Source organism: Aptenodytes patagonicus, chromosome 8, assembly GCF_965638725.1.
Source record: "Aptenodytes patagonicus chromosome 8, bAptPat1.pri.cur, whole genome shotgun sequence".
Lineage (NCBI taxonomy): Eukaryota > Metazoa > Chordata > Aves > Sphenisciformes > Spheniscidae > Aptenodytes > Aptenodytes patagonicus.
The window spans coordinates 7,569,760-7,855,385 of record NC_134956.1 but is presented as its reverse complement, the minus strand read 5'-3'; the positions used below and the strand labels follow the sequence as shown (position 1 = coordinate 7,855,385).

The following is a 285,626-nucleotide window of genomic DNA, read 5'->3' as shown; positions in this document are numbered from 1 at the left end:
ACAAAGCGCCCAGCCGGCTACTGGAAGAGTAAAAGACTGTTGGTAGAGCATTGCTTGAATGAAGAGGCTGAGGACGGTGCCTGACTTTCTGCATTCACATCCTGGGATAGCAGGTGGAAAGTGATCCTGGTTTGGTTGTCCACTGCTGAGCTAGTTCTTAATACTGAGCATGTGAGTAAAAAAAAGGATTCAACAGAAGTTTAAGATCTTTAGTCACATAAAATGGAGGTGGTCAAAGTGTTTGTGTAAGGAGATGTTTCAATTGCCCTTTTGCGAGTGCAAAGCGATTCATCTTATTTCAAGTAGTAGAAACAGAGGAATATAAAAGCAGAATCTTCTGTGATGCAAAACTGCCACTTGTTTCACGGTTTTGCTTAATTCTTTTTTATGAACAGGCTTTTAATTCAGTTTGACTCAGTCTCTTTTCTGCCCCTGCTCCCCCTATGCAATGCAAGCCCATTTGTGTCTAGGTTACTGGCAACAAGTATATAGCGCTCTAGCCAAGCATGTATTAAAATAAAGCTGCAATCTGCTGAAAAACAGGTTTTAAGATGGAAACAAATAATTAGAAACACACAAATTAGTGTATGTCTGACAACAGGTTGAGCTCTGCGCGGATTTAAACAAAGCTGTAATGGCAGGGTGCGAGTGATTCAAACTGGAGGCAGTGGCTGAGTGTTGACTTTAATGGGTCAACCGGAAAAGATGCGGGGAAGGAGCAAACCCGGGCGTGTTTGGCTCGGGCTGAGCACCCAGAACTGTGAGATAAAACAACAACACTTCGGGGTTTTGCATAATTCATGGCCTTTCAAGGACCGAGGCCTTGGATGGAGCACGAGCTTTTGGCTGATGTTACGAGCACTGCCACTGAAGCACCTTGCCTCCGGCGCTGGTCCTTCCCCTCTGCTGTCTGCCTGCATTGGTGCGTGTTTACTGGGCAGTGGTGGGACACCAGTAAGCTGCTTTGGTGGGGAAGGTGTGGAAGCACTTTCTGTGGTTTTGTACCTTTGCCATTGGGTGTTGTTATGCCTACAGGCTCCAGCGGTCTGGCAATGACCTAGGGCCAGGCTGCCTCTCTGGGGCAAGGCAGGGGGGAGCCCTGCCCATGCAGGGCATGATGGGACTCCATCCCAGGGTGATGGACAGCAGGTCCCCTGGGGAGCTTTCTAGCGGTTATCGGGAGCAAATGGGCATCTCACTGCTGAACTTGCAGCGGGCCCGTTCAGCGTGTGTGAGCGAGCAAGGTACACCAGCAGCATGGATTGTTCTTCTGCACCCATTGTTATGGAAATTGCCTTAGAGACAGTTGCTCCAGCATACATTTTTAGAAATGCGAGTGAGCCACACAGCAGGAAAACTGCTCCAAGGGGAGGAAAACCGCCGGCCAGGCTCCCAGCACTGCCCCTTCCTCCAGCAGCACGGTGCAGTGTTGCCAGCTCTCTTGGTAGGGATGGGATTTAGTGTGTTTCTTTGCCTGGTAAGGCAGGGAGAAAGAGTCTCTGGAGGAGCAGCCCCTTCTGCGTCAGTCTCCAAGGAAACCCTTGGGGTTGTGTGGCTCAGCCTTTGCCACAGTTTGGGCAGTGGCTCACATGTCCCAGGCTTGTGCCTGAATCATACAGGAGTCCTTCCATCTGCCAGTGGTGTTTCACTAGTGCAAACGGCCCCATTTTAGGCAAATTGTGGGGTTTTCCTACTCCTAGATGCCACTTTATCTCAAAGATACTCATGGTTGGATTGGTGTGCAGGAGGAGTCATGTCCTCCCATGAGCTTGAGAGAAAGTAGCCCTATCTCTGTTTCAAATGCACATTCCTCACCGTTGAGTCTGAAAGGAGAAGTCTTTTAATGGTCCCACACCTCCCAGCTTCTTGAGGGCAAGCCTGGGAGCTGCGGTGGTTACAGGGAAGCTTGGGCAGCAGGTGCTTCCAGGTCTGCTGCCACCAGCCTGGTTGCAGTGCCCAAGACCGAGTGAGTCACCCCGAGCTGCCGGGAAAGAGGGGCTGCCTCTGCCTGCTGCCTGGTGGCAGGCAGGAAGAGCAGAGGAGAGCAAGCAAGTCGCTACCCTGGAGGTTTCCAAAACACCCTGGGTTAGGGCTAGCCAGCTGCACAGGTGGTTTCACTGCTCACCCCCCATTTGCACTGAAATGCCCAGCCCTCCCATCTCGGTTTTGACCAAAAAATTCAGCAATTCTGGTCTCGATTAGTTAAAAAGGTGGGCAAGGTTTGCTTCTCTCGGGCTTTGCCTGCGCTCGTCACTGCTGCCTGCCGCAGAGCAGGACCAGACCTCCAGCCCGTGCCCAGGAGCTGTGTGCAGCCTCAGCTGAGGAAAGGGAAAAGTGCAGATCCGGTGACCTTTGCATAACTGCTGCCCACAGTCCCTACCTGACATTTGAGGAGCAACCGTAAGTGCTGGGGGTGTGCATGGTGATGGGGGTGCTGGGCAAAGCAGATGAACCTCATCCTTGCTGGCGGAGTACCAGTCTGAGCCGTGGCCCGTCCTTCCTCTCTCTGGAAGTCCCATTTGACTTGCATGGTGGTGTCTCGCCAGGAACCAAGGACAAGAAACCTGCCTCCAGCTCTTCACTAGCCAGGTAGAGAGTTTGGCTACAGTTTGTCTATTCCCAAGACCATTTTGCTGCCCACAGCAGCAATGGAGCTGGAGCAGGGTGGAGTGTTTGGCTCTGTGGGATGGTGTGTTGATCACTGCAGGTGCCATGGGATGGGGCGAGAGGGAGCTCACAGGCTGGAGCTCGGAGGGGACCTTGTCATCAAAACGGGGATGCTGGGAGTCACAATGTGGTGGCAAGATGCCACTGAAGAGCCTGGCCCATGCTGGCGTGCCGGGTCCCCAGCTTCAGCCCTGGCTGCTCCTCAGCATCCCCCGGGCACTGCCTGGGGCAGCCCATGCCCGCGGCAGCGGTGGGGAAGGACGACTCCATCCCATGGCTGCCTCCTTTGGCTTTTGCAAGCAGGCTGGTCTTAATGCCTTCAGGCTCTTTGGGCAGAGCCTTCATGTAGGACCATGGTGTCGGGCGCTGTGGATGCGTTTGAAGCCGCTGAGCATCCTGACCTTTGTGCTGGCAAATTGTCTGGCTTTGTAGCCAGTACAGCTGAAAGGGTATTTCTCCCCAAACCTGGGAGACTCTTTATCCCAAGGGTCCCTGGTGTTGCTAACCCCAGAAGCCCAACCCTCAACAGTCAGAAGAAGAAGATCAGCACAAGCCCCCAACTGAGTTTCTTTTGATAAAGAAAATTTGGGGGAGGATGGGGAAGGGTAATTCTTTGTATTTTACATTCTGAGCCATAAGCTTATTTTACTTCCCTTGCTACTTTATCTCCTGCACTTGCAATGGCTGGAAGCTCCCTTTTATTTTGTTTCGTTTGCTTTTAATGTGAAAACAGAGATTTTTGGGGCAGGTAGCTGAAGCTTGGCCACAGGAACTGACAGCCATGGGCCGTGCCTGGCCGTGAAAGTCAGATGCCTTTGTTGGATGTCTGGCTGCTTTAGCGACAGATAGCAGGGAAGCGCACTTTAATATTTATTCTGAGCTAAAAAACCAAGTAGAATGGAGAAAAATATACAAAGTAGGCCACGAAAACAGGGTTTGTGAACATCTGAGATCCGCTCCTAATTAATAGCAGTTCCCATCCCAGAAATCATACCATTCAGCAAAAGTTAATCATCTTTGCTCATACATACAATACACTTCAAGAGAGAATGAGTCACCCTCATTGAAATGTCTAATGTTATGAAATCCAGTGTGACTGATGTAACAGACCCGGCTAAGCTCTCCAAATTGGCCGGGAGCACCAACAGTGGAGTGCAGCCTGTGTGTAAGTTGACTTCATTGAGTTTTGCTTGTTTGTACCCGGGCTGGATTTTGCCTTTAGTTACTAAAACAGACTCACAGGGAAGGGGCCAAGAAGGATGGGGGTGGGCAGGGGAGCAGGGAAGGTGCTGTAGAGAGGGGCAGGAGGGATTGGCATCGCCAAGTCTGGTGGTCCTCAGCTCCTGATGTGGACCTGCCTGTCCCCACCTTTGGGAGCCCACGAAGCAACTCTGCACAGAGGCCCCGATCCTGCAAATATTTTGGCACAGATGTAATTCACAGCTCTGTTGGGGTGCCTGGGACCAGCACTTCAATCACATCACTCTGCGTGTTTAACCAGTGGCAGGGCCAGGGATTTATTCTTCATTTCTTGGTTCAGAGAGGAATCTAGGTTGAATTCAGCATTAAGATTCTGCCTTGATATCAGCTGTTCCCTCTTAAATTAAATATTATTACCTGCAAACATTTCCTTTTAGTACTGGGAGTCGTTTGCTTGGCGTACTTTGTTTAAATGTCACCATATGAATTACTGAAAGTAATTTAAATATTTAAAGACATATACTGCAAGTCTAATTTTATTTTGAAATACTGAACCAGACTCACAGCTGATGCAGCAGATAACAGCTCAGCCTGGCACCCCTGGTTCCTGTCCCAGTTCTTTAACGTAATAATTTGCATTTCCAACACCTTTCACCCAACAAGTCTGGGCTCTGAGACTTTTTTTCAGCCAGATTTTCTTCTCTCTTTGAGGCCTTGCAGCCCCTCTAGGATGGGTCCGAGTCCCTCGGTGGGCTCCTCTCCCATCCATCCATCCACCTTGGCTGCCCTTCTGGGGCATCTGCCCCATAGGGCAAACCCTGGGAGAGATAACATCAGAAATGCCAGAGCCCCAGCAGAAAAGACAGCAGCACTCTCATATTTCATGTTTTCCGACTAGAGAAGATCCCCTCCTGACACAACCTTTTCATCTCTCGTTATCTTTATGAATAGCTTAAAAAAAAGTATCATTTCTGGCACACTGGCCATGCTGCTGAAGAGCTGTTCTTCTTCCACCTCCTTCTTCACCCACTCAGATGAAAAGCTACAGGTAATGTTGGGGAGTAAATGAAAGGCTTTCCATGGGGAAATAAGCTAAAATAGTAAACAAAAGGCTGATTCTTAAAAGCAAAACAGCTGAAGATGTCACCAGGAAAACACGATGATGAAACACTCCTGGTCCTCGGAAATTACCTTACATGCTGTTGGAAATTACATTCTGACTCGACTGGCTCAATGCGTCTGATGCCACTTTGCTAATAGCTTTTACTTGACCTGAATACCCATGGTTTTCAAGGAAATAACGTTCCCCATGAGGAATGCCACCACCCAGACCCAAGCCTTCCCTAGCTTTCCTGAGAAAAGCTCGGGTTAGGTGGTTGCTGTGATTTCTCCAGCTCCTGGGAGCAGCCTACCCTGGTGAGCTGTGCTCCCACTGCCGCGTCCTCGTGGCCAGCCGGTTTGCAGGGCTGAGACCAGCTTGCTGCACACTAAGCTGCATGGGCGCACCCAGAGCCCGCTCAGCTTTGATCTCACACCTCCAGCTGCCATCTCAGATGGGTCTCCTAACGCAAGGTCCAAGTTGCCTTTTAATCATGCTGCAGGCATCTCCCTGGAGCGTTCATCTTGCCTGATGCCCTGCCTGCCCCTCTCCCTCCAGAGATGAGTCTGGCTTCTTACGCAAAGCTGGTGACTCATTCCCCAGGATGTGTTTGCTTAAAAGTTGCCTTATCACCTCTTTCTCTCATCACTGTTTCCTCGCTTTTCAAATCGGGAGTGAAGAAACGGTGACACACAGGCACAACGCACGTGTGCTGAAATTGCACAAGCTGCTTGCAGGATCCCCCTTTCCTTGTGCCCTGTGTGTCCCCAGGCCATGTGTCCCCCCTGTTGTGGTCAGCAGTCAGATGTGGAGAAGCATATGTGTCAAAGCCCATCCTTTCCTCCCTGCTCCACCACTTGAGCTATTAACTGATGCGAGCTCTCCCTGCCCCCCCCGGCTTTGCACATGCCCCGGGGCCATCCCAGCTATAGCAGCTGCCTGAGAAAGCTGGGCTGTTATTACAGCTGGGAAGGTTTCCCCCAAGTCCCCTTTGGCTACCAAAGCTGGCCGCTCCAAGCCACGCCCGAGCAAGCTCCAGACCCTTGAGAACCCTTCAGAGATGATGCTGTCAGTGGGCACGGCAATGCACGTGGTGTCTCGGGTGGGATCTAGCAAGTGCGTTCGATGATGACTGGTTGTGCATTGCTTCCTCGCACCAATACCATCCAGCAGCTCGTCCGCTGTGTTTGCTGGAGGTATAGACTGGGCTGAGGGTCCAGCAAAGCTTCCAGGGCTTGGCTGTTGTGAAATAGATAAATTGCTCGATGCCACACCGAGGGGCTTGGAGGACATCTGGGAAAATTGTGGCATCTTCCTCCCTGACCTACAGCACAGCAAGGAACCAAAGGAACCACGGGACCGAGCTGCAGCCAGGACATCTTTGCCATGGCTCAGCAGCCGGGCAGGCACAGTGGGACAGTCCCACAGCACTCAGAGGGCAGGTCTCCTCCTCCAGACCATGCTGGCATGTCCTTTATGGCACACAGTGAGATGAACTAAAACCAGACTGAATGGCCATGCTCAGAGGGTTGTGGTTAGCAGCTGAAAGCCCAGCTGGAGGCCAGTGGTGTGCCTCAAGGGTCGGCACTGGGTCCAATACTGTTTAACTTCTTTATTAATGACCTGGATGATGGGACCGAGTGCACCAGCTTTTAGAAGATACAAAACTGGGAGGAGTGGCTGATCCATCAGAGGGTCGTGCTGCCATTCAGAGGGACCTCAATGGGCAGAGAGGAGCTTCATGAAGTCCAACAAAGGGAAGTATGAAGTCCTGCTCCTGGAAAGGAATAACCCTATGCACCAGTACACACTGGGGGCCAACCAGGTGGAAAGCAACTTTGCAGGTAAAGACCTGGGGGCTCCTGGTGGACAAGAAGATGACCATGAGCCAGCAATGCACTCTCACAGCCAGCAACATCATGGGCTTCATTAGGAGGAGCGTTGCCAGCAGGCCAAGGACAAGAAGGAAGAAAGTTTTGATTCCTCCTTCATCACCAAGCCCTGCTGCCACTGGTGGAAACTGGACTTGCACCTTGTGGGTGTTTCAGGTATTTCTTGCCAACTCTTAGGTCCAGAAAAGTGCTGCATGAAGGGGGTTTAACCCCATTTCAAGGGTCGGGAAGCAGGCCACAGACAGAGGGAAGGGACCTGCCCAGCATCACACAATTAGGCCAGTGGTGAGTTGGGAAGGGACCAGTCTCTTCCCTGAGACCTGGTCCAGTTCCCTCTGTGCTGGGTCATGTTCTTGCAGGTCATGTATGTGTATCCGAAAGCTGTGAGTGTACCCAAGAGCGTCAAACAGGCTGGACCAGTGACTGGCAGGGATTGCTGAACAAGTTCACAGAAAGTTGGAATTTTGTTAAATACATTAAATAAAAAAAAAGGCAAGTGAAAAAGAGATTGTCCCAAGAGATGCTTTGTGTTCAAAATAAAGCTTTGTTTCATGGAAACTAAACTTTTTGGGGAAAAAGAGCAGTGTTCAGCTGAACATTACTAACACTGGGAGGAAAACAGAAGTCGTTTTCCTATGCTCTGAAAGGGGAACCAGCCCCTTGCTCATGAAGTGCTTCACGGAAATGGTTTCTTGGGTTTTGTTCAGTCTTATTTTAATTGCAATGAGGGGTTGCAAAACCAGAGGACTTGGTGCAAGAAAAAAATGTCAGGAACTGGAGCATCTTCATGGATGGCCAGCAAAACTTCTCAATGAAAAAGCAGTGTTGCCACAGCACAGGTGGTGAAACCTCGAAGCGGGGCAGGAGCCTGGGTTGCCCATCCATTAGTAGCCACCAAATACATCCAAACCAGAACAACTATGTGAATGAAAACCCGAGTTGTGGGGGCACATGCACCAGCTGGGACACCTGCCCCGCTCATTGGAATAAAAGGATATGAACAATAATTGACTTTAAAGCCATGCACGGTGAGAAGCGGCAGCGCGGTGCAACCTCCTTCCCCAGTATGTCTGCATTGGCTAAGGGCTTAATTGGTGCAGTTTGGGGTTTCGTTGATAGGCAGGGATGTGGAGCACCACCATGTTGCTGAATCCACCTCTGATCTTGTCATGGTGTAAATCCCAGATAGTGCTGCCGAAGCCACCGGGACTGCCTTGGATCCGCCGCAGCAGAGCTGAGCTGGGCCACCTCCCCCATTCAGCAGCGGGGAGAAGTCCTGGCAGGGTTGCATTTCAGAGGAGCACCCAGAAACCCAGGTGCCTCGCAGGACCAGGCTGAGGAGCAGTGACCACCCAGCTCAGGGTGGGGAGAGAAGCCTGTCCTGGTATTTGGTAGCCCTGCTTGTAATCAGATCTAGCAATGTAGCGAGGAGGGAGAGCACAAAGGCTTGTGAGCCAAAGCCTGGCAGAGTCATCATGTTTTCTCTCAGCTTCTCTCACCTTCTCCAGCTGGACAGACAGGCTGGGAGCTGGAGGGGCCACGCAGCACCTTCTCTGGGAGGCTCTGCACTGCCTGCACCCATCTCAGGTTTTCCCCATCCGTCTGCTTCCCCTGCCCCAAGCCAGCATCCCAGCAACAGCTTGGGAGAGGTGGGTGAGGGGCACAAAACTCACCCCCCAGGCGTGTATGGGGGGGGAGCTGGGTTAGGGACGCAGAACTGGGTGCAACCTGTGCCCTCCCTGCTCATTTACAGCCCTTCCTGGTGGGTGGTGAAGCTGCTTTCGCAATTGTTTCCTGTGAAAAGCCCGCACCAGGAAGCTCGCCACTTAGCCTCCTTGAAAAAGAAATATTTTTCTGCAGGAAATTGCTTCTTAAAAACAGCCCGGCTGCCTGGGAGAAGCTGCCGAGGAACTGACGTGTGTGCAGGGAGGGTGGCCAAGGATGCCGGAACTGCGGAGCCGGGGAGGCGATGGAGACGCGAGTGGATCAGAGGGGAGGTGCTCAGATAGCACCAACAGGTCCTGCCCTCACTGTCTTGGGCCATTCCTCTCTTGCCTGCCTGTTTTCTACAGAGGAAGGGCTTTTTTTGGCATACAAAAGGAGAAATGATTAGAAATGGGGTATGTAGGTATATATTCAACTACACGCTGTGCAGTTTGTGTCCGATATATGCATGACAGGCTTGAGAGTAGATGTTATTGGCTTTTTAAGTCCCATAAATATCCTGTCCTGATCCATCATTGCAGTGACAGACTCTGGAGGTGGCACGCCGCTTCCATACCTGCTCATTTCAGAGCCATTGCTAAACGGGTAAATAATCTTAAATATTCTCCAGTTCTTCCACTGGAAGGAGCCTGGAGCCCAGGAAACAGTGGCAGGGAAGAAGGGAAGCAGTCATTGCTCAACAATGTTTTCCCAGTTTAATTAGATTGGAGCTGCCCTCCCTTGCTGGTGGAGCCCAATGCGGGTCTTGGCCCCTGCTTAAACACGAGCCCCCTTTCTCTCTTGGGTTTCAGGAAAGTGCAGGGACCTCTGAAGTTCTCATTTAACCAGCTATCCCAACCAAAGCCTTGTGAGAAGAGCTGGGCCAATATTTCCCAGACAAATTAGTTTTTGGCTTTGCAGATTGGATTTTTTGCACCCAGGTAGAAGCATGCCTTATTCCATAAAAATGCAGAGGTTTCCTCAAACCCTGAAGATGGAGATAGACTTTTCTTGGGTGCCCAGTGAAAGAATGAAAGGCAATGGGAACAAACTGAAGCATGGGACATGACAGTTTGGCGTAAGAAAACACTTTCTCACTGTGCGGGTGGCCAAACACTGCATCGGGTTGCCCAGAGAGGTTGTGGAGTCTCCATCCTTGGAGATATTTGGATACCCAACTGAGATGCAGTACCTGCCTTAGCAGATGCTGCTGTGAGACACGGGTTGGACCGGACGCTCCTCAGAGAGACCTCCAGCCTCAGCCATTCTGGGCTTCTGTGATCACAGAAAACAGAAGAACGGTGTTCTTGGAGCCTCGATTTTTGCTGTGGAGATGTTTAAAGGGAAGCAAATGTCCACGTTCCCCAAGGCCTGCAGCACTCTGCACACAGCTTTGCTCCCCTGCGGTTGCCACAGAGCTTCTAGATCTACCTGGAGACCTGCACGGTGGAAAGGCGAGAACCAGTCCGAGAAGAAGGCTCCTACATCAGGTTGGGTTGCGCAGACACAAAGGGGGTCAACTGCCCCGAGCTGCCCAGCCCCTGTGCATGCCTTCTGGCTTTTGCACAGGAGGGGTTGGTTTGATTCTTCTGCAGGAACATGCCAGAGAATAATTTGTAGTCTTTGGACCAGAATTCATGGACATGTTGATGTGAAAGTCTCCAAGCACTGCAGCAAAAGTGTCTCCTGGAGAGGCAAAGGCCCATTTAATAGAGGAAAAATGGCACCACCAAGGACCTGGCCATCCAGCTCGCATGTGCTCATGGCTGCCGCATGCTTCACAAGATGGTCCACAAAGGTTTCTCCTCGTGGTAGTTATTCCCCAGCCTACATCTACCTGCCTTTGCTGGGACAGCAGGGGGGGAAGACGCTTGCCAGGGCTCGGCATCCTCGCAGGACAGAGCCCACCAGAGACTTTGCCCTGAAGCGGGGCTGTGTAAGGAAGGGGAATGTGTTCCCATCGCCGAGTTAGATGCCTGCAGTGTCAGAGCTGATGCTCCATGGGGACCGCTTGCTGCAGAAAGAAGAGCACTGCGCTTAGATCCTCCCGCTGAGCATTTGTGGGTGAAGCGCTTCACCAGGCCAAAGTCATTTGACATTTTTCTCGGGGGCGGGTGAAGCTAATGAATCCAGATTAGGCAGTGCGGAGGCTGGGGAGCTAGATTTCTGCTGAATATATATGAAGACAAATGTAAATTCTAAACTTTCTAGGGAGTATTTTTACCCTGGCTCAGTGTTAACTTTGATAAAAATAGTCACAAATTAGTGCAGGAGTAGAAAGCAAATTTGGGCCTTTTTTTTTTTTTTTTTTTTTTTTACTGTTAAAACCATGCATCTATTTCTCTACCAGAAGTTAACCTCTTACATGCATTAATGAAACATGGGGTAAACTATCAACAAGTGCCCTTCCCTGACAAAATAACTCCTACCTCAATTAAGTAATTAGGAAGGAAAGCTGCAGTTAAATAAAAAGCCTTTTTTTTTTTTAAAGAAAGAAAAAGTGATTCAATCTGAGAAATTCAGCACTGCAGGGAGGATGTTAACATCACCCCAGCCCACTTGCCTGATTCCCTAGCACCCAAATGCTTGCAAAGGTGATGGGGAGGCACCAGCCCCATTCTACAGATGGGAAGAGTGCAGTATAGAAAATTGTGATTTTGCTCAATGTCACCGACCAAACCAGAAGCCACCCTGGGAGCCCAGGTCATCTGAGCAAATTCCCAGCTGAAATGCTGCTCACAAAATACTGCTTCAAGCTGCCAGTCTGTCGTCAAACTGCCAGGAAGGAGCATCCTCTCTTGGTACTGATGGATATTTGACCACAGGCACCTGAGACAGGTGAAGGCTCCTGCTAGAAGGAGCTTAATAGCTTTATGGATTGATATCCGGGCCATGAATCATGCCTGATACTTGTTACTAGATGTTGCAAACAGCTGACTGAGCAAGGAGAAGGTAAGTCCTAGGAAGGTTTAGCTATTACAGTCCAATGTTGTTGGGGGAAGGGCTGCTTTGACAGCTGAGACTGGAAAGAAAACCCTTTTGGGGTGCAATGGTGTTGAGAAAGTGCATGTTTAAAAAAAAAAAAAGCAAAGGCATGCTTTTCAGAGGTTCATTTCTAAAAAGAAAATGTGGTTTAACTTCTGACCAGCTTCTGATTGCAAATACTTTTGCTTTGCTCTTCAAATCCTTGGGAACCCTAGCCCTCACCTAAGCTGCAGTTAGTACCATGAGTCCCCTCGTGATGTGACACTTTACTCAGATTTCGGCTGCTCCCTTGGCTCAAAGTAACAGCTGTCACGTCCTTGGAAAGCAATGCTCACCGCAGGGGCTAAGTCAGGACCTAGAGTGAGTTTGGGGTAGACATCTGCTAACGATGCATTTGCCTCCTGTTCTGCCAGGTCTCACAGTTACGGTCTTTGTTTCTAAAACACGAGACAAAGACCCGGGTGGAAAAGAGACATCAAAACACAGCCTGCGAGCTCGGCAGTCAGAGAACCTGGGAGAAGAGAGGTGGTGGCGATGGAAATGAGGAACCCGAGATGGTGGCTACATCGGCATCACGGGAGACCAGGATGGATGAGGGCAAAAGCAATCTGAAGCCAAGCCAGCAAGACGTGGCTGTGGGCATGGGGAAGTTGCTGGTCACCATGCTGGGCATCGAGTAGAAAGGCTGATGGAGGAGAGAGTCTTTCCGCAGCAGGACAACAACCAGAAGGACGCACACAGCCCTGTGTATTAGAAACCTGAGGCCAGTTGTGGTGGTCTGGCATGGAGACGATGGCAGTCCCCATGCAGAGCAGTTATTGCTTTGTGCTGTCCTTGTCGCAAGCACTAGGGACTCTTTGGAGTTGAGCCGAAAGCTGCTCATTTCTGGACACGTGCTGATCTTCTAGCTGTCAGCAAAGCCACGTACATGGTGAGACAAACACCACCAAGACCCCTGAGCCCCAGCCAGCCCTGCTGTGCTGGAGGAGGTGCTGGCGCACAGCATCCTGGCCCCAGCTTACGATCTGCCATGTTTCGGGAAACCTCGCAGGTGCGAGGTGCCTTCTCCTTGGGAAGGGATTTGAAGGGGGCACCCATGGCTCTCTGCAGAGCAGAGATTTCTTCTTTCATGGAAGAAGTCCCCCTGGATAGCAGCCCCGGCTGCTGCGGGGAGGATGCAGGGCCTGGCAAAGGGAGCCTGGCGCTGGAGGATGCTAACTCCGTCTGGCTTTCGGCTGCGGTGCATTTTGGAGTGGCTGACTCAAGAGGGCAGCATGCCGACAGGCTGGCACCCGCTGCTGCCCACTGCGCTGCCCGGCCTGCAGCTGCCAGCCCTGCCTGCGCCTGCCTGCTGGGTTGCAGGGGGAATTCACCAGGATGAGCCGTACTCCTGAGGGCCCGGAGATGGGACAAGCGAGGGGAATCTCTATTGCTCCCCTCCCAAGGTCCCTCAGCTCCTGGCTCGGCAGGCAGAGGATGCCACACCAGTGTTAGGTGACATTATTTTGCTTTTGCCCTCGTCAGGGTGAAATCTGGTCTTGCCTCTGCAGGTGATGCGCCTGGAGCCTGTCCCAAAACTTATGTGGTTGCTAATGCAACCGCAAAATGGAGGTGAAACATTTCTCTTCTGGTTTCACAGCACTGCACACCAGTGGTTACACCTGCCTCCCTTGCACGGCAGAAAAGCAGCCGAGGAGTCCCTGTAAGATTTCTGGGCACTGTTTTCAGTACACCAAGGGCTTTAGACCCAGATGTAAGTTCTTTGTAAGCACAACCCGCTGCTGTTCCCCTTATGAATTGAAGGTGCTTTGATAAACATTCTGAAAGGTCAGCTATTTTCACTGTGGCTTGCATAAGAACCTCAACATCCTCTGCTGCAAGAGCAGCGTTAGTAACTTCCTACTGCAACACTGAATCACAATAGCTTCCCACAGCAACCAGTGGTAAAAATAAACTGGGCAAGGGGAAGTGGACGGCTTCTCCTGTTCCTCTTTCTTGGGCACACTTGAGTCACAAAAAAAAGCGATGTAGAACAAGCCATTTATTTTGCTGATGCCGATGAAATCCACGAACGGTTTGGAGCACAGTTCTGCCGAAATCACAGAGTGTTTTGTAACGGGATGCTCAGCGTGCTCAAAGTTAAGCATGTGCTCAGCTGCTGTGTTGAGTCTATATTTTTCATTAGGATCCAGACTTATGAATTAGACTAAAAGGAGACAGGGACCCCAACGCAGCCGAGTGCTGCTTTTGTACTAAAGACAGAGGAAAATGGCCTCCTTGGGATATTTTATGTGTCGAGGGTGTATAAAAGACCACTGAGGAGACAGTGGCTCTGTTACGGTTTCAGTAGTAGATCTTGGCTTTGAGAAAAGCAGGTCTTGACTGGATAAAAAGTGTCCTTAAATCAATCTGATTTGTATTTTTTGCCTTGACACAATGTCATTTGAACAGCGCAGTTTTAAACAATATTAAGACTAAGACTGTGTGTGTGTGTGTGCGCGCGCACATGTTTGTTTGCCTGTGGGGGGGTGTTTTAAAGAACAATATCTTTCCTGTTACACAAGATACAGCCCAGGTCTTGAAATTCAGCCAGCTGGGAAAAAAACCCTGTCGAGACCTAGTCAGGTCGCTGAGCCTGGGAATCTGCTGATGAGACAGACCTTGACTCTTTCCTCTGTAACAGTATTTGCTGAGAAAGTTTATAGTAAGAGGCTAAAGAGAACAGAAGTTAGGGCAAAAAAGGAATGGCTCATCTGCCCCAGACTGGGGAGGAGGAGCCGTTCCCCCTCCCACTGATCCCATGGGAATTTGGAGAGCTTGTAGGATAACCCAGGTGAGAAAGGACCACAGGAGGGCTCTAGTCAAACCTCCTGCTTAAAGCTGGGTCAGCCCTGAGGTCAGACCAGGTTACTCCGGGCTGTGCTGAGTTGAATCTTGAAAACCGACAAGGATGGAGATTGCACAACCTCTCTGAGCAACCCATCAATGTTTGACTGCCTGCACGGTGAAAATAGACTGCAATAGAAGCAGCTCATACAAAACCACGTTTTTAATGTGATCCTGCTCATTAAAAAGATCAAATCCATTTTGTAACGGGAACAGTTTATGTGAGGCGCGGAAAACTTCTGGTACCGGAGAACTGATTCACATGAAAAGGCATGTGAAAGATGGAAGGAAACCAGAAGGATGCCTCCAGTTACATTCCTGTCTTGAAATTTCAGTATTGCCTCACAAAAGGTTTGTATTTATAGTAGTGGATGCCAATAGGGAAGATACTCTAAAATTAAATTAGGACGCACAAATAAAATCATCTATTTTGAGGCTCGTTCTGAGAACGAAAGGGAATCCTGAGGCTTAAATGACTCTCGGCCAGTTTTATTTTGGAACTGTACGTTGCTGTCAAAGACCGAGGCGGGGCTGGGCATGACCCACTCAAACCCCACGCAGGCCTCCACACCCGCTGGCCCGTGGACCGTGTCACTTCACTCCCATAACTTTTTCTTAAACTTTCGGCTGAAAGCTGCCGGGGGGGGCGAGGGGGCGGCGTCCAGGCCCGGCCAGGCGGGCTGGCTCTGCCCGGCGGCAGCGCGGGCTCCCGGCAGCGTGGGCGGGGGGCCGCGGCCCCCCGCGCGCCTTCCCGCGCTCTGCCCCCGCCGCCGGCGCCGCGCGGGCCCCGCCCCCTGCCCATATAGGGCTCGCCCGCTTTCCCCCGCCGCGCCTCATTGGCGTTGGGGGCGCGGCGGTGGGCGGGGTCTCCGCGCGGGGCCGCGCCGCCCGGTGCGTGCGCACGGTGCCGCGCCGATCCGATCCGATCCGATCCGATCCGCGCCGCGCCGGGCGGGGCGTGCTGCCGCTCGGCCGGCCCCGCGGCCCGCCCCGCCTCCCGAGGCATGACACGCCGAGCCGCCGGCGAAGCCCCGCTTTAATTGAGGCCGCCGGGATGGGGCGCACCGCGTAGGGCAGTAGAGGGGGCCGCCGCGCTCCGGGCCGCAGGCAGCGCGCACCCACGGCCGTGCGGAGCGGCGCCGCGTCCGGCACAGCGCAAGCCCACCCGGGCCCGGGGGGGGAAGCAGCGGAGCGGGGCCGCGTCCGGCCGCCGCGTGGGTGGCCGGTGGGCCGGGCGCTGGCGGCCGCCGCTGCCGAGCCCCATGAAAACGCAGGTCTGGGGGAGCTCCCCGCGGGCGCCCATGGCTGCGGCGATGCCGTGCAAGAGCGCGGAGTGGCTGCAGGAGGAGCTGGAGTCGGGCGGCGGCCGCTCGCTGCTGCTGCTCGACTGCCGCCCCCACGAGCTCTTCGAGAGCTCGCACATCGAGACGGCCATCAACCTGGCCATCCCCGGGCTCATGCTCCGCCGCCTCAAGAAGGGCAACCTGCCCATCCGCTCCATCATCCCCAACCACGAGGACAAGGAGCGCTTCGTCAAGCGCTGCAAGGCCGACACCGTGCTGCTCTACGACGAGGCCACCGCCGACTGGCAGGACGGCGGCGCCGCCACCTCCGTCCTGGGGCTCCTGCTCCAGAAGCTGCGCGATGACGGCTGCAAAGCCTATTACCTGAAAGGTGAGGTGCCCCCCGCCCTTCCTCCTGCCCCGTCCGGCTCCTGCAGCCCTTGTCCGCCCTTCCCCCCGCCCCGCAGCCCCCGGCCGGCCCCTGCATCGCCGGGCGCTCGTCCCCTGGCCGGCCGGAGGTGGCTGGGTTGTTTTGCTTCCTCCCTCTGCCTGATTTATTATTTTATATATATATTTTTTCCATCTCTGCATCCCGCTTTAATCCCCCGCACAAAATGGTCGCAGGCTGGAAGCGGCCGGGAGCGCCCCGCTTCTTCCTGCGTCGCCTCCCCGGCAGCGGCGGGAGGGAGCCCCCCAACCCCGCCGCCGGGGCGTCCCCTCCAGCGCTGCCCTGTCCCAAGCCGACCCCGGCTGGGCGCTGCTGCCGTCCCCCGGGGCGCCCCTCGCCTCCGCTCCCCGGAGGGGACCTTTCGGGGGCTCCCCGCCCGGGCTCCAGGCCCCCCTCCCGCCCCTCCGTAAGGGATGGCCAGGTTTTGGGGGGAGGCAGGAGAGCCCGCCCCCCTTTTTTTCTTCCCCTCCCCCATCTCCGAGAAGCGAGCGCTTGGGCTTTTCTCCCCCTTTCCCTGGAAATGCCGGCGGGGCTGGGAGGGGGCAGCCCGGCTGCTCCCCCGGGGCAGGGCGATGGAGGAGCGGGGAGCCCTGCTGCGAGGGAGCCGAGCCCCGCACCCCGCACATGCCCTTTCGTGAGGGCTGGGGTGGTTTGGGGTTTTGGGTTTTTGCGGGGTGTTTTTTGGCCATTTTGAAAGATCCCAGCAGGCCTCCGCAGCGGGCTGAGCAGAGCCCACAGCTGGGCTGCTGGGACCCTTCCCATCCGCCCAGTCCGGTCGCTGGGTGGCGGGTTTGAGGCAGAAATAACAGGAGAGCGGAGGAGTTGGGGGGAGAGCGGTGAAGAAAGTTGCCACTCGCAGCCCTTTAAAATACACTGCTGCTTCTTGCTAGACCCTTTTTGGGTAGCCGAGGGAGCCCCTGGTGCGGGGTTGGGGTGGCAGGGGGACAGGCGGGTATTTGGGGCCCAGCCTCTGGGGCTGCGCTGCCCGCACAAGCTTCCTTCAAAGGTGACGTGGTGAGGGGGCAGCCAGGCCCCAAGCACAGGGGTTGATCCCGCTTTTCCCTCCTGTCCCTCCACTCCCTGCCTGTGCTGGTGGGGGAATCCCCCATCCCATCCTGGTTTGGGGTTTCCCAATGGGCTCAGTTGCTCCTTCGCTTTGTCTTTCCGTTTCTCTCCCTGTCGTCCTCGTTCCTAGCAGGAAGGAGCGGCTCTGAAGTTACTCCTAAGCTCTCCCCGATGGGCAGGAGAGGAGTTGAGCCCTTTCTCTGCCTTTTTCCGGGAGCCTCGGTGGGAAATGTTTCCAATTAAAATTCCAAAATGGCTCCTCGGCGCTGTCTGGCGGCGCAGGGAGGAGGAGGACGAGCCTTTTTCATGAATGGATGTGGCAGGAGCTGTCTGTCCTGCTCAGTGACCCCGCCACAACCGCCGAACCCACTAACAAAGTTTCCAGGAGGCCCGTCTAATTAAACCATTTGTCAGTGTCAGATACCAATGGCTGAGCTCCGGTTTAATATTGCCTGGAAAGGAGATAGATCGGTGGGGTTTTTGCTTTCCTGCCTCTGCCTTCCTTCTCAAGCCGTTGAGCTGAGGAGCCGGAGAGAAAGACTTAAGAACAGACATGAAGGGTCCCATCCCTCCTCAAGCCTGCTGCGGTTTGGGTGAAGAACAAACCTGTGACACTGCTCTGTCGCAAAACGTGTTTGTAGTGATAAAATAGGTGTGAGGATCGCTCTTTGGCAAAACTTATGGCCTTTTTTCCTTCTTGAAGGTGAATTATTTTATTGGGTTTTAGTGCCTGGGCTGGGTATGTGGTGGTGGTTCTTGCTTTATCTTTTCAGACACACATACTTTTGTGCTCTTCTGTCTAGATGGCATAATAGCTCTTGCCTAAACTGCCCCAGACCCATATTTCTGAGAAGCTAAATGAGGCGAGATCATCTCTTGCCGTTGATTTTATTTTTGGATGTTTGTTTCTTTTGTGATTGAGATTTGGCCCCTGTTTATCACAAGCAATATCGACCTTCGTAAGAAACACTCTTTGGTTTTCTGGGACCTGTTTGCTCAGTAACAATCTGCCCAGGGAAGATGAGGGAGCAGGGAGATGCCTTTCTTGGGGTGAAGTCGAAGGTATACCAACTTTTTGCTGGCAAAGACTTGCTAAGTAACATGTACATGTGTTCAGGTAGAAGGATTTCCCATTCAGAAGAATAAAACATCTTTTTCTCTCTGCCTCTCCCCTTCCCTCTCTCCTTTCCCCCTCCCAGGTGGCTTTAACAAGTTTCAGACTGAATATTCGGAGCACTGCGAGACGAACCTTGACAGCTCCTCACCCAGCAACTCTCCCCCGGCATCCGTCCTTGGCCTGGGAGGGCTGCGGATAAGCTCCGACTGCTCGGATGGTGAATCTGACAGGGAACCCAGCAGTGCCACGGAGTCAGACGGGAGCCCCATCCCTAACAATCAGCCTGCCTTTCCGGTCCAGATCCTACCTTACCTGTACCTGGGCTGTGCCAAAGATTCAACCAACTTGGACGTCCTGGGCAAATACGGCATTAAATACATCCTAAATGTGACTCCCAACCTGCCAAACATGTTTGAGCATGACGGAGAGTTCAAGTACAAGCAGATCCCCATCTCAGATCACTGGAGCCAGAACCTCTCGCAGTTCTTTCCCGAGGCCATTGCTTTCATTGGTAGGTAGTTGGCAGAACATCTCTTTTCATACTCACTGCTTGGGAATGTGGCAAGCTGCTTCCCAGGGCTGTTGCTCATCTCTGGCCTTGCCTCTCCAGGGCACAGCATCGGCACTAGCTTAGCAGCTGAGCGTCACGCTGCCGAGGTGACGCTTCTGATGCCTGTCACCCTGGCTGGGTTCAGGGAGGCCTCCCCTTCCAAAATTCAGCCCTCTTACAGCACCTCAGCTGGGTTACCTGCAAGTGGTAGGACCGGCCCCGCTGGACTCGGCCCTGCTGTCTCTTGCCCTTGTATGGGGATTTGCACTTGTGTGAAATGACTGAACCGAGGCGGTGGGGAGCTCCTTTGCCTGCTTTGCTCGGAGGAGTGAGTGTTGATGGGAGTTGCATTAATGTGACTGGTGCCAGCAATTCCTTAGCCTCAAGTGTGATTAAAGTCTGGGGGGGGGATGTTTTCTTTTCCCGAGGGGATTTGCTGGTCTAGTTGTGATGCCGATGTAAGTCACCCTAGCATAACTAACTCCTTGTATGGATACTTCTCCTAAGGTAAGTGTCAACACAATGAGTTAGTGATTATAATTACGCTGCAGAGCTCAGCTGGAAAAGCTGTGCAGACAGCCCCTGAGACAGCTTTGGCTGGTCGTGGGGAGGGGTGCAGGGGGGCAGATCTCTTCTCCCAGGCTAGTGTTGACTTTGAAAATTGCTTCTTATTCTGTGAGAAGTGTCTGTTGGATTGAATAGGGATGTACACTTCCAGCATGACCTGTGCTGTCTGCTGGTGATGGTCGTTAGCCTAATCAGTTCTGATGGGGGGTGAATGGCCCAGGTAGTCATTACCACCATTAACTATTAAAAGCCCTATGGCTTCATATCTGGTTGAAAACATTGGTGTAGGTAAAGGCGAGGGGGACCTTTACCTTCGGACCGAAATCTGTGCAGCCCACTTCAGTGCTGCTTTGTTACCCCTCCATTTCGGACCCCGCTGCATGCGCTCGCTTGCTGTGCTGTAAGGCCTGAAACGGGGGCAGAGCGGTGGTAGGTCCTCGGCTGCTTTTCAGCCATCGGAAACCCCGGTTACCATGCGCTCTCCTTTGCCCTCAGTTTCTGTCCTCTAGTAACATGATTGTGGTCAGGAGCGGCTGCTTCAGTGTGGCAGCAGGGACCCGTCTGATGTCCCATCTGCAGTTCCCGCACGGAGTGTGGTATTAAAAGTCAGGGGTGAGGTACGGGGTCCCTGCTGGCATGTGGCATTTGGGATCCATCTGCTCCAGTCAGACGATGTCTCTGTGAACACTGCACTTGTGCTTTCCAGTTAATGACAGGAAATGGAGGATTACCTCACTCTAAAGCCAAACACCAAGAAATGCGGCGCAGGTCAGATGAAAGGCAAAAATGTTGAACAGGGAGAGACTGGGGGGAGGGCTGAGTACGCTGGGGGACGATTGCCCACTGTACTGGAAATTCTTGCCTAGTTTTGGAAGCTGTTGTGGCTTGGGTCTGGATTTTGTTTTGCCTGCATCTTCTTTGGCCTTCTCTGCACTCAGGGTGACAGTGTCCCTTACCTCTGGCTTTGCCCAAGGATCCTCTTTCTCCTGCCACCTTCTCCCTCCCCACCAAGCTCTCAGTCAAATGACTGACTTCAAATAGGGCTGCCCAGAAGTAAGCAGCGCTGGGTACTTGCGTGCATTCAGTGCTCTCAGCAGCGTGTCCCTCTTTCAGCACTAAGATGTCAATTCATAAAGGGATCATGCTGTTCCGGCTGTGCGAGAGACAATGAGTGTGTGTGTGCTTTTCAATCGGTGGCAAGGGAGGGGAAATTTCGTCGCTGTTCTCTCGCCATTTTTTGGTCCAGCCTGCATTCCTGCTTCCCGCTACCATTCATCCTGAGAGTCTCCTCCAACACAAGCGTTTGTTTGTAGTGAAGTGCGTTTCTGTCGATCCTAAAGAACTATTTCACAATAAGGGAAGTTCCTGTACTTCAGACTTGGCTTAAATTGGCTTCGACTACATTCAGATAACTTTCTAGTGGAAGGAGGAAAGGAGGACAAGAATAGCGGAAGAGAATAGCTTGCATGGTGCTGGGCTGTAGCCTCGCATCAAGCGCGCAGCCTTCCCCAGTTAGTTGGTGTTGAGGTGGGTGTGCTATGCTTGACCACCAGCATCTCCCTGGAGCTGTTGTCTCCAGCTCCACCTGCCTTTTGTGGGTTACTCCATTTCCCTGTTTGAGTGTACTGATGCTCCCTAGGCAAGGGATGTGTTGCCAGACTTGATTAATACTTCTCAAGCACGTGAGATGCTTAGCCTTGCTGTGCAGAATGGGGATGCGCAGCTTTGCCGTGTGGTGGGAATATCTCAGGAGCCCTTTGGGGAGAGATGTGGGTGTCAAAGGGACACGAGATAGTGTGACTAGGAGCAGGGGATCCAGTTCTGGCAGTCATCCTGGTCCTAGTAGCTTGCAGCTGCCACCTGGCCCTGCTCCAAAGCCATGCATTTTTGGTGCAGAATATTTAATAGACTCTCCCTTCCCCTTGTCTTGTTTCAGATGAGGCCCGTTCCAAGAAGTGTGGGATCCTTGTTCACTGCCTCGCTGGCATCAGCCGGTCCGTAACAGTCACTGTTGCCTACTTGATGCAAAAACTCAACTTGTCCCTGAACGATGCCTATGACTTTGTGAAAAGGAAAAAATCCAACATTTCCCCAAACTTTAACTTCATGGGCCAGCTCCTGGACTTTGAGAGGACTCTGGGACTCAACAGCCCTTGCGACAACCGCTCGCCCAGTGAACAGCTCTACTTCACCACCCCCACCAACCACAACCTGTTTCAGCTGAACACTCTGGAGTCCACATGAAGGGGATGCCGCCTGGTTGGGAACTTGAGCATCGAATTGCTTCTCTTGAGCATTTCAACTCTTACAAAAATATCTGTCTTGTCAGGCAGCTCTGAAACGACTAGCTTCTCTGGGCAGAGGTGCCTGATCGCTGCTTTAAGAAGGCTAATGCCGTTCATTAGTATCCTGATCAAAGTGGTTTGAAGAGGTAGTCTTTTTACAGGGGGTTATTTAATACGGGCAATGTTACAGCGTTTTGAACGCAGCTGTTACCGGCAATAACCATTTTCCTGGGTGCATTGGGACTGTCAGAACACGCACACGTGTGAAGAGCTACCGGGGGTTAGCTTGTTGTGGAAAGTGAGGAGATTTATGCACTTGGAAACCTTGAACAAAAGGTGTTGGGCCAAGACTGTTTTAAAACCCAAGTTTACTTTTTTGATTTTAAAAAAAGAAAAGGTAGATCTCACTCGAGCTTTGGGTTCAAACTCTTTTTAAATATGTAAGTTCCTGACTGTTTGTACAGACGAGGTTGCAAAACCAGTATTTTATTCTGTTTCTTGTTTGATCATTTATTTTTTTTTAATCAAATGTTTATATTGACCAAATGCATTTTGCACACTTTGTGAAGCCTTGGTATGTCCTGGCATATTACTGGGTACTCCAGAGAGAGATACATGCTGCTGCTGTTGTTGTTAGCATCTGGTAGGAAGCTTTGTTATGTGTGAAGGCCAGTTGGGCTTAAACGCAACCCCTTCACCACTCCTGCACTCACAATCACAAACTCTGCACTGATTCAGCCAAGGTGACTAAGCCGCAAGCTTTTTTTTAATGACACCCCTGCCAAAAACACTGTTTGCTATCGCCAGAGGTAAAACTCTTGTAGCCTCCAGAGCTGGTAGAAGCATGTCTGAGCCCAGCTTCGTTCTCTGCTGCCTGTTGACTGACTTAACGTCATCCAGCTGGCCCGAAACCATTCCAGCTTCCTGAGTACAGAAGGTAGTTGTGATGTTGGCGTTTCTCGTGCACACTCGATTCTTTCCCACGTGTGCGGGGTGGAGGGGGGGACACGGCGAGCGCCTGGAGCAGAGCAAGGATTGCGTAGCGGGACGGGACTGAATCGTCACGCACAGAGTGTGTGAGGGGAGTGAAGAGATGTGGAAATGATGACAAGAGCGTTGTAACAGAGAATTTTTTTATATATATATGAATATATATATTAACTGGCAAATTCTGAGATGATTGGAGCTTTCAACAGAGGTTCTGATTTTTTTTTTTCTTCCTCTTTTGAATAACTTTATGCCGTGCCTTCTATTCTGAGAAGACTTGTTTATATTTCTGGCTAGTGTTTGGCAAACACCTTATACCGAGCCGGGAGGGGGAGGAAGTGGTAATAATTTCTGGGAGGAGGGCAGAACGGATTTGGAGATTTCTTTATTGGCTGCAATGTAGTCCCTCCTTTCTCCCCCCTCCCTGTCCACTTTAACTCTCATGTAACTGAAAAAAAAAAAAAAAGCCACGGATTTTTTCTAAATATCCATTTTTTTGTACTTTTTTCAAGAAAAAGAAAAAAATAATTAAAAAAAATCTCCATCTGGAGGAATGTTTGACGCTGTCACATCCTGAAACCGTTCTTTTTGTTAAAGATGTTACCAGAATGTTGGAATGAGCTTCTCTTTCTTGTTTTCTGGTTGTTTTTTGTTTGTTTGTTCGTTGGGTTTTGTTTGCAACAATGTTGGGATCGTGGGTCATTGGAAGGGAGAATGGGCGTAAGTACGGTTGTGAGTGAGAAAATTGAGAATATCCTAATTGCATCTTACCTCATGGAGGAATTTATTTTTTCAGGGATTTTTTGACAGTGCATCTGTATTGCATTACAGCTAAGCTGGTTTGTAAAGGCTTCCTGTGCTGTTAGTGGTCTTTCTTCTTTAAAGGAAAAAAAAAGATGCATCTTCTGGTTAGTACAAATGAGAGCTTGTTAGTGAGGAATGGTTCTGCTTTCTGAGTTATGAAGGAAAATTAGTGACCCTATATATACTGATCCAATATTGGGACTTTGTTTATATTGCAAATAAATATTATTTTTTCTTTAAAAATGATGTTTGTGTCAGATGCTTGTCTAGCCTCTGCCCATATAAGGACATGCTGCTCTTATCCGTTTTTTTATGGTTGATTAGTATTCTTCTGTGACCATGAAGAGCATTTGCTGGGCAGTGTTCAAGCGTGGTGTTTGGTTTCATGCACAGCTTAATTTTTAAGACCTGTGGTAAAATGGAGGGGGGGAGGTGGGAGGGCGAGGAGAGGGATATGGGGTATTGGATAAACCGGAGAACAAAGAGCAGCTTGAGAATGGGACTGGCTTTGACCCTAGCCATTCCTCCATGCCAAAAATAAGTAGATAAACTAAAGACACTTTTGTTAGCTGTTTGAGCATGACCTACAAAGGCATGGCAAGGCCTTGCCCACAACTGTTGTGATAGCAGACTTTATTTCGGTAGGAAAGCACGAAGTCATGGCCTTGTGGGCAGCCACCTGATGACTTCTGGGTCTCACGGAGAGTGGGAGCCCCCTCCTGCATCCTCGGGTGGGGGGCCAAGCCCCAGGCCGCAGTGTCGCACATGGGCTGTGCCATTCCCCTGTGCTCCCCGGCCGTGGGTGCAAGCGGTTTGTGGGAAACCTGGAGGGGCTGATGAGGATGCTTTAGGGTGAAATGTGGCTCCACGCATCTGAGTGCAGCCCAGCTAAGGGAGCTGTGGCTCCCCATGCCTCTGCTTGTAGCTTGGCAAGACTAAGCAGGAGTGGGTTTCCCCCTGCCCTAGCATTCCTTGTTTTAACCTAAATGGCAAGAAATTAAATGACTGTCTATTCATTTGTTCCTCAAACTGAGCGTGTTTGTAGTTTTGTTCTTCTAATCCTAGGGCCTGAGCACCAAAGACAACTAGTTTTATTCCAGAAGGAGCTCAGGCTGATGGGTGCAGAGTCCGTCGCAGAGCAGGGGAGGTAGTCAGAGGCTGAAGCAGGAGCCAAGGGAGCGTGTGTGTGCGTGAGAATTTGTTTACTCCTTGACTGCATGATGGGAATTTATATATTGATTTAGAGGCCTGTTTGTGGCTCAACAAATGAAAATCTACCTAGTATGCAGGGAAAAGACCTTTAAGTTTTCCCCTGTAATTACATGGTAGAGTAGCTCTTGAGGAAGATATGAAACCATGCTGGAGGCTGGCTGTGCACTGAAGGAGTGCAGAACAGCTTGTCAGGTGTATGGCTATATTTGCTTCCATCTAATTTCCTCTTACGATTTTCTGCTAAGGTGTGGAATAGGATATTAGCAGTTAGCATTAGCTCTGTAAGCACATCTGCACGGTAGCTGAGTTGTGGCTGGCTGGAACAGCACAGCTGCTATTTGCGATGGCCTCGGTGGAAGAGGTAGTGTGCCGGCAGCTGCCAGGCTGCTCCTCAGCAGGCAGCTCCCTCGGGGTACCTGATCCTGGGAGATGCAAGTCTGTTGTGAGTGTCCTGCCACTGCTGCACTCAAAAGCCCCATTGCCAAAGGAAGGAGTGGGCTTGTCTGAAAACCATCTTGCCACCTGCAAGTGCTCTTTCCTCCAGGACCCAAAGGAGCCTTTTCCAAGCTTCCTGGCCTCAACAGCAGGGAGCAGCCAGGCTGGCTGGTACTCAGCCATCAGTGTTTTACAAATGTCTTGCACCATGCTTCTTGGCTCGGAGGGGTTTCCTTGGAGACCTGATGTCCTGTAATTTAGTGAGGAGATGAGAACTGACATCAGGAAAGGGGCAGTGCTGGAGAAATAGTTACAGAGAGAAAAGAGAGCGTGGGGTCTGTCTACACTCCCTTGCAGAGGCGGGCACGAGCACTAGCTGAGCGTAGGAGCATGGGCTGAGTGAGAAAGCTGGTTATGTTCAGATCGGTGGAATTTGGCAAGGAGATACTGCTTCCCACACGAAGCAGGGAGAAGCTCCTTGGTTAACCCATTGATTCCAGACAAGCCACTTGTAAGACTCTGTGGTGCTCCGCTCTACAAAAGCAGGTAATCTGCACAGGCAGAGAGATTTGCTGTCCCTGGGTTTTCACTTGTGATGCCACAAGCCCTCAGGCAATACAAGTGGGACTTTTTTTTTTTAATGGATGACCTTTTCTTACCTCTCTATTTGAACAGTTGGAGGGACCACAGGTCCCAGGTGCTTTCAAAAAGTTTCTCCCTCTGTTTCAAGTCCTAGCAAAAGCACAAAGCTCTGAACACAGGTAGAGCTTAGAGATAAACTTCTGCAGTTCCCCACAAGGAAGCCCAGGTAGCTGATTTTGAACACTTCCAGTAGCCCTCTGCACATCACATTCCATCCTGCCTTCCTCCGTGCTGCCTGGCAGAGCCTGGCTGCTCACCCCAGCTGGAGAGGGAAGGGTAAGGAGAGCAGGTATGTCCTGAGCGTGAGGGTGACTTTTTGGCATCTTGTGAAACAGGAGAGCAAAGAGTAGGTTCCCAGGGCAGTGCAGTGAGGATTACTTACAGTCATAGACAACAATAGAGAGACAATGCAAAGCCAGGGGAGATGTGCCCCAAACAACTGCAGGAGGGAGGTGTGAAGGGGTGGTGGAGGCAGCATCAGGAGCCCAACAAGCAGGACATGAGCTTGGGGAAGGGGCTTTGGGGTTACCTGTAGCTTGCTTTCCCTCGCTTGTGTCTACCCTTACCCCTCCCCTAGGCCCTTATTTCTTGGTGTGGCATCAAACACGCTCTGAGCGTGATGCAAGTCAACCTTTGCAGCTCTGAACTTGCCCGCTGTTGCGTCACCCAGAGATGCATGTGGGAAAGCAGACTCTTCCTGTCACCATCTGAATTTGGGTGCTCACATTTCCAAGGTAACCAGGTTATTTGTGGGCTGTTACTTTCTTTTTTTATCCTTTATGTGAGCAAATCAGGCTATCTGCAGTGTTGTGAAGGCATGTAAATAGTTCAGCTAATCAACACATCCCTGTATTTACAGCCAACTGGCACAGGCTGCGATAGTCATGCTCTGGGCTGCTCGGAAAGTGTGTGAAAGTGGGCTTTCTTCCAGGTTTTGTGCCATGTGCTCCTGTGCTTCCTCAAATCTTTCTCTTTATCATGCTTGAGGTCAGAGTGCTGGGCTGGCTAAATGTAATTTGGGATGAGAAGGCGGGTAAGGAAATGTCCAGCAGGTAGGGAGAGCAGCTCATGGGAGTCCCACCCAGTCTCCACGTCCTGTTCCTGCGAGTTCCTCTATTCAAGCTGCAGAGTTCCCCTTTCGCTGGCTTTGTCTTCTGACCATCTTGCTGTGTCACCCAGCAGCATGGGCTCAAAGGACAGGCTGCAGCAAGGCCACCCAGAGCTGCCACGAGGTCAGTGCTGGATCCCCGGCCCAGGTGTGAGATTTGGGTGGGAGACACCACCACAAGAGTGTGGCGTGAGGATAACAGCTGTGCTGCGTGCTGGCGGTTGTATTGCGCTGAGGAGGCTTGCCGTGCCAGGAAGGGAGCAAGCGGGTGCTGAGGGCTGCCATGTCTGGCCGGGCGGTGTGGGGTCCGGGCTGCCACACATAGTTCAGCTAGTGACATGACGATGAAGCAGCAAATGTGCCTGTTTCCTGGGGGCCATGCTCAAGTTTAAATGGCTGTTTGTGTGGCATCTGTGTGGTATCTGCCTTAAATTGGCGGGAAACCGTGAGGCAGGGAGCAATACAGCGTTGGACCTCAGGGCAGCTCTCTCCCCAGGGTGGGCAATGGCAGTCATTTTGCGTCCCTCCTCTCCACAGCGTGCCCCTTCCTGTCATGGCCACTGCTACCCTGAGCGGGGTGCACCGGCCCCCCTTCCTAGGCCAGCGGGGCTTGTAGTGGAAGGAAAAAATTACCTCTGCAGGCACAGTCTCCTTTTCCTAGCCTGGCTATGTCTCTGCTCTCACCTTTTTCCTCTCCAAAACACCTGAGGAGCTGCTGTGACACCTTGGGTGGTACCTGAGGGAACCCTGACTGGTGGCCTGGAAAGGCCTGAAAGACTCGTGACCATCACGGTGGTACAGAAATGTGGCTGGGTCCTGTGAAGGAGGCGTGGGAGGATGAACAGCTGGAGGAAGAAGGCCCTGTGCAGCTGGCAGCAGCTGAACCCCTCAGCCTGCAATGGTGGCAGCAGTCCTCGGCAGCCGTGATGGTGCTGGCACCAGTGGTCAGAGGCTATGAGCTGCTTGCAATGGAATTGTAAGTTTCTGGTGCCTCCGGGCTCCTCCCTGACACTTCCATGCTGCCTTGCTCAGCCATGTCACGACTGTTTTTGGGTTGGAAGCTGGGTCAGGGCAGAAGCTGTGGTTCAGCTTTGATGGCTCAGTCAAGGGTTGGGGATTAATTTTGCAGCAGGCACAGATGCCCAGGCTGGCCGTACAGCCCCAGACTGCTGGTGCCCAGCCTCTGTGGGCCGTGTGGACCCCTCAGTGCTGGGACAGTATGGACCCCCCTCCCCTGCCTGGTGCAAGGTGAGACCACCAACGCTCTCTGGCCTTTCTTTCTCCCTTCTGGTTGGTTGTGCTCATAGCTGAACTTGCACTTGTTCTGCATTATCCTTATTCACTTTCCCTCGTTTCTCCACTGGTTTCTGTTTCTTCAAATAGTTGGGATTTGAGGTGCTCTCATCTGGCAGCTGCTCCTGCAAAGCTGCAGTCCTTCTTCAGGAGAACAGAGCCCTGGCTTCTTCTCAGAGACATTGGGGCATGTTGGAAATGGAGACCAGCTGTGCTATGGGAAGATTTAGGGGGGATGTGTGTTACTTCTGCGCTGCTCAGTGGTGCAAGCGATCCAAGAGCACGTAGGGCCTTAAGAAGTACCTGGTGAGGGAACCAAGTATGAGTGGAGGAAGGGGAATCCAGACAGATTTATTTATTTTCTGACTTTCTTTCCCTGGAGAAACATCTGGCTTATGTAAAGCCATTTGCTGGGTTTCTCACTGCTTTATTTTGAAAGTCTCTGCATTCAGGCACTCTGCTCTTCTCATCAACCTGCTCTTCTTATCTCCCATCACTGCCTCAAGGGCAGATTCTTCATGATTTGGGGTTTTGCTTTTATGAAGTTTACTCTTTGTTTCTGGTCTGTGTTGTCTTTTTCCTTTCTTTCCTCTCCTTTTCTTGTAAAGGACTGCTCTAGTTTGGCTTGTGGTTTTGCCTTGTTTTCTTCTGAGAGGTGAATTGTGATAAATCTTGCACAAAGTGGGAGGGAGCGGACTGGTGCATTGGCGAGACCCTGGTCACTGATACGGCATTAGTGAAAGCCCTGTGCCAGCGAGAAGCTGAGCTCTGAGGTTTGATTGTGGATGCAACACCCTAGAACCACAGTATTTTTCTGTATGGGAGATTCTGAATTGTATGAGGGGGTGCAGTTAGAGAGGTTGTGACTTTGGGTTTGGAGTAAGCACTCTCCTTCCTTTCACAAACATGGCTCTGAATTGGACCCGTCATTTTACCATGCAGTCCTGGCAGTGAAGTGCTCAGTACCTGGTGGAAGATTTACAGCTCTTTTCCAGTGATGCAGTTTGGTTCTTACTCTAAATTTGCCACTTCCTCTCCCTGGATGGCTGATTCCCCACTGCTTGGAGCAGGCAGCGGTCCAGGCAGGATCACATCCCTGAAAGCCAAGCAGGATCCTCTCGGAGCTGTGTAAAGCGGGATGCTGGATGTGAGTTTGAGGGGATTCAGAGTGCTAAGCCTGCAGAAAGCTGCCCTCTCCTCCGACAGAACAAGGATCAGCTCTGCGGTGAGCTCCGTCTCTGTGTCCTCTCTGCCCATTCATCACCTTCCCTCTGCCCCCATTCAGGCTGTTGCCTTCAAATGATCCTGCGCTAGAGGTTCAAGCAGGCTCCTGCATGTCTTGGCCTTGCAACCAGTTGGCAGAAAGCTGAGAGAGAGAGATGTTTGGGAAAGTGTTGTGGGTTTTTTTTTGTTTGGGTTTTTTAAATTATTTTTTTTTTAACAAGAAGCTTCACTATTCATTCATTCCCCAAATAGCTTTCCCTCTCATTGGACAACATCTTCCTGCTAGGACAGTCCAAGCCTGTTCTGACAGGCGGCTTATCTGCCCGCAGCTCTGACTGCTTCCTCTGTCTCTCCTTTGTGTGGGAGGTGTTTTGTCTTTCCAAACTTCTGCTGACTTCAGTGGGCGCTAGCTTGTGCCCAAACATGCACTGATAGTGCAGTTCAGTGCTGAAATTTGCTGCTGATTTTTATTTATGTCCCTGCAGCATGTTTTTCTTTGCAAGGGGAAGGACTTCAGTGGTTTGGGGAGGGGCAGGAGGGTTGTTACTGAAAGTTAGTGAAGCAGAGGTTCTCCGCTGACCCTGTCTGCCTCTGTCCAGAGAGTCCTGCAGCAGAACATGGTGAAGGCACTAGTGTTGAGGGGTGCCATGCCGATGGGAGCCCAAATAAGGGGCCGAACTGCACAAAAACTGTGTCTGAAAAAGCCTAGAGCAGCCAGCTTGTTGCTTTCCTGTGTTGCCAGCTGCTCAGGCAGTCTTAGAGAAATTCCCAGTCTACTTTTAAATCTGGTAAAAGTGGAGAGAAGTGCGTGTGTGTGCATGAAGCAAGATTTACACATGTCAGTATTTTTAATAAAACAAATCCAGTCATGCTTGAAGCTGCTGTCTGCCAGTGTGCATTTCTGATACAGAACCAGTGCTTCCACTGAGATACAGTTTCCAGTCAACATGATGGGACTGCCACTTCCTATCTGTTCCTTGAACCAGGAAGGCCCCATCTTATCCCCTGTCCATGCTCCTCTTGGAGTGTCTGTATCAGTCTGGTGCCTGCAGCCTCATCCCCCAGACTGGGCTATCTGGGTGCCTCTCAGATGGGAAGGGAGAGGGACATCCATCTTGTGAAGAGCACTTCTGGATCATACATGCTGGCTCACCTGTAAAATGGTGGGCCCTTGCAGCTTGTGTTGATTGACCACTAAGAGGTGAAGCACTTGACCTTGGATATGGGACAAGTGGTGAGTTACACACAAGAACACTTTCCCTGCCTCAGTGTTAAAATCAAGCTCTGATCTCTAGCAGTCCAGAATAACTCCCAGATGTCACTGTCCTGAAATGACTATGAATGAAACTCTGGATGATGATTAGTTTTCTTGAATCTCCAAAATTTCTGTGAGCCTGTTCCTCATGGAGGTACATTTGGTTTTGTCTATGGAGTTCTTTGCTTTTCTTCTTGAGCTATGGGATACTTCCTGCTGGCCATGCGATGCCACCACGTGTCCAGTGCTACTGCATGTGCAGCGGAGGCTCGGGGATGTTTGTAGGTCAGGGGTGACAGATACTCGGCAGGACTCATAGGTGCTATTATTTAATTGCATTCCAACAGTAGCGAAAGCAGTAGCAAGAGTAATAAACAAATTATAATCTACATTATGAAGCTGACAAATGCCACCCACTCATTACCTGTCTTTAACCACTCTCATTACTACCCAGTCTTTGTGGGAACCAACCTTGCTGCTCAGTGTCTGACTTGTTCACTTAATACCATTATCTGAAGCAATCGGCCGCTCCTTGTGAAAGAAGAGGAAGGTGCTTTTCCTGAGGCTTGTTCTCTGGGCACTGAAATGTGGGTAGCTCTGGAGTGGAGGAGGCTGAAGGGAGCATTTTGCAAAAGCATGGTGTGGCAGGAAGGTGAAGACTGAAGTCCACAGGGACAATCTCGGGGGGGGGGGGGGGGGGGGCTGGGGGTGGGTGGCAGGATGGAAGATTGTCACTAGGAGGAAAAGGCTGCACTGTTTGTCTCCCTAGGATTGAGGAATAGTATCCAGCAAAGGGATGTTAGGAAGAGCCATGTTTTTTTTTCTCTCCGGATGTTTTCCAGGGTTTGGGAGCAAGCTGGGTTGCTGAGTGATGACAGTTCTCTTTGTGGCTGCTCCAAGCCCAGGGTGTTGCAGGAGTAAGTCCTGGTAGTGTTTCTGTGAGGACCTGTTCAGGCTCCCCCCAGGAAAAAATTGATCTCCAGGAATTTCTTGCAGTGGTCTGGCATAGCTTGAGTTCAGCAGAGTCAAGGATGCTCAGCCTCCTTGGTGCCTGGCTGCTGCCATTACAGTGTCAGTCCGTACTAAATGTTAACGACTGTGCTGTGCCTGGGGTACAGCTATTCTTCCTTCCTTGCTGACACAACTGGGAGCCTTCCTGGGGGAGGTTATAGAGGCCTGCAAGCCGAGTTGGGCTGAGAGAGCAGATGGGAAAATAGGTCTTTTTCAAGATTCTCCATGGGTGGCTGGACCCTGGCCAGCCAGAGGTCCTATTGTGCTCTCAGGGTTTTGAGATAACTCATGGGGGTCTCTAATGGGTAAATAATAAGCTGAAAGATGGGAAATGAAGACTTGGAGATGAAGGGCTATATTTCCCAGTGGAGAACTGACATCAGTCAAATGTGACAAGGGCCTGTCAATGGCCAGAGCTTTTGAATGTGTCTGTTAGTGATAAAGAGGAATAAGTGGCAGATGATGAAGTTTGCTGCTGACTATTCAGAGTAGCAAAAACCAAAAGCTGCACTAAACTGTGGGAAGTCCTTGCAATGTGGAGTGGCGGGGTTGCAGCATAAGATGCTGAGAAAAGCAAAGCAATTCAGGGGGAAGAGGGAGCCATCTTAATCTAAAATGCAGTGCAATGGGCTCAAAACGGGGTAATGTCATTTGGGAGAGAGATCTCAGAAGTGCAATGAACTGGGCTACAGGAACAAGGCTTGATTCTGAGTATGGTCAAAAAACCTGAAAACAATCGACTTCAAGGAAAAGAGCTGAGAACAAACTGTATAAATGCACTGTATGAATCTGTGGTGAACAAAAGTGTTTATGTAGGTTTGAGGGTGACTGGAGTAACTAATGCAAGGAAAATCCATTGAGTGCTTTTAAATATCAATACATAGTCTCTTGTGAAGAAAGTACCGCAGCTGCAAATAGCTCGAGCCTGGGAAAGTGTCCGTAATGAAACATAGCTACATGCTTGGCCTGTTCCTATACTCTTCCCTAGGTGCTGCTGTCAAGTACCAGTGAAGACAGGACACAGGGCAGGATGAAGCTTGATCCAACCACAGTTAGTGGCTCCGATTCCTCCGCTTTTCCAAGAAGATGCTGTCCTGGAGTAAGCCATGTGTGGCACACTGCGATTGTGTGTGTATGAGGAGCTTTTATGGAGGTTGGAGACACTGTGCTCTCTTTCTCTCTGTTCAGTGAAGAGAGCTGCTGAAGTGCATGGCTGGAGGAGAAAACTACTGAGCTTATTGTACATCTGTTATCAAGGGGACATTGCAATGTAGTGTAGGACAGCCAAAGCAGGGAAGAGGGGCTTTGTACCAACAGAAACATCTTGTTCTTCACCAGCACCAGTCACTCTGAAATGAACAGTTTCTTTAGGTGATGGAAAGTTATTGCCTGGGTCAACAAACCCACCTCTTGTCTCCTCTGAGGAACATTTGGGCAAGAAACCAACTCCAAAAGGATTAACTTTCTTTGACCTGTCCTCTCCCATCGCTCAAGTACTGTGCTTCTGGTTAGGAAGAACTGGATGATATGGAAGTAGCTGGATGGGCCAGGGCAACTCATCCTGCCCTTACAGCCCCCATGTGCTACTTTAACCCACACCACAGTGGGGCGAGACACTGTGTGGGAGCATGAGACAAGTTCCTAATGTTCCTGTTGATCAAATGGCCCACTGAGTCTCCTGATCTGCTGTGGTGATAAGTCATAACAAGGACTCTCTCTTAATTCTTATTATCCTCTGTTGGCGCTTCCTGCCCACATACACTAGATATTTCCTATCAACAGGGAGTAACCTCTGTGGAAGATAGGATCAGATTCCCAGGAACCAGGCTGTAGTAAGAGTGAAGGAAGAATGAGGAAACTGTCCTAATTTGAGGCTAATCTTATAAATACAGGGCTGGATACAGACATAGGAAGAGAAATGCCAGGAGAGCTTTAGCATTTAGTTAGAGAAGTATCATCTTTTGCCAGGAGTAGCCTTAATTGTAACTTATGATGTGGTAAAGTTGCTGTTTGATCTCAGCTTCAGCAGAGGGGAAGAGACAGATTCTGCTTTGTGTCACCAGAGGAGGAGTAGCCTGAGAAAAGAACAGGGAAAGGTGTTTTTAAAAGCAATTTTTTGTCACTTGTGTACTAATTCAAGCTGCAGTGCATGGATGGAGTGCTTTATTTCTCAGTTTTGATTTGGATAAAACACTAAATAAGGAGGAGAAAAGGGCTGTGTGATTTTTTTCCTGAAGCAGACGTGCTAATATACCCATTGGGTATTTAATGTTGCATGGCATTGCTGGAAATGCAGAAAACCACAAATCTTTTCTTCTGGCATAAATGGGTTGGTGGGGACGGTTGTTTCTTCCCCCTACCTAGACCCATAGCTGGAGCCTGTACCAGTCAGAGACTTGGCCAGTCCCTCATGCTCACCTTTCATGTGGGCTGGGTGGAGTGTGCTAAAGCTGTTTGTGGTGGGGAGTTCTCTACAGACAGTTGCTTTTATGAGCCTTTTTAGGCGACCTGTTAAAATGAAGAGTTGCCTCCTACCTGTCCCTGTCCTATCCACATCATGGCACCGTGCACAGAGCCTGTGATGCCTCTGTGCGTTGCATTTGCAAGCAGGGTGAGAGCATGTGTATATTTGAGAAACGAATTGCCTTTACAGGGGTGTGTGAGGGTCCTTAACCACATATTCATGTGCAGCTGGTATTCTAGCGTGATCCCATAACCATACAAATGACTACAATGCAACAAGGTGTGGACACTGGTTGCTCATCCCCACCCAGAAGGCGGTGTCGCAAGTTCCTGGAAAATGCCGTCATGTCCTTGCGGGTTTGGACTCGTTTGGCTTTTTACTATTCATCCAGCTCACAGGTGCATGTTGGTGTTTTATTGCCCAGCTCTGGGCTGACCACTGCTTCTTCCTTTGGAAGCTTTACAGGCCTTGTCTTGGACCAAGTTTGTGAAGCTACGGTGACATACAAAACCCGTGCTGCTTCCTAGAAATTTTCTGTCCCTTTTAAATAGTCCAGATTGGACAGCAGGTCTCACCAGGCTTGGCCTAAGGTGAGTGATGTAGTAGTTCCCTGTCCCAGGCTTCCTGTATGAGTTAGGACAAGGCCTTTCAGCCATCCGTATCTTAGTTTCCCACTTAGTATCATTTCTGGCCTTCCTAGGATAGTTGATTTTTGCCTGAAAGTCAGCAGAAGAGTCATGCCATGTGGACTTCCCACATGGAAGTGGGAAATCCCACAGCAGGGATTGAGCCCTGAGCTTTTAACAAACCAGCTTTCACCAGAACCTCATGGCCCAGCCTTTTCCTCCAAGGCCTGCCCTAAGCATAGGCATAAGGTGTCATGCCAGAGTACTCAACTGCTGGAGTCCTGATCTGTAGCCATCCCCACCTGGGAAGGTGTCCCCTGGAGAAATGCAGGCAGCAACATCCTGCCATGTGGGAAGCCCTGAAGAAGAGAAGGCTTGGCCGGGAGGAGGTGCAGAGCACGCAGGAGGATCTTGGGGTGGGGTTTCAGGCTGACTTCCAGGTCCAGCTCTGGGGCAGCCCTGGTAAATGCTCTTCACAGCACTGGGAGGGACTGGTGTTCAGTGAGCAGGGTGGGGTGGATGCTCTGCGCCAAACTCTCGCTTGTCTCCTTTCTCCTTAGGGCATTCTTCATTCATTAAACTTGCTACCAAGGCAGCTTTGGTGGAAGTAACCAGTTTCCTGAAAGTGGAGGCCTTTCCTGAGTGAACACCCAGCCTTGGGTGAACTGCCATGTTTGGAAGAGCAGGGTGGGGAAAACAGGGAGTTTTGTTGTGTGCTCCATTACCGGTGACTGCGGACAAGAATATGAAGCAACAAACACCACCAAAGAGCCGAGAGCCAGTTTAATTGCCTGCAGTCAGATAGTCCTGGTAAGCAGAGAGTAAAGCTTTGAATAAAGAGCACAGCCTACCTCTAGTCTATGTCTTCCTCCTTCCTGGCTCTAAACATGACTTCAGGTATGTGGCTCCAAAATAAGCAGTGAGATCCAGTTTAGGGTGGGCACTGTCTTTTGCCTTCCACTTTCTTCGGTACCCCAGTCAGCAGGGATGTGATCCCAGGCAGCACCCCTGTGGCATGGTTGTCGTGCGAAATAACAAGCTGGCAAGTCCTGACTCCTTATTTATATTTTGGTGAAGGTTTTTATCATGTTTCCTGCAGACACGGACTGAGAGGAACGGGTGGTTCTGCTGTTGGCATGCCTTTCTGATAAAAGCCAATGGTTTTTAGCAATCCTCATGGCTCTTGAGTTGCTGTTGGGTCTCAGTATATCTCCTTTTGCTGCTTCACGTGACTGCTTCTGCTGTGCCTGCTGGAAGACAGGTGTCTTCTGTGCAAGGGATTTTAAGAAGTCACTTAGCCTGTTTACTTTTCAGTTTTATAACCCTTATTCTGGTTTGGTTTTTTTTATTCTTCCTCTGCCCTGGAAATATCTCCTTTACCCTCCCCAAGTAGAGAATATTTACAGGAATCTGTAATTTGTTAATTGAAACTGCTTCTTGCTTTGCGTGGGAAAAAAAAAGCAAACTATGACTGCAACACAATGGAAGTGTAAATGAGAAAACATACAAAAAAGGCTTCATTTTGGAGACATATTCCCTTAAGAATGCAAAACCTTCTAGGCCTGGAAGATCTGCAAGTCAAGTATCAATTGGTGTGATGTACCAGAAAAGGAAATACTTAACTTTTTTATTTATGTCCAGTAGAGCTCAATGAAGCCTTTAGAGAAAAAAAAAAACAAAACTGAGAAGGATTCAAAGGGAAACAGCACAAAAGGCTTCCGGCTGTGTATGAAGCACTTTTTAAGAGTTTCATGGGAATGTTAATAGTTTATTCTCAGCAGTGTCTGTGGAATGCGAGTCTGTAATTTGGAAACTTTTTGCATGACTTTCAAATTTAAAATAAAAGAGAAATCTGGCCTAGATTTTAAAAAGTGACTATGGAAGTTCCCCCCAAGCCAGTGGTGAGACAGCCCATAAACAGTGTCTAGAAAACCAGGTCCCTTAAGGCTGTCTCCTCTTGGAATCCAAATTTAATAGGCGATTTAGGTCATCTTATGTTTGAAAGTCACCACGTGATTTGGGCAACCAAAGGAATAACTTGTGAATTATCTATTAGCTGAAATACGTTCACATGAACCATACACTGAGTAATTGAACATAACGAGTAAGTCATCAAAACTGAAGTCTGTTCATAGCTAATTTGTGAACTGACAAAGGAGCTAAATCATTTGATGAGCATTTGGTTCCAAGCTGTACACCTAGCTCTAGTGTCCAGCTGTAAAAGAGCAAAATGTTTAGTTAAGCTCAGTATTGATGGTTTATGAAGACCAGATCTATTTTTATTATTATTGCTTTATTTGGAAAAGACTTCAGAAGTCTTTGGAGTGTCTTTTTCTTTTTTTTTTTTTAACTCTTTATGGCAGGATGCTGGCAGGTCAGAGCCAGACAGTTAACAAGCGGTTTATTTGGTCTGGGAGTTTGGAGGGGTCCTTGTCTCTGCTGTACTGTGATCCTGCCAGGCAGGACAGCACTTTTCACCTCTGCGATTTGAATTAGGGCAAGGGAAAAACAAACTGTTGCTATGAGCTGTTCCAACCAACTCCCTTCTGTCAACTGCCAACCATGATTTTATGTTTAATTTGTATTACATCATTAGTCCTGGACTAGGTGTTGTGCGAGGCTAATGATGTAAAACCTACACTAGGTTTAGACACTGTACAGGCTTCCTTGTAGGGCATATGTGCTATAGTGTTTGAAGTGCTGAAGAAGGAGAAGCTGGCAAAATCTCCCCTATCCCCTCCCCTTGGAACAGTAAGATATTTGACATGTTCATTTAGCCTGCTTATTAAAAAAGAATATTCTTCTTCAGAAGTACATCCCTGCACTAGTTAGAATCTCCTTTACGCTTTCTGTGCTGTGCATCAGAGCAGGACATTTCTGAGGGAGACCCTGTCAGAGGTCCATTGTGCTCTTCCCACCAGAGCAGGCCTAAGCCGGGCACCAGGACAGGCGGTTCAGGGGCGCATCAGATCAGTTATTTAGAGACCTTGGGCAAAGAAGAATGCATCAGTCTTGGCTCTCCAGAGCATAAAAGTCAAAGTATCTCTTCTGAAGGTGCCAGGTAATTACAAGCAGATCTCCTCCCTTTCAGAGCCTGTGGTGAGGGTTGGCTACTTGTTATTGCCCTAATGTTACTTCTGCATCCTCACAGCCTGTGTGTACATGCATATTTCCACTTGCTCTTTTATCACGTTCTCCTTTCTGAGCTTCCCTTTAGACTGTTGATAAACTGTCTGTATTGCTTAATACGGGTGAGAGTGTTTTGTTTCGGAGGGTCTGGCAGGGTTTCTTATGGAGTACCTGGATGCTCACAACTATTAAAGTGTGGTCTCGTGGTCTAACAGTCGGGCAGTGTAGCTTGCCGGTTCCCTCCTGGCAGGAGTGTGCTCGCTGCAGGTATCAGCTGGTATGGTGGGGATGAAACTGGGAAAGGATGTTCTGTGTACTGGTAGTAAACCTCTGAGCAAAGCGGGGTAGGAAAGGGAATGGGCAGTGCTGGTGGCAGAGGAGGGACAATCTGACTCGCAGAGCCCCTGTCCTACACACCCCAAGTCTGGTTTGAGAGGGTGGAGAGGGAAATCACGTCTTTCACCTCTGTTGGTGTCTCTGCCCTCCTGCTCTCATACAGGGATGTGTGTGTAGTGTCTGTGGAAGCAGAGCAGGGCAGGACAGCAGGTGCCCGGATGCCTCGCTCTCTCTCAATCCTGTGGCCAGACTTGTTGGGCCCAGTTCTCTGTCATCTGAATCAAGCCTGCCTTAACCTGGTGGAAGTAAGGTCAGGGACTGGAGCTGGGATGCATCCTCCTGTTCCCATGGCTAGCCATACGCTGAGAAACCCAGGAGCCGGTCACGCTCCACTGCTCTGGTAGGAGACGCGTGCCCTTTACCCCTTTCTGGAGTGGTTGAGTCTGTCTGCACTGAAAAATGCTCTCCCCCCGGAAGAGGAAATATGGGCCCTGCTTCTGTGAGATGCTGCAGGGTGGCCAAACATCCTCAGCAGATAGAGATCATGTAATTCAGGCGGACCACTAAACTTTTAGGCAGCAATTAGGACTTATGCAGTAACTCTGAGTCAACTAATACATCTGGGTGTTGCCTTGGCATACTTCCGATGGCAAATCCTTCCTGTGTAGGCTTGATGTTCTTACATTCTCCGCTGGCCTCCCAAGTGCTCCACTTGGAAACCTGATCAAAAGCCTGTGGTGATGCCAAAGGGAGATGTCCCATTGAATGCCCTGGCTTTCCTTTGGTTCTCTAAACCTGCAGATGATCCCAGGCAGTTTCTTTGACGCCTTCTTCCCCAGAGGATGAAGTAATTATGACTTCTGTGCAGCAGGCTAATAGCTCTGAAGACTTTAGTCAGGCTGATTAATAACAACTGGGTTTTAATAAAAAATGTTCTGGTAAATCCTTCTGAATTGCAGCCCTAATTACTCTGCAGCCTGATGTGCAGCAATTGCAAAGCTAATAGGATCACCTGAATCCAGTTAATGAATCCTCTGTTATGGCTTGCTGTGACTCACAAGATGTGTAGTGTTTCTTCTGGTCTCCCCTGCCCTACTCCATTCCCTGGTGAATATTTATGCTCTGTATTGCCAAAGGTAAGGGGGTGTGCGCCTAAACTTTGACTGAATTAACATAAATATATGTGCATCCTTCCTCATTATTTCAAGGGACTGTAAGGATCAAGAGCCTGGGCTTTTTGCTTTGGTCTCAAGATGAGTTCATTCAAGAAGTCACTGGTAGCTGCTACTGCCTGATAGCTCTTTCCAGGCTTACAAGTTTTGGTGAAAAATCTGTTCAGTCCTGTTGTCTGCTTTCCCGGTAGTAGTCCATATCTATGTTAGAGAACAGAGTTAGGAGAAACACACTTCCTCCTTGCTAGCATTTTAAGGTAGTTTGTCCTGCATCAGGAAAGGAAAAAGCATTAATCTGAAAGTAATTTGTTTGGTTGGAACACTTTTTCTTTCCATTTCAACCCTTTGTATGTAAGCTTGCTTATGCTCCCTGGCTGCTCCCCACCCCGACTCCTTTCAAAAGGAAAAAGGCGCATTAACCCCAAATCCAAGTTCTTCCATTTTTGACAGGTTGTAAGCTGGTGATCTGGGCTTGGAAGGCTTGGGACTGCTCAGGAGTGGGACTCTGGGCAAGCAACAGGGACCCAATGGTGCTTTTGGTTTTAAGGTGCCTTTTTCTTTTACAGATGGAGGACCTAGATAGTTTGGGGCTTGTTGGCAGACTGTTGTGTTAAAGGTTCAGCCTCAGTCAGGGATAAGCAAAAGATTGTTTGAAAGTGGCCTTTCAAAACTTCCCTCCTTGTTGACTTGTTCTAAACGTACTGTGTCTCTTACATAGATTTATAGGATTAACTCCTTGTTTAGACACACTATAAAATGTGCCTCTAACCATGTATCTTATAGCTACCATAAAAGCAAGGAAGCCTGTCTGACGAATTTAGTGGCAAGAAGCAAAGTAAACATCTAAAGGATGTAGTAAAGAGATTCAGGTGGGTAGGACATAGCAATGTACTATAGGAAAGACTTGACACCAGCCACGTTTCTGGTGCTGTAGCTCCAGTGCAGTCCTTTACTGGACATAATGCAATGAACCATTTGTCTTAACTGCTCATGGAGTTGGGGCTTGTGTAAAAGTGCAGATGTGAGGCCTGGGACTGGCTGTCCCCTAACTACGGGGGTATTACTGTAGAGGGGGGGATGCATGGAGCAAATCTTTCTCTTTCCCACTGCTCATGCCACAGCTGATTTCATATATGGGTCAAGCTTAAAAACTCCACCTCACTGTGAGGGTGTTAGTAGAGGATATTGGACTGGGGGTTTTCAGAGGCTTAATTAAATCTCAGTCTAGGAACTTTAAGACCTTGTGTAAGAGGGAAAAATGCTAAATGATTCAAGTGTTGCTGTAGGGAGAGATGAATGAAGTTACAAAGGAACTGTACAAATATTTATTGCATGCTGGCAACAGATTTCAGGCCAGTCTGTTACAGCTGGGGGGAGGGAATGGTGCTTTTTTTTTTTTTAGCACAGTTTAGATGAAAAAAAAGAATAAAAGGTTTGGGTGACGTTTAGAAAGAGGAGCAAAACCAAGCCCAGCAAATCTGCTTGTAAATGATAAGACAAGGATGGGGAGAGCAGCAGAGGTGGTGCTAGAGGGTTTGTGTTGCTTTCCTGGGCATTAAAAGTGCCATATCATCTCTGTGGCTGCTCCTGCCTAGCTGGGACATGCAAAAAACCTCTCATGAGCGATGGGCTGAATGTGGGAGGAAAGGAGTGCAGTTTATCTTGGATTTTTAAATATTATAGTGTCAGACTTCTGTGTGTCTGGCTCTCCCCTGAAAGTTCAGGGCCTGCTCTTTGAAGGATCCTCTCATTTCTGGTGTTTACAGGCATTTATCCTCTGCTCTCTGTGCTGGGCTTGGTTACTGGGAATGGTTTAGGAACGTAGAAGCTGTAGCATGGATAGATACTGGTTTTGATTGCCTATGGTGGCTTTTTTTTGTTGTTGTTTTTGTTTTTCTTCTTTATGGAAGAAATGGGTAATGTGTTCTGGGGCTGGAGCTAGCTTGGCTCTGATCTCTAACTCTGAGATACCAGATGCCTTGGCAGTGACATTAGCTAGGTGGTTTGGGGAGAAGGGGAACGCTTGCGTTCCTTCACTGCCTCCAGAGGGTCAGATGGGTTTTCTCATGGTGGGTGGGAGGAAGTCGCTTCTCACCTCCTCCTCAGACAGAGCAGAGGTCGGCTGTCTTGCTTACATTTCCCTTAGTCTTGCTGATAAATATTTGTATTTTTGATGTTTTGGAAGCTGAGTGCAGGAAGATCAAAACTCATGCTTGACAGCTTTTGGGGTGAGTGAGAACTGGCTGCTTCCCACATGTTGTCTGTGGGATTGCTTCACATGGCTGCTCTGTGCTTGGGCAGCGCCTTGCCCTTCCCTAGAAGATGCTCCAGGCCCTTGGGAGCTCTCCATACAGGAGCTGGGCATGAAGGAGCATGGCTGTCTGCTGGGCAGAAGCAGGACCTGGGGACCAGGAGGGACAGAGTTTGTTCCTGGCTCCATCTAACTTCGGCCACCTGTCTTCAGTGTCTCAGTGTGACAGTCAGGCATGACAGAGCATGGCAGAGCAGCATGTGCTTGATGCTGCTGGTCAGCAGCAGACTCTGTCCTCACTTCACGTTACGATGGCAGACCAGATTCTGCTCAACACCTGCTTTGCCAGTTGCTAGTGCTGAATCGGTCCCACTTGACTCCTGCTTGCAGCAAGGCTGGAGGGTGAGCTGTTGCACTGAATCTCCAATTTCCCTCTCTCTGAAGCTACTGTGGGAGTTTTTGGCATGGCCCTGAGTGGGACAAAGATTTAAAATCCTTACCCTAACCTATGGGGAAAGTATTCAGGAGGCTTTCATCTTTGGAAAATGCACTGGGTTCTCTGGATGAAAGAGCTATTATTTACTTATCAACAACATAATCCCCCTCCCTCCTACAGATTGCAGGCAAGCTCCCGGGGCAAACGGCACTGTAATTAAGAACAAATATTTACTATGAAGGACTAGCTGAGGCCTGGCTGGGCAAGCAGCCATGAGCCTTGTCTGAACTTGCCTTCTGTTTGTTCCCCTTTGAAAGCAAGGAGTCAAAGTCTTTTGTCAGAGGAGTGTTTGTGAGGCACAAGATGGTGGGCTGGGCCTCTGAAGCAGCCAGGAGCCATCAGGCTGTTTGTTCCAAGCCTAGGAAATCCCTCACAAGCAGAGTTACTTGCATGTAGAGGCACTTCACTTTTCTGTTATGGATTGCTCTTAGGTAGATCTGCAAGTGAGGGTGGGTGCAGAGATAGATAGACCTGCATGCAGGGACTGCAGCTGGGGCCACGCAACAAGCAAATCTGTGGAAATACTTGTCTGCTCTAAAATCATGAATTAATTTAGGCTTCATTTGCATCTACTTTCCCTTTTGATTTCTGTTGCAATTCAAGAGTTTACTTCCCAGGACTCAAGCCCTGGTGTTTAGATGCAAGGGAGCTTGGCTGCTGGAGAAAGCACGTCCTTACAAAATTCCTGGGACTGTTTCACAGTTTAAACTCGCAGCCTACTCACCTGCCCTCTGCCGCTCTGATCAACAGCAAGGAGGGGTGACAGGGACCTTGCTCATCTTCTGGCAAGGCTCGACAAGCTGAAATTTAATAAATAAGTCAATTGTGAGTAATAGAAACAATTGCAAGGATGTGGTGTGTGGTTCAACCAGCTATCACTGCTGTGGTAACGCAACAAGGCATGTGATTAGACTGGGAAATTGCTGTAGCAATACCAAGATTTACAGCATGAGTCCCACAGAAGGAGTAGACGTGGGAGACGTACACAGACACACAGAGCTTGCAAAAGGACTGAGCAAAGTGTCTGAACAAGGCCAGCACCAGCTTTCAGGGTGCTGAGGAAGCCATGGAAGTAACTGGAGAGGAGCCCCTCAGCATGCTGGTCTGTGTGTGTGCTATAAACTCACAGTTACAACTTGTCAGAGTTTTTGAGGAATATGTCACCAGCTGGTCTGATTTAAGAGGGTTTTTTTTTTGGTTTGTTCCTCCTTGTTGTAGGGATGGTCATGTATTCTCAGCAGTGTAACAGCTGAAAATGGGGTTCACAGATGCCTGTGCTCATGGGCTGAGCCTAACCTGCCTGGAGCTCTGATCTGTGAGGCTGCTTTATGTATTAGATACCTGGTTTGCGTTTTTAAAATAAACTCACTTGCTCCAAGAGAAAAGTTTATTTGAGGCTTTACTCTGAATGACGTGTCTCCTTTCGTTTGGGAGCTTAGCTGCAACACCAGGGAGAAAGCAGGTGTTATCTAATACACAGGGTCTGGGAGGGCTGGGAAGAGGAAAGGCTCTCAGCCGTGAGCTAGGAAGTCACAGAAGAGCAAAGAAATGAGCTAGAGAGGCTCCGCAGACTTGATGTTAGTGCTCCTTAAGGCAAGAACAGCTTCAGCAGTGCCTCACACTGTGACTTTATCAGTGCCCGCCTCCTGCTTCGGCTCATTAGATGTGTGCAGGGAGGAAGCGGCTGCACAGCCGCTCCAGCTCTTATGCTATGACCAGTACGTTAACGCTGGCGAACCCCAACTAAACCCATAGCTTGAGTGGAACAAAACTTGCTCACTGTTTTTTGTGTTAAACCCACGCCATCCTGGTTCATAAGTGTGTGCATTTTTTGGCTTTGGTGTCCAGAATAAATGCCAGAAAAGCTGTCAGGTCTCTGGTTTGGCTTCAACAAAGTTGTCGTCCATTCCAGTGTGTCTCGTGCATATGGGCTGTAGGAGGGGAGCCCTGCTTTTGTCGTCTTTGCCAATGAGTCAGACATCTAGTCTCCCTCTGCCAAGCCTGCAAGAGTTTTGCTTGATTTTTTTTAAAGGGAGAGTGTGAGTAAAGCTGCCTGGAAGATGTGCCGTGCTTTCTGAAAGAGAAGTAGGCATTGAAATTCTGGTCAGAGAAAACATAGGTTGGTTCTTTAGGGGAATTCCTAAAGAAATAGGATTCCTGCCTTGTTTTGTTGATTCCTGCTACTGCTGGTCTTTCATGGTGACATTTGCTCCTTGGCAGGTTGAGGGATGCGTGTATTTGGAGTAGTGTGTCCTGAAAAGGTGAGTTTGGCTAAAGAGCGTGTCTGCAAGAATTCCTCGGATGAGGCCTCGTTTGCCTTGGCTAGTGTAAGATCCTGAAGCCAGATGGGCTACTAGACAGAGGTTGTGCAGAGACCTCCAACATCCTAATGTAGCAAGCAGTAATCAGGACTGGGGAGACCATCTTTTAAAATTGTGTTTAGACTTTCATATCAAGGACAAGTCAGTCCCTGGGACTATATATACTGGAGAATTCCCTCATTTCTTTAAACTTACTGTGTTAAAGAGGTGGTTGCTGAAATGCCTCCTACCTCCACTCTTCCCTGTTAGTTTAACAATTATTATTTGAAAAGGACCTAAGGAAAGAACTCAAGATACTCTTCTATCTGATGTTACAAAGAGACTTTAACACCTCATCTCGGGGGACTACCAATTGTGTGGGTACTGGTCTTTTGTGACAGTTATCAAACAAATAGACTAGGTGCTTCCTAGCGCTGCAGGTACACACATGATGTTCTGAGATGGAGCACGTGAAAGGAACCTGAGGAGACTCTGAGGATCCCCAGAGAGGTGAGTGGGAGAAGCAGGTTGCTGTGGTCTGCACAGTCCTACACAGCGGTGGTGAGGAAGAGTTAACTCGCTTCTGTCTGAGCTGAGCCTGGAAGCAGAGGTTGGTTGGCTGAACGTTGGAAATCCTCTCTTCATGCCAGGTGTAACAAGGATCATCTGGTAAAAATGTGTGTCTGCCTGAGACGCAGATCTGCCTTAGACATGCATTGAGCACGAATGGAGTTTGCTGTCTGCTGGAGGAGCCAGGTCCCCAGTTGAGCAAAGCCTAACGGAAATTGGATCCAGTCCAGAATGTCTGGATGGCATATGATATTTACTGAAATATGGCATTGCTTGTGTAAGCAACACACCCTTCTCCCTCACTCTGGAAACCATCTGGGCTTCATGTGTGAGCGGTTAAAAACTGGAGCAGGAGAGCATCTGATGCTGTATGGCTCTTGTGATGTGTTTCCCACTCTGGCCCCCCTCCATGGGTGTCCCTGCATTTGCAGGCATGGGAGTCTCAGCCATGCCCCCATGTCCTCTTAACAACCCGCTGAAGGTTTTCTTCCCTTTTTCTGCAGTGGTTGTAAACAGAGTAGGGTTGTATGAGGAGTTTGCGTAGGGCTTTACTGACAGGGTAAGAAGCAACCTCTCTTGTCTAGGCCAGGGTACAATCATTATGCTGGCCAAACCTTCTTCCATTTCTAGCTGGGTCCACAGACAGTGGCTTTATTGACTCTACTGATTTTTATACCATCTGGAGTCGAAGCTCCAGGGAATGAGGAAGGGATATTTGGCATGTCTGTGCACTTGCACAGTAAGTGTTTTTTTCCAAAGGGAGCTGAGCACCCTTAGGAGAGGCTTGGGACTGGGCAGGGCTCCCTGTCCTTCACATAGCCAGGCTGAGAACGGATTTGTCCAATTGCTATGTTGTAAGGGCAGGAGGGGCCAGGGGAGTACAGAAAATTGTCCCCTGCCTGCCTAAAATAATGCAAGTTTGGCTGTGCTTTCCATTAGCTTCTGGGATAGGGTTTAGTTAAAGGTAGCACCTCTGGGGTGGGGTTAGGGTTTCCTCTGCTGTTTTCAAGGCTTTCCTTGTAGCTTCCTCTCTGTCTGTGTGTGCACACTCTGTGGGTTTTGTTTCTGAAAGGAGGCGTCATATGACAGCCCCAGCATCTCTGATCTTTCTGGCAGACTGATCCCTCTTCCTTCCTGAGCTTGATAAACAGTCCAAGAAACTGTGCCTGTGTGTGAGTGCACGTGTGCCTTTCAGAGACCCACAGCTTGCTTCTCTAGTTCTTGGTGTGGTTTTTCTATCCTTCCATCATAGTTTCTGGTGCTGCTCTGCTTCGCCTTCCCATCTCCCCTCATGCTGCGGTTTACCTGCTGCTGTTTGACATGAAGATGTAGGTGATACGGAACAACCCATTTCTGAGAACATTGATCTGTGCTCTCTAGGCTTGCACCCTGATGGCACGGGCTTTCTGAGGTGGTTAGGGTTTCAGGCACCCCTGAAAAGACATCGCAGTGAGTTCTGAAATCAGCCTGTTCTTTGAGCATTGGCAGTTTCTCTCTGCAGTGTGGATGCTGTGGCTTGCAGGTTACCCAGATGCCCAGTGCAGGCAGATGCTGGTAGGAGAGGAAAGCCTTCTCTGTGTGTCTGTGCAAAGCACTGTAGCGCAGCAGTAGCAGCTCTGGTTCAGAGCGGCAGGACTCTGACATGGTAGCACAATGTGAATCGTTCCCAGACTCCAGCTGTCTTTGGCCTAACGTGGCTAAAATACAGAGAGGCACTAAAACAGCCTCTCTTGCTTCCAACCCCAGCAGCTTGTGCTTTTGTGGCCAAAGGATCTGGCTCCAGCTGTGTTACTGCTGTTGGAAAGTGGAGACTCCCCGTGTGGAGACACCAATCAAGGCCCGGGAGGGGTCTGGAGGCTTGATCTTTGCACCTCTGCTCTGGGAGGGTCTCATGGGCTGGGACTTCCCAAAGGCCCTTGGAGCTGTGTAATCTCTCAGGTTGAGAGGGGTGCATTTTCCTCAGTTCCTGAAATAGTGCACATGTTGGAGTCTCATTCTCCTCTCTAGATCATTGCCAGATCTTTCCCAGAATCAGCCTGGACTAGCCTTGTACTGTGTCTTCAGCTCTTCCAGCTGAGTCTGCCCCTTTCCTCGAGTGCAGCTGATGCTTGAGAAGTGACGTGTGTTCGTCGCCATCCTCCAGGGTAGGAGGAAGGTTCCCACTTCTGTGTTCTCTTCCTCTGTCTCTCAGAGCCTTGGAGAGATCCAGCAGCTTGGCATTCGGCAGCAGCATTTAAACAGGTCATTTCAGTACCGAGGTACCTTCTCTCCCTGCCATCCCTTCTTTTTTGCTACTTTGGCAGATTGCCTTGCCTGATTGACTGCATTTCGATTCATCTCTGATATTTAATCTCCTCCCTGGAGAAAGATGGGCAGGAGAGATGCTGTTGCTGCCCTGAGGTAGGAATCAAGAGCTGTAGAGTGTTATTTCACTCAGTCCCAAAAAGCCCTCTAATAACACAGAGGACGTGTTGTGCTGTAGTGAAAGGCGGCTTTGAGAGATCATGTAATCTGCCCTCGCTTGGCCTTGTGCTGTCTCTTGCTGTAGGACTGGAATCAAAATACCATCTCAGATACTGCAGCCCAATTGATTGGAGCTGCTTCAACCAATTCCATCTCCGTGTTCTGGAGGAAGACCTTTCTCTCCTCCTTCCCTGTCCTAGTCAGATGACATCCAGGAAACTCGGTGTCCAGACGAGAAGTTCTTTCTTTTGCAGGGAGGTGACCCCGTGAAGGAAGCAGTCAGCTTTATATAGCAAGTGGGGCTGGGTGGGCTAAGGATGTTGGAACAGGAGAGTGATGGGAGGGAGCAGATGAAATGATGGGCCCCATCTCTCAGCCAGGAGGGTTGTCAGGGTCAAAGGGTTGGAATACGGATGAGCAGCTGTAAGGCAGAGGCTGGAAAGAGCTTTTTTTGTTTGTGCTGAATAACACTTGGTCCATTGGCTGTCTGTGTCTAGCTGTATGCTGTCCTACAGGGATGAGAGCTGTGCCCTGTTGTCCTTCCTCTATCCCTGGGACCTTCCACTGGGTTGAAGGTCCACTCAGCCTCTTAAGGCTGAGCTGCCTCTGGGGCCCCTCTCTTAAGGGACTGAGGACACTAACCGATGATGTGCTCTGAGCTTTAAAGCAGTGGGTTTTGGCCTCTTCTTTCACCTCTAGAGAGGTGTTTCTCTTTCTGGTTTGCCACCACAAGAGAGGGGTGGGGGTATCAAGACTTGCTTGGGCCAGCCTTGAGTGAAAGAGTAGGGATCAGAGCCCTGACACAGGTTGAATTCTGCCAAATGAGACTTTCTGTGCTCCTCCATGTTGCCTGTGTCCCTTGGCAGAAAGGGAATAGGATGAGAGCTCCCACTGGATGTGTTAATTTCTCGTGGGCCCTATCTCTCCAAGGTTATTTGTTTGCAATTGCATCCATATGGGTGGTTCCTCTGCCTAGCTGAGCTCTTGGAAGCCCACCAGGAGACAGACCTCATGTGACTGTGAAATACAGAGATTTTATATGGCCATCTAAAATGCTACTCTTTACCAGAACGCAGCCTCCTGGGGCAGATCTGTGAATGGAGCCAAGTTCTACGTCCTACTTAATTTCTTCTGACCAATGCTGTCCTAGTCCAGCTCGCATATCAAAGGCTTTTTGAGAGCAGGGTCCTGTGATCTTTTTTTGCTCTAAGTGCTTGTTCCCATTTGTTGGGAGTGCCCAGTCTCTTCAGAGAATGGTGGAAGGAGTTAGTGCCCTTGCCTTGGCTGTGGCTGCGCTCCCTCCTGAAGCTCAGTACAATCTTCACTGCCCCAGTGCTTCGAAGGAAGCTAACTGCAGCTTTATTTACATGACATGGGTGGGGATATAATAAAAGGAAATGAAGAAGTTCATACTAACAGCAATGGCTTTTTTTGTCACCAACAATACTGTGAGTCTGGCCTCACTAAAAAGCAAATGCTGAATGGCCAGCTGCCATCCCATCTTGGGCTCTGGCTGTATGCTCTTGTCTGGAGAGTGGAGCAGAATCAGGCCCATTTGCTTGCTGCAGGTCCTGCTGCATAAGGCGGTGGGAATGATATGATGCTCTTCCCCAGGAATTAACATTGGACGAGGCACGTGTTTAACCGCGGTAGGTCGGGCTCTCCAAGCGTTCTCAGAGTAAGACCCCCTCATCTTTCCAGATGGTGAAATGTCTCTGAAGAGTTCTCACTCTGGATAGACTTTTTTATTTAACAGCTTGGCCTCTGCCCAATGGAGTCTGTGTGGCTTTATGGGAAAGGATTTTTAGTTGTTCAGTAATGGTGTTGTGCACATTTGAACGTGTGTACCCAGTGGATCATTCAGCTAGGGATGAAATTGCACTGTTGACCGCAAATGTTTGTTTGTGCATATGCATTGATTGCACTTATCTGTAAGGTTATAATCCTTACTCAGTCAAATCTTCTGGTATTATACGTCTGCTTGTTATTCTCTGTCCTCTGCAAGGCTCTGTTAAGCCTGTTACCACCTCCTTCCCTGCTGCATACTTGTCTTTATCATCTTGTGCCTTGCACCCAGTTGGAAAGCGGCTGCGTCATTGGGCCTTGCTGCCTAGCTGCACTTGTGGGAAATAAGTGATTTCCTCAGGGTCTGGTGGCTGATGGTGGTGGAACAGCAGGGTAAGGGAACCCAGACCCTCCCCTTGGGGTCCAGAAAGGATCATGATTTTTCTATTGCTCCCTGAAAGGAGGTATATGCTCTGTATCTGCAGGGAGATAGATTTAGATCTGACTCCTAGGAGAACAACTTTTTTTACTCTCTTTTCTTCTAAATGGGTGGGAGGAAGATCAGATGAGGAGAGAGGAAGAGGTCTGAGAATTAAAAGGTGAGGGTGGTGTAAGACTGGTGAGGACCTGATATTAATCTAGGTTTGAAATCAAAGGTATTTTCTGTTTACTGCAGTGCTAAGACATGGAACATCTTTCTGTAGGGGCAGAATGAGATCAAGTTGCTTGGTGGAGAGTTTTACTGGTTTTTGAAGAAGGCTGGTTATGAAATGATGCTGTCTGTGCTCACAGGGCTTTCACCTGGTGTCCTGGGAAGTCCTCCCTGGTGCGTGTGTCTGCCTGTACACTGTGATTCTCAAGGTCTGTTTGGTGTCTTGAAAGCCTTTTGGCTCTGCAGGTAGAAGAAATGCTGTGTCAATACAAAAGTATTGCCTCACATGCTGTGGGACTGATGGGTGGAAAGGTGTCCTCTTATCTGGGGAACAACTCTTTTGGGGTGTCTGTCTCTTTTAAGTGTGTCGCAGGTAACTGATGTGGCCATTTGTTAATCAGCTACAGAGTAACAATGTTGGGGGATAGCATTAGAATTAACATTAGTGCTTGGTGGTGAGGAGACCATTGGTGTATCTTTCTGTCTGTCTCTCTCTCCCTTTTCCTTACTGGGATGGCTTCAGCTGTAACTGAACATAATACCTAGAATCATAGAACAGTTTGGGTTGGAAGGGACCTCTAAAGGTCATCTGGTCCAACCGTGGGCACGGACATCTTCGACTAGGTCAGGTTGCTCAGAGCCCCGTCCAACCTGACCTGGAATGTTACCAGGGATGGGGCATCCACCACCTCTCTGGGCAACCTGTGCCAGTGTTTCACCACCCTCAGCGTAAAACATTTCTTCCTTATATCTAGTCTAAATCTACCCCCCTTTAGTTTAAAGCCATTCCCCCTTGTCCTGTCACAACAGGCCCTGCTAAAATGTTTGTCCCCGCCTTTCTTATAAGCCCCCTTGAAGTACTGATAGGCTGCAATAAGGTCTCCCCAAAGCCTTCTCTCCTCTAGGCTGAACAACCCCAACTCTCTCAGCCTTTCTTCATAGGAGAGGTGTTCCATCCCCCTGATCATGAAGAGTCATGAAGCCTGCTGGAGGCTCCTGTCTGGAGACAGTTTGAGGAGAGACATTGTGTCTGCCTTTTCCTTGCATAGCCTAGACTTAGAAACACTTCCCATAACACCCAGTGGCATTTTCCTGAGTACCTGTGGGTATTGAGGTTGGCAAGTCAAAAGGAAGGTTATCTGAGGACCTCGTGCATTCACCAGGGTTACCATAGTTGCCACTCCTGTTCTAGCTGTAATCCATGTGCTCACATGAGGACTAAGAGGGTGATCGTGAGATGCATCAGGGCTGTTTGCCCCAGAGCTCTGTCATCGCAAGATGGGAAACAATTCCTCAGTAACACTGCATGATGCAGTGTTACCTGTCACATGGTGGGTACCCATCACCTCATGGAAGGGGCTGTGCAAAACACACCTTCAAAGCTCTGGTGTGCAAGTATCCTCCTCCCCCAGGCATGTCATGAAAGTTTATGCTTGCACTGTGGTAGGGGTGTTTCAGTCACACAGGGAGGAGGCATGCAGGAATAGTCTGGATCCAGTTGATGGGTCGTGCATGACCCCTGTTCAGAGAAAGGTGGTGTAGGTTGGATGTTTGATATTCTGGAAAAGCATCCTTGTGGTGTAGGATTTATCAGGGCTTCAGGTAATTTTTCAGTCCTACCCTAAAACCTCTGTGTGCCTCAGGTCTTCCCCTTTCTCTCCTTGGCTGGATCAGTTCTCTCTATGGCAGCATTCTCTCTTGCTCCATGTCGGTGCTGTGGCCCTCAGCCTGAGCACAGCCCTGTTTTTGAGGTGATAATAACTCAAAGCCTTTGTGGAAGCTAAAGCTTCCAAAGGGTCTGAGCTTCATCTCATCTGCTCTGGGGAGGCACATCTGGGAGGGAAGAGGAAGATGTAAGGGAAAGTTTTGGCTGCAAGATGGAGCAGTATGATTTTTTTTTTTTTTTTTTTTTTTTTAATTCAGTGCTTTGCTGGCCAAGCAAGGCCCCGAGTGCTGCTATTGCTTCTCTGTCAGCTTCTTCCACTGGCAGCTCCAGCCCCCTTCTCTCCTCTACCTTGGATAAATAGCCGCTGTCTCAAGACCTGCAGGAATGCCAGATGGAAAGCGTTCCCTTCCTTTCAGACTTGCTGGGCACACAGGACTCATTTACAGCTTGCTGGCATGTGCTAGTTGTTCAGAGAGCTGACCGGGCACTGCCTCCTCGGTACAAATGGAGGGAAGCCAGGCTCCAGGACACAAAAGAAGTAAAGGAGAAGGGATTTGCATGGCAGATGAATGCAGCCGACATGCCTGTGCTGGCAGTGCAAAGGTGTTCAGTGAGCACAACAGGAACAGGGCTGATTCCAAGCTTCAGGAAGACAATCTGCTCAGCCTCTTAACTATGCTGCTTTTGTCCAGGCCTCTCCAAACGCTCATCAGACACCCCTACCTCAGAGCAGCCCTTGGAAGCAAATACCTCAGGGAGGAAAATTTAACCTGCAACAAGTTTGAGGCCACAAAGCAAATTAGTGGCATGGTTTGTGATGCTACCAGAAGGTATAACTTCTCCATCCATGCTTGGGCACTGCTAGGTACCACTAATGTTCTGGGGACAGACATACTTTAAAGGGGAAAAAAAAAAATATTGTTACATCCCATCCAGCATCAGCCTTCTCTCCTGGACATGATCCTTAGAGTGTGAGGGCTTCCAGAAGGAATGGGGAGCTGGCAGTGGTAGGAATGCCTACAGGAGAAAAGGCAGGGTGTGGAAACCTATTGGTACAAAGGGGGAGTAATATGGATGGCAGCAAGATGCCCAGGAGGGCATCTGTGTGCTCAAACCTCTCCCTGGGACTCCAGCAGCCTTTGGTAGAACTTTGGTAGAACTGGAGAGATGAAGTGCAGAGTGGTCCTAATCTACAACCCTTGTGGAAGCGGCAGAAAGTGGACTTGTCCATCATTGAACTATTTTCAAGCAGCACAGCTCTTAGGTAAGTGTTTCTGGAAACATGATGGGTTTTCCTCTTGCTCTGCAGGATCCCCTCACCTTGATGGTGTAAATGAGTTAAGGGCTAAATGGCACTGCGGTCAGAGCTGCCCTGCCCTCAGGTGTTGGGGTGTGGGGCTTGGGGCAAGCCTCTGTGGGTTGGTGAGTTTAGCTCAGGTTCAAACACGGGGGGGAAACGAGCTCACCCATTTCTGCCTCTCTGCAGGGCCCTGCTCCGACAGGCAGTGCTGCGCTGTCCAAGCTGCGGAGTCCTGGTGCTGCTCCAAGGCCGCCAGCCTTGCAGAGGAGAATATGGTTTTGTTTAGCTTGCTCATATGAAGAAAAAAGTCTGTCAAAATAGGGATTTGGAAAGGGGAGGGGGGAGCAGGAAGTCTTCCTGTTGGCGTTTATTAGAAGGGAAATTGATGTTTTATGTTCAGGGGCCCTGCTGGATGTGCAGTGCTCGGGGACAGTGGTGTGGTGAAAGCCTCCTGACTTCTTGAGTGCGGGGTGCGAATGTGATCTGGAATAAGCAAGAAAGGGCTAAATATAGACTCCGCTGGCTCTCATCCTGCAATGGCGGCTCTGCCCTCGCTGCAGTCCTGGAGGCAGCAAGTTCTGCCTATTGTTCCGGTCACATTCTTGTGTCCCACGATGGGGCCTCTGTGATGGAATAAAATGAAGAGAAACAGATGGGAAAACAATAACCCAAGGAACAGGCCCTGAGCTTTGCTGGAAGCTTCCAAAACCCCATAAATCCCCAAACGCATTTGTGCTGGATTAGGGACCTGAAGGAAAGCAAGGGCCAAGTACTTGCCTTCCTGTGTCCCCTGTCCTCTTGTTGCACAGAGACAGCTCGCTACGGGGGCTCTACCTTGCAACAGATGATTGTAGTGGCAACTTTGTTTCCTTAATCTTTTAATTCTGGCAACTTCCCTAGCTTCCCAGTCCTTTCTCTGCACTCCCTGACCTCTTGGTCTTGCAGGCCCCTGGATAAAGTGACTGCACAATGAGCCAACCCACCTTTTCATCCTTCTCATGTACAACTGAGCTGGCTGCAAGCAAGACATGATGGGACCCCTGCAAGGCAGTGGTGCAGTCTCTCGGAGTTGCTGGTAAGTGCTCTATGGAAAGGAATAACCATTAGTGACTGTGAGCCTCTTGGAAGAGGAGAGGGACTGACTTGAGCACTGAGCAGGGAATATGACCTGCCTGACATACCATGTTTGGTGACCATGAAGGCATCAAAGTAACTGCAAGTCCTGACCCAGCCACAATTCACTCTTTTTTCGTGTTTGAAGTCAGTGTATCATGTTTTCCTCAACAGATTGTTATATATAGTATCCCTTCTTTGTGCATGTGCAAAACCCTCCGTGAGCAGCAGGGAGGATGGATGACTCTGGAGGTGAATGAATGAAGTTTGGTGCTTTCTGCAGAACTCTGCTTTACCTTGCAAAAAGCAAACAACTTGTTTACTCACCTACCTGTCTGTGAATTGGCTTTGCTCACACTCAGCCAAAAACCACAACTGTTTCTTTCCCTAATAGCTTATTTGCTGCTGTCTTTTTGAGATGAAGCGGTTCCCCAGGGGATCAGACCAATGTTGCAGCTGGCCCAGGGCAAGAGTGAGGCGGTGCTGTGGGGAGTAGGGGGGTGAAATGAAATGAGGTCTTAGTTTAAACCAACCATTGTGTGAAACCTCATCTTTAGGATCTGAGGCAGGAAGAACTGCACACGCTGAAGCTGTGCTGCTGCAGTTGTGCAGTCAGTCATTTAAAGCCAGATAGGGATCTATATACCAGCGATCTTCATCTGTGTAAAAATTCCCCTTTTCTCCCCCTGTTCCAAGCATATGTTCTTTCAGTCACCCTCCTCCCTAATATGTTTGCTCTTTCCAACCACTGCTCCATGTTAAACAGCTGTCGCTGCTCTGAATGGACAGATATATCCCTATGCAAGCAAAGAAATGATGAAACTATTCATGTGCTCACATGGCTTGGTCCAAAGCTACTGAAACCAACAGCCAGGCTCACATTCTGTTTAATGGCCTTTGAATTAGGCTTGATGTTACTTGGGCAGTTGCATTTGCAGGATACAGGTTTTCTGTGTGGCTGGTCACTATACTAGGGGGTATTTTGTACAGACAGATATGTACTCTGGGATTGTAATTACATAGTTTATTAACTTTGTTGTTCCTTGCCTTTGAGTGGGAGATTTTTTTCATTGAAATTATAGTGTCTATGCCCTTTTGTTCTTTGTCTACATGAAACCGCATAGGAACCACCAAGTTGCTGGTAAAAAGCGAACTTGAAATCAACACAAAACACTGTTGTGCACAGGAGAGTGCATTGCTTCCTTTGATCGAGCGTTACGCTGCCAAACTCGTTTCATATCCTGCATCCCCTGCTGTGCTGCAGCACTGTGATGCAGCTGATGTGCCCTTGTGTCACTGCTTCTACAGCTGGGTATAAGGAGCACACCTAACAAAGTGTATTTCAAAGGCGAGGCCAGTCAAGTACAACTGGCCCCTGTTCCAGTTCATGTGTTTGCTTGTGCCGCCTTGGAGGACTGTCCTCGGAAACCACACTGAGGACAGGGAACTGCTCCTGCCAGCCCCGTGGTGCTACAGGAAATGAATCTTCCTGTTTTGTTTCCCACCTCGGTTCTATTTAGGGCGAGCCCTGCTTCCTGCTGAGAGCTGAACAAGGGACCGATGGAGGTAGATTTCATGAGGAACATGAAATATGTCCTTCTTTCTTTGGACTTGGAGCCACTGAGAGCCTTTTCATGCCATCTGAATGGGATGTGGGAGGAAGCAGGGGAGGAGGAAAAAGACTCCAGGCTGACTTCTCTTTTAGGATCTGACTCCCATTCCTGTTGTCTCGGGGGAGAGTGGTTTACACCACCAGTCAATGACCTTTTCTCAAATGCAAAGTAAATATTTGTCTCAGCAGACTAACCATTGTGAAAGAAACAGTAGAAGGCAGGGAGATGGCAGGTAGCTTTAGATATCTTAAGTCCAGTACCGCAGAGCTAGGGTGGATAACACCAGTGAAGCCAACAGGAAGATGCTTCTACCTTTTAGAGAGGCAACTGTGCAGTCTGCAGACTGTGCAGTGGGGAGAGGGGAGTCTGGCTCACAAAGTGAGGAACAAGGAAAGAAAAGTCAGGGTCTTCAGTAAGTGTTAGCTTGTCTAGCTCAAAGGTGAAGGAGGGAGAGAATCCTCCTGTTTGCCTTGTCTCGCTTCTGAGGTGCCAGCTCAAGCCTTTTTTATGTGTGTAGGCAAGAGTCACTTTGGTCAAACGCAGTTACTGTTAAGAGGGGGAAAAAACCAACCCCAAACCAGCACATAGTAAGGCATAAACAGTTGAATCCTCAATCAGCTGAACACATGGAAGAAAAATGTTTGGGCTTGAGTGAAGTATCAAATTCCATTTGGGTGGGATGGTGTTCAGTAATGCCACACTGCAGTGTTTTGTTTTGGAAACAAACCAGAGTTGTTTAATCCTTTCTTAACATTGAAGCTATTCTGTAATTTGCAATTTGAAAGTGCAGCTTGGGGGAGCTGATTGCATTTCTCAGTGTCTGTTCCTTGTGCTACACACAACCCTGTTTGGGTTTTTTGTGTTCATGCTGTGAGAGCTGGTGGGAAGGTCTGCCTTTTGGACGCAAGCGAACTGATTGATTTCACAAACAAAACTGAAAGTGAGCAGAACTATCTTCATGTTCAGTGCCCTACAGACCCCTTGGCCCTGAGGAATACAGTGATTGGAGGGAGTTGTTAGGTCTCATCACTGTTATGGACATGGGCTCTTGGCTAAGAGAGGCTAGGAGTGATTGAAAGCAGGAGCCTACCTAAATAGCGATGCTTGCATTGTATTGCATATATTGCATATATGACTTGTAGGAAGAAGGAAAATTTCCTCCTTTTGTGATTTTTAGATAGTATTAAAACTTGCTATAGCTCAGCCCCTGGATGCCCACTCCATTTTTGAAATCACAGTGGTATCAAGTCCTCTTCTACGCAGTTTTGAAGTAGATTCTATCAGAGTGCTTTTGCCCTTGATATGGGTAGCTTGGTCTGCTTTAGAGCTCTGCACCATCTTGAAACTAATTTGTCTTGAAGCAGGAAGGATTCTTGCTGCAGTCCCTCAAGGCCTCATTGTGCTTGTTCCTGTACAATGTGGTGCTTAGCTGGAGGTGTTCACTTTTAGGAAAGAGTAGTCAAAGGAGTGACTTGTCCAAGGGCGTTGAGGTGCTTGGGGAGGCAGCAGGAGAGCAGACCTTAGCTTTCCTGTTGCTGGAGCCAAAGGCTCTGCCATCGGCCAGCTTCCTCCCCGCTTCCTCGTGGAGCCTAAGCCTGACCTAATGCTTGTGTTGTTGATGCCACTGTGATTTCTACTTACAGCCTGGGAATGACCAAGTTTGTTCCTTTAGCAGTCATTTAGCTTCTGCAATGGAGAACAAATAGAAACAAGTTGAGGCTTGACTTGTTTTATTTTTAACTCTAAGTGCCTAAAGTGCATGTGGCTGCAATGGTGTAGCAGGTACAGCATCGTTTCAACTTTGAGGGATAGGGACTCCACCTTTCTGTTACTGAACCACATTGTAAATCAGCGCAGTGCTGCAAGCAGATTCTCTACTGGAGAATCCTTTTTTCTTTTTTTTTTTTTTCTTTTGGCAAGTGAGTGACACTTGATGTTACCTTCAGTATCATATTGATGCATGTGTAGTTTTTAAAAAATAGTAGCTACTGTCCAGTCCATTCTGCCCCTTTCCGTGTAGCAAACTCATCTCTTGTATGTATGGCGGGAAAAGCAGCTGTGAATGACTTCACCAGATACAGAGCAATGGCAAATCCAGCTCATGATGTATGTTAGCAATATGAATAGCTTACCCCTTTCTCCTGCTCCTTGTCTCTCCTAAAAAGAGTAATGGAAAGTTAAAAGAATTATTTAACATATAATAGATATTTAAAGAAACACTTCTTCCTGTAAAGTGTATTCATGGTTATCAATGTCGTAAGGAAGAACATTTTGTCTTTTGCTCCTGAATGATGGGAACTCATAATGCCGTAAATTACACCAATATAAAAGTTAATGTACTTAGCTTTAACATGGATATTTTACTGTTATTATCACTATCGAAAGTGACATCCATCACAGTGACATGCACCCAAAAAGGAAAAAAAAGCCTCATGTAGTTGTGTCTAATAACCCCAATTACAGAGCTCTTCTAATGCCTTTTTTTATAACAGTTTTGCAGCTCTGTATTATCTCCTATTAACGTGATTTCTCTCCTATCTATAAATTTCTCAGGATTGCCTCTTCCCCTCCACTTTCCGTGATCACCATTTATTATCCATACGCTTCCCATAAAACAAGGCTATAGGTGACATAGAGAGATTGATGCTGACCTAGATACAGGCCCACCCCCAGCTTTTTTCTTTCCCCTCAGCAATAATGTGCTCGTTACAGTGTTGAGGAGGCTTTGTTAAAAGGTTCAGCTTCTCCTAGCAATTGGTGCTAAAAATAGTCTCATTAGTTGAAACTTCGCTTGATCAGCAAAGGAGCTCTTGGGGAAGAGGTACTGGGATGGACTCAAGACGTAGATAAACAAGAGGAAACCATCCCGCTGCCCTGTCAGCTCCAGGACTAACTTGGACTTGCAAGGCAGCATACCAGCAATGCTTTCTGTCTGCAGCTCTCTGCAAAAGGAGGCTTCTCCATCCTCGCTGGCTAGAGTAACCATGTACCTGATGATGACTTTGCTCACATAGTTTTGGGGGTTTATTTTAATGTTCCCACATTGAGCCTTTTCCATGGGCAGCTGAATACTTTGCAGGCCTTGCAAGGCTGCAGCACTTGTAAGTGCTCCTGGGGGCTTGAGTACTGAAGAGCAGACCTCTCTCAGAGGGGACAGGTCCCCGGCTCACTGAAGCCAAGGGATTTAGGATAATCTCCACTGGGCTGCAGGCTGCTTTGCTGTGGTTCTTTCCAAACAGCTTTGTGCAATTCTGTGCATTTCCCTGGAGTTTGCTGGGGCTTCCCAGCATGAGCAGCTCATTTCTGCCTGCCCAGGCTTCAAGAAGTGCAGCAGAGTGCACTTGTCCCCTCTGCATCACTCCCTGGGCCAAGGGCCCTGCCAAGCAGGACACATCTGTGACATCTGTGGAAACCTGGGGCAGCTGCGCAGGTCGGGGATCCTGAGGAGTGGCCAGGTAGTGCCCAAGGAGAGGGAAAACTATTTTCTTTCCCAGGAGTCAGTTAATTTTGTTTTCTGTCCTCCCATTGCTAGGAAAGCTTGGCCCTGTTGGCCAACACTGGTAAGGGGGCAGTGGGTTTCTGCAGCTCCAACTCGCTCGCCCTTTGCCAGCCTTTGCCTTTGCTCTGCTAGGAGGCTCTTCTGCATAGCAAAGGATATCTCATTATCTCCTGTCCAAAAGGGAAATGCAGCTCATAGAGTAATTATCTCTGCCATTCTTGCTGCCTTATTTCTTACCATGTTAGAATACTCATAATTAACCACAAAGCCTTTTTTTTTTTTCCTTCTTCCTCCCAGTTCTTGCAGTTGTACTGCACTGAGCAACTGAGGCATGTTTGAAATAAAGCTCTGCCTGTTTCTACCTACCTTGAGCTGAGTTTAACTCTGCCTTTGATGAAAACTGAAGGGAAAAGTCCAGCTCCCCCAAACAGAAGGTGGCATGGGAGGGAGCGAGTGGCAGGCTCTTTGCCTCTCCTTTCTCAGTCAGACTGCGACATGAGTCGCTTAGGGACATGGTTTAGTGGGCATGGTGGTGTTGGGTTGATGGTTGGACTCAATGATCTTAGAGGTCTTTTCCAACCTTAATGATTCTATGATTCTATGAGCCCTGTACACAGACCTGTTTTTGGGGAAGACCTTTGCAAGCCATCCATGATGAGGTTGTCTAGGCAGCTGGCATGGGCTACCTGTGTGGTGCTGCTGGGGGAAGCGAGTGGTCCCTGAATTATAGCTCTATTTATCCTACCAGATTTTGGTGGGGTATGATTTGTGGTTCCTTCAGGGAATTTTTGTAGTTTACATGTGTTGGTTTCTTAGTACCCTCTTTGGTTTTGTCATCATTAATAATGGGGAAAAAAAAAAATCAAAAAAGAATAACTCTGAGGCTGCTTTGGTAATGGGCTGTGCTTTGGTTAGTGAGGGAAAAGCTTACACTGAATGCCGTGTTATTAATGAACCATTGGTTTGATTGTCTCATTACTGCCCTGAAATGTTGTTTAGATGACCAATATGTAAAGCCTTTGTATGTGTGGATATATCCAGCAACATAATGGATGCAGCAGCATTTCTGAAGGCCCCTCAGTGGTCACCAGTCTGAACATCTTCCAAAGCTTGCTGCTGATTCAATTCAGCCAGGGCATTCCCAGGAAAGGCTTGTTTCCTCCACTGTTTTTCTGCCACTAGCAGCGGTGGGAGAGCAGGGAGCAGCTGGAGTGATTACTGGTAATTATCTGTCATCCTTGTGAGCCTGATCCTAGGGCTGCACCTTGGCTTGGGGATTGTATGTGACTTTGGCCGTGCAGGGGCAGAGCCAAGGACTCGTGATGGCCATCCTAGGGCTGTGAAGGCTGCAGATGCTTCTGTCAAACTGTGGCTCTGCAGAGCAGGAAACTCCCTCTTCCTCCTCCCTAAGAGGCCAGGAAACCAGCAGAGGAAGTCAGCGTTCAGAGACAAGGATCAGCATGAGTAGGTGGGCTGGGAGGCAGCTGGGCTGCTCCTGTTCACCTCGGTGCTGTCAGCCCTGCTCTTTTTGACCAGAGCTGCATAAGCTAGCTGGCCCTCAGGCTGCAGCTAGAGGGGTGTGCTGGAAAGGGCCTGCTTTGGCCTCCTTGCCAGAGAGCCCCCAGTCTGGCTCAGACCACCGTGGCTGTGAGGCCCCTTGCTGCCAGCTGCATGTTTGGGTGAGGGAGGATCTCTCCATGCAGCAGGACACTGAGCAAAGGAAGGAAAACGTCTGCAGGCTAGGGGGCTGCCTGGACTTCCCAAGCAGTTTCTTGGGCTGTGTGACAGCAGCAGAGTATGTTGTTACCATACTTGCTCATTTGATATGGCCTCTCCATGATCTGCCATGTGGGCTTCCGAGCCCAGGCAGGAAGAATACTTACTGTGCAGCCAGATGGTTTCGTTTTTTTCAGGGAGATTAATTAGCTAGCATCGACTGGCCCAGCCCTGGCATCTGAGAAACAAGTACTTATGGCAACAAATGAGCTGTCAGTTGTCCCTTCCTGAGCCCGCTGAAGGAGTTCAATGGACTTTTCCTCAGGCCCTTGGTATCTAGATGTTGCGTGCTGACATATGTTACCTGTCTCAGTTCTTGAGGTGTCTGTTGAAGCTTGTGTGATGGGTGTGTAGGTGTGTTAAGGGAGGATTGACCAGAGTTTGGGTACAATTTCAGGCTCCTCTGCCTCCATAAGGAACAGCTCTGCTGCCAACTTCATGATGCCCCCTCTTCCTGCCATGGAGGAAAGACTTTTGTCAGGAGCACTAAATTAGGTGCTCCTGCCAAGATGGAGATTTTATGGCAATTGCTGTATTGGGAAGAAAGACTAAATAATGCCCTTGGAGCTTCAGAAACAAAAGGTTTAGTGATGCCACAGCTTCCCATGTGTTTGTTCTGAAATCTGTGCCCAGTGCTAGAGCACATGGACCTGTCTGTTCAGTTCCTCACTCATGGGCAGTGAGGTTTAGCTCCTTCCCTTTGTGCAAGTCTCTTCTTGTTTCCTGTACCCATTTGTGACCTTCTTGGGAGGGCTGGAAGCCCCAGGGTTTTCCCTTGAGGGACGATTGCTCATCCTTGAATAAGATGTTTACTCTTGCCTGTAATTCATGGGGCTTGAGCAGTGCCAAACCCTAACTGTGCTTCCTTCCCATCTCATTGCTTTCATGTAGAGACATGGGTGTGTGAATTGCTTGGGGAGGTTCAAGTTGTGGCATGATAAGCTCCATCTCCAGGCACTTTCCCAATCTAGTTTGTCAGGAGCAGGTTCTGCTTCTTGTTGTCCGTTCATCGCAATCCCCAGTGTACATCAGGGTCTCCTGGCCTTCCTCTGCTGCCCTACCCACTTCTGGCTCACAGGACATTCGGCAACCAGTTACTGGTTTTAAAATAAGAGGACAGGCATCCTTTATTCAACTTTGAAAAATGGGGAGGTTTGGAGCAGTGGAAGGGAAAGGACCATGGGTCCATTCCAGTATTTATTTTGCTTATTGGAAAACAAAAATATTTACCAGACTGCTTTCAGAAACCAGCAATCCATAAGCTTGGTTTTCATTAAAAAGGCACTCATTGTTTTTCCCCTGAGGATTTAGTGACATCTTTCAAAATTTTCTGTGCACAATAATTGTATTTTTTTATCAAACTTTGTTCTGACTTTGTGACCGCAATAAAGTTTAGGAAACTATTATTTATTATGGGTTAAAAAATATTCTGTGAATCTGACTGCTTTCCTTGATTACTGGGTCATATTGTGATTCTTCTCCCAGTTGCAAAACAGCATTGTAAATGCTGCTTTCAGACTCTGTGGGATGTTCCCAAAATGGCTTGGAGAGCTACTGTCTCTATCATCCATTGCTCAGCTCTGTTGCTGGGACCCTGACAGAGAAACTTATGGATAGATGCCACAGGGAGAGAGAGGAGGTGGTATCTGAGCCCCCTCCTCCTTCAAGGTCTGTCTCTTTCCTCTCTCTTCTCCAGACTCCAGAAATAGAAGTGTTTGTTTCTGATGTTTTAGTTTTACCTTCATCAGAGCTCAGTCTTGGTCAGAAGTTAGGGAGTAAACTTCTCTTAAGCTTCTCTCCAGCCTGCCCTTTTTTTTTTTTTTTTTTTTTTTTGAGATGGGTCTTCTTGTAGCACTTCAGAACTGAAAAATAAGGTGTCCTGGTGACGATGTTGAAAGTCCTCCTGCAAAGCGAGCCCTGGTACATCCATATTAGCAGACTCCAGAGGCTGTTTAGCGTTGCTTCAAGGATGGGGGTAGGGGGGACAGAAGAAGATTTCCCCTTAAAGAGGATTCTCGGGAAATCTGTGCTTGCTTTGGAGACAAGGAGTTGACCTTTGGGGGCACCAGAGAAGTTCTGGAGATGGGGAGGTGACCTACAGAGACACTAGACATATGGTATTTGCTGTAGCCTGGTCTCCAACTCCCTAAAAGCATGTGAGCAGAAGGTCAGGGGAATACCTAGAGGTCAGACATTCTAAGGGTCCTGTGTCCCCTAAGTACAGACCCAGGGAAGCTACCCATACATAGCATCAATGCAGATCATGTATGTTCATATTGAGGCGAAGTACCTCTTAGATGGAGGGGGCTGCTTAGCTCCCAGGCTTGATTTGCTGCTGAGATGGGGAGGGTATGGCTGTCTTCTAGGAGCTGAACCATGGCTGTTGGGTCACTGACCAGCCTTCAGGTAATGAAGGCTGTAGGCCACTATTTACCTCAACTAAATCTGAGGTCTGGACTGTGAGCGCACAGTACCCATCTTGTTAGCAGTCAGCTGAGCCCTACAGCATGACCCTGTCTTTTGCTAGAGAAGCCCTCAGCTATCCTCTAAGGCACCTGAGAGATGGTCAGGTTAGGTTAACGAAATAACCTCTGCATGGATTTTTTTCTTTGTCCTTTCCCAGAGGGGCTGTTGCCTTTCCGTTCTCCTAGGACACATGGTGGCATTCCATTCCTCTGAGGTCAACTGATTGTGGCCTTAACCTACCAGAGAACATGGGTTCCTCACTGCTTTACAGTAAGACTAGGGGGTTTTTAAAGAACATGCCATAATTCATCTGGGGTTATGGATTATAAGGCAGAAGTGATCAAGTAAAATCTATGATGCATCATACAGGAGGGAACTGTGAGCTGCTGTTAATCCTAGCAGAGGAGCAAATGACTGTGTGAGATGGAAGACCATAGAGAAAAGAGTCTAAATATATTTATCTGTTTCCCATTTGTCCCTGAAATGGACATCTTAAGGCATGAAATGATTTTAAAAATCCAGCTTCCTTTTCAGTTTATGGCCTGAACTTTCATAACTAGATGTGTAAATACTGCACAAAGTATCTTGACTATTCTCCTGCATGTTAAACTGCTGCACCCAGTGTAATTGCTTGCAAATATTGTGTGCAACAGCAAGGGAAAAAATGGGTTTGCTCTGTGTTTATTGCATTTCACTCAGCTTAGCCACTGGAAGCAGCTTGAGTCAGCTTTGCTTCATCTTTCTCACCCTTAACCCAAAGCTGCATTGTTTAGGTTCCTAGTAGAACTGGTTGGGAATCTCTTGAGAGGATCATTTGTTAGTAAATGCTGCATTATGTAGATGATGGCTTTTAATAGAGAAATGTAAATTTTGGTTAAAATTTTTGTGGCTACCTCTTGTATATAGAGACACCTGCTCACAATATTACAGCCTGGGATCAGACACTCAAGCTAAGATGTGAAAGCTCCTACCTCCAGATCCAGCCCTACAGATCTTCAGCCTCTTTCCCTCTCACCTTTGGACTGTTGGCTTTTCTTGGACAGACGTGTGGGGTTGGGTATGCTCTAAGCTGTGGGAGCCCCTTTCTTTTTCCTTTGTTTTTTTGTTTTGTTTTTTTTTTTAAAAGGTTTGAATTTATGCCACATCAAATGTTTAATAATCAGTCCCTGAAATACATTGCAAAAGGGCAAATATTTTTCTCTGGATGACTTTTAATTCACAACAGAGAGAGGGAATCCTTCCAAGAGATTAAGCAGAAAAATGGTATCTGCCCTTGGATTGTGAAAGTTTCTGCCTTTGAGGGGGCTCTTTGAGACTCCTCTCGAGACCTGCCCACTGTTGCAACTTGCAGTGAGCCAAAATGCTTCTCATCATGATTGTGTGGCTGCTCGAGGGAGCCAGGCCTGGACAACTGCATCAGGTTTTAGGTCTGATTTAGCAATTGGTAACCAGTGCCCAAAATCATGGCACAAATTGAAGCACCTAAGAAATCTGGGATTGGGACTGGTAGAGCATGGTTCTGCTTGAAAGTTTGCTAACATATGGGCAACTGGAAGCAGCAGTTTGCCTCAATTCCTGTATCTACATTTGGGCAAGGCTTCTGGTTGACAGGAGTGAGCCCAGCTGGTCTCAAGAGTGAAATCTTGCCTGTTTTATCTGTAGGAGGTGAGAGTTGTATGTACCATTTTTACTTTTTTTGTTGAGAAATAAGTCTTTCACCTCCAAAATAGAAAAGCTCTCTTGTGTTTGTGTGTGAACACCCACAAACTGGAAAGGCCAAATCTCTTGCTTTTCCTGTCCCCAGTGCAATTTGTAGGGAGCTGCCTTTGCTTGCCCACGTCCCCAGCTTCACTAAAGGGCTGTGTTTACAAAGCTCTTCACGTCTGACCAGCTGAGCTCTGATTTGGATTTATGCACAGATTGTTTGAAGTTCAGGCATAAAACCTAGGAGGGTTGATTTTATTTTGTTTTTTCTTCTTAAGGGGGGCTGGGAGTCCAGGCTGCCAGAATCGATTGGACTAACTTGTATATCTTCTCTCCTGAAGCCAGCTGACAGTTTTAAACCATCTTTAAATCAAACCTTTGTGGTTAAGATTTACTGGGAGCTTTTAACAAATGAAAAGCAAAATCTGGTGCTCTCCATGTGGAAGACAAATTCTTGAATCTGGCTTCCTGTGCATTGACAGAAATGTGGGGCTTTCAGGTATATATTTACGTGTACACGCTGCTGAGCCCTGCAGCGATGATAGACACTTCCAAATGGCCCTGCTCAGAAAGGAGAGGTATCTTAGTGTTTGAAGGCAGATCCTGTGAGCCTCGTAGATTTATGGGAACGAGGGCCCTGAAGTGGGTGAATGGGACAGGTACCTATAAATATAATGAGCTAGTCTTGCACACAGAATAGCTACATCTAGCTTTATAAATAACAGCAGCCTTTTAGGTTTCCTAGGAGGTCTGGCAGTCTTACAAATGAATGTGCTGCTAGTTGTCTGAGACCAGACATCAGAAAGCTGTCCATGAGTGCTGTTGGCCCACTGTCTCTTTTTCCCTGCCCCCATTCCCTCTCTCAGTGTGGTTTTTTTTTGCTGTTTTTGGTTACTGAAAAACAGACCCTGCTTGGCCTGAAATCTCTCACTGTTGCTTGCTGAAGATGAATGATTCATCAGGCCCAACCTGATAGAATTGTGCAAGCCAGTCACCAAAGTTAATCAGACCAAAAGGAGAGAGAGGAGGGAAGGGAAAAACAAAAACAAAAGGCACCAGAGCTAGTTCTAATTTTTGAACCTCCCCTGGGAATTTAAAAATGCATATATAATGTTCTCAGCCTGGTTCTCCATCCTCCTCCAGCCTTCATTGGGAAATCTGAGAGCAACCCAGGCGATTGGTTTTAAAGTGCAACTTCCGATGTTGCAATGCAGAAGAGCATGATTCAACAGGCCTCTGACTGCTGTCCGACGGCTCATTCATGGCGCCTTATTTGTTAATAGCGCTGGGGAGCAAGCGGCTGCGGTTGCAACCTGCTAATCACTTCCACTCGGATTTGTTGTGTCACACCAGCAAGGATTGAGGTGAGGGGGCCGAGGAGCTGCTGACATGAATCATGCAGTGCTCTGCTGTGTAATTAGGAAGGAGCCCTGTGGTTCTTGGTGCACTGGTGAGATTTCTCAGGCCTGAAACATAATAAAGACTGCCACCCACTTTAGCAGTGAATTAGCATCATCCTTGCTGATCCTGAAAGAGGCTGAACACTTGCTGGAGGTCTGGTTCCTTGGGATCAGGGGGAATTGGGGTTTGACCAGACAGGGCAAGGCTGATAGCTAGATCAGTGCCATAGCGGGGAGGACAGATCTAGGAGGATGGAGAGTGTCAAATGGGAGGAGAGTGCCTGGGGGTGCTCTGTGTGAAGGCCATCACTCCCTACTTGGTGTGTGGCTGCAATAGCCCTGCTCACGTTCACCATGTGACTAAATGAGACAGAGTTGCACAAGCGGTTGCAATGGGATGTGCTTCTCCCCTGCCTGTTTGCTGTGATGCTCAAGGGATTCCCAGGGTGCTGCTTCTATGTCTGCAGCTGAAGAATATCCTTTAGTTTCTCTCAGCTGGTTGCAGCAGTTTAGCTGGCAGTGGGGTGCTGTGCAGGACTCACCGGCTTCAAGCCCAGTGTGGCTGCAGGCCCCTCTTGGCCACCTGTGCTGTTGAGGGTTAGCAGGAGAGGATCACCGTTACAGTCACCATTCATGCCAGTTTGTCTAGCTGTTCTTTGCATCCTTGGTGCTTTTGGCTTCAGGAATTACGCCGAGATCTTAGTGAGCATGAGGAAATGTGTTAAACCCTGAAACCTTCACACCACCAATGGCCTCGTTCCAGAATGAAGAGTCTAATTAGTCAGTGAGTCCACATTACAACAGAGAGGCATTCCCTTTACTCTCTTTCATTTTAGATTAATTTTAGTTTAATTCAGTTCAGTTTTGATATATTTAGTATCTAACAATATTGTATCAAACCAACATCTCCACATGATTTTAATATAGAATTAAATTACTGTGATACTGTCAGGAGAAAACCACATGCCAGACCCTCAGCTGCTGTGAATCGGCAACAATCCATTGATTTCAGCAGGGCAGCACTGATTTATCCCAGCCAAGGATCTGGCCCACCCTTGCTTAAAAGGAAAACCCATTTCCTCACCCTGGTTACTGAAACCTTGCCTATCAAGATGGGATGTGTCTAAACCACCTCCTTTTACTTTTCACCACTTGTGTCATTTTGTTTGTGTTTTCCGCTACTCTTCATTTTTTGCTGGGGCAGTGAAACTTTTCTGTTGCAGATAATTTCACTCTAAGCTCACAAGCCTTGGCACAGCTGAGTTTTGGGAGGATGGGTTTAATGTTGCACTGACTATGAAAAATGATATTATCTTCTGCAAAATAAGGCTTCTGGCTGTAACGTTTTAGTTCTTGTACATAACCTTCATGCTATACAAGGCGGTGGGGGGGAATGTTTCCTACTGTTTTCTATTCTTTATATGATGCTTGAAGAAGCCAAGGGTTGGTGTGTGATCGCACTCTTCAAGTCAGAGAACACCTGAAGAGCTGGGTACCTCTTGAGACAAATAAGAGGATTTCAGACTGGCTCTTGTGCAATTTCTCTGCGAGAAATAACTTTCATGGGCTAAATGAGAGTCACTTCATTTTTGTGAAAAAGCATCTGCTTTCCACAGCACAGTTGTATTTTTCTGTTGGCACTGTCAAACTGCTTTGTTTGAACACCACAGATGGCAGCTGCATTATCCACTGCATCCCTTGCTTATGAGGGGAGACATAATGGCACGTGAGAGAGGGAGCCCAGCTCTGATTTCTGATCCAAACGGTCCCAGGAGCTCTTATGCCTGGCTCAGGGCAGGGTGACCCCGTCTGTGCATCAAAATGGTCCACGTGTGTGACAGAAATCCTGTTAAAGTTAGTGGCTTCTGCCTAGGTGACATTGCAACCTCAGCCACCTTCCCATGGCAAAAGGAAGAAACGTCCTTTTTGACAGGTAACAGGAAAAATGATGATGTATAATGTTATAGGTTGGGTGTAACTGCCACCCTTCATTTACTGCAGTTGTAAGAAATTATTAATGCTCCTTTGTGGAATCAGGGAGCTGAAACAATGGTGGCCTCCACCCCAAGCACCACGTCACTGCCCAAAACAAAGGCACAGCCCCAGCCTGCATAGGTGTGGACAGGTTTCCTTGGCTATCGGCTTGGGAGAGCCTGGCAGGAAAGGCAGGGGAGGCAGCTGGGGGGAGCCCCAGGCAGAGGAGCAGTCAGTGCTTTGTGGGCTAACTGATGGTGAAAAGGGAGCGGAAACAAGAGCAAATAAACTGGGCCCAGCATGGTGGGGAAAGATTTTGTACCTGCTTCCTACATGAGCAGGATTTCTGCAAAGAAATAACTGGCACTGCTGAGAGGCAGAATCCACATGGAGTCGACCCAAGGCTCTGGTTATCCACTTGTCTGAAAGAAAGTCACTAAAGAAAATGAAATGAGTTGGAAAACAGAAGGCATTGGCAGGAGAACAGCCTGTTACTGGAATATATTTGTTGTACAGCAGTAAATGGAGGAGCCTGATTTGCCTGGCCCTGTGCAAATCCCACTAAGCGTTTACAAACCAAGAAGTGATGACTGACGCAGAGCAGAGGGGCAGCAGGGGGAGAGTGAAGTGCTTTAAATCTCTCATTTTCATTTGACTCAGTTCCAGGATGACACAGTCCACCCTAGATTAAAAATAACTACAGAAAGGAGTAGAGCACTACTTTTTCTTTTTTTTTTTTTTTCTTTTAATCACGCTTCAGGATATCTTTTGGGAGCATCACAGGTTTGATTCAGCCTCCTTATTTAGCTTTTATGCCAGCCTCTCAGTGGAATTGTACCATCGTGGCTGAAGTAATACTGTGGTGACTTGCAGCTGTGACAAGGACCTTGGGCTTCCTTCCTCATTTTAACATGAAACTGTAAGGAAGACTTAGCAGTATCCTTGTTTTCACCCAGAAATGCTTTTCTTCCAGAGGTCAGAGATGGTAGGGCCTAATGGATCAATAGTGATTTGGGAGCCAAGAGGTGTGACCTCTATCTCCCAGTGTAAGTTTTTGGGAGGACTGTTGGGAGCGTGGACTGTTGCTTGCTATGGCTGTCCATGACTTCTTTCAGTTGCCTTTGCAGGTGCATCAGTAGAAACACCTACCCACTGTCTTTTTGAGTCTGGTTTGTGAAAAAATACATCCTGTATCATTGCTGCCCACGTGCAGATTTCAGCCAGATTTGGCGAAGTGGAAGAGAACTCAAAGATACTAACTTCCAGCTTTTTTGTTAAAATTTGTGGAAATAAGCAGTAGCTAGAGATCTAATTACTTCTTCACACCAAGTTGCAGCAAAAGTGCAATCTTGTTAGAAAAGCCCCCCAACACCCCCTAGAGGAGGCAAAGTTCTGAGTGACTGGAGTGGGGTTGTTACTGTCAGGGTGCAGAGCTGCTCGATCCTGGGGAGCCTTGATACTGAAATCCCTGGGACACCCAGTTACTGCACAGGACATCTGGATAGATTTTCTGACTCCCTTATCTCCTGTCTGCTTGAAATGGGACTGTAACAAATTCCCTTGCTCTGCACCAGTAAATGTGATCTCCTACAAAGCCATCAGCTGTGGGTGGTATGAACTGGTATAACCGTGGGATAAACAAACCTTTGCATATTTGTGCTACTGGAAGATCTGCTTGGTTGAAGCAGGGGAAAGTTGGCTTTCACACCTCCTCAGTAAGGTTAGAAGGCAGCTAATAACTCCTTTCCTCACTATAGAGCTGGTAAAAACTAGAGCTGGCCTAGCCCTTTGAAAGCCATGGCCTGGTCTTCCTCAGCTCCTCAGCCTCCTGGCTGAGACAGGGAGGACAGATGTGCAGTTTGGTGGACAAACTGAAAAATAAGGCAGAAAGGGCAGGAATCCCCCCTTTAAGGGATGGCAAATGAGGAAGAAGAGATTTAGCCCCAAATTTTGCCTTTATTCAACTGGCAATATATTATCTCCAAGTGATCTCATCAACTAAAAACATCAAGTTAAGTTTAAAATGGCTGTTTCAAAGGAGTTGGGGGTTTGTAACCCTCAGACATTTTATTGCCAGAATTATTTTGAGATTTGAATAGCTTCATACATTTTTTCTGTGAATTTACTGTTTTCCATAAAACCAAACGAATTACCCAGCTCTCTTATGGTCGGATAGGACTGGCAATGCAGCAGCTGAGGGGTGAGAGGTGCCTTGCAGAAGCAAGTGTCTGCAAGCAGACAGGACTCGCTCTGCCAATTTTCTCCAAGCACTGTGAATGGCGCCGTAGGGTATTAGAAATGCTGCTGTCATCTGAAGGATGTTTCATGCTGCTGCAGACCAGAAAAAAAATCTTTTCTAGGAACTCAAGCCTGAATAACATAATGAATCCACACATTTCTTGGTTTTCTCCGTTATCTCCTTGTGCTGCCTCACAGCGCTATCTTTCCCCCACCCTTTAGGGTGGCTTCGGTTGTCCCCAGTGCATGAGCAAGGGAGTGTTAGACACTTCCTTGTAAGGAGCATACACGGGCCTTACCTGCTGCTGCTTTGCCTTGCAGGAAGCGTGACTCGCACAGATCCTGCTGCTTATCTCATGTGGGAAACAGAAAATATCTTCACCCAGCAGTGAGGTAGGAGTGATCACTTTTCTGTAGAGATGGGGCTTTTCAGCGGAGGGCAGGGCTTTTGCTGCTGCTGTTTGTCCTGATGTGCAAAGCCTTCCCATCAGAGATGAGATCCTCTTGTACTAGGCATGCAGAGATAGAAAGAGATTGCTCTAAATCACAAAAAATGTCAAAATAGATAAGGGGAAAGCTCTGCAGACAATCATTGACTGTCCTATGTCCTTTTGGTGGGCTAGTGGCACATGGGCCCAGCAAAGTCAGTTCGGTGTGCACAAAATGAGTTTCTCTAGAGACTAAGTGTCCAGTGCTCCTCCAGCTCAAAAGAGCTGGTTTTGGCACATCATTGCGATAGTCTCACATGCACTCAGTGGATGCAGCCAGAGATGACTGCTGAGCTCATCATTGCCACAGTGTTTTTTTGTTCTGTTAGTTTTCTGCCAGTTCAGTGAACTGAATTGGCTCATGGAAGCATCTCCAGTGCCAGAAACATCAGTGTATGGAGTAACAGTGGAATCAAGACCAGCCCTTCTGACAGCTGTTAGCTTTAGCCAGCCACTCTGGTTTACTCACTCCTGGTGTCTCTCTTCTTCCCTTCACAGGTGAGTCCCTGGGATCCCTGAATTTCCGCAATTTGCAGCTGTGTTCCCTGGTGAGTGAAGAAGTAGAGACCATGCTTTCTAGCACAATCCATGCAGCACCATTTGCCACTGCTGCAACTGTCTACATGAAAGCACACAAGCAGGTGGGTAGCTCACAGCTGGAGGGGGACTCCTGAAGTGAAAGAGGAAACGGGGAGTGTCCAGTGTGTGTTTATGAGGGCTGCTCACAGAAGCTGGCCCTGCAGTGAGAATTGATGAAGACTTAACTTACAGTCCTTCATGGGTTTATTTTCCAACATGGATGAAGAGTGGGCTTCAGCCTGGATTTTTTAATCCAGTTTGTGCTCTCTCCATCCTGGGGTTGAGATTGCAGCATCTCCTCAGCACAGTGCCTGAGGCAGCTCTTAAATTGGTTGCTAGACTCCTGCAGTTCTCACTAGAGCTAGAGTTTCAACTCCTGTTCTTCAGGCTAACTGCATGAAGTGGATTGAAATTTCAGGGTTTCCTTGCACACATGTTTTCTTTCTGACATTTCATCCCATCTCCCTGCTTTCAGGCAGGCTGTTATGGCTGATACAGCATGAAACTTTGGAGGGGGAAGGCTTTGTAAAGTAGTTAAGGATTAGGAAGTGATGGTTAGATTGCCTGAGGAGCTTGTGGTGCCTGTCCCCGGAAGCTTTTAGGAAGAGGCTGGCTATGTGCTTCAGCCATGCTACTCAACAGTGGGGCCTGTTTTAAGGTTGGATGTGAACTGCTTGTCTCTGAACTATTCCTTCACCTCTGCTTTGCAAACAGTGCTTGCTAAGATAATTGGCAATGACAAATGCTTATGGAATATTGCAAGTGTGTCAATAACCACCTAAGAAGTATTTGGAAATAGCTGCTCTTGGTATTCTGGGTTCGAGCTTCCAAACAAGAGCTCCAAATAAGTGAGCAAGAAGGCAACACATGTTCTCTTAGCTGTGGGTACCCTTTGCTGAATGGGCGTGGGCAGCAAACCCACACAGAAACTGTTAGTAATCCCCGCGGGCTCTGATGTGGTCACACTGAACCAGAGGCTTTGTATTATATGTGAATGCGATGATCTTACTTTCTAATGTTTGGCTGGCTTTAGAAACCATCTTCCTTTTTTCCTCTCTTGTTTTCTTTCATGAAGCCAACATTTCTCATTGGTTTGGGGTGCTTTAGTGACTAGAGAGGAATATAGGCTTCTCAGAAGCACACGAGCTGTTTTGCTCTTCTGTAGTGTCCCTCCTCTGCATATGGACAGAGGAGACCTGGGTGGAGAGAATCAGAGTCTGAGGCTAAGGAGAGCCACAGGCATGAAAGAAAGTCTCTGAAACAGGATGGAGTGGCAGAAAGGCTGTATTTTCTCAAGGGATCTGTGCATTGCATGAAATGAGATGATCCTGCTGCCCTTTCTGCAGCAGGTAATTGCATGTTTTGTATGTGCTTTGCTCATTCTTTGTGACCCAGAATGTGTTTCTCTCCCCAGCCCTTAGCTCTTTCTTTGCTCTGAGTCTTTTGATTTGTTCTTTCTTGTTCTCTTGTTCTTTTCTACTCTTTGTGCACGAAGGCCAGAGGTGCCTGCTACCCTTTTGACATCTTCCCAGCACAGCTCATGCTAGCCAGGCTTTGAAACAGAAGCAGCTGCAACGTGAGGCCTCCCCAGCAGGTCTCCTGTCCTGCTTCCGTTCCGTCTCCGTGCACACATCCGGAGGAGCCAGTCTGCTTGCAATGCCATGGCTGCAGCTTCAGCCAGCCAGAAGTTATCTGCAGTTTGCCTCCTGTGACACTGAGTCACAGGAGAGAGGAAGGTCTTGATTCACTGTCTCATGGGAAATGCTCTGGCTCCAGGCTTCCCTTAGCATTTCCTCGCTTAGACACCAGTTCAGCAAAGCATTTGAATAGAGTTTGTTGAGCTGCTGTCTACAGCTCACTGCCCCCACCCCGCAACATGACAGAAAATGTCCTTGTGGCACTGATGGTTGTTTCCCAAAGAAATGTCAACTTCTGTATGAAGTGGAGTTGGTTGCTTTGATATTCCCTATTCATGGCGAATACTAAAAATACTTGTTGAAAGTCATGACTCTGGTGGCAGAGTTTTTTTCTTCCTTTTCACTTTTTGCAAACTCTGTCACTCCAGTACTGGGGAAATATGCATGTATGATGGAGAGGGGGTCCTTTTTTCCCCACTGCCAAAAGAAATGCAACATTTTAGGGAGAGAGGAAAACTTCCCATTGCTTTCATCAGTAATTGAAACTTCAGAAAAAGTGTCTATCTTTTATTTTTTCTACCGTTTTGAAGGAGATTTTCCACTTAGCCACCTTCTTGGAGGTACTGGCCAGCTCTGCCCTGGCTTTGGTCCAAAAGTGTCTCTGATCTGCAAAACTGTCCTGGAAATGTCACTAGAATAGCCTTTCCTGTGAGATTTCTGCTTCCTGCTGAGCTGACAATGCAGCTGGATTCGGTGGGATTTCCCCTGCGGTGAGTGGGACATGGTGTGGCTGCACGGTAACTGAAGTCTCAGGCTCCTCCTGAGCAGAGAAATCTGTGAAGACCATGTTCTACTTAAATACTTGAGGTTTTCACACTTGAGGGTTTTACTGGTAGGTATTATTTTAAATCCTTCATGGGTGGAAGGCAGCCTTTAGATTTGTCAATCTTACGAAAGAAATTTAGTGTTTGGAGTATTGTGCTGGGACCCCAGAGAACTATTTTGGGAAAACTAAGAATATAACACTGGCCATCTGTCCATGGCTGGGCAATATTGTTTCACTCCTTTATTCCTTTTTTAATCTGCTGTTGGCTCACCTGTGACAGGTAGTACAGCTGGAGATACACTGATAGTCACTCAGACATCGGGTGCTCTAATGGTGTTAGGGGCCACTGGGTGCTTGTCTCAGACATACAGGGAGAGGACAGTTCAGACAGGTTTTTTTATTTCCCCCCTTCCCAACCAAAACGCTGGAGCCCTGTAGCTCCAGTTGTGCAGAACTACGACTCAGAGAACCCGTTCATTTTACACTGGTGCACCAACCGCCATTTGAAGGTAGTGGTTCTGTGTCATTCAAGGTGATGTTGAATCCCTAAAGCCTCTTTCTAAATACCTGGTGCCTCCTGTCTCTCTTTCTGAGATCTGCTGTGTTGCAGACCTTGCTTTTATTGAATCTGCCAGGCTGGAAGGTGCAGCCTGCTGCTCAGGTCACATTTACAGAGGGCTCATGCTAGACTTAAGCCCATATTGTGTTTGGTCCTCTGTGATGCTTATATTTGTCTTGTACTTTGTCTGGGAATTTGGATTGTGTGTCTTGGCTAGGCTCTGTCATATATGTTTAATCCTAACTTCTTTGCTCTCCTGCAGGGACTTGCTAGGGAACAGGAAGTAAATGGAGTGTCTTGCAGAGATGACTTGGAGGGAGAGCTGACTGCCAGCCAAAAACCCCATCCAGCTACAAAAGCAGCTGTTTCAGCCCAAAGAATTTGTAAGTAGAATTATTTTCTTAGCACTTCATCATACTTCCTGCAGGAGCTTGGGCAATCAGACAGGTTTTCTGTCCTGGTAGGCTAGGAAACATGGGGTGCTTATTTAGATAAGTTGGTGAATACTGCTTGGTGATCACATGGCTGAGAGCGCTTCGTGCAGGTGAGGGGGGGCAAAAAGTCTTGAGGTGTGAAAAGGGGAACACTTGGGCCAAATCAATACTGGAGGTTTGGAGTCAAGTTTCACCCTTTTTCCTGTGCCTGCTAATTCCAAGCCCCAACTTGAGCAGGTTTGCTAACTTCTGGATCTGGAGGATGTGTGTGTGCATGTGTGTGCTTGCCTCAGGCACAGTAGAAAGCAGGAATTTTCCTAGGCTGTGACACACAGTCTACCTGGAGGACTGGCTTTGTCCTGGCTCCAGAGCCGGGGGAGTCCCAGCTGTCCAAGCATTGGTCCTGTCTGGAACCTCTTCTACACTGAGAAGTACCTGGAGTTAAAAACAGTGTGTGTCGTTTGGGAGAGATTAATTGGCACAGGAGAGAGACCTGCTCCCTATATCTGACATACAGGTCCCACTGTCAGTTCTCTTATGGAAAAAAATCCTCCAGATCCTGACAACAGACATAAGGAAAACAGATTTGTTTGATCTAACAACAGTCAAATGTAGTGGGCTGGTTCCCCTTAGCTCTTTGTTTCCCCTCTGGCCCAGAGTGGGGAAATTCCTAATCTCAACACCTAGACATGCCCTCTTTGCCAAGTCTCATCTTGCCAACGTGGCTTGTGTTGAGGCTATGACTGGGAGAATAAAGCCTGGTGGCTATTTTTCTAAGACTGTAGCAATCCAGTGCCAAGGGTCTGCTTCAGGGTGCTGGTATGGAGCTGCAGGGGCCTTCTGGGCAGGTCCTGGCCAGAGCTGTCTGCCCTCCCCTGCCCCAGGTGCTCATGCCCTCATGGAAGGAATGACTGAACCATGCAAAGAAAGCATCTCTGACACAGTTTACAGCCCAGCGTGTTAAGATAATGCCAGTTGGTGCTGCTTGACTGCACCGTCTGCTTCCTCCATCGTGTTGTTACTGTGTGGGGTGGCAGCCTGGTCATGATGCTGCTGTTACAAATATGGTTTCCCACTGTGATTGTGAATGGCATTGCTGTCCTGAAGATAGCCTGTGGCACCACAGTTCACAGAGGGATCTAGGTTCTCCTTTTCTGCCTCTTTATGCGCTTGCAAGGCCCATGGGACTCTAACTTACATTCTCAAAATTCTCAATTTACAGTTTGGTCCCAGCTGGCTCTGTTGTGCCCTGCATCACCCTCCAGAAAGCCTGTGTCACGGGGCAAGAGACCTTTCAGCTGGAGAAGTCAGTCAGTCACTATTCAAGCCCAGATCCTTAGGTAAGGGGTAAATCTGCCTTTGTTTCTTAAGCACAGCAGTAAGCAGCAAGTTCAGCGTCACGGATGGCAGCACAACCACATAGTGCAGAGCTACTTGGGGGTGTGTGTCCTCACCCCTGCCCACATATGTCTCCCTTTGGGGAATGGTTACAAAATTGTTTCTCTGCAGCTTTGATGGCACTTGATGTCTTTTATTGCACTCCCTTTTATATTTGTAACTTTTGTTGATGATGGCAGTAATTCAAGAGTTTTGTTACAAGCAGTCAACTGCTACCAGCCTTGCTGGCTGGCTGCTTCAGGCCACCATTTCAGAAAGCTCCAGAAAGAGGGTGCTTGGGAAATGGTGCTTGTCCTGAGCTGAGGCTTTACTGCTATGGGCAAGCCTTAATTACAAAGCAAATATTACTTCTAGACCTGATTGTCTGAATTCTGTGGCATCCTTACACATGCAGCAGGATGCAGTATACTTTTCTTCCTGGCCCAAACTGTTGGGTATCACTTGCTGTGTCAGCCTAAATGCAGGGGTGAATTTCATTGGGTAAAGTGATGCCTGTGCGTGGATGAAAAACAGATGAAAGCATGATGTGAGCCAGCAGCTAGAAATTAAAGTTAGATAAACGTAAGCTAGAAATAAGGTACATTGTTTTAACAGTGACTATTTAACTGTTGGCACCAATTACCAAGGGATACAGTGGTGGTTCTGCCACTTGAATCCTCTGAAGAAACCATGTCTTGCTATCTCAGCCAGAAGAAATTTGGGACATCAGATGAAATTCAAGAACATTTTTATGCAGGAGACCAATATGAACATTCCTGCTGCCCTCTTAAAATCTAGAAATCTAAAAATAGTTGTTTTAAAGGCACTCAGCACTCTGTAGAATAAATATTGCTGTTCTGTGACAATTCTTCTTTCCCTCTCCTTAACGCTGTTTTTCTAACATGTTACTCTGAGCTGGTGGATGGTAATCAAAACCGGTCATAAGCTGTGTTCATTAAATACTGCGGTATGTCTCTATAATGTGGAGTGGTAGTTTATACCCAGGTGTGAAACAGATGCTGGTCTATGAAGAGGCTTCATGCTGAGATCATGGCTTGCTGAGCGTTTCTTTTGGTGGCAGTTATGGTCAGAAGCTTCTCCTTCCACTCCTGCTCCTTTTCTGCTTTTTTTTTTTTTTTTTTTAAATAAAGCTCCCAACACCATCATAGGTCAGAATGTGATTTCCTTCCAGCTGCAAAGGCTTTCATCTTGAGAGCTTTTTCACTGACTTTCAGCCTTGGCTGTGGTCTTAGGGCTACCTGAATTTGTGTCTCCAGACCAGTCTGGGAATCTAAGAGCTGGGGGATAAGCTGGCTGTTGCTGAAAGAGGCACCCATTGGGAGCTGCTTTAGCAGGTGGGAGAGAATGGTCGTGGCCAGAGATTAAGTAGGATCTCAGCCAAGACCCTGGACAGTGGTAACCTCAGTGCACTCACTGCCCAGACCAGGGATAACTGTGCGAGGAGTGCTGATGTTTCTGAAGGAGGTAGGACAGAGAGTGGTCTAGTGACTGAAAGGTCCAAACTCTTTCTTGATTTGACCTGAGATTTGGGAAATTAGTGGTTTTGAGTCCTTGTGATCCTTGAATGGCTTTAGGTTATGAAAGGAAGTCTGGGCCTCCTGAAATGCCCTGTGCCACAAACACAGGCTTACTGTGAAGGACTGTATTAAAACTGGTTTCCTAATTGAGTTTTTGTTTGCTGGATACTTACTAAGTGTGAGAAACCTTCAGAATTGCTCTAAATGCTCATTTGTAGTTTTTTAAAATTTGATTTTATGTGTCTCTAATCCTATTACCTATTTTGGGCTTAGTAAATAAAAAAACCTCCAACTATTTCCTTTGACTTGCTGAACTTAAGGGTGATGTCAGTGTTGTAATCTAATATCAAAGCATTGCAGCACTATGGATGTGTTGATCCTCTCAACAACCAGTGAACTGCTCCAGGCTAACCAGGGGGTGATAAAATACTTAACTGCAGGCATCTGTGTAGGAGAAGTATCTTCCCTTACCTGACATTAGTCAGGAAACCTCTCTGGCCTGCCCTGAAGGGGTGGGGTCCCCGAAGTCTGTGGATTTCTGGGGAGGTTATGAGGGATGCTTCTGTAAAGCTGTATTCTGTAAACACACCACCTTCTTCTCCACCCAGTCATTGCCCTGCCATTTCCTCGCCACTCTCCCAAATCTCTTCTGCGTAAAAGAAAGTAGCAATTGCAAGGTCAAACTTTCAAATTCCTAGGTGCTGCTTATGCATGCTGTTGAGTTGATCAAATGGTATTTGAAAAGTGCTAAGGATCTCTGAGATCAATACCACAGATTGTGAAATCAGGTAGACCTATGACACCCTCACAGAGAAATGGAGAAATGTTGGAGGTCAAAGGTTTGAGTAATAGGATGAGGAAGTTACAGCCCCATGTCTGAGTCATGATCTTCCGTTTTGCTCTTTTGAGAAGGGGATCTTTGTGCTTTTAGAAGAGCATTAGTTTTGCTTTCTAAGTGTTCCCTTTGATTTCAAAGGGAGGAAAAGTGATTGTAAAAGAGGCACGTTTGTGTTTTCTTTCTCTCCTTTCTGTAAAAGCCTCATGAAAGCACAAGTCAAATTCACTGCTGGAGAAACAGGGCTAAGTGGAGGCGGGTATGGTGCTTTCCCACCCCAACAGTGAATTTTGGCTTGATATTGGCAAGTGACCTCTAGCTCCCATCCTGCTGTGGGTGACCTTCCGAGTCCAGACTTGGAAGCTTCCATACGAGGAGCAATGGAGCAGTCTGGGATACTTCAGCCTGGAAAAGTGGTGATTTTGGGAGGAATGTGACAGAGACCTACGAAATCTGGAGTCGCATGAAGAGAGTGGATAGGGACTGACTGTTCCTACCTTTTCCCATGCAAGAACTGGAGGCCAACAAATGTGGGCAGTGGCGTCAGATTTCGAACAAATGGAGGGAGGTGGTTCTGGATGTACCGAGTAATAGACCTGGAGAACTCGTCAAGGGGTGTTGTGTGTGCAAGGTATATACTTGTGTTCAAAGGAAGACAATAGTGTTGGAAAGCAAGATTTGTTAGGGATAGCTAAATAGACAAACCACCTAAGGCCAAAAGAAGTCTCTTCAGCTGAAAATAATTGAAGACTAAGTAAATAATTTGGGTTTGGGGAGGGAAGTACCATATATTTTTGGCCTGTTCTTACTCTTTCCTAGCTGTCAACTCACAGTTTTTGTTGGAGACAGTAGTGGGCTAGGTGGAACCTTGGTGTGGACCTGTATGGCTGGTGTAGGAGTTCTGAGACAGTTAAGCCTGGAGACAATATCGTTAAGTTTTTTTTAGTCCCCCAAAAGAAGCATCAATGCAACTAAAGTTTTCTAGAACATCCCAAGGACGGCTGATCTCCTTAGAAATGGTTTCCAGGCTATTTCTAAATTGTTTGCAGTCTCAGTGATTATTTCCTTAATGCCCTCCCTGCCCACATAAGCAGAGCAGTAAATGAGAAGGACTCAGCTTGCACAGGGAAATATCCCCTGAGATATGAGGACTTCTGAGGAGGGTAAGGCTGCCGCACACAAGAAGGGACAGAAGAGAAAGGTGAAGGCGCTACAGTGGGACTTTGGAAACATACTGTTTGGCAAGCTGTATTTTCTTGGAAAGTTTCACCTGGCTACAAACTGATAGGTGGTTGGGAGAGCTGGGCAAGAGTCCACACAAGCTGGACTGGGCTGGAGTAGGCACTGGAGGTGAAAAAGAAGCTCTGAGATGGAAGGTGTGGGCATGTCTCATTGCTCCATTTGCTCTTGAGCACAACCAACCCAAAGGAGCGATGCTGGCTGTTGGTTTTCTCAGAATGGGAAGCCAGGGTTTATCCTTTCCAGGTATTGGTGTCAGCAGGTCTGACAACTCCTCAGAGGGACTTTTGAGGGACTGCTTAATGTCACGTCTACATAGACCTTGTGTCAGGAAAATGTGTATTCCCAGAACTGCTTTTCTGAAAGTAAAACTGCAGGACTTTTTCCTTTATTTTTCATTTTAAAAAGACTAACTTCATAAATTTTGTACCTGGCAGAACCTGCCTCTCCCTTTGCGATGGCTAGAGTATGCTTTTGCAGCCAGTTCTGCGTACACAGGGAATCAGGGAGCAGGTGGCTTCAACTTAACCTTCTCTCTGAGCTTGAAGAACAAGCCAAGGCAATACAAAAGGGACCTTCTAAGAGGCTTGTGCAGCTGCACAGCCCTTATACTGGCCCCATGATCTGTTTATCTTTTGCCTTCAAGGAAGTGTCAGAGTTAGGGGAAGCTCCCCCAAGTGGGATGGCTTAAAAGACTGTATCCTCTGCTGAGAAGTGCACATGCTTCTTTCTTTATAAGCCATTTGATATATTTTTCCTCTCTTTCTCTCTCTTCCCCTCCTCCCTTGGCAGCAGGATCTCTGGCCGTTGCATGCTTTTCATTAAATCTTTCTGAATGTAAGCTTGTATGTTCTGACAAAGGGTCAAAGAGTACCAATGCAGGGCTAAAACTCAGCAACAGAATGGAAAGCTTTTTCTGGTTTTGATTACTGGACATCACCAGTTATTGTGGAGTGCGTTCTTGGCTGGGGTCTGAAGACTGAGTTAAATATCACCCAGAAAGGAGCGTTCCATGATGCTCCTGAAACACTGAACTTCTCCTCCTGAAATATGAGGGGTGTGTGTATGTGTGTGAGTTGTGTCTTGGCCAATTTCCAGCCTCTCTAATGCTACTGTCACTCTTATCCCACATGTTCTGCTTTTGCAGTATCCATTGGAGGAGGTTATTTAACTTCCCTTGCTGATACGAACAACTGCCACTGTTGTGTTGTTGGGTTTAGGTTGTTTGTCTCTAATGAAAGCCCCACGCTTAGCGACGAACTCAAATAACCAATTGCTTACTCAGCTTTGCAGGTCTGTTATCTGAAGGTATAATCACTTCCTGCATCTTTGTTTGTCTTTGCCTCCCTACTGTTGTACTGATGGCCTGGGAGGTACCGTGCTGCTCCTGCAGCTGCTTTTCTCTGCCCCACGGCACATCAGCATGTGGGGAAGAAAAGCAGTTCCTGGTTATTGCTGCGTCTTCTTTCAATGCCTTAGACACAGGCTGCTCTTAACATGGAATATCGTCCCTTTTATTTCTGAGGGGGGAGGATAAGGAGCCTTTATGTCTATTGTGAAGACTGTGGAGTTTGCACCTAAGGGGGACAGTGGCAAAATCCATCTGTAACCTCTGGGCAAGTGCAGAGAGGCTGAGGAGGTGCAAGTCAGAGAGGTCTGATCCCCAGTTACCTGGTATGAGCATTTGTACTTAGATGGCATGGATCTGCAGCCATCTGTCTTGGTGGCAGCGATACTGGCCAAGGCTGCAGAGGTGAAGTGTCAGGGCCCTGAGTGTACCTAATAGGGCTTAATTGCCCTGACGAGCCTGCCATGGGGCCTCCACCCACTCCCCTGCCCATGGGCTCAGGGGCTCCATTTAAGCTCAGTCCATGACTTTCAATTGCTCCCTGAGCTATGGTGTAGGTGTACCTGTCTCCCACTCCACACAGCCATGCCTGTGCCTGGCCATAGACCTCAGACTGGGACCCTGACCCATGGACTGACCTCCCAGTTTGACGTCGGACCTGCCTGGTGACCACTGGACTGTGTCTGACCCTGGTTACTGTCATTGGAGCTGATTCTGACTTGCAGTTTGACTTCCCGGCTTGACCTGCCTTATCACCACAAATGATCTGGACTCTTGGTTGACCCTAGCTGCCATCCCTAGGCTTGGCTGCTGGTCTCGCTTATGTCCTGTGGGACGGGGCCCTGGCCGGCGAGCCCTGCCCTGCCGGCTCAGTTATCTTCCTCGACTCTTCATCCCATAGTGAACTGCCAGCCCTTGCTGCTCCCTGACCCTTGAGAGGTCTCTGTGGAGGGGTGATTCTTTTGAAAGACTCATCTTGGTGTGAAACACTTCCTCAACTAGTAGCACAGCAAAACAAGAGCATGTGGCTTCGGGGATATCCTTTCTGCCCACTGGGGAAGGTGACACCATGCATCAAAGCTGTGCCTTCCTTCAACTCTCCAGTGTGGTAAATAGGTTCTCACCAGCTCATTAGTTGCAAAATTAATTAGCATTCCAGCTGTGGGATGTGATGTAGTTCTTAACCCAGCAGGCTGGCCAGGCAAGAGCTTCTCTCCAGCCTCAGGAAAGGATGTTTGGGGATTCGGGGGTTTGTTTCTTGTTTGCTTTTTAAGCTGCTAATACTTCTAGTGTTTTCTGCTGGGATCAGCAACCTGCCCTGTACTGTGGGGCTTGCAACCTCCCAGGACAAGAAAAGAAACCACTCTTTTGCAGAATCCTTGCTAAACAGGTTCCCTGAAAAATATGAGGAACTCATGATTGCTCGCTCCCTGGAAGCAAAGATCATGACAGATGCATTTACAGAGAAGAAACAGTAACAATCAACAACAGACAGGAGGAAATGGATCCTATGAGAATAGGAGGCAGACTAAGGGAAGAAAAATGCTTGGGTTAGATACGTAAGTTTTATGAGAGGGGGGGAGAAAATGCCGAGAAAGCTGGGGTGGTAAAAGAGGGACAGGGGGTGGGGAGCAGCCCCTGGGGAGGGGATGCACCATGTCAAGAGGCCACCTGTGAAGCGAAGCCTCCGCACTGAGAGACTGCGGTGTAAACTGAATTGCTGCAGCATAGTCCCATGGGAGACCAGGCCCAGCTAAGCAAAGTGGGGCATTTTGCCCTAGGGCAGCTGTCTCAAGGGAGGGATCAGAGGTTTCCTTTCCAGAGCCACTGCCAGGTCACCCCACTCGCTTGGTGTTCCTGATGGTAGCTGTGTGTCTCCTCCTGAAGGGCAGGTAAATACACAGAGGCAAGTGTGTGGCAGCTTCTGCCGGCTGTTGCTGTCTCAGGGGGATGGAGACAGCTGTACAGAGGGGACTAGCCCTCCCAAACAGGTCTGCATGGGGCTTGCAGTGCATGAAACCTCTTCTCACCTGTGATGTGTACTCTTAATTCAGCACTGTTTTGTACTAAGTCCCTCCTGCTCCCCTCTCTTTCCTTGCTGAGCTTGTCTCAAGCTGAGGGCAAATAAAACCTATTTTTCCCCTTTTCTGTGAGTCTCCTAACTTCACCTATGATTGCAGATAGTGGAGGTTGCAAGCTCTTGCTAGCCTTCAGAGATTTATAGCAAAATCCTCCCATGTGTGCTATTGCACCTCAGAGGGCAGAGCATAAGGGGTGTTCTGGGGATGGCTGGGAGATGACCATGACCTTTTGGAGATCCCCATTTGTCACTGAAGGGTAAGGTGGGCTAACTGTTGTCACTGGGAGCCTGTGCTCTCTTGTTTCTTCCCAAATGAAGGGATCTGGGTGACCCAGCAGCCCCTGTTGCATTTGCGTGCTGTAGCCCTAGAGGAGCTTTATTGGATATACTACATGCAGCTTCACAAGGCACAGGTCCTCGTCAAAGTAATAATTCACACCACGTTCCTCTGAGGCTTTTCTGACTATTGTGGAGACAAATCAAGGCTACAGAATCTTCTTGTTGCAGAAAATAGAGACAATTGTGTTTTTCCCACACAAAGTACAGAAGAGTGCTGTTGTGTGGTTTGAGATTTGGGACTGGATTAAACTGGAAGTCTGGAAGTGGGGAGATGTGAACAACCTGAATCAAAGCTGAAGAAAATTTTCCTGTGATCCTTTGTGAAACATAATTCACTTACCCAGATAATGGATGTTGCGTGACTCTTAATTACTGCAAATATGTTCCTGCTCCTAAACTTAGTTTGTTTTTTTTCTTGCACTTTATTGAGCAATTTCTTCCTTTGGAGATCTTAAATATGGTTTACTGTCACTATTCTGCCCAAGTAAAATGTAAAGTAACACAACCCTGCTTTGAATATAAATAGGATCTTAAAATTATCCCTAGCTTACCTAAGTTTGGGCTTCTAACGTGGGGACTGCACTGGAGCTGACCTGGTGTTGGGAAAGTATTTCCAGCTGTTCAAGCACTGCAGAGATCCTCTGTCAAGGCTTGTTCCTACAGCCTAGGCTGTCCACAGTGTCGTCACAGGAGGAAAAGATGGGTTCTTAATATGCGTTTATTAACTTGCGTGTGTACTACCAGGTCAAAGTGGATCCTAAGCTCCCTGTCACCTCTAAATTGATGTGCTAACATGTATACAGAGCTCTTGCATGTACAAGATGTCACCTGTTACCTGCTAACTGAAATCAAGAATATGCATTTCTTTTCAAATAGTTAACAACCACTCAGATGTGATGTTCTTTGCTAGGCTGTCCTGAGCCAGTACAGCAGGTGTTGGCCTTTTGAGGAAACTCTGCTCTGAAGTGGATGTTGCTCTAGGTGAACCCATTTCCCCTTGTTCCTCTTTACTATATGGGTGGGGATGTGGTACCCTCTGAAAATCATGAATTGGCTAAAGATACGCAATGCTTCTTTGGGGAGAGCTGATTGTAGTAACGATCTCTTGCTTCCACTTACATTTTTTTACCACCCAGGAGTTGCATATATTATCATGACTCAAAAATGTCTTTAGGGTACATTTTCTTATGTAATGCTGATTTGCCAAACTTACCTGCACACCAGTTCACAGATCTTTCCATCCAAAACTGAGATGATTTGCTTTCAGATTGACCAAAGAGTATAAGCTCCTGAATTCTTCTATGCTGGGATCTCACAATGAGACAGATACTGCCACTAGCTCCAGAGAGAGCTAGTTTTCACGTGTGTTGATCTATAGTAATGCTAACCTCAAGCTGCCCATCACCTGCGACAGCTAGGAGGGATTCCCGCATAATCCTACCTCCCACATCACTGGAAGATCTGTGGGATGAGAATGGTTTCCCTTAAGCATGGATTCTGGCTTGGGCAAAAGGCAGGATTCGGATGTGAAAGGTTTTATGGCAAATCTTATATGCCCAATGGGTCTGGTGTTGAAAGACTGCTACTCATACATTAGACATCCCTTGACCAGTGGTGTGTACCCTTCAATATATCCACCCATTTCATAAATTAAAAGTAGCTACATGTTCAACTAATTGTTTCTTCAATATACTTCTTATGGTGGATGTTTCCTTCCATGCATCCTGGATGCATGATAATAACATATTCATTGGGAGGGGAGTTGTGAATTAGCAGCTCTGTGGTGGCCACAAGCAATTATTTTCTTCCTTATTTGTTTCTGCATGATGCTATTAACCTGATACCTGTTCTCTTCCTGGGATAAACTATGATCAGAATATGGGGAGTAGGAATCCTTTCTTCTACTGATTTTGTGTGAGCCTCAGCAAACTCTTCTGTCTTGTAGTTGTGAAGTAGGCAATTAGTAGAAGTAACTTGCTTTTTGAGTCAGTGTGCATGGCTTGACCTAGAGACTTCTGCATCCAGAACTTCAGACAGCAATCCTTAGCTACAAGCCTGGATCTGTTATGGAAAACATCAGCAGGTAGCTATCCTCCAAAATGAGCTGTAGAAAGTTATGCGTAGCTATCCTTTGCAGCTCTTTCTTTTTGAAAAAAGTTGTCATCACTGATTGAGGATTGCTCTGAATTGAGGGATTTGCTTTAAGATGGCAACCACATTTCCAAATACTGTGAAATGTTGGAGGTTTAAAAGAAAGGTGAATAAGGAAAAGCAATTTTACACTCCTAGGAAGCTTGACTGCAAAAAAAATATAGCAGATGTTGCAAAATGCTGTAGCTGAGAAGTGACAATCAGGCTTTTCTAAAGTGCGCTCCAGGTAAGTTTGCTCTCCAGGTGTAACTGGAGGAATGACTCCGGTCTCTTAACTGAATGAAGACAGTCTTCCTTCCAACATTGCTGATACTGGTGCTTCGCTCTTCCCCTTTCCCTGTTCAGTGCTAGAGGAAGGATGGGGCCGGTGGACGGTTCTCTTTGCTGTCTGACAGAAGGTGAATTCTGCCAGTACTGCAGAGTGAAATACACAAGTTAGCTCAGCGTGCGCCTGGTTGCTTTACAGGACCCTTGTGTTGCATAGGAGTGGTCAGCACTCACATGGAGTATCTGGGTCCAGCCCAGAATATGTAAGGGTGGTGGCTCCCTCAGAACATCGGTAGGAATAGGCTGTGAGGCAAATACCTTGGAGTATGGAAAAAGTTCATTGGGAATAATGTTAAGATTGATAATGGGAATGAAACTATAGTCTTCATCACGATGAGATATGAACTCTGGGTTGAAAATCTGCTGCTCCACAGAAACAGAATGGCTGGTTGATCTCTGTTCTTATCTATGAGATATGTTGTTGGCTTTTCCACTGACCTTCTCACAGCTTCTTCAGACAGCTGGATCAGCTTGCCTTCTGCTGGAGTGACCTATTATTTATCAGCTCATTATCAAAGGATTTACTAAAAGCTTACACCAGAGGCCAAAGGGTCAATATCCAGAAACATCTGTACTTCTTCCATTATCCCTAGGAGGTAAATTTTATGTGGCATTTGGCCCTTGAAGTAACCTGAGCATGTGAGAGGCAAGCATGTCTCATCTGTGAACTCAAGACACAAGTGAAGTGTGTAAATGGCTGTCTGCCATCATTTGGTTGATCCTGAGTAGGAAGTTAAGTGTTTCCTTGCTCATGGCTCCCATCTCTTCTGCTTTCCAACCCCTCTAATGAACATAAAGCTTGCAGTGATATTGGGGTGGGAGAAGCAGGTAGCTGAGAGGCAGTGAGAAGAATCTGCTTACTGTGGTCTGTATGCTCAACTTTCTTACCTCATCACCAAGAAATACTTGAGAAAAAACTCAATGGCTCAGCCTTCCAAGGTGATTTCTGAAGCTCTTGCTTAGTTATACACAAAGGACCCGTGGGGTGAATACATTCAGAAACAGTCCTGACAAAATGGAAGGCTGAGGCCTGTCAAATATGCAGCAAATGCAACAACTGAAGAGCCTAAGTGATTGTTGGAGAGAAGGAGCTGTGACTTGTTATCTAAAAGAAGGCAAATATTGGCTAAGGGCTGCTGCTTTGAGACGTTCATCTTCAACCAGAACCAGACATGTGATCAGAAAATTATATTTGTTTCTGTCTTCCTCATCAGTCATTTAATGAAAAATAATTACAATGGATTGATCCTCTTGAATATTTTGAACTTATCATCCCAAAGCCGAAACCCATCAGGCACACTGCTGCTGCTTTTCTCTTGTAAAAAGGTCACATCTGAGCAGATAGTCAGTCCTTCAGAGCTGAGTGTTGGCAGAAATAGTCGCTCACACCCCAACCAGGGTCTCCTCCTGTGTGGGACAGTCTCATTAATGTTAATCTATATTTTTGGATACCTGGAAGCTGACCAAAATCTTCAGTTGGTACCTCAAGATGTACAGATTGGTAAAAGATTGTGAAAAAAGGGATGACATATTATGAATTTGACAATCCTGTTGGTGTAAAAAAAAAAAAAATGCATTTTTTGAAACCTTTCAATTTTGCAGAGAAGAACTTGAATCTGCAAAATTCCTGGTTTTTTTTTTTTTGTGAGAAAGCTGATCTTTTATAAAATAGAAACTGTTTCATAGTAATTGATTTCTCTGGTTCCTTCTGGGTGGGGAGGAACTACGGTATCCTGTGATGCTGAACAAGATGTGCTAACAGAGCTATTAATCCTTTATTTCCCTCTGTCCCACAAGAAATGTATACCTGTTGAAGGGTTGAGCAGACTATTGAAATGCTCCCTCTTGGCATTGTGTAAGCCTACGGGAGCTATTGAAATGGAAATCAGGTTCCCAAACCACCACCCACAGGAGGAAGAGAGAGATCTTGATTGACTGTTTTTCGTTAAACAAAGAGAGAGAAATGGGCTGAAATTTTGGTGCAGGGGAAAATGGGCAAAATGTCTTGAGGATTACACTTGGTGCTTTTGGTCGTGGAGAGGCATCCTGTGTTCTTTAGCAGCCTATGGAGTATTTTCCCAATGAAATACCATTGTGGGGGCATGGAAAACAGGGTCAAAAAAACCACAAATAGGGTTGAGACTTGTCATTGGCAAGAAACCATGTTTCTGAGGGTTTATGGGGAAATAGTGTCATTTAGTTATTGTGAAAGAGCAAAGCAGTCTTATCTATGCACCAGCCTTTGAAAAAAATTATGCCATGTCAAAATCCCCCCGCATTCTTTTTCAGTGCATTTGTTTTCGTTTCATCAAGAGTTTTGGGAAGCAAGAGGTTGTGGTTTTCATCTCTTAAAGCTGTACTGCCTGTTTGGATGTTTGCCCCACATGGATCAAAATCGTGAGCAGGGAGACTAATGTTCTTTGTCCATCATCATGCAGTAATTCGTTGTGCAGGACTTGCCTCTGAAGACAACTGGAGAGGTCTTCGTCCCTTTCCAAACTCCTGGAGATCTCTCAGCTTCCCCTCTAGAAAGGATGGTTTGGAATGCAAATTGTTCAGGTCAGAGTTTTTTCCCCTGTAGCTTTTATCAGAATGGCATTACTTTTTATCTTTACTTTTCCCTCTGTTCTGAGATGTTTCATTGCCATTGTGAGAGAAGCACCTGAGGGCCCTGTTTCTCTACCGAGTCCCGAGATAAACCAGCCTAGGACTATGTGTCCTGTGAAATTGTCATTACTTGATCCTGGCTGCAGCGTAATGTCTTTGCCAAAGAGATACTTGCTCTGAGAACTAAATATATTTTCACCTTTGAAGCCCAAGCAGCTCTGTCAGGATTAATTAGAAACACACAAGTGCACATGTTCTGGAGTGCCTTTTTGCTGTTTCTTACTTAATGAATATGCTAGAAAGTAACCTTTATTGTAATGCTGACTGTTCAAATTGAAAATTACAATTGCATTTTTGCCAGAGCTGGGCTTCTAGATGATGGGAGGTGTTAAATACACAAAGTGTTGCTGCATGGCATGTCACCCTACCTCTAGCTCCAAAAACAGAGAAGCTAGTTGCTAGATTTTTCTTTGTCATAAGAAGACTGCCTAGCCCTAAAACTGTACAAGAGCTTGAAATTTATAAATATACCCCAAATAACCCAAAAGCATCGTTGAGTGCATCACTGATGATGATACACTCAGAGCTAATTGTACTGTTGAATTACGTTAACAGAGTTGCAGGGGAAACTTAGATTAAACTACAACTCCTGTGAGCTAGGGACAGTGGCTCTGGAAAACATGCACCATCTGGAGCCTGCTTGTCTCCAGAGCTGCTTTGCTGTCCCTGGTTCATCAGTAGGTGAAATATTTTTTTTTTTTACACCCCCCCCCCCCCCCCCCGAGATTCAAGTGGGGAAAACCATCAGAATTTGTAAATCTTGGTTTCCAAAATGTATTTTGCCACCTCTGCTGAGTAGGGGCTTGCAGCATAATGACACTTTGATAGACCTGTGCTCTTAGTGAAACCAGTGGTTGTATTGTAGGGAAAGGTGAGCATGGAAGGGGGAAAAAATACTTCATTTTGAGCTGCCCTTTCACAAGGGCACTTCAGTTACCTTAAAACCTTTAGATCAAAAAGTCTGAAAGAGCAATCTGCAAGGCAAAAGAGAGCAGGAGAAATGCAGAGCACCAATGGCTGGGAGTGCTGGAGGAAAAATCCTTCCCGCTGTCCTGGGAAGCCCAGCACTGGCACACTGCAGAGGAAAGGGTGAAGTGCAGCTGTCCTGGACAATGTCTTTTAGGGAAAATTCCTTCTTGGCCTGAAGTTTGGCACCAGGAGACAGGTGAGACATTCCTCAATCAGCCCTTGAAGGAGGAAATTGAAAGCAGAGAGAGGAACAAGCTGTGGGCAATTTGAATTGCTTTAATTATTCAATTAACTTTGCACCAGTGTGGTGATGAGAAGATGGAGAGTTCTGATAATGCAGTGAACTATTACTAGGGAATCCTCAGGAATTTCAGGACTTTTTGATGACTTGCTTGATAAAAAGACTGTACTGAAATGAAGACCAGAATCATTGTAGGAGCCTTTCAAGTGCTGGGTTCAAGAAAGATGACAACTAATGCTGGGGAAAGAGGTTTTCCTAAGCTCCTAGGCTAACCTCACCTGGGCTTTTCTGCTTGCCAGGTACTGTTACTCCTTTAAAGCATTTTACTCCCCAGTTGAGTGGGGTCAACCTGGGGTTCCTTACAGGCTGCACCTGCACTCTAGTTTTCAAAGCCGTTGCACAGAATGCTGCCATCCTTTCAGAACAGTGACTGGGGAGAAGCAGTGACAGCAGATGGCTTAGGAGATGTGAGCCTGAGCAATGACTGTGCCTGGCTTTGCCAGCCCAACAGCCAAGAAGGGGACAAGATGAGCCTAGCCATGGGTGAGTGAGCTGAGCTGCTTTGCAAAAGCTTGGGCAGACACCTTCACCTCTTGTGCTGCCAGGGATTGCCTTCCCAGTGGCTAGCTTTTGGTCTTGGCTGTGGATGCCAGGAGGGGTCTGTGTGCTTTCAGTGATGGTGGGGAGGGTCTGGCTTCCCCTGCTCTCCTGTGTGGTGACCCTAGAGCCAGGTACATCTAAATAGGGTTGTCTAAAATGCATATGAATAGGGTACTTGGAGACCTTAGCTTTGTAAATAACTATTTATAAAGGTTTTTGAAATGCAGTGATTCTGTCAGCACTGCTGTATTCAGACTTTCCACCCTCCTCTTAGTTTCTGCTCTGTTGCAGAACAACATAGAAGTAACCATAAAGCTGTGCTTGAAATAAAGCCTGGCATACCAGATAGATGATTTTGTGGCCTCAGCCACCTGGTGTAAGGCAGGGTCACCAGGGTCATGGTGGGTTGACTCATCTATGCCACCGGTGGGATCCACTAATTGCGGTGGCAGGTGGTAACCGTTACCTTTGATTTGGTGGCTTGGGGAGCAGGGGAAGAACTTAGATCCGAGTCAGACTGGGAAAGAAGGGCTCTCTGAAATGAAGTTAGAGCTGCACTGGTTGAATGGGTTTGGAGTTTCTTTGTTTTGGGAAACTTGGTCGCTTTGCAAGTGTGAGAAGGGAGAATGTGCCTGACTTCTCACACATGTGGTAGGTTTCTACTATTTTTTATTTTCTTTCAGTCTCAGAGACTGACAGACCCTAAACAGTGTAAGTCTGAGGGTCTCTGTGTGTGTTTAAAGGCTGGGGCCAAGCTGTGAAGGCATCTCTCAAGGAAGAGTATTTTTACTGAGAACTCGGTGAGTAATGAGTTGAGATCTGCCTCAGGGCATGTGGTGGTGTGCTTGGGTGCAGCATCACCCTGAGAGCTCCTGCGTTAAAGGTGACTGTGAGTAAACAAGCGATCTGGGTTTTATTTACTGGTTATCTTATGTGTATCTGGGGAAAGAGATCTACCTTCCCCACATGTGATTCCATTTCTTTGGTGCTTGCCTTGGGACTTCTTGCCCTGGTTGTTCAAGTAATAGGTCTGTTGTTTCTGGCTTTCTGTTCTTGAGTACTTCCCCAGGTTAATGGAAGATTAGAGCTTCTCCAACCATGCTTTTGTTTGATGTGCTTCAGGAAACTCTACAACTTCAGCTCGTGTACATAGGCTTGAAAAGAACAGTGTTGGATGTTGCTTGTGGAGAGGCAGACCACATGGTAGCAGGGAGTACAGTGCAAGCTCCTGCCCAAACACATCAGTAGTGGCTGAATCCTAACCTCTGAGTTATTTGGGTAGCTGTTTGCTCACGGGATGCATGTGGAGACACAGGGGTCGGCTGGATATGCTGTAAGGGAGCTGGAGTTCTAAAAATGTGGGAACTGAGAGCTGAGAAAACCGTTTCTCAGTTTTCTGAGAGAAATTTCTCAATTTCCCCCTGTGGGGAAATTTTGAGAAGGGAAATAAGTTGTTTCTGCAGGTGGTTTCTGGTCCTCTCCCATTATAAAGTGCTGGCTACAAAGAAACCAGGATGGTAGAAGATAGTAAGATGTGGCTGCTCGGGTCAGCAGGGGAATTGCAAACTCGGAAGTCCCGGTCTCACAGTACTAAAATCCAGGAGCACTAGAACAAGGCCAAGTAGAAAAGAAGCACAGGCTGTTACTGGGATCTGCTTATAGCACTGGGATCTGTTAAGCCTGTGTGAAAACCCTGCAGCCAAAGGTGGTGGTGATCAGGAAGCTCAGCAGCACGAGGAGAGTTTGTAGTCCTCTTATTTGCTTGTTTGGAAGCTATCTCCAGCACAAGTTGATTCAGCTGACAGATGACTGGCTCTTTGTGCCCATGGGCAGGAGGTGGGATCAGACTGCTTTTAATTGAACTTCCTGGGTCTGTTTGACTTGCTCAGCTGGATTGTTTCAGTGATAAATTATAGTGTGTTCTGATAATATTGTATAGGCTTAAGTGTTGTTGGGTCAGTTGTAATAAAACATCCCCAAAGTACTAGTGAGATGATGATTAAGCAGTAGCTTGTAACTAAGCTACGCTGTGTGTGCTGTAAGTAATGGATCAACAACAAAAAGAAGCAGCAGGAGAAGGGCAGAACAGGAAGAGAAGTGTTTCTGGTGAAGAATGTAAAATGGTATTTTGTTTTTTGCAGAGCATGTGGAGAATGTGGGTGATTTGACTGGAACACATTTAGAGTTTTGTCCCTATTGTGGCTGAGGGAGTAAGCGATGGGTGCACCATACTGCTAGGCAGCTTGTTCCTCACGGGCATCACTGTATAACAGATACATGTACAAGCCACCCATAACATGTCCATTGCTCTTAAAATGATAAATATCACGTATTGCACAATGTTCCAGTGCATTGCAGTTCATGCAACAAAAGCAGGAGAGAAAACAAAAGATGCAGAGGAGGGCTACCATGTGCCCTAGGGAAACACAAGGTCTCCGTGCTTCTCAGCCACTTCTGCACGGTGCAAGGACTTGGCCCAGCCCACCCCTCGAGGGGTTTGCTGGTGTTTTACAAGTTTCTCAGGAGCAGCCTTCTAGACTTGAGCAGCCCAGTGTGAGCTATTTCCATCTTCCTCTGTGATGCAGCAGACATCTCTGGCATGACTCTGAGTCAAACTGTGTCAGTCAGCCGTCTTGGGAGCACATGCAAATCTCATTTAGGCCTTTACAGAAAAGATGCACAATTCCCTTAGCGCTTGTATAGATTTTTCCACAGTGTGGTATCTGGCTGCTTAGTCACAGAGTTATCTTTGTGTTTTAAGAATAGATTTGACTACAGTCTTCTTGGCCATACTGCAAAAGAAAGACTTTATTTGTCTTAGCGCAACCACCTTGGTATGAGTGTCAGATGTGCCAGTGAGTATGTCCTTAATTAAACAGAATCCTTAATAGGTTTTGTTACCATTTTAGTGCTCTGCGCTTGAACCATGTCTCTTAAAGGACTATTTAATGAATTTCTGAGGCTATCTGACAAGTAATGTTCTTTGTGTGCTTGTTATGTAAAATTCATTAATGTCTCCCTTTGCATACATTGTTGAATTACAAATATTATGACTTAATTAGCTTATTGCGGTTTATGGGATGGTGGAGGTAGTTTTTTTATTTACTGATCTTATGCAGAACTAACCTGTTTATAACAACCAAACAAATAGAAACTTGAGTTGTTTTGGTGTCCCTACCTCCCCTTGACCCGCACCACCTGGGAACTTTTCCATAGCTTGCTACCTTTATTGTTCCCATAAAAAGGGGGAAAATCTGCTAGCAGTGAGCAAAGCTTTTGTTTTAGGAGATTGGCAGGACTCAGCCACCCTCATTGCTTTGAGCACAGAACTTTGAATGTGTGTTTTCTTCTTAAAAGCAGGTGTCTCTAGTACTTCTTTCCTTTGAGTCTATCATAAATATTTGGGGATAATTCCTTAGCTGGTATAAATTGAAGTACTTCCGTCAACAGCTCTGAGAAAGGGCCAGAATAGTACCCCAGATGTTTTTCCTATGCTTCCTTGGGAGCTCAAGTTATTCACACTAGTAGAAAGAATTGCCTCTCATGGGCAGGCACGAATCTGCAAGGCTATCAGTATCTGAAATGCCCATGCTATTAGGGGTGAAGGAGGCTCAGTATATGACAGCTGTGGGCCAGAAAGGGCACAATGTCCCTTGAAGGTCCTACCTAGTGGAGGTAGCTCTAGATAACCATCAGACTGAAGTATGGTGTTCCAGTTGTACCTTCTGTTGACAAGTTTAATTTCCTGTATCTTTACAACAGCCTGGTATGAAGTTACTGTCCATCCAGGCTATCCAAATTTACTTTCCTAATCAGAAGTTTTGCTGGATGGGAAAAATGTGCAGTGGGTCAGAAATGACAGTCAAATGGTTTCTGCAGCGTGACACTAACTGCAGTGCATCCTGGATGTTGGGTGTCTTGGTACCTGCTCCCTTGCAATGCCGCAACCTCTCTGGTTTGCACTGGGATGGAGATTGAGCAGTCTCAGCCCAGCAAGACAGGGGCATAACTAGATTATTTGTGGAGGAGGCAGAGACAAAAGTAATAATACTAGCTTGTCCAGAGCGTATAGGGAATCTGTGGCAGAGAAACAGGACTCTGACCTAGATTTTAATGGAAGAAGCATCCTTTCTTCCATCTGTATTGATTTTCAGATTCCTTCATGCTCCATTTCTGAGTTTTACCCTCGTTATAACTTGAGAAAAGTTGAGCTGCTTCAGTGGTCTCTCTCTTTCCCTTCCAATCTCCTTGTCTTCCTACAGCTATGTCTTTTGCTCCTTGTTCTTATTTCCTGCTATGCAGTGCACTGAACTCCTTTGGAAATCAGCTGCTGCTGGTGAAGGCTGGACCTGTTTGGAAATTGCAGCCACAAAAGCCAGACTCTCCAGTGTAACAAGGCCATTAAACCTCCTGTGGGAATTTTTAAAGCTGGCTTTATCTGCCCTGCAGAGAGAAGTGTGGGGAGAGGCTGTTGCACCATTGTTCCTCCTGCTGACGATGCACACTGGAATTGCTTCTCCTTGAACGCTGCCTACGTTGGGTTGAAGCTCGGCTTTGTGTTGTCCTAATCCCTCAGTCAAGACCACAGCAACCGCACTAAGTTAGAGCAGCCCCGAGGCTGTTCCCTTATTCTAACACGTGCCACCAGCAAATTGCTCAAAGAGATCAGATCTTTGGCTAGACTCTGACCCAGCGTCTCAGCTTCAACCGAAAATGTAACCACTTGGTCTGGGAGCAGCCAAGTTAGATTTGGACTTAAACAACATAAGCAACTGCTTAGAAAATTCAAAGTCTTATTTCCCTACTTGGATACCGTTCTTCCTCTCCTCTGTCATTTCGTGTTTTTGCACGTGTCTGTAGGTACTTCTGAAACTTCTGGTTTTGCTGGAAGGAGTCAGTCTGTGGGAATTACAAATGTTCATGCAGTCTCATCTTCATTTTTGGATCAGAGGCATGGATTTGAAGGGAAGAAGAAGTTTTCTCATGCTGTAAGATTTTTCAAGAGATTTTTTTTTCAGTATTTCCCTCCCAAAGTGGAGTAAGTTTTACTGTAGGTTTTTGTTTCCTGGGAGCTGACAAAAACCCCAAACTGGTTGGCACCAGCAGAAAAGGCACATAAGGTACCCAAAGTTTCTAAATGGGCCAAGAATGTTTCTGGCCCATTCCAAAATGACTCCCCCTCCCAAAATGCTAAACTGGGAGATTGCCGAAACTGGTCTGTTCCCATAGCTGGATTAGACCTCAGTCAACCAGCACTGTGAGAAAACTCCTCGGGAAATTCCTGCCAGGCTGTACCCCAGCATCACTCACTGACTAAGTCAGGAGCTTCCTCAAGTAGCGTGGCTGCGTAGGACCATAGGTCAAAGCCTTGGTGGTGCAATCCTGGAGCCCAGCTGTGGCTCACTGCTCTGAGGATGGGGAAGAGCCCTGTCCCATCCTAAATCCCTTTTATCCTCCAAATTCCCCAGAATGTGAATGAGCTCACCCCTCCGATGCTTAAGGGGTGTTCTTGCTCAGGGAGAGGTAACTTGAGTGCGGTGCAGGGAGGGCTCAGGGCAGCAGTGGTAAAGCAGAAGGAAAGGTATGAGGCATGCTGGTGCACCCAGGTCTAGACTTGCCTGCTGACTAGTCCTGCCTCGTGTTGTTGCTAGCTTGTAATAAAATGCTCCAGGACTAATGTAGACAGTGCGTCTGGGATGAGAGCACACTCATCTATGTGCTCCTTACTGCACTGAGCCCTAGACTGCTGCTCTCCCAGGAATGTCGGTGAATGCTGGGCTACCTGAGAATGTGGGGCACCAGGAGTGTAGGAGCCAAAATATGAACCTGCAGCCTTCTGAACACTGAAGAGCCTCTTCGCTGTGGGGTACAGACTGGCCACCAAGCTGCAGAGAGGACAGATGAAAAGCCTTTCCTAGAAAAGACTCTGGGGTTTGTGTAGCTCAGGAGCTCACTGAAAGTTTCTGGAATAAACTGGAGAGCAGCATTCATCCCGAGAGGGATTAGACGGTGGGAGAGAGGTTTACTTTTCAGCTCTTGATTTAATTTGTCTCATGTGGCATGCCTGCCTTTTCTCCATTTAGAGTTATCTTGTCCTGTTTGTACCTTTTTAGTGCTCTAATAAAAACCAGCCATGGGGCCAGAAGCCTTTGACTTCTGGCTTGGCTGTCTCCACCTCCCCAGTCTGTCTGATTCAGCCCAGTGCAGAACAGCTTTTAAGTGATGAAGAAACAGAGACCAAAGACTTGTCAAAGTTACTCTGCTTGCAAGGAGCAGAGCTGGACAAGCATTTTGGTCATCAGGGCTCCAGCTTTCTGCCTGGCAGGGGTGTTTAGTGCCTGCAGTGCTCAATGGTGTATGCTTGTGTGGAGACCGTTCTGCACATACTGATTTTGAGCTGTAGGTTTTCTTCCAGGAAATTCTCTATTTGGCTTTATAACTTCCTGGGAATAGTTTGTATATTGGAGAACCTCTTCCTACCATGTGGGAAGGAGCATTCTCTTTTGTACCCTGTAAAGTGTAGGTAAAGGTCTTTGGTTTTTTTATGAACTTCTGATGAGTACACAAGCTTGGAGTTTTCAGGGTCTTGATGCAGTGGCTGCATTTCGGTGTGATATGATATTTGTGACATGGGCTCTGAGACAAACCTGTCAAGGAGGCAGAGCCACGTGGGTCTGTCCCTTGTTTGGTCTGGGATCCAAGGCACAGAAACCACCAGTGTGGTTCGGTACCAGAGCAGCCGGTGCAATGAATTGGCACAAGCTCCATGTGTTAGACAAGCCATAGACGCCTCGAACCAGCAGAACCTACACCTTTGAGTAGATGGCTCAGGTCATCTTCCCATGTCCAGAGGCTGCAGCTGGCACTGCGTCAGTGCCTTCATCCTTTCACTGCTTCCTGGTTTCCAAGGCCAGTTGTGCTTGGTTGAGCAATGCATAACAAGGGAATGTCCAAGATGATGAATTTGTTGTTAACATTCATCTAATTGGCTCCCAGCTGCCCTCCACCCAAAGCTGACTTTGCCCTTCAGCCTGAGCACTCCTCACCCTGATGGGTGGGTGTCTTTTTAGTTATCTGCATGGAACAAGTATTGGAGGAGAAGCAAGACTTCAACAGATGTCACTTTTTTTTCATCTTCCCAGCAGTAACAGCTCCTTGAATGGAGACTCTCACCTCCTGAGCAAACAGTTTACACTGGCATACCTCGATGTTTGCAAGGATTGAGACTTGATAGAGGTCCCAAGGGTGAAGCAGGCTTGAGGAAAATGCTGTCAGTGTCACAAAATTCCTGCCCCTTCTGAGGCTCTGCTGGTTTTACAAAACTGTTTGGATGCTGGTTGTGCAGTATTTTGGTGTCCCTTGTGTGTACGAGGGTCAAAGCAAAGTGGTTAAATGATGTTTTGCATCTCGGAACCAAAAATCTCCCTTTTTTGCAGGAGACTTCAGGTGTGAATTTGCAAAAAACAACCAACCCAACAACTTGCCCAAAATTCCTCCCAGGAAGGCAAGTTTGGCCAGGGAGAGAGGGAAAGACTGGATAATTCTTTTGTAGAATTCATAAAAAATTCATTTTGTCACAGACTTAAGTCTTTTCTTGCATTCAAACTGTTGCCTTTTACCTTCCTTACCTGAGCAGGTGGGAGGGAAACATTGGCGCAGCAGCAAAAGGGGATAAATCTGAAGAGAAATAAATCATCTCTATCTGCAGTCGCTACGTGCCAGGCAATTGGCCAGTACCACCTATACAAACACTGGTGTCCATCTGGCATAGGAGCAGCTGAGCATCAGCCCAGCCTAGCAGATCTCCAGATGCCAGGTACTTTTGGGTGGCATCACATATTGAATGTTTCCCACAAAGACAGCGTCTCTGTGTAAACATGCTGAATAAACATAGTCATTCTCTCCGTCCAGCCCTGTCCTGTCAAGCATAAGGTGCAGATGCAAGATCCAGGAGCTTTTCCAAATTAATTCTTTCCCCTCTTCTCCTGCTGCCTGTCCTTTCCACCTGCGGTTTGTGAGCAAACCAAGGCCAATAGTCTTGGCCAGAGCCAAGCAGTGTCAGGCTGGCCCAGTTCGGCCCGCTGTGCTGCCAGCATCCCCGTGCTGCGGACCCGCACCCAGCTCTGCCTCCTCATGGACTTGCTGAACTCGGGAAAAGGGTTGCTGTTACCTTTGCTGAGGCAGAAACATGATCCAAACCAGCTAGTTTGGTCATAGGGGAAGAGGGGTGTGAAGTAGCCAGCTCTTGCTCATACCTGTACTCCATAGATCTTATGCAAATAAGTATGTAAGAAAGAATTGGGACTGGGTAACTCTCATGCCCCTCTTCAAGGTGACTAGTAAAGGCTCAGGAGTGGTAGAACACCACCAGCGTGTGACAGGTCAGGTGTACAGGAGGGTCAGCCACTACTGGTTGTCACTGGTAGAAACACAGGTTTTGGAAATGGAGCTCCGGCCATCCTTCATATAGGAAAAACTCATTTTTTTCCCCTAAATCCAACCTGCAGTTTAGATTTGGGGCATTGTTCTGTGTTGCTTAAAAACCTAGACTGTTAGAAGCATTCAAGAAACTGAAACTAAGGCTGTAGATAAATGTTTGCCACGTGTTTTTAGTTAAAAAGCTGCTCCCGCTTCAGTGGAAAACCCACTAAGTTGTTTGATTGCTTCTGCTGTATATCTATTGCAAGAAGGCCTTGACTCTTTCCCCCTTGACTGCTGGGGAGCTTCCTGAGGGCTCAGGTAGGAAGACGGGAAATCTGCAGCGAGTACATGAGCAGAAAAAACCCCAGTCTCAAAAGTGGGATTATGGATTGATGTCCCTTTCAGGCCCTTGCACAGTTTGGACCCAGATTTGAGAAATAGGTGTCTCTTGAAGGAGGACTTGAAAAACCCCTCTTAGGACTTTTTCAAGTTTCCAAGTCATAGAAGAACTGTGATTTTCCTGCAGCACCATGAAACACCCCATCCCATACTAGATGCAGTGGTGGTTTGCTCAGTAACATGAGCCACCCAGCTGAAGCACAGGGCGGTGATGATATAACCTGTGCACTCAGTTCTGCACCTGGTTTTTGAGGGGCTTGAGGGGCTTGTTTGGGTTTTTGTTGAAGGAAACAGAGGTGACCTTGGTGTTGTCCAGATTCTCCAGTTCCCATCTACTGCCCTGGCTCCCATCATGCTGGGTTCCCGTAACGCTGGCTTTTATCATCTTTCCAGGTTGAAAGAAAAACATGTATGCTTGAGTGGCTCTCCCTCGGAGCTGAGGCCACCGTGGTGGTACTATAAGGGAGGGCACTGTGCCACGGCCCTTTTCAGCTCGCTGGCTGGAGCGCTGCGAGGAGTCCAGCAGCATTTTGTTTGTGAGAGAAATCCCTCTGGCATTCTGTGTTAGAGCTGGATTTACTGGAAACAGGTCCTTGATGAAAACCTTCCTTGCACAGCACTTTTCCCACCTATAGGCAATGGTGACTGGCACAGTCCAAAAGCCTTCAACAGTCAGCTCTTTTGTAGATGTCTGGCAAGAAGGCTCCAGAGCTGGAGAACAAGGCTTAACTCAATGCTTCTTTAATTGGGGACAGTGCTGTGGGTCTGTGTATCAATGAGTAGGTGATGACCCTGCAAGTTCCCAGTCCTGCTCACTTGTAATAGCTCCTTGGGACTGTGTTTGTAAGAGTATTTGTAAGAATCTCGTATTACAGAGCGACGGGTGTAGAGAGCTGAATTTGCAGACCCAGATCTTGAGAGTTTCTGGGGTCAGGGGAGGGTGTGTTGTTTAATTTCTATTGAAATATGGAGGTGCTCCTAACTACTACTCTGGTTTTCAAAATGGGTAGGGTTAGGGAGACAGTGTATATAGAGAAGAAAGAGAATATGGGATTTTTGTGTTTTGTTTTTAACAATCCTGTATAATTTTGGGGAAGTCTGTGGCTGTTGTTTGGTGATATTCTTGCTTCCCATGCCAGCCAACACCAGCAGCGCAGGTGTACGTCTGCATTCCTGTTGATTCAGCCTCCTGTAAGTTCCTGGTGAAGGCTTCAGTCTCTTCTCCTTTAATTGATGTGGTTTGCTCTGCTCTGCTGGAGACTGTGTTTACGGGCTAGATTGTGACTTTGGCCCCAGCATGTTACTCATGTCTACACAGATGAGCATAAACAAACCTGAGCTTGTCTGCCTATGCAAAGATGAAGTTGAATATGAGCCAGGCACCTCTTAGCATGGAGTCAGAGCAGAAGCAACTGCATGCCAGGCTCTATACAGCTCCGCTCACAACCCATGGAAGTACCTTCTGTAGCCGAGAAGATGGTTGCATCCCTGTTGTGCGTCATGCCTACCCCCTGGGAAGCCCTTGCAGTGCAGCTTCCCTTGCATGCAGTCATTTGTCATCATAGAATCATTAAGGTTGGAAAAGACCTCTAAGATCATCGAGTCCAACCATCGACCCACCACCACCATGCCCACTAAACCATGTCCCTAAGCGCTGCATCTTCACGTCTTTTAAATACCTCCAGGGATGGGGACTCCACCACTTCCCTGGGCAGCCTGTTCCAATGTTTAACCACTCTTACAGTGAAGAAATTTTTCCTCACGTCCAATCTAAACCTCCCCTGGCGCAACTTGAGGCCATTTCCTCTCGTCCTATCGCTTGTTACTTGGGAGAAGAGACCGACCCCCACCTCGCTACAACCTCCTTTCAGGGAGTTGTGGAGAGCGATGAGGTCTCCCCTCAGCCTCCTTTTCTCCAGGCTAAACCAGCCCAGTTCCCTCAGACACTCCTCAGAAGACTTGTTCTCCAGACCCCTCACCAGCCTCGTTGCCCTTCTCTGGACACGCTCCAGCACCTCAACGTCCTTCTTGTAGTGAGGGGCCCAAAACTGAACACAGTATTCGAGGTGCGGCCTCACCAGTGCCGAGTACAGGGGCACGATCACTTCCCTACTCCTGCTGGCCACACTATTTCTGATACAGGCCAGGATGCCATTGGCCTTCTTGGCCGCCTGGGCACACTGCCGGCTCATGTTCAGCCGGCTGTCGACCAACACCCCCAGGTCCTTTTCCGACAGGCAGCTTTCCAGCCACTCTTCCCCAAGCCTGTAGCGCTGCATGGGGTTGTTGTGGCTGAAGTGCAGGACCCAGCACTTGGCCTTGTCATTAAATCCCATCCAAGAGTAAGCAGGTGTTTGGGATTTGCAGGTTTCTGGGCTCATGGCATGCTCCTGGGCAGTAGGAGCAGGTGCCATATGAACTCTGCTCCTCAGAATAGCTTTCAGGGCTCAGGTGCAAAATGAGCATGTTCTCTTGGAGCATATTCTTACTCTATGGTAAAATGTGGTACCTCAAGAGGGCTAACCTTTCGTAGGTGATTAGAAGACAGCCTTTGGATTTAAGATCTTCCAAAGAAGGTGGAAAAGCCAGCTGTAGTTTCAGGTCAGAATGGTTGTTCCAGACAGGTAATCCTGCATTAGTGCATGCATCAGCTTCAGCCCGGTGGGTGTAAATTTGGATCCTAGCTAAAGAAAAATGAGCTTTATGCTATAGTAACAGTAAGAGTATCTCAAAGGTAAGGAGAAACCTCTCCTTACCCCTCTGCTCGGTAACTAATTTCTGAGTGAGGAAATTGAGATACAAAATGCACAAATATAACATTCAGGTGGGAGGTATGTAATGAACCTTGTAGAAGTGCGTACCCTGGCCCGGTGTCTGACTTGGATTGACTCGATCTTCTGAACTGGGGCCTGGATGACTTACCGAGGTCCGAAAGTATAGCATAGGCTGCCTGCTGAAGAGGCTAGCTGGTGACGAAAGGGAAGGACCAGCCCCTTGGGCTGGCAAGGAGATCCCCCAAGAAGCATCACGCCTCAGAAAATGCCAGTTGTCTAAGACAGAACAATTTCATGGGAAAATGTTGGTTTTGATGAATTTCAGTTGCTGAAAAATATTGGATGAAAATGTTTTGAAAACTGTTTGACCTTTTCTAAATGGCAAAGTTTCAATGTTTTTAGGTCCAAATGCTGCTTCATTTTGATAGCTAGCATTAATTGAAGGTTAAAAAAAATGTTGGAACCAAAATGAAATTCCTGAAAATGAATAGAAACAAAATGTTCTCTTCCTTTTTTCCTCCCCCAGCGTTCTTATTTCTGGGGAAATTGTGAGATTTTTTTACTTTTTTGTTTCTCTGAACTGGGATATTTAAAACCTCACAAATTGTTGTGGGAGGGCATCCCATCCGGCTCGCTATCCACCTTCTCCAATGCAGTTGCTATTATTAAAGTGATTTTTGTTTTATTTTGTGATGGAGCTACAAGCATTTTTCAGACATCTCAAAGGGAGAGTCTCCAGCTCTGCAGAGGGACTGGGGTGCAGCCTGTCCCTGCAGCTCTTGTCTGCCCAGCACTGTCTGTTGGGTTCCTGGCAAGTCTTGTATCTCCCCATTTGAAAGGAAGGAGTGTGAGCAGTGTGCTGTGATTTGTGCTGTGGCTAAGTGACAAACACACTGTGTTTGCTAAACTAACACACTGGGAAAGCATGAAATGATCACTTTAAATGCACCACGGCTAAAAGGAGCCAGTTGTGTGTACAAGTCGGGAGCCAGGGCTCATGTCTAAACATACGGAATAGAAGGTAAATAGGACTATGCAGCAGGGGATGTCTTAAAAGCCTCACCAAGCAAATACTGTTCACTGGTCCAGAACTACAGGAATGTCATCTGGCTAAAGTGGCTGGAGCAAAAGCCTGTGCATATGTGACATTTGCACTTACCAGACATCTTACAGTCAGGTGAAGGAACTGGGGTGGAGAGAGCAGGAAGGCCTGAAAGCTGCAATCTTCATCCTCTTTAATGCTCTACACTGGAGTGAAAATGCACCTTTCCATCTCCTTTCTTAAATGGAAAGGATTAATATAAGATCTGTCACACAGGGTGTGATGGGAAACAGGCTGTGCTGTCTCCCCCAGCATCCCAAGTCTGTTGCCATGTTTCTGGCTGATGCGAAGAGCATTCATTGCTCCTCTTTTAGCTTTGCTGTCTTTGCCTTGTTCATCAGGTAATGAGTCACATCACCACAGGTGAGTGGTGATTTCTGACTGCCATGTGTTACTGTACTGGCTCATTGGTTGGGGTATATTGCTTCTCCTTTTGAGGTGATGTGGGACAGTTTTATTGCACCTCTTGGAGTCTCCTCCGTAGGAATAAGAGTTTGTACTTCAACCATCTTCATATCATGTAGGTGCCGGTTTGGATTTTAGCCTTGCGCAAAGGTAGTAGAATTCAGCTTCACCTTCCAGGGATGTTTGTGAAGTGAAAAAGTAAAAGTGCATCCCCTCTGAGTCCATGTAAGCTTGCAGAAAGACTCTAGTATCAGTAAGTGCAATGGGTTTACAAGTTTCAAAGTCATAAGCTTCAGGGAAATTGCCGCAAAGTAATGTACAGTAATGGTAAAATGATCTTCTTGGTGCCAAGGGTGCTCCTAGAGGTCCCCACAAGAAGGCGGCATGGGTAAGATGCGGTCTGCCAGTAGAGTTTGGGGACTGATGTATGGTGAGGTGTAATGTTCCTATAAACAATAAATATTGATTTCAGGTTGCTGACAATATTAGTTTTATCTTGGTCATTTATCTATTTCTGAAACGTGGAGAATTTTGAAAATCCCTGTCAAGCTGATTTGTCCCAAAAAGGGCTTCTGTAGGGGAGCCAGTAATTGGACCTGCATCCTTTCCCTGTTCTCTAATAGCAAAGCCCTTTCTTCTTCATTTCCCTGTTGGTGTTGGCAGAAATGCCAAATATGAAAAGGTTGTGATGTAAGCAAACAATTTTAAGCAGGATGTTTAAAAACAAAACAAGGGCAAACAACAACAAAAAAACCCACAGGCAAATCTGAAGGATTTTTAAGATGTTTTGCCTCACTCAGATGGGTGCAATTATGTTGGGAGAATGAATGGAAACAAATAAAGAGGATCTGAGATGGAAAAATAAAAATACATGATTTCTAGGAGAGCTACAGAGCTAGATTGTCTGTACTATATATATTGACTATATTCAGTGCAATAATGCTGATGTTTAATTGTGAAGTCACTTTCTTTTAATTTGCCTAATGGTTCTAACAGATCGCTCTGGTAAACTGCTGTTGTTGAAATACTTCTTGCATCTTAATGTGTCTCTCAGTACCAGGTCTGCTTTCTAAAATGAATCTTGCAGGTATTCTTATTTTGGGTACCCATGTAACTTGTGCCTTGGCAGCCATTCACTTTGTTTGAATGCTCCTCTGGCTGAACATTTGCTCCTTGAAGCAGAATATAGGTGATGCTGTGTTCCACTGGTGCATTTTTGTGTGCTTCAAAATCACCTTGAGCTGAGAGGGTGAAACTGTCTCTCATATGAGTAGCCTGTGTTCCTCTGAGCAGTTTCTTCAATGAGTAGGATGTAAGGCTTGTACCAAGAACTTATAACCCTTTCCCCTCTCTGCTGGTTTTCCCTAATAGTTGACATTGCTTTCATTTCTGCTTTTTGTTCTAAATATGTAAAATGGACTTTTAAAAATTATTGTTGTGGGCACTTGCTAGAAGAATGTGGGGTTGGGCTGTGTCTGAACAGAAAGATGGAGGTTCCCTCTTTCTTCAGTGCGCCATTCTCCCTTTCAGCCTCGCAAGACCCATGTCTGGGCCCTATATATTTAAAAAAGAAAAAAAAAAAGTAGCCTGATTTTGCCAGAAATTGGACATCTGGATTCCTGCCTGCACCACTGGAGTCAGCAGGCTGCACAGCTCACGCCATGGGAGGCTGCTCTCTGCCGTTATGCATAATCAGCTCATAACGGTGCCACTAAGCACGTGGTGGCTGCAATGGGCAGCCTGTGGTGTGCCATGCGATGCTCCTGAAAGGTGAGCAGTGTGGGCAGTCATGGGGGATGCTTAGAAAACATCCTAAGCCAGGGTGGCAGGAGATGGTGGTGTGGCTCTGAATTGTTCTGCTGTTGGCTTCTCCAGTGCTTCAGTGTGTCCATCAATTTGCGGCATGTTTTTCTGCTCTGGGCATTGGCTTGAAGAACTGGAATCTGCTTTTCCTCAATTATTGTGCCCAGGACCTGACTGTTACCATCAGAAAGGGATAGCAGCTCAGCTTCTGAGAAACTCAAAGGCTTTGGCTTTTAAGGGGCCCTTCAAATCACTTCAAAACATCTTATGGGATTTTACAACCATAGCATTTTTGCTTTCATTTTTTGATTCAAAGAAACCCTCAGACTTAAAGATTAAAAACCTGCTCACCAATCTATTCTGGTATCAGCTCGTCAAGTTCGATCAAAACTACTTGCTCAGTTGCATCCACGTTAATTTTGAGCTGTTGTGCTAACTGGTCAGAAAATCTTGTCAAGGGTTTCAATTGGGTACAAGAGTGAAAGCCAGGAGTTTTTCAGACTTGGAAGTTTCACAGTTTTTTTGAGAGTACTTCAGAATCTGAGCTGTAACTTGAAAGGCTGGGGGGGTGTGTGTGTGTATAAAATAAGCTGGTCAATCACAGGTCTGTAATGTAACCTGATTCTTTGCATTTTCATGTTCCCTAAATATGTTTACACTGAAGAAAAATAGTAGGTTTTTCATGAACACACAACTCTTAGAATTATTTTTTGGCTTTTCTATCATCAATGCTCTCTTTATTATTTTCTGCAGATGTAACTCTGCGTATGAGATTTCCATAGACAAATAATATCCTCTCTTTTCTGGGACTTTGGAAAGCAACAAGGAAAGCCAAACCAATCCCGTCCCCTGTTGAGGTTTGCTTTGAAGAATGATTGCTTTGTGGTTTCTTTAGGGCACAGCTTCAAGTTTGGAAGCAAATGCAAAGAGAGCAGATTCTGGCCAGCGATTTCACCTGCCAGCAGGGTGCATTTCTTAGGTTTTACTGCTCGAGTGCCCAGAACTCTCCCTGCAAGACATTAGCGAAGCAATTAATGGAAAGGGCTTGTAGGTATCCCCACAGAGAATAGTTGGTCTCCTTTTCACATAAAACTCTACATCCAGAGTTACCTTGTGCAGCTGGCCTTCTAAGGTGGCTCCTCATAAGCCCCAAAGTACATGGGCTTTGGCCAGCTATCCTTCTCTGCCTGTTGTTGTGAAATGCATCAAAAGTGTGACCTGTCTAATAATGTTGCTAATTACCACTAGCTTAGTACTGGCAATGCTGCAAACGGTCCTTGCCAGGAGCATGGCAGCAGTATCTGGTGGAGCAGCAGTTCCCTTTTAATGAGGGGAGCTTGCTAGTTTGGTTGCTTTAAGCAACTTTCTTTGAAATACTGTCCCCAGAATTCAGGAAGAGTAGAAAGCTGCCTCCTGTCGCCGTGCTCGGAGATCCTCCTGACTGTCTTGCATTGGAGCACATGGGCTTTCAGGAGGCCTTGAGAAAGATTCACTCTGGCAAGCAATGAGAAGTAAGAACCATCCAGGACCATGGACTTTAACAAGTTCTCTCTGTGTTTGGAAGTTGATTTTGGGTACTCCCACATGTTTGTGTGAAACAGTGGTGTGGTGGTTTGTCTCTTTGTTTCAAGGCAGGGCGAGCTACAGCTTTGCTACCCGAGCAGTGAAGGTAGCTTATGAACAAATACCAGAGAGTCCAAAAGGCCTCTTGTTCTTCCCAACTATCAAAGGAATATTTTGTTCTGGCTGTTTAAAGCTGTCTCTGGCAGGGCAGGCTTTGTTGGTTAAGGAAAGCTGATGTTTCAATCTGACCAAAGTCCCAGTGCTGCGTAGCAGGCAGATCTGCGGCAGACATGCTCCTCGCCATCTGAGCCTCTGTGTGTGGTGCTTCAGACCGGGAGTTGAAATGTAGCACATAGGGTAAACCAGCATTACAAATTCTGGATAACTGAGGCTGTTAACCCTGAAGTTTACCTGCTCCTGTCTGCACCTCTGAATGGGGAACTGCCCCAAGTCTGTCAGCAGCTCTGGCTTGGGTAGGAAAACAGAGGTCACAAGCAACATGGTCCCATGAGGCATCAGAGCATCGGCAGACCCTGTCACAGGGTTTATTTAAGTAACTTGAGTTTTGACAAAGCTGCTGCCTGCAAGGAAAGGAAGTCACCAGCCACAGATGAGCCTGAGGTTGCTGAAGTGCAATGTCAGCTGGGTGTCAGAGTTGGGGACTGGGGCAGGAATGCACCGTATCTGCGTATGGCTTTGCCAGAGCCCAGAAGTGGTGCCTGTGTGTTGTCTGCCAGCAGTGCTGGAGTCCTCTGACACTCTGTGTGTGTGTGCCCGAGAGAGAAGTGCACCCTGGTGAGAGGATGATTAGGAAGGGGTGACCTGGTGCAAACATCATAGTGTGCCTTCTCTGTAATCTGCCCTGTGCTGACGCAAGCTTAAGTTCAAAACTTGCTACCTAGGATTTTGCTCGTGTGCGTTTTCTCACCTGGGCTGAAAAGGGTCCACCAATAGAAAATGTTGGGTTTCCTAAGGAAAAACTGTTCAAGATAAAGGTGTCGTTTACTTTCTCATCTCTTACTCTGTTGCCCCTTTGCTATCCTGTCCCCATTCCAGGCCAAATCACACATGTAAGTACTCTTTGGTCATGGTATTGATAAAGAGAAATTGAAAAATTATTTTAAAATCCTGGCACTTTTAAAAGGGAAGGTTATCTAAGGCATGGGTTAAGGTGCTTGAAAACGTGGCAGTGATAATTGTGCAATGGGAAGCAAAGGAAGTTCTTTCTTAGGTGAATTACAGTATGAGTAAGAGCAGTCTAACTGCCAAAGTCCTCCCCAGGGCTCTGGTGGGGTCTGGTACATCTCCCTCCTTCCTGTCCAAATTTGCAGCACAATTCCTGTGTATTATTTTACAGGCCTCTGCCTGAAGCTGGCTATCTGCCCTTGGGACACCTGTGCCTTCCCTGCAAGCTGTGGTTGTTGGATTTGCATGTCCTGGGTGAAACCAAGGCTGACTGGCACAATGGTGCTTTCTGAACAGTTTCCAAGGCCTGGAAGCTGCTGTGCTTTGGTGCAGTCTCTGTACCTGGGGGCTGTAGTGATGGTGGAAGACATGCATGAGAAGAAAAAACAAAGGATGGGAAGTGAGAAAGGTTAATGTGCTGGTGCAACAGGCAGGCACAGGGAGGGGGAGTGGAGGGAAAGACTTTGCAGATGCAGCTTTCTTCTGCGCTCTTATCTACCACCCTGGCAGCAGCCTCAGTGCTGAGACAGGGCTCTTTGGGAACAGGCCCAAAGCTTTAATGAAGGCAGGCAGGGAGGCGCAGTGCTTTCCTGGCTCTCGGGGGCCCTTTGTCTCTCAAGGCTATCGGCTTTCTCTGAGGAGACACATCATCACCCAGCCCTGCTCTGGATAAGAGCTTTTGAAGTCTTCTGTTTGATATGCGTCACTGCCTCCGTCACACAACACAAGACCTTGTCTGTTTTTTTTCCTTTCCCTGCTGCAGTTTCACCCACCTGGTATCACAACCAGAGATGAAATGGAGCTGAACTGTGTGTCTCAAAATAACTAGTTTGGGGAATGTGGTTTCCTAGAGAGAGCAATTAGCACCTTCAGAAGGTCTTAGCAGGAGTGAAGATGAGTCTCTCCCTCCCATGCACAAACTGAGCTTTATTTCACTTAACCAACTCGCTGATGGTCACAGCTCTTCTGCTGTGATCTGGCTGCCAGGCTGTGCCCTCTGTGGCTGCTGTGGCCTCAGCTTCTCGCTTGTGGCGGGGGGCTCTCCCCCGGCAGGCATGACCAAATATGTGGGCTCTGCCCTCTGAGGGGCACTTCTCCGAGGTCAGGACATGCTGCCTGTGTGTATCTCTGGAGGCCACGCAGCCCCCACAATGACAATAGTGCTGACTGTAGTAAGGTATTTGTTGTTTAAGTTCAGACTTTTGTCACTAATGCCTAGTAAAGACAGACAAACAGAAACCAATTTGGGTTTTCAGGGGCCTCATTAAATGTTTGGGGAGGGGGATTCCTGGTTTCTCTACCAGTGGCACAAGGCTGCTTAGAACTTGTGCACGGGAGTGATGAGCATGTAGACTAATAGTTTATCTTTTCTCCAACAGGCACGCAGCTCCTGCTAATGGAGTAGTAAGAGCAGTTGGTGGTGTAGTACATGAATGTCCTAGGTGGGATGACCGAGCTTGGTGACTTGTGAGTCAGGATGTATGAGCAGCTGGTGTCCTGGTGAAACCAGGGTGCTTGCAGAGTTAATGTTTGACAGTGCTGTGTGTCAGGTGACCTCCTGCAGTTTAGAAGTCAAGTCATGCATGGAGTTAACCAAAGGAAGAAGTCATATGAAGGGGTGGGGTGAGGTACCTAGCCAACAGGCAAAGCAAACAAATGATGAATGAGTTAAAACAACACTTCAGGATATGACTAGAAGGGAAACTCTTCTGAGCTATCTCCAATCTCTGATTGTCTTGCTATTTCTAAGTGAGGGAATTGTGAGAACAATGAACTGTGCAAGATCAATAATAAAACACGTTCACCTTGGATCTTGCTATTTCTGCTGTGCAAGCAAACAGTATTTCACATGACTGCTGAGAAGGAAAAGCTAATTAAAGAACTGTTATTTAATTGGCCTAGGTTCATCTTTATCTAATACTTAAGAGCAGACAAGTGAGTCTGGAAAGAAAAGCTCTGGAGGGATGAAGTGACTTGACCAAGATTAAAATAAACCCAGCCTTGAAATCAGCCCTTGTAATTCCCAGCAGAAGGAGCCTGCCTAGCTGACCAAAAAAATCTCTTGTGTTGCTGGCAGAGAATCTCAGCTCAGAGCATAATACAAATGCCTAGTTTTTAAGAAATTACTTCTGTAAAGCTTGCCTTGGTGCTTATATACCTACATGAGCAGTGGTGGCTTGGAGGGGAGTGAAGCAAACCAAACTGCAGGGAGATGCAAGTGGTGCGTAGGCAAAGAGTCTGGACAGTCAAATTCCAGCAAGAAGATTGCGTTGAGCTGCTGGGATGTGCTTAGCAGCATTTTCATTCATTGTGAGGGTGGGGGCTGAACCTGTACTTGGAGAGAATTCAGCTGCTGTAATCGTAGTGCGTTCAAAGGGGCTGAGGGCAGTCTCTTGTATTTGTTGGTACCTCTGCTCAACACACCACATTTCTACAGGCTTCTCCCCTAGCTTTCCTCTTTTGGGAAGCTCAGCCTCTGAAAGATACAATCCCTGCACGCCATGGTTTTAGGATCAGGCCTTACAGATGCTTAAAGTGTCATTCATATAGATGCAGGGATGCCACTCCTGAGCATCATCTGAACTCTGTAGGATAGAGGCAAGGTAAAAACGTATGGTTAGTGCTTTAATGGCAACTGCATGTGTGTGTGAGTGAAGTGAGGGACCTAACTCATCCCTGTTACCTCTTTTTAAGGGATGGCACTGGCAAGATAAGCTGGTGTCAGGAATGCCACTGGCGATTCCCCTAGCCCCTTGGAAGCTGCCTCCTACTCAAAACTAGGGAAGCTCAAGAGGCACATCTTGGGGAGAAACCAGGCTTCAACTGTTGAAGAGGAACATGGTTCAGTGTCATGTCCTGGGGTCTGTTGGTTTGCTTAGAAAGAAAAGTGATGTCTCTGGGGACACCAGTGTGTTGAACAGCCTGGGGCTGATTCTTGACTTTTGTTCTCTCTAGTGGCTTTGCAGTTGATATCTATGTCTCCTGAAGTCTGGCAGGGTGTAAATCATACCAGTCAGGCACTGATCTGTATTATCTATAGCTTAGCTAAACATGCCCATGTAGCTGTCTAGGCAGCTAGAGTAGTGTGTGTTAGCAAAGGTGTTCTTTGGGCCGAGGCGAGATTGGCTCCTTGTCCGTGACCTGCAAGGACATCTGTGATTGACTGATACTTGACATAGTCTCCTGGGATACCCGCTCGTCACCTGAAACCCTCTTGCACATGGCTGTGGTACCTCCAGAGCAGATATTTCTGTGGAGGAAGCTTCTGGGTCAGTAGATCTTGCCATGGCTGTTTCTGGGGGAGTGTTTACCGCACGCTTCCTGGGCTGACAGCTTAGCTCCTCTGACAAACTGTTGCCTGAGATTTAAGAGACAAAAATACAGTGTTTGTTACAAATGATTGCCCCTGTCCTCTTCAGTCCGTATCATTTCCTAGTCTGACATGGTCAAGTTATCAAATCAGTGCTTTTAGAGGCTGGATTCATTTTATTTGTGACCAGGCAGTCCCGGAGATGCAAGCTGCCAAGTATCTGTCAATAATCAACCAGAGGATATCTTATCTCTTTTTTCCTTGGCTAAACACATTGTAAGGGCTAACACACCATGAATAATAGATAGTCATAAAAAAACACATCCCCTGTAAATCTGTCCCAGCTGTTACTAGGCTAAATTTATGACAGCAATATATAATCAACTGTTTTCAAGAAGAGGCTTACAAAAACAGTGTGCTAAAAGTTGTGGGTCTAGCAAGAGATCTCTGCTTTCTGGCCTATAAGAGTCTATCTGGAAATGGAGAAATGTGGGAGGTGATGTGGACAGAGACTTAGGGGCTTTGTTTTTGTTTTAATCCACAGCCATGCTGTTGTGCTAGCTGTCTAACCTGAGACAACCAACGGGAAATGGATTTGCAATCTCTGTGTTTTGTGCAGTGTCTGTCTGGTAAAAGCAATGCTTGGGAAGTCTGATTCTGCTCTCGCTAACCTCCATCTGTTGCTCTTCAGGGTTTTTTTTTTCTCTATATTATGAGATGTAGATAACTCATTTGTTATGGTGGTTGAGATGTTAACTGTTGTACCTCTTTCTGGGTATCTACCCCTGCATTAAGGGAACCTGAATTCCCATTAATTTCCACTTGAATTTGGACTTGAGTGCCGCTTTCTGGTCATCTTTGTGGTGTCAGGCCTCATTCTGTTGGCTGCTGGAGCTCTTGGTTTTTAGCTGTTTTCCCTGTTCTCTAGACTTTTCGCATGCTGCCTGTTTCAGGGGTCTGGCAAATCATAGGTCAGCACTTTTCTACCCTCAGAATATCTTTTGTAGAAATAATAGTTTGAATAAATGAATAGAAACTGTCTTTCATTTGCATTCTGGTGTTTGAGACTTTAGGACCCATTTTTTAAGTGATCCTCTGCGTAGCAGTGATGGCTGCTATTTTTACATAACAACATGGCTTCCTTAGCTATGGCTCCGAGAAAAAGTTAATACTGCAAGGGTCCTGCTGAAGGACTGAGCATCAGAAATTGTCTCATTCAAAAAAGTTTGCATGGAAGAGTGATTGTGTCACATCATAGTAGGACTATATGTTAGGATTTAGGTTGACAAATGTTTCTTCACATTGCTAACGAACTTGGAGCAAGTGTCTGAAATGCCTCTTCAGAGTCTCAAGCTTAGTGGAATCCAGCATTACGGGAAGTCATCAAGGTGATTTCTGCATCCAAGCAACTCTATTCATACAAATAACATGCAAGTTCAGATAAGGGTAATCAAATCGTATGCCTCAGGTTGTAAGATGATATCTACAGGGGTTGGAAAAGCTGCTCCCTAGCGTTTGCCACTAGGGTTGGCGGGCGGCCAGGCTTTGCCATTGATTCGCCTGTCAAACTATTAGGGAAGAAAAGTTCCATTCAGCATTAATAACAGTAATGAAATCCATTGCTCAGCTGTTTTCTTTTGCTTTCTTAAAAGCGTTGTGCCTTGGAGGTGGCCGAGAACAGCAGGTTATAGAATGCAATCTATTCTTCTGAGCTTTCTACTCTCAGTCCTTCAGTGTTTTTAAAGTCTCTTGAGATGGGTTAGGCATCCCAAAAGTGCAATTTCTATGGGCACAGAAGCCTTTTTGATCTTTGACTCAGGCTCGTGGTTTTATGGGAGAGGATTTTTCCTGCCAGAGCGCTCCGGCCGGTGTGGTATTTGACTAACAATGAAGATACATTAATACCATGCCCTGGAGAAATGACTGCTAAAACAAACCGTCAGGCCAGTGTAAGACTTCCTGTCGTCTGAGGGGATCTGGGCAAAATCTACAGCCACCAAATAGCAGATTTATACACAGTGCTGTTGCAGCTGCAGTAAATCTAATGCCAGCTGTAACATGCCAAAGGCAAAGCTTTTCAGGCATGTTGCAAGAACGGCTTTCAGTGTGGTAGGGCAGCCTTCTCTGATCCCAGGCAAACATTAGGAACTGTAGAAACACTCAGGAAATTAAAAAGAATTTGGAGGGGGCAAGTAGCACCAAAATACTTTATTGGGCTGGGATGCAGGAGGGAGATGGGTTTATTACCGGATTTACTGCTGGTTTGCTCGGCGCTCTTGTTGGTTTTTTTGGTTGCGGGGTTTTTTTGCCTCCTCCAAATGTGTTGTGTAGTATGTATGCTTTCTGAATATTGCGCTTAGGTTTTTGAATAAGGTAAAGGCTTGAATCCTGTTTCAGTTTCAGAATGTAGGTAGAAAATGGCCATTCCTCCCTTTTCCATCTCTAACAGGTTGCTTACAACATAGTTAGCTAGAATATGTTGCAGTGCTGTAGGCATCTGCACCTTGGCCTTCCAGGTGTATTTTACTTGTTAACTTGAATACGCAGATCCCACTCCCCTCCAGCAGGGGCTGTTGGAAGCAATTTCACTTCAAGGGGAGGGAGAGACCCACATCTCCCCTCATGCAGGAAAGCTACAAGTGCCATGACATTTGAGCCTCTCGGCTTCATGACTTTTTTATTGCTGGCTTCATGATTCACTGGTTCTGATCAAACCAATTTCCAGCAATAAACAGCAGGAAGGAAAAAAAAAAAAGTATCACGTTGATAATACGATAAATGAAGGGAGCAATGACCCTCAGCTGAGAGGAGGGTGAGCCAATCCTATTGCAAAAGAGATGGCTCATCCTGTTACGTAGCATCGTACTGCCAGGAACTTGGGGCAGAAGAGAGATGAGAGAAAGCGTAGAAGGAAGAGAAATGGATGAGTGACCGCAGGCCCCGATTCAGGCAAGCGTGTGTACCACTCCCTGCCACTCCACCACAGGCCACCTGACACAGGCATGTCTGAAAGCAGGAGGATGGGGCATGTCCCACACCCAACCTAGTACATGTGGGCAGTGGATCTGAGCGTGTGGGCCCGTCACGGTTGTGGCTTTAGCCTGGGCTCTTTGGTTTTCATCAGTGGCCTGGGCTACCAAACACACCCACGACCTGGTATCTGGCTCCCTGATAAGAAAGGGCAGTAGATTAGTATTGAGGGATGGGTGTGACGACAGGACTATTTCTGTACATCTTCAGCGTATTTCTGTGAATCTTCAACCTCCTCTTAGGAGAGAAGACTTCAGTCTGTACTCAAGTACAAGATATTTTGGACTGTAGCCTGTGAGGTGCATGCAGGTTTCTCAGTGCCTCTACCTTGCAATTTTGGGGCCAAGGTAGCTGTGCAGCAGCAGCGCAGCTGTCACATGCTCATTTGTCTAATGAGCCTAAGCCTTCGGAAAGCAGCCAGCGAAAGTAAATGTGAAACTGAACTTCGACTTCATGGGTTCAGCAGAATAGGACTGAGCTGTAGATGTGGAAGAGCAGCAAAACAAGCTTGGTAAAGCAGTACAGCTGCCTGGATTTGGGCCGTTGGGTGGATGTTCATGTTGTGGTTAGAGGCTCTATCTCCAATTGGGTTGTTCTTGCCCTCTGTTCTTTATGGTGCCTGTTTCACCTCCGTACTGGAAGGCATCCTCAGCTGAAAAGATGAAATGGCCAGCCTGGGTGGTGCCTTCACCTCCAAGTGGCTCACGTGAGCTGGTTTCCCCAGGTAAAGCTTTTGCCAACAGTTCACAGGTCCAGGGCAGCTCTTGGAGCTGGGCCCTGCTCCCTTTTACACTCAGGGTTCCACGTAGTCACTTGCTTTTCTTGTCCCTCTGCATGACACGCTATCACAGACATCTTATCAACATTAGCACTGCCTTGAAGAGAGCTAATTTATGTGATAAGGCCTTATTGCTCATTTCTCAATCTGTACCAGCAATTCTTGCTCAAAAATAAGATTACAGTGATCAAAAACCTGCAAGACAGTCACCTTGGATAGTGGTGTGCTCCTGTAAATGGTGTACGTGACATAAATCTTTATCAGTATGTCATTTAACAGGGAAAGAAGCTATTGTACTTCTACCAGCATATACTGAGTATTTAACATTTTTATTATGTGGAGTTTATTATTTTAATGAATCACCATGATTATGCAGCTGCACTGTTCAGCAATAAAGAGAGGGACATTGCCTGGCTAAGCCCATTGGCCCTGGGTGAAGTCTCAGTGGTGGTTGAAACTGCTGCTAAAGCAGCCCTACTGTTGCTATCTACTATATAAGGGACTGAGCTCGATGGGAAAAGCTGGCAGGTTGTCCTGACAATAGCGAGTCTCAGAACTTTAATCGTAGCTGGTTTATTTTTATGAACAAGCCAAACCTCTCCAGTTCCCCTTTAAAAACAAGTGGTTTAATTAGGCAGTCTATTTATGGTGAGATGTGTATCTAAAGTGAAGGGCATTTCTTCATCATCTTCCACTTTGCTAATGAAAAGCACAGCTACAGTAAATTGCCTGCCTTGGGAGAAGTGTCGTATCTCCACAGATTTTTGGTTTGATATGGAGGATGCCCTTAAACCTGACTTAACTTGACCTTGTGTTGTTAATTATTCCCACCTGCAAAATGTCTTGGGTAAGGCTGAGACAAACAAAAGGAGGGGAAAAAAATATAAAGTAATTTCTCAGTTGCTGTGAACTGGTATAAACCTTAAAAAGACAATAGATTTAATGTCTGTTTGGTTCATAGTAGTAAGCAATTTATTTGGGGGCATATTAACCTGGCACAGACACGTTTGTCAGCTGCTGTACTCTTTGTTGTGGATTTGGGGGTTTCAGCAGTGGAACAGATGACCTGGCAAGGGGTAATGTTGGTATCACTGGAGGTTCTCAAGGAACAGATTAGGTAGACGTCTGTCTGGAAAGATGCAGCTGTAATGGATCTAGCCTGGGGCAAGGAAGTGGATGAGACTGAGTTTGAGAGCCGTTCCTGGGCTCTTGTTCCAGGGATCTAGCTCGCCACATGTTGTTGAACAGGTCAGGGAAGGGCAAACAGTGACATGACTATTTGGAAAGTACTATCAGCTGCTTTTATATGTGGGGATGCTGAAAGAAGATGGGAATGCTGTGACAGGCTGACTGTGTCCGTGATGGCACATTGTGGAGCTTGTGTCTCCTTACCCCTTCATCCATGTGTGAGGCTTCTGAAGGAGCTTTCCACTCACAGTTGGATGGTGTAAGCAATCCACCGTACTCTTGCAGACTGTGCTCTGCGTCTTGTTGCCTCTGGTTCCCTCTTGTTCCTGTCCTAAAAAGGGAAGCATGGCTATACTGAGCCAGGTAAGAGACCCATCTAGTCCTGTATTGGCTCTTGATAGTGGCTACAGTGCATAAACCAAGCATGCAGTGATACTTCCTTCTGGGATCTGCTCTCCAGTGGAGATGTGTTTTGTGCTTAATAGCTTCCGATGGGCTTTTCTGTGAATTTGTCAAATTGTTTTCTGAACTCTTGGTAAGCTCTTGATATCCGTGGCATCTGCTGGCAATTAGCGGTTTTGTAGGTTGTGGTTGAAGCCATCTGTGACACTTTCTTGTCCTGGTGCTGGGTCCTATTCTGAAAGCTTTAATCAGCCTTGTTTTCTGGCAAAGCCTGTGCTCTTGAATCTCCTCATAAGCAGGTCTCTCTCCTTCTCCTTCTCTGTTAGAAAAAGATGAAGTCCACAATGTCAGCTAAGAGAGTGTTGTGCTTGAAAGCAGGGGTATGAGTTAGCAGCACAGGAACATTCAGATAAGGTTTTTCCATGCACAAGTATATTGCAGGGGTTTTGTAAGTCGCTTCTGTATTTGACCAGCTCTGTTTACTTAAATACACAGTTTCTCATAAGCACAATAAATTTCAAAGGCCTCCTTGTCTCATCAGTGACTGAGAGGTCTCTATGGGAGGCCTTTTGCACTGAAACAGATGTGGGGTGTAAGTAATGGTATTCCCATGACCACGTCATGAAGGATGTAACAATGTGGCTGTCCCTGCTCTGCCCTGGCTTCTCAAGAAAACTGTTAAGATGCCATTTTGTGCTGGCTTTGGATTTTTCTTCCCTTCTCCCTGTTAAGGCATTGCCCTGGGAACTTGCTCCTTCTCAGAAGCTCAGCGGAGATTGTGACCAGAACTGAGCAACCCTGGGCCGTGCAGTCAGACAATAGGGCACCTTCAACCTGAAACAGCAGGGAAATGTGTTGATTTTTAGCTGCCTGGGTGCCTTGGCCCTATGACTGGGGTTACACTGCTCAGCTTGATGCCTGGGGTGGTGGTCTGCAAGCAGGTTGTTTCCCCTTTCAAGAAAAGGGGGTGCAATCATCTTTACTAGGCAAGATGCTGAGAGGTGGCCATCATATCTGTATGCAGCTGGCCTAGAACGTAACATGGTCTACTATTATCATTAACAATTTCTAAATGAGAAAAATGGCAGATTGTTTTAAAGCCGCAGTTCAGAAATATGCACAAAAATTATGGAAGTGTTTAAATTGTTTAGACTTCCAAGTTCTGTTTTCAAAAACTACTTAGAGCTTCTGTAAGCCTGATTACGGTTTGCCATTAGGGAGCTAAATGTCTCAGGAAAACATAATTTTCTTGCTTCACCCTGCCACTTCTGGGAAATCTCGCCCCAAATCTCCAGCTGGAGTCTGTCCCGTGAAGGGAGCCAGAAGGAAACTGGGGTCCTTGAGCTTGGTCGGAGTCTGCCCAAGGCGTCTTTTGTTTCCTGAGCAATGAATAGGTATCTAAACAGTGGCCCTTTAAAGTAACCCCGAAAGTCATGACTCCTGCCTACACAGTACTCACCGGGACAAAAGAACATTTCATAATTGTTTGTCCAGATAAACAAGTGTCAAGCCTGCACTATGAATTAGTCGTGGTGGCTTAAGTTAGCCTTTATTATCAGCAGAACACTTTTTATTTGATCTCTCAGCAGAATGCCTGGGCTGCTCCTTTGCTCACTTGGTTAAGTAACACATGTGATAAGGTTTTTCTTGTGTCAGGTATTATTTTATACCACCTAGAGGAACAGATATTTTGGTTTAAAATAAATAAATAAATCAAGATAGCTTCCTAAATTCCTGTGGAGGTCAGTCAGTTTAAACCAGCTCTGGTTCTGAAGCTGGAAAATGACTGTAACTTCAGACAGGGTTACTTTTTCCTGTAGTCAAAGGTGGTAAGTGATAAGAGTTGAAGTTGAAAGTTGAATAAGGCAAGCTCGTAAGTCAGAGACTTTCCAGGTATAAGGCAAAGGAAAGAAGGCAAGTTAGCTATACTTTAAGATGCTGATTAAGTATGGAAGAGTCACAAGCTCGTGCTCTCAAAAAACAAAAACAAACAATAAAAAAATCACTCTGTCTTTAATAATACCACTTTGGAGTGTATCAAGATACTGGTGCTGAATGGGTGGCTGCAAAAAATCCCAAACCAAAACCAAAGGTGCTGGCAGCCTTCCTGTTATCTTCAGTGAAGAAATAGCTGCTTGTTCACAGCTTGTGACATGTAGTCATTTGAAAGTGGTTTGCAGAAGGGTGAATGAGAAAAACAAGGACATTTGAGTAGGTTTTGCACTATGAGGATATGTATGCTATCACCTCTGCTAGTAAATCTTTGCAGTATATAAATTGAAGTGACTGCCTTAGCCCAGTGTCCTGGCTCAAATGTGGATGCTGGTAAAGGTATTGGGTTTTTTGGAAGGAATGGAAAATAAAATTGTAGTCTTCCTATAGGCCCCAGTCTTATAAAGGCAGACTGTCTCCTTTATTGTGCCAGTGGGGCTGCCTAGGTGAGTAAATTCTTGCTGGATAGTTTATTGATGTTGACGCAAGCAGTTGTGTTAGCTTCAGAAGGCTTAAGATCAAGCTCCAGATTGAAAGAAAAGGCCCATAATCTTTACAGAATATGATTCATACTTCTGTAAAAGGTCAGTTTTAACTTGCCTATTGAAAAAATCTCCAAGTCCAGAAGCATAGTCAGTCTAAATGTATTCTGCCTGCCAGCTGGAGATAATTCCGTGTTGGCCAATATAACACTACTGGCCTCTCTGATACAGCTGGTGAATGGCCAGTTATGTAGACCAGTGTGTGTTCCTGCTCTGCATAATAACCCCAAATTGTCATGTGGCACTCTTTATTCGTAGATCTCCAAGCACTTTGCAGAAGTACATTTCACTGTGTTTTTACAGAGGGCAGAAAAGGCATACAAAGTGCAGTTACTTGTCTGAAGTTCACCAGTGGCAAGCTGTGGACTGGAAAACAGTTCTCGCTAGTTCTAGTCTAATATTTCTCAATGGAACACACTGTTATTCCCAATGTGGTAATTTATCAAAAATTATTTAGAGTGCATAGGACAGGGAAAATTCCTAGGCCAATCTGATGAAGATCCCTGCTGAAAGCTAAATGAGTGCAGGCAAGGAGGAATTCTTAATGTATGGCACTGGAAATCAGCATAATGGATATTTGAGTGAATGCCTAGACTGATTCAATCCTGCAGCTGGTAAATGCGTACTGTTTGTTATGGGAATGAGGCCCCTTTTGCCCTGGTAAGAAAACCGTGTCAAGAGGAGCAAGTGACTGCTAGACTTATCTTGCAGTTAGTGACTATTGGGGTGAAGTAAACTTTACTTTCTTCTTTTACCTTTCATGGAAAATGTAGGGATAGAGACTCTCCCAAGACTTCCCCCCGCCTTGAGTGTGTATTAGTCCTGGGACTGCCGGGAAACCAGAGCTTTGCAACAGAGTGAACCTTCCGAGGATTGCGTCCTGCTGTGCAGTGGCCAAGCCATCGCCTCGATGGGAAGCCATGCACTGGGAAAGTGTGAAATGCTGCCAATCTCTCTGCTAAGAGACAAGGCAGATCTGGCACTTCTGTGCTCCTTGGGGGACATCCTAAATTTGATAGCAAAGGAGAAAACAAAATCAAATGGCACAAAACACAGGGTGCAGAAGGTTTCCTGTTCAGCCTTGTGGATTGTCCCTAGGTTTTGGTGCAGAGAGGTGAAAGAGGGCAGGATGCTGGTACAGGAAACTCAGATCTTGATTTGTTTTATTTTTCTTTCTTTAAGGCAAAGGGCAAATATTGGAAGGTCAGGAAAAATGAGAAGTCACTTATTAGCAGGAATATTATTGCAAGTTTCTGAGTGACAGTAATGCTTTCAGCCAGAAGCACTTACCTGTATGTAAGAAACAGCCTTTATTGTAAGTGTTTACCTATGAAAGATGGGGCACAAAGGGAGAATCATCCATTTCAATTTATAGATGCAGAGTTGAGCACAGAGGGGATAACTGGCCTGCTCCAAACCACACAGGTAACATGTCAGAGGAGACCTGGCCCTGCTCCAGTGCCACTGCTTGCAGACTTGGTCCAGCTTTCAATCTCTTCCCCCCTTCTGCCCCTCCTCCTCCCCCATTGCAGCACTGTAGTAACATGCTCTTGGAGCCGGTCCATCAGCTAGGGAGAGGCTCACAGCTTGCTGTACCAGGGCCTCTGCCAAGTGGCTCCATTAAGAATTGCTTTCATGATTACAGCCCTTATGCAAGTGGGGAGCAGGTTTTTGGGAGGATGTTTATATTGCACAGATCCTTTATCTGGCTTGGCTATCTCCTCATTACCTGCATCGAAGAATTGCCTTCCTTAGTGGCCAATAAAACTAAATTGCTAAATCCAGCTTTGTGCAACCCTATTTACCTTTTGTACCAGATTAACCTTTATCATATTTGCAAGTGTGTTGGGAAAGTAACATAAACAGAGAAGGTAGGTGGTGGAGGCAAAGGCTAGCCTGAGAGAGCCAGCAGCGCCCTGTTTGCCAAGGGCCCACAGATAAGAGGAGGCTTGTGCCAGGCAGGGAGTTGCAGAGAAGCTGTTGCCGAGCTTGTGCTGATCAACATGATAGTCGTAGGAGTCTTCCACGCCTTCACTGGATTAACAGAAATGGCTGGGGTTTAAGGTAAACAGTAAGGAGCCCAAACATTGTAGAAATTATTAGTGGGGAAATGAGTCCTTAGGGCTGGTTTCGGCAGGCAGCTGCCCTGGGTGACTTGGCAATTGGGTCAGCGCCAGCCTAATGCTAGCACACTCTTCCCAAAACACGCCCAAAGCACCGTCACCATGCTGCCACTCTCGACCTATGTCTGGTGCATCTCCCAGGGTGTTTTGTGGCAAGGTGCTTGGAGGATCTGTCTTCTGTGAGCTAGGAAAGGACTTCAGGTGGCAGGGATGTTGGCTGTCTGCTGGGGAAGACGCAGCAGGGACCCAGAAGACTAGCTCTGGTGGAAAGACGATGCGGCCTGTGGCTTGTGTTTTTGCTGGTATGTCCCTGCTACTAGGGACAGGATTGTTTCCAAAAGTTCAAACGAGGGGAGCTTCCCATTTTTCTGAGACCCTGCTCCGTGGGGCTCACTTGGAGCAGGTCTGGCCTCTTGGTCAACTCAGTCATGCTGCCCAATGGGAGCTGGACCGGTCCCTTTCATTTCTCTGGGAGGAAAAAATGATTTTGCCTTGAGAGTATTTATCAGTGAACAAAACAAGTACTGCTTGGACAAATGCTCCCCTTCTTCCCCGTTGCAGAACATGTTCCTATGCCTTTTGCCTGCTAATGTATTTAAAACAAACGTGTCTACAAAATTTCACAACAATTACAGCCCTGGCAAAAATTTCTAGGATAGATTAGTCTTAAAAATGGATCTCATGTGCAGTTTGGATTGGATCGTGTTGAGATTTTGCTGCTTAAAGTTCAGATGTGTTTCCTAGAAAGGGTGGCTGTACAAGTTTTAGACTGAGCAGCTGAGAAATGTGTGGACTAATAGCTGTGTTGGATACATGTTCAAATTTTTTCCTTAGCATTTTGTCCTTTCTAAGATTCAGAAAATGAACCAAAGGAAAAATTTGCATGGCCTTGTTCACCAATACTTAATTTCATACCAGGATTTCTGGACTTGTGGAATATTCAGTGAATTTGAGAGCAGTTTTTGCAGCATTTGGACAAGCACTTGCCATTGAGAGCTGTATTGTACCATCACTGGGTTCACAAGGCTGAATCTCGTGAAAGGGAAACTGGAGCTCCCCTTGATTGTCACTCCTGTTATTGAATGGGAATACTTGTCCCTTTAAACTCTGACTTCCTCAAGAGGCTGTGTTAAGCTGAATCCTTCAATTTCAGTCGAGTGCCTTGCCTCATCCTTGGAAAAGGAGGTCCCAAACCTTTGTTTCCAGTTAGATCTGACAGGGCAGGAGAGGCTTCCCTTGCTTCTGAAAGGAAGAACAAGGATGGCAGAAAGTACCGCTCACCTTTAGGGAAAGATTTCAGGGTCCTGCTATCCTGAAGCAGGGAGCAAAGGGAGGAGGCCCCAAGAGAAATCCTGGGGGTGCCGGTGTGCCCAGTGAGAGGTGGGGTAGAAAGCTCATCTCCCAGCCTTGACCTGGAAAACCCGGATTTGCTCTGGGGATGGGGAATCTGATCAAGCTTCCAGGGAAGGTGCCTTTAATAAAATGTCATGGTGAAGTGTTTGCTTTCAGGAGGAAGGGATGAAGTGACAAAGAATCAGCAATCTTCGACCTGGGGCTAGACAAAGCAGTGGGTTCAGACTTCTCAGGGCTCCCATGGCAACTGGAGGGCTTTTCTTATTTGAAGAGGGGTGGGGAAAAAAGGTGCTACAGTTTAGTTCAGCTGTTTAAATAGCTTGCTGTACAGTAAGCTTTTGGAAAAGTGTCTTCAAGGGGATTTGGAGATGGTGCCCCATGGGAATCTGTCTTGGTCTACATCTAATCATGGACCCTTCTGCTTCCTGACTTCCTGAGAGTGTGTGGTGATAAACAGAGCAGCAGGATACAACTGAGTGCTGGCAGAGGATGATTTGGTGTAAAACAGTTTCTAGTGGAAAATACTTAGATGGAAATTTTAGTCTTCAACTATTGCCTGTGTTTCAGATTGCTTGAATGGACATAGGGGGTAAATGTTGGAGTGGCTCAGGATCTGGAGTCAGTGTTACTTCTAGGCCGCTGGTTTGCAACTGAGCCAGTTTTATACTAAGGGAAGTCCCAAGCAGGTGCATACAGCATCATCTCAATGCAGTGTGATAAGCTGGTGCTGAATCTCTTCTTATAACTTATGCTCTAGTATGGTCTTTTCTTACAATCACCTGCCTTTGTCCATAAAATTACAGTGATTTAATATAAGCTCTGCCCTGTAGCCTGCTCCTGTTTCCTAACAGGATAGTCATAATATTTAACCACTTGCATCTGCGGTTGTGTTGCTGCTTGCATCACTACTGAATTTATCCTGAATATGTACCTGGAAGCTGAATGCGGGCTATATCTGACCAAGTCTTCATCAAATTAATAGTAAGCCTGTGTTGACAAACATTCGTGTGATTTCAAAATGTGGGTGTTTTTAACCTGTTTAAAGTATTAACTAGTAAGCTTACATAAACCAAAAGACATGAGAGAAGTGAACATGTAAGCATGCGAGCTTCTTTTCTTTGGTGATTCTGCTGATTGTAGAAGAGACTTGGAATCAGGCCCCGATAACAGCAAATTAAATGCATCAAAACTAATGCCTTCTCCCTTTTTGGCTTTAGCTCTGGTCTCGTTCTTACAGCCACGTTATGTGATTCAGTCTGGGATAAATACTGTGCTCACTGAAGCAATGCCCAAACTCCCCACATCCAGCGCGGATGCATCCAGACTCCCTGCATCCAGAGTGGAACTGAGCTTCACTCAATTCTGAGCCTGGGATGCAGTCTGGATATGGAAGAGGTGAAGCAATTGGAATGTGGTACCCAAGAATTTGGCACTTGAATGAAGACTGATTATTTTGAACTCTTTCCATCCTAATGTGCTGTTAGCAGTGGGAGTGTGACTTGTATACAGCTCCTGTTTGGACACGGCCTTGCACAGCTTCATGTCAGGTGTAATATGGCTGAGGGGAGGTGATTCTGCCCCTGTACTCCACTCTGCTGAGACCCCACCTGGAGTACAGTGTCCAGCTCTGGAGCCCTCAGCACAGGAAAGACATGGACCTGTTGGAGCGGGTCCAGAAGAGGGCCACGAAAATGATCAGGGGGATGGAACACCTCTCCTGTGAGGAAAGGCTGAGAGAGTTGGGGTTGTTCAGCCTAGAGGAGAGAAGGCTCCTCGGAGACCTTCTTGCAGCCTTTCAGTACTTCAAGGGGGCTTATAAGAAAGGCGGGGACAAACATTTTAGCAGGGCCTGTTGCGATAGGATAAGGGGTAATGGTTTTAAACTAAAAAAAGGTAGATTTAGACTAGATATGAGGAAGAAATTTTTTACAGTGAGGATGGTGAAACACTGGAATGGGTTGCCTAGAAGGAGAGAGAGAATGCAATCAGGAGTAAAGAGGAGGAGCAACAGAGCCCATGCTTCCCCTGTGCATCTGCATCTTGGCTACTTAGCTGTGTGCTTGCCTTGCTGTATTTATTGCTGATGGCTCTTTAGAGAGAAGCAATTGCTTTGTTCTGTTTCTGGGACACCTGGAACAGAGAAAGGGTGAAGCTACTAGTGGGCATTGTGGCCATGCAAAGGAAGAGCTGGTTCTCAGAGCTTCCCTGAGGAGTAACCCCTTCCTTCATGCTAAGGTTGAAACAGGCACATGCTTAATCTATTTGCTGAACAAAAGCCTCCAGCTCCTGAGCATGTTAGCAGACTCTAACAGGTGTAGTCACAAGTGACATAGTTTACATGGGATTTTGTCAGCAGCAGGTTTGCATTTTTAATTTTTTTTTTTTTTTAAATAATTTAAGAGAGTTACATCACAGAAAATGCAAGCTCAGTGGAAATTTTACTGTCCTGGACTTTGCAACTTTTTCAGAGCAAGCAGCAGCCAAGCAGATAATCCCATCTTCTCATATCTGTGACTTTGTCCTTCCTGTCCTGGCATGCATTTGATCGTGATGTGTGTGTATGTACTGGCTCCTTTCAGATGCTGGTGGGGACAAAGACATTGGGAGGGTAACGAAGAGCAGAAGAATACTGATAGAGACCTGCAGCTGTTGATTAACCAGTCTCACTTGCAAAGAAGGCCCACAGCAATAGGGAATGGTTAATAGCTCCAGAGATTGGATATTGGCAGGACTAGGCTTGGCTTTTGGTTTGTCTGAGTGGTGAAATGCTGAAATCATGTATAAGTGTCAAAGCTCAGTTCTGAACCTGGGGAGGCAGAAGTATGGTCAAGTACCAGCCTCAGCTTTTTTCCATGAAGCCATGAAAATCTTCGCTAACAGAAATCAAATGTGAAATAGAACATTTCCAATTGTTGGGTGAGAGAAATGTGCTTAAGCAAGAGTGTTGCTTACTAAAGTGAGAAACTTGCCTGTCCCCCCTACAACTACCATCTTGTTTCCAGGCACATAAGGTGCATGTCCTAGGAATAGAATAAAATGCAAGCTGGTCACAAATGTTTCCATGAAAGTGTTTTTATTAGAAAATTTTGTTGAAATTGAGACCTTTGTGGAAAAGGATCAGACTTAATGAATTTCCTGTTCTGAAAGTACTTATGAAAACAGGTTTAAAGTTGTGGACATGATTCCCTTTTTTATGAAGAGGGACTTATTCCCCCCCCCCTCCCATTTTGGCACAAAAAGTCCATTTGAAACTTCATTTTATTTGTAATTTTAACAAGTTCCTGGAAAAAATGGCAATCGAATAAGAGTAAAAGGTCAGGTCTTTGTGGGTCTATCTCCTTCCAGGTCCTTTCAGTGCTCCACTTCAGGGTACTGGGCCATCCCTGAGGTCTGTCCCTGGCAGCTGGTGGCATGTTGGCCAGAGCAGGGAGAGGAATACAGGCAGGACCCTGTGAACACGTAGTCCTGTGTCACCTCCTCCATCCTGCCCTTGGGGAGGTAAAGAGGACATGGCTGCCGTAAGTTATGTAGGGGACAAACAGGAGCTGGAAGGACACGTGGCCTTTGGGATGAGTATTGTGAATGGCTGTGTTGCATGGGTGTGTTTTTCCACCCGTCTCAGCTGCTGGAGACAGCTTCCAAGGCTGTGCAGAGCACCAGCAAGCTACAGGAGGAGTCCATTTTGTTACATGATTTAAGCCTCTACCACGCTTCTCAACTGGCCTTTTTAACACTCAGTAGTTGTCGTTATTTAAATTCTTTCTGTCTTCCTAGGGATTACTACAACTGCCCCAAAATGTGACAACCCACAGACTACAACAACTCCTCATACTTTTTTTTCCCTCTAAGGGCTGTGATGGAAGTGCACACCTCTCCTCCGCTGCCTTCTGCTTGCCTTACATTTACTTGTAATGCTGTGCTCCTACCAGCCTATGTATTACATGTGTGCCAAGCAATCACTTGGTATGGCCGCTGACCAGCAGAATGATGTTGTCCCTAGATTTTGCTATGTCCGAGTTTTACATATAATATTATTTTTTGGTTCGTTATACATTTTTTTGTACTTCTCAGCATGCGTGGACAGGGCAATCTAGCTTCCCAGCACCGCCATGGCAATACCATTGTACAGTGTAGACTTGCCCTGTGTTTCCTCTTCTCCCTATTCCCCTTATCTGCCTCATCCCCAGATGTGCACATGGTTCAATTTACTCCTTGGAATTTGCACTGGAATAGGAGCTAGGAGGTGTGTAGCTTCAGCTGGGAGAAGCATTTCTGTAACCATATTGCAAATCAGAATTGTGTTTTCTAGACAAGGCTTAGTTTGCCCTTTGAGCCTTGATCTAACAAAGCTGGTGCTCAACTTCCAGCCTGCTTTTTAGTGAGGTTGCTCATGCGTGTGAATTTAGGCACGCAGTTAAATGGTGTTTGGTGTCCTGTGGAGAAAGCTGTATTTCAAGGTGAATGGTTCTCATGGTTTCTCTCCTCTATAACCAGTGTTCAGGACTGTAGCGTGAGTGACACAACAGAACTGACGTGCTGTGGTGTACTGAAAACATAACAGCATTCTATGGCTGTTGTCCTATCCTCTTCAGCATCAGGGAGCATGACTAGATCAAAGCTGCTCTAAACTCTATGAATTCAAGAAGTTGGCGGTCTTCTCTCCCTTTTCCTTAACTTTGGCCTGATAATTAGGCTGCTGAAGCCAGAGAAAAGACTCTTGTTGAATGTAATGGATCAATTGCGTAGTCTGGATTTGCACTAGCATGTTTCAACCTTGTTCTCTTTAATATTTGGAATAAGCTTTTTTGCCAGTTTCCCAGGATATGAGGGCTTGAGAAAATTCAGAGCAGCGCAGGCGGCGTGTATGTGAGTCACTCAGTGCGTGAAGCCTTTGCCCAGTCATCCCAGGATTTTCCACCCAATTTTGACAGACAGGTTGTGTTATGGAACAGGAGCAGATGAGTAAGTTGCTTACAGAGACTATTGTGCCCGTCTGTCGTAGACACGTGTCTCCCATTCCTCCATGATGACTGACCAGTTCACGTGGGGTCTGCAAACCTGGCCAGACCTCTTCGTCCTGGGGCCCACTCTGAGTGGGTGTTCAGGACAGAATGAATTTAGGTGACAGAAAAGGGCTCTTCCTTGCTTCTTTCCTGATTGCAAACATACTGACAGGCTATAAAATATGGACAGCTGGGGAGTTATGGCAAAATTCAGGTAGACTCTCACCTCATTCTTGCTTATGCCCCTTGTCTGCTTCCTTCACCCGCTGGTTCAGTGGTTTCAGGTGCATCCTGAGAGGGATGATGTTTCTGGTCTGAGACTGCCATGGGTCTAAAGATTCCCCATCTGTCTAGGCCTGGCTTCCCACTGGCACCGCTGTCTCGCTGCCAGCTTGCCAATAATGCATGGCTTAAATGACATTGCCACTGCCAGAACTGCTGCTGCCGCTATGCAGGAGCTCTCCTTGAGGTCATTGCAAAACATTGTAAGGAATGAATAATTTGGGATTTTATCCCTGCTCGTGCTTAGCTGGTATCTGTATTCAACCCGCATGCCTATGAAGTCAATAGGCAAAACTCCTGCTGTTGCCTGGGGCTCCAGGATTCACAAGGGAAAAGGTTGTGAATGTACCTCATCCATTCTCTGCTGTTACTTCTGATAGTCTTCCCAGATGGCCCATCCTGAGCACAGGCATCGATAGATTAGAAGGAATTGGTGATACCATACATGTGTGGCTTGTTGTTAAAGGACCAACAGGCAAATAAAAGGGGCTCTGTCAAGAGTGTAACACAGCAGGATGTGGAAAACAGAGTTTGTATCATCTCTTTTTGAGTAGCTGAGAACAGGATGGGACACTCTGAACTTCCTATGTTGTTTATAATTTTTCTCCACTTTTCCTTGCATACTCTCCAAGCTGTTGGTATCTTGACTGTAACTGGTCTACAGCAGGGAAATGGAATTTGTCCTGAACCTTCATTTGCCTTTTATTACAGTCTACCAATTTTTCCTCTTCTGTCACACGCAGATAAATATTGGTTTCAAAATTAAAGACAACATCAGGACTAGACTCTCTAGTTTGTCTTAACAATTTCATACAGTTCATTTCGTATGATGAAATTAATTAGACATCTCTCATCTCAATGCGTACTCCATGGCATGTGTAGGAAACAGAGCCATTCTGACAGTCACAGCTGTGCTGTGGTCCCCTCAGCTTGGGGAGCATGTTGCTGAGCCCCACAGTACTGGCCAGGAACGGCGTGCCTTCTCCCAACAAAGGACCCTGCTGTAGACCAGACAGAGACCTGACTGGTTCAGGAAAGTCTGTTTAACTCCATCTCCTAAATCACTGTTTTGTGATTAAAAATTTTCTGTTTATCCATTTAAAGTAGCAGACCAACAAAAGTTTTGGCAGGTTGAACTTGATTTAGTAAGAGAGAGCACTTCTCACTAGAGACATATCAGAGCCTTTAGTACTTCCCCAGGTTTCTTCTTTCTCCCCTCAATTTTGCTAGCACCTACTTCTACCCAATATTTTATAAAAAAAATACTTTGTGGCAGCTTTAGAACAGCTATGTTAAGCAGGAGCTTCCTGCAGTCAAATCAGCCCATCGCTGTCTCTGCCCAATTTCACTGTCCCTCTCTGAGGGGGAAAGGATCATAAGCCTCTTCTTGGCAGGCTCCCATCACCTGGTCTTCAGCATTTACTGAAGTACTAGGGGCATGTTCTCCCTTTGCCCACAATGCCTGCCTTCTGCAGTCAGCTTTGACTTTTAGGGGGCTGAATCCACCTCTTGAAGTTCGTCTGCCTTTCCGCTGACTAGAGAGCATAGGGAGTCAGAGGTCCTGCATGAGGAGAAAGATGAGGCCGTTGACTAGCTGACATGGACAGAATTTGTCCTCTTATGCATGGGGGACAGCTGGAGCCCCTGTTTGATCCTAAAAGACAGTTCCTTGCTCAAACCAAGCAGTCTGGGAAGATGCTTGGATTATTTCTCTTGCTTCTCCCTGGCAGTTCCCAGGCAGTGTGCTGCCCCTTGCACTGTCTGCAGAGAGGGAGGGAGGGAGAGGAGCCTGAAACAAAGGGTAGCGCTATGTTGTGTAAAGGACTGCACTGAACCCGTGCTCAGAAGCTGTGCAACAGGCTGTCCTGGGAACACCACCCTCACCCTGGTCATGGATGCTGCTTTTCCTGACCTCTAACTGATCTCCCTCTGCAGTCCTGGTCTGCATGGAGTCCTTGTCTGCCTTCCCATTTCACAGCCAGGATGTGACCTTCTCTTCCAGTCTCACCTGGCCTGGGCTAGACCAGCTCTCCCTGTCAAGCATGTGCCTTGCTTCCCTGTGAAGAGAAGTCTGCCTTGCTTCCAGTGAATTATATTTGACTTCAGTGGTTAGCATCATGTGCTCTGCTTTCCAGTGCATTGCTGTAACAGCTTATTCTGTCAATATATTTTATCGAAAAAAGATGCTGAGGGACAGAAAGCATTTAAATTTAAAGTAGTCCATGGCCAATGAGCCATGTCCAAGAGATACCCCATGAGGCCTGTGACTCCTCTCTCCTCTCAGAGGAGTTCCTGTTCCACCTATGTTCTTTCACCCCCAAAAATCCCCTTCAGAGGAAGGGGAATGGTGGTTAGAGGCAGCCTGAAACAGAATTAGCAGGGTTGGAGAGGGAAACTGTTTGGCTGTCTTGTCCTGTTTGATATGTTGCCATAAAATTATTTATGCTTCCTGCTGTTTATCTTAGGACTAAATGATATAATTAAGTGTATACAGAGATAGAACTCCATTCATCTGAGGTCCTCAGTATCTTGGAAATGGTGTTGTGGCTGCTTCACAGACAAGCCAGTCTCTCTCCCTTGCTTTCCTTTAAGTGTTTTGCTTCTGGCAGGGGTCATATGGAGAGCTCTACCTGACCTTAGCTGGGGACAGGAGCGAAGTACATTGCCCAAAGCCCCAGGGTGAATCCATGACACGAGCAGAGCCCTTGGCTGTGCATCCCTGCTCCTCAGCCCTCCCCCTCTCATTCTTGATCCTGGTGTTTTGTACCCTTTTGCACACAGTCCGTTATCTTCTGTTTCTTCTGCCTGTTTTTCAGGGTGACAGGAGATGTACTGCATGAGGTAGTTAACTCATCTGCGAGAAAAGCTCTGCAAATGGTCTATCTGCAACAGCGTAGGAGAACTGAAAAAGTATCATTATTTCTCTTCTCCTTTAAGTCCTTGGTTTTCCATAGCAGGACCTGGATCGCGCTGTGGAAAAATCTGTGAGTAGGCTGTCACACAGTGCAACGTATGATCTCAAGAGTGAGGAAATCCCTGCGGGATAGTGCTGATATACTCTGGAAATACTAGACCTGAGTGCATGAGGTACTGTGGTAACCCCCCCAGGGTGGTATCCTGTCTTCCAAGCAGAGCAAGCACTTGCTTTTTCCAGGCTCCATTTCTACCATTCTGTCCCTGTACCTTGAACAATCAATTTCTCTGTTAACGTTTGGTCAGTTCAGGCTCTTCTGTGTCAGAAATGTTAACCTCATGGAAATTAAACACTCCTGGTGGGTTCCCAGCCCTCACAGTAGTCAGATTCCAGGCCTTGAGCTCCCCACAGCCTTTAAGGTGTTCAGTCACGGGGCATTGCCATTTAGTGGCAAAATTGGTGCAAGGTTTGTTCTGCGACACCCTGCTATGATTGCAAGCATCCAGCCTCAGACAGTCAGACCTGCCTGCCGAAGCAAGGTTATCTCATGAGTTGTGCACCTTGAGGAGGTCAGGGTAAAGGTACATGATGCTCCTGGCCTAGCTGTTCCAGGGAGAGGAGAAAGCTAAGCTATGCGTGCATTTTTGGAGAAGAGCAGTGTCTGCCCCATAAGGCAGTGTTATCCTTTGGAGGTTTGTGTCAAAGTTCTGCATTTTTAGTGTTTTTCTTTTTGTAGTATCCATTGAAGAAGGCTCTTCCTGCAGAAAGACTGTCCTGGCAGAGTTGGGAGGATGTTTTGGGAAGACAGCAACTCCTTTCCAGTTGGAAGAAGCTGCAAAGCTGCCACAGTCTAGCTTTTTCTCTAGTGCAAAATAATTAGTTCTGAGCCATAGATGTAGAAACTTGAATTCAGTCTTTCTGGCAGTGGTAGGAAAGAGAGAGAATGTTATAAATTGTAAGAGACTGTCAAGGCAAGCATGTGTTCTTCTGAAATCTCCCATACCAGGCAGAGCGCTCCCTCCTGCACAGAGCCCAGAGCTGGTCAGAAGAGGAATGCAATGACAGTGCTACGTGTGCTCGTGCTCTATAGCTGTGGAGGTTATTATTTTGAAAACCTGCTTACTAGTCTACAGAAGCAAAACCCCAAGTCCTTGACTCCTGAAATTCTTCATAAAAACCCACTTCCATCAAAAAAAGAGTTGGGTTTGATCTGCAGTCTGAAATACTTGACTAAACATCAAAGTGAGTTTGGAGAGGAAGGGTTACTTGGTAGAATTGATGTTGCAATTTACCTGACTCTTTTCCAACTCTAGATATTTCTGACATGGATGTTGCAACCTAATTTCTAAATACCCATATTTCCCAAATATTTGGCATTTGGCTTTGTTTTTCATTGGATCCTTCTGAAAAGTCAGTACTTACCTAGGCAGTTTGATATGAACAGTCACTGAATCATGACAGTGCTTTTCTATACACGTTTAGATACGCTTATAGGAAATAGGGCCGTGATCTAAAGGCTGTTCTGATCTGTATCAGTGTGCAAGAAATTTAGGTAAATGTCTTTTTGATGGTTATTACAGTATAACTAAGCTGTTAACAATAGTGCTCTTCCAAATCATTAAAAATCTGCTTACAACTTCAACAACAATAATGACATATTAGTTTGTCCTGTTGGTGCCTGTTGCCTTGAACTGCAGCAGTTCAAGGGCCCACTCCAGCCACCACTGAAGTTGAAAGGGATCTTTTGGTTGGACTTGGCTGGCCTTTATAGCAGCAAAGTTCTTTGGACACACTGGCTGTAGTATTTCTCCCTTGAACAGAATTTTTTAAAGGCTGAAGATGTGGGTGAAAGCTGTCACTTTGAGGAAAACGTCAAGGTCTTCCCCCCCACGCCTCCCCATCCCTGACTGTAAGAGAGAACAGCAACTTTCCTGTACAACATGCAGGTGGTTCTTTTAAAACCAGATACAGACTTACAGCTAAGCTACTGAGACTGAGAGTTACGTGCCTGTTATTAGAATATTTCATGAAGAGAAGCTGGGCAGCGTGACAGTGAGACTAACGGGTTTGGAGGCATCGGGGTATGTGGTCGGTGACAGCGGGGACTCACAGGTCAGGGAAGGGACTAATGAGTTTGAGTGAGTCCATTTTCTAGTGTCCAGGAGGATACTGATCTTGAGGGAGTGGAACAACCTCACATCAGAGAAAGAGGTCCCTTGTGATACTTCAGACCAAACACACTGAAAGATGCGTTTCAGGTCCAAGGCTTATATTGTGCCTGTGCACAGGAGATGACCTTTTCTATCCCTCAACCACTTTGTGGAGACTCAGTCCCACCTCATGAGGAAAAAAATGAGCTGCCTTTCTTTTTTTTTTTGTAAGCTTGCTCTACATGCTGTTATCAGATATATGTGTATGCAAATGAAACACTCATCTATTTACATGGCTTATAATTGGTAAGCAAAGTAGTGTGAGTCTTCTGCTATGTTCCTTTGGAACAGGCTACAACAGAGAAAGCAAGATGGGGAGAGTTGGCATGATGTTGGGCAAAGCCTGCTAAGAAGCCAATATGTTTGTGACTATGCACAGATAAGATCTTGCACTTAAATAGCACTTCATATTCAAAGTGGTCACTGAAGAAATGATATGCGCACAAGCTTTATCTCTCTATTGAAATGGTGCTCTCTAAGGCACTGCTGATAAACCATTCAGAACAACGTCACCTGGTTTATCAGGACTGGAAGTGAAGAACGCTTACAAGAAGTAATAAACTTCCAAAGTGGCTAAGCTCTGGAAGGATAAACAGTAGCTATTTGCCGATCATCAAATCACTGGGAAATAGGCCTTTTCCCAAGAGCAGCTACAAAGTCTTTGGTGACGGCTCTAGTTTGGGCTGTACGTGTTACATTACATCCAAGACCTAGTCCCTAAAATAGGGCAGTGCCCTAATGCTGGGCTTGCATGCTGCCTCACTGTTGAGTCAGACACCACTTCCTGAAGAGCTCACGTTCTCCTGCAGGATCTCTGCTCAGCACTGCCCACACCCAGTCCTGTTGCGCTCTGAGAAGGGCAAGTCATAGCCTGGGGTCAGATGATTGCAAGCTGTGCTTATGGTTTTTGTTCCTAAGACTACCCAGATGAAGCTTTCCCATCCAAAAAGCAGCCAAATGACTTTCCCTCCATCCCCTTTGCTTGCTTATACGTAACTATACTGGTCAGGACCTGCCTCTGAGTAATCCCTTTGCCTTCTCTGAAGGGTGTCATCTTAAAAAGGGCGATGACACATGGTTTTGATACAAACTTAAGAAAAAAATTCCTTAAATAACCAGGGCAATTGTTTAAATCTTATTCCTTAGAGCTGTAGTCTCTAAAATTTTTGATGGCATACCCCTTTCGCTCAAAAGTTGCCGTTAGGATTAACATCCTCAGTGCATACATCATGTAAACATTATCCATCTTTTACTTAGTAATGCTAAGAATCTAGAGCTTAACTGTTATGGAAAATCATTCAAGTGCTTGTGGACCACTTGCTTCTACTTTGACCGGTGAAATAAAAGCTGAATCTGGGCTTCCACTGTACAAACAGGACAGGACAACTGGGAAAGGTTTATTGTTCAACAGTTTATTTCCAACTCTATTAGGCTCCGTTTATTACTAACTCTATTAGGCTCTATTTATTATAAAATCTATTAGAGTCTATATATAGAGACTCTATATATTAGACTCTATATATTACTAGCTCTATTAGACTTTATTTATTTCCAGCTCTATTAGGCTCTATTCAGTCGCTAGTGACTATCCCTACCCTAACTAGTATGTGCCACGCTGGGTCCAGCCGCAGCGTTGGTGGTGCAGGAGCAGGTGGGACAACGTGGGGCTGTTGGGCTTTAGCCGTGGGGTGGCGTTGGCATGGCCGTGGCAAGGGCTGCTGCCAGCACGGGCATTGCCAGCCAGGGGTTGCAGCAGGGAGAGAGGCCAGCCCAGGGGAACAGCCCAGTCGCTGCGCCGGGCTGACACCCAGCCCTGGTGCCAAAGGTGGCAGCTGTGGCGTGGGAGGTGCAGCCTGGTGCGGTGCCAGGCACGCCGGAGGCCAGCCGGGGCCTGGCTGCTGGGTGGTGGTGCCAGGGATGGGGCGGCCCAGAAGCTCTCCCTGCCTGCTGCTCCAGCAGGGTCGGGAAGTGGAGGGGCAGGTGCCTGGGAAGAGTTTGGGGCACTGCTGAGGCTGGGAGGTGCTTTAGCCTGGCGCTTTGCTGGTGGGGACCTCTGAGGGGGAGAGGCCAGCATGTCCTGCAGTGGAGCTGGTGCAAACACCTCCTTCTCTACCACAGCAGCAGCTCCCTGTGCAGGCTGAAGACCTTGGCAGCTTCCTGAGGGACAGCTTTCCTCCAGCTCCTCATCCAGGTACGATGCAGTTGGGGCTCTCCTTTTGTGGCCCACTCTTGGCTTGCACCTTGCCAGCACCTGGGGATGGTCCCTCTTAAAGATGGGGTCGTAGTAGAAGAGCAGAAGCTAAAAAATGCAAAGGAGAAGAGTGAGTTGCCACCAGTTCCCACATGGAAAACACAAAGATACGAGAACTAAGGCTTTTGATCACAAAAGACAAAGGTGAGTATTGAAACAGACTCTTAGGGGCGTTGGAAACCTCAAGCTTGGGTTGTCTCAAACATTATGATATGGTTCTGTTAAGTCATAACCAGCCCTGGGTTTTCACCTGAGAAAGAAATGAAGGTGAGAACATCTACAGCCATCCCCATCTCTCCCACCAGCTCCTGTGCAGAGGAACTGATGTACCTTTCTAGGAGCAGGAGCAGTTGCTTCTTCTGTTGGAAATTCGTCCCTGGAGTCAGATGAGTTGGACGCCTCTGGCAGTTTGCGCAGCCCATGGGCGTCGAGCTGACAATGGAAACTTTCCATGCTCTCCAGTTCAAAAACTCTCCCAGGTCCTCTTCTGGGCAGCACTTCCCTCTTGAACATTTCCTCGTTCATGGCAACAAAGACTCCATCGTCAACCCACCGAATGGACTGGAACTCATCACTGCAGGCAATTTTCCAGAGCTGCTTTAGAAAGGAGAGGTCCTTGATTTCACTCTCCTCGGAAGAAGCTGGAATGTCATTTTTGGTCCTGATGTCATCACTCCAGGGTTGGAAAAACTCTTCTATTACTGCTCCTACAGCAGTGTCCCCAGCTGCTTGATTACCCCACCCTGGAGAGGCAGGAGAAGCTGAGTCTGATAACTCCCCCAGCTCATTTGAGGAAGAGGAGGAGGAGATTGCAGCTGGTGATGGCTGCCTTTCAATCCATCCACTCTCATTTGGGCTTGAGCTTTCTTTGGCAGCCATCGCTCTGGCCAGCCAGGCTTGGTCCTGCCAGACACTGGCCGAAGGCTGACTGGTACCAACTGCTGCCAACTGCAGGTTCTGATGGGACATTCTCAAATGTCACTGTGGCACCTGTGCCACATGGTAGTGATACCGCACGGGCTGCACCCGTGATCCGGCATTAGGGAGCAGCCAGAGGAGACATTGCTGAAGAGCACTTGTTGCTTTTCACTCCCAGAGCCACCGATGGTGGGACTCCAGAGCCCAGAAGTCAATAAAGCTGTGTTGAACAGCTGTAGGCAATGAGAGGGCCGTGCTGTGTCTGGCTGCACCCAGGAGTGGGTCCACAGGGAGGAGCGGGGACGGCTCCAGCGTTGGGCATCCCAGTGCCCCGTTTCTGAAGTTTTCCAGCTGGGCACCTCTGACACCTGCCGAAATGTCCTTACGGTCTTTGTTGTCATTTCACTGAGATCGTGTCTGTAAGGAAACATGATCCAAGATATTTTAGGTACCTAATCTGTGCAGTGATGTAAAAGCGAAGAGCAGTGGCAAGTATGTAGGAAGAAGCCTCACTAGGTATAGGAGAAGGTAGTCCAAAGCACAGGGAAAGTGTTGTACAAAAGGAGGAGGGGCATTTATCCAATCCTCAGCTTTTTCAAATGGTATTAAGATATTGAAGAAAACAGCAGGAAGAAAACCTTTTCTTAAAAATCATAGAATCATTTAGGTTGGAAAAGACCCTTAAGATCATCAAGTCCAACCGTAAACCTAAAGCTGCCAAGTCCACCACTAAACCATGTCCCTAAGCGCCACATCTACTCGTCTTTTAAATACCTCCAGGGATGGGGACTCAACCACTTCCCTGGGCAGCCTGGTCCAATGCTTGACAACACTTTCGGTGAAGAAATTTTTCCTCACGTCCAATCTAAACCTCCCCTGGCGCAACTTGAGGCCATTTTCTCTTGTCCTGTCACTAGTTACGTGGGAGATGAGACTGACACCCACCTCACTACAACCTCCTTTCAGGTAGTTGTGGAGAGCGATGAGGTCTCCCCTCAGCCTCCTTTTCTCCAGGCTAAACAACCTCAGTTCCCTCAGCCGATCCTCATAAGACTTGTTTTCCAGATCCTTCACCAGCTTTGTTGCTCTTCTTTGGACACGCTCCAGCACCTCAATGTCTTTCTTGTAGTGAGGGGCCCCAAACTGAATCAGAATGAAAGAAGGAAGGAAAACTATTAGGCAAAGATGTGATAGGATCAGCATTATCATATACCTTTTCACTGTGGTAATGCAATGAAGAAGCATCATCTCCAATAGAAAGAATTCTTTTCTTGACATCTCCTGCTGTAAAGGTGCCACTTCCTAGCACAAGACAGGAGTCAGAGCCAACCTGTTGCCTCTAACTCATTTCTGCCACGGACATGGACAAGAAGGTAGTGCTCGCATTGAACCAGCTCCATTTCCAACCATTATATGCTCCACATTGAAGAAATGACCACAGGCCATCTGCTTATCAAAGCAATGCTGAAGGGAGCAACTACATTCTTAGTAGTCTTAGTTGAGAAGAAACAGCCTGTTCTTTGTTGTAATTAAGAAACAGTCTAGTTGGACAGCCTAGGTTTCAAAGACTAATTTTTCCAAATCATCTGTAGTCAAAGAAAGTCTATTAAATGTCTCTTCAAGTGAGAAAATGCTGTACCAACACCGACTGGTTCATATTTTAAATAGTGTAATCATTGACACTAAAGGTATATTGCAAAAATTTGGTAATTAAGACTGAGTGATGATATTTATACCAGCTAAGTAACAGCTATAAAATCTACAGCTAATGCTTCTGGCATAGATTACATGCACACTATAAGTGGAAATGGCTTATTAAACAGCTGAACAAATGGGGGGGGCCTGTTGCTCAAGAGGAATTAGAACATTAGAGCGGAAAAGCAAAAAAAGCAACACTAAACTCCCAAGAGAAGTTGAAATATTGACATAATAATTGACATAGCTAACTTAAAAATATCATGTCAGCTGTTAACCATTCTAGTGCCAATGAAAAAGCATTCAATTCTTGCCTGAGAAGCCAAACACTCCAGTGATGATCATGATTGTGGCTGAATAGAAGCAGCAATGAGGTCCTGTACTAAGACATACCCAAAATCAAGTATATATTGAGGACCTGAAAGACAAGGATTTCGTACAGGGTTTTTACAAAAATACTTTTAGATAATGTTTATACTATACAGGACTAGACTTTTAAACAATACCTGACATTGCCAAAATGTTCATCTAAATACTAGCAAGGCAAATGTGAAATCAACCCGTTAGGAAGGTTCACAAATTCTGTAGCTCTTATCTCTCTGGATGAGAAGTGCCAGAATGGTTAGAGCATCAAACCTGAAAATGAGAAAAGAGCCAAGGTTTAGGGAATGTTTTCTAGAATGTTTGGGTCATCACAAGTCAAATATTCTCAAATGAAACTGTAACTTGGTCAAAAATGTGGTGTAGTAGGTGTAGGGGAAGGAGACAGTTTTGTAACGGTGGTGAAAAGTACAGGTTAAAGACCATGGTCATTGCTATGAAAAGGAACATGGCCTTTTAGAAGGTACTTAGACGAAAGAGCAAATTTAATAGATCCGTGAGAAGTTTTATGTCAGCAGAATTGAGAAAGCCTTGAAAAAAATCTGCACTGCTAAAGTGCATTTGCTGTTTACAAAATATAGCTAATCTTAGTGAGTGGGAGCAGTCAATATTGTACATAATGATGAAGAGCAAAAGAGAAACTATTTGTATTTCACAACTCTCCTACCACTGTGTTAGAAGAAAACATGAACCTTCCATAAGGAAGTGAGCTAAACAAAGAATGAGTATATTCTTTTTTACTTGCTTCCAGGAGAGTATGAATTTCAGTACAAAATTATTTAAAATATTTTTATATAGTATGCATATTGAGTACCTGGTGTGTACAATTTATATCTGTAAAATATTATCCACTGTAACATTTTCATTACAATCCTGCATTTGACTGAAATCTCTGAATGCCGATCAAAAAACTGTGATGAATGGAACTGCACAGCCCATATCCTTTCTTCCCCCCTTCTCCTCTTTCTTCTCCCACCTCTTGCTCTTGATGGTGTAACAACTGTGCGTTTTGTCAAGTCCAGCAGAGTCCCAGGGAGAGTTTGTAATTCAGATCCACAAAAGCCTGACCTTTGTAGGAGACTGCGTAAGTCGCTTGTTGCTTGCAAGTCCAGTGAAGAGCATGGTGATCATGGTAGTTGTTCTGTGGTGTTAGGAGTGCACCGGGATACAAGAACTGGGCAAAAGATTTGCAGACTGTCATGGTGAGTGGATGGGGCTGCTTGTAAGGAACTTCCCAAACTGTCATCAAATACTAAATACTGTGGGAAATGGTTAGGAAGGATGGGTTACCTGGTGGAGGTGAGGGCAGGCACGTCTCTCCTCGAGGTCAAAATGGATCTCTGGAGGTAGATACAACTGGGGTGAGTTTGTGAGCCATCCTGACGGAGGGCCAGAAGAAAAAGTCAGTCTGGTGCAAGGCTGAGGCAGAAGTTGCTTTAGCTCCATTTTCATTTGGCAAATCCCTTGTTATTGCAAGGGCCTAGGCTTCATGTGGGCAGCATTGTTTGTCTCTCCTGCTCCCTCCTTATGGCACGCTGTAGATATTGTCTCTTCTGTTACAGGCATTCAGCTCCCTGTGAGGCTGGGGAAGTGTCTGGGCACGGAGTGGAAGACTCCTGGAATAGATGCTCTGTGGGCACTAGTAAAGGAAAAGCTTCGCTGTAAGGCTTCCTGCAGTTTTAAGGAGAGTGGTGTTGGTGGCTCCCACGTCCTCTTCTCACCTTGTATGTGCCAATATAGTTCTTTGGGAGGAAGGCAAAGTTGCAGAGAAAAAGGGAATGGGCAACTGTGTCAGCTGTGTATGTGGCCTTCACTAGCCATGTGTAGCTAGCTGGAATGGTGTAGGACTTCTGCCCAACTCCTGATGCTTGCCCATTTTGAAGGTGTCTGGGCTTGGGACCCTCAGATGTACAGCTTAATGTCCATGTCATTGGTGGCCTCTGTCCCACAGCAGGTTGGAAACAGTGTCTGGTAATAGAGTTAGTGAGCTTATTCGTTAAAGCATGTTTTGGGGAAATTAGTACGTCATTCCTTTTCCTATCAGCCTCCTGGGTACAGCTGTGGAGCCCATCTCTGTGGTGCAGAAAGGCAAGTTCTCCTTCACTGGGCGTTGCTGTAATTGTTGTGTTGTATTTTTTGTACAAACACCCATTACCACAGTATCTGAACACCTGTGAGGAGTTGCTGCACCAGGATGTGGTCGGGTTCAGAGGCACACAGACTGATGAATATCTCATTCTACCTCTTTAATTGCCACCCCATGCAAATCTTTTTTTGGCAAATAAATCAAGAAGGGAGGTTGGTGCATGATTCATTAACATAATGCTCAGTACAAGGAAGGCAGGAGTGGACAGGTGGAGACAGGATTTCCAAATGCTGTAGGAGCAGCTCTCTTTGCAGCAGCCTGGAGATGACCGAAGATTTCTTTGAGGTTGACAGTAGGTTTCCTGTTCTATGTTTTACTGGAGGATCTGAAGCAGCAAAGCCCAATGTGTTTGGAGTAGGTCTCACTGTCACCACCTTTCTCCCTACCCTAAGCCCTACCCACCTCTGGTCTCCCTGTCCTTCCTGTCCACCCCCCTGCAACTGCTCCTGCCTTATTGCCACCTCAGGCTTCTGCTTTCTTGCCCAGCCCTGCTGCTAGGTGCAGACAAGCAAATGGGGACCCCAAGTTGGTAGGCCTGGGGAATGCAGCAGCTTGAGCCCAGCTCCACGTCATGCCTCACTTCTGGTTTTGGTTTATGTGACCTTGGAGACCTGCCTATTGAGAAGACAGAGGCTTCTTGTAGCTCCCAGCAAATTTCAGAGCTACCTGAAAATCACAAGGAGGACTTGTAAGATTGTAGGAATGTGGGAATGAGGAATAAATGGAAATGTTTAACTTTGTTACTTAAATAACTGTTTACAAACAGGAGAAACTTGTCTCTGCTGATGGTAAGATGTCCATACATGAGTAACGAGAACCTTACCAGGCCAACCTTTTGGTTGAGTGTAGCTCAGTGGAGCAGCAGCGCTGCCTGCAAGACATCCTGCCCTTCCCTTCCCTGTCCCCCTGTTCTCTTGTCTGCAAAATGGGGGTGATGGTGTCTGGCCACATTTGCATCGGCCAGCAGAGACCCAGTGATGAACAGTAGCCAGAAAAAACATCTGTGAAGCCTAAACTCACCTTTGGCATTCAAACTGCTTCAACCTTGTGTTTTTTCGCAAACTGTGTTTTCAACCAGTCTTAAGCTGCTTGTAGCTTTTGTTTGTGTTTGGCAAATAGCTATGGCTAAACTAATAAATTGGAAATTAAATATTTCATATGGAAATATTCAGAAAACCAATGTGTGGTGGTGCTCTTCCCTGTAGTTAGCTGGTGAGAGCACTGCTAGGTGAGGCCCAAGACCCAGTTTCAAATCCCCTCTCTATATTTAGATGCAGAATCCAGATTTAAAAGTCTCCTGTGCCACAGAATGGCCTTGTCAATTGACTGGGGGCTGTTTTGTGATGGGTTTTTCTGCCTTTCTAGCCAAACTCCTTGTGGAGGTGGGTGCAGTCACCATGGGCCAATCTGTCACCAGTCTGAAAAATGACTAGCCCATCTCTGGTGTGCTGGAACAGCTGTCACTGGGCAGTCATGCCATTGCAAAATACTCTGTTCAGCGGCGTGTACCTTACTCATAAGTAGATGTTCCTTTTCCTCTAATTACCTCTGTGCTACTATTACTCCCAAGCACCTTGGAGCACTATTAAGTAGTAATAACTACTGATACATGTGGGAGAAATTAAGGTTAATACAGAGCTCATTAAGAGAGCTCCAGGAGGAGCAGAGAAAGGGGGTTTTGTCTTGTACAATGCATAAAGCTCCCATGGGTGCGTCTGAATGCAGGCTTACTAGCAATACTCAGAAGACAAGCAGTTTGGTTCCTGAGTATTGGACTCTGTCAGGTCAGCGAGTGGGAGAGCAATACTTACAAGTTGAGCCTCTGTAGTTTGTTTTATTTTTGTATTTATTTTGGTTTGCTTTTTATCCAGAGGTCTTCAAGACCAAATAGAAGCTCCAAACTGGTGTTGAGTCAAGCTCTTGGTCTGGCTGTGGGTTTGTGGAAATGAGCCAGAGTGGTCAAGATGGGCTGTATCACTCCAACCTGCTTTGAGTATCCGTACCACAGACCTCTTTCCTGCACTGTAAGGAGTCTTGTGTCTCCCCATTATGCTGAGGCAGTGAAATGAAAAGCTGAGTGAGCTGCACCTCTGCACAACACAGTTGCATGGAGAAGGGTTTCTGGGTAAGAACACAGTGGGACCCTTGCGTTTGCCAGCTGGAGCTCTTGCTTTGCTGCAGCACTTGCAGTGTCCAGGCAGTAACTCTCCTTTAGCTGGGACGGAGCCTGCGAGTACCGTGGTCTGTGCCATGGTCTGCGCTGCAGGGTGAGAGGCTGCTTTGGGGAGAAGCAGAGGCCAGAAAAATAGTATTCTGGTACCTGGATTCCCATTGTAGGCCATGTCCTGTCAGTGTTTTGTTGCCCTCTAGCTACTAGCATAGTGAATTTTACTGTACACAGGTCAAGAGCAGGGCAAAGAATGCAGAAGCTATTTGGGTTGTGGTACTGGGTACTACACCTTGAAAGCCAGGCGTCCAAACCCATCTGTAACTGTGTTCTGCAACTCTAGCTACCCTGTGCAGCTGCTTGGAAAAGGACACGTAGGAAAGGTTTCTTGTAAGGACCTCTGGGTTTGCTTAGTACATGGCTGACCATAAAAAGTGAGTGGCACAACATCAGAAAGCTCTTGCAGTTCTGTTTTAGTCCTAGCAGTGCTGCTCACAACACATCCTGGTCTTCCCCTCTGTGCTTTCAGTGCCTCCTCTCCGAGGTGACCAGCACCCCAGCTGTCCTGCTTAGATTGATTGTCCTTAACTTGAACCAGTTGGTTTAGAGTGAGGTCCTCATATGGAGAGGGCTATCTGTAGCTGTTTCATGGGTCAGCAGCTCAGTCCAAGACCAGACTCCTCTAAAGGGCACAGGCTTGAAAATAGAGACTTAAACGCAAGCGCTTGGCTTTGCAGCTGCAGTAGCTGTTGGGTCCCACAGGAAGCCTAGTACCTAAGTGGTGAATTAATGAACTATGATACTGCATTTGCTTTCATCTGTCTTCTTGTAACTAGGTCTAAATTGAGCTGCTGATGTTTTTTGCACCAGCTGGAGCGGTCACACTCTTCCTTAGCAGTTTTTACCTCTTTTTGCTTTTTTCCTTAATGATGACGAGGGCCCTAGTCGTGTGATCTTCCACAACTGTGAAAGTGGCCTTGTGTGCTGCTTTGGAGCCTGAGTCTTCAACACCACTTCTCAAGGCTGCTATGCATGGCCTTCTGGTGCTCCCTCCTTCTGGACAGTGTGTCAGTGTGCGTGTGTCAACCTACGAGGGTAGCAAAGGTGATACACACTCAACTGTAGCTTCTTAAGGTATAACTTCAGGACTTCCTGGCTGCAGACCTGATCCTTCTTCTCCTTTTGCCCTACTCTAAGAGAAGAACAGGCTCTGGTACTGCTGTCTGTCCACGTGATGTTCTTGCTGGAGCTTGCTCTAGTCTGTGGCATTAAAAAATAGAAAGGACATATCCTGTTATCACTGTGCTGTGGCAAGAACACAGTTGTATTCATGTAGAACTATTGCAGTCTGTTTGTAAGATATGATATAATTGAAAAGTCTGGCACATTTCCCACCGCAAACGTTGTTAATCCTCACTAGCTAGGATTAGTCACCACTTCTTACAAGCCTTGACACAAAGCTAGCAAGTTATTCAGTTAATCTGCACTTACAGGATAAATATTGCATCCTATGGGAAATTAGGCAGCGTCTTCTTCCTCTCCTGTTGTACAGTGATGCATTGTGTCTCTTACACCTGAAGGTGGAAGGGAAAAGTGCAATAACATGATGGATGTTAGCAGACACCTGCTATCACAATGCAGCTGGATCAGCAGAGAAATTTAGTACAAAATTGCTTGCTGAAACCAGGCAGTGAATATAAACAGCATCTTTGTGCTCTTCATGACACTGGAGAATTTTCCTGTTACACAGCAGTAAGTACTCAATGCCTCACAGCTGCAAGACTCTTCCAAGTGTCTTCCTTTTTACTGTGGGTTTTTTCCTCGTGTGATCTCAAGCTGTATCTGCAAGTAGTGTCATTGGAGTTGGTTGGTGTACTTCCCATGAAACTGAGGTCACCGAGATGAAGGTGTTTCAGGCTCTGAAGTTTTGCAGAGTCTGAAGTGCAGCTCCAAGTTTCCTCATGGACAGTCTCCAAAACAGCAAGATCTTACTGAGTAGGTGACCTGAGATCCCATTTTTCTCAGCAAAATAGAATCATAGAATAGTTTGGGTTGGAAGGGACCTTTAAAGGTCGTCTAGTCCAACCCCCCTGCCATGGGCAGGGACATCTTCAACTAGATCAGGTTGCTCAGAGCCCCGTCCAGCCTGACCTGGAATGTTTCCAGGGATGGGGCATCCACCATCTCTGGGCAACCTGTACCAGTGTTTCACCACCCTCAGCATAAAAAAATTCTTCCTTATATCTAAAAATAGCTGAGTGGATCTGGAAACACCAGGTTTCCAGCTGTTCGGCAATTTACCCGGGGAAGCTGGCTTGAAGCATAGCACCAAGGAAGCTCGGACACTTCAGTTCAGCAGCCCTGCCAAGGAGTTTCTTCCAAGCCTTGCGCATTGCAAGTGTCCAGCGAAACCAAGACCACCAGTGGGCACAAGCAGGGAAAGAAGGGGCCTTCTGGCTGGGGAACTCTTGATTTGTAAGGAGTTTTGAAAATTTCTGATTTCAGTGTGGTTTGATCCAAAACCTTTAAAAAAAAAATTATTACTTAAACAAGTATTCCCTTAGATGCTTAACTCTCCCTATGGTTTTGACCAACTTAAATGACATTTTATCTTAGGTCATGGGATAAATAATTACATAAATGAATGGATGTTTCTTCACCTCATTGATTTATCATCTCATTGCACTGAGTCATGTTTTCAGGGATTTTAAGCTTAAATTGCACTCCCAGTCAGTGAAGTGGAGTTGTAAGTCTTAAGCAAGGTGCTTTTGAAAAGAGAGGATTCATGCTAAGAGCTTTTTCTGTTTTGACAATCCATCTAGTCACTTATCCACATTACTGTGTGACTAAGTTTCCTTAAATCTGGTAATGAATTATGTTCCCCTCTTGCCCCATCCCAAAAAATTCTTCTGGTGATCATGTGTGTGACCGGCCCTGAGTCCGCAGCATCTTGTCTGAGTGGATGCCAGCTGCCAGGCGAAGTCTGGCATGGGTATCATAGCACGTTGAGGTTTTCACATCGGATGATGTTTGTGTCTTATCCTTGTCCTCTGCCTTGTGGTATTGGTTGTCTGTCTAGGAAAAGTTAGGATTCATTTCTGTCCCATTGTTAGCCGGCTAAAATAGTTCTACACGTGATGTTGGAGTTACAGCAGGTTGAGCAGTAAAATCATGTTAACACCGTGAGTCCAGCAGAAAAGCAGTATTTTAACCTCTTACTTGTTTCTATTGATCCTGGATGCAGTGAGAAAGGTTGTCGCGCTCAGTATCTGTTTAGAAACTCTCCCACCTGTAGTTTGGATTTTTAAATACTTCTTTATTATGTTTCCATTGTATTTCATCAAGACAGGTCAGTAACTGCAGGAAGAAAGCACTCAGCTCATCCTGTCTTTGCCAACACTGGAACCAGCTTGTCCCTGCAGTCCTTTCTCAAGCAGCGTCCTGGGCCCATGTTGAGGGTGGCAGAGCAGAAAGGCATGCATCCCTGCTGGCACTTCATCGGTCAGGTCCAAAAGCTGTAATGCTTCTGTGCTTTCCCCAGAGTGCATCTTTTGTGTGTAATAAACCACATTGGTAGGGCTCTTAGAGAAAATACAGCGTTCAGGTTGCCTTTGTAAACTGATGCTACCCTACCAGCTCCTGGAGACAAGAGCCGCCGTTTCTTTGGTGCCTGGAGATGATCGGGGCGGGGAGGTTACAGGCCGGTTGAGATAAATAGCTGAGTCAATTGGAAATTGCCAGCAGTATTTTTCTTCTCTTCTGTCTGCATCTAGAGTTTACACGAGAAGGTCATGTTACTGTTGTTTCCTCTTCTACATTCCCTGTCAGACAAGGTCATTTTCGAAGCCAATGACCAGTTAAGCTTTAATTCTGCAACCATGGAAAATTATTATCAAAGGGGACAAGCTTCAAAGTAGATGATTAACTGGCACATCCGATGACTGGTTACATTTTAACAGGCTTCTTTTGCACAACTCCCTTCAGTTGTCGCGAACTTGAACTCATATGAAAATGAGTTTCCCATGAGATGTAATGGGGTGACTCTCCCTTACAATGTGGTTAAAGCATCCAGTCCTGGCTGCATAAATAGATGGTAAGAGAAAGGACACAGTCCCCTCATAACAAGCTCCTAGGAGCTTTCCCTGGAAGCCCAGATGTTGTCTCTGGTCCTAGTCCCTTGTTACTGCTAAAAACTAAAGAATTTGCTTTATTTTCTGTTGCCAGGATCATGAGAAGCATAGTCTAAGTTGCTCTGAGATAGGCACAGCCTCTCATAGTCCTTAGCTAGTGAAAGCATCAAAGCGGATTAAAGCCAACCCCACTCCTGTGTTGGCTCAGGTTTTGGAGTAGCTAAGAGCCAGGCCAGGTTTCTGTGAGATGTAATTTGTCAAGGAGGGAAATGCAGAGAAGTACAACGGTGCCAGGAGGAGCAAACTAAGGGCTGGGTTACAGCAGTGTGGCCTAAATTGATCCTTCTACTACTGCATTTTGGAAATGTTGTTTTCCCAAAAGAAAATGTTGTGAGGCTGTACGGTGTTTTGGTGCGGAGCACGTATGCAATATTTATAGTCTTCTCATCTGAATTAGCTGCAGGGTTTGAATGTTTTATTTTTAATACGGGAGAAAGAAGGCTGACAACCCAAAGGGGAGTACAGCTATGCAATGAAACCTCATGGAGAGAAAGACGCTGTCACAAGGGGAGCTTTTTTAGTAAATTCATTCACTGCTTCATGTATATACTGCATCAGTCTTTCCCTTATGGCTTCCCTTCACTGTGGTTTGAAAGGTACATTGAGGAACCTCAAGACATCTTGCTCCAACCTGAAATGTAGCAGATGCTGATGTGGTTAAAGCCATTCGGAGCCAAACCGTTAGCTGCCAGCTGCCGGCAGAGGCACCGATATCTATGGAGCTCTGTCTACCTATGTCAGCAGAGCATCTGGCACAGAAGTTTACCCCCTTGTTGAAAAACTCACCTAAGATGACTTTTTCCGCACTGATCCTGTGCCACTGCAGCTAGCCTGCTTATGGGTATCTAGTCTAGCTCCTGTACCACTGGCACGGATGTGTCTAGACTGGCTGCGATTGTCCCTGCGGTCTAGTCCAGAGTCTGTCTGGTTACACAAGAAATAAGCAGAATTTGCCTTGCTTGTGGTGCCAGGGGAGTGCGAGGTGCAGAGGCAAGTATGTAGCCCCATCCTTGGCATCGTTCCCCAGACTCTATTGTCTTGTCTTCCCTGAATGACCCCTTCCAGCTCGCGTACAGCTGAGGCCAGAAGTTGGCCTTTACTTTGGTTTATTTACAGCAGCTTCATTTTTGTTCTGTTTCCCCTATTAGCAATAAGGAATGAATTCTGTTCTTGGCTTAATCAGGGTAACTGTGAGCAGGCTCACGCCTGTGCACTTGGAGGCTGTTTTTAAAAGCTGGCTGATATCAGTGTTACTGTGTAAAGCTGATAAATCTTTAAAGAGAAGGTCACGGGGCTGCCTGTGGAGGCCTGACATTAGCTTCTACTGACAGTGATAGAAACTGGTGGTGTATGTCTCTGCGGTATCAAAGAAGGATATCTAAAATTCACCTCTGCCTAAAGGGCTAATCTCCTAAAGTCCTTCTGAATGGCTTCTGAGACAGGCTTGAGAAGGGCAGGCGTTCACGTTTGTCCCACAGGCTGTGTCTGCCATCCCCTTCCCTACTAATAGCTTTGAGTCAAAGCTTTGACAGCGTTGTATGCACAGCTCATTCAGAAAGCAGAGCAAACTGGAGTATCTCTGCTGGACAGCTGTTAATTGAGACCTGCAGTGCTGAAAGCCTCTGGTAATCAAAAATCTGGTTATAAGGGGTTTTTCCTTTTTTTCTTTCTAACCATGTGAATGGAAACTGTGGTTCTCACTTCGTGGCACGATCCCTGTTCCCAGACCTTATGATGAAATTTCAAACGTTCAGTCGCAGGACCAGAGGAGGAGCCAGCACTGGCAAAGGCAAACACCTTGTTCCTGTTGGAGGTGATGTCCTTGTCCTGGTGGAGACAGGCTCAGGTGTGGGATCCGTGTGGTTACACTCCAGCTGGAAGTTCATCGCCCTTGTTGGCTGCTGTTCCAGTTGTGTAACTGTTTGTGAGAAGTTGTCCAGGATGATAGACTGTGTTTTGTGCCTGGTAAAACTTGTCCATGAAACGTAAGATGTTGGAAATAGTGAAACAGATGCCTGTCTCTAATAGTGCCAGCAAGACAAGGTTTCTGGGAAGAATATCTCAGAATAAACCAGCTGCTACAGCTGGGAATAAAGCTGACAAGAAGTGGCCCTGGAGATCTTTTTCAGGTCTGAAATAGAAGCTGCTAAAGTTTAGGGAGACGTTAATTGGTTAACCATCCTTAGACCACTGTGGCTACAGCAACACTGCTGTAACAGCAGCAGCACAGGCATTTGCTAACCTCTTTCTCTGTAACTCCACTAGGCTACATTAGTCCCTTGTTTCCCTGCTCTCATCAGCCTTCTGCCTTTCAAAATGCAGAATGTTCGTTTAAAGACATTTAAAAAAAAATAATCCAGAATTGATTTTACATGACAGACATTACTGTCAAATTTAGGAAGATGGTCAAAAGGTGAACAGAACTGAAGGAATACAAGCATTTTTCAGTGCCAAGTGATCTGCTGTGACCTGGAGTGTTATTTTCACAGCAGCCTTTTCTACGTCTGAACAAGAGAGGGGATTCATCAAGGTACATGGGAGAATGCCAGTGGGAGCATTGGTGGCCTCAAGCCCCGGCAGTCAGGTGCTTGGGTAGTTTTGAGCTATGCTTTTCCACAATGATTATCTAGGTCCCTTCTTTTGTTGTTCCTGCTTGAATGAAGGACTGCACTGTAACTGCTCTCTGCTGGGAGCAAGGACCTATTTGCATTATAGCAAATGATTCCTTAATAGAGGACTAGATTTGGTGTATTCACGTGATATGCAGTACCTTTGAGACCTCTCCATCCAGCTTAGTTAAGATATTACACCAGCTGACAGTGCCCAAGACTGTGTAGAAAGCCAGCAGCCAGTGGCCCCAACCGGGAAGCTGTTTCCCACAGAATTAAGCAGGGCCGAAATTTGCTGAGCCTCAGAGACTGGAGCGTTGCTCCCGTTTTCCACAAAGCTGAGGCTGATTCGATGCACACTGTGGAGCTGGGTCAGAGCTGGACTTTGTAAACAGGTGTGAAGCCACTGCCTGAATGGCTTTGCACCTGATTAAACCAGGAGGGGCTTGGCTCACTCTCCTCCTATTTCCTCCTAGTTTGACTGCAAAGTTAAAAATAGTGTTTGCTTTTGTAGTACGAGCCTGATTCTACTGGTTTATACTGCAGACTATTGGTAGGAAGTACCTAGGCACTGAATTTTTAATGATAGATATTTCAATTAATATGTTTGCATGTTTTATTGTGTTTTTTTGTTATGCTTGTGCAGTTTGTAAAGGGCCAGGGGATCCTATAAGAAGGAACATAATGTAAATCTGTATTATTATATACCTTCTAGTGTCAGCCTCAAGGAAATCCCGACTGTACTTCTGTTCTTTAAGGACAACAGCAAAGAATCAGCCCTCTAGGAAAACTCAGGAAAGCATTAAATAAGCTTTTTCCAATTTTGATAATGAAACTGCAAGGACATAATTCATAAGTGTGATGGACATGCCCTATAGCCTGTGCCAGCAGTCCCCAGATACCAGCCATGCTGAGGGGGCCAAGCTGGTACCCACTGGGCTTGGGTGTTTGTGCTTTATGCCAGAGGTCTGTCCTTACCATGAGGAAGTGGTGGGGATGGAGAGGGCTAAGGAGGCTGGGATGTTGGAGGCTGCAAGAAGGATGAGAGGGATACCAGAAAGTCGATAAAATTTGGAGGAGAAAAGCCTGTCCCAAGCAATAGGAAGTGAAGGCAAGAGCAGTGAGACCTACCTAAGAAGCCTCACGGAGGCGTTTTTGGCAGTGTTTCTAGGAGGGGACTGATTCCAACTTTAACAAAGCTCTGATCACAACCTTTTTCTGAGGCTTTTACAGGATAATGCAGCTTAGTGTTGCAACAAAATTGGGCTTTGAAATGCTCTATGCAGCCTCTCTGTTGGCAGCCACATCATATAATCAATAACATCAGTCCATCAGCCTTCTAGAAGCACTTAGTAGTTTGGGCACAATCAGCCCAGTTCAAACACAGACCCAGAGTGTTGCAAGTTTAATAGCAATTGGTCCTGTCCCCGACTGGTATGAACTGAACCTTTGCTGGCATCAATGGGCTGTGCTGATTTGAATGAATTCAGGACCTGATAGTAAAGTTTTTCTTGAAAACCCATTGTAGGAGATGCTGCTCTTAGTGTGGGACTGTAATTCCGTCTTGAATATAAATGCAGAGTCGACTGCTGTTAAATACACAAGTGACTAAATCATATAGCAATAGCAGCATGCGATTATCAACTCCTCTGTGGTCACTGTGCACTTCAAACTGACGGCTCTGGGGGCTCACAGCTTAGCAGGGGCTGCCCCTGGAGCAGGAAAAGCCCACGCTTTGCAAGAAAGTGGCATTTGGGAAACAGCAACCCTTTTTTCACAACCAAAATGGACCACAGCCAGGTGTTTGGGATGTGAGTTTATCTCATGCAGCATCTGCTGAAGATGTACAGCACAGCTCTGGCTTTTCAGTTATTAATGATCCTGACGGTATTTTCTTTGTGGAGTGAGTGAGTCGTGGGTCTCAGGATCAAGCTCTAGGGTAATTACAGCCTCGCTGTCCCCACCACCCTCACAGCCTGTGCTCATGCACTGTCTCAGGACAAGGGGAGAAGAGGCACGGGAAGTCTCGGCTTTCCTTTAAGGTACCTAACCCAGCTTGGAGCAGAGACCTCCACGGTGCCAGGGCATTGCTCTTGCTCCATGAGCACATATTTCATAGCACTGGGCTTTGTTACGATCCAGAGTCCAGTTCCTCGTCCTCGCTGCTTGAACCCTGTTTAGAAAACTCAAAGTGCCTCCCACCCTTTGAAGGTGTTTTATATATGAAAGTTGACTCATCTGCACCTAAAGGCAGTGGATTGAAACCTGAGAATTTGTCTAGAAAAACAAAACAAAAACGAGGCAGTTGGTGATGGTTTAAAGAGGTAGCTTTGAAGATAGGGATTTTATCTTTAAAAAGGGTGTGTGGGGAGGAGGAAGCAAATGGCTATAAAGGACAGATGTAAGGAGAAGCCTGTAGTGTTTGTATTTGCAGTCGTTCCTTTTTTTTGCTTCATTATCTGTCTGGAAGGTGATGGAGAAATACAGAAACTGAATAGTTGTTTGCTTTTAAAGTATTTAAATCTTTAGCTCGAAGGTTGGGAGAGCCCTGTATTGGCCTTAAGCCACATGTTTTGGTTTGGTTTTTCTTGGGGGGTGGCAGGGAAGGATAATTTTCTTTTTTTTTTTTTTTTCTTTCTCACTGAGGTAAGACTTGTTGGAAAAATTCCTCCAAGATGAAACTCCCTTGGGCTTGGCATAGTTACACTGGGAACAAATGCTGCTCGTGGTGTACAAGGCATTGGGCAAAATATATAGAAGGCTTTTTGCAGTGATCTCTCTGTTATGTCTAGCCTACCACACAGGGATTTCACAGTTATTGCGAACATAACTCAGTGTTGAAGTGATCGAACAAAATTTATTATATAAATCTTTACAAAGACAAGGGACAAAAAGAAGGGCAATGCACTTAGGAGTCTGAATGCTGGTCATAGAGAGCACGTGGTTTATCTCCACCGAACAAAGTTCTGCAACAAAACCTGTATGCATCAGCACAAACGACAGCAAAGGTACAAGAGCTCTCTATGTCTTGGCCAGCAATTTCCGTAGTCTGGGCAGCATTTCCTTTTAACCTTCTCATGACAAGCATATCCTGGCTTGCTGTTAGTGCTGTAGGAATAGCTGGTTTTAAAACTCCCGTTCGCTAACGAACAGTGATGCTGTTTTGGGTCAGCTTGAGCGTTAACTCTCCAAATCTGCTCTGTGAAAAGAACAAAACAAAAATGTTAGTTTGGAGTTGAACAAAATAGTTTTGCTCTTTTAAACAGCCATTACTGGGACAGCAGCTCCTTGTCCCATTCTCCTCTGGAAGCCAGGCTTGATGTCACCATGACCTCCAAGACAGGACTTGGGTTGTTCTGCTGGAGGCCAGGCTTGGTGCCTGCTGAAGAGAAGCCCCCTTTTGGGTTGTATATCAATAATGGCTCTGAGGCCATCTTTTCTCTATCTTTCCATTGCTTTGTTGGGCAAGTGAAAATACTGGCAGGGTCACGTACGTTGTCTTCTGAGAGACACGTGTTCTGCCCTGGCTTCATTTCCATGATGCCAGACAAATTATTCTTATAGATCATGCCAAGCTGAAATTCACTGGGTATCAAAACTCCTGTTAATATACAGAGAGTACCCTTATACGTTCAAATATCAACTTATCACCTAGTTAGAGATAAGACACAAAAGAGCAACTCTGCCAAGAGGAATGAGATGAGATTCTCATGCCACTGAATGAAATATTATCTTGCGTAAACCAGGCAAAATGTGAGTCCTGAACCTCCATGTTCAACCAAACTACAGCTGTTTCAAAGCAGATCCAACAGCACTACGAAGTGCCTTTTCTTTTTTTCATTTCCTCTAGACAAAGCACTTACCGTGGAAGCGAGGATGAGAACAAACAGGCCACCCCATCAGTCTGCTGCTAGATCAAACCTGGTATGAAGCCCGACTTTCAGCTGGCTTGTTACAATGGCCAAGGGAGGTGAGACCAAAGCCCATCTCCCAAACTCCAGCTGTGCAACCAGATCCAGGAGGAGGCTAGTTCAGAGCAATTCCTCCCTGAAAACACTTCTCTTTTCCATCAGACAGTCATTTAATGGTTTCCAGAACCAGAGGCTATATCCAATGGACTTTTTATCTGTGAATTTGTCTAAGTTGGTGCAAAACCCAGTTCTGGCCTCTGCAACAGCTAGTGGCATGCAGTTGCACAATCCCACCATATGTGAAGACATACACTGTTAGTTAAGCTGCAGATATTGCTCCTTGTTGAGCAAACCACACCCCAAGACCTTGTTTATAACAAGATGGGAGGGACCGCATTTGAAGACTGTTTCATGGCAACTGAAATCATAATTAGCACAGCTATCTTCATATGTTGCAAGAAAATTTCTCTTCTGGAGGGGGTGGATGTTAAAGTATATGTAAATAATCAATTAAAATGAAGGGCTCATTACTGGCTTGCTCTCTAGCTGCAATTTGTTAGACAAACTTGGATAACGTACATTCTCGAGACGTCATTGCAAATTAAAATAGAAGAAGGCAAAGGGGTTTTGGAAAAGGATCTTCTGCTGCTTTGTGGTTCACACGTCATCCTTTTTGAAGCGAAAAGAGTCACAACTGTGTGACTTCTTGAGTTGGGCATGAACTAAGCAACTAGTTCAGTGCAGCGAAGGCAATTGTACGGTCCTTCAGTTCTCAAGCGTGGCTGAGAGCAAAAGTGAGTGACAGCACAGCAACCTTTATGGTATTAGCTATAATTATAGGCTGCCATTCTTTGTCAGAACAGGAGGAAAAATCAAATACTTACTATTGGGGATAAATGGAGAAGCAAGAGCTTTTTTTGAGTCTGTGTGTGCGGAGGGTGGGTGCGGTCCTGCACTCTTAAACAGGCTGATCTGAAAGGTGTCAACACCTGCTCCTGCTCTTTGTCAGTAGATGCAAGAGAGACAGCGATCATGCAGAAAGGTCCAGAGCTGACAACACACCGTGGCTGACTGGAGGTTTTGTATTTTTAGCATTGCTGGTGGCAGAGATACCGACAGCAGAATGGTCCCAGCTCCCTTTGAGTGAGAAACGATTCACGCTCTGTAAAAATAAAGCTTGATGCAAGCAGCCCTGTATCCTCTGAAATGAGGACTGCAGCTCTTGAACTTTTAAACGGATCTTTTTTTTCCAGTTCTTTAGAGAAGACTTGCAGGGTTTTACTGTTAGTGTGGATGCCTGTTTCTGGACAGCTCTCCTGAACGGCGTTTTCTGGGAGTACTCTGTTTCGCTCTGGCCTGGCACTGGACCTGAGCATTTGGAGATTTTAAACTCAGATCCAGTTTGGCATCCCCAATACTGACATGAATTGTTCTCTTCTCCACATCAGCCAGACATTGGTCCTTTCAATAAAGAAACCTGTAATAGCTAATGCTTTCCTCTGACCGTTCCTCTGATGTGTAATCAGAGAGACAGTGTGAGCTTGTGATACCAGAGCATCTTGTCCCTGGCCATCTGCTCTGGGTGCTTTTTGAGGCAGAGAGATCTATTTCCAGACAAGTGGCACTTGGTTTCAGTGGGAGAATCTGGATCTTTAGCAAAAGGTTTTACATAGACTTGAAATAAAGAAGGGGGAGGGAGCGTGAGTGGGAAAAAATATTTTAGTAACGCTTATGGTTTACAAGGTCTTATAATACTTCAACAAATGGCATGCACATACCATACAAAGGCAGCTGTAGAAACAACCTTCAGAGTTGTTACCTGTTTTAATTAATTAATTACTTGGGCTGTGTAAAAGGACATTCACAGATGCACCAGGAGCACATGATTTACCACAAAATACTGGTACTGAGTCTCCACACCTTGGAAAGTTGTTAGTCCTATCTAAACCCTTTTCCTTGTAGCAACGTATCTTATGCAAGGTCGCTCCTCTGAGGCTCCGTCTGCACAGCCGGCCTGAGGTGAAGGCCTGGGTTTTGCCCTGGGATCTGCTGGGGTGAGGTTTGATGAGGAATGCAGTTCTCTCACCCAGAGTTGTGCATCCTCGCGTGAACACCTTGAAATGAGTGGAGCAGCTCATTGCATTTTCACATGCAGGGAAATGCACGCTCCCGTAAAATCAAGGTTGCTTGCTTGTTCTGTGCCTGCTCCATAGTGCAGAGCTGCTTTGCGTGTGTTCATGTGCAAGGCAGATGAAATGACTCAGCTCCAGAAACTGAAATAATGATTCAACTAAAAGTTTAAACAAAAGTTGCAGGATGGCAAAAAAAGCCTTGTGTGGACTTTCCACTGTTCCAACAACTACTTGTGACCTTTCATACAGTCAGATAAGTGGCTTTATCAGACAAAAACCTGAAGCAGGAACCCAGCTTGTTAACAGAATCACTTGGGTTGCAAGTGACATTTCTTTCCTTCCCTTTACAAGCTTGATTGCCACATTTTAAATGGCAACATTTATTCTGAGAAGAGTTGACTGAGACTTTAGCCACATCATTGATTTATGCACCAGATACCGTCAAATTGTGTTTGCGTTAAGGAATGAGCCATAAGCAGGGAACTGGAAACTGTGGCTTAAAAGGTGAATATCCTCTGGATATCTGGGTTCAGATCTTAGGTCACAGCTTAAAATGAGTATTAACAACTCCTAGAGTCTACAGGGGTGTGCGTTTCGTTTCTTTTCTTCTTTTCTTTTTTTTTTTTTAATTCAGTCGAGTAAACCAATGCACCATTGGCACTGTTAAAAACAGGACGGAGACTGGCTAATAAGTCAGGTCAGACTTGAGGTGCACCTACAGAGCAACGTACAACCATATATTAAGAGGTTTGGTTTATCAACTGATTTATTAGATTTATTTGTTCATCTGGGACTTTAAGCAACCTGATCTAGGGAAAGATATCCTTGCCCATGGCAGGAGGGTTGGATTACATGATCTTTAAAGGTCCCTTCCAACCCAAACCATTCTATGATTCCTCTCCATTACAGGCACAGCTCTGTAAGAAGGAGGACGATGCCAATGTATGGAGCGTTTTTAGGTACTTCAGAACTGATTCAGTCCTTTCCAAAAATCCCAAACTTTGTCAGCTCATCATTGGAACGGATTAGATTTCCTCTCTTCTATCTCATGTAGAGAAGGGAAAACTTAAAATATGCAACAAAAGGAATAAGGAAAGCAGGGAAAAGGGCAACCTGTTACAGCTGTGTGCCTCAAGCAAACCTCATAGTGCTCCCAAATCACAAATCTTGTTCCAAAACACACAGACGTAAGCGTTTCTCAGTGAAATGGTTGTCTAGTTTGGGTGGCATGGGAGAGGGGGTTAGGCTGTAAAAAAAAAAAAAAAATCTATTTATTTTCTTAGATATAATCTTAGAAATAGCTTAAAAATCTAGCTTGAGGTAGTTGCCTGTTTTGGAAAATTGCAACACAAGGAGCTAAAACTTAGTGAAGTTGTGTGCAATAGAGAACAGAGCTGCATGCTGAAAGGTCCTGGGCAGGCTGTACCAGGAGTACAGTAACATAATCTGTAACGTAAAGTATATATTATGTAAACATAACATTTACTGTAATGTAAAGTATAACAGAGCATGTGATAGGTAGAGAGAGAACATTAAGCAGCTTCTGGTGTGTTTGCTCTGGAGAAATTGTAAATGGATGTTAGAAAACCTGCTTCATGACTGCCATTTAGATTAGGAAGCCAGGCAGATAAATATCACTGTAGAAAATGCTGAAATGCCAAGACCCTCAGACATTTAGGCAATGTTCTTCTGGGAACCTACAGGACAAAGAAAACCCAGGAGATATGCAGATGTCTTCCTTACCTAAGAATATAACTCGTTAGGGTCCTAGGAAAATCAAATCAAGCTGAGCATGTTATCATCTACGCTGTTTCTGCTCCACAAAGATTCCTTTAAAATGGCAGTTACTTGGTTAAAATAATTTCTTTAGTATTTTCAGCATCTTCATGAACAGAAATCCATGACCTCTCTCATGTCCAATCTAAACCTCCCCTGGCGCAACTTGAGGCCATTTCCTCTCGTCCTATCGCTTGTTACTTGGGAGAAGAGACCGACACCCACCTCGCTACAACCTCCTTGCAGGGAGTTGTGGAGAGTGATGAGGTCTCCCCTCAGCCTCCTTTTCTCCAGGCTAAACAACCCCAGTTCCCTCAGCCGCTCCTCATAAGACTTGTTCTCCATAGTGTATGTTCTCCAATGCTCCTGAGCATGTTAATTGAGGGGTATGTCTGCAGGGAGTTTCAGGACTATGATCCTCTAAACAAGGCTTTCCTGGGGCATCTACATGGAGAGGAAAGCTGGAGTGGGAAAGGAAAGCTGGGTGGGTAGTGGGGTAATTAAGTTTCTGCAGGACCACTTGGAGCCAGAGCCAGGAAACAGCAATCATTGCCTGGCTCAAGTCAGTCCCATCAGCTCAAAAATGGTAGTTAGGGCTGGTGTTACTACAAGGAAGGTGAAATATATTGCCTTTTCTTTCACCACGCTGCCCAGTGAAAGCTACTGCGTGAAGCTGGGAAAGCTTGCATGTCAATCATGGTAGTAAAGCATGCACATTGCTTTGAGCAGAGCCCTGTAATCAGCTTGGAGGAAAAAATTAATAAAACATCTTAAATATGTTCTAAGAATAATGTAATCCTTAAACCTCCCCATAAATGTGAAACCGCTGAAGGAGGTCTCTTCTTAAAAAGCCCTATATTCAAATATCGCAATCAATAACTGTAAGAATTGCAGAGTAGACACCAGACAAAGTATTGATGTATCTTAGCAGCATCTTAGCTCCCAACCAGCCCTAGAAATGCCTGTCTTCCCCTTCTGTTGTCTGGAAGCAGTTTGCACGTTGGGGAAGATGGTCCAGGCCCCGTGGCATCCTCCTGAGTGATCAGCTGATGTTCTTGGAGTCTAAATACAACAAGATTTGGAATAAAATCTGGGACGTTGCACGTTCAGTACCAAAGCCACTGCCCAGCTCAGGCAGCCTGCTGGGTGGGTCGTCCCTGTCCCCAGCTGGGCAGAGCAGTGGTTGCATCTTTGCAGGATGCTGGTATGGGCATGGCTCAGTGCTCTGTGGTTGCACAGAGGGTAATCTAGATGCAGGAGATTGAAATCGAAGAACCATCTGGGCTTGAACATTGCTTCTTCCCTGATGCTGATTAGGTGGCTAGCATGAAAGGTAGTTATCTGATATGATAGCAGTTAAAGTCATATCTGTGTGGTGCTCACATAACGAGCCAAAATAATTAGCACCGTGACTTCACAGCTTGGAGAGTAACTATATAAGCTGCTTTTGATAATGTACTGATGTTGTGATGATACAAATTGGCGATGTGTTTTGTGGGAGGTCTCAGGCTGGCTGCTGCTCAACTTGGGCACTTCTTTGTGATTGCCCTTGTTGGGCTTGAGCTCTTGCTTTTCATTTTTTTGAGACTGTGTTACTAGTATTGAGGAGACACTGATATTTCAGATCCTTTCTTCATTTGGACTTCTTAATTTTGCTTTTTGTCATCTATGGAAACTGGTCTATTCTAACATTGTCCTGGCTAGATCTCATTTCAAGCTGATGTTCAAACATACTCTACTGCCATATGAGGCCAGCTAGTGAGTATTTGCCAAACAGAAGCTGGGCAAGCCACAACGGGCTGGATTTGAATGAGCAAAGTAAAAATGGAAATTACAGGAACGTAATTTTGAATGTCTCAGTGAGTCACAATCCGTTTGTTAGCAACAGAATGCCTTTTGGAGATTGTCTGAAAACTTGGGAAGAAGAGTACAGGACATATCACATCACCTTTGCTCACACTGAGTAGACCGTTGTCCTGCTGTGAGACTCCAAAAGACATGTTGCCCAACAAGACTTGTGCTGGCAGAGTTGAGTTCAGAAACAGGGAAGGAATTGCATATGTAGCCTTGAACTTAAAACATGAAAATCAGAGTACAGTTATGCTCCATTCTCTTTTCTAGATAGATCTGTGGTATTTAAAGAGAGAGAAGGATACAGTGCTCTCTGATTTGGAAAAAGATGTATTTCAATATTAATCTCAAAGTAGATGGGAAGAAGAGCCCTGTCCGAATGAAGGTAGCTTTGTGGTTTATCCTTTAATAATCATCTTATCGTAACAGGGAGGCATAGCATCTGTGTGATGATTAATGTCTGGCTCTATTTAGTTACTGAATGTCATTCATTTAAAAAATGGCTTAAAGTAAACATTGTACTGCCTTGGACAGATTCTGTTTGGGAACTGTTTCATTTGAAGACCCCATTTCCCTGGCGCTTTTCAGTGATGACTATATGGGAAATACCATTTTTAAAGTATTGGCTGGCAGATGTGATTTGTTATCTCTGCCTCCATATCAGCCTTCTGTGCAGATACTCTGAGAAAACACAGCTGGGACACAGCCTGTGTCTGTGCCGCTCATAGCCATGTTTGCTCCTAGCATGGTCTTCAGAGGAGCTTCTCTATAGCCACGCTGGACCATGGTTGTTTAACATGTGCATGGTGCTCCCACCCGTCCAAAGCATTTGCTTGGAGCGATTTTGTAAATAGTGAGACTTCTGGGAACGCAGAGAACGCAGAGAGTTTTCAGTGACCTAATGAGGAAGGAAGACGCTAACGCCCTAGGTCTGATCCTGTCATTTTTGCTCATGCTCAAAGGGTTCTGTTGACTTGGAGAAACCAGGAGCACAGGCACGACCGGGCCATGCTGCTAATGATACTCCTCTTGGATGTCACATTCCTTTTTGCAATGCAAGACCAAGACTTTTCATGAATTCTTTACAAGCTGGTTCATAGTCTCAGTTAAGCAACGCATCCATTATTCATTGAGTTTATGATGATAGTTCTTAGGGACCAAATAAGAGTAGGGCTGAATTACGGTGGGCATCAGAGCCTCTGCCCCTTGATCAAGTTGTATAGAAGAGGAGGGCAGGCAAGATGGGGAAAGGGCTGGCTGCAAGGCACGTGGTTACAGACTTAGCCCTGTTCTCGTTCAGCAATGTGTGTGCTCGAGCACTATGTGAAACAGCAGCCTGATTTCTGCGCTCTGCCTGCCTTGATGCGGGGGCTGCGGAGAGGAATGCTATGAAGTGTGTGAGAACATGACACAAATGGAGAGCAGAAGATTGCTCTGTTCCATTTGTCCCTTTCTTCTCTTTTTTTTTTTTTTTCTTCTTTTTTACCCCCTTCTTTTGTATCTGCCGCCTTTTTCTGATCTAGCTTCTTTTTGCGTCTTCTTTGGAAATCAGCTGGGCTACCTTGGTGAAAAGGTTACTTTCAAGGTATGATGACTTAGAAACCAAGGCCAGTCCTGGTGAGCAGAGAGGCCAGATGTGGATGTGAGACAGGTTGGTGGCTCCTGGGTTCACAGCCTTCCTGAAGGCTGGGTGAACCAGGAGGGCTGAGGCTCTCATGGGGTTTATAGTACTGTTTGTTGATGTGTTGATTTGTTTTCTATAGAGTGAGCACTAAGGTATGCCGGCAGTGCGTGTGGGCCTTGTGTGGGATACGTGAGAGAAGCCCTGGTATAGGCAAAGCTGACCTGCTGGACCCATGTGCAAATTTTTCACACTCATGCAGAAATCTCTAGCTGGTGTCAGTCTGGATAAGCAGTAAGGAGGAAACATCCACTAGCCTTACAGGGTCTTTCTTGCTCTGCTTAGTCCCGTTTGAATGGGGCTCGGTGGGGCACACCACGGTGTCACGCTGGGACACGTTGCTCAGAGAGCTGTACTGCTCGGCATTGCACGAGCACCTGCAGGGTTGTAACAGTCTCCAGGGGAGCTCATGTTCCCTTCATGGGACGCAGCGATCAGCATGACTTGGGATGTCATGCCTTGAGCACTTTGGAGATTCTTCTTTTGGTATCTCGAGGTGATCCTAACAGCAGGTGCAGGGTCACTGTAAAAGGCTCGCTTTGTACAGCACCGCTTGCTGCTGCTCTTGCTGTCCCCTGCCTTAGGCGGTCAATGTGGTATCCACCTAGCCAAGCCTTCTTTTTCCTTCTACTTTAGAGGCAGCCGAGTTCAGCTACCTGGGGCAGAACCCGTGGTCTCAGGGGTGCGAAGCTTCAACTGCTGTGAACTCTGTCCTGATTTAGGCACTCCTCCTTAAGTGTATAAGGGCATTTGATGTATAACCTAGGTATGTGCTAGCTAGTGTTATCTGTAGCTGGTTCTGCACTTTACAGCTCTTCAGGGATCTGTCCTCCACCTTTGTGTTTTACAGAGCCCTCCAGGCTTCACACCTTTCTCACCCTGCCAGCTATGATTTACTATTTCTGCCTTAAAACAGCCTTCTAGACCACGGATGCACTGTGTGCTACAGCATGTGCCTCTGGAGGTACAGCTGGGGGGTTTTATTGTCTGCTTCCCAGCTGTTCCTGCCACAGAAACACAAAAAGGACCTCCTTGGGGTACTTTGACCACTGAGGAGTGCATACAGCTGCTGGGACATGGCTGTTGGGGTCCCTTAGGCAGTGCGGGTTGTGTCAAAGTTGTATAGAGCACCCAGTGCTCTTGTGCAGATGTTGGAGTCAAGATTTGGGCAGGGGGCGTCTTAACTACAGATTTGCCTTCCTATGAACTCTACTGGTGTGGATGGATGAAGCTCAGCCTATGGGAAGTTTGGCATCTCAGTATCCAGAAAGGGCTCAGCCCATTTTTTTAATGAAGTAATGGCCTTTTCTTCTTTCAGTCTACTGCTAACAAACTTGTCAACTAAAGAGAAAGGAATAAATTGGGAATGGCTCTAGCAGAGCTGATGGAAATGGGCAGATGCAAAGCTGGAGTCAACAAAGTTGACTTTTGAGTCCAATACTGGACTTCGAGACTCATCTGCTTCTGGGAGGTTGAGGGGAGGTGGGTTTGCCTCCATTCATTCCTGCTGAACTCCTACAGAAAAGATACCTATTTTCTTCTATTTCTATGGCATCATAATACTGATCTAAATTGGAGCAGCATGTGCCAAGAAGTTATCTTTCCAGGGAGAACTTGTTAAAATGCTTTTTATGGAAGTTTTCCCTATGGTTAGAGATCCTTTCAGGATTTTTCTTTTTAAGGAGCACAGTAAGTTACTGTGTGAGCCCCTCTGCAGCCTGTGCCAACACCAGCCTGCCTGTCTGAAGGTGGAAACCAGTGGGGCCAGCCAGCAGGTCCCCTGAAGCACAGTGCCACCATGTTGGCTGCTTGCAGCTGACTGCTGTGGAAGATGCCGAGGTGACACAACGGTGGGACTCATTTTCCAAGCTGTTCCCTTTACATTATGGAAACTGTTGGCAAAGACTGAAAATTAGGCCCATAACAAAAAATGGGTAATTGTGGCTGGGCAGTGGGGGTGAGCGTATGTGCATCAGTTAGCATGTCTTTTTAATTTATTTTTTACTTCTATCTGTGTTTTAGATCTCTCATCTTGTGAACCTTTGGGAGAGAACAAGTGATTTAGGATCTGAAGGACACCTAATTCAATGCCATCCAAAATTTGGTAGCCACCTGTTGTTGGTGCAGATCTGAAGATGTGGCTCGTGCTCGGCGAGATGGAACATCATGCCATGCTACATACTTCAGCTGTCCAGGTAAGCAGCTCCCTCCAATCCACACCACAAGCCCTTACACTTCAGGGTAATAAAACAAGATATCTGTATAGGTGGTGGTGCTTCGTCAAGACATTCTTATCAAGAGGTGTGTGCACCGAAAATATTTGAGGGATTTGCAATGAAAATAAAAGGGATACAGAAACCAATTGGGAAGGCCAGCATGAAGTGGGGGAGCAGAGGTCAGGCACGTGGAAAGACTCGTGCTGTCCTACCTTGGAGAACAGCAAGCGTCACTTCAGGCCCATAACAGCGGAGCAGCCTTGCTCTTGAAGGTCAGGCTGTCAAGAGCTGACTTTCTCAAACAGACCAAGCTCTTTTTCATGAAGTAAGCCAAACTCCTGCACGAGATTTTTTTTTTCAGTTTCAGGGAAAGAAGCTAATTTGAAATGCTATTTTGATTGGGTCTGTGTAATACAGAATCCTGCCTTAGCCAACGTTAGATACACCTAAGAATTAGGGCTCGAAGGCTCTCTGTCCTGCCATGCCCAGTGCTTCTGTAAGTGTGAGGAGTGGTACTAGTTATTTGTATTATACGAAAAGAAAACTCTGTAAATCTGTTTCCTTTTGGTGTTATGACTATCCCTTGCTGAATGTTTGTGTGCAGGTAATTCTGGTTACAAAATATCTCCTTGCTTACAATTTCCTTATCAAAACTGGAGGGAATCGGAACTCTCTCATGTGCATTGTATGGACCAGGTCAGCACTACTTGCTTGCCAAGAGTTTTTCCTGAGCAAATGAGATATCTAGCTGGCATTCATGTAGGTCTATTTTTCTTTTTTTTTTTTTTTTTTGCAATGCATTTAGATGATTTCGTAAGTGCATCCTGCTTAAGATTGTCAAAAGGGGTGTTTGGAAGTCTTAGCTCTACATTGTCTCAGGTAGATGGCTCACAAGCCGGATGTCCCCACGGTTGAACTTTTTTTATTCCTGGTTTGGCTGCTGGCCAGTTGAATACTGGTCATATATATGTTTTCTTATTCTGTCAGTGAATACAAAACAAGCATTAGTGTCTCCAATATAAAGTCCTGTAAGGGTCTTACAGTGGAAAATGTTGGATATGACCTCAGCGGTGATGCCACCAAGTTCTGGGGTGTTTTAGAGATGCCAGTGATATGGACTGGGATGGTACGGATGTGCACCATTCATTCCTTTGCCATCTGCTACACAACAGGAGCAGCGTGGCTTTTCTACAAGAAGAAAGTTCCCCTTTCAGGTCTCTATGTTGCTGTAGAAAATACAGAGCATCCTCTTTCACTTTTAGAAGGAAATGAACCTAAACAAAGCACCGACTGTGCTGTAGCCTCTAGATGACCAGTGTCATTATCCTTTAAGGGCACATTAACAGCAACCTTCAGTTCAGAGGTGTTGATTTGTATCTCTCCCATGTGTTGTCAGAATGGGGACAAGGCATAGATCCTTGTTGCATTGCTCAATGCTGCTGGACCAGTCAGTGTCAGTGGGAAAAATATTTGTTTTGGTGTTGGCCTGTCTTCTGGACAGAGATTTGGAGGGGACACAGTAAAGGTGATATTGCAGGAAATGCAAGCTACCAGACAGAAACAGCTCTGAGACTGTAGGCTTTCCGGTAGCCAGATGATGTTAATAGATCCCACCCTCCAGTGCATGCTTTAAGAGGAAGGCACAATCTTCATAATGGGCGAAATTCATGGACTTCTATTTGCACCATAATCATCTCTGGGAAGAAATTTCTCACTGATTAACATATGCCCAGAAGCATTCGCAATGAATAGGCCTTATAGTTTTCTCTTCAGTGTACCACAGACATTTGGTTGTATCTTCAGCTGGTGAAAACTGGGCACGGCTTTGTTGCCTTTCCAAGTCAATTTACAATGAGTGAAAATTGGTCCTTCTGTTCTCCTTCACATGAAGGTCATGTAACTTTTGTGGCTTTGTGCAGTATGTTCTTTCTAAAGAAATGAATGTGCAGTTGTCTTCTATTTTGCAATGATCTTCTAAAGTACCCAGTTCAAAGATTGGGTGTGCTTGACACACTTTCCACCCATTTCTTTCAAATTAATAATCCTCTGATGCCTCTCACATGATCTGTTGGTCCTGTGAGGGTTTGAGCTTTGATGGAGGAGAGGAGTCTTTGAAGAACAAGAGAGGACTGGAAAATCTGGGGAACTTCTGTTTTAGAGCCTTTGATATTGTGCTGGTACTCTATCCTACTGTTAGGCTGTTTGAGTATTTCCAGTCTTAGAGGGTCATTTCATAATAGATATGGGAAGGATTCTCACTTGGCTTGTCTGCAATTTTCTTAGTTGCTTGGGGAAGACCGTAATAACTTGCCCACTAAGACTACTGGTACCTTGTTTTCAACAGGATCTAAGAGCAGGATGCTTCAAAAGAACAATGTAGAAAGTTGGAGGAGGACCAGTCCCCACTGAGGAAAGGTCTCATCCTAAAGCCTCGGTAAGAGGGCTGGGAGGCAGACGTTTTTCCATCTCTCCCCTTTCTTCTCTGTGATGATTAAGAGCATCAGCTGCTACTCACTGTGAGCAAAGGTTTAAGAATTTCTCTCACAGATAGTGGAGACATGAGTTGTTCTGCAGGCCTACCAAAAGCAGGACTCAGCTTCCTGCACAGTCAGGCTTTGAATCGGATTCCTCAGTGTGGCAGGGAAGTGGGTTGTTAGCCGGGCTTCCTCCAGACCTGCCTCCAAAGGGATCCCAAAGATGAGAGCTCAGAGCACTCTAGGAAGCTGGAAGAGTCTCAAAGCATTTACAGGAACAAACTGGCTTGAGAGGGTTTCAGGCACCGCAAGCAATGAGAAGGAAAAGTCCCCTCTGAAAGCCAGTAGAGTTTGGGCTCCAAAGCCCAGTGAGGTTTTCAGGAACCACTGCCTTTTCTGAGAAGAAAACCACAGGGTTTGAACTATGAATCCACAGCTGCCCCCAAGCTATGGATAAAGGCAGAGTATCTTTAAAGTCCAAGCCCAGCAAGTGAGCGGTTGGGATCAGGAAGGGTCCTACTTGACAGGAGCCCAGCTGCTTGGAGAACAACAGGGTGCATCACAGAGTAACAGGGGAAGAAACCAGCAGTTTCACAAGCAGCAGTAGGAGTCAGATCTGCTTTTTAACATGTCCTTCTGGGTGTTCTCTGGTGTCGAGGGAGAGCTCAGTTTATCAGCCCTTCCCCTAGGAGGGGCACCAACCAAGACTTTCTTCTCTGTTTGACCCCTGTTTTCTCAAAGTTCATAGGAACTCAGTATCTTGGTGGCTTCTCTTGTTACAATTCCAGTTGAAATTGGACAACAATTCCCAGAGGCAATGGGGCACATGGTGTGACCACAGATATGGGTCGTCTCCCTTATGTATTGGGAGGAAATGGCTGCAGATCACTTCAGTGGTGGAAGGTGCCACTTTCATAGGTCTGATCTCCAGGAAGAATCACCTCTAAAGAGAAAAAGGTGACTGCCCTGTGACACAGAGTGCATCTGTCAGTGCTGTTTCACTTTGAGGCAGTCAGTAATTCATCTCAAAGGTCTTGTTTGCACTCGATGCTGCCTCAGAAATCCTGAGTCACTCTTTACCCGAATTCACCCTGGTACATCTGTTTACTCTATGGTTGTATGATGGTTGGGAAAGTCCTCAAGTACAAAGAAAGTCGAAACTGGCTCCTTCCTAAAAACGTAGTCCTGCTGCTTTTATAATGCGAAAGCAGGTTGGATGTCACATTGCTTGATAAAACACAACTGCATGTCAGTCCCAACATTTCTCAGGTGTTGAGAGACAGCTTAGTTTTCCTGTCTGCTTGTGCTCAGGATCTCCTGGCTGTTGAACTCCAGGAGGGCCAATGCAGATTTATGCCTCCAAGCTGTTAAGTACAAAGTACATTTATATCAAACAGAAAGATCTCGGAGTACTCTCTCCGTCCCTGCCCTGGAAATGGCTATAAGTCTGTGTCAGCTTGGGAGAATCAAACGAACAATTTTCTTTCTTATTTTCAACTTTGAAGGGTGTTTGGGTCTGTGTTCAGCTCAGCACTGGCCTATGTTTACTGCTGTCTATGTACATGCATCTCTGTGTCACTTGGATTACTCTATCTTTGCTGTGGGTCAAGAGTGTGAACACAGCTAGTTGCTGGGGTCGGCTGAAGTGCATTTACATTTATTCTGCGGTAACTTGGTCACAAATTTAAGCTCTGAAGGGCACCAAGCAATCGCACTTATCAGTAGCAGTGTCAGTGCGCACCTCTTGCTATTGGACCCTTTTCTAAGTTATCTTCAACCTCAGTCATTACTGGCAGTCTTGAGAGCTTAAAATCGGACAATTGTTTGAGTATTCATTAAGCTCTAAATACTTAAACAGTGAAACCTCTACAAAAACACCTCTGAAATCTGAAGAAGAAAAATATAACTGCCCGTAACAAAACTTTCCTACTGGTAGCCATAATTCAGTAGGTTTTTTGTAGGTTTTGATGAGCGTCTTAATGGGACCTATCAATCTGACCGCATTTAAAGTTTCAGCCATTGTTGTATTACCCGAGTGATCACAAATCCTCTGATGACAGAGATAACTTGAGAAAGATTTAGCAGAATATGAGTTTAACTGAAATTGTGACCTGACAACTGCAGTGTCTCTAACAGCTGCCTGAAGTCACTAGTGTGCATCTGTCCAGGATGCACAGAGTCTACACTGATGCCATTTTGTCTTTTGTGGCAGCTCAACTATTCGTCTTCCTGTGTCTCCTACCTTCATTTTCTACCTGTAGGCAATAGCATTCACTCCTGTCATACCTGGCCCAGGAGTCATGGAGTAAGAATTCAGATAAAGGAGAGAAACTAGAAAAGCAGTGTATGAGCCAATGTCATCAGGAATTTGGGATGGTAGAAAATCTGGGCAGCCACTGCCACTTCCCAGTCATATAATTCAGTTTCCTCTAGCAATAGATGCAACATAGCTACTTGAGAGTCTCACCCTCTTTATTTTCCTCCTGTTTCGAAGCTAGCAGTAAAGAAAAAAGGTATCCATGAAGAAGGAGGAAGCATAAATTGAGAGGTTTAGGCACTTATCTTCAACCAGCTACCCCAAAGGCCGTTTGAGCTGTAAAGCCCATCCATCACTTTGGCTACTGACGCCAGTGCCACTGCCGGAGAAAGATCAGTCAAACTGGATTATCAAAGTCAAAGCCAGAGACAGCTCTTGTGGGAAGTGTTTGAGAAAGTCTCATGTCTTAATTCCTCATTGCGTAGGAAATAAAAAGGGGATTGTGCACGAGAGGGGTGGGAATGCCCTGTTTCTCATTATCTGAATGCATGGTCTTGAAAGAGAGGGTGGAGCCCCAGTGCAAAAGATAAATCATATTAATGCAGTTTGTTTCCCTGTTTTTGCCTTCCAGTGCTCTCTTCTGGGAGCTGGAGACCAGGGGCTTTGCATGTGAACTCTTATACATGGCTAGTAGTAAGGGTGGGTTGTTTTTTTGTGATGAGAAAGAGCCAGCCATGGGGAAATGGAAAAATCAGACCCAAAAAGTGGAGTGAAAACTATTTACTCATAAAAGAGCGACCACCAGGACTGGTGGTCAGGTGCAAAGGCAGGCCCAGACCTCCATCTGCATTCAGCAGTGTTGGCTCTGCTCCGGGTGCTGGCGGAGCTGCTGTCTTCGAGAGCCATCACAATGCAGAGCTGTCACTGGGGCTGACAGATTTGACTGTGCCATGGGGAATGGATGTGACTGATGGCATCTGTCTGTGCCAGTGGTGGGGATACCCTCCTGGGAGCAAGTAGCCCTGGCAGCTTAGCACGGGAGCGCAGCAGGCTTGGGAGCCACAGTTTCGGTAGAATGAGAGAGCGCCTGGAAGAGTCTTTGGGGCACATGTCTGAGCAGAAGGCAGTGATTTGCACTGGTCCATGAGATGCATTGTGGTGTGGTTCAGTCACCAGCCCTGTCTCTTGGCTCAGTTCAGAACATAAAGCAACTCAGAAGCCCTTTTTTTTTGGTTTTTTTTCCGTTGGAAGCTGGGGCTTTTTGATAGGTATGTGTGTCCCAAAAGGAGCTATTTCTATCAGGACATTTCAGGGTTGTTGTTTATTTTTTTTGGGGGGGACGACGTGAGAGGGGGAACCCAAGCAAAATACTCAATTTTGCTAACCAAAACCCAACTTTTCCCACACCTCTACCTCCCCAGGTGGGATTTCTTAGGGGGGGGTGGGGTGGGGTGGTGTATGTGTTTTTCACTTGGATTTTAGAAAAGAAGGCTTACCCGGGAAACAAAACCTCCTTCAGAAAAATACTGATAAACCTTTTCCAGTTCCATGAAATGTTTCTCGGAAGGCAGAGAAACATTTCATGTTTCTGCCTCCCCCCCTGTGGTTAAACAAGGCTGAGCAGCGAATGGGCAAGATGAAGCTTGATGGTGGTGAAGGGCCCCGCATGCCCCGGGGCTTGCAGGTACAGGCTCTAAGCTGGCAAAAGCCAGCAAGCTCCCACCTACACCTGCAGTGAACCAGGAACTGCAGCATTGGGAACATGTCCCAGCGACAGCTCAGTAAGGCCTGAACAAGAAGATACAGGTATTTGCTGAAGGCCAGGGTCCTAAATCTGGCTTCAGGGGGAAATTTGCACAGAAATCCATTGAAAACCAAGGAAGTAGAATCCTTTTTGGAACCATGGGGGAAAGTTCAACACCATCTATGTCAATTAAGCAGATAGGTGAGCTTGGAAGAACAGAATGGCGCAGCTCAAAATACACAGCTGTAGCTTGCCCTGTGTGATCTGGTAGTGCCAAGATATCCTCTAAAAAATTGTTCAAGCCCCTCTGGTAGCAGACTTTTAGGAGCACTGAAACAAGGCACAACTGCAGTGCAGGTAACACACTCCCTCCCTCCTGCATAACTTTGTCACTGGCTATTGCCCCTTATCAGATTTGATTAAGTCTCTCAAACTGCATTAAAAATGGAAAGAACGGTGCTATTAATTTTCATGGCTGCTGATTACAGTAGGCATGTTGCATTAGATAGTTCAATGGTTAGGTCAAGCTGTGGTGGTGTTACAATGAAAGAGTGAGACGTGCTGTGCGGAGTAAAGCGAGCTGGATTCTGCTCCATGGTGACTCCCCCACCCTAGTGGGTCTTGCAGGAGTAGTTTGACTTGCGTGCCCCATGGACAGGACATCACGTCACAGTAAGTGACTTCCATAATTGCTACTGGTGTTGGCTGTCTCGGCAGAGGCCAAAGACTGAACGCACCACGGGGAATGAGCTCTGGGCTCGCTCTAGAAGAGACCTCTTTAGTTAAGGGTCAGGGCACATGGACAGGCAGCAGTAAAGGGGGAGCTATTATTTGTGGACAGACAGCTGACACCACGCTGCAAGGCTGCTTATTGCAGCATATTTCACTGTAATTTAAAATGCGTGTCTATTTTTAATGCTAAAAAAAAAAAGCGGAAAGAAAGCAACAGGAACAGGGTCTGAAATAAAAGGTTGCAAGAAATCAGATGAGCAGCTTCCAAAAGCTACATGTCTGGGTATTGCTCTGGGTGGAAGGAGCCTTGTTTTCCAATATTAGCTCTCAGCTTATGCCCCAATAGTGAGACTGTGAACGTTGGAGCATCTGTACTGGCTCTGGCCAAAGGCTCACCTTAACCCAGTACCCTGTCCCTGACTAGTGATGCATGCTTAGGGGAAGTGTAAGAGAGAAACTGTTCGTAGCGTGATCCTTCCTCTGGTATAACCTCTGGCCCATCGTCCCATCCTCTGGCATCAGCATCTTGGTGGACCTGGTAATTGCAGTGGTTCTAGGTTTGGGTTTTTTGGTGTTTGTTTTTTTTGTGAGAAGTACTGAATACTTGTGCTTTAATCACCTTTCTGCCCTTTGTGTCTCTACAGACCTCGGTCACCTTCCCTTGCCATCTCTTTTCTGAGCTGAGGCATCCTCCTACATGGAGACAGGAGCTGTGCAGTATGCAAAATCACTGGTCAGTCCATTCTTCTCCATGTGTTGTCTATACTTTCCAAGAGAGGGTGATGAACCCCCCCCCTGCAAGGAATCATGACTTAGGTGCATCACAGAGTCATTTTTTTATGGTGGCTTTAAAAAAGGAACGCTTTACCTTTCTTTTCTCTAATCTTTCAGTAATACTTTCTGAGATCCTGCATGCCTTCGTGACCATTCCTGAGCCTTGAGCTGGCATTTTTAAAGCACTATCTGCAGCAGCCCCAAGCAAAATGATAGATGACTGTGAGAGCAGAAGGAAGCACAGTATGCTCACGAAGGGAAGAACTGCATGTGCGGGTAGACACTTCTTATTTTATACTTTACCAGTGTTTTATTTCTGCTCTCGGAGCACGGCCAGTGTCCCTTTGGTGCACATCTGTTTGGTCTGCCTTGGAAGTGACCTGACTGCAGCGGGCAAGACAAGCAGAGCAGAGCATTTCCAAATTCTTGGTCATATTTGAGAACTCTCTGAATTACTGGCTGGTTTACGTGGTTGCTATGCTAGAAAGAAAGAGGAAACGTTGGTTTGAGTTGTAGATTGCAAGTGTTTCAGAATGACCTTGCAACCTCCTGCATGCAGAGTCAGCCACGTATCAGACACTGGTGCTGTTAAGTAACAGCAATATGGTCTGGCCCTGGGGTTATTCCGTGTACATCCCCTGCTCATTTTGTGGTTTTGAGTTTCTCTAAAACAGTTTTTTCCTAAACTTAAGCAGTGAAGATTAAATCCCCCTTTGATGCATGTTATTCCTTTTTGTAGATGTTACTGTCTCACTGCGACAATGAATTTGATCATGAAATACCATGTTCCCATTTCTCAACTCTTCACCTCCGTGTCTGGAGACCTCTGTCCCCTTTTGTATATGTTTTGATATAAAGCTCTTGTTGTACAGCGCATGTATACATAGGCATGTGTTACTTATAGACTACACAGCTTCTTCTAGTTCACTGAGAAAAGGCTCTGTTAATCAGAGCTGCAATAAGGACTGGATTTCCAGTTCTTGCTTTTATTTATCTAAGTTGCTTTTATTTACCTAAGTACAAGCCCTCTTCCTGCTCTTGGAAATTTCCACTGGCTCCACTCATATAGGGCTTCAGGATTTGACTTCACCTCTTCAGACCAACCTTGCTGGTCAGGGTAATTCTATCCATTTTTATTCAATAGCAGAGTTAAGTTGGTAACTCCGAACTCTCCTCCCCAGGAAGCAGGCTCTGAAACAGCAAGTAACACACCATGTGGGTGACACATTTAGGTCTATTGCTTGGATTTACATCTCTCTCCTCTAGGGAGGTGAGCTAGTCTTTGTCAGAAAATAAAAAAGGACAGAAGTGTAAATAGAAGTGCATTAATTTAGATATCTAGGCAATATCCATAGAATTAAAATGGTTGAAAACTTCAGGTGGAATTTAGGGAGGTCGCAGCAGTACCCCCCTGGGCTTTACATAAGAGGAGCTGTTGCATTTGGGGGAGAAGAGGAGAAAGTGCTGAGGTATTTAGATGACTGCTCTGTTTTGCTTTGTCATGGAAAGAGAGATGGTATAAAGGGGAAGGCAAGGGGCAGAACTGCTTTTATGTTTGGGCATGGGCTGGGAGAAATAGCACGCTGTAAATATTGCAGCTGACACAGCAGAGGCCCATTTGGCTGGGAATATAGGGCGATAAATGCAGTCAGGTGATTCAACGGTGTTGTGCATAAGTCTGCCAGGTAGTTAGGAGAGAGCCGATCAGGAAATAATTATGGCTGATAAGGGGAGCTTGTAAGGAGGCCAGCACCTTCTGTGACCATGAAAGGTTTTAATGATTAACTATTATGGAAAAGCTAGAAGCACATTCTCCCCTTTCTTTGAAGTCACACCCGACTGCTCTCCTGCATCATTAACTTCAGCACTGCCCTGCCGAACGGCAGACTGCTGTGCCAGGGCTTTGCTGCTGAGCGTGAACCAGCTTTAATTCAGGGCAGCCTCTGGGATGTGAAGCTGGTTGCTTCTGAGAAGGGCACAGGAGCCAAAGTGCCGTGTCTGCCCAGCTGCCTGGATCTCCTGGAGTTAACTCCTGGGGGAATCCATACCGCTCCTGGGGAAACTGGGGGATTGCTGTCCCCTATATATTGCAAATGAAACCCCACCCTGGCAATAGGCTCACATGTGAGTGGGTGACAGAAAGCTGTGTGGCTTGAAAATGGATTTGGGGAAAAAATGCAAGAGGGAGGAGAGGGGAAATCTCCTGTGCTTTGAGTAGGTGCAGCAGCATATGGCTCAGGTGCTTCAGGACGGGTACACCGACACACACAGTGCAGCTTCCCAGGACCTGGCCCGGATACTGTTTTTGAGCATCTCCTTCTTTCTGTTTCCTTATGCAATGATGAAAACAGCAGATGTCAATAAAAACAGCTCTTGCCAATGCGATGTTGTATTGACAGTCTGCGGGTATTCCCCTGCTGCAGCATTTACAGCACAATATGGCCCTAATATTTTGCCTTGCTCGCGCTGCATGCTCTGGCTTCCTAGGCTCACACAAGAGAAGTAAGCTACCACCACCAAAACTTCTGTTCCCCAGAACTGGGAGTAGTGGTCCAGACTGGTGGGATCCCATCTTCTAAACCACTTTGGCTCCATTTACAAGGTGCTCTAAGCACAGGCTTGCACCTTGTGGCAATGCCGTGGGAAGATGAAGAGGTCACAGACCCTGTTAGGGAGTATATGATAGTGCTCAGAATAAATGAGATGAGATTTGTATATTCTGGCTCTGTATTTTTCTAGGGTTGGCCGAGGGGATGCAAGGATGGGGGGGACCACACAGCAAGCTGGCCTTGCCTCTGGTTGGGTCAGCCCTTTGCAACATACCACAGAGAAAAGCGCTGTCTTTTGCATGATAGCTGTTTCTTCTGTCCGCAGCTCCGCCTGTAACAGTGAGGGCAGAGCCGTGCCCGGTGCTCAGCAGGCACTGAACTAGCAGTCTCCAGATTCACCCCATGTAGGGAACTGGCCCTGAATATTAAGACGGCAATGGTATTAAATACAGACAGTGGGAATGGCACTAGAGCAGTAGCCTGGATCTTGAATAGACTTTCCTTTGCAACCTTACTGTACAGCTGTTATTACAGTGTTTGCTAATTGATTTTACTTGATTAATGCTAGCTAATTAATTTTTATTAATTAAGTCTCATTTAGTGACTTGTATAGTTAGGCACAGCTATAAACCTCTGCACAGTCTGTCTGCAATTACCACAAATTTTCCCTGCTCAGATTTGCCCCCGGCAGGACAAGGTGCAGGCAGGACAAGGTGCTGCCAGTGCCTTGGACCCACCGTGCTGGACCCACAGGGCATGTAAAGGTGTGTCATCAGGCCAGGGGGAGTGGGGGCAAATCCATGGGCTGCTGTTGGGACTGTCCACAGACTGCGGGTAACTCCCGTGTCAGTCTGCGTTGCTGTACGCGTTGGATAACCTTGGCCAAGATACAGACTCCATCATCATTTCTGAGAAAATTACATCATTAATATATCATCTGTAATCGATAGGCCATGGCCCTGATTCAGCAAGACACTTAAGTACATGGCTAATATCCATCACACAGTCTGGTACCTTGATGGGTTGCTTTTTTTTTTTTTTTTTTTTTTTAAGAGCCTGCTTTTGCATTTAAAATTGGATTTGTGCTAAACCGGGGCTTTTGTGCCTACAAAGAGCATCAGCCGTGGCCTGACCATGAGGTGCCATGTGCTCACAGTATGAATAGGATCTCAAGGCTGAGAGATGCCATCGTGCCAAGAACAAAAAGCCAAGAAAAGGGAGAGACCATTACCAAGCGGTGCATTTGGCCTCTTGTGGCCCTCCTTACCCACACAGAAGGTTGATGCAGAGATCACAGATTATGGAGTGGAAGGTGTGAATTTGGTTAAATTGCATTTGGCTGTCCTTAATGCTGGACGAGCACACAGTGTCCAGGAGGCAAGGGGAAAGAGAGGACTTGCTTATGAATGGGCAGAAAAGTGGTTGGTGATTTCTTACAATGCATACTGGAGGGAAGTAGAAGCTGTGACTTATTTTCCATATACAACTTAAATGAATCCTTACAAGGCCCTATTTGATTTTTTCTTTTTCTTAACAAACATTTTTATTTTTAAAAAAATGGGTAATTTTATTTAAAAGTGTTTCTTTTTTTATTTGAAGGATGAATTAGGAACAGTTGTGAAGCAATTGTTCATTAGGCTTGTAGCTGGGTTTCTTTTATTTTTAATTCTGTTCAGCTTGGATAGCTTTTAATCAGTTTAATACTTATCCTCTCGTTTCACTAATTGTTATTTATTCCATTCAATTATGTATCTTACAAACATTCATTTCCCCTCACAGATCTCCTGCAATGACTCCTAGAAAGCTGAGGAAATAGAGGCAGAGAGTTTCAAACCACCTTGAGAACATCTTCTAGTGGACTGGGATCCTCCAACCACTGAGATGCTTTTGAGAAATTACCTCTAAACTGTATTTAAGCACTGCAGTAAAGGCCAATTAAGTAAGTACTTAAGCAGAAGCTTACTTTAAAGCACACAGCCAGTCTTGCCCCTTGTGACAAACCATATGCTGGGAGTTCAGTTACTACCCTCAGGCCTAGGGAATGGCTGGAGCCATTCACCTGCCGGGAAGCTTTGCCGTAGGCGTGTAGCAAGGAGGGAGAGTCTGAGCTTCAGGTGTTGAGCTGGTATCACCTGGAATTATTCTGTTGACTGTCTGTCTTCCCTCTGGAGGGAAGGGGTATGATTTATGCATCCGTCAGAGGTACTCAGCAATGGTTTGGGTTTTGTTCATTATTTCCCTGCCAAGTGAAGAACCGCAGGGACTCAGGGTTACCCTCCTGTGCACAGACAGCCACGTCTGGCCGTGGGCTGTGTCTCTGTGGTAGGTTGCAGGGAAACAGAAACTTCCCCAGGTCGGTGCGATTTCGGTAGAGCAGCACCAAGGCTTAGTGGCTGAAGAGTGATGAACCCCACACTGAGCCATGCAGAGAGCAGGGGTTCAGTCCCGGCACGGTGAGCCCCGGCACGGGGGTGGGTGCAGTCCTGCGAGCGCAACCATATGATTTTTGGGTCCCAGCCATAAAGTCAGAGCTTGGTCACACATCATGGATCACTTCTGTCCTCCCGTCAAATGACTTCCTTGTTGTGACCTGCTTTGGTCAGGGCCCGATCCTGACCTGAGAGGAGTCAATGGAGAGGTCAGCACTGACTCTGCCTTGACTCTGCCACAGACCTTCAAGCCTTGGCCTTTCTGCTGAGCCTCTCCAAGGAGCTGCAGTGCTGACAGCATTGCTGATGGCTGCCAAATAGGCTATTTTCCATCCCAGCCTCACACCATCATTGTCCCTGCTCAGCAGTCCAGTCTCCCTGGTTACATGACTGCAGAGCTAGGACAGGCTGGGCTGGATTTTGCCTTATGTTCATTGATCCTGGCTTAGTGCTCGGTGTTTAACATGACAAAAGGCTGTTTGCAAAGTCACGGCAATTAAATTCTCTAATTGTCCTATTTATTTAGGGGAGCTGAGTCTCTGGCATGTAAGTGGCTCACAAAAGTAGTCTGTTTAGCACTGTGCCTTTTTTAAAGGCAAAGCGGACGGGTTGCAGCTCCACAGGTGAGATCCGTGAGATCCTTGGTGGGGTGGCCCAGGCAAAGCCTCAATAAACAGGGTCAGCGTGATCTTCATGTCAAGCTGGTTGCCATGCTGCATTCCTCTAGCAGAGTGCAGCTAGTAAAAATCCCTGAAGTGGCAGAGATGACAAATGATATTAAGGAACAGATTATAGGACACTAGCTGGCAGTCAGTCAGAAAGCTCTAAGCTGCTCCTGTATTCCTACAACGCAACAGGAACAGGCAGACCACTGCCTGCATGTGCTGCTAAGAAGACATCTGTGGCTTCGGCGGATCGTTCCACCCAGGCGTGGCTTGACTGCAGTGCCCTTCGAAGCTGGGACTTGGAGGCTTTAGGCAGCTTCCCTTCTGCTCCCAGCCATGACCATGAGATTGCTGTGCTTGTAAGGACTAGAGGAAATGCGAGATAGTGGGAGCTGGAGATAGAGCAGTTGTGGAACAGCTTTGCCAGAGCTTGTCTTGAACTGAACCACTTTATAGTCCCAATCTGATCCTGGGTTGTGCTCATATATGGGAACTACCCCCTGCCCAGCTTTCCACTGCCATGGCACAAGGAAGAGAGATCTACTTAGCACCAAACCCTTCCTCCTTTCCCAAGAAACCGTTTTTTTCTGGAAGTACTGACTGCTGTAAGGGTTAGTGTGCCTAAGAGGTCTAAAGCAGAGCTCACGTCCCCTTGATTTTTGTGGAGTTTGAGGGTCTCTTTTCAGTGTGCATAAAGTCAAATAAAAAAATCAAAAGCCATCCTGCCCCAGGGCCAGCTGTTCTTGCTTCCCACCACACCACCCGGCAGAGCCAGCACAGCTGGGGCACTCTCAGTTCCTCTCTTGTGGGAAGGCTCTAAGGTGGTTTTGCAGCCGATGAGTACTTTCCCGGGGGAACTACATGTAGGGAGCTACAGTCATTTTGCTCTTAGCTGGAGCTGATGGCTGAGCTGAAACCAAGTGATTCAGAGTTTGGAGAGTGATTCAGAGTCAGGCTCTGGGAGAAGCTCCACTAATTCTGTGTTCAGCTAAATCCAAGGGCATTGCGCTGGCTTGAGAGTCAAGTTAGCAGTTTTGTCTCCATTGGTTCATCTCCTGAAGCGGTCAGACGTGGTGTGATGTATCCTGGGATAGATGGTTTAGTTTAAAGGTAGATGAATTTGCTAGTGTCCCAGTATCTTGGCTTCTGTACACCATCTTCCTGCGACTTCAGTGGCCTTGGGGTCAAGCACCTAACGATGATGGGTGAGGGGTCCCTCTACTGCTTAACACAGATCTAGAAACGCACCTTAGTTGATGGTTGAATTTAGAAGCTGAAATCAATCCCCTGCTGCTTTTTATTTAGCCAAGCATCCCTGCTGAAGCACCAAAGTGTTAAAGGAAAGTGACCTTCTGTGGGCTATGGGAGGTTAGGTCACCAGGATGAAGTTTGGACAGCAGTGGAAGGAATAAATGTGAAGGGCCCAGAGCCTTGTGTCACAGCTGGAGATAGCTCACGTTGACCTTGCTGAGAGCTGTTTGGTGCTGTGTGCTGGGGGACAGTGTCTGTGTCATAGCTGACACCAGCTGTTGAGCAGTTGTAAACTCAAAACTAGAAAAGCACCATAGAGCCAGGAGGACTTTTTCAGCCCTCTAAGCATCCCCTCGTTCAGAGTGTGGAGGCACAAGCCAAGACCAGCCAGGAGGGGCTCATTCTGTAGTAAAGAGCAAAATGCTTTGTCTTAGAGCCTGACAGCCTTCAAAGCTTTCACAGTGCTGGAATTTGCCTTAAAAATGGGGAAAAAGAGGATTTCCCTGGATTAATATTTCCCCAAATTTGGTTCAGTATGCCGACAGTTCAGAATAGATCTGGTTGTTTTTATTTGGTCGAGAAGTTAGGACAGCCTGGCATGGCTGGACGTGAAGTCATGCATTTGTGGTGTTTATGAATTCTCTTGTGAATGTATGGAAAACATGTATCATTATTTCAACTCCCAGTGCTGGAAATAGTGCAAATAAATGACTGTGATTCAGAAGAAGGTGAATCAGTGTAAGTTAGCTGTAGTGCCAATCGTTTAAGAGCACAGACATGACACGGGCAATTATTTGGCTAATCAGAGCAGACCTTTGAGCATAGAAATCCAGGGTTTTCAAAGGACCCTAGCAGAATTAGGTGCCTAAGTCCTTCTGCTATCAGTGGGAGGTGGGTACATACTTCCTTTAAATGCTCAGCTTAGCAGAATACCCAAGGCATTTTATTCAGATGTTAAGGGAGCAGTGTTGCCCCTGGGTGCATGGGCAGCATGTTCCTAGCAAGAGGGACAGAACACCTCTAGACAGAGACCTATGGCCTGAACCAGCCCCTGATAATGCCCACTCATGCTGGAGCCTAGCAGAAGGACTTAGGATGCTCACTGGAGGGTGTGAGTGGGAAGAGCCCTCTGGCCCCAAGAGCACGATGCCTGCAGTGTGGTCTAAGGGTGGCAGCTCTGTTCCATAGTCCTTGCCAACACCGCTTGGAGAGGACATCTAACTGTATGAGCAATGGCACTGCCCAGCATAAAATGGGAGAGGGCAGGCAGTTAGTCCCATGGGAGAGGTCAGACAGAATTAGGCTGGTTTCTGTTTGCTTCGCTGATGTGCGAAGTGACTCTTGTTTATCCAGCAGTAAAGCTGCACGTTTCTCAAAGGTGAGCTGCGTGTCAAAAGTGTTCACCCAGACACTGATGCTTCCAGCAGAACATGCTGCTGTGTTCCCGACTGCAGCAGCCACTGTAAATCTTTGCAGCCTATTGATTTCCCCCCCTCCACCCTTTCTTTCCTCCCACGGGGAGGTGCTGTGGTTGTCAGCTGGGCAAGAGTTAAATGCAGTCGTGGAGCTGTTGGCTTACCTTTGAAAGCGTAGTGGGAGACATGTACCTCTGATCTTGTAAAGGATCCTGTTTTCTTGCTGGCAGCACAGCCTGCTCCAATTAGAATAGAAGGAATGAAACAAGGCCTGGAGTCAGTCTGTCCCCTGCTGCGGTGGTGGCACTGTCACTGCTTTTGTGGTAAGTAGGGCAATTTCAGTGCTAGTCACCTCTCTGAATGCAGCCTTGCAAAGACATGTGCAAAGTCATTGATTTTTCTTTAGCCCCAGCATGTTTTCCCTCTGTGAGATTGTGGAGCTGGCAGGACAGCCCTGCCTGCAGAGGATTTGCTTCCACTTGGGCTCCAGCCAGGCAAGACAGGAATCCTAAGTGCTCGCTGGTTTTGTGGCTAATCTAAAGCAGCAAAGCTGCTTTTTTTCTTTTGCTTTTTTTCTATTAAGTGGGTTTACCCAGGGGAGGCAAAGGAGGAATGGAAGCATCTTCATCAAATAAGTGTGATGGTTATGTCTTGAAGGCCTGGCAAAGGCTGTTGCACAAGGCAGTGTGGACACACAAGCACCAGAGACAGGAGCATTACCTGGGATGTTACGCTCTCTGCCACCAAAGTGCCTTCATGTGTTGGGTGAGGAATCGAGGGAAGGGGCCTGAAGTGACGTAAGGCCACAGTGGAAGCAAGCAGCAAGCTTGGGAACTCAGTCACGTTGCCAAATGGCAAGGCTGTCCGGTGTTGCAGGGTCTTCCCATGCTGCTTCTGTTCTCGGGAGCTTTTCAGGCCAGTAGTAACGTCTGTGTAGGTAACAGCCCTTGATGAGACCCTCTTTGACAGACTTGTTAAGGCCATGCCTTGAAGCTATGTACAAATCCAGCATCCTTTGGCAATAAATTATGCATCAGGGAATTGTACCGTAGGAGAACCAACTCCAAACGTTGCCAGAGGGTGCCAGGAGTTTGTTGTTGAGAGACTAATCTCAGCCTGACCTGAGATCCCTGCTCAGGAATCACTTGCTGCACTAGTAGTAGGCAGGACCCTACTGAGGTCCTGTGCTGTGTTACACAGAAGGTCGTCCAATGCATCTTCCAAAACCGAGACTCCTAGTTGCTGTCAGGGAATGAAGCCCAGGCTGACCCAGTCTCCCTGTCTCTTCTTGTTTCCCAGTGAGAGAACTGTGCCCAGTTATGCCATCAAATTCCTGCATGGCTCATGGGTCCTAGCTTGGGAATTCAGTGACTAGAACGGACTGAGCAGCTTATTTGAAATCCCTACGCACCACTCCGTAATTAAGAACAAGAGAGAGGTTTGCTATTAATTAGCTTTCATTGACCCACTTTTGACCCTCCAAATGCTGTTGTGGTGCACTAGGTCTCTGAGAAGGCATGTCATCCTCTCTGGGGAGAGATTAATCTTCATTACTGCTTCTGCATTAGCCTGGTGCTCTTTGTTAGTTTCTCATTAACGTTCTGGCAGATCGGAGCTGCCAACTGAGGAAGTAACACTCACAGAACATTGTTAGGAAAATACAGTGCTTTCATATGGTACAGTAATGGCCCAAGGCACTGCTGCCCAGGCATCGTGGCAAGGCCCTGGCCATTGCAGATGGGCTGGTAGTGGCAAATGATGGTCATGGATAGCATGGCATGTGCAGCTGGTCATGTTAAACCAGATTGGTTTTGTTTCTCTCTTCACCTAGTCTAGCATCTCCCTTGATTGTCTCATCCGCATGTTGTTTCAAGCCACTGGAGTCTCTGGGTCCTGCTTCTGTTGAGTTCCCACTGTCTCCGGTCGCAGAACAGCCCCTGCTTAGCTCCATGGAAGGATGCAGCTGTAACACTGGGGACTAATTAAGGTACGAGCCCAGGTTTCTTAAGTCCTATTAATCAGGATATAACCCTGTGGTTTTTCACAAAAAAATGATGAGAGGGGAGGAATCCAATGCAGGCTGTCTCATAGATATTTTACCAAATTACCCTATTTTACCAAAGTAGGGAAGAAGTAGAGACACTCCAGCAGGTAGCCTTAAAAATAAATTCCAACTGATGTTTATCAAAAGAAAGGTCAGCACCAAGAAATTACATTGTTTTGCTGCTCTGTGACCTCCCCGTGGCATCTAAATTAGGAGAGGGACTTCAATTAGTTTCCCCCTGCTACACTCATATGGTGTTGGCTGTTGTCTGTGCCATGGTCCTGCTATGAGAACAACATTGCTAACAAGGAATAACGGTACAGTGTTTGTTGCGAGTCCCAACTGCAGGTCACAGAGAGCTTCTGCTCCACCAAAGGGGTGACCCTCACAGCCCGTTCTGCAGGGGGATAAAATGAATCATTTCTAGTGACTTACCAGAAGACAGTGAATGAGTCAGTGGACATGTCAAGAAGCCAGGTCTCCTGGCTCCCAGGGCTGTCTGATGTAGTTAGCTCTGGACTTTGGAGAGCAGAGCACGTTGCTGGAGTCACCTAGAAGTGGTGTGACAGACGTAGAAGTGCAGCCTGCTGTTGTGTCACAGCTACTTCAGGATCCCACGAATCATTATCTAGAAGTGATTCATTTTTTTACAAGTGCTGCTAATTAGATATGTATCAGGGTTACAGCAGTCTGTTGCAATGTTACGTTGAGTTTCATTGAAAACCTAAGGTCCTGGATCAAGGGGTGGTCTCTTTTCAAAAGCACATTGCAGTTGCTGAAAGAACCTGCTAAATACAGTCCTTGAAGGCTCTAAAATTCAAAAGGAAATAAAGAGAAACAAAAACATATTTAAAAAAACCCACACCATTGCTTTTAGATTTCTTGCATATGAATTTGGAATGTTTGGGACTGCTAGTAATGTTGCTGGTAGAGGCTGCTTTGTGAATTTGTGAATGGGTTGCAAGTATCAGTGGCTGGCTAGATTAGGAAACACATGGTAGATCTGACTCACCCAATGGCCTTGAGATATGGTGGCCCCATCACTTAGATTGGGTCAGAAAAGAGCAACTGCCTGCTTTCCATGGGGTCAGGCAGAGCTGCGAGACGGAGCCAAGGACCTGTGCGGGTGGGAGGTGTGAGTGGGCCCACTTGTGTTACCCGGGGCTGTGGCTCTGGACATGGGCAAGTGCTTGGGATTGGGACCTTTTATTCTGAGAAGCAAAGGTAGCGGTCAACACCCCAGGCTAAGCACTCGAACACAAGGACATTTTCACTCAGGGACCAGAATGAAGTTAAGCTATAAGATACCCACGGATCTTAATTATGTGCTTGGGAAGATGAAAGTCCTCAAAATACAGGCAATCCCTTCCCAAAGTGCTTGTAGCTTGAAGGGTGTAACATCCAACACCGGTTAGACTGGGGTAATGTGGGAAAGATGGGAAGGAATTAGATGTGATGCTTTAAATGTGTTTCAGTGTCACTGACAATAACTTGCCTCTGGTGGAACAAGAACCTGGAAAGCTGGGAAGAAGCAGGTTGCAAGAAAAATGTAGCAACTGTTTGGTCAGCTGGCCTGAGGAAGCTTAAAAATATGAGAAGTGCCATGTAAATGTGGGATGTGTTGCCTGCGAGGGAACCTAGATGGAACCGAATCCAGTTTCAAGCTATTTCCTCCTTTCTTCACCTACTTGGAGTGCCCCAGGGCTTTGCAGTTGTTTCATAAGGTTGTCGTTCGTGCAGGTACTTGGGACTTTTCAGGATGTGCAAACACAATCTTCAAATCTGTTGCTTGGTTTCAAAGTTTCGGTGTTTGGACACATCAGCTACGTGGTATGTTCCTAATCTCCAAGTGGATGAGGGTAGTTCTGATGATCAGGTTGGAGTGGTAAATACTCACCACTACATATTTCAATGTTACTTTGAACAAAGGGCTAAAAAATGTGATTTATTGTCTCAGCAAACATTCCTGCCAGGGAACATATTTGCTAGGTTGTTGGTGAAAAGCTAGATCTGAAGGGATGTGAACTCACTCCAAGGTAATTTTGTTTACACATTTCAAATACATGATTGCAAATAATTTTGCTTTCTGCTCTCTGTGCCCCAGTGGAAGATGTGCAGTAACAGGGGGAAAGGAGATTCCTGCCAGGCTCAAACAAAACTTAACCTCTGTCTTAGCATGAACTGAAGGACTGGACTCATTCAAACTGTGGCTGGGAAGACAGGGCCTTTTGCCTATGGAAAACGGAGCTTCTCCAGTGGTAGCGTGCTGTCCAGGACTCTTAACAGTAGTTTGAAATACTGCTCAGTGGGAACTGGGGGGAACATTTAGTCAGCTGCAGTTCCCATGGTGCTGTACTGGTTCACCCCTTCCCCAGGGATGGAGGCTGTGTTTGACAGATAACCAGCTGTGCGGTATCATGGTGGATGTTGCCAGGTGAGAGAGAGACAATGGAAGGCAAGGCAGGCAAGCCACAATTTCCAAGAAATATCCTGGCCATCTTTCCCTATGTAAATAGTTTTTGGAGGGCAAAACTGACTTTTTTTCATAAAACAACATAGTAAAAAAAGGTCCCATCCATACTTTTCCTATTCAAGCCTACTGCAATGGAAGAGTTCTGATCATGCCTACCTATTTAGTGGCATTGTATTAATTACTGTAGCATCCTAAGCCATTGATCAATCCTAGAATCATAGAATGGTTTGTGTTGGAAGAGATCTTAAAGATCATGTAGTTCCAACCCCCCCCTGCCATGGGCAGGGACACCTTCCACTAGACCAGGTTGCTCAAAGCCCCATCCAACCTGGCCTTGAACACTTCCCGGGATGGGGCATCCACAACTTCTCTGGGCAACCTGTTCCAGTGCCTCACCACCCTCACAGTGAAGAATTTCTTCCTTATATCTAATATAAATCTACTCTCCTTCAGTTTAAAACCACTAGCCCTTGTCCTATCACTACATGCCCCTGTAAAAAGTCCCTCTCCAGCTTTCTTGTAGACCCCCTTCAGGTACTGGAGGGCTGCTATATTGATCATCAAATGCAGCCAGTTTTGGTCATTGCAGGTATTTTCCCATTAAAAGAGAGCCTTCACCCTAATGGGGTAACAGTCGCAACATTAAAAAAAAATAAAAAAAATCCCTTGATGAGATGAAATACACAGCTGGAAGGGGTAGAAATAGCACTGGCAGAGGAGACGCTGGAATAAGGACTTGTCAGGCGGGGGGTGTTGAGATCCTGGAGGTAGATGTGGAAAGAGGAGAGCTGCTACATCTTCCGGCTGAAGATTAGGTAAAGGCAGCGTATGCCAGAGACGTCTAGACAAGGTGGAAAACTTATTACAAGTATTGGGGAGAAAATAAGAAGAAAGGGAGAAGAAAGAAGAGAAACAAAGAGCCAGCAGATTGCATGATTATACACTGCCTAAAGAAGACAGGTTGAGATTATATAATTCTCTGGGGAAGCTCTACATGAAACAATTATATGTTCAATTAGGTGCACTATGTTAGGGGTTTTTAATTTAAAAAAAAGGGTTGAATGCTCAAAAAAAGTGTGGAGGAGGGTATTGAAGTGCTGAGCTGAAAAACTTTTTTTAAGTCTTTATATGTACTGCATAGTGGGGGAGAAAGAGACAGCAGAGAAAAGGATGCATTTGACACGTGTCAGAGATATCAACAGCTCCAGTGACAATTTTAAGGAAATTAAATGGAAATTAAAAGGAAGCGTTTTAGAGCAGAAGTCCCAAAAGCACTTAAAAATATAGAACATCAGAAAAGCTCAGCATCTGTCAGCAGTGGGGGATCAGCTCCTTTCATGACCAGCATGCTAAGCTCAGAGGGCCAAGCCTGTGTCAGCTCTGAGACACCAGGACTCAATCTGATGCACATCAAAAGCTGTGCCAGAGCGCAGGAGAACCTCTAGGGCAAAACAGCTCCTTCCAGCAGGCAAAAGCTCTTAAATCCCAGCATCGTCTAGGGATGAAGGGAAAGGACTGGGACTTTTGGGTAGTGATTTATCAGCTTCGTGGCTTCTCTAATTCTTCAGCTTAGCTGGTCAGAGGTGTTCATAAGATCATAAGGATTTCATGGGGTTTGCCTCCCTGTTGCCCCATCCCTTTTGCTGTCCTGCTCCAGGGGGTTGAGGAGTGGCCCCAGCCCCTGGCTGTGCTTTTCACCTCACCTCAAGGTGACTTTAAGGGGATCAGACTTTTTGCTGCTTTTCTCAACTGCCTGCTCTTGGTGCGCAGTGTGCCATCTGGAAGGCAGGGCACCACAAGGAAGTGTGTTATGAAGCAACTGGAACCGAGACTTTGCAAGCACGGCTTGACTTCCTTATTTTGGTTTCTCATGGTCTTACAAGGCCATGTAATACACGGTGTTGGGTGTTCCCAGTGGTCTTCCACTAAAAATCAACTGGCACTTGGCTGTCATCGCTTGGCCATAACACCATGTGGCATCTCTTTCCTCAGGGCCATGCTTTCTTTCATTTCTCTGCCTCACTCTCATTTCAGTCTCTGCCCATCTCATCGGTATTTTCATCCTTCTCAGTTCTACCACACCAGCGACAGAAGCAGGCATGATAGGACATCACTGTTACTTCTTTTGGACTCCCGCTGCCTACGTGATCCAGAAGATCAGGCAGCACATGTAGCCTGACACACAGAGGACCCACAGAGACGCACACCAGCATCTAAGCAGGAGAACAGTGAGTGTGTTGTGTAAGGAAGCGAGAGAAAAAAAGACACTAGCATGTTTTCATTTCCTCAGGAACACATCCCAAAAAAAACCCACAAGAGGGTGAGTCATCCACAGAGGATATTGGCATCTCTGAGTCGCAGCTGCTAGTTTTTAATTCTATAATTTTAATTTACCAGACAAATAAAATAAAAGAAGGAAGGAATGACTGGATAGGATGCATGTCATTGTCTCTCTGTAGGATTCTCCCTTTCCCAGCATGGATGCATAAGATTGGCTGTTGGATCTCAGGTCTTTGAGCTATGAGTTGGTCATGCACAGGTGAAGTTTGTGCAAACACATCTGCAGGCTTCAGGTACAGCTTTGTGAGATCATATAAGATCATATTATTGGTGAAAACAGTGAAAAAATAATTAATATTCTCTCTTTTTGCGTAAGTACTTTAACATCAAACAGTATCCTTTGGAGGAAGCCCTATATACAAAGCCCAGGCACCACAAAATTGGGAGGAGTGTCTGATACGCCAGAGGGCTGTGCTGCCATCCAGAGGGACCTGGGCAGGCTGGAGAAATGGGCCAACAGGAGCCTCATGCAGTTCAACAAGGGGAAGTGCAAAGTCCTGTCCTTGGGGAGGAACAACCCCAGGTACCAGTACAGGCTGGGGGCTGCCCAGCTGGAAAGCAGCTGTGCAGAGGAAGGACTTGGAGGTCCTGGTGGACACCAAGTTGAACACGAGCCAGCAATGTGCCCTCATGGCAAAGAAGGCAACTGGCATCCTTGGCTGCATTAGGCAGAGCATTGCCAACAGTGGAGGAGGTGATCCTTCCCCTCCACTCTGCACTGGTGAGACATGCTGTCCCCAGTGCTGGACTCCCAGTGTAAGAGAGACATGGACATACTGGAATGAATCAAAGTCAGGGTCAAGATTAAGGGGTTGGGGTATCTCGTATATGAGGAGCAGCTGAGAGAGCTGGGGTTGTTTGGCCTGGAGAAGGGAAGGCTCGGGGGGGGATCCTATCAATGGACACAAACTGAAATGCAGGAAATTGCATTTAAACGTAAGAAAAAACTCATTGTGAGGGTGGTCAAACACGGGAACAGGTTGTCCAGAGCAGTGGTAGAGTCTCTACCCTTGGAGATATTCACAACCCGACTGGACATGATCCTGGGCAACCTGCCCTATGTGACCCTGCTCTGAGCAGGAGATTTGGGCTAGATGATCTACAGAGCACCCTTCTGACTTCAGTGATTCTGTGATTTTATTCCCAGTTGTTACCACTAAATGAATTATTCAGCTGTCAATGAGTTGAGATGATCTAGTAAAGAACTTAAGCGATTCTGTGCTTAGCATGAAGCTTGCACTGGGCTGGTGTGGATTAGCTGAGTCAGACCACCCGTTTGTCAACTGGATAAACATCCCTCTTCCATTTCTGCCGAGGCCCTCCCTTTGGCACGCTTTGAGCAGAAGAAAGTCAAGTGCTGTAGTGCAGAGCAAACCCAGAGAGAGTTTATGATCTCTTAAGTCTAGGAACTCTTTTTGTTAGATGAATAACAAATGGAAGAGCAAGGCTGTAGCAAGATCTTTTCCATATGTCAGGTCAGAACCTCTTCAGTTATCAGCCATCTCCTACTCTCAGGCTTGGCTGGAGTGAGCACAGAAGGCAGTTTTCCAGGGTTTGTGCCACAAGGTATGAGGAGTTGGTTGCAGTCGCAACAAGGGACATTTGCAAAAGAGTACCAATACTTCAAATACTAACTTAAACTATCTCACTGAAGAAGGAAGCAGTGTGGGAAGAAAAGGAAGGCCGGTATTGTGAATATTCAATGTGATTATAGCTTGTACTGTTGATGTAATAGAAATCCTGCTTGTTTCTCCGATGGCTGGTACAACTCGGAGGCTGGGATTTCAAGGTCTTACTCCATTAGCGATAATAGGAGGATGGGACTGAGTTTTAATTCCTGGCACCTTCTTCAGGGCGCTAAGGGAAGTAGTTTCACGATATGATCGTAGTCCGTGGGTCTTAGGAAGGAGAAGGCAAGGAAGTCTTAAAGGTCAGTCTGGTGGGACTGCCTTAAGGTACAGGCAAGTCAAGGACTCTGCAAAACTAAGAGCTCAAGCGGCCAAATCTGAGCTGGTTGGGGCTAAACTGATACCTTAGCAGATGGACAAGAATGGAAAACACCCAGCCTCCTGCCTTGGAAGATCTTGCACTTCCTAGCCTAGGCCAGCCTGGAATGAACTGAAAATTGCTGAGAACAAAGTTCCTTGTGCATGTGTTGTTCTAGGCTTTTCCACTATCATATTTTCTTTAAGGCCGCCCCTATTTATTTCTGCTCTTTATTGAGATATCCAAGCTAGTGGCACAGGAGGAGCAGAGACAAGGGGTGGGTTTGGCAGTTGTGCTTCTAAAAATCTCCAAGACAGACCTGTGAAAACATGAAGATTCTCAGTAAAATACTTTTAATTTTTTTGAAAGCCAAGGAAATCATGAAACGATAAGGTAGTGGAAAATAGCCCTGCAATACCCTCTTCATCTTCCTCTGCTGTCTTTGTGGATAAGAGGATATGGCTTTCTAAATGCAATTTAAAGTTGGAATGCAATGCCCTCATTCCCCTGCCCCCTCCAACCTACTTAATTGAGATAAAATACAAACTACTTTATTCACACTAGTGTTTGAGAGCCAAGGACTGCCTCGTGGTTAAGACAGATTTGGCCAACGGTCTTTTTCTCAGTCCCAGCTCTGCCAGGAGCAGCCTGTGACACTGGCAAATACCATTTCCCCAGTATGGGAATGCACTTCTGTACGCATTTCCCTGGACTATACTCTTGTGTCATTAAAGCTAATCCTGTCCTTTGAATATGTTATTGAATCAGATTTTTCAAAAGAAGATTGATAAAAATATCAATCGTACATAGTGCATCAGAATGGCAGCCTCTCACCCCATCTGGCTTTTCTTTGTAGATTCAGACTTTTGTTTTCCATCTGAAGATACTAAATATTTCCAGGGGCTGCAGCACTAGGAAATGCTGGTACCCTCACAGCCGTGGCAATCAGGATGTAAAAAGATGCCAGTGTGACATTGCTGTCCAACCTACTGCTGTTATTTCTGATAGGGCTAATAGTGCTGTCAGAGAAAAACAAAGCAAGTAGAAAAGACATTATTCAGTCTAGAAAGAAAATTGTGATGGTCAGGGATGATGGGAAAGGAGTGACTGAAGTTCCTCTTGCAAAACAACTCCTAGCCTACTCTGCTGTCTCATCTGCAGCCTTGGTGGGCTGTCAGGCAGGACCTGGACATTAATGATCACAAGGAGGCTTGAATGTGGCAACTGTTAATTGCAGACAACTGTGGGAGTGATGATGCCAAGATTGTCACTGTAGTGCCAAAAGGATCCAACTGGAGTGCTTAAAATTCAGACGTGTAGGATTGTATTTAGAGCCTGTTCTCGCCTCTCACGGTGGCTCTACGCAAATCCTGCTGGATTATCATCACTCTTCAAAGCTAGGCACGCTTTTGAAGTCCCTAAATTCAGGTAGATTTTTAGAATTTTTTTCTGTCTAAACACCGGTTGTCTCTGGCTGGTCCTTTTGTGTGTTGGTGTCCCATCTTACGCATGAGGGTGCTGAAGATCCTCTGCAGCGTGCCCCGACTGCTGCCCAGTGCCAAATGGCCTTGCAGATTGCATCATTGCTGCCTGGCTGGGGAAGTGCAGGGAGCTGGTGGCAAAGTGAGCAGACATGGCTGGGGAAGTGCTGCCTTGTCTGTCTTGTGCTTTGAAATACCTGTTCAGGGTACCACTGATTCCAGAAAAAGCTGTCCCCTTGGATGGGAGTAAATTAATATACAAAAATCCCTCCCTACTGGCTGATACCGAATGTACTGCGTTTATACTTTTCTGTTGGCCTCAATGTTTCATGTATAGTTCCTGCATAATTTTTGCATAAGGTAGAATTGCACCAAATGGCTCTTCCCTCAAAGTGTTAGCGTGCTTCTGCAGGAGCTGGCGCCGGGCAGTAGAAGATAGTTGGTAGACCAGGGGGAAACTTGGTGCGGTGATTTCATTGGCCTCGCATTGAGTTAACCCTCTGGGGACTTGAAGGAAAACGTGAAGTCGTGCCAAGACTTGAGGTCAGAACGAAGCTCAAGGGACAAGTCCCTGCCTGAATCAAGTCACGGCTCCCTTAGTCCGCCCTCTGGTAAACCTGCGCATGAGTCCAAATACTTTAAACATTGTTCAAGAAAAGGCGATATCCCTGGAGGCATGTGTCCAGTACACACAGCGTATCCGGTGGAGGTGGATGGAAAGGTCCACAGAGCACGCCAGACTCCTCCCAGAGTAACCACAGGCCTTTACAAGTGCCCTTGTCCTCGCTCAAGAAGTGAGTTATCACCGGTGGAGGAGATTGCTAAGTGTTTGCAAGGCTTAAAAGTGGAACGGAAGTCAGGGCTGGACCCAGCCTCCCCTCTGCCTGAAGTGCTGGGTTTGAGATAAGCGTATGTCAAACCTCCCTCTCAACTGTTGCATCAGGAACAAAATGTTGTTTTTTTCCCCATTAATTTAGCCAGACGGACCCTTGACTTTCCACCAGGGTCACATTACATCAACAATCAAAGGACGCTGCAAGTATCTGGAGCCACAACCTGCAAACCTCCCCCTGCAAGCACACCTTCATTCTGCTCTGAGGCAGTGAGGATGTCCCCAAAACATGCAGTCTTCTGGTGGCTGCTCATGGACAGGAAGGATCACACAAGGGCCCCGTCCTGGCATAGCTCTCTGCCCTTTGGGTGTGAAAGGTATCTCTTAAAAGGCAATTAAAAGCCACATTTTCTCTTTTATGGGGAATTTGGAGAGTTCTGATTTTCTTTTCTCTTTTTTCCTTTAAAGCAAAACGAGACCACAAAGTTGGATTTCTGGTGCAGAGCATCACAAAAATAGTAGAGGCCATCAAAATGCAGTCCTTCTCATTTCAATTGTGTTTTTTCCTAGAAAACTGTCAAAAGTAAACAATTCAAATCTACCTTTAAAATACAAAAATGCAGGCTTTGTACAAGTGTGCCCAACAGGTGGTTTCTGTTTCAATTTTCCAACTGAAAATGTAAAAATCATCTTTATGCAACATGTGGGCTTTTGGTGAATTGACCTTGTCCTGCCCAGACCGTCAGGTTAGGTCAGGCTTTGAGAAAACTAGCCTTGCCATGAGCAGCCACTGCTTCAGCACCACTTGGGCCATCGCCTTCATCTTTCGAACCCTTGCTTTAGCTTCAGCTCCCTGGACTAATTCTGCACACTTCTTCTGGGGGGGGGGGGGCTGATGCAGGGTGCTTGTTGCTGGGTGTTGCTTGTTAAGGCAAAGGGGTCCTGGGACATGTAGTTTGAGTTAACTCTGAGAGACACAGGAGGCTGAGTAATCAGCAGGGTAGTGGGAAATTTGGCAAGCGGTGCCTGGGAGGCTTTGGGAAGATTGGAAACAGGTGGGACACGCTGGCAGAGTGAAATACCTCCTAGAAGGGGACTGTGGGTTACTCTCAGCACCTGAGCTGAGTTGAGCTTTGATTTAGGACAAGGTTTGGAAGCAAACTGAAGGGCAAAGCATAAAGCAGTGGCTGGGAGAGGAGGAGGTCATTTGTGTTTGGCTGGGGGCTGGTGCTGCTTTCCCCAGCTCCTGGGGAGCCTGGGGCCAGGAGAGCTGTGGTAAGTGTGGTGTCGCTGTGCTCACCAGCCCCTCGCGCTAGCCTGCTGTCTGAAAAGGCACTCTCCAGTTTATCCAAAAAGCAGTGGGTTCCCTGGAAAAAGGGAGGCAGCTGAAGTTGCTTGGCAAGGAGGGGCTGGACCAGGCAGCAGCTCTGCTGTGCTTTCAGGAACGTGTGAATCTGTTTGTCTGTCTGTGTTAAGCATCTTTGTATGTAACTAGCTCCACAAGGCAGATGCAAACTCGGTTGTGTCTCAGCCACTTGGCTTTGGGACAGCCATCTGTAAGACAGTAATACTTTGCTGTTCTAGCAGGCTCTCAAATTGGTGGGCAGCGCTGCCTGCATTTTGGGAAGGGAAGGAACTGAATTTGCACAAAGGCTTGGGGATGAGATGGTATCCCAAAGCACGTGTACCGCTACTAGCACTGGTGGAGTAGCTGTGGTCTGCAAAGGTGTTCTCTCCCCCACTGCGCCCGGGGCTGTTCCCAAGTGGAAATGGGCCATGCATGGACCCCTTGGTGTGGCCTGGGGACAGGAGGAAGAAACGATGTTTGTGACTAGCTGATGGCATGGGTGTTCTGGAAGGGGATGAAGGACAAGGTGGAAGTTGATGGAGTTGTTCTGTGCTCATCACTGCAAGTCTGTGGGCTCATAAGGAAACACACAGTACTGCAAGGGGCCGGCTTGTCCATCGGTTTAGGGATTGCTGCCTTTGCCATAACTTTGGTCTTTGGTACAGAGTTATGGTTGGGGGAGAGCTGCTTCCTTGATCATGCTCAGCTCCTGAAAGTGGTGTGCAAGCGACTTTGGTCTGGCAGAACTCCCTGAGGTTCCCTGATTCCTCTACCTCGCGCTCAGGGTAAGAGCACAGTCACCGGGAAACAGAGGATCTGGCACCGAGCGGGTTCTTGCATCTGTGTGTGCTTCAAGTGCCCTGTCTTCGGTGTTTGTGCTGAAGGTGCGGGGAGGTCTCCAACATCCTGTACAAAGGGAAGGAGAACTAATGTTAACTAGGGCTCTTGAATGCAGGTGCTCTGAATTGCAGCCGAGTTTCCTCTTAGAAGAGCTCAGGAGCTGCAGGGGATGATGCTCAGTGTGAGGAACAAGCCTTTAACTCTCTGACGTGCATTTCTGCTCTAACAGCGTCTCAGTGTGACATGTTTTGTTCCTTTAGTGGCCTGTGGCTTCCCAGTAGAGCAGAGGGCTGCTGGGCTGCTTTGTTCTGGTGTGTTACCCTGAGTCCTAGGAGGACCTTACCCAGGCTGGGCATGCCCTAGCCGTGGAGCTTGCCTGAGGCTGGGAGCTGCTGGAGGGCAGGCCAGAGAGGTGTGTGCTGGCAGTAGTGGGCATCAGTAGCCAGCTTCCTACAGGCAGGTGCAGAAAAAGGGGCGGGGGGGGGGGGGGATGGACTAGCATGCGATTTGAGCAAACACATGAAAATTTCCAGCAACTGTTTCTTGGCTTTCATGCTTACTTGCTGGGCTGCCACATGTTGCAGGGTCAGAGGGATATTGAAACTTTAAAAAAGTGTAGTGCTTGTGGGCCGAGTTAGAGGAGCATGTGTACACATGTGCAAAGTCAACCCCCGTGTATGTGGCCAGAGGACCTGAATCAGAGAATTCATTGTGTAATTTGTATTTCTGCACATAAGTAGATATTTCTGTATTTGGTGTGGGGGAAAAAACTCCAGTGTGAACACAAGAGAATCCAATATGGCTGATCTGAAAAGAAAATGTGGAATATCAAGTTGTCTTAAGTGTCTCTAGTGCTGTATTTGTACTCACTGTCTTTTGAGGTAAAAGGGAGACGATATGGTACCTCTGCTGGAAAAAAAAAAAAAAAAGACACAAAGAATGGAACTTTTAAGCGTATGGGCCAACCTGGAAGTATTGAGACAGTGGTAAAGTACAGAGATGCCAGCTGAAGAGGCAGATGACTTTGACCCACCTCTCTTCTCCCAAGTGAATCTTTCTGAAACACTGGAGACCCTTATATCTGTAAATACTCAGCCCTCACAGCTGGCCTTGCATGTCGCTAGAAGGAAAATATTGCAGCTTTTTAGCAGGTTGATCTGCTTCATGTTAGTTTCTCATGGAGAATGAAGGAATTATTTCTAAACCTCAAAATGTCAGTCTTCATGGCTGGCTGCGAAGCTGGAGCTAAGTGATAAATGGGGCAGATTTGTCTTGTAGTGCTTTTTCCAATGCTGTAGTTTTGTGGGTTTTGTTTTGTTTTTTAAGGACCAAACTGCTCCAATCTGAATTTGGGAACAGGTTTAGTCAAAAAGTAGTATTGGTGCTGATGGAAATATCAGTCAGAAGAAACTGGTTTCCTGGTTCTTGTTTTCAAAGCAGCCATTTAGCTTTTGGACGACGCTGTCAGTTTTCTTAAATTTGTGGCTTAAATGAAGCCACTTTGCCTGCTTCCGCTTCGGACTGTGGAAGGCAACTTTGTTAGCTGAGCTGCAGAAGCAGCAAATGTCACTGGGATGTAGAAGGGGCTGGAAGCTTTAGAGAGAAAATGCACCCTCCTGCATTCATAGATTTGGTTGTGTTGAGTTTTTCTGCCCACCAAATATACTCCCTATTCCTACAGCAAGTCAGCATGAGCCAAGAGGGGACTGGTTTTCTCTGTAGCTGGGCTTCACAGCAGCTGTTCATCTATAGCTCTGCTGAAATGTTTGAGCTTTGTGGAGCAAACCTCCCAGAAGTGAAGGGCAGTAGGAAACGGTTTGTGTGTGTGGATGCAGTTGGCATCTGCTGCAAGGGGTAGGGATGCTCAGCAACGTCATGAGCACTGTGCTAATAATGCAAGGTGAGAGGCCTTGGGCTGGCGGGAGGTCCTTGTAATGGTGAGGCTGGATATTAGTATCCTGATTGCAGAGGAATCCTACTTGTCTGCTAAGTGTTCGTGGCATGGAAAGGATCAGTTCCTGAGACCCTTCTTAGAGAGGCAGGGAGTAAGAGCTGGAGTGTGTTAAGCTGCCTTTTTTTTTCTGTACACCTGTTGAGAGTGTCACACTATCAAGTGAAGACATACCAAGGAGGAGAGATTATTAAAACACACTTCAAAAATAACTGAAATTTGAGCACATTTGGATTTTAATGACCAGATTTGTAGGACCTGATGCCTCTTCAGGCTATGGTGGAGGAACACAGCCATCCTGTTCGTCTACCAGTGCGGCAGGTCCAGATGCTCTGTGGTACCATCAGGCTCTTGCCATAGAGATGTTCTCTCCTGAGTTCCACAGAGCTGCACCAGGGCCAAACTGTGGTCATGGTGGGGGTGCTGCTACTTTATGGAGCCGATGCTGCAAGCCAAGGTGCTCTACAGTGAAAATAGACTAGATTTTTCCATGATAGCAACCTGCCCTACGTAATCCTGGCTGCCTTGTTTTGGGGAGGGGACAGCACAGTGCCAGGGCTGCATGGACTGGGGCATGGGGACAGTGTAGCTGCAGGGTGAAGCTCAGCCTCACTATCCTCACCTGTCTGGAGTTCACCTCTTGTTTCTCCTGAAACGCACTGAGAAGAGCCCTTGTTCCGTGTGGGCCTCGCATCTTCCAGTCAAGAGTTTGAAGAACACTCCTCTGCCCCTCCAGCAGGATGAATACCACTAGCCTGACCTCGCTTGAAGCCACTTCATCCCTCGCCAAAGCCGCTGCTGCCTGTAGGATCACCTCAGCAGATTGACACCTTCTTTTGAACCTCTATGCGCCTGGGTGACTTTTCTTAGAAAGATTTGAGCCTGTTGCCTGAGACAAGTGCATGAATGAGTCAAACAGGCTGCTCTAACTCATGTCAGATATGTCCTTCTGCCTCATCTGCAAAGGACACTGAGGGCTGGCTGACCAGCCCCCAGCTCCAGCCTCTCTACTTCCTCTGTAAGGGAAGAGAATCCATGTGAAGGGGAACATGCCACCATTTTCTTCTCACAAGAGACATTCAGATCTAGTCCAGCACAGCCAACTACAATTATTGTGTGGGCCAGGAGCCCACAGCCCTGTTATGGGCCACACAACAATCCTTTGAAGTCAGCATAACCAAGGGTGGAGGTGGGTAACTTGGAGGAGTCAAACTGGAGCTCAGCACAGAGCAGCGTGGACACCGAGGTGTTTCTGCATACTCAAGTTTCTCCTGAAGCACTCCAAAGCAGATGCCAAGATGTGGTGTCTGCTTGGCTAATGGTGCAGGGGGCAGCAGAGAAGGTTTTGTCTTTAAGAAGGTGGTCAGACAGTCTCTAGGGATCACTTTGAGTGTTTTCTTCCCCAGACGGAGATGCTGAGACTGGACACACAGACTTATGTGAAGCAAATTTTGAGGAGCTTTCTCAGACTTAGTAAACCAAGCAGGGACAAATAAAACCACTCACTGATTCTGATTAGAGATAGCTTTGAGCTTAATTGAAATGTGAATAGCAAGTCTAATTTTCTAGCTTGTGGCATGTTTCTCCCTGAGACTCCTGAAAGTAGGACTAGGCATAGGAAAACACTAACTGAAGTTATCTACTTCAGCCTGTAAATTATTTATTCTGCTTATAGAAAAGCTGGTTCTCTCCAGCAAGTTGCTCATCCTATTTTTAAGTTGTGGAGGTGGTTTGAACTGTGTGCTGCTCTGAGTCAGGCATCAGATGTCCCCAATGAGCAGATAAGTCGGCTTCTGCACAGTGACCTGGTGTGACCACAGTGCCTTGGGCTGCACGGTGCCAGGGAGGATACCGGTGGTGGTATCTGTCATGGAGCATTTCCATGGGGGCAAAAGCAGTCTGCTACGTGTGTTAGAACAAGTGCATGCTTAGCCTGGATAAACCATTTGCCTTTAACCTCAGAGATTAGATCTAAACCCATCAGAAAATGATAGAAGTTTCCCAGGGATGTGTGTGGGTGGTAGAGCTGGCTCCCTTTAACCACAGTCTGGGACAAATGTTGGCCCAAGCAACCCTGATGGTGGAAACTGGACAGCCCTGAGTAGAGACTTTGCAAGGGTCTTGTTGTTGTGCAGTGATCTCTTCTGTAGCTGCGGAGTCCTTGCAGGCTATCTTGGATGATGAGTTCAGTCCATCTGAGCAACTTTGTCACCCTGTGTCAGCAGTTTTTGTGAGGGGAGCGTACTGGCTTTTGTGCTTGGTGACTCTGTCACAGAGGGTTTGATGCAAATCAAGCAAAAAAATGAAAGTCCTGCTCCAAAGAGCTGTGAAGTGTGCAGTCCTGTCTCCTCCTCCAAATATCGGTGGCCTTCATCCACTGTCTGCATCTGCCCAGGATCTGGTGGGTCCTGGAGCCATAACCCCTTCCTGGCTGAGTGCATGGGGTGACCATTTGCTGGGTGACCGACGGAAGCATGGGGAAGGGATTTCTCCACCCAGATGCCTTTCTTCCTGTGTTTTGCTGCAGTCTTGGTCTCCCATGGCAGCTTATGTTTAAACACCTGGTGCTGAAAGTTATGGGGAAATCTTTCCCATCCAGACAGTCAGCTTTATGGTGTTTGCCTTAAATGTCCTTATAATGTCTTCTGTTAAGAGTTCAAGCCCGAGGTAATACCTGTAACTCAAATTTATTCCCAAAGAATTACTTGGTGTTGATATTTTGGTCATCGACAGCCTTTTAATTGAAAGCCTTAGTAGTGTTATAGCTTAGTTCCCTGGTATCTCGATGACCGTGCTCTGTCCTCACGAGCTCCCTGCCAGAGCTGCTCTTGCAGCGGGGTCGGCTCAGCTCAGCGTGCTGCTGGCTCTCCAAGAACTGGAGCTGAGCGCTCAGCTGCCACGCTGATCCAAGCGCTCGTGTTTGGCAGAGGCACAGACTGTTTCTAAAATTGTCTCTGAGATAGTTTTGCATGGGTTTGCGTCTCCCAGACGGATGAGCCGGGTGGTATTTTATATGGTGTCATTGTTTGTTTAGCTAATGAAGTAGGAAAAAACAAAGAGCTGGGATCCTTGGCTCTATGAAACAGCTGTCAACAAGCAGCCCTGAGAGAGCAGAGGAGCAGGGACCTAGGAGTTAGGGCACTGAACCAGGGCTCTGAGGGATGGTTTTGATTCCTGACTCAATGATGAAATGCAGAAAAGGATGCCTCAACCCAAAAAGAGGAGGGAGATGCTGGGAGCTGCGTGCTTTTGCTGGTTCTCTCCCAGGGAGCAACTGCTGCAGTGGCGTGCAGTGGAGGCCAGCTTTTGTCTGCCGCTGCCCGCCTGGAGCGAATGTGACCCACTTCTGCAAACATTTCCAGAGTCTTCCGTCTGGAAGAACTTGTCCACAGAAGTGTGGTTTCCCTCCCTCGTGGCTTGTGCCCTACCACATAATGTGGGGCAGTTCCTTTAGTTGTTTTTATCTGGTGCTGAGGAGGCTAGTGAGAAGCTCCTGCCTGAAGGAGCTCTGCTGGAGAGCAGAAAGCACAAGGAAAACAATAAAATGTCTTCCTGCATTCCCCCTTTAGTTTGCCACTTTGACTTCAGACGCAAGCTGCCATCGTTTCCACATGGAGCAGCCACATAAAAAGCACCACTAAACAGTTCTCTGGGTTTCTCAACACGAAACGCAGCAGCTAAATATATTTAATCTGTGGGTATTGTTCATCTTGGCTTTAATTTCCTGTTCTCAAAAGGTCTAGGAATTTAAACCCATGAATCATTACTGAAGCTGTTAATGCTTGGAGCCTTTTTCAGAAATGGAGATAAAGGAACTGATATTAATACCAGCTTAGCATGAATTCAGCCAGAACAACTCCGTGAGAAGTTCACTGCCATCCCAGAGATATCACTTGACTTCTAACCATGACGAAAGCTGCCAAGAAGCGGGTAGGTGGATGAGATCATTCTCCCCCAGGTAAATAGGATGCTTCCATTTTAAAAAAAAAAAATAAAATAAAATAAAATTTCTCTCTGGCAGGTTACAAACTGCACCATCCCCATCTGGAGACTTCTAGAGCACTGTACTGTTCCTCTGTTTCTAAAATTGCAGCATCTATTCAAGCAATGACTTTTTCAGAGTGTATTCATGAGATTTCTCTGGGGCTAGAGGTCATGCACTTGCTCATATCGAATAAAAGATCGGAAGAAAACTTTGCTCAGTTTCATCTAGCTGGGCTTCTAGGTTCCTGCTTTTATACTTGCATGATGTAAGCATCCTCCCAAAGTTCTGACCTTAACAGGCTCCCACATACCTCAGAAGCAAGGTGTGGCCATGAGATGCTTCAGGATGTGGCTTCCATTTCTCTGGAGACTGAACAGGATTTAGGGTAAATCAAGTTATTCATCTTCTTTCAAGAGCCTGGTTTGGCTGCAAGACCATGCCAGGCTTCCTTTGACTCCTCTGGGATTGAACCCTGAAGGTCAAAAGAAAGTCCAGGAGAACTTATAGAAAGGTCCTAACTAATGATTGTAGTCAGAAGTGAAATGAAAACTACGCAGGGACTGGTTTTCACTTTCACGTTGCCTTGTTCACTCCTTTCTTGTTTGGTTTGTACCTTTGGGTAGCACAGAAGCAGGGAAAACTACGAGGCAGCTGCAGGAAAACATTTGGAAGGAACAAGCTTGGTCCTCCTTAGCAGGTTTGCTCTACTGATTGCTCTTTTCAGGAGGGAAGAGAAATGGCCTGGTTTCTAGCATTTTCCTTCCTCCACTTCCCACAGGAGAGGGAAGGCCCTGGTGTAGAGGAGGTGGACCTGCTTAATCTTCCTCCCTGCACTGGTGGTGTGCTGGAGAGCTGCTGCTAATTGAGATGGGGGATTGGTTTCTGTGTGCGTTCATGCTATGACTGAGAGTTAGAACAAGCATATGGTGGAAGGAAGGGTGGGGAGGGGGGGGACGAAGCACAGCAGTGTGTTGTGGCAGCTCAGGAATGTGCTGGCTTGCAAAGGTGCTGGATGTCCAACGATGCTGCACCAAGTCACTCTTGTCCTAATGCTGATGGAGCTGCAGAAGTTTTGTATGAGGTGAAAGTCGCACCCTGTTTGGGAAGAACCACACAATTTGCTTATATACATGAAAATGTAGCTGAACTCTAATGAGTAATGGAGACATTCCTACAAATGCAGCTGTAATTTACATTTCTCTCTTCTAAAAACTCTGTCTTTAAAATGTGTTAGAATCCTACAAAGCAAAATGCTAAGAAACGCACACCCTGAGAGCCTGCAGCTTCTAGTACCAAAAATGGTGGCTGAGTCTGAATACCTGACGGTATCCAGTGTGATTGCTGCTGCTCTCCTTTCACCTAAGCACCTGTGAGCCCATTCTGGGCAGTTTGGATTCACTCCGAACTCACAGCAGAGCCCTGTGGCATGCTTGCTCCCGATAAGCTGCCTATAAGGAAAAGGCCTCTGTCCCCTTCTCACCTCTGTTCTCCATCATCAATTAGCTCAAGTCTCTGAGGCTGCAGCCCATGACCGCATCTTTTCCTTTCACAGAGCACTCTGGAGCCACTCCTGCTCCTGGAACAAGCGCTCACAGAGCCAGAAAGCATCAGGCTTCGTCTGAGCCTCTGGGGCTGTCTCTCCATCTGTTTGTTTAATGACGCACAGCAGCCTCATCTCTGACTTTGCACCCTCAGGACAATAATCCACTCTGATGTTCAGGCCAGCCAGCTATTCTTCCGAGATGAGACTGCGGCTGGTGCACTGTAGGTCGGAGACGGTTTAAAATTCTTCTTCTGAATTGCTTTATGGCTCAAAATGTTGCTCTGAAATCTGCAGGATACGCGGAAAGCTTGCACAAGTTTGTTTGCTTGTTTTCTGCTGAAGGAATGGGCAGGCCTCAAAACCCAGATACCCTTGCTTGATCTGGTGAGGAGGACGCCAGCTTGAAGGTTGGGAGCAGAGGATCTTTATCTGGCTCTGATGTGCAGCCTTGACCAAGCACCTTTGTTCTTTTCTCTCTTTGCTGCTGGCATAGTGTGAACTGCTCAGATCCTTTGTGGTAGGACAGAGGCATGAATGTTTGCAGGGTTGTTGCTGTTCTGTAAAGCTGAAGTAGATTCACAATGATGGTGGTGGCAGCAGTGCTGATTTTTAGAAGCTTATTATACAGTTTTGTGAAGCAGCGAGGGGTAAATGACTTGTTGTGTTTGCGAAACAATCCAGAACCACCAGGATCAGGAAATACCTATGGCAAAATGGGCCTGCCAGGGCAGCGTTGCAGCTGCCCTGTATCCTGTGAATACTGTGTGGTTAATAGAGGAAGAAGAAGAAAACCCAGTTGAGTGGGAAGACTAGCTTGAGATACCCACTTTGTAGTAGATGCTTAGAAGAACCCATACCTGGGATAGAGGGGGAAGCAGGGGTGGGCACCAGCAGGGCAGTGGTGCCAAATGATGTCCGAAGGAAGTTGGCCACCAAAGTCACTGAGAGTGGCAAAGCTTTAGGGAAGAGAGACCTCAGTAAAGTGCTGGTTTCAAAATCCTCCTTTGCTCTCACTGCTTGATTCCTATGGTCTTTTGCATAAGAAAGTGGCATGGTTCCTCTGTACGCAGAAGCTCAGGCTGCCAAAGGGAAGAGTGACAGGGACTGTATCTTCTTGAGGGTGCCCAGGCGGTACTATTCTGAGTAAAATATACCACCCCACCCCCCCAAGAAAGGAAGGCTCCCCCAGGGGTATGCTTTGCATTTAGTACCCCATCAAATAAGGGGAAACATCCCCTCCTTCTGGGATGGAATGAGGAAAATGCTTGGTTTTCCTATACTAGCTCTTTCCTTTTGTTTTGGAGGTGGAGGTCATATGTGGTATTTCCAGCTTGTCTTACCTCACATTGCGTTTCATAGGTAGACCAAAGAGATTGCCCAAATAATCTGTTTCTGTGCGCAAGTCCTTGTACAAAATGGGGTCCTGCTCTGCCACATGCAGTCCAGGCCCAGGGCACTCTAAGCAAGACTTTCTGAAGCAGGTGATATGACCTCAAGGTGTTTTTGCAAGCTCCAGGTGGTCTTGGCTCACCACAGGAACAGGAAAAGGTGCTTCAGGGGCCCTAGAGAATGAGCACAGGGCTGGGAATGGCAGGAGGAGCTACTCTACCTGCCGTGCCATTGAGAAACTCAGGCCAGCCAAATAGCCACATCTGAACATCTGCAGTTGCTGGCAAAGGCAATGCCAGGGTGAGTGAAATGCAAGCCCTGAATTACAGAGACAGATGGAGCAGGGTAAGAGGGAGGCATGGGTCAGAGGAAAGCAGCAGCTGATATGTGCAGGCATCCTTCTTCAGGGTGAAGGAGCAGGAGCAATTTCCTTTTCAGAGCCAGCCGTGACCCAGCGTGGTACTGAGAACAATGGGTACCGTTCATGCAAAGTCGCCAACAGTGCATTAACAAAAGCCCTAACGAAGAATAGAGCAGGCTTATCATTCACTGAGGAGCCACAGCTACACCAAAAGAGCCATGTATGAAAAACACAGATGGGAGCACATGTCTGCATGCACCCACCCATGTAACTGAGGGATGTGTGCCCAGGGCAGGCTGGCCTGCTTGGGTCTGGTGTCTTAAGAGGCTTCAGTACAAAAGGTTCACTTGATTCGCTTGAGCCTGCATTCAGGCAAGGAGCTTGATTTCAATGAAACAAGGTCAAGCCCTCCTAAAAACAGGAGTTATTTTGAGAGTGAATTTTGAATGCTTGAGTTGATTCCATTGAGTGGGATCTGGTTTGTTGATTTTATTTTATTAAGTGAAAGTGGATACTCAGCATAAACTTGAACACTTTAAGATGCTTCCAGTAGGGCATCCCTAATTAATAAAGCAAGCCAGGGCTATTGAATTCTTTCCCCACTGTACCTTTGTGAAGGGACCTCAGAGCTCTGGAGAAAGCAGGATAGTGCTGCTTGCAATGCCATTGGAGTGGGAAGGGCCACGGGTGTGTGGGGGCCCTTCCACTTCCATAGCACAGCATCTTATGGAGTTTATCCATCGGCAGACTGTGCAATCAGCCTTTCAAATTCTTCCATTTGCATCCCGGTAATAGAACAAGGCGGTTTTCTCCGTTATAAAAATCTCCCTCTGCTCCACCTTATTCAGAGGTGTTCAGGAAATCTGGCTCTTCCCCTCCTCTCCCCTGCTCCCCCAAAAGGCTTTTCTTTCTCCAAAAGCAGCATGTTGTGTCTTTCTCTTGCCCTGGCAGATGGATTTGGATGATTGTATGTGCTGAGGGTTATTGCTGCTACCTGCTATTTTAGCAGGAAAAGCCCCCGCATACAGAAGAGAACAAAGCCCGAGGATTCCCAAGGTCTCCATTGATGCAGAAGGCACTGAGCGGAGCATGAAAGAGATGACAGCAACGCAGCAAGATCCTCCTCCATCCCTCCCCCTTCCTCACCCTCTGATTCAAGGAGTAGGGGCTGGTTTGTGAATGAGGAGCCGAAACCCGTTCAGACGGAACAAATAACCGATAAAGGCGCACAATAGCAGCTGCTCACAAGCTGAAGTCGGCAACGAAAAGGTAGCGGCTCTCAAGAGGGGACTTATTTCCTGATGAGCCATTGGTGCATGACAGATGGAAGGAACTAATAAAATATTACAGACTTGCAGAGCTTTGATCTTCCTGCTTCCCTCCCCCCCCCTTTTTCCCAAGGGTGCAGGCTGTGTTGTTGAAATGAATAGGGTGGAAATCTCATTTGGAAAAGGCTATCCTGGCAGCCGTGGCTTCTGGAGAGAAGGTCAGGAGCCCCGATCCAGCACCATGCTTTGGTGTGTGCTGGATTTTAGCCCCACTGTGTTTTTCATAGCCTTTGAAGCACCTGTACCCCTTCCCGTTCTGTTGATGCTGGCACATCTTTCGGCCTGCTTGCAGGTCTGCTGGAGCAGGGGTGGGACAAGAACAGCCATTTTGCGGCTTTGCACTTCTCTTGCAGGTTCTGGACTATGTGCAAGAAAGAGTAAAATGCATTTCTGGGTCAAATTCTCTCATCTTCTAATTTCTGTTCCAACTGCTGCAGCTCCCAGGGACCCAGCAGCCCTGAGCTGGGGCCCTCAGCAGCCACCAGCTTTAAATTTATTTTTGTCTTACTGTGACTAATCTTTAGGGTGAATAGGTTTAAGTTTTGTCTCTGGGGCTGTGATGCAGAGAAATTTGTTTTCTTTATGGAGAAATCACTACGGTAAAAGCCCCAGCCCTGGGGCTTGAATGCAAAGAGCATGAACACTGGCTGCGTGCAGAGTTGCTTCCCTGGACAGAGAACCCTTCTTGATTTCACGTTGTCTTTCTGCTGTTGTCTGTGAGTCTGGCTGTCAACACACAAACAGAGGAGGTTTAGCAATTCTTGTAGGGCTTTATTGCTGCATAGGATTGAACTGTGATTTCCCCCCCAGGCCCGGCTTTAACAAAGAGTGTTTGAGTGCCTCTCCTGAAAATTATTTCTTTGTTAAATCATCTGGTCTGGCTCTGTTCAGAATTGCTTCTTTCCTGAGCTCCTGCCTTGGTCCTGCCATCCCCACATGCCTCTTCTAAGCAGCTGTCCCCTGCTCCACCTCACTGTGACAGTTCTGTCGTGGCCATCACTCAATGCTGCACAGATGGCTGGTCCACATCTCTGCCACTGATGGATCTCCCAGGCTTTGCTGCACCAGCTTCTGCCCTGGCCCCTCCTGCCAGCCGAGGTAGAAACCTGCCTCCACGGTGCATCCATGACTCCCTGTTGTTTGCTCCTTGTTGTTTCGCTAGTTACAACCTGCGGAAATCGGTGCTCTGTCCCTGAAATGATGGAGTTGGGGTGCCTTGTGTGCACGTGGGTTGTGTGGGGTTTGGCTCTGCAGGTCTCCCCCCCTCCCCGTACTGCTGGTTGGCTTCCTCATGCCTCCCTTGCTGCATTTACTCAGGCAACACCCCTACTCTTACTCCCTTGGCTGGCCTCTTGTTCTACCCCATTTGCTTGCGTTACTGCGCTCACACGGTGAAAGTCTTGTACCACCAGCCCCTGGAGTTTCTTCTCTGAGAAAAGTTTGAAACCCAAACTATTCTATGATTCTATGAATTGGTGATTGAGGGCATCGTTGCCCCTTGCGCGGGGAGGTGTTGGTGTAGTTCCATGTTTTAATTCCTGGAGTGGAGGTGGGGAGGCTAGGGGTCTGCTATTTGGGGGGAAAAAACCCACACCCTTGTGTTCAGCTTTTTTATTATATTTCCTTTAGTGTAGTGTTGGAGGGTTACCTCTCTTTGTTAAAGAAACACATAATGCTTCCAGGGGTTTTTTTGGTTTGTTTTGTTGTTTTGTTTTGGTTTTTTTTCCTAAATGGAAATATATGTGGCTTCTCACTGAGAAGTATTGATCTAGAGCTACATACAGAAGCAACCTGAGTCTGTTAGCAGAGACAGGGAAATGTAGGGAAATCATACGAGTGTCATGGCTTTTGTTTGAAGATTGTCACAGAACCTTGTGGAAATGTGGGGCTAGAAACAGGTAAGGGAAAAGGATTTGTTTAATGTCAGGGTATAACACTGCAACTCGGGACCTCCGTCGGGCCTTTCTGTTCCAGACACTGTATTTCACTTTTTTTGTCCATGAATTTATTACATTCCTTGTCTGGTCCCATGGGCACTTAATCACAATAGCTGGGGGGCTCCAGATTAGGGTGCAACAGCAAAGCTGCAGATGTGCAGCTATGGAGTAATTTTCAGCTGTGTTACAGATCCTGCTTGCCTGGCTTCATTTTAGCAGAAAGCCCATGGTTTCTGCTTGTTTTTCATGTGGGTGGTTTTCTAACCGGTTATCCCCTTTGCCGAGCAGGGGGGAGGGAAGGACGGACTCTGCCCCTAGGTGGGTGCAGAAGCAATGTCCCTGGTCAGGAAGAGCAGACCCCAATGGACACAGGTGATACCCTGGGCAGGGAGATGCCTGTGGGAGTCAGGACTGGTTTGTCTTTTTGGTTTGTATTGTTTAACACTGAGGAAAAAAAGAAAAAAAAATGAGTTAAAATGGCTCTTCTGTCCTTTAAATTTAAAAGCAAACTAGGGAAGGGGGCCTGTACAGATTGAATGCTTAAAATAATATCTCGTGGTTTTTTTAACTTGGTTTGCCAAAAACTCTTAGTAAGACTTTTTGCACTGATCTTGGACACGAAAACATTGCAAAATACCACATTCTCCTTGGATGATAACATTGTTTCCTGCCCCGCTCTAATACCAGCCGTGCCGTCCTTTTGCCTCAATTCCTGGGATTGCTTTACTCAAATGTTTGCTTTCTCCACTGGGCTGGACTCTGACGCTTCCTACTCATTTTGGGGGATTGGCTGAAACTGCTCCAAGCCTAGAGGCAGCACAGCCCAAATGCTTGCTTGCTCCTCTAGAGCTAAATCTGTGTTCCCAGCTGATATTCCTGACAAGATCCCACCCCTTCACTTCCAGAGAGCCAGCTGGCACGTATAAATCCAACTGGATTTAGAATCGCCACATGGAAGTGACAAGATAAGTGCCAAAGCCGCGTCCTTTGGTTATCCCCTGAGAGCATCACTGAGCTCTGGAGTTCAACTCATCACAGATAACGCGGTTCCTTCTGCAGACAGATTGGCTTTGATTTTCATAAATTGGCTTTGATTTCCATACACTGTTCAGCATACCCTGGTCTGAGAGTGGTAGCTCTGGTTGTGTTTGGAGCAGATGTACCTGCCTGGAGACCTGCATTAGCTGTTGGCCCCATCGCTCAGGTACCTGATTTCTTGCCTTTATTTCCACCACAATGTTTCTTTTAGACCTACAAGATTCAAAATCCACCAGGCAAGTTGCAGTATGCTCTATGGGGAGGGGTTTTTTTTGCACGAAAACAAAGCCTGTGGCAGACAGAAGGGTGGTGAGCCTCCCTGGGCATGCCATGGTGACCCTGCCATCCCTGGTGGCAAGCTGTCCATCTTCACCAGGTGGTGATGTGGAGCATCAGCCTGGCTTTCCAAGTCCCCTTCACTCTGACAAAGTCTTGTCGGTGGCTTCAGGCTGAAGTATCGGACTGCAAAGGGAAGAAGCTGAAGGACAAGCATAGCTGTGGGCTCTGCTGCATCTTAATATGCTGCTGCCGTCCTCACAGCAGGAGGGGGTAGCTTGTCCCTCTCTTCTCCCAGGCCTGCGGCAGGCAGGCTGTGGGCAGTAACCCAGCATCTCCTCTCAGCAAAGCAAGCAATGGCAGGACCAAAAACTGGTCTGACTAAAGCAGTTGGCAGGACCAAAACCTGCCCATCTTCCCTGCTCCTGTGTCCCCGCAGGCGGCGGCTGGGAGAGTTTTTCTCCTCGCAGGTTTCTGTCATATGGTGCACATCAGCTTGGTATGTTGTTTACTGGCTCATCTGCTCCAGAAATGTTACACGGTGGGGAAAGCTCTTGGCCAGTGTGAAGCTGAATTTTCCAGACTCTGTTCCCATTGGGGTTTCATTGCTTGCAACCTTTAGCGTGCTCCCTGCTCCCCCCCCCCCCCTTAAATTCAGGCCTCTGCAAACTTAATTAGCTGACTGTGGACATAGGCTTGCTTGATACACGACAGTTTTGATGGGGAAATATAAGCAATAGAGTTGGTGAGTAGAGATGCTCAGGGATAATGTGTTTGGTTTGTGGAAAATTTCAAGAGTTGGTGTCTCTTTCTCTCTTTTTCCTGAACCTGGATACAAACTCAAAATTTCCCCCCCAAAACCCCACCCAACAACAACCAAACAAGAATTTGCAGAGCCCACCCCCCCATCTTCATTTTAAATAAAAACCTTAACTCTATTTATACCCTTTATTTAAACAAAGATTTTTATAAATACCCCAAAGTATTCCTGGTGACTCATTACTTCAAAAATGTCAAAATAGGCATTTCAAAACCTTTTTTTCCATTCAGTGTTTAACAAGAGTATTTCAGTGCATTTGTTGAATGATGATTGGTTGGGTTTTTTTAAAATAGGAGATTTCTTTGCATATCTGTCTTTGATGGCACATCCACAGCAGGTTCTGGGGACAATTCGGTGTGGGGGCTCCCAGCAGCCTGTGTGACCCAGCTGGTTGGCATCCCTGACCTGCACGAAGGCAGGCCAGGTTCCTGTGTCCTCTCAGAGATGGTCTCTCTGCTGCTTCATAACTCGATGGACACAGCTGGGTGCAAAGCTATGTAGGTAGAAGAGCAGCCAATGTAACTGTACGGGGTTACATGTGCAGCTGCGGGGCTTGTGTTACCCTGCAAGGCCACCCAAGAAGAGATGGAGAAGGGGACTGAAAGCTTTGTCCATGGCCTAGACCTTGGTCTGAGCTCAGAGGAATAACTGAGTGAACTGAGAAAAGGTCCAGAGCTGTGCTGGCCTCCTCCCATCTCTGGCCGGCGCAGCTGAGCCCATGCAGGGGATGTCACTCTCTCCTGCTGGAGTGTGGCAGATGGCTCTCTCCAGCAACATTGCTGCTGCTTTGCTGCTCCTCGGTTGGGCTTAGCACCAAAATCCCGTCTTGGAGGGAAAAGAGCAAAGGGTAAGCAGATTCTTATCTGCTAACAGCACCAGTGTCCTGCTAGCTGGACTAGCAAGGCATTTCCCACCCAGCCTTGCTCTTTGCATAACCCCTGCCTTTACCTTGGTCTGAAGTGACCAGTGCAGAAAGGATTAGAGACGTTTCTGCAGCTACCCCGAAATAACAGCAGATGTTCCCAGCCGCGGGAATCTCTCCTACCCTGCATGGGAGCAACGTTCGGTATAACCTCAGCTCTGTGTTGGTTGTATCTCCTGCCTGTAATTTACACAAGGAAATGGAGATAATGGCAGGCTTGTGAGAAACGCAAATAGATTTGGGTCTAAAATGAGAAATATTAGAGAGGTGACTTTTGTGGGCTGACATTCATCCTGGGCTGTGCAGCATAGCCATGTTTGCCACCTTTAATTTTGAGATGCCCAACCCAAGCTCAGTGTGGCTTATCCAAATCCCTGCCGGGGAGAGAAGCTGGGTGCCTTGCTGTGTTATGAGTAGGGAACCGAACTGAAATGGCTTGGTGCTGTGTCCTGTTGCCAGGACCTGCTGACTATGGCCTGGCAGGAGCACAGGGAGCAGGCCCAGGGAGGACATGGTGCCCCAGAAGTGTTCGCTTCTCCCCTGATGATTAAAAATGAAGCTGTTTTATTCAGTCATGCAAAGGTAAACCCAGTAGGAAACTGTCCCCAGAGTTGCTTTTACTTCTCATGTAGTCTTTCCTGGTGTGGTGTTCTTATGCTTCAGCCGATGTGCTTTCTTCTCGAGGCTGGGAGAAGCGGACAGCCCTGTGGGCCAGGTGTCCAGGAGAGCTGCAGACACATCTGCCTCAAGCCTCTTCCATCCTGGCTTCATCTGCTGAGCTCTTGCTCAGCTTGCAGCCTCTCAACACAAGGGGCTTGCAGACCCCCAGTAGTCCCAACCACGGTGAAAGCCAGCTTCTCTTGGTTTGCAGGTAAGACCCCTCACCATATGTGCTGAGATTCATTTGCAGAGTATGCAGTGAATCACTGTGGCACATGAGACGGTCTGGAGATAATTTTCCAAAAGATAAAGTGGGACCGTTATTATAAGGTAACCCAGGCCTATGGGTTCCCATTCCTGAGGTCAAACAGAAGGTGCAAAGTGAGCAGTCCTTTACCTGCCTACAGCCACAGAGGGGGGTATTGCTTAACAGACAGCTTTCTTGACTGCTTTCTCATCTCCTTTTCTGCTGCTCTTTCCTTTCTTGCCTTGAACAAGCCCTCTACAGCAGAGGCTTGTGGGGTGGCCCCCCAAGAAGTGGAGAGGACAGTTTGCTGGTGTGTGTGTGTGGCTGGTCTTGCTTCAGGGCAAAGAGGCAGTCGCCCTCGGATACCAGGATGCCTGGGAGATGTGTGATAGCCAGCCAAAAAGGGAGAAACTGATTCCAATTGATTTACAGAATGTAGGATGCTTTGCCCTTTGAGCTTTATGTGTGTCTGTATATAATTTTTTCAGATACATACAATATTTGGTTGGGTGGAACAGTTATATAACTTTTTTCTATTATTCCACATAAAGAAAAGGCTGTTTTTATAGGTAGTTGTTTCCTAAAATCTAAGGATACGTGTGTGAAAGTGCAGTGTACTGACACTTATATCTACATCTTCCAAAGCAGATCACCAGAGTAGTTTCAGGGTGGTTGAACCACCATGGACCAAAATAATTTTGAGACCCAATGTGAAGTATCTGTAGAAAGCAATTTTCTACAATCAGCTACTGTATCCTATATTTTTGGTTGAGTTCAGGAGCCTGTTAAGTGGTGTTGGTCACTCTCATCTTTTAACCACAGCCGTGCAATGAAAAAGGGCAACATTATGCTTGTTTCAGAATAATTGACTGTAATTAAATAGCTGCTTCCTCTTGGTGGAAGGTAACTGTCTGGATCTGTGTGAGAAGTGCCAGGTCCCCATCCCCTCCTTAAAGAGTATCCAGTTGAGGTGTGTGTTTATATCAGCCCTCATATTAGAATCTGGTTCATCCCCAAAGGGGGTCACTAATAGCTCTGACAATTTTCAGAGCCACTATCAGGGGATCCTGCTGCACATATAAAAAAGTCTCTGCTCTAAACCCCACTTCAACACAGAAAGAATGGTCTTTATTTGCCACAAGGAGCTGCTGCGAGAGTGGATTAGTTAATGTTTCAACAATGTTTGGAAGTATTTATAGCATTAAACTAATCTTTATACCACTCGGTAAATACCTGTTATTTCTCTATGGCAGGCTGCATATATGGGCTGTTATGGTGATGCAGCCAAAGGGGGTTTTGATACTTAATTCCCATTAGAAATTGGGTGTAAGCATTTCCTGGGTGCTTTTGAAAACTTCTGCAGTCAAATCATTAGCAGCAGGAGGGGAGATAGGACTGATAATATGAAATGTGGTTTCTCCCCCCATTTCTCAGAAAGACTTGGTGAGAGGGAGCAAAGTGAGGTTTCAAGGGGGAGTCGAAGTGCTGTACCATCTAGCCAGGAGGTGCATAGGTTCCAGCTCTGTTCACTGTCTTCTGCTTTATTTCAGTCACACCTTGGTAGCCAGAATTGTGAGGGTGAATTTTAGATACCGCAGCTAAGCTGACTTCTTCCTCCTGGCAGCAGCGAACTGTTATATCCTCTCCCTGCTTCCAGCTGTGTCTTCCCATGTCTGCCCTGGCACAGGTCCTGGCGCTTGGCAGACCTTGTGCTGGGAAGATGCTCATGGATAACCTGTCAGAAGCAGGTTTGCTATATTTGGGCAGTTAGGTGGTTCAGTGCAGGGTCTGCTTAGCACCAAAGCCATGGCAAAGAGGATAAACGGGGGAGCATGAGTGAGGGGACTAGCTCCTTTTGGCACCAATGATCTGTTAGATTGGTTCAATCTGTACATCTGTGATTTGCATTAAGAGTAAAGATTTTTGATCCTCATACACTTTTTCACTTGAGGAAAAAGATAGTTTTAGGACAGCCAAAGCTGCAAAAGTGCAAAATGAAAAGTTGATTCATTTACTCCCAGCACCTTTGGGACCATTCTTCCAGAGAAAAAGCTTCTGGGTGAGGCAAAAAGTTCTGCCTTTGGATTTTGACCCTCACTCCAGGTGAGGTGGAAGAAATTCAGTTCCTTGCAGAGTTCTTGATGAAAGTGAGCTGCAAAGGAGTTGTTTTGTTGAGATCAAAACCAAGTGAGGAGCTGGGACATGGGAAAGAGAGGAGAGGTGGTGATGCATGTTTCTATGGCTCTATCTAGGTAGTGCTGGTACAGAGCTGCCTGAGGCACTTGAGGAACACAGCCCCGTAGCTAAGTGTTTGTTGGCTTTAACTGATAATGTGCTCTATTGATCTTGCATTTCTTTTGATCGTGGCAGTTTGCTGTTCCTGCTCACGCACAGGGTGCTGGATGCTGGCAGGGCACTTTGTCTAGCTGCCTGAACAGCTGGGAGCAGAGGGTAATCCCTGACGTTGCTGGGAGGCTGAAAGAGTAGAAAAAGCAAAGGGAAGCTTGATGATGGGGTCAGAGCTGTTTACTTAACCCAACCCATTGGCATAACACTGGGAGTCCACAGTTCAGTAAAAGATTCCCAAGATGATGAAAACTGGAAGCTCCAAGAATAACTATTAGGCACAAAAGGTGCTATTTCATAGTGTTAGGATTGCTTATATTTGCATACACATATACACAGCTGGGAGTTCTCTAACTCTCCTGGATGGGGGCCCAGAGAGGCTCTCCTTCATCTGCAGGACAAACTCTGTGGCTCCCTTGGAGCACCGAGACTTTGTCCTGGTGCCTCTGTCCTGCAGGCTCTTGCCTGTCCTTTGGGGAATAGGCCCTCTCACCTTGCACAACGGCTGTCATGGGTCACTTCAACAAGCCAGGGTTGTTCTCTGCATGGGAACAGCTGCCACAAATCCAGTGCAGGTAGGAACCTGAATGAAAACAGATGAGCCTTGACAGAGAAATGAGATATCACAGGATGCCTAAGAGCTGGCAAAGGTCAATCTCTCTGCTGTGTCCCGTCGTTGTTTGTTCCTATGCCTGGCTGATGAAGAGGAGAGACATCATGTTACTTAGCTATGCAGGACATGACAGAGCACTTGGCTGGCCTGCGACAGGGAGAAACTCCTCTGACACCCAGCTGAACTCAAGGAATTTGTCAATAAGCTCCCACCTGCCTTGGAGAGCAGATTAGGAGCATCTGCTGAGAACCCTAATTATCCCTTTTCCCTGCCAAATATTCTGTGTTTGTCAGCTCAACACAGGTTTGTCATGGCAGACTCAGTCTGCGTGTGCTGACACTGCTACAAATGGGTAGATGCTAAGGACACAGTTACATTCTTGCTCCCCACAATGGACATCCTTATGAATCCAATTTTGCTTTAGCTACTGAGATTAAAGGCAGTGGATTAAGTGGAAGGAGGTGCAGGGACTTTGAGGAAGGCCTGTGGATTTCCTTGATGGCTGAACAGGCCGGAGATGAGCAGGCTGTGATCTGGGCTGGGGCTGTTTCACTTGGGTGTCTCTACATCAGAGGAAACCATCGTTGTGTTCAGGTTTAAATAGCTCTTAATTAGTTTTGATGGAAAGTAGGCAGGCAAGCTACCCTCTTGAGCTGGTTTCTTCTAAACTGAGCCAAGGCACTGTCTTGGGAACTGTGACCCTGAGACTGCTATTCTCTTCTGCCCCAGGAGAAAGAGGCTTTCCGTTTCAGTAATAAGATGCTTGTTTCCTACATAGGATCACAATGCAGGGGCTGTCCTGCTTTTTTCTCAGGTATAAGCATTTTTTTTTCAGGACTTTTTTTTGTTTTGTTTCCTACTTTCCTTCCTCTAACTCTAAATCCTTTTAAAATACATCAAATATCTCCTGGAACGGCACACTTCTGAGCACGATTCTTACATTTCTTGTGTACAGGATTTTCTTTCAGGCTTTGTGAAGTCCTCTTTGTTAGAATGAAATGCAGAAGAGCCAGATGGTTTGGCTGGAGTCCAGTTACCTAAGAAACGTAGCACCAGGACCCTATCAGAAGCTATTTCCTCGAAAGATCAGCTCAGCCTGCTTTGTTCTAATAACCGGCTTAGAGTCAACATCGAGCTGTCAATACCTATTTTTTCCCTCCATAATTAATCTACAAGGTTCAGCCTGGAATCAATATACATGACCTCATGGCTTTTTTTTTTCATTCCTCGAATAATGTTTCTCCACATGACTCCTCCTTCAGAGGTGTATTGAATCATGCATGCTTTTTTCCCCAGTAATGCTGTAGTGGAAATTTTTATGGTCTCTTGCTCTCTCTGGCCCAAAGTATCTGGGTTGTCTGTACACGTGGGGAAGCTGGAGGAGCTCTGACACCTCCCTGGTTTCTAGGGCCTTTGGAGCTCCTGTAGCTTCTACAATTGTTCTGCCCTTTGGGAATCGATGGATGGATGGGGAATGAGGTGTGTGCTGCTTAGGTGTTGGCCTATATATCTGCTGCGTGCTGACATGCAGAAGTTTATATATGATGTTTGCGACATGAAGCTGGGGAGTACACTGTACGTTTACTTCCCCAAAAAGGACTAAAACTAAATGATGAATCTAAAACAGTTGCTAAACTGTTGCTAAACTAACTAAAACAGTTGCTGGGTCCCTGCTGTGAAGGGATGTGGGTGTATTCAGTCATTCAGTGCATGTGAAGTGGGTTGGACGGATCTCTCCAAGGCCATCCTGCTCTGAAAGATGGCACCGGCCTCTTTACTGCAAGAAGCAGGTTCTTCTGCTGGGAAAAGCTTTTCTTTTTTTCCCTAGCATGTTTGAGGTAACGTTAAATTTTCAGTCTTGATTCAGACTTGAATCAAAATCTGAGTTTTTCTTCAGCAGAAAATCGAAGGGAACATTTGGGTTGATTCAGTGGAGACATTCTTGCTTCGATTCAAATACTTTTCACGTTCTTTGTCTTTCAGATTGAAGTACTCTGTTTTGAGCCAGATTTTTTTTTTAATTTATTTAGAAAATGTTCGCTTAAAATCAAACATAAAGTGGGCAAAAAACTAAAACAATGTTGGGACATCTGCCCTCATCTCAGAGGGGGATGGCAGAGGGACAAAGAAACACATATGATCATGATCCCATGTGACAGGCAAAAATTTATCCCAGAGGCAGTACCCATCAGGATCCCTCTGACATGGAGGATATGATTTAGCAACTGCTTAGTATTATGCTACAAGCTGAGTGCTCTGGTATATCCATTGATTTTTTTTTTTTTGGTAGTGAGATAAGAGCTGATTTTTCTTTCCGAACAAGGCTCTGATTGTGAGCTGTAAAGCTGGGTAGAAATCTGGCCCCGTTGACTTCTGCAGTGTGACCTGGTCATTGGCAGAGCCTTAACTCTAAGGCATCTTTCTCTCTTCAGAGTTCGTATGTCGCCAAGCCTTTTTTTTTTTTCGGTCCGTCTATGATTACTCTTGCACAATCGCTTCACTAAAGTAGCGTATCAAAATAATCGAGTGAAATTGGATGCTTCCTTTGCAGATGTAAAATTTATTGTCTGCTCGTGCCTTTGTGCTGAAGTTAGGATCTTGGGTTTTAAAAACCCTCCTTCTCCTGGCTATGTGGGAGTTTCCCCTAAAGATGTGGAATGTTTACTGCATACCAATGGCAAGACATTATGCTCACAACACCTACAATTTCTAAACCGCATGTGGCCTGTGTGGATTTCCTTGTGCTGAATTCACATGGAAATACAAACACATGTGGCATTTTTGTTGCTTTTCTAGGAAATCACTGAGCACAGCCCTGCAAAATAATACTTCCTACTGTTAGATGCACTGCGTGTGGGGGAAGGTACTGTCTTTGTGTCCTGGGCTGTTGGAGCCGCATGCCAAGGTTCATGAGTCATTCAACCCGAGTGTCTGGCTTTCCAGGAAGGCAAATCCCAATTTTATAACATATCAGGGACCGAAGAGCACCGTGGGGAAATAATAAAGGAAAGGTCATCGAATGTTATCAGAACTGGAGATTTCCAATGGGGATCATGCCAGGAAATGCATGATTAGAAATCGGAGAAACTGTTGTGTCAAGACAGCTGGAATAAAGCCAGCAGGATATGAAGTGGCTTCAGCCTGCTGTAAGGAAGGGTGAAGTGAGCTGGCAAGGCGTGAGAAGAGGGGAGGCTGGGGAAAAAATGTGAGAAATTAATAGCTGGCGTCTTGTTAGGTGTGTTCGATAGCACTGTACAGCTATCAGCTGTTCAGTCATTGCTTGGGTGATGTGAAGGGAAAGGGCATCTCTTTTGACTTGGTTGCTGCCAGGTGAATATCAGCATTAGTGTTGATGTTCCTCAGACCTTCCTGATCTGCAGTCAGGATCTCTCAGTTTGGCACCCAGCGAGGTGGTGCTGCATGGTCCTTGAGGGAGAGGTGCGCAAGTGAAGGACAGGAGTGGCAGGACCGATTTTGCTGCAGGGAAATGTTCCCTCTGCACTGGTACCATCAGCCTTCTGCCTTTCTGATGAGGGAGATGTCTTCTCTTTCCCACTTACAATCAATACGGCTGAAAAAAAAATCAGTTCTTGGGGGAACGCAAAAGTCCTTTGATTTCCTTGGTGCATCTGGCAAGAACAAGAACGCTTCACCTCAGTGTCCTACCCAAATTGTGATGTAGCCTCAGTTGTTTTGTTTGATTACTTGCATAATTCTTTCTTTGGATATATTGAGCAAAATACATGTGCGCTACCAGCAGCTGCAGGACTCCACCCCAGGGATGGCTCCATTTCAGTGGTGAAATCACACTGGAATGTGCTTCTCATCCAAATGTTAACCCCACTTAACCTGAAAAAAACCTCAAACAAAACCACTCCAAGTTTGTCCTGTTTGAGAACAATTTACTAGCCTGCTTTTCTGTAACAGAGGGACTTAAGTGTTCTGTTTATGTCCCTGCTGACCCACCTCAACTGTTTGACAGAGAGCTAGAAGGCTTAGCCATATTATGTTCATATTGGTTTGGGGGAAAAGATATCTAAGTGGAAGAGAGAGAGACAATTTACTTCCCTTTTCAAAAAGTCCACTTCTGAAAAGCTTCCCAAAGACATATACTTTGTATGATTGACCTCTTGGTCATGCAAGCAGTCTAGTGTCTTTCATGGCCTTTTCTATGGCCTTTGCAACTTCAGCAGAGTTCTTCTAGTGGGGTCTCCTTTCCCTTGGTGATCCCTTAGCCTTCTTTGCTCAATGTTCATTTTTAGCCATAGTATCATGCCTCATATAACTGGCCTCTATTGTTGCATGCACGGAGATGCTTCCTCACAAGAAACCCAGAAAGCCCAACTCAAATGACTTCCTACTGAAACAGGGAGTACTGCTCTGCAGAGTTGGTACCTACAGCAGAATTGCAAGCGTCACCCTTAGTGACTTCAATGTGTTAATGACTTGTACTGCAAGACTTTGATAATATTTTCTTATTGTGACACTGGCTATGAGTAAGCAGTTGGCACATGGTTTGTGATACCCCTAAAAAGCTCCTGGTAAGGAACTGCATCCCTCTAAGTTCCTCTGGGGAATGAATGCAATGTGACCAGATGCATCTCAGGGCTTGGTGACTCCCGTATGTGGTAACGCAGGCTATTTGGGCATAAGTGTTTCACTGGTAGAAGTGATATGAGTTACCAGGTGGGGTTGCTTCATAGTTACACTGCCAGGGAAGAATATGAGAGATTATTCCCAAGAGGCTCACCATCCCAAGAGGCCCACTGATTATTTCAATCCAGATTGTCACCTCTCCTGTGGTTACCTTCTATGCTTTGGTCCCATTGCTACTAAAAGCACTGAAAACTGTGAATTTCTGGATCAGCACATTACTGGTTTTAAAAAGTAAATGAGTCTTTCAGTAAGTGGATCAGTTTCTCCACCTGGTTTGATTTGAGCTGCGTTTTCTATCACCCCTAGTAGTGACAAAGTACTGACACTGCTGATGGCTCTGGGACATATCAGGACAACTTAAGTCCTAGAAATCATTGTTGCTTCTTTTGCTCATTGTATTTGCATATTTTTCTGGCATTGTTATTCTGGAAACACTATCTGTTAGGCATGTTGATGAAGCTTTCATTCAGCATATACATCTGATTTGAGAAAGGGCTTGAGAGAAAATGGAGGAACACCAAGCTTCTTGGTATGGCCACAAACAGCTGGTAGCATCGAAAAGGGCACACAATGTTGGTGATGTGCTAAGTTTTCACTGTTCTCAGAAGAAAGAAAAACAGGAAAACCCTGACAAGGATATGAAGGGAGAAACAAAAAAACCTGAATCATAGAATCACTAAGGTTGGAAAAGACCTCTAAGATCATCAAGTCCAACCGTCAACCCAACACCACCATGCCCACTAAACCGTGTCCCTAAGTGCCGCATCGACTTGTCTTTTAAATACCTCCAGGGATGGGGACTCAACCACTTCCCTGGGCAGCCTGTTCCAATGTTTCACCACTCTTTCAGTACAGAAATTTTTCCTTACATCCAATCTAAACCTCCCCTGGCACAACTTGAGGCCATTTCCTCTCATCCTAACGCTTGTTACTTGGGAGAAGAGACCGACACCCACCTCGCTACAACCTCCTTGCAGGGAGTTGTAGAGAGCGATAAGGTCTCCCCTCAGCCTCCTCTTCTCCAGGCTAAACAACCCCAGTTCCCTCAGCCGCTCCTCATCAGACTTGTTCTCCAGACCCCTCACCAGCCTCGTTGCCCTTCTCTGGACACGCTCCAGCATCTCAACGTCCTTCTTGTAGTGAGGGGCCCAAAACTGAACACAGTATTCGAGGTGCGGCCTCACCAGTGCCGAGTACAGGGGCACGATCACTTCCCTCCTCCTGCTGGCCACACTATTTCTGGTACAGGCCAGGATGCCATTGGCCTTCTTGGCCACCTGGGCTCACTGCCGGCTCATGTTCAGCCGGCTGGCGACCAACACCCCCAGGTCCTTTTCCGACAGGCAGCTTTCCAGCCCCTCTTCCCCAAGCCTGTAGCGCTGCATGGGGTTGTTGTGGCTGAAGTGCACGACCCGGCACTTGGCTGAAATGGGGGCTTAAATTGGTGGCATAAATTTTTTCCAGTGAGTTGTTAACTTCGTTAACAAACTAGACTTGACTCAACTCCTAAACAGGGTACGTAGTCTAACCAAAACACTGTGGAAATCAGATACTTCAACACTGGAAAGCAAACATCTTATTAAAATGCACCATCTGATTAGGTGACAGCTACAATTTATTCCCAGGGAAATCCATTTAATTAGTTGGAAGGAGTCAGGTTGTTTGATCTTCCAAGAAAGAGACGCTTCCAAGGGCTGGTAAATATGAATTCAGAAGAGGGATTTTGTGAGGTGTTCACAATGCCTCTGTTTGCTCAAACTTGTAAAAAATGATTACAGTGTTCAATTCTCTTGCAAGTCTTTGAATGTGATGACTGTTCATTCCAGCAAGTGCTTCAGGTTCACATTTCATCTGCAGTTAGCCCATTTTTCCTATCCAGCTCTTTCAGTTGCCAGAGAACTGAGAGAGGTGACCCGAAATTGGTTCAGAACTACCACAGCTCAGTGGAGAACCTGCACATCAGCTGTTGTCCGTAGTAAGCTGGTAACACTGTGGTCATGGACTCTGTGTGGTGTGATTTCAGGGAAGGAGGGTTCCCTCTTCCTCTAATGATGCTGACGGTTTTGGAGATCCATTTTCACAGCTGCAGCTGGTGTTTGGTTCCTGTGGAGATGGACGATTTGGCACTTTTTCCAAATTCCCCTCCTTTCTGCACCCAGCTCTCCTCTGTGTGCTGCCAGAGCAGCCAGCACTAGTTTTACGTTGCTGGCTGTGTTCTGTGTTGTATGAAAAAAGGGGTTTTGATCCACAGGAGGAGACTTCCAGCCCAAAGGGTGTATGCGATTTCCACATACACATCAATGTACAGATATGGCACAAAACCTGATTTTGAGAAGCCTGGGGCAAGGGTCATACTTAAAAATTTTTTTGTCATTTGTAAGCTACTGTTTTCAAGCCACCTCTCCTGCCCTCCCTCACAGTGCTTTAATGAGCACGATGTAGAAATATCTCTACTCCTTTAACTTGCATTATTAGAACTTTGATTCAGATTCAGTGTTTTATTTATTAATTCAACCTTTGATATTTGAAGATGGTAAACTCTCCCACTACCTATTTCATAGGCACAGGACAATAGAATTTAGTGTCACTGTGTCATAACAAAAAAAAAACCAAACCCAAAACCCACCAGTATAGTGTATCCACAACACTGTTATATGCAGAAGCCGTTGCATGAATGGGCAGAGGTTGAGATGATTTTGGGGTAGATAGTGCCCTCCCAGTCTGCCTGTTACCAAGTGATTTGAAATGTCCCCACTTTCCTCTTCTATATAAAGCTCCAGCCCTTCATCCACCTCTTCCCCAAGTTAAATATTCCCCCTTTGACTGGGAAGTAGCTCTGTGAGGATTTCTAGGAGGAAGGAGGGGACAGCTAATAACAGCATTAAACCTGACCTTCTGTGTGTGCCTGAGTCTGCTCTCCCCAAAGCGGTGCATAAATTAACATTCTGGTAATAATACTGAGCCTGTTTAATTTTCTGTTTGACTAGAAACGTTGAGAAAATGTCATGCTATTTGATTTCATCTTTGTCTATTTTTTGCTCCTGCTGAATGAAGCTTATTGGACACTCGAGACCCAAGTGCACACAGCATGTCTAGGAGCACATAAAGGGGCACTGTCCCTCAGGCATGTGCTCCTCAGCCATGCAGGAAGTATTGGGTTTTATGTTTGAAGCCTGGCTGAGGTTCCCTAATGGCTGTTAATCCACTGGTTTCTTTTGACTACATCCTGTGCCAGGCCCGGTCCCACCTCAGAAGTCTTGGGGTTTCTGCTTGCTTCACATAAGTGTTCAAAAATGTGTAGGAGCAGGAGGCTCCGTACCAGACTGAGTGTGCGGGAGTGGGATGGATTGAAGGAGCGGCTATAATAGCTAAATTTTCCATGCTGAAACAGTGAAAAGTTGAATGTACTTTCAAGCATTTGAAGGGGCGAGCCACTTTGAAGGAAGAGGAGCTCTAGCCCAAAGGGGCTTTAGCGTAAGAGGCAGCAGAGGAAGTTAAGAAAAGTTTAAGGGTGGGCTGAACGGGTCTGCTGCTGGCGGTTGTTGTAGCTTCACTGAAAGCTGTGGGAATTCATGCCAGATGGTGACGTGGCCTTGGGCATTGTTGATACAAGGAATGGTTTCCCAGGAGAAAGGATGAAAAACCTTAACCTGGAGAGATGGCCTGACACATTGCTATGATAACGAATCCTAAAAATAAAAAGTTTGGGAAGGAAATGAACCCTTTGCTCACAATCATCCTTCCCTTTCCTCAAGGTTGTTGAAGGGTGCTCTTCCCCTGAGTCCAGTGCTGCTCCCATGGCTGCGATCCCATGGAAAGCCTATCCCAAGAAGGCATTTTTCCTTTAGCTCTCCTTACAGTCTTGCAGTTATTCTCTTTATGCTCATCTCATATTCCCTTTCCCCATGGCTTCAGCTAGTCTCGTTTGCTCTGTATTTATTTTTTTGAAGTGCTGGAATAAGAAAAGGAACAGGTTTTGGCAGTATCTTTATTCCCTGAAGACCTTGGGGGACTGCCTGTGTGTGCTGCAGGGCTGGCAAGCACCCGTGCCCCCTCACATGGGGGCTGGTGGGCAGAAGGACACGCAGACCACATGGCTGCAGCCCCGCATTTAACGAAGGATGTGATGCTTTAGTGATAGAGCAGCGGCGCTGAAGGCAGCGTGATTAACCACTGCCCACGTGAGGAGCACACGCACAGAGGGGCCATTGAGCACAAGAAGTTATATATTATTTCTTTTCCCCACTTACCCCTCCTTGCTGAGGGATCCCGAGCACAACGGCCAAACCCCGCTTGCTAATCTCCCCCAAAGGGGAATCATGTCATTTCCAAAGAAAAGGGCCTTGCAAAGAGAAACAAGGTGGGGAAAAGAGGGAGAAGAATATGGGGGCAGTGGAGAAAGGTGATCTGGGAATGAGTAAGGAGGCTGGCAGAGCAAGGGGAAGTTTCTAACAAAAAGCCTCTAGTCTGCTTCTGGAGAAACACGGTGGTGTTGTCTGTGCACCCCTGAGCTGTGATACCAGGTGAGAGTAGCAGCTGTGTAGACGTGGGGCTGGTTTATGATTCCTAGGGACAAATGTTGCAAAACTGTTCAGGACCTGTAGAGGAACCTGAAGGAGAAGTACAGGACAGCCCGTGGTGATATAGACTGGGTAGGCATAAATGTAGGTGGCTGTCATTTTAAGCACATCTTCAGAAGGAACAGCCAAGCAGGGCAGAGGAGCAGCTTACCTGAAAGCATTTCAGAAAGGCATTTGCAGCCTATCTGGTCTCGCTTCAGGAGGAACCCCATGTCCTGTGCAGGTGATTCAGTACAGAATGGGCTGGGCAGCCTGCAGACAGATGCTGTGGGGACAACTAGCCCTCTGGAAAACACGCATCCTGCATTGTGTTACTGCCGGCTGGGAGAGGGCTTGAAAAGCTCACAAGGTTCAGCTTGTTAGAGACCAAATGTAGAGGTGATCATGCCAGCACAGACTTTTCACTCCTGTAAATTTTAAGTAATTGGATTTTTGGAGAACACTTACTCCTCTTAGCTGCAGTTGTTGGGCCTGAAGTTGAAACGTGTGCAGGGGAGACTTTGGCCCATGTTAAAAGTGATAAACACAAGATCCTTTGTTACAGTAAATCAATTAATCAAGACTGCTGTGGTAAAAACCCCAGTGAGTCACTGGTAGCTCATGGCCCCCGAGCAAGAGCTCTCAGTAGTCCTGGGCCTTTCAGCCAACGGATGTGATACAGCCTCCTCAGTTTCTCGATGTGATTTTCATGGATTCTGCGCATCTCAGGGCTTAATCCCAGTGTGGAAGCAGAATGGGACTGATCAGAGATCATTAATGTTTCAGTAAGAGCTGCCAAAGAGGAAAAACAGTTGTGAGCTTGCTGGGTAAATGGCAGAAGCCGTTTTCAGCTCCTGTATCTCAGTGCTGTGCTGCTGTGTCTGCTGGCCAACAAGTGCCCATAAGTGCCTCTGCCCTTACTCAGGAAAGCCTCGTTAGCATAGTCTTCTTCAGTCAGTTTGCAGCCACCACGAAACTGTAGGAGCCAAGACCTCTGAGTCTCTGGAGAGATGCTGGCTGAAAGGCATGTGTATTAGAGGCACGCTCACCGAACGCAGGCCCTAAAACCTGTCCCAAAGATTCACTCCTCATCCCCCTGAAAGATACTGCAAGGTGTTACAATCCCACCCAAAATTTCTCTTCAAGCTGCTCTAACAAATGATGGTTTCCTCAAAGCCAGGGGCCCCTTGTGTCATATGGCAGCGACCAGCTCATTGCCTGATAGTTGGGATTTGTGGTGCCCTGGAAATGGCTGGGAAATGAGGTATGGCCCGCTATGCCATGCCAACGCGGCACCTTACTGTCAAAAACAGTAACTTGCCTGGCCTTTGTTTGGAGGTTTGTTAAAACTGGTTAGATGCATTTTTTTTGACCGGGATTTTGAAGTTAAATGCCTGTAATAATGCATACAAAATATATCATTCTGGTGCAATGTGAAACATGCTGAGGGCTTAAAAGCAAAGTCTGTGACCGCTCTCCCAGGGAGCAGGAACATGGATGTGTGTAAATCAGGAGACTTGAGATTAGTGGTGTCTCCAAAAAGGTGTTTTAGTAGCTGGGCTTTCTTTTGGCATTTTATTAACACATCTGAGCCTAAACTCTTCATCATACTGTTTCATTCCTGCCAAGGAAACATAGACATGTTTGGTGAGGGGGGGGTTACGTTCTGTGTCTCTGTCTACACACGTATATGCTACTTAGCAGCCACTGCTCATCAGCATTTGTGTTTTGACACTCTGGCTGACAGTGGCCATCCAGGCTGGGCAGAGCACACAGGGAAGGATAGCCCTGCTCCAAGGGGATTGCACTCTTACCAGGCAAGAGAGAAGAATGAGAAGAATTCATGACCAGTGAGACATGAATTTTTTTCCTTTTTTCTTCAACAGAAGCGCTAATTGTGTGGCTGGCTGAGAGCACGCAGGAACGGCAGTGCTGGCGGTGGAAGGGAAACCCAGATATCCCAGGTACCAGACCAGCAGCTCCTCCAAGGATCGCTAGTTTTGCTCTGGTTACCGTGTGATGCTCAACTCTTCTGTTCCTGAAGTGGAGCCTGTGCTGGGGCCAGCACTTGCTGCAGCTGATGGAGAAAACCCCAGCGTTTTGGAGGTGAGTTGCTCAAGCATGCTTTTCTTCTCAATGTTTCCTTCTAGGTAACTCCAGATATTTGGGATTTTTGGTCTGTAAGATTGAATTTCAGCTTTAAAAGCTTATTTGAAATCACCTTTTTTCCTACAAATTAACTGTGAAACTATTTTTACCATTAAACACTGGATGGCTCTGAGGGGTTATTAAGAATTATCTGCTACCACAAATAACGTCCAGAAAACAAGTGAAGTTCTGGTATTTTCCATAGCTCTATGTGCAAAATCGGTGGCAGAATCAACGTGTTAGTTAAACCTTGTCAACCTCAGGAAAAGAATGTGAAGTCAACTTGATAATTTCATTTTTTGATGGGTTTCTATTTTGTCTAAGTTGAGCCTTGATGAAGTTAGCACCATTGCTGTCCCCGATGCAGCAGATTCGGTGGCTGGCGGCTTCTGCATGCAGACAGATCTCCTTGTTGGGTGCAGCTGCGGGGAAAATTTCAACCCACTTGTCCATCCGAGGGTACCATTTTCACATGGATGCTGCTAGCCACCCTGGCACTGCTTCTCTCCTGCATTCTCCATTTTGTGTGGTTTTAGTGAAAGCTTTTTTCCCCACTGCTGGCTCAGAGTACTTTCGCTCGTGGCGATTTTCATATTGTTTGAGTGGTTATTCATCCACCATGTAAATATCTGTATGCTTGAGTCAAGTTTGAAGCCTCTAGGAAGAGGGGGAAAGAGACAGACACCAGACCGCAATCAACCCTGATTCATATGCGCTATTGGTGGTAACAGTCTTTAATATGACACGGTATCGGGTAATCGTAAACAGCTTTTGTTTCGTAGCGGTGTCTCTGTCCCATATTAACACCCCTACTTGCCACAGAAAATCAATGCCTTATACTGAAAAACAGATGGGGACTCAGAATTTTTTTTTTTTTCTGACCGTGATGTAAAAACCTGTAAGCATGAAGTAAAGTTTTCCCCTCCACCATACATTACCAGCAGGTCCTAGGGTGGAGAGTTTCTGAAGGGTCAGCTCTGCTCAGAGTGTTGAGAAGCAGATGGCTCCGCTTTATGGGCTGCACGCATTGGGAGTGATGGTGGCTCAGTCATTTATGACACTCAGTCCCTTGAGGTCGTTTTGCAACAGTGTTATTAAGAATATATTTCTGGAAGTTGTGCGTGAAACTGCTAAAAGATCAGAGGTGTTGGACAAACGGAGGGATTGAAGCAGCAAAACCCTAGAGCTCTGGTTTAACATTAAGCCTGAGATGTGCTGCTGCTAGCCATTGCTGCAAGGTGCATTTGGGACATGCACTGTAGACAACGGTTGTGCATCGTGAATCATGAGGGTCTGGCAAGCTATCTAGGGGTGAAAAATCCACCCCACATTTGGCAATGCAATATTACAGGCTTTGTGTGGTTGGAGGGAATTCGGTAATCGTGGAAGCACAGAAAACAGTGGTTGGAAGGAGCCCCTGCAGATCTGTGTTAGTGCTGAAGGTAGGGACCTCTCTCTGCTCAGGACTGATGCTGCTGAGAAGACTGTGGAGTCTGGGAGCAAGGCCGGAGGCTCTGTGCTGAGGGGGAAGAGCATGTCTCTAAATTCAGGTGCTATGTTTTCTGCTGGATAGCAACAAGCCTGGCCTTGAAAAGCCCGCAGCAGGCAGTGGGAGGGAGCAGTGGGGAGGGAAGGTCTTGCACGACAGTACATCTCTGGGGCTCTGTTGTGGCCTTGGTGTGCCTTGGTGATCACCATGCCAAGGGCTCAACCTTGTGACTAGGAACTGAGGGTCTTTCACCAGCCCCTTCCCCAGAACAAGCTACTTGTCTGGCTCACAAATGCTCTACATCACCTGCTAATGAAGCAGATGGCAGGGGAGGTGTAGGAGGAGATACTGGTAGGAGTTCCTACTCAGGGCCTTATCAACCAGCACTATCAGGATAATGTGACTCTGACCTGACATAGTGTTTGGTTAGCGCCTAGCACCATGGAGACGTGATCCACATCCAGGCCTCCTACAGCGATGCACATAAATAACAGTGATTTAATGGAGAGTTACTGTGCTGAGTGGTCCAAGGGTCCCTTATCACTGCAGATGAATGGAGTCTTACAGATGACAATTCATAAATTCTGAGTTATTTACTGCATGCAACCTGTCCCAAGCAGTAAATCTTATTTTCATTTACCTGAAGTTAGCTTCTTTTTAGAAACAATAGCGTTGCCCATGAGCCTTTTGGAAGATGTATCAGTTTGTGAACTCATGGCTAATGGATGGTTTGGATGGGTTCCAAGGCATCAGGAAATCGGTTGTGCCCATTTTGGCTAAGCTTGAAAAAAAAATGTCAGTGTGTAGTAACACTACCCAGAAGCAAGTAGAAAGATGAAGCTACAGACAAGCAGGAAGAAAATACCCTCTCCCGCTGTGCATTATTTACCTCTGGTCTGGGCTACACGATCAATCCAGAGAGGTGCTGTGCTGGAAGTTGGAGGGGTTACTGCATAGAGCAGGACACCCTCCAGCAGGGTGTAGTGAATTGGGAAAACAGATTGGGCAAATCAGTGTAATACTTCGATGCCACAAGACAGGAAGGCGTTAGAGACTTCAGGCTCAAGGACACAGAAGCATATTTTGCACGTGTAAGTTGTATCTGTAGAAAAGCATCTTCCCTGACTACCAGGTTGCTTGACTTTAAGGGCAGTATTCCTATGTACCGCAGTAGGAAAGGACAATAACTTCTATACGCAAGTAATTTTATCTGGAAACCAGATATATCAGGAGATTTAAAAATTTAGAGGCCCAGTTCTTAGATCTTTTGCACCAATAAATTGCTGTAAAACAAAAACAAGTCTGCTGCCTGTACCTGTGGTACCTACAGATTGCAGGCAAGTCCTTTCTTTAAATTCTGTTCTCTGAAATAATACACTTTGCAAGATCTGTTTCATTCTGTATGGGAAATGAAATTTGTTGTGAGCATGGTCATTTTGCTTTATGGAGCTAAATGGATTGAGCGTAGCTATCTGCCTGATGTACTCCTTGGGCGTAATGGAGTCTTCTGACAATGTGAAAAAGAGGTAAGAGGAGAAAGGCAAACCACTTGCATTTTGTACCCCTGTGGATAAAGCGGGACATGATGAACCCATTTCATTCTCAACATGAGTGCAGACTTAAAGCATATTGCTTGGTCTGTGGTTTTTTTTCTAAAAGCCAGTAGTGTGGGTTTTCTTTCTGCACTTGGGAAATGTGTCACAGATGAGCGATCCCACCAGATAACGTTGCCACTAGCACTTATGTCAAACTGGACTCTTGCAGGTTGTCCCTGCAGCAGTCCTTAGGGCTTTGCACGGCAGCTAACAAAGTGCTGAGTGAACTGGTAAGCACCCCTTTCACAGCCAGGCTGACAAAATGTGGCAAAAGGTACATTTGTGCAGAAGCATGTCTTCTGCACCCTACGATGTCTCCAAGAGTTTGGGTAGGATTTGCTCAGTAGTTCTAAATGGGGAAAAAATGAGTGCACGATGGCTTGAAAGTGGACATACTTGCCTCTTATTTGGTATTTCAGTGACCTCATTGAGAATATGGAAGTCTTCTTCCTTTTATTACTGGAAAGGGGTTAAGTTTGAACCTGTTTTTGCTTTGTATGTGTGGGGATTTGTGGGTTGCATAACCCATTAGAGCACTTCCTTCCTTCCAGAGCTCTAGTGATCTCATCTTTCTGAATACCTGTTTTCTTTCCCATTCTTTTTGTACCATGTCTATACAGACTTCAAGTGCTTCAAACCCTCAGTGGTTTGCTGCTCAGGTTTTTATAGTCTTATATACCATAATCTTTTCAGTAGTTGCACTGAAACCTCTCTGTTTCAAGTGTAACCAAGTGTGAATTACAACCCAGAAGCACGTGAATAGACCCTGTATCTAGAAAGAGGCAATTTTTGATACATCGCAAGCAGTAAAGTGGACTTGCATCAGTGGAGTTCCTTGTAATACAGTTACTAATGGTCCCAGTACAGATCTAAGTGGATCAGAGACCAAATTAGGTAGATGTTAAGGATGTTAACAGAGATACCAAGGGTACAGTGAGCATGAAGTATGAATGATCTTCTCCAACCCTACCTAGAAACCCTGCTAGTTTGGGCTGTTGTGCAGTGTGTCATGTCTCATGTGGTGGAATTTCTTGTATAGCTTGGAGATGTAGCTGAAAGGAAAAACCTGACCGAGTGTCACTGTTCAAACTTACACAGCCTCTCCTCTGTCCTGAAAAATAAATCGGCTCCTAAGGAAGGTGTGAATGGCTGAGCCTGAGCTTGTGCACCCTGTTGGGTCCTACCACCTTGGAGCCACATCCTGGAGGTCTGCTCTGCCTCCCTGTTCTGCCAGAGGAGAAAATTGCCGCCAGGCAGCCTTGCCCAAGTAATTTCCCTCTGTCAAACAGTACAAATGCATTTCCCCTTGGCCGACAATTTCTGAGAATTCATCAGCATGGTCATTAGAGGGGGTTTCACCCCTTCGCGTGTGGTTTTGCAGTCATTGTCTCAAATGAGCTCAGCCCTGAGTCATTTAGGATTTCTTCAGAGCATTTGTGTCCCAATGGCCTGGCAGGCATGCAGGCGTTGTTCCTGGGGACGGTGCAATGAAGCTCTCTTTCCATGCTCCTGCTGTTGTGTGTGCTAAAGTTGTGTCCTGAGGCCACGAACTCAGTCAAGACCCAACTCATTACAGGCACTGTCCCGGCAAATGGTAAATTAGTGAGGTTTTTTCCAGAAGTGATTATAATAAGGAAGGATGAGGCAAAGGGGAATGTGTCATTTTCCCATTATAGATGGCAAAAGGAGGAGAATACCTCTCTTGTTAGAGATGTGCTCAGCTGTCTTAGTGGAAATAATTCATAATCCGATGGCATGGGTTGCACCAATAGAAAGTGTTTGTACTGCTTCAGCTTGGTCTCCTTCCAGTGCAAGAAAAGGTGCAGCAGCAGAGACAGCCTGAATGCAGTACAGGCAGGTGAGGTTGGGCTGAATGAGATGAACCTCTGTTGGAGGAGTGCACTTTTTCATCTGAAGAGAAGACCCAAAATGCCTTTCCCAACCCACACAGGAAAGTGAGGGCAGCGCTGTTGTCCTAACCCCCTTCTTCCTTTCCCTGCCAGCTGATGAGTTTCATTGGGCTCAATTTTCACACCAAAGTAAATTAAAGCTAAAGAAAACACGACATCAGGGAAAAGTCCCGTCATCTCTCAGCACAGCTCCCCTGCAGAGAGATATTTTTGACAATTCTGTTTCTTTATTTCCTAATTAGAAATAATGATGCGTTGTTCAGGTCAAGATGACCTCCTTTGCTGTGAAATGTTAGGCCGATTTTGACAGTGTAACTAAAAATAGGCATGCACACACACGTGTATGCATGCACATGCACTAGTGGGAATAAGCATGCAATGCTCTTCACTTAATTGTGAACATACTTTCCTCTGGGGGAAGGAGAAAAAAAAAGCGCCTTTGCCTCCAGTTAGTTGGTTTTCAAGTAAATAGAGAGAAGGAGTTTTCTGAAGAACAGATGGGCTGGAATGAGAAATAGAAATATTTTCAGTCAAAGAGGGGCCGTATGATGTAATAAGCCACAGGAACAAAGTTCAGTTATTTTATGCTCTCATCCAGACCTCAGAGCAAAAATGCCTCTGTTGTTAATTTCAGATTCATCTGCTTTTGAAGGCTGGCTCTGTCTTTGAATGCTATTATAATACATGCGGAGCTAAACTGAGCGAATAGCGATTGCGCAATGATGGAAGAATATATTTGTCAGCACTGGAAGCATTTGGGTGGTGTTTGCACTGCAGATGATAGGCCAGATATGTGTTTGATTTTTCTGGAGGGAAAAGGATGTACCTTGGATAACCTTAATGGAGGTCCTCAAAATTTGCCTCTGCTTGACTGAAGTCAAGTTGGCTTTTGAGGTCTGGCATTTGAGGGCTCAATAGCTGCTCACAAATACTTCTAGAAGTATGGCTCGCTCTTATCCTGGTGACTAAACTCTCTCCTGCTCCACTTACATGCATAGCTCCTACTGGTGAGGGCTTCTAGACATGCACGTCCCCACCTTGGGCTGTTAGGGACCTCTTCGTGCTTCCACGGGCAAACCAGGGAGAAGCAGACATGATGCCCGCTCTGCAAGGTCAACTACTTTGGTCATGTTGGTTATTATCATTGTACCCTTTGAGAGAACTACTCATGAAATGCTTGTTGTCATCCTGAGTTGTAGACTCTTCAGGCAAGGTTAAGTGTCAACAGACTTGAGTTGTGTCCCACCAGGCAGAAGAGGGCCTTGTGCAAGGCCAAGACAGAAGAAAGAGCAGGGTCCCCACTACTCTCCCCTCCTCAGGAACTTGGTGCAATTTGATACCTCCAGTGATGAAGAATGACTGTGAGAGTTAAAATGACGGTAATTGGAACTGTTGGTGATGATCACTTTGCACTCAGGCTGGTCAGGCAGCAGCTCCTGAGGGAACCTGAGCAGGCTTCACTCTTATCTCAGAGCCACAGAGCTGGGATGTAGCTCTGTGAAGTGTTGGTGTCCCAGAGCTGGCTCAGAGGAGCGCAGTAGTGGTATTGCAATGGAAAGATGCTGTAGGAAGTGCAGAAACTCTTGCAGTGGGTCTAAGCATTGAGATTTTGCCAATCATTGATGCGTGCAGAGAAAGGTGGGGAAGGCGTGTGCAACAACCGCTTGGTGGTTCTGACGAGCTGGTAGAGAAAATGAGGATAAGAAATGCTGCAAAGGATGATAGGGAAGACTATGTATGAAGTGAGGGGTTCAGGGGTGGTCGCATACCTGCAAAAGCATTCTCCCTGCCTCTACAAAGCTACTTTTCAGGGCTCAACTTGTATTTCAATTGGAATAAAATTCATGCTGTTTGTTTCGGTATTGATCAAATTGGTCCCAGTCGCTTGCGCAGCACTATGCGCTAGTCCCGATTACGTTCTGGTTAACTCCCTTCAGGGACAACAGTGTTGCCCATGAATCAAACAGAACAATTTATTCGCTAAGAGAAGCCTAATGGATGGTTTGGACAGCCTCCAAAAGCTCAGCTCTCCCTATCTGAACAGCCTGAAACGTTTCAGCACTTGAGAACAAAATCCAGAGATGGGCAGGGCTGAGAGCCGCACAGAAAACTGATGGACCGAGATTGCTTTTTCCTTTCTCTGCTTCCTCAGTGTCTCAGGGAGACTTGACTCCTAGGAGGGAAGGATTTGGGAATCCAAATCCAGCCCAAATGCCATTGCCCCAAATCTACAGCTTTACCTCCTAAACTTCAAGGGTTGAGGTCTAGAAAGCTTCTGAAAAGTATTGTGATGCCTTGCAGGTGCAATGTGTCCTGGGTCCCTACATGGCTTTGCTTATGTATATTTGAATTAGCATGTCCTAAAGTCTGAAGTGACTGTGAGATCTGAAAAAAAATCAGAATGCAGGGCAATTTGAGACACAGCTAAAGGGATTTTTTTTGATTGGTACAGGGTGGGTTTAGCTGTGGTTACAAAAAAAGTTAAGTCCAGTAGAGATTAGCCTGAAAATGTACTTTTGGGGGTTTTAGGGTGTGGTGGGTTGACCTCAGCCAGCAGCTAAACACTCACCTAGCCACTTGCTCACTCCCTCCCCCAGTAGGATGGGGGAGAGGATTAGAAGAGCAAAAGTGTGAGGAAAAACTCCTGGGTCAAGATAAAGACAGTTTAACAAGTAAAGGAAAAAAAAGAGGGGCAGGGAAACAAGTGCTGCAAAGGCAGTCATTCACCACCTTCCATCAGCAGACCGATGCCCAGCCAGTCTCTGAGCCATGGCTACCTTGCAAAGACTAACCCTCCCTTTGGTCCCACCTGTGTCCCCTCCCAGCCTCTTGCCCACCCCCAGCCTACTCGCTGGGGGGGTAAAGTGAGAAACAAGGAAGGTCGCAATGCTCTGCAAGCACTGTTCAGCAGGAGCTGGAACATTGGTGTGTTATCAACACTGATGAAGTCACAAATCTAAAACACAGCACCATACGGGTTGCTAGGAAGAAAATTAACTCCATCCCAGCCATATCCTGTGCATAGGGTTTTGGAAGGGAGAGGGCTTTGTCAGGTGCCTGTCTTTTAAAGTCAATAGGAGCTGGGGAGCAGAATCAAGAGGCTACATAATGCTTCCCAAAAGGGCAGTAGGAAGACACTATTAGCTGCAGGCCTGGACACAAAGCCAGTTCAGCAATTCCAGCAGTGATTTTGTTTGGTGATAAGTCATCCATGATACATGGCACAAAACAGGAGATAGAAAATAAATATGTTAGTTCATGAGTTAATAGGGTAGAGTATGCTTGGGTGATGGTAGTAGCATTCACTTCTGAAGGCCGCAGTGGGCGCTGGCTTCCCGGATCAGTATTTGCACTGCTCTTCTGCCCAAAGAGGTGCTGTCAGCCAACAAGAGAATAATGCTTTGTAAGGGAAGGAAGCCTGCTGTTTCCTAAGGTCCTGCAAGTGGGTTATTTCCTATGGAGGCCAGTTTTCAGCTGGGAGGGTTGACTTAGGGAAGGTCAATTTGAGAGGCTGTTTGTGGAGCACGCACTGTCCCTTTCTGGCAAGGTAGCTTGAGTTTGTCAGGATGATACATGCATTCTCAGGGGCACAGTATGTGAGCACGTCGGACAGCAAGGCAACACGGGGCTGTGGTTCCTTCACGTGTTGTTGTTAGGAGAGGTGGTGCTGTGAGTGATGAGAGCCTGAAAATTCACTTGGCCAAAGGGCAGAGAATTTCTCCTGTGTCCACTCTGTGTCACAACCATCATCCATGAGTTAGTGCTGGCTGGTGGGGGTGTCTCTCATCTTAGCGATTGTCATAACTGGGCACTAATGGTCATTTATCCTTGCAGTTTTGTTAGAAAAATGCCAAATGGGTACAAAGTGTAGTCAAGTGGAGAAATCTTTACCCAGACATTGTAAGGGCTCCTTAGAAGCCAAGATGTGTTTGCTGCTCCATCCTTTGGCTGCAGATGGAAAAGAACCTCATGCTAAGTGCAAATTCCATGGAAGGAGACAGATAGCATTGGTGGAAGCGCACATAAACAGAAAATACATACAGGAGAAAGGGCAGGTATGTGGTGTCAAGTCTTGAATAGCTGCCAAAAAGCCGATCTATGTATTTAATCACTTGGAGGAATCCCAGAGCTTGTGTGGTACAGTAAGGGTCCCTTGAGATGGAAGCATTACTGCCTATAAGTAATGTTCCTGTTTACTCCCACTGATGCTTTATGTAACAATCCTGCTCTACCCCTGACTGCCTGTCAGATCTAAAATAACTTTCCTTCTGATGGATGTCTTCATGCTGGAGGGGAATTGTGGGGATTTTCAGTATGAAATGGCCAGCAGCAAGAACAGGTATTCTCTCTGTGCTGTCTTCTAGAGGAGCATGGAGGCTTGAAGGTGGATGATGAAGATCCAGGCACTGAGCACTGCATTTGTTTTTCCTGGATGTTTCTTTACCTGGAGTAAGGATTATGAGAACAAGAGTCTTGCTTTGGGAGAGAGACTCTGTGATCAGTCAGATGCTTCCAGGAGTTTTCACATTAAAATACAAAGTAGAAATTCTAACATAATAATCTCGGGTGCTCTCTTTACATGGTGTTTCCTGACTTCCTTGCCGTGTTGTATTTCCATTAAGTTAGAATCATGGAATAGTTTGGGTTGGAAGGGACCTCTAAAGGTCATCTAGTCCAACCCCCCTGCCATGGGCAGGGACATCTTCAACTAGATCAGGTTACTCAGAGCCCCGTCCAGCCTGACCTGGAATGTTTCCAGGGATGGGGCATCCACCACCTCCCCAGGCAACCTGTGCCAGCGTTTCACCACCCTCAGCATAAAAAATGTCTTCCTTACGTCTAGTCCAAATCTACCTCCCTTTAGTTTAAAGCCATTCCCCCTTGTCCTGTTGCAACAGGCCCTGCTGAAAAGTTTGCCGCCATCTTTTTCATAAGCCCCCTTTAAGTACTGATAGGCTGCAATAAGGTCTCCCCAAAGCCTTCTCTTCTCTAGGCTGAACAACCCCAACTCTCTCAGCCTTTCTTCACAGGAGAGGTGTTCCATCCCCCTGACCATTTTCGTGGCCCTCTTCTGGACCCGCTCCAACAGGTCCGTGTCTTTCTTATGCTGAGGGCTCCAGAGCTGGACGCAGTGCTGCAGGTGGGGTCTCACCAGAGCAGAGCAGAGGGTCAGAATCCCCTCCCTCGACCTGCTGGCCACGCTGCTTTTGATGCAGCCCAGGATACGGTTGGCCTTCTGGGCTGCGAGCGCACATTGCTGGCTCTTGTCCAGCTTTTCATCCACCGGTACCCCCAAGTCCTTCTCGGCAGGGCTGCTCTCAATCCCTTCATCCCCCAGCCTGTATTGATACCGGGGGTGGCCCCAACCCAGGTGCAGGACCTTGCACTTGGCCTTGTTAAACCTCATGAGGTTCACACGGGCCCACTTCTCCAGCTTGTCCAGGTCCCTCTGGATGGCATCCCATCCCTCTGGCATGTCGACCGCACCACTCAGCTTGGTGTCATCTGCAAACTAGCTGAGGGTGCACTCGATCCCACTGTCTATGTCATTGATGAAGATATTAAACAGTACCGGTCCCAATACGGACCCCTGCGGGATGCCACTCGTCACCAGTCTCCATCTGGACATTGAGCCGTTGACCACTACCCTCTGGATGCGACCATCTAACCAATTCCTCACCCACCGGACAGTCCACCCATCAAATCCATACCTCTCCAGTTGAGAGAGAAGGATGTTGTGGGGGACCGTGTCAAAGGCCTTACAGAGGTCCAGATAGATGACATCTGTAACCCCTCCCACGTCTACTGATGTAGTCACTCCACCATAGAAGGCCACTAGGTTGGTCAGGCAGGACTTGCCCTTGGTGAAGCCATGCTGGCTGTCTCGAATCACCTCCCTGTCCTCCATGTGCCTTAGCATAGCTTCCAGGAGGATCTGTTCCATGATCTTCCCAGGCTCAGAGGTGAGACTGACTGGCCTGTAGTTCCCCAGGTCTTCCTTTTTTCCCTTTTTAAAAATGGGGGTTATGTTTCCCCTTTTCCAGTCAGTGGCAACTTCACCGGACTGCCACGACTTCTCAAATACGATGGATAGTGGCTTAGCAACTTCATCCGCCAGTTCCCTCAGGACCCACAGATGGATCTCATTGGGTCCCATGGACTTGTGCACCTTCAGGTGCCTTAGGTGGTCTCGAACCTGATGTTCTCCCATGGTGGGTGGCTCTTCATTCTCCCAGACCCCACCTTTGCCTTCTGCAGTTTGGGCAGTGAGGCTCGAGCACTTGCCGGTGAAGACCGAGGCAAAAAAGTCATTGACTACCTCCGGCTTCTCCATATCCTGATCAACCACATCTCCTATTTCGTTCCGGAGAGAGCCCACATTTTCCCTTGTCTTCCTTTTATCCCCAACGTACCTATAGAATCTTTTTTTTGTTGCCCTTGACGTCCCTGGACAGATTGAATTCTATCAGGGCTTTACCTTTCCTAACCTGATCCCTGGCTGCTCGGACAATTTCTCTGTATTCCTCCCAGGCTACCTGTCCTTGCTTCCACCCACACAAAAAGGCTTCCTTTTTGTGTTTGAGTTTGTCCAGGAGCTCCTTGTTCATCCATGCAGGCCTCCTGGCGTTTTTGCCTGACTTCCTCTTTGTTGGGATGCATCGCTCCTGAGCTTGGAGGAGGTGATCCTTGAATATTACCCAGCTTTCTTGGGCCCCTCTTCCCTCCAGGGCTTTGTCCCATGGCACTCTACCAAGCAGATCCCTGAAGAGGCCAAAGTCTGCTCTCCTGAAGTCCAGGGTAGTGAGCTTGCTGTGCGCCCTCCTCGGTGCCCTAAGGATCTTGAACTCCACCATTTCGTGGTCGCTGCAGCCCAGGCTGCCCTTGAGCTTCACATTCCCCACCAGTCCCTCCTTGTTGGTGAGAACAAGGTCCAGCATAGCACCTCTCCTTGTTGGCTCCTCTACCACTTGGAGAAGGAAGTTATCATCGATGCACTCCAGGAACCTCCCAGATTGCTTATGCCCTGCTGTGTTGTCCCTCCAACAGATGTCGGGGTGGTTGAAGTCCCCCATGAGGACCAGGGCTTGTGAGCGTGAGGCTGCTCCTATCTGTCTACAGAGGGCCTCATCCCCTTGGTCTTCCTGGTCAGGTGGCCTGTAGCAGACCCCCACTATAAAGTCACCTGTCCCTGCCTTCCCTTTAATCCTGACCCGGTTGTGGAAGGCAAGGCTGTTTGTGCTAGGAGGATGATGCAAAGGCAAATGTCCAAGCGTGTCCATAGTATTGAAGAACTGATGATTATATTCCAGCCACCCCTGACCTAAACCCCAAATCAACCACTCATGTAGCAGCAGCAAAAGGAGGGATATTTAAATTGCCTTGAATAATTTAAAAAAACAAAACCCCTTTTAGTTCCTATCTGCAGATAATGCTGTATATTTTTCCTCTTTCGTGAGAAGTGGAAGAGGCAGCACTGTTGGAGAAACGCCGTGGTTCAGTGCTCCAGGGGACCCATCGTGTTGTGGGGCAGGATGTGACAACTGCAGCAGCATCTTAAAACAATTCAAGGTGTCAGCAACCAAGGTCCTGTCAGGAAAGCTGCTTTGAGGATGCAGCAAGCTAGTCTTTCAGGACTTGCTGAAGTCATGGCTCAGCTCACGTTTAATGAACAGCAAAGTTTGTGGTAAAGAGGTGGGCTCTGATTATTTTCAAATCTTTTACCTTGCTCTGAGATTTACCAGGACAAAACTCACCCTGAATCATTTTGAGCCATCTCCCTTGACTGTTAAATAGAGGAGAAGCAGCAGCTAAAACTTGACCTTGTTTAGAAGAACTCTATTTATGTCCTTTTTATGGACTGCTGCTGCCAACAGCTCTCTCTCACTTTGCAGTTGTGGGTTGCACTGCCTGCTGCTGATGTGTGTTCAGCTGGGCAAATATCACGTGCCATATTCCATGAATATATTCCCTTGATCAGAAATTAGAATTTCTTTCAGCTGTGTTTATTTCTGTCTTCATCTGCTCTATCTCCATCCATCCACCATACCCCCACCAGTAAGACCTACTGCTCACTTTTTCTTGAGACTAACACAGTCTGAAAATGCAGTTGCTTTTCATTTTACGCATTTGACTAGACCTCTGAGAGTCATGTTTTTCACCCCCTTTCCTCATATCTTCCCAGTAAGCTGTTTTGAGATGTGTCAAGGGATAAACCTAAGTTGCATTCATCTATTGCAAAAAATCTGAGGTCTTGGCTACACTGTGAACACCTGCCCAAAATAGGACACCAAAGGCTGTTAGACCCACCAAATGCTTCCTCATCTGGACAATAGCTGTGCTTTGTACTGTCAGAATGTAAAGGAAAAAATATACCTTTGTGCAGACACAGACATACAGCACAACACAAGTTATCTTTGTTTAAAAAAAAAAAAGGGGGGGGGGCATTCGCTGGTATAACCATATCTACACATGGGATTGTTGCCAGCACAGCTCCATCAGTGAAGGATCACACCTCTTCATATCCCTGCCTTGCAGAGCTATGCTGGCAGAAATGCTTGTGCATGCGTCACCAGTTGTTGCCTGATTTTTCTCTTTAAAAGGACTCTGCTGATGGGAAGCAGGGAGAGTGAGAGACCTGGCGTGAATTCCTCCGCTTCACCCACAGAATAGCTCCCGTGGGAGAGGAGAGACTAATAAATGGGGTGTGAGTTTGAGATACTGGTCCCCTGACAAAAATACACATCATCTGAAATGGTGTGAATCCAGGCTGCTCTTGTCTCTCTGGTATTATCTTAGTTATGTGATTCTCATTATGGCTGGAGGAGAGCCATGCAAGTTTGGTCCTCAGTGGGAGAAGAGAGACATTGTGTGGTCCCAGCTCTCTAGGGCAAACCTGAAATTCATCCTTGCTTGAAGTCTGCATTGGCTGTTTCAAGCTTGCCAGTGGCAGCCTGACCTTACTGAATTTAGCAGAATCAAAGAAATCACCTGCAAAATCACCCAGTGACATAGTTTCCCATTGAAAAGGCATCTGGGTCTAAGCTTGCTTTGGATACACGTTAATTTTGCATATTTTCTTTTAATGTATTTATGGTCATGCTGAGGTAGTCCTACACCAAATGCAGGATAAGGCCCACTCCTGCCCCAGGCAGCTCAGACTCAGGAACCACACTCAGTGGATCGTTGATGTAGGATTGAAAGTATCAGCAAAGTAGTCTTGTCTTCCAACTCCCTTCACCACACAGGCAAATCCATAGCGTTACCAAAGTCCCTCTTATCCTCTTTGACATCTTACCTCTGACATGGGTTGTTTGCTCTAGAGTGCATGAGCCGGGAGATGGTTGTCCGTGCTGTCTTCAAAGGAGACGTTTTCCTGCTGGCATCTCCCAGGTTCAGCCCTGAAGCACCAGGATCCTGAAGCCATTTGTTCCTAAGTGTGTCTTCTCATTATCCACGCCAATATCTAAACCTTTTCTTTGATTCTGCCAAGATCCTGATGGCGGAGAAGGCTTGCTGCAGTCACTTCTGTAGTTTAACAATGCAACCTGTGAAAAGTCATTTTACTTGGTTTCTTTGACGTAAGTGCAATAGCAGGATTTGGGGAACACTTAAGGTCTGGTCAAATGCTGTGTAAGGTCAATGTGTTCAACTTTTATCTCCTGTTTCATTGCGCAAGTTTTGTATTCAATTAACTCCAGTTTGGATGCCTGTAAAATTCCCAATACGCAAATGTCCTAAATTTGGCAAAATTGGAAATCTCATTAGAGCAGGCTTTTATGTGCTGTGTCCCTGACTTCCCTTCCAAATAAGCTGTCTTCAAAATACTTTATGGTAGTTCTCTTGGGATTTTTGCTTTTCTTTTCTTGCCTTTCCCCAGAACAGGAGAAAAAAGGAGAAGAAGAAAAAAAAAAATGCTGGAAAAAGACAAATGCAAAAATAATTTGCATATGTGATTTTTTTTCCCAATCTTCTGCACAGGTTTGCTTCGGATCAAAGTTCAGGTCATTCCCCAGTGCCTGAGGCTTTTTATTTTCCATGCTTGCAGCACAGAGGATGATGGAACTAATCATCACTAATGAAGTGATGCCAGTGCCTGTTTGGACATTACTTGGATCCATAAAAATGCGCTCAGTGTTTTCCAAGTATAAAAAGCCAAAAGAAACTACCTTGACATACCATGTGATGTTATTTGCTTTGACCCAGGATAACTAAAATGAAAGGTCTCTCTGAACACAGAGTGTTCAAAACCATCCCACTTTTTTACATGTGTGGGGAAGGAAATGTGGTGTTTACAGGGACACGCTGAGCTTCAGCTTGTGTGTTAGCCTCTGCATGTCTGTGTGTCCAGACAGAATTTCCCGAGTGAAATGGGTTTGGTTGCTCTAGTCCAGCTTTTAGAGGTGGGCGAACAGAGAGCTTTTCTCCCGAATTACACAAATTGAACCTTTTGTTGGAAATGTCAGTAAGCAGGACAAGGGCTGGGAGGCACCTTCCAGACAGGCTCACTGGTCAAGTGAAGTCTCCGAGGTTAAATTTGAGGGGGGCTGTTAGAGCCCTGTGAGGTGCTGCTATAGCTGGTTGTTCAACCACAATGTGTGTACTTTGAATATAAAAATGAAATGGAGCTGCTGTTATTTCTAGCTCTTCATGGAACCATTCTTGTCCGCGAGGCTCTTGAGTGCCTATGCAGTTTGGGACTGAGGAAACCAGGACAGTTTGAGGCTGGACCACGGGTACCAGTACTGATGAGCAGTGCTCAGCTGGATTGAAACCTCAGAGCTGCTCTGCACTTCATCTTGAATAAAATAGGAATAACTCTACTTTTTTTTTTTCTTCCCAATTTCCTTGGGATGGTGGCGTGAGATCTGTGGATGAACAGCACCACTCAGAATCAGCACTTCGTGCAAGTATCGGGCTGACACGCTGGGGAGCTGTTAGCTGGTGGACAAACATCTCGGAAGGCATCTGTGCAGTTCTCAGCCTTGTGCTGGGATTGACAGTGTTTGTCTATCCTATTTTCCCACCGTACCTGTTGGTTTGGGGGTAATGAGAGAAGTGGAGGGGTGAAATGCTGGGACTGACTGTTGAGCACAGTCTCAGTTTCAGCTATTTGGAGATCGAAGTAGCAGCTGCTGGTATACTAAGACGTTAACTGGCATCAATACCCTGCCTAACCTCCACTCATTCTCCTAACAGCACTTAGCGTGGGGATGCATCACTCAGGGTTCAGCTAGACAGAGCAAAGAGAAATAGCAATAATGGAAGAACAGGAAGGATGCAGAACTGTGATGTGAGAGGAGAAAAAGTCTCCATGAGCAAGATGTGCACCGGTAGGACTGGTATGATTATACACGGGAGCATGTTGGACATCTATGGAACAACTACATAGGTGATGTGAATTGAAACAGAGTAAACCTAGAGAATGTAGACTGCTACACCATGATAGGAAAGTGGGTGCACTCTTAGGTTTGACATTCTCTCCATCAGCTCCCAGGGGAGTTTTAAGTGGCAGTCGCTGAGAATGAGATGCTTTTGCTCACCCTCTGTGAGGCCTAGGAGCTCAGTCCCAAGTGTGAACACATCTTCTATCTTTGATGTGTAAGAACAAGCTCCGTTCTCATTGCACTGGCTGGCTGACTTAATCAGCTGCGATCAGAGCCTCCCTTGGCTCTGTTTTAACGCAGCCAGCATCTGCAAAAGTACAGTATCGTGCAGACATCTGCAACTTGCAGGTGGACACCTGCGCACAGAGGAATGTCCGTGTCTGTCCAGGTTGTCCAAGTCCCAGTCTCAACTGACAGATTATTCTTCCAGTTTAAAAATTGCATCACCCATCCCTTGCCCAGCCAGAGGAGGAACATCTCTCCTCAACGCTGCAATCCTTTACAGGATTGCTGACCCTCTCCCACCCCCATGCTGCCCTACATGTGACTGTGCGTTTAATCTCGCCTTGCTTGAACAGCCTGTTTTTCTCATGCAGGTGGATGGTATGGGGCTGGGGACAAATGTCTAAACTCTTCGCATTTCTGAGTGTGAATGTGTAAATCATTCTGTGTTTAGGGGTGCTTGCTGTACCTCTTACTGAAGCTTGAAACAATCCCAGCTCTGGCCTGATGCAAATAAAGGTGTCTCATCTAATTGCTGCTCCCTGCTGCAGGGATTACTAGTCCTTGGTGTGCTGGGACTCACATCTGGTGACACTTGCGCCGTTTAATCCCGGGGATGTTATCCCTGCCACAGGAGGGGGCTCCCCAGGCAGCCATCTGTGCTCTGCCTACCTTGACATTGCCTCTCCCGTTGCATCCCCTCGTGACTGAATGAAATAGGGAGGATTAAAAGCAGGAGGAATATGGCTGTGGAATGGCAGATCACTCTTACAGCAGTGGGGAGGTCTAGTTGGATTGAGATTTGGGCTTTTAAATAAAAGAGGCAGTAGGTTGCTGTTTGGTACAGAAGCCATTAATTAGCGATTAGTGGCTCACTCGCCCAAAATCAAGGCTTTGCCTATCCAGTTTAGTACACCCCAAATTGCTCAAGTGCCTTGGTATGCACTGGAAGCCTAGGCCTTTGGCATTTTTTTTTTTTTATTACTTTATTCTTTTTATTCCAAGCTATGGGAGCTTTTGGTTTTAGACCTGGAGAGTCCTTATTTGCTACTTGTCATGCAAACAGCAATCCTCAGGCACGTGCATGCCGCTCATGTGGGTTAATAGCTAAATCCGAAGTGTCCTCTGCTGTCTGTGCACTAGGGCGTACTCTCAAGTGTTCGTAGGTTTATTTTACAACCACAATTTCTTCTAAACTTAGCAGAGCATACACTTTGTCAGGAACTGTTCCCATGCCAAGTTTCAGGTTTCAAAGTATTGCCATTTTCGAGCTATTCCCTGCTTCTTTCCTTCTGTGTGTCTCCCTCGCAGTTGCACACAAAACTTTCTTTTTAATGTAGAAAATTATATTTTTTTTCACACATTCATAACTTAAAACATCTGAAGAGGTTTTGCTCCAAGTTTATATTTAAAAGAAATAATGAAAGCCAACACTGGCAGAGAAAGCAGTGTGAAAAGTTGCAGCTCAGAAAATTCAGGAACATTATGGACACTTGCAGAGGAGGACTAAAATGGAAGTCCTTGCAGCCTGCCTTAGCAGGAATCCGTGTGCGATATTCCATAAGATTATAGCTGCTGTAGCACAGAGTAGTACTCCTGTTCGGGCAACTCACTGTGCTTTATAAAGTGACAAGAATTACTTGCTGGCAGTCCGGTCGGTTGTTGTGATCCAGCATCTTCAAAAGCACTACAAAGGCTGAGCATTATATATTTGAAAATCTAACTGGGAGGGCTGTGCTGTGAGTTTCTGGCCCATGAACAGTTACAAACATCTGGGCTTTCTTTGTACTAGCATCGTCAAGTCGGCAGCCTTTTGGACAACTCCATCTGGCCTGGCAGAATCTTCCACCATTCCCTGACATCATGGGGTTTGTTTATTCACTGTCCTCCTGAAGAAAACTGGTGTAATATAGGCTGGGCCTAAGTTGTCTTAAAGGCTAGTAGGCTCAATTTAAATCCATGTTTCAGAGGAGTGCTCTTAATCTATGCCTAGACATAGCGTAGTCATTCCTACCTCTTTGCTCTAGTTGAGGCATGGTGTTAAGTTTTGGTGACCGTGTGGCTGCTGGTCAAGGCAACGAGCTAGACTCTGATTTTCATCAGAAAATTAAGTTTCTCCACTTCAATATCCTATAAGCCAGATGCTGCCATCTCCTGCAGATTCTCCTCCCCTCCCTCCCTGTCCCCTGAAGCCCCCCAGCAATTGTTTTATGAGTAATGACATACACCTGGGTTTCAAAATGTGCACATCTTTTGTGGATTTTGCTGGGTTCCAGCACAAAGTTGCTCTTTCATCCACCACACAGTTGGCTACGTGGCAGAAAGTATGAGATCTGTAAGATAGGACTAGGAAATAGGTCTTGGACTAGGAAGTAGGTCTTGGACTGGGACATGCATCTTCTGCTTGCTTTTTATGTTACAGAAAGGGTTTTCAGCTGTAATCCATAATGCTGGGACCAGTGTGACAACTTGGCTCCCCAGCAGAACCCAGCATCTCACAGATATAATGCTCCTATGTGTCCCTAGTTTATGTTTGGCTCTGGAGATCTCAAACTTTCCAGATTACTTTCTGTGGTGCTGTTAGGGCTTGTGAATCCAGAGGTATGAATTCATTGGCATGCATGAGGATTTGAAGTGCTACGCAGTTAATCCTGGCTGTAATGCCAACTACAATGAGATGTGGCTCTGAATCAAATTCACAAGTTGGCCAGCCCCCTTTTTTGGGACATCCTTGCCTGTTTCCAGATCTAAATGTTATGGCTTGAATCTTTGTGATCAGGTAAATTAAATTCTTAGGTCTGAACAGTGCAGGAATTTGTAAAAATGTAAAACTAGGGTAGGATCTAAACCTGCCTAGTTTAAGCTTAACCTTTTTGTCTAAACAAGCTTCAGCTGCAAAAGAGGTAGACCTTCTGGGACCAAATTGTAGGTTCACTGCCCTGAAAGGGATGATTTGACATTTCATCTTTAGGCCTGGCAGGATTTGTTTGGGTGCAACCCATCTATTATGCATGAGCATGAAAGATCCCGTGTGCTTTCCGTAACAATCTTCTTCAACTTGGGACTGTTTCAGACTTTTGGCCATTGAAGTATTTGTAAATTTAAAAACAATCTGCTGATTTTCTTTAAACCAGCTTTGTTTGGTGTGTTTCTCGGTTTTGTACTGCTTTGAGTTGTGCGTGGGCACTGTATTAAAAAAAAAAAAATCCAAGGATATTATTGTTATCACCGGAGACAAACTCCTAGAAGCAGTGCCATGGTGTAGTAAATGCTGGGTAAACCCAGAGTAACAAAATGTTCTTTCATTTACCGCCTTCCACAACAGAAAGCTGCATTTTTGGGTGTGAATACTGTCGTGTACCATAAACAGCATGCAGCTTCTGCGGCAACCTGATGAAATGCTGCACATTGTTATTGTACCTTGGGACATGCCAGGTTAGATACAGGAGGTTTCTTTGTGGCTTAGTGTCCGTAAATGGCCTCGTTTGCTTTGGCCTCTCTGCCATTTGACATCTGCCTCTTGCTAATTACACACAGATTAAAAGGTGATCACCCAGCTACTTATCTTTGCAATCCAGGTGGTGGTGCCAGGTGGTGTGTGTTTAACATGCCAGGAGAGCTGGGAGCCTCTCCTCCCGCACCAGTCACCCTCAGTCACCGTGCCCACCACACAGATCTATTTCTATTCGTTAAATATACTTAATAAATAAATAGCACCTTCTAAACGCGTAGGCGGGTTGTCCAGCACAGCGCTGGCCCTTCCAAACATGCTCTGAAGTCGAAACTGTCTGTTCAGCTTGGCCAGGATTTATCATTAGAGCTGTATGGGCTAGAAAGCGTATTTGTGGCTGGCGTGCCAGCTTGCCTGAATAGCCCGCAGTGTAATCTCCCTCTTTCCTTGGTGGGAGGAGCTGCCAAAAATAGCAAGCCAAGAATTTGTCCATGTTATTTCTGGGATTGCACCAGGAATTGATGTCAGGAGGAGAGGAGAGAAAAAGCAAGCAGTGTGAGAAGTTTAGGGCCCGTGGTTGTTTGGGTTTGCAGGCTGCCTTGGGGCGGCATGGAGGGGTCTGGTAGCCACCTCCTGCGTGTGCATGCTCCCACGTGCGAGACCCTCCCCAGGCCCTGGGTGGCTTGAATGAGGTGACTTAATTCTCCCCTCTCTCTTAGGGCAAACCTGCTTGGCCCAGCACATTGGGCTGAGCCAGGGAGTCCATTTCGTGGTCCCATGGAGCAATAACGTCCCCCGCAACAGCCGCAGGACTGTGCAAGGAGTGAAGTGTTAGCTCCTGCGGCTGAGAAAAGGCATGAATGAGCCCCAGCTGAATCAGCCTTCACAAAAGCCTATGAATCGAGCTGTGACTTCTCTGTGGAAAGGGCTGTTTGTGCTGTAGGAGACATCACCGCCCTGGACAGCTGGGTGGGATCCCGGGGACGGGGATGGAGACGCTGAGCATACCTCTGCCACTGCTGCTGCATCCAGGCCCGGGTGGCCCTTACCTGAGACCAGCTTGAATGATCCTAAATAAGTGGTAAATCAAGCTTTGTTAGTGTTGTTGCTGAAATAACCATTTTGTTCGCCCAAATGGATTTATACGAGTATGTCATATGCATCGCGGAAGAGATCAGAGCCACCCTGTGTGCCAATGAAGGATCTGTCTCCCTCCAACACAGGCTGTGGGCCAACTCTCTGGCCCTTGATGGAGCTAATTGGGCATCCGAGTTCGGGGTTCAGTGGCACCGGCCTCATAAGGGCCTATTTAGCTGCCTGACTTATCTCCAAATAGCTGTTTGTTCACTGCCTGCAGTTGCATTCACCATTATCTTTACTTAATAGTGCATCATACTACAATGAAGAGGCTACTGAGTGTAAGTCCTAGGGAATGAATAAATTGCTGTGCTGTCTGTTACAGGGCAGAAGGAGAAGGAGTTCAGTTGCAGCAGTGGTCCACCCTTGCTTCTCCAAAATTTGTCATACTCTCAAAGTTGGTCCATGTGCTATGTCAGGTGGCAGCTTGAACATCCTGGGGACACACACCAAGATTTACCAATGCAGAGAAAATAAGAAATGCACGTTCGTGTTTGGCTCTGATGATTAATGATCTTATACTGACATCCATTTAGAAAAGGCCACGTACGGAGCTCAACACTGCTGCTGCCATGGTGGGAGATCCATCCTGCTTTGCAGAGCTTAGAGTCTAACCAGAGAAGCCAGGCAAAGGACGGTGGTGATGGAGAAAAGGGGGAAAGGTGGATGTAAAGGCTCCAAAAGGTAAAACCACCTTCTCCAAGTCCTGCCTAAGCCAGCAAGCAGGTCTGGGAGCATAAATTAGGTGTCCTTGTTCGCAGTCCTAGGTGAAAATATTCTAGGCAAAAACTATCCTGTAGGTTGAGGTTCTGGATAATGCCAGCTTCTCCTGGATCCTGTCTTTTGCCGTAGTTAGTCCTTCTAGAATCAGGCAAAACAGCTGCAGAGGGGAGCAGCCCTCACTGTAATTAAGGAGATCAGCATCTGATGCTAATCCGGCAAAAATCAGTCCTGGCTGCAGCAGGTAACAGAAGCTGGGCATGACGGTTTCGCCTGCACCTTCTCCCTGAAAAAGTCACTTTCACCCATCATCCCCTTTTTCTTTCCTCAGTGAATCAGAAATCAGCAAAGCATCTTGGTTTAGCACTTGCAAACAAAGCATTGAGTACTTTTTATTTGAAGTAACATTACAGTTCAGAATGTACTTGATCTTTATTTCTAACTGTTTAGAATGGCTCGAGCAAAGTATTTCATCCAAAAGGGATTTTTTTTTTTTTAATTTTGTTTTAAGAGAACAGTCCTGGGTACCACTCTACCGATTATTTGATCATTTTTACGATCTCATGGAAATGGCAGCCCACCTTTTCCAGATAAAAAAGGGATGCCTTAAAGGCACCAACAAACACATTCAAGGGGAATACTGTTGTTTGGTTTTAACTCCTCCTCTGGTCTGGTATTTAAAAGATCATGTAGAGATGTGTGGATCATTTCAACAACTTGAAAACAATGCAGTAGGTTTCAAATTTCACAGAATGAATTATTGCAGTGCAAAAAAAAAAATCATAATCATAAACCTATAACTGGGTCATCCGCCAATTATAGGAATAAAAGAGTTGCAAGGCAGAACATGCCCCACATATTAAACTCAGCAGGATTATTTGATTAACGTATTGCTGTCATTCCCATTAATGGCACACAACTGAAGCTGCTGTAGGTGACCCGGCAAAATGTTTTCATAGTTCTTAGACTCATGGGAACTTTTTTTCTAAACTACACAATGGAACAGCTGCACTGTACAAAACACGGCATCTCATCTAGGCACAGCCTTGAAAAGCCACGCTGTTTTTCTTTGGTGCAGTAAATGCTAGCCAGTCATTCCATAATTTGAGAGCTGCAGATGACCCATCAGTACACAGGATCCCAAACTGTAAAGCCAGGTGGAGAGGTGAGAATGAGGGAAGCCGAGGGCAAGGAGGGAATTTGGCTGCACACCTTTCTGGGATACTTAAATTGATGTGAGTGAACAGGACCCATTAGCAAGCAGAGATGCGCTTCCAAACCACTTCTATCAACAAAGGCATTTAAAGCCTGGATTCAGTGGGATGGCAGAGTGCTGAAAATGCTGATCAGGAAGGTTTAATCCAGCATGAAAAGTGATTGATGCGTAGTTAAAGCAGGGGAATACCTTATGGAACAAGCTGAGGTGACTGGGTTGAACCGCTGCGTTCATCGTGATGACTCTCTTTATCCCTTTGGTTCGGTTTCGTTATTATGCCTTCATGTGAAATCCCCTACAAATAAAATAGATAACAATGGCTCATGAAACTCCAGGTCTGCCTGCCATAAAGGATTTCAGCCATGGCCTGGAAAGGTAAATATTATTACAGTTCATTTTTTTTCCCCCAGTTCCAGATCCTATTCCTAAAGGATGTCAGGGTGGTGGCAAGCTGTAGCGCTTTTAACATAGCAGATGTAGGGAGATCTTTATACAGAGCATCATCAGAGCTGGGATTCAGACCTCCTTTTCCACTTGGTGCTGTTGAGATGTGAACTTGTAACATCCTTCAGTTAAAATCATATTGAACCCCCCTGAGATTCACAAGTGCAAGTTGCTGTACACTGTTAGCCACCTGCAACACAAGCACTGCGTTGCAGTGCTGATTAAAGGCAGCTCAGCAATCCTTTGGGCCTTCAGGAAAGCATCTTGCAATGGAAATTTTGTACAAATTGAATAAGAGCAGTTGGTAATAATCAAATAAACACCCTCAGTACCTGCATTTGGGCTTAAAAGTGCTGCTTGGGATGGTTTTCCTCATCAGAGCTCTGTTTTTCCAGCACAAGCCAGAATTTGCTTCTCTGTCCAGGCAGCTTGGCTTGTAGGGGGATGGGAGCACCCTTATTTTCCTGTACTTTTAAGTCTAGATACTGTACAGGTAACTCTTGTGTTGGAAACCCAGGGTGGGTGGTTCAATCCATAAGGATAAAAGGGAAACCCAATGTGTATTCTGTTCCTCCAGGACTAGTGAAGGCCCTTGTTTTAGGAGATGGCGTGGTTAGCTGGTTGGGAGAGCTCTCATCCTAGCAGGCCAGCACTGATTTTGTTCTGCAAAGCTGAAACAGGGCCTCTGGAGAGGAAGATAAAACACTGTATGCTTAGGCAGGGAGCTGCCAGAGGATTTTCTGGCTGGTGGCTCTCATCTTTCAACACATCCTCACCCAGGCGAGGTAACCGAGAGATCAAGGACCACACAAGCTGACGTTATCTCTGCAACTGATCCGTTTCAATTCTGGATAAGGGTGGCTGGTTTGCTGCATTGCGACTGCTTTAATAGGTTCTCTGTAGGGTCCCTAGATTTTGTCCCTTCCCTGTGGGGCCAAACCCATTCAGCTAAAAAGCCCACACAAAACAAACCTTTTCATCACTTCCCTGGACTTTTCCCCCTTCACGTACCACCAAATTATGTTGGTGGTTGAAACCTTTCCTCCTAGCCTGAAGCCCTCGCTCAAGACAAACTCTCTCTGACTCAGTGGGAGTTTCCCAGGATAAGAACTGATTCAGGACAGGATGATGCAGTGACGATATAAGCCATAACCTGTTTATTTTAGCCAGTATTTAGATTACAACTGAAGTGGGAAGCAGCGTGAGTTGCTGCAAGCCAGTGCTCGCATTTCTCACAGAGCATTGGAGATGGCATCAGTTCAAGGTGGGGCTGGTGCTGGTGGAAGCCTTCAGAGTTGATGTTAGAGGAGAACGGACGCGTAGAGCATCACGTCAACCCCTGTTGTATGTGAAGAAATAATGAGGGATGTTATAGATTAACCACAATGACGTATACTCATAGGAAGCAATGGGCCTGGCACTCTTTTCTCTGTACAGATAAAGGATCAGATAAAGACATTGTGCCAGACACAGCCTCCGTTAGAGGAAGAGCTTTTAGGCTGGTAAAGTCATTGAAATATATCAGATTGAAACACTTGTCCTCTTTCCTATCCCATAGTCATTCAGAACAACCTTACTTTGTTTGAGTCCCATTGCTGGAGTTACTGGGGAGAGTTCACGCGTGCATTGCTCGCACCGTTTTCCTGTTTGCTTCTAGAGAAAGAGGATTGAAAGTCAAGAACCTTCTGCGCTTCCATTCCTGCAGCTGAGAGTTTCTTAGTGTAAGGCAACATTTGTTTCAATGAGTTAAGTAATGAAAAAAACTAAGTTTTTCCTAATTCCCTTTTTTGTCTAAATTTAGCCTCATTTTTTTAATTCTGTTTCATTAGTTTTACTTTAAAAAAATGCAACAAATTGGAACCCAGAAGGGAAACATAGATTCTCCCCCCCCCCCCCTTTTTTTTCATTCTAATTTTTGACATTGAGACTCTTCACCAGCTCTTCTAAACATGGACCAGCTCTCAGATGTGAGTGTTGCCCTGCCTATGGAGGCTGAGGGCTGCTGCTCTTGTTCATCATTAACAGCACAGTTGTGACATTGCGTACCACTCGGCTCTCATTAATTTGAGACCAAACTCACTGCACGTCCCAGCAGAAGCAGCAAATTGCTAGAGAAGAGAGATAACAAGGGGACAAAAAAATGTATTTGGTAGCAGTAAAGAGCATGCAGGAAGATGCGAGTTATGCAAATCTCTTGCAATATAAATGCTGCCTGCTCTCGGGCTAGCTTCAGGGTGAAAAGTGGCTCTAGAAGTACAGTGTGTAACTTCAGATATAAAGCAAGTGAATGGCAGCAATGAAGCCTCCGTGTCATTGCCCCTTTGGGTAGCACTCCTTCAGGTGGAGGGCTCTGCGGGAGCAGTCATTTTAGGACCCCCCTCTCTGGTCTTCCTCAGTTATGTTTATCTCCTTTCTAAACATTCTCCCTGTTACCAAGTGTATCTTTGATGAGTGTCCAAAGTTCATATCCGCTCTTGTGTTTAACCTTCATGTTCAGCGGCTGAGGTTGGTGAGCTAATTACGTGCACACCAGCCTCCGAGCACGTAGACCAGCTCCTTTTCTTTTTACTGGGTGACTGATTAGCAGCAGTGGGCCAGCCCATATAGGAAGGGGCAGCCGTTAATGCCAAGGAGTCAACAGGGTTTTTGCTTGCACCTTGCAAAACATGCTGGAGGGTTGGTGGGCAAGTGCGAGTGCTGAGCCCTGCCCAGTGCGGTTTCCTTAGGTTGATGTACAGAAAACATACTCTGTAGCTGATAGAAAACATTTTCAAGGTGTTATTAAGAGGCATGGTCCCATATTTTACCTTGTGATCTGGCCCAGCTTTGCTACTGTCACGGAATTGAAAGGTTGTGAAGCTGCTGCTGGAATTTCCCCCAGCATGGGGGAGTCCCAACCTTGAGGAATAAGTCCTCAAGGAAATATTACAGCGGTCAGTGGGGTAGGACCCTCAGTGATGTGATATCTGTGTGTAAAGGAGACACCGCAGCTTTTCTGCCTCTCAAGGTGTTTCAATGGAAAGACAAAGCGAGCTGTTGTGCTGTGCAGGGTGATTGTGATGTTTGTGGTGTATTTGATCTGTATCTGTAAAGAGTGTTCTTTCAAGGCACAAGAGACCTTAGCTTTGCAGCACTTAACTGGAAGGATCTGGAGTCTCAGATGGAAGCTGTAACCCTAAAACTGTTTGTCGTTGCCCTCCAGTACATGTAGCACATGAATAGGATACACAGTGGTCAACACATGGGGACATCTAAGCGGGCCAATGATGAAAGCTTCAAAAAAGGGTATGTCCCAAGTTCTCTTCTTCACTGGGGCTAAAGCATGTAATGTTTATGGCAGAGGTCAGTTCGTAGATGTCTAACACAAAATATGGAGAGGGTATGGCCTTCTCCTTTTAAACAGCCTGTGGTAGGACCGGCCTGTCTGTGGTTACAGCACATGCCCAAGAGGTACATGGTGCCAGGTAGTGGGACTGTCCTTGGGCAGAGGGGGTTGAGAGCCCCATTTCCCTCTCCGCAGGGACTGCCCCAGCCCCATGGCAGGCTGCTCTCCCCTCCACCTTCATGCAGCCTCATGAGGCTTTTGTTTTGTCTGGGGTTTTGGGGCTTTTCTTCTTAAATGCCTAAATAAAAGCATCTGTTTGGATTGCTTGGGTGGGCCGTTATGGACATCAAACCAGAAGGATTTTTCCCAGAGTTTCCAGACCGAGGTGGCTTTAGCACCCACTGAAACTTTGGGAAATAGAGCTTTACACATAGATTTCAAACTCTTTATCTCCATGTTTTACATGGGTATTTTGCTTTGCATTAATACTTCTCAGACGCTATATTTTGTGCTAATGAGCTCCAATACTTATAAGGAGCAGAACGGAACTGAATAAAGTGCCAAAGGAATAATTATTTTCACACTTGAGCAGCAGACTGACAAGGACAAGTCCTGCTCAACCTAATGAGCTCCTGGAGCAGGAGGTGTTTTAGTGTGTTACAGTGAGAAGTTGAGCTGCAAGAGGTTAAAAGTGTATTTCTGAGCTTTCTAGAGGCTGACGCCTACTTGAAATGCAAACCGGAGGGAAGCAGGAAAGCACTAGCAAATCAAAGTGTGTTCTTCACTTGCGGTAGCATCTGTCTTCAGGGACAGCTGGATTATGGGCACCAGGTTGGTGCAATATCATTTTTTTTCTCCACAACTGGGAAAGAAAATAAAGTTAATGCTGCAGTTGAGTAGACAACTCTTGCCTGGTCCAAACAGAAAAATACACCTTTTGCTGTTGGCACATCACACTGTGAATATTTGCTTTGGCTAATAAACACAGAGAAGTTGTTAAATTATTTACCTGCTCTGTGTACCTAGCATTTGTTGCTAAGCTCTTCAATATTTAAACAGCCATCTCTACAGCACGCAGCTCTGCTGAGCTAGGGTGTGGAGGCTCCGCAGAGTGTCTCCCACTGACCTTTTTGGTGAAAGGTGGAACTGGGTGTGTAAAACATCCCAGCAGCAAGGATGGGCCCACTGACCATCAGCTTTACTCTGCAGATGGCCATTGGGTGCCCTTGGTGGGAACTGCATGTGGGCCATCGCTGGGTTTGGCTGAACAGCCTTGCCACGGTACTGCTGGTGGCACTGGGATTGCGCTGGCTGCAGGATGCACAGGGTGTCTTTGGGAAGGCAATTTATTACGTTTGTAACCTGATTTTGCCTTTTTTTTTTTTTTTTTTTTGCAAATAGTGTTAGACTTCCAATCAATTGCAGGGTTTTGCCCATGGATCTTAATAGCAACTTGTTGGCAAGAGAAAACTGTTTTTAAATCTATTTGTCCAAAGGGAGAATAAGCAAGTGAACAAAAATCCAGCCCATCGTCATTTGTGGTTTTAAAGAGGACTCAAGGTGTGTGTCCACAAGGATTTTGGTGGTTTCTCAAGCAAAGCTCTTGGGTTTTGATGAGCTTGGGTTTTTACATTGACTCAACTCCAGTTTCTGCAGCCACATCCCAGCAGGGTGGCCCAAGGGCTGGATATGTGAGACAAGCTGCTCTGAATCGCTATCTCCAGTTCAGGGTATCGTATTGGTATGATAGGGATTGTTGCTGGGTTTTGACCCTCCTAGGATTCATACACAACCAGAAGTACCTCTTGATGCTCTGTGGAGGTGGGATTTTCCAAAATAATCATTTAATGGAGCCATGTATAGCCAAGAACAAATTGCCCCCTACCCCAGGTGATGCTCGTGCATGACTTTGCTGTAATGCTGTACAGCTTCTGGGGCACACTGGAAGGTACTTTGTGACTTTGCAATTTCTTCTGCTTTAAGAGCTGAAATAAAGAGCAGCACACGGATGGTGGTTTGCAGCATGGTTTTCCTGGTCCTAAACCTCAGGGCTTACATTGCATGTGCTCCAGTGTTATTTTCTTACTGTCTATTAGCTGTTGGTTGGTGTGGTTGCAGCCCCAGAGCACTCTCGTAGCACCACTGGAAAACCAACAGCAGGACAGAGGCGATATCTTCACCACCGGTTGAATTCATCCCTGCAGTGCAAAGGGCCATGTGGTGTCTGGCATGTCCGCACAGATGGATGCACTCTTGCCCTGAGCTCCTGCCGACACCCCAGCGCCAACCTGGGAGCGGAGCTGGCCCCATTGGCGTAGCATGGAGTCATCTTCTAGTGCAAAATTCTCACTGTTGATGTGGATATCTGTGTTAGCAGCAGTAATCTGTCCATAAAAATCTGTAAGCTGCAGTTCTTATGCTTATTACCAAAGGAAAAGTAGGCTCCCTAGGTAGCCGGGTTGCTGGCTGGAGCTTAAAGCATTCTTTTATATTTGTCCACCATTTTTAGCCGTGCAGTGGCCCAGTAACAGCTATTCCAGCCAAATACCTGATGTTTGTATGACACATGGGCACCTGCAATGGTAGACTGTGCATATAGGAATCCGCTACCCGGTGTGCTGCAAGGGATGGATTTACTCAATAGAAGGTAGAAGGATTTAAAGAACCTTTACTCTTCATATTCAAGAGTGGGAAGGGTTCAATTTGGTTTTTAAGTTCTAAGTACCTGCAGGATGATCTTTTGTACCCTGGTAAGGACTTGCTAGTAAGTTGAATTTTGTACTCTGATTCCAAATCAAACTATTTGTTGATGTCATGAAAATTATTCTTTAAGCTGTGTCAAACCCTCAAAAATGTAACTAATTTCCTCTGTTCTCTCAACATCCCTCACTCAGTAAACTGGGGCCAGAAACCAAATGGCAAACCAGCTTGTGACTATTTTTGCTTTTTTGTATCAATGTTCTGTTTGAATGTGGTTGGGGTTTTTTACCTTTTCTGTAGCCTTTTTTATCTTTCTCTGATCATTCCAACAGGTGTTTCTGCTGCGTGATTTTCTCTAAGCAAATGAAATGCGTTTGCTCAAATTTTCTCTGAACACGAACTTTGCATCACATTTCCTGTGATGCATTGCAAGCTGTTAGTACATAGCCACCAAAATGGGGAACACGTGCAGTACTGGGGTTTCTATACCTATTCAATATGGAACAAATTTCTAAATTTGACCGTGAGCTATCTGAAATTCACTGTTTGCAAGGCATTGATTGAAATAGGCTTGTACAATGCAGCAAAATTTCAAGCAACAAATTCATTCAAAGATTTGGTGAGATACATTTGAACGTTCAGCAGGAGAAATACAACTCATCTGGTAGTTTCCAGGTAGAAAATAATTCATGTTTTAATTATTGCAGTGGCTAACTCCTTTGTATGGGAACATTTCATACCAATTTTAGTCCTCCAGTAGTGTATATATGGTATAATTTTAGAGCGCTTTGAGATAAATAGGTCTGCGTGCCTTTTTTACAAGGATCTCTAGGAACTTTACAAATCCTGATTATGGCTTACATTTTCCTTTCCACCTGGGAGGTGCGTGTAAGCAGTTGGGTTCACAATTTCAACAAAAGGTTTGTGATCATAGAGGGCATCTGATCTGCCTGACATCACGTGCAGTATCTCAAGGTCAAGTCAGACCTCAGGTATCCTCACCTGATGCTCTCTCTCCTAACTTTATCCACAACCTGAAGCTTTCTTTACATGCGCCATCAGAAGGAAACATGTTTGTGTATCCCATGTTTGCCAGTAAGAAGGGTTTCTAACATCTGTGGAAATGATGGATAGGAATTGGTTTGAGACAGGTTTCAATGTGAGCTGGGATCTTACTGATGTGTCAACACTTGTAAAAGTTGAAAGCTTGGAGAAGTTCACAAACATCCGATTATCTCTTTTGGCCCCAAATTGAGCCGTGAGATCTTAGCTTGAAAATACCACGAGAACTCAAAATACAAGAGCAATAGGAAGAAAATACAGATGGAAGAAAATAGGGTTGGGCCTTAAGCCTTAGAGCTTGATTTGAGGTTCGGAGCAAAGTTCAGGCTAACTGCCATTCTGTCCAAGCTGGGTCGCGGTCCATGGCTGGTCAGGACACCACTCATCTGCATACTGCCTGGCTCAAAGCACTGGAATATGTTTTCCCCAGCTAATGGTCACTGCCTGCAGGAACTGAGCACTGAGCCCAGCTGAGCTGCGATAGCATCAAAGCGGACGCAGGTTTGGCATTCAGGCAAGGTCAGAACACGTGCGGGGGCTAAGCCCCCCGTTACGGGCTGCCTTTGGCCCCAACCACATTGGTCAGGCACTTGGAGTGGGCTGGCCACCCCTTACAAATTACAGGGGTCTTTGGTCTCCAGTGCTGTCAAAGCCAACAACTGTCATCAGTACTGCATTAATATTTCATAAATAAATAGAATTGGCAGAGATGGCTCTGCAAGCCATGTTGGCTCCTTGGAGGACAATTTTTCAGGCTTTCTGCTTACCATAAGCTTTGCCTTATGTAGTAACTCTCTGAAGAGCTCAAGAGGAATTTTAATGTGCAAAAACTGGAAAAGAAGTGACCATCTCATGGCAGGACTTGCCTTTCCCCTTTGGCCTCTGGATCGCTCTCCACTTCCCTTTGGGTTTTGAATGTGTTCCCAAAGAAACACACTTTGCCCCCCATGGGAGCATTGCACTTCAGTGTTTCCTTCTGTGCATTATTAAGCTGTAAAAAGCTTTGCAGCTTTGAAATATGTTCTCATTAGCTGTAATTAAATCTTTAAATTCTCCTTCAGGCTTGGATAAGGCACAAGTTCTGCTCATACCCAAAGTTTTTCTTCTCTTCTTTCTTTTTTTTTTTTTTTTATATTTTATTAGTCTCACACTTTGCTAATTACTGAACGCAATGATGTTTCCAAAGCAGCCACAAATAAAAGTATTTACTATTCAGTGAGGCATGTGTTAATCTGGCAAGCTATTATATTGGCTACACAGTCTCTTATTTAATATGAATCACTCTGTAAAGCGCCTCAACAGCACAGCTTCTTATTCATTATTGCTTAATTTCATGATATCTGAGATGTGGGATTTCAGTTAACGGATAATTGAGATCATAAATCAAAATATTTTCAATGAGATTACATGAAACACAAGATGTTCAGGTTCGGAGCCTGAAATACTGTTGTCCTTCTCAGCAGCTCTCAGCAAGGATGGGTGAGGTCTGCAGGCACGTCCCTCTTTCTGTCTTGACTCCAATGTTGGGTCAGCTGGGAGGGGGCAAGTTTTCGGTGTGTTGTCCACTTTCTGTCTGTCTGATATACTTGCATCGCCTCTATCGGTGTAGGATTCCCAAGTGATGTCTCTCTGCTCCTGACACATCTGTTGGATGGGAAGCTTTCCTATCCCCAGTTTACCTGTAGGAATACGAGGCCAGTGACAGCACATGCACCCAATTTCTGGCAGCATCCAGCGATGTATATGGGACTTTGCTAGGTTTTCAGTTTCTGTACTAACTTGCCAAAAACGTCCTCCAAGTGTCCTCAGAGTTGCACAGGAAATCTGGGAAGGAGCAGAGATGTTGTAGACAGGTGGTCTCAACAGCTGACCTATCTGCCTACTCTTTTTCCCTGGCAGACACTGAAAGTCAACTTACCTGGGATGACTAATTCCTTCTAAAAATCCTAATTATTGCTTTTGTTACTGAAAAGGACTCAGATATCATAGGAGCCACTGATGGAGAGCAAGTATTTTAGAAGAGATGAGTTACTAGATGTACTGGTGGGCACCTTCCCCATTTAGCCCTACTGATCTCCGTAAGCCTTGGATCAATCATGTTACCAATTTTCTAACAAAAAATTAACTGTTTGATTCCTTTATTTGAGAAAACAGGTGAGCAAGCTTACCTTAAAGATCACAAGGAGGACAGGAGTCCTCTTCATGAATGGAGTTAAATCCAGTTGGCAGCCGGTCACGAGCGGTGTTCCCCAGGGCTCAGTTTTGGGGCCGGTCTTGTTCAATATCTTTACCAATGATCTGGATGAGGGGATCGAGTGCACCCTCAGTAAGTTTGCAGACGACACCAAGTTGGGCGGGAGTGTTGATCTGCTCGAGGGTAGGAAGGCTCTGCAGAGGGACCTGGACAGGCTGGATCGATGGGCCGAGGCCAGCTGTAGGAGATTCAACAAGGCCAAGTGCCGGGTCCTGCACTTCAGCCACAACAACCCCATGCAGCGCTACAGGCTTGGGGAAGAGGGGCTGGAAAGCTGCCCAGTGGAAAAGGACCTGGGGGTGTTGGTCGCCAGCCGGCTGAACATGAGCCGGCAGTGTGCCCAGGCGGCCAAGAAGGCCAATGGCATCCTGGCCTGTATCAGAAATAGTGTGGCCAGCAGGAGCAGGGAAGTGATCGTGCCCCTGCACTCGGCACTGGTGAGGCCGCACCTCGAATACCGTGTTCAGTTTTGGGCCCCTCACTACAAGAAGGACGTTGAGGTGCTGGAGCGTGTCCAGAGAAGGGCAACGAGGCTGGTGAGGGGTCTGGAGAATGAGTCTGATGAGGAGCGGCTGAGGGAACTGGGGTTGTTCAGCCTGGAGAAGAGGAGGCTGAGGAGAGACCTCATCGCTCTCTACAACTACCTGAAAGGAGGTTGTAGCGAGGTGGGTGTTGGTCTCTTCTCCCAAGTAACAAGCGATAGGATGAGAGGAAATGGCCTCAAGTTGCACCAGGGGAGGTTTAGATTGGACATGAGGAAAAATTTCTGTACTGAAAGAGTGGTGAAACATTGGAACAGGCTGCCCAGGGAAGTGGTTGAGTCCCCATCCCTGGAGGTATTTAAAAGACGTGTAGATGAGGCGCTTAGGGACATGGTTTAGTGGGCATGGTGGTGTTGGGTTGACGGTTGGACTCGATGATCTTAGAGGTCTTTTCCAACCTTAATGAGTCTATGATTCTATGATTCATGTGGAACAAAGATATTGTAAAACAAGAATGTCCAGTTCTAATTTTTGTCTATTGGAGATGAAAACCTGCAGCATAGTTTATATATTTTTAAAAGAAAAATATTTTGGGGCCACATTTCTTTTGTTTCTTTTTTTTCTTGGCTCATTTGTAGCAGCCTTGAAAATAGTAGTTTCATATGGAAATGCTGAGGCAGCATAGCAGCAACCCATATCTTCTCCAGTGTATTTTAGGCTGCCAGCAAGGCCTGGGTTACTGCTGGCCACATCTTACCAGGCAAAATTATTGCTTTTTATAAGGTCAAATGTGTAGCTTCTTCCTACTGGAAAGCCTGAGGAAGGACAATGAATGATTCATAGTAGGCACTCGAGAGGCACGCAGACCCCTTGTGTGCGTGGCTGCGGGAATACATTAGTAGACAGATTTCCTGTTTGTACAGTCCAAGTTATGTAGAAAATGCCTTTGCTCCATCGTTGGAGGAGAGAATGGGCTGTTTGTGACCAGCTTTCTCTTGTTTCCTATTCTTCTTGCTTTGCCCCTTCCAGTGCATTATTTGACTTTGCTCCTCACCCCAGAGATTGAGCTGGGAGGTTCACCCAAATCATGGACCATGTGGATGTAGAGCCACTGAACCATTTAACCCAGGGGTGCAATTCACTGTGGCTGTTACGGGACCTCCTGAGGCTTTGTCCGAGTCTCCAAATTGCTCCATCTATCCAGATACTCAGACTACGCAAATGTACTCTCATTGCTAATCCCATTTACTGATCCCATACCCTGTGCTCCCAGGTATCTGTACAAAAAGCAGGGGAAGGATGGGAAGGCCATGGAATGGGAGAAGAGAAGCCCTGGAGGATCAGGGGTGGAGGGTGTTTAGAGAGAAGAGTGTCTTGGGCAAATGTTTCCTCATGCTCACCCATGCTGAGGCTAGGTCCTGGAGAGCAAGACGTAGAGAGAAGATGCGAGTTAGACCCTTCAGATCCACAGGTGCTCACACCTCTCTGATGGGATGGGGCCGCGATACCTCCATTTTATTTTAAGGAACACAGTCATTTTTCTGAGAGCTGAAAAAGTTGCTTGAAGCCTTCAAAGCGGTAGTGGTCTGGTGCTGAAGTCATTTTGTGGATCCGGATGTGAGTGGTTTTCCCCCAGGCTGTGGCCAACTGGAGGCATAGCTTGCAATTTGATGCAGGACTCATCAGTCCTTGGGTGCCTGTGGTTCTGCCCCATCATCCAAACCATCTTCATCTTCTGCCTGTATTCAAAAATTAGAAAGTGCCATTTTTCATTCCCGAAAGCTTCCAGGCTGCCTCATAGCTGCTTTACTTTTGGTTGGTGTTAGCTAAAGGCCTCGCTAAGAAGTTCATCCATAGGTAAGGCTGGGTAAAGGGTTTAAGCAACGTAGAGTAAGCCCCCTCTCGTTGCCTGGCCTTGATCACGAGACCCAGAGAGCTTCACTCACTTCTTGAACTCTCGCTACATCTCTGCTTTGCCCTTCTAGGAGGGTTTTTCTTTCTTTCTTCCTTTTAATGATTAAAATAGCCCTTAATATCATCATTTGCTCAAAGTGTAGAAATAGACCAAAAATGCATTCCCCAACTGAACCGAAAAATGTTCAGGTCTCATGTCATTATTTTTTAACCAGGTCTGCATTAAAAGTTTTATGAGCTGCTCCAGTTTCGGAAGGTTTCCCGTAAATGAACTTTCCACCACTCTGTGACAGCAGCGCGTTGCCAACACATGGATAATATGGAAAAATGAAAGAGGAAAAAAAAAGAAGCCCTTTTCCCCCCCCTTTCCTCCATCTGTTACAATACAGGACTGTGGCAGGAAACGAGGTTTTGCAGTTTTATACGAGCAGAAGTGTGTTGTGGTTTTTTTTTGGGGGGGGATTGTTTGTTTTCTTTTTTTAAAGCCGTAGAGTGTGTCATTTCAGAGCTCTCTCCAGCAATCTGGAAGCAACCAACTTAAGGCATGGAAAAGACATTATGTAATTGCAAAAGACAAAAAACCCTTCCAACGCTGAGGCCTTGTGGCAGAAGCCAGTCTCTGACCTCACCCTTCTCAGGATCTCTGGAGAACACTGTGTTCCTCTGGCCCCTTGCAGAAAATAGCCTCTGCCAGATTTCAGCAAACAATTCCGGCATTTCCTTCCCCTGCCTCTGGTCTGTGGGTGTTTTGGAGTCTCTCGCATGTGTGGGCAGGGATTCATTAGCTAAAATAAAAACCGTACTACAGAGCTGCGTTAAAGAAAAAAAAAAGTTAGGGAAAAAAAAAATGCAGGCAAGTGTAATAAGCCTGCGGCATTGGCTAGTTTGGCCTCAATTCCAGTTTTGGAATTAATAAAGAGTAAGCGAGAAATAAAGGGGATCTCGTGGGTCCTCTTGTCTCCCCTCCTGTCGTCAGTCACGGTCCCTGGTGCCCTGTCCTGCCCGGCGGCAGCTGAACCACTGGGGTCTGAAGTGCTGCCTTCGCAACTCCTGCCGGCAAAGCTGAGCACGGGCCGAGTATTTGAAAGATCAAGGTCTTTGTTCTTTTTTAGCTTTTCCCAGTATAATCCCTACAGAGATGTAATCATTTGGTGTTGTTTTTCCTCTGAATTCTCTTTAATTTCCTGCCTGTGGTTTTGGGGGTTTTGTGAGGTTTTATGGTTGTGGAGAAATTTTGCTGTTTACAGTGGCTGTCCTACATGCTCTAAAAACAGCATCCCATTTCTTCTAAGAAAAGTCCTTGTATGTCCTAATTTAAATTGCTGGGTCACCATTATTGCCACTGTGATATTCCTGAGGGAACCCAAATAAATATGCCTCCCCGTGGGCATCCTGCCTTCACTTTGGCCCTGGGACTCTGGGGACAGGAAGACCCCATCTTCAGGCTGCAGGCTGAAGAACCCAGATTTCACTGCTGGTATATCCAAAAGCAAGGGAAAGCTTCTCTGTTTCCCAACCGCAGAAGCCATCCGTGTTGCCCTCAACTTTCCCCACAAATGTGCTTGGGTTTGGTTTGTGTCTGCCAGCTGGAGCTCAATACCTTCTTTACAAGCTTCTGCTTTCTGCAGGCAGGCTGCCAGGGGAGCCAGTGATAGGTTTTCAATGGCTCCACTGTTTATTTAAGATCATTGAACATCAGAAGGCTCCCAGAAGCAAACAGAAGTTTTGGTTGGCCTTGTAGGGAACCCTACATCTGCCTGCTTGGGCTCTACAACCATTGTTTTAGCATTAAGAAACATTTGCACTGCATTTTCTCCAGCTTAACAGTTTGGCTGTCGTGGTGCAGGAGAGAGTTTTGTTCTGTTCCTGTCGGCAATGATGCTTTCCTCGCTCATAAAGCTCTGCATTAAGGAACAAGCTGGGGCTGGGAACTCAAAGGAGTCTGAAAGTTGGCTGTGGTCAGGATGCCACATTATATGTGTTAAGGTTCCTCTGCTAGGTTTGAGGGTATGAAAGTTGCATCTGTTACATAAAGATGTGCAAATTCTGTAATGTGAGGAGTGGGGAGACTGGGGAATAAGGTGTATCAAGTCCCCATGCCAGAAATGGAAAAGCCTGTCCGAACCAGTCCTCCCAGGAGAGCATTCCCCATTCTCCTGCTCCCCACATGTGACCTCATCTTCTTTTAAAATGTCCTCTCTGTGACACTGAGGATCTCTGCTGGGATCTTCTACCCCATGTCAACCTGGCCTCGCTGCTGCAAGTAGTTGAGTTGTTGGCGGTGTCTGTCTTGCTTTGTTTCCTTTTCCACATTGTTTTTGGTTCCAAGGAAAATAGAAAGAGAGAGGAACGTTTTGTGTGGGGTTGCGACTTGGATCAGTGTGTGCTAACTTCACTGTGGGTGCTCCCCACCAGCTTCCCAAGGCGCTGACACAGAAGTACCCCCACAGCAGAGGTTTCATCTGGCACAGGACACGTGGCATTATTCAGAAGACCTGGGGTCTCAGGAAGGGGGGTCCTTCTCAAGACCAGCCACCACGCTGCAGCAAGCACAGGGCTCCTCTCTCCACACCACAGCAGTACATCCCTTCCCCAAAGCCCAAAGATGATGGAGAGACATGCAGTCAAGTTCTCCGCTGCGAATCCTGCTCCTGCAGCCAGCAAAGGGCAGGTTTGATCCGTGCCGTGGGAGGCAGGGACATTAGCAATTGCAGGGCCATGACAATGATGCTGCCAGAGCCACCGGGTCCAAGAAGCCTTCCTTTTGGCTTGAGCTTGATTTCTGGGTAAAACAGAGATCCTAGGTTTTAAAAAACACTAGCATATCCCTGGGATGACCAAGTGTGACAGCCCAGCAGGTGGGCTGTGCTCGGTACAGCTGGAGAAGGGCACCTGCAGGCATGTCTTTCTGATATGTCAGCTCATGGGCTTCTTCCTACAGTCACTTCCATGCTCCTTGAGAGGGCAGAAGGGCAATGAAGGGTGAGGAGAGGGCTTTTTGCCTTCAAAGGGGCATGCGGCCATGCCTCTAAGTGCCTCTAAGTACCTATTGATCAGTACTCCCTGGCACCAGCCTGCTGGCTGCAAAGTGATCTGAGCACTGGCTCTGCCACTTGCCTCACTACAGGGAGAAGCTGCTGCTTGTCGGCAGCTTTTTCTTCTTCCCCTGTGGAAGAAACCATAAATCATTGATGAGTCCTTTACCTAACTGAGACTGCAGCTCCTCCACCAAGGGAGCCAGGCTGCAACAATCCAGAGTCATTGGGGGGAGTAATTCCTGTTCCCTTGTACCTTGCCAGCAGCAGCAGAGCATGCAGAAGCCCCATGGTCTGGTGGATTGAACATGAAAGCCTGGGAGCCTGCTTTCTAAGCCCTGCGGTGCAGCTACTTCATTGCCTTGCTACTGGAGAAGTATCTGACATCTCGGTGCTGTGGCTTTGTCCCTCCATTGTGCCAGAATAAAGATAAATATATATTTAGTGTATTAATGCATTTAATGTATTATATTATTAATATAGTTAATATAATATTAATATAATTTATTGAATAAATATAAATAACTAAAGTTTAATAATAAATAAAGCTGTTTGCCTCCCTTGCAAACAGCTCTAAAATGTGGCAGGTCTGTGTAGTGCTGTGGAAAACGCAGTGGGAAAGGACAGCAAACTAATGGTGTCGAAAGTGTTGATGGTTGCCGGGATCCTTCAGGCCACTTTGAAAAACCTCGGCTGAAATTTGGTAGAAACTGAGTGATGTGAAAGAGATGGAATGAGCCGGCTTGGAGGGTCCGCCCTGGCTGCCCAGTCCCAACTGGCTCCTTGCAGTATTTTGTCTTGGTTAGAGGAGTCAAGCTCATTTCGTAGGGTGATTGATAAGAGCTTTTGAGTTTGTTGAGAAATGTCCATCACGTGTGCCGGGACGAGGCGCTCAGGAAGGTGTCAAGCATCTCCAAAGCTCATGGAAAGTGGTGGCTGGGGAAGCAGTAGAGACGCAGCTGGGAGAGGGGGCAGCAAGAGCTGGACATGGTCATTAGTCACCAGGGGGAAGGATGCAAATAACTCCTGCTGCCGGCAAAGCTGCTGATGTCCTGGGGACCTGCTTCCATGATTGCTGAGGCTGGCAAATCTAGAAGGATCACACAGACATCAGAGAGCATTTATGAACCTGATCTCAACCTGGCCGTGCCTTGCCGGGGTTTCCACTGGGAAGACATTGGCTCCATGCACCTAACTCCTCCTCTGAGGATCCCGATCCCTCGTTAAACGCCTGCCTGATTTCTCAGGTAATTTTCCATTTGCACAAAGTAATTTGATTTTGGAGAGAGGGCATGGAAAGCACTGCCAGCAAGCTGTTACCCCCTGACAAAAAACACTGAGTGAAGAGAGCCTTGAAATCCCAGCCCTGAGCCCTTGCTCTAAACGCAGCCGGCAGGGGGGTTTAAGCCATATCCCCGAGGAGACACCAGCGCAAGCATTACATCTTCCTCTCCGGAAGGGGTTTTGCCTTGCTGCCTGGTAATGTTCCTCATGATAATTTGCCAGCAATTACTTCAGAGATTGGTCTGCTCTTGTAAACAGTCTATCGACTTCAGATTTGTCATTCAGTTTCTGGGCTGAAATAGCACGTGTGTGTCTGTGTAATCCCTGGTTTAGGTAGAATAAAGCCCATGTCTGGGGTGCGTTTTCTGCTGGATCAATTTACCTGTGCAGCTCAAACCTGTGATCGTCCATAAACATTGCAGATGCAGTGATTAGCACTGCAGGAGTTGCATCGGTGTCTGGTGGTTAATGAAGGCTTTGCTCCGTCCCTGGACTGGGATGGTTTTGGGTGGCAACTGGTGCTGTTCCTTCCCAATGCAGCTGATTCAGTAGCTCTTCTACTCCATTTCCCATGTGTGCCGTCAGTAATTTAGCTTTTACCTCAGAAAGTGAGATTTAAAGTAGCTAGCGGATACCTTGGTGCTACCGGGGAAGGAAGGGTACAGAGGTCGTAAAATTGAATTTTTCCTGCTGTGCAACACTCTTCTTCCCAGTGTTTTTCTTCTCTCGCTCTCCCTGCAGTAAACTAGCTGTAGCTCTGTCCATGCTCTCCATCATTCTCGATATACATCCAGTTATTGCACAAAGTTGTTTTGCTTTGGTGTGATTGAGCACTTGTTCCTCATTTGTGCATTTTTGAAATTCAGGGGTGCAGCTACACCACCATCAAAAGTGTTAGCATCTCCTAGGGTGGCTTTGGACTATAGGCCAGACTGTAGCCAGCTCCTGGACCAGCAGATAGGCTCAGAGTGGCAGAGTTGCAACTCCCTGGGATTATTTTTTTTACCGTGTTTTACCAGCTTTGAAATCTGGTTCATGTGTCTGAACCCTGTTCTCCTCCTAACCCTCTTCCCCATCTGCATGAGGACAAAAGCTTTTTAAAAAAGGAAAGTAAGAATTGTCCTGGCTCTTCTTTTACATCTGCATCAACTCAAAACAGGCATGCGATGCTTGGAGAAAATAGAAAGGGATGTCCAGCTGGAACTGGATTGAATGCCATTGATTTTAGAGGAAGCCATTAGAGAAATAATTTCCATGTTTCATTTGTTGCTCTACTGAGAGTGAAACACAATGAAAGATGTCCCCTCAGTGCTGGATAACCTCTCACCAAGGAGGAACAGCTGATGTTTACCACTCAGGTCTCTGAATATTACTGTGTAGGTACAGCACATCAAAATGTTCTCTCCAAACATTTTTGGAGCAAGAAATAGCTTTTGTCAAAAAAAACAAAAAAAAGATAATATTTGCTGAAAACTGATTTTTGTTTTGAAAAAAAAAAAAAGGGCAAAAAGCATCTCGGACGGGTTTGAGGAATATAAAATACTCAGTGGAAAGTAAAAATCCTTTTGATTTTTCTCTCCTTCCTTCTCACCTGCATCCAACCCAGCCCCTCAGTATCTCCCATGCATAGCTCTGGCACAGCCAGTCTGGAGTTGTTCAAGGGAATTTCTTGCTTCTGGATTGCCAGTAACACTGAACTGAAGAGGGTCTGGCTTGGAAGAAACAAGCCTAAAGCATTTTAGCTCAGCTTAAAAAATGGACTATTGTTTTAAGTTGGATTATTTGAAATGAGTTGAAGCTTCTCAGAATAATTTGCTTCTTTCAATAAGCAGTACTTTATGGTGGAAAGATTGTAACTTATGTGTCTTATCTTTTTATGACCAGTAAGTTTTTAATATATTACCATTTATCTCTGGATTAGTTGAAAAGTTCATCACTATGCCTTTTCTCTCCAAATTAACATAAATTAATTTCTCTTCCCGGAAACGACTGTGGAGAGAATAGAAATGCCTTTTGGTAACTGATCAGACTTGGACAAAAACCCAGAAGTGAGTGTAGCTTTAAATGCAGAGAAAAGAGACAAAGCAGCCCCCAGTATTAGAAGCCAAACAATAAAGCCTTTAACATGTCTTCGGGATTTCGAGGGGACTGCACTGCTGACCTCTCATTCCTGCATATTTTCCACTGGCAGCGTGGCAGCCTTTTCCCTCTATCTGCTCTTACAAACCCATCCCGTGAAACAGCAACACGAGGACCAAAGTAAAAGCAGGCACCAGACTGATGGCTCTGCCTGGGAGGGTGGAAGAACCTCTGAGCTGGTGGCCCCTGGGGTTAAAAATGGTCCAAGGCACTTAAGGCTGTGGACAGATGTCCTGCTCCTGATCTGTCAGGGCTGGCTAGAAACATCGCTGTCACTCACCAGGAGTGATTTCTACAGTTCTCCCGGCAGAGGGGTTGTCAAGCCCCCGGCATGGCTGTTTCCTTCCCCATAGGCTGGTTTGGCTGGTAGCCAATGGGGCAACTCCAGCATAGCCGTGGTAGTAAACACATAGGAGGTGGGAATGGCTTCATCTGGCCGCCGTTTGTAAAAGAAACTCTTATTTACAGCCTAAATCCAACTGCAAGTCACCAGCTTGCTGCTGCAAGTAGCTCCCAAAGGTGCTCAGGCTTGGGAATTTTTGGTGACGTGGTTCCCGAGTCCTGGTCCTGATGGGACCTCGTGATGAGGATGGGTGCACAGTGGCTCCTTTTCACTCCATCGTGGACAGTGGTTGTTGTACACACACAGAGCTGCCACTATGCTGTTTCTGTGTCACCCTGAAGGCATCACCCATGGTATGAAGTGTTCACTGCAGGCAGCATGCATCTCTGGTGGATGTCCCTGCTCCAGAACCAGAAGGCTTGGGCAGAGGAGAGGAGCCTCCATCTCCTGACAGTCACATTAGTTTCATATGAGCCTCACCATGGCTTGGATACACAAGCCTTACCCCTGCAGGAGGAGGAGGCGTTTAGAAGTGACTACCGGGGGGATGAGCACTCTCTTTGTGTGGTGGCATGAGTGCAGAAGACCTGCTGGCTGTTGGCATGGGGGGCATTACCGATAGGTAATAGTAGGGTGTCTGACTTCGTGTATTAATAAAAGGGACACCTGAGTAGTAAAACGGTAATTACTTTTGGATCTAATAAGTGTAATTATTGAGTAATCCACCAGAGTATATAATGAGGTGGAAATATTTTTAGCCTGCGAGTGTGTTCTTCGCAGTCCCCCGGTGCCGTACTCCGAGTAAAGAGCATTTAGGCAGCACTGATGGCCTGTAGCTTTTAAGAAATTACTGTGATGCATCTTTAAAACTGGCAGCTTTATTAAAAAGGGAGGTGAAGGGATGCTATTATCTTAACATAGCTGGGTTAAGAGAGAATTCACATTTCAGAAGGGCTCCATTGCGCTGCGAGGCTTGCAGGCTTGATAGCTTGAGGTACAGCTAATAGCCAGAGATGCTGAGAAATTTGTCTGGGCCATTTTGAGCTGAACGCGCTGCTGTTCTCTGATCCAGGCGGTGGGGCTGGGCTGGGCTCATCCAATGCTGATGTGGGCACTGCCCAGCTATCCTGTGTGTAGTAAGAGCAGGACAAGGAGCCTTTGTCAAACGCCTGGATGGTGCTACAGCACAGAAACCAGTTGAGCTGGACCAGTGCTTTAGCCCCACGTTTGCTGCTCGGCTGATGAGTGAGAAAAGGGAGAGGAAATTGTGATTTTCTGGTGGAATAGATTTATTATTTTTAAAAAAACCCCAAAGGTCCAGGAAATCCCACTCGTGTTTGCCATGTGGCCAGGGCATGTTTTCAAAGAGCCATCGCAGAGCAAGCAGCTCAGCATCACGTTCAAGCACGATTTCAGAGCACCTGCCCCTGCTCCTCCTGTTGCCAAGCACTCAATGCAGCGCCCGAGAGCAAACCGAGCCCTGGGAGAGCAGAGCCTTTGGGCTTGTGTCAGCACAAGCATCCCCTCATCAGCCTTTCTTTTAATATCTCTGAATAACAAATACCAATTAATATCATTTATGAGGGCAAAACGGAGGTCACACTGGCACCCTGACCTGTGCTTGGATGATTTCAAGCTGCAGCTTGTTACTTATGTGGCAAACATTGTCTTTTGCTACTACTAAAAACTTTCCTTTGCAAGTTGTTTTGGTTTTTTTTTCCTCCCAGCCAAGAGTTTGCACTTTGGAGAACGTTTTTCTAAATTCAGGTGAGGATTTTCAGAGCCGAGTGGCCGTAGTTCACCTGAGCCAGCCAAGCACTCCCAGTTTTATCAGTGCCTTGACGACAGGGTGGGATGCTGATGGGACGGGTGCTTGGGTGCTTCCCATTGTCATTGCAGGGCGATGGAGCTGGCCGTTTCCATTGCAAACGCCTGTTTGCCAGCAAACCGAGGATGTAGATGTTCGCAGTGAAAGGTGCGCATTCCCCAAGTGCTCACAGAAAACCCATTTTAAAAAAAAAAAAAAAGGTGTAAAAACTGCTCAGCTAGATTCATTTCCATATTTGCAGAAATTTCTGTGGGAATGCCTTTCGCAGCACTCAGCCAGCTTGTGCTATGAATTAGCTGAGCCCCTTGCCTGCCCCCAGCCTGCAAAGCGATGGTGTGCTGCCTCTTTCTTTCTTTTTCAGTGGATGTTTCAAAAGGCGGTATCTCATTCTAGCCTCTTCTGACTGGAGTGGGAATGCAGACCTTGAAACACCTGCTTCCTGCACCGGCAGCGCTGAATGGCCGAGGAGCACGTGGCTGCTGAGCCTTTGTTTTGGGGCTTTCTTTTAACTACAAGGAGTAATTGGAGTTGGCTGTTAAACGAATGAGTTTGGTTGGAAGATAAGCCTGGACACCTGAGGTCTTGCGTTCCGGGCAGGGCTGGCGAGTACCAAAGGGCTTTTTCAACAGGCATCGCTGGAAAGTCGCTATTATGTGTGAGGTTTACACTCAAACACCTTTGGACAATGAAGGCACCAGAGGACACTGCTGCTCCCAATTGTCAGCGGCAGAATAAATCTGTGCTTCCTGCAGTGTTTCCCTCCGCCGGCTGTGGGGCCGGTGCAGAGTGGAGAGCTTTGCAGAGGCACAAAAGGTCTCTCAATAGAGCAGGGGTCAAACTGTGGGTTCCTCCTTTCAAAACGGCTCCTGATCTCTGATGCGGAGAGCCCTGCAAGACCCCTCTTTGGAAACAGAGAGAGAGTGAAGGAGAGAGGGAGGAGGAGGGAATCCCAGGCCCCGCTCCTGAAACAAACCTGGGCTGATGTTTCCAAAGCTCCCTGTGGCAGAGGTTTAGGTCCCCAGCTCCCGGCGGGACTGATGGGAGCTCTTGCCTTAAATCTCTTTGCTGGTCCTGGCTGTGCAGCATCTCCCAGAGGGAGTTCCAAATATCTGCAGCCAGCAGTGGGTCTTGCTAGCCATGCACCCCATTTAGTGCCTCACGTGTGTCAAGGGGTTTTGCTGGCCCTGGAGCCGTAGGGAGGTGTTGAGATGGGCTCTGGTACTGAAGGACGCTTGCGATTGCAGTAATTCAGGTGGATCAGTGATGTGTGTGTCGGTACAAAAGGGCTGGCTGCGGGGTAAGCGTGTGCCCTTTGAGAGCTGTGGCTCTGGTGTCCACAGCCTTTCCCGGGAGGCTGGTGAGGACCAGCAGAGATCTTCGGGATGAGCTGTTACGCCGTGGTGCCGGGAGCCTCCTCACTCTTTCCTCTGGTGGTGATGTGCTGCACATGGATTTGCTTCTTCAAGGCAGGTGGAGGTTGTGCTGTCTAACCTCCAAGTTGCTGGGCTCCCTGCAGAACCCATGTCTGCCATGAAATACAATGCCCTTAAAAATAGGCCCGTAGTCTTGCGGTTGTCCTCACTCACAGTCCTGTCCTGTGACAGTCATTGATGGCAGGGATGTTTTGTACAGTGGGCTCAGCTGGACATGGCGCCCCAGGATGGCTAATGGAGGGTGCAAGGAGCAATCTCGTTGCAGTTTAGGTGGTATTTGCATGAGCAGATACAGTGCTGCCATAGAAATGGATGTGGAGAGTGAAGTATTAGTGCTAAGGACTTGATGTCCACGCTGTACGTGTTTTGGGGTTTGCTTTGACTAGTTCTGGTCAGATCTTGGACCCGTTAGTTTATGGGACGTACTTTTTATTTGTACCCAAAACGAATCCTGTTCTCACAGCTTGAGAGGTGGGAGCCACCTGCATGGTGGGAGCCAAAGTGCAGAAAGTGGAGAAGATCAGGACTTCTCCTTCCAAACCACACTTCTGATCCAAATCAACTCCTCCTGAGAACGCTTCCTTGGACTTTCCACCAGCAGCGTTGCTGAGGGTAGATGCTCTGGCACCTTGTTCCTGCCAGTGTGTGCTGGGTGGCAAGTCTGGAACGACTAATGGGGTGTACAAACCTCCTTCTCTCCTGTACAAAAGGAAAGGCACCTAGGCCAAGTCTGCCAACAGCAGCCGGAGGGGCCCAGGCATCCAGGCCCCACTGAATTTGAGTGTCCAGCGGGCGCTTTGTTCCCCTGTGCACTGTGAACATCCCAGCCCTGGAGAAATTCTCCAAGGCTTGGCAAGCCATGAGCCACTGTTGGCCAATGTATAAGTGGATACAGCATCTGCATTTTCAGTCTCTTACTACCTTTTTTAAGGTGAACATTTTCCCCAGAGGTTTCTGAACTCTTTGAATAGTGTGGAAATATGGCCATGCACATAGTGCCCTTCCTGTCCAAGTCCTGCGAAATCCCCAGCTACATCACCCCGGCACAGGTGGGGTCTTCAATGGCCCAGCTACCATCACTTCTCTGTGCAGGTGAGGAGGCTTTTGGAAATCATCCGCCTCCCATTTTTCTACCCTCAGAAAGGATGGGGCAGCCCAGTTCTGAGAAACTATAACCCAGGGGAGCCTGAATTTGGCCATCGCATTCCCCATCTGTTAAGTACACCCATGCAATGACATTTCAGTACATGTCTTAAAATAATGATTTCCTTTCTTTTATTGTTTCAAGTCCTTTGGATTCCTCGTGCAGATTAAGGAGTGTCCCTGTAGAGCTGAAACACAGTGGCAGAGCTTCTGGGGCAAATCGGATCCCGTCTCCCTGCAGAGCAACGGCAGTGGAAGAATAGCACTGCGCTGGCATTGCATATTTGCTTTGCAGCCAGGAGCCTGGGGAAAGAAAGGATCCAGCTTGGCCGTATTGCATGGGCGCAGCCACCACATTTTAAGGGGTGGAAGAAGGGAAGGGGAGACCCACCAGAATACTCACTGAAAACTGCCATCCATCTACGGCTTTTTTTTCTGTGTGATAAACTCCTCTGCTTTCCGCTGTGCAGAAAACAGCATGTGGAGAATTCCGGTGCCAGCAACACTTTTTACTGGAAACTAGGATGTTTCTGTAATGAGGAAAGAAACATTCTTGAGTATGAAGTTATCAAACAACTCGACAAATTCAGATGTGCTAAATCACCCAGCGTAAACATCTGTCTGGCCTGCTTTTATGTGCCTACAGCGAGGGCGGCTTATCCGCTTCTTGGCGAGATGCGATCTCTGTCCTCTGGTGCTATTTTTAGCTTGTATTTATTTGGAGGAGGCTGTTACAATAATCTAATCAGGCCTCACTTGCCTTTAATTCCTCTTAAGGCTGTTTTGGGGAGAGGGGCAGTTAAAACACTGGTGTGGCTAAAGCTTTTGCAGCATGCTATGATGTGAAAGCCCCATGTATGGTTTCCTTTGAACATTGGAGCCATTGGACCCCGGATTGTTTGTACTCGTCTTGGCTGCATTAGTGACTTGCTTTCTGATGTTGGGGCAAATCGTTTCGCTGTTCTGTTTCCCGTTTACCTTTTGTCCTTATGGACAAAGCTCTTCTGGGGCAAAATTGGCTGTTACTGAGTTTTCCTGGCCCTCATCCTGGGGTGTAGGGGAGGAGAGGCATGGCTGGGCGGTGTTAGAAAACAGCTATATTCAAGCGTAATCCTACTGACCTCGCTGAGACTGCTCACATGTTTTAAATTAAGTGCGTCCTTAAATATTTTCAGGAATCAGAGCTGGATTAGTTTAGGCTGAATACGTTAAGAAATGCATATGCATTTGGGACCAGAAGGGAACCTGACTGTTTTAAATCCATTAAATGTAAAAGAACAAGATTGTGTGTTGGCTTAAGAGCTGGGAAACCAATTTTGAAGTCAATATTCCCTATTGCTGAAAGGAACACAGTGCAGCGGCTGCACGGTAGCATGGGAGGGGAGCAGAGCTCCTGGGGGAAAGGCAACCACCTCCCTCTGTCCAAGCAAACCTGGGCACAAAGAAATGCTCGGTGCAAACATCTGCTTGCTTTGCATTTCACCTCTCTGTGCAATGATGCACTGCTTAGGAAGGTAGTCTCACCTGTGGGAACCACACCTTCGTGGCTTCTGTGCTCCCCTCCGTGGGACAGCGTTGTGGAAATAGATCTGTAGCTTATGCTAAAGGAAAACCTAAAGACAGCTTTTCAGAAAGTTGCCCCCACCAGGATTTTTGCCTACATCTTTTCCCATTGAGGAATTTCTGTTTTGCGAAAGGATACTTTATTTGGGGAAAAACCTTTAGCTGTTTCTTTTGTTTGGCATCAAAGCCAGCTTAGAGGAGACTACTTTTTTTTTTTTAATAGCAGCCAGCTGCATTAGCAGTCTTGAACCATGTTCTTCCTTCTGCTTTGAATATAAATCCTATAGCAAGGGAACATTAGTTTTTCGTCTTGGCAATAAATAGTGTCTTAAGCTGCCAGGAATGGAACTTGCCCATTTACTTGGGAGAGAAAGTAAAAATAAGCACTAATGAAGAAAAGAAGCAAATCCAGCATTTCAGGTCCATGTTCCCTGTTCCCTATGAATAGGCATATACTGCTTGGAGCAGTTATGGTGATGGACTGGAAATCCGTTGGGTGTTGCTTGTGCAGGTATAAATCCTGCTGGCTGTGAGCCACTTCTCCCTTATCAGTTTCTCTGCTGCAGTGAAATGGCTCAAAATTCACCTCTGGGTCCCGAGGCAATGCTCATGTCCTTGCTTTTTGGCATGTAACAGCAGAGCATGCATTGGCTTTTCAAAAAAAAAAAAAAAAAAGGCAGCAGGCAGGGGAGGAGAAGAAGAAGAAGAAAAGAAGGTGTTCAATTTGCTCCAGGAAGGATCTCCTACAAACCTAAATGGAGTAAAATAAATGCTGTTTGGTTCTCCAGCCACAAGAGAGAGCTTGTCCGGTTGACAGAGCTAATGCCCAATTCATGGACTAATTCTGTGTGAGCTCTTCGGTGCCCGCAGCCAACACCCCAGAGGCCAGGGAGCATCTTTCTGTGCCAGCCAGCGCTGGGAAATGGGTGGCTCCCCTGGGATTTGTTCTCTTGCATGAGCTCGTCATGGCCCTCGGCCACACATCTCAGTGCTTTTGGGTTTTGGCTGGTTCTTAAAGGATGTCCTGGTCAGGCTGAGCAGACACAGAGTCTGTGGTTTTCTCTCTTCCTGAGTTCAAGTCCTGTAAAGTGGGAGCGCAAGAAAGAAATGAGCCTTTGTAAATTTTTAGTTCACAACTGTTGCTGGGTCTTGTATCTGTCCGCTCATCCTAGTGCCTGTCATCACGCAGCTGCCACAACCCACTATTTATCTTGTTCCTTTTCTTTCTTCCTCAACCTGTTCCCCCCCGCCCCAGTCTGCCTTGCTGCTGGTTTCTGCTCCTTTTTTCTCTCCCCCTTGCTCTCTCCTTGTCTCCGTACTTCTTTTTTCTCGCCTGTACATTTGTTTGCCACCTGCGTTTGACCAGACTTGTGGCAAGAGCAGCTCACTCCCTTCGAACCTCCCGGGGCGTTCTGGTCGTCCGCAGGAGGGAAATGAGCCACAGCCATGGGACAAAAATGAACATCACTCCTGTGATTAGAGCACAGCGAAATTACTCAAAGGTCTATTTAGGAAACAAAAGCCAGGCTCATCCTTCCTTTGAGTTTTAATTCACCAAGGTGGGTATCCAGCAGAGCTGGACACCCTGGGCATCGCCACGGAGCCGGTCTTGGTGCATCACAGCCCAGCCGGGGAGTGTGGGTGGATGCTGGGCTCAGTGACACTGGTTTAGCAAAGCTACTGAGCCCAGTGGCTGTCGTGGCTTCAGGGAGAATTTTGGCACCCAGTCCTGCCTTCTTGGTGCATAGAGTTGGAGTAGATGATCTCCTGAGCTATCTCCCTGCCCTTCATTTCAGATGAGCTACTCTGCCAGACTGTGATACACCTGAAAAGCGCCCTGCCTGACAGACAGCCTGGCAAACCCAAGGGGGATTGGGAGTATCCATTTCTGCCTGAGGTCTGTGTCTGCCCGGTTAGGACTTGTACGAGAGGAATCCCATGAGTGTGCATGAAGGAATGAACATAAAACCACCTTCTCACCCACTTTCCTGCATCCTCACCTCCCTACTTAGTGTTTCCAAAGATATCTTTGCATCTGCTCACAGACAATCTCAGGAGTGATTTTTGGAGATGAACAGGCTTTGCTGCTTTTACATCAGCTTTAGTTTTCCCTGTGGCACCCTGAATTTGTTTAAACCTGAAGTTCCAGAAGCACAAAACCATGGCAGAAGGCTGTTGAAACATGTACAAACTGGCAAGCGAAATACGCTGCATCTTACTGAGAGGGCCAAAGGTTTCCTGCGTCTTAGAACTATGCTTCACTTATTTAAGGGCTTAAGTGCAAACTCAGAAACCTAACTGTAGTAACTCATGTCTCTCAGCTATTTTATTTATGAAGAGCAAAAGGTCTTCTGTGTCCTGCTAAATAACTTTTTAACTGGAAAGATATGAGGTGAGGTGTGTAATTGCTTCATAGTTAGAGTAGTGCACTTGGGATTAAGCTTTGAATTTTCCTAGATATTCAGATATCAAAGCTTTTGTTCTGAACATCCTCTGTTTGTAGGAAGATTTGCAAACAAGGCAATATACAATTCTAATGGGGTATTTGGTCAGAAAACAACCCTATGATTCTCCTTCAAGTGTGGTTAAGTCATGGCTTATGTAGAGTTATGGAAAATTAGTTCTGATTGTACACTGAAATTTTTATCTAAGAAATGAGAATTTTTTAGAAGATGCACACTGGAATCTCAGGTTGTGATTTGCCATATTGTCAAAAGCCAAATACTGTATATAGCATACCATTCCCCTCTGTGTCTCACATCAGTTTTGGCCAACAGCTACTCAAGGATGAGAAAGCACAGAGAAGAACTGCTAAAGGCAAGGCGGTTGTCTTCCTCGTCCTGCTGCTTCCCATCTTTGCAGAACAGCATGTGAGCCTGCAGAGCTGCTACTCTCTCTGACAGGCAACAAAAATTTCTCTTTCAGGAGAAAAGTCTCGATAGCCAATAGCTTCTAAGGTTTTCGTAGTACCCATGCCAAACCCTAATTGGTTGTCTTAATCAAATGCCTCTTCTTTTTTGGCTTCGTGCAGTTGCTTGTTAAATATAAGAATCCACTGGTGATCTGACTTGGTCTTTGGAGATAAGAATATATCTTTTTATACATATATATATATGTATATATATACACACACATGAACACGCATGCTTCTTAGTGCTGTGTCTTTTTCTCTGTCTCAAAAGTCTTGCGTTGAGATGCATAGTGTAAAGAGGCATTAAAAACGCCCATGGACGTCTCTGTTTATTTTTTTAGCAACATATCTAATTCCCATTACATTGAGCCTAATGCAAAATGTCAATAATAGAAACCACTAATGCTCCTCAGCTCTTGCAGGGACTTGATGAGATGAAGTTCCTTCTTTTCCACATACCACTTTGGTTTTAGCTGTATGTTTCCTGTTAAACATATATGGTGTATTCCCAACACATGGGTGTTAAAAAAGAAGAAATTACCCCAAATGCCACGTTATGAACATCTTTATGATTCTTGTGACTTTTTGATGGTTGGTCTCTGGAGGGGGAGAAGGTGTGGGATTGGGCAGTGAAAAACCTTTCTAGCCCTCTTCTTCTGTTCAAACTCCTCTCTCGGAAAGCCAACCTGTTCCTAACCAGTGAAACAAGGGAGGCCAAAATTGGGATAGGACTGCGTGATGGTAACAAGGCAAAAAGTATAATTGTGTTTGCATATTAGAAACCATGACCAAATATCTTGAAATATTGCCTAAAGCAATACTCTGGCTGCTCCCCTGCGCTTTGCTGGGCACATGGCTTGTCAGCTGGATTCAAGAGTAGGCAAAGAAATGTTGTGAAGGTGGTGTGACAGCCATAATTGTTGGGGGGGGGAACCCTTGAGAAAGCTGGTACAGTATGTGTGTGTCTCCTTGATATGCCTTTCTTCATGCAGGTGTACAAAGCTCCACGTATGAATCAATTTGAACTCCAGGGGTCAGCTTAAAGATCTCGTGATGAGCCAGGTTGTGTTGAGAAGCAGGAAGAATTGATTCAGAAGATGTCAGTACAGGAAAAAGTATTCCCAAAGCATTTTTAATGATGGTGGCTTGGAGTTTTATACCTAGTTTACCTTCTGAAGGAAAAATCTGGTTTCCACAAAAAAACATTTTCACTCCAAATATTTAATTTTCACTGAAAATTGGAGAGGGGACTTTTGAGGCTGGGGCAAACGCTAATCTCTGCATCTTCCTGCATTCTCATGAGTGCCTCTCTAAAGTTGTATCACAAGTTGTGCATTTTTGTCCATGATCTGGACACTCCCCTTCCTCCCCTCTGGAAGTTGCCTTCCCATGATGTACTGCACTTTCCGCCGCAGGGCTTAGGTCCATACAACCCTCCACTTCATTGATAATTGCCATAATTTTCAAGCTAGATGAGTTCTTGATTACATTAAAAGGGATGCCTGTACTCAACTGGATGTTAGCTATTTTGCTTCCAAGGGTAATTAGTCATGGATTTAAATAGAAGGAAATAATTGATGTACACATAGAATGGAAGCACTTCTCTGCCATTATGGTCTGAAAACTCGTATTTATTTGTTCATTCTGTCTGAACTTGAAGTAGCTCTTCTGTTAGCACGGTAAAAGTACTAGGCTTTTTGACATAAGATTGTTCTGTGTCTTATTAGAAGCTATTTTCCCATTTCTGGAAGAGTGGGTAAGAGCAAATTACTTGAATTTATCATACTCGGAAAACAAAGGAGGTTTCCTGAAGAGTTAAAATGTATTGCTGGCGGTTTTGACATTGGTATAACGTGGCAAATGTATACTGAGATACACCTGCACATATATACTTTAAGAGAAACCTGTAGTTTGGAAAGGTTCTGATTCAGGATTTCCATCCGGGAGGTGCAAGACACACTGTGGTATCATCAGCCAAGAGCACAAGAAGGATCTTTGCTTTGTCTCCGCACGTCCTTTTCCTCCACTGACCTTGCAGTTCAGGTTCCCTGCCTTCCCTTCTCTTCTTCCAAGTGACCTGGTGTGGTTAGTTATGTGATGACATCATCACGAGGAGGAGCATCACCTGGCTGTCACTCCTCAGTCACCTTTTGGTCTCATCTCTATTTTATGCTTCCCTTGGGTCATCCCTCAAGTTCCCCCATTCCCTTGCAGCACTTGCTAGGTGCAGCCTCTCATGACTCATGTTGTTGCCATCTGTCCTCCAGGGAAGCCATCTCGATTATCTTTTCAGTTCTGTGTCCACCTTTTCACCTAGCTTTCCATGGTGAATTCTTACAGGAAAGAAACAGCCTGCACAGAGGATACAGATCAGCGTCATGTTGGTTGTTGGAGGATGCAGTGTCTTAGCTAGAGCAAAAAGTATCTGAAAAACTGGGCTAGGATACAGGAGCCAGGAGAGCTGACCTAAAGGTCCCTCAAGGAAAGATGGGACCCAATCCAGGGCTCCCACATTCAATGAGAGAGCCTGAGCCACTGGCCACTAAAGAATAGAAAACCCTTTTGTTTGCTGCTTCAGCTCATCGGATTTTGACTCAAAACCAAACAGATTTCTGGCTAACCTACACTGTATTTCTGCATTAGTTTTATGAGTAAGCTGTTGGGTGAAAAATTTTATCTATGTGTGGATAGAAGTCATAGCATCAATCCCTACCGTGCTCTTAATCTGACAAGAGTTACATCTTGCTACTGTACGTAGGAATTCCCATTGCTGCACGCAGAAATGCTAGTGTGCTACTTAAAAGCTCTCTTTCATGTCTCTTACAGGGCTAAAGAAATGCCTTCTCGGAAACCTGTGCTGTCAGCTAAGCTGACAAAAGTTTTATTTAATATGAGGCAGAACTAATATCCTTTAAAGAAAGCTGCCATGCCGTTAATTGTCACTCTGGTTTGTGTCAGATGCTTGCAAGAAGCGTGCTTGGTTCCTCTACAAACACAACGGCATCTTTCACTCTTAATGAATAATGCACTCCAGATGTTCCACCCTGTGAGAATTTCTTGCGCACACTGCAATGCCAAGAGAAAAATAAAGCAGTTCAACTTATTTAACCCAGATCTCAGACTGTCTGTCTGCATCATCTAACTCCATCAAGCTGATGGAGCACATGGAATGGATGGAAAACATGTGGTTCCTATAGACTCCTGCATTTCATGTTGGTTAACAAATGTAGCGTTAGTTTACCCAAGGCCATAACGGGCATGAGCTTAAAGCCAGTGTGTTCATGGCAGGTTCTCTGCATCTTTCCCATACCCTATTGTCAATACTCATGCTTTGCTACTCAGGCCCAGAGCTCTCAGAAAACTTTGCCAGTCTTCCTGTTTCTGCTCACAGTATCAGCCTGAGGATTCTTTTACTTACCTTCTTTATAGGCCAGACACAGAAATAGTGCCTAAGCTGCCCTTAAAAATGTAAATGGATTGCAATCCTTTCCTGCCTAAATATTTTGTGAATGGCATTGGGATTTCTTGTGTTCTTGGCTGTAGCTCAAATACTCATCCTAGTGTTTCCAGACAAACAAAGACTGGGGGCTTATAGGAGGGTTTTAAAGAAGCCAGTGGGATGGGCATTGAGCTGTCCTGCACAGACTTGTCTTGGTAAGTGAGATGCCAGCACCACCTTCCCACCACTGAGTGGTGATGGGAACCACTCAAGTGGACCACTGCAGACAAGGGCAGGAAAACCAGGTGTAACTCTTGATGCACTACAGAGCCCTGGTTCTTCCAGCTGAGCATGCTGAAAGGGTTGCAATCTCTGTATTTAGTTCAAGAGTTTTCCATGGTTGTTCTCAAGGGGGAAGAAGCACAATTTTGTGGTTCAGGTATCGGGACATGACTTCCAGACATAGCATACTGACAAACTACCCAGGTAATCCCAGTTGGGTTGTATGGGAAGCTCGTGCACTTGGCTTTGCCCTTACAGAAAATGAATGTGGGAGTTCCCAACTGGTCAGAGTCTTGAAGAGGGTATTGTTACAATGATGAAGGTAATTGTATTGCTATGAGGATGAAGGTATTGGTATGAGGATATGTGCCTACATGAACACCGTAGTCCTGCATGGGTGTGGAGAGTAATAAAGTTTGGCAAATAACTTAAAAATCCCTGATGGGTTTCCAAAAGTCCTGCTCTTGCTGTGTTCAGAACTCATTCTTTAAAAGTTATCTAGATTTTGGACAGGTAATTTAGGGGAAGGCTGTGGTGCCTATCTCAGGTACAAGACCCCAGACTTGTATGAGTAAGAGGAAACCAATATTACGATTAGTAGGACCTAGTGTGCTAGTTCAGTGCATTAAGTCTGTATCTTGCCCTGAAGCGAGAAGCAGTGTGAGCCGGCAGGAGCTCTGGTGTGCAGTTGTTACATACAGGGGGGCTGCATTCTGCGCTGACGGCAGGTCTTTATCAGGAGTGCCAAAGGCAGGGCTTCAGTGCCAGAGTTCTGCACTGTCTTTACACATGCAGATGGGAAAAATATTTTTTTTTTTTTTTTCAGTGGCCACACAGTTGGGAGAAATTCTGTTTCTTACTGAAAGCTGGAGCTCCAGGTGTCATCTGAAAATAGCAAGTGTATGACTAACCCATTTTCCACTGGCTTCCCCCAAGGTCCTGGCCTTCCTTGGTTCCCTCCTGGACTGCACTGTAGGATACAGGATCCTGATTTCATGGAGGTGCTGAGACTTCTGCTTTTACTATGCCAGGCACCTCAGAGGTGATGGGGACACGTGTTGCTAGCACGCTGACTGCTGTGCTCCCTCGCTAACCTCCCAAAGGCTTCTTTAAACAGAGTGACATTGGAGCAGAGCAGGTGCTCCGCTCTGTCCTCTTATAGGACGGAGGAGACACCACCAAAGAAACTTCATCCTCCAGCTTAAGAAACAAACTTTGCAGAAGCTGCTATCTGGTTACCCATGCCCCATGTGTGCCTCTGTCAGTGCCATATCCATACGGGATTACATGTGGGTCTTTTGGCATATCCACCTCTGCACTCTGGCTTTCTGAGGTGCATTGAGGCTGGAGGACAGTGACGTTCTCCAAGCCCTTTCAGAAAGGTCTTACTTCCTTTGAGCTGTGCAAAAGATGCAGAACCAAAGCAGCATGCAAGAACAATTATTAAGCGTTGTTAATTAGGATGCGTGAAGATGGTCCCTCTCCTCTTTTCCTTTGAAGCATGAAAGCCCAGAGGGAGCCTTTATTAAAGTCAACAAAGAAATCTCAAAGGAAAAAATTCCCTTCTTTAATGTGGTCACACACATCATCTCCCGCCTGGTGTGACCTGACATGTGAATGTGATTTACGGGCTGTGTTGCATCGGGGCGTAGGCACACTGCGCCCCAAGCCACAGTGGGGAGAGGAGGGGGCAGAGTCCACATGGCTGGTCTAACACCCAGCCGCTTGGATCCTCTTGCTGGTGATGCCAAAACTGCAGCATCTGGAGATAGCTTTTAATGGATCACATATTTTTTGTTAACTACCTTTGGTTTTAACATGTTCTCTCTCCAAAGCAACCTCTGATAAAAGCAAGCTTCAGCACCCAGGGTAGCAGCTGGATATCCATCCTGGATTTTCCTGCTGGAGGGGTGGACATTGCAATTTCTTTGCTCACCAGAGAAGTTTTGTTTGTGTGTTTAAAAACAAACCGGAGTTTCACAGCAACCTGATTATGGTGGTGCTGATGGGCTCAGGAAAGCCCATCAGAAATACTGAAAATCCCACTGTATTTTTGTTGGGAGTTGGGGTAGCAAACCTTGAGATTCAGCTCGGTTACGTGACAAGCAGTCACAGTATTACTTCCCACTCAAATTCTCAAATGGCGTCTATTTGTAGCCACAAATACTTTGCCCTCTTTAATCCCAAATGACAAAGAAAGGGTTTGAGAGGTGCTGCTGCAGGAATTTTTGCTTTCTTCCTAAACCTTCCCTTATAGGGAAAGGTGGGGTGTGGTGCGCTCTGATCCATAGGGTCAAAGACATGGGGGTCTTGCACTGATGCAGGTGGTGAGGACAGGGCACAATACGTTGTGCTATACTTTTATTGCATGAAAATATGAGAAGGTGATGCCCTTTCCCCTTCTCTGAGCTGCTCTGTGGGCTGGTGAGAGCAAATGCTTGATATGCTATAGCTTCTCAGGGATATTTTTGGTAATCGTGGAGATAAAACAGAGCAGGTCTTTTATAAAATTCACAGAGTGGAGACTCTGTACCTGTATAAACTGTTCAGGAACATCGCTGGTTGTTGTGATAAGATATGTTTTGTCCAAACAGAAACAGTGCAAAATGCGCTGGTTTTGTCCTGCTCTGTGCCGTTCCTTTGGTTTGGTCTGACCATGCTTTTTCTAGAGAATTTTCAAAAATACCAGAATTCCCTGCACCCCCCCTCCCCCCCCCTTGTTAATTTAGAAATGGGGCAGCATCCTCACTGGGCTCATCTATAGCTGATACTACCAACCACATCCGTCTCCATGTCCCAGAGCTAGGCTGTGAGCTTGGATTTTTCCAGCCAAAATTATCCCTCCCTTTCTTTTCTCAAACAAACAAAAAAAAAAGCCGTATGAAAACAAAACAATTTCCAAAGAGAAGCATCCAGCCGCTTTCTTCTGACACCTAGATAGCTTGGCGCATTCATCTAATCTTCTGCCTTGACTGCTGGGCTGGCTGGCCACATCTGAAAGGAGGGGAATAAGCCAGCAGTTAGAGCCTGTATCTGTGAGCAATGTTGGTGGCAAGGAGACTTTGGCAGTGGGTTCCTCTCTCACAGCTGTTTTTTTCCCCAGCTGGAGGCTCCAATTGTTGGGCAATGGCACATGAGCCTCCCCTCAAGCCCAGCAGAGCCCCACAGGAGCCGGCACCGCGCTGTGAGCAGACAATGCAATTAGCTGGGTTTCACAATGTGCCACTTTGGGTGACCTTTCCAGGGAAAATAATTAGAGGGAGACCATGTCTGCCATTGATAATTGGCTTCATTAGCTTTGAGGTTAATTTCAGGGATGTGCCCAGGGAGCAACAGAAGAGGCTCAGGGGAGGCTGCCCAGTTAATTACTTGTGAAATAAAAAAGTCCATCGGCTTTGTCCTTGCGTGTGCATTGGGGGGGTTCCACGGGGCAGCCTGGAACCATGGGCAGGTTGGACCCTTCACCTGCCATCACAGCGATGGTGCGGTGAAACAGCCTCTCAGAATGGGAAGTTTCCAAACTCTTGGTACGGACTTGCCTGACTATTAGGAGATTTGAAACCCAGGGTCTGGATCTGGAAAGACCCACTTGGTTGCCCAGGCTGCAAGCCAGAGGACAGGGCTGGCCTTGACGTAGACTTCTGTTTCTCAGAGCTTGAGGGGTGCAAAAGGGACATCCCTTCTGAGGACCTGTTCTTTCTGGTGGTACTGAGGGTCCGGAGGACGGGAGCAGGACAAGCAGGAGGGGAAGCACTCTGGGCAGCAGAGCCACAAACCCTCTCCATACTGCGTCTGGTCTGGCACCATAGACACAAGGGCCACTTTCTGTCTGTCACCAGGGCTGTCCCCACATTGCCCTGGGGGCTTCTCTGCTGGGCTGTGTCCCTCTCTATGGGGGCAATTGGAGACCAAACCTTGCATTTCCTGCTGGGAAGGCAACGTTTCCTCGTTGCACGTGCAACACCTCTGCCTTCGTGGAGTCTCTGTTCCTTTGTCCATCTGCTTTTGTGTCACCAAGGTAATTAGGTACTTGGCCCACCAACAGCCCTGTTGTTTGCAGCCGTGCTGTCTCCAGGTTGGGAGTGGTGGGAGTGTGAGGAATTAAGACAGAAGAGTGCTTTGCAAAATGGATTGGGATGAAACTGTCCTCCTAACCTGGCTGGTCTCAATATGCACCCACCAGACTCAGAGGGGGCTGGTCAGTGCAGTCCTGCTTCAGACCCATCCTGGGAACGGACAGCTAAATAAAACCCCTTTTCCCTGCGTTCACCTGTCATTGCAATAAGCAAACTGTGGGCTCTTTTTTAGATTTTTGTGAACTTTCAAAGCTTTTGCTTCCTTTTGTAACTGAATCTGCACAGGCTTTGGCTTCCACTTACTGGCGCTAAGCTGACTCCCAAACACCCACCACTTGGTTGCACCTGGACACCTAATGCGTCAGCCATCACTTGGGCGGGGGGGCTGCCGAAACCAGGACTGGGGGGAGGAACAGCCTCAGTCTGTTCCCTCACTGTTGCTTGCAGTTCTCATGTTAAAAACTTGTTATTGTCTTGTGGGATGCGAAGGGGAGAGGGGAGCAGGGAGAGTAGGAACACGAACCCATGCACAGCCCTTGCTCCTCTCCTAACACCTATGAGGGGGCCATAGCCAGAAACAGCAGCTCAAGGGGCATCCTGGAGGTACATACAGCATCTGAAGGGCACTTGAGGTACATTACATTTGTGTGGCATGCCTTTGTGCTATGAACTAAAGAGATGAGAGTGTCAGACATGGGTGTTTCTCTCCATTTTTTGTGGAGAGCAACATCACAGGAGAGCAAGAGGTCTTGGATTTTTCAGGCAGGAGAGTCAAGTGTAAAGAAAGTGGGAGAGGAGCACTTGGGAATACATTCCCACAGCAAGCAGTTGTGCAGAAAAGAGGTGACCAGGTCAAAGGAAAAGCATATAAACAACCCAGAGAGAGAATCTTCTTGGCTGCTGGTTTGTTTATATCTTGCAGGAAAGAGCTTAGCAAGCCGCATGCATCTCTAGCTAGCTATGACACAAAGTTCCTGTCCTTTCAAATGATAACATAGGGAGAGGACTCACAGAAGTCACGTCTGTATTTCCTGTCCCGATTTTGGCATAAGGAAATACTGTAGGTTGTACCCTAATAGAAAGATCAAAGGGGTTTTTTGTTTGCTTGGTTTCCCTTTCCTTGAGCGCACAATTCCCTGGGAAAGCTCTCTGCAGTGTGGTGTGGACGGTGGAAAGGTGGGAAGTGCCTGGGATGTGTATGAAAGAAAGACCCTTCCTCTTGGCCTGAGTGAACCAATGCTCAAGGATGGCTGGACTTGGAGAGGCTTTGTGGATTAAGATTCAAAAATACATCATCTGATAAAGACTAGGGCTTTTAGGGGAGCCAACAGGACCTGGACATAGATGTGCCAGACCATCCTAGTGGGTACGGGGCATTTTTATGCTCTCAAGGTTTTAGGAAAATCCAACTCAGAATTTCCTGATTTAGGAGCTGCTGTTTTGTCCCTTAATCCCAAGTGTTCAAATTGGCTCTCATCACTCCTTTCCTCCCTAGCCTGTCCTCTTCCAGCAGAAAATCCATCCACTGAGTGACAGATAATAGATTGTACCTTGATGGTAGAAACATACTTTAAGAGCATGTTGGATCATCTCCAGCCTCAGATTTCTCATTTGTGTTTGGAGTCCAATTCTGCAGCCTTTGTTAGTGATTGCAACTAAGCTAGTGTACATGATATACTTCTCTGGACCCTTTGATGTGCACGTTTTACATGAGAATGTTAGTTCAGTTTAATACCCACTAGGATGTTCTTCCTGTTGTGAAAAGCATCACTGAAATTCAGCAGGCTTGAGAACAGCGAAGTCCTGCAAAATTTATTTGAAAAACCTGTGCTCGATATCCAGTTGGTGTAAATCCATCTAGCTTCATGGAAGTTGAAGCAGCTACACTGATTTCCATGACCTGGGTGTCCCACAATAATCTGGTTGCAGCTCATACCTCCACGATAGATACTCATAAAAGGTCTCAAAGCCATTAAAAAGTTGTTGCTTTCTATTCCATGCTATAAGATCTTTTTTTCCCCCAAAGGTCTTATGGTGAGACACGCTCATTTGTATACAAACTGGTCCCAGTTTTTGCAACTGTGTTCCTGGTAAACGTTTTCTCAGCAGTTGAGACGATTTGCACCCAAAGGGTTGTTTAATTATGGTTAATTTCTGTATTTTGGAGGGTGGGTGGCTGGTGAGATCACATGGCGTTGTTTCTGCTCCATGAATCAAAGCCTTAAAGCTAGAGTTGAAGGACCAAGAAAAAAGTTAATAAGTAACAGGCTTCTAGGAAAGATCTTTGGAGAAATAAGTGTTTGGTCAAAATTAAGGAGGTCTTGTGAAACTTCTGGACATTTTCACAACTATCTGAATGCTTTTTAATGATCATCTCAGATTGTGAAGAGGCAGAAAGCTACCCCAGCACATTTATTCATTATACTCTTTGTGAATCTTTTAAGTTTTCCTACTAGCATTAGTGCAAGTACTGGTTCATTTGCAATTAGTACTTTGAACACAGTCTTTTGTTCCAAATTACCCATTTGTTTGCTCCCCCAGAATCACATCTTTAGCTTTATAATCTTTCCACACAGATACGTCCTTAAATCAACACTAGGCTTCAGGCTAGTGATATTTCTTTACCAGGAAAATATCTGGCAGCTCCTCCCCAGTGGATTTGAGAACTAGGCTGTATTGAAAATAAGGTTATACTTGGTCATTTCTCCCTATGCTGTCTTTAGAGTGAGCATAAAGCTCACTGCTCCTTTATCCATGTCATTTATGGATTTCCATAGTGCCAA

At 46.7% G+C, this 285,626-nt stretch overlaps 2 protein-coding genes across 3 annotated transcripts; both read left to right on the top strand.

Moving 5' to 3' along the window:
• The first annotated feature begins 15,634 nt into the window (after positions 1-15,634).
• On the top strand, positions 15,635-23,782 carry DUSP7 (dual specificity phosphatase 7). Its single transcript, XM_076346187.1, has 3 exons — positions 15,635-16,107; positions 18,429-18,857; positions 21,400-23,782. Exons 1-3 carry the CDS (start codon positions 15,696-15,698, stop codon positions 21,705-21,707), a joined length of 1,149 nt encoding a protein of 382 aa, XP_076202302.1. The 5' UTR covers positions 15,635-15,695; the 3' UTR covers positions 21,708-23,782.
• Positions 23,783-52,834: 29,052 nt separating this feature from the next.
• LOC143164076 (uncharacterized) lies at positions 52,835-171,816 on the top strand. 2 transcript variants are annotated; one of them, XR_012996020.1, is made up of 9 exons: positions 52,835-52,893; positions 53,875-54,004; positions 71,034-71,105; positions 71,699-71,841; positions 75,064-75,184; positions 76,458-76,575; positions 163,456-163,628; positions 171,501-171,589; positions 171,748-171,816. XR_012996020.1 is itself a non-coding variant. In XM_076346188.1 (7 exons), exons 4-7 carry the CDS (start codon positions 71,770-71,772, stop codon positions 153,994-153,996), a joined length of 375 nt encoding a protein of 124 aa, XP_076202303.1. In that variant the 5' UTR covers positions 52,835-52,893; positions 53,875-54,004; positions 71,034-71,105; positions 71,699-71,769; the 3' UTR covers positions 153,997-154,028. The 2 variants fall into 2 exon arrangements, 1 of the variants encoding a protein (XP_076202303.1); XM_076346188.1 differs by lacking the exons at positions 163,456-163,628; positions 171,501-171,589; positions 171,748-171,816 and adding an exon at positions 153,933-154,028.
• Positions 171,817-285,626: the final 113,810 nt, after the last annotated feature.

Bases quoted from the DNA above. Each gene is read 5' to 3' on its own strand.
- DUSP7 (XM_076346187.1), top strand. From the start codon at position 15,696: ATGAAAACGCAGGTCTGGGGGAGCTCCCCGCGGGCGCCCATGGCTGCG. The intron at 16,108-18,428 runs GTGAGGTGCCCC...TCCCCCTCCCAG, and splicing joins CAAAGCCTATTACCTGAAAG to GTGGCTTTAACAAGTTTCAG. The intron at 18,858-21,399 runs GTAGGTAGTTGG...GTCTTGTTTCAG, and splicing joins CGAGGCCATTGCTTTCATTG to ATGAGGCCCGTTCCAAGAAG.
- LOC143164076 (XM_076346188.1), top strand. From the start codon at position 71,770: ATGCTTTCTAGCACAATCCATGCAGCACCATTTGCCACTGCTGCAACT. The intron at 71,842-75,063 runs GTGGGTAGCTCA...GCTCTCCTGCAG, and splicing joins ACATGAAAGCACACAAGCAG to GGACTTGCTAGGGAACAGGA. The intron at 76,576-153,932 runs GTAAGGGGTAAA...CATTTCCTCTAG, and splicing joins ATTCAAGCCCAGATCCTTAG to ACAAAGCACTTACCGTGGAA.